Source organism: Channa argus, chromosome 15 (genome assembly GCF_033026475.1).
Source record: "Channa argus isolate prfri chromosome 15, Channa argus male v1.0, whole genome shotgun sequence".
In the NCBI taxonomy this organism is placed as follows: Eukaryota; Metazoa; Chordata; class Actinopteri; order Anabantiformes; family Channidae; genus Channa; species Channa argus.
In genome coordinates this window covers 15442770-15661277 of record NC_090211.1, presented here as the reverse complement: position 1 = coordinate 15661277, position 218508 = coordinate 15442770, and the positions used below count along the sequence as shown (strand labels likewise).

Genomic DNA, 218508 nt, shown 5'->3' with positions numbered 1-218508 from the left:
TCTCACAGGAAGTGTGAGAAAGAAAACATTTTTGACCAAAAGGCTTTCAACAACCGTTCTTTTCTGTTGCTGAGAAGCATTTAATGAAACATGACACTCATACCTAGGGAGAAGACTTCTCTTAGAAAAGTCTCTTTATTTTACAGTGTTTCAAATGGCCATCTAAAAAAGTGCAGGTACACCGCTATTGGCAGATTTTGTTGTCCGTTGTGTAGTGCATATAGACCACAAGTTGTGGTGTTTTTAATGTTTTGTTAGTGTTGTCACCTTTTGTAAACAACACTGTCTCATTGTGACTTTTTAGACTTTTTATTGCATCTTCTATTTTAGAATTGGTTAACTGAAATTTTGACGTCAGAGAGAAACAGAAGTGTCATATGAAAAAACAGGACAGCCAAATTGGGAAACAGACAGCAAATATACAGTACATGCTACTGGCAACTCTAATCTGAATTAATGCCTGCAAAACAAAAACAAACAAAATAAAAAAACTGCATGTACCAGCTTTATTTCATCTTTCATCAAAGTGTTTTTTTATAGGTCAACCAACCTGTTCAGTGAAAACCATTGACTGCTGTTCTGCAGAGACAGCGGCCTCTGCTGGCAGAAGAACGTATTTGTCTGCATGTTTTAGCCATAAACTACTTAGATGAAATACAACTCCGTGTTAAAACTAGACATAAACAACATGCAAGAGTGATATTGTTCACTGCCCTCTCTCTAAAACATTCATTCATTTTCGTGTGACCAGTTAGTAGATACTGATGTACAAACAGCGTAGTTGTAATACTCTAAAAAATGTCTTTATGCTTCATCAGTTGCGGGATATTTATTTAAAAACAATAAAATCTCTAATTAATATTAAAATCGCCAGGAAAAATATCTTTTATAAGGACCATTTATTTGATACAGAACAACAAAGGACATTTAAATAAAAATGGGACTGAACAACTAAAAAGAATTGTTACAGCCTTAACTTTTTAAATTAAGCCCTAAGATAAAATTTAATAAAGTGTGTTGCATTTTGGTTCTTTAACTCGTTGTGTTAAATCAAGCACACCAAATATCGTGGAAAAAATGTACAATCATGCCAAGTGTGTGGGAGAGCAATATGTGAATTAGTTGGTAATTTACGAAATTTGTGTCATAAGTCATAAAGTTGAAATGTTCAGATTCACCGTTCACCACCAGGAGCACAGGCTCTTGGTAAAGTTTTTATCGGACATAAAACCTTTTGTAGGAACACACATACAGTCCTGTGGTGCCAGTATCTGCCTTATTATTAAGTGTAACCTAGATCCTTTATTTAAAATTTAAATAATGATTCTTTATCCTATCCTCTATCGGTTAGTGCTTATTTTATTGAACATCCTTTTGCTACACTGTGTAACAGTGATCCACACACGTCATCCACACACCCCCTGATGATGATAAGTGCTGCTCTGTAAAAAAATTATCTCCTCTTAGAATCACTTCGCATACTGTTAACTCTGCAGGTGGGAAATATATTGGGAATTTTTAAAGATAACTTATTTCCCCTATGACAGCTTGCCTCCGATGTTAGACTGTGTTCGAGAGAATCTGTCAGGAAGACTGGGACAGGTGGCACAGGTCAAGCTGTGAGAAGCTTGTAGAGACTTAGACAAGAAGACATGAAGCTGTAGCTGCTGTCAAAGGGGCTTCCAATAAGTACTGAATTAAGGAGGTTGGATACTTTTGTAAATGCTAGATGTCAGTGTTTGGTTTTTATCAAGCACTGACAAATCTGACAAATTACTAAAAACAACATATTTTGCATGTGGAGTGTGACATCTTATGAAAATTTTCCAGTGCAACATAAACCAGAGGAGTCAGGCGTTGCAGCTATTTACACCTTGTATGGAAAAGCCTAATCAGACAGTTATGAAATTAAACACTTTGAGTTTTAACTCTTTTCCTTCAACACCTACCCACAACACACTTCTAAAAGCACCTTGTGAATGTCACAGTTTCCGCTTGTACCTATGTCACAGAAAGCAGCTTCTTAAAAAAATTTACGAGCTTCAAAAACAATTTTATTACTTTATCAACAGCACCTGTGTGTGTGGTTATCAAACCTCATGCTGAAGCCAGATTGGGTTTTCATGTACCGTGAAGTAAAAAAATGTTCTTGTTCGTTTTTGTGTGTACGTGTGTGTGTGTGTGTGTGTGTGTGTGTGTGGTGATGTGTCACATCACCAATTGGCTTAAAACTGCTGCAGATGATGTGACATAAATTGTTTTTATGCTTTGGGTATGTAACTTATCATTTGGTGTTTCCTGTTTCGGGTTATGAGAAGTATAGAAACTGCTGCCGTAGTACAATCAAGAGTTTTTTGCAGATGTGCAGATTTAATGTGTGGGTGGATTAAGTGGAACATTGACTTGGCTATAAAAAAAAATCTCCCTTATACAGTAGCAGGTTAACTGTGGTATTGTGAAATATGCTACATCTTCTTTGCATCTTGAAAGTAAATGTGCTTGTTTTTCTTGTAAGAGGGGTCTGAGTTTCCGTTTGTGTGCGAACACTCACCTCGAAGCAGTTTCCTTTTTTCTCTGGACTTCTAAGTGGTCCCTGCACACATACATTCACAAACACCGCAAAGTCGCACAACTGAACTGGCAGACTTACCCCACTAATATGTTTAAGCGCTCTTTTCACACTTGAATGCACGGTGTGATCTTTACTGCTTTACTGAAGGAAAAAAAACAGTCGCAGGTTGTGACCACACAGACTCTTGGCTCAAGTAAACATTTCCTACTTTGCATGTTGCTACGAAAAGATTGTTTTTCTTATCTTACATTTTCACAGTGACTCATAAGACACTGTACTTCTCTGTGGATTTCAATTGAATTCAATTTCAATCAACTTGACTTGGAAGTCTCTGAACACATGCATTGTGTTTTAAATTGGAAATGATTGTGGAGTTCAATGTTGACTGTAAAAAAAACAACAACATTAAATTAGTTTTGTTCTGGGTCAAAAAGAAAAAAAAAGCATGTCATTTGTTTTTATGTCTTGCTGAAGTCACAAAGCCACAATGAGCAGCCACCTTTATATTTCAGCAATTTATTTATTAATATTTCAAAACATATGACCCAAAAGTACAAAAAAGTTAATTATCTAACCTTTTCATAAATAAGTTTGTGCTTTCCTTGTATCTCACTTGTAAGTCGCTTTGAATGAAGCGTCTGCCAAATGACTAAATGCAAAACGTTTATTTGCGACAACAAATTGTATACAAATAATACATAGTATTTACCATAACCTCTGGTTATATTAATTATCAACTGCTGTGACAAAATGCACTTTGTAGAACTTTGTACAATTGAGAAAAGAGTGAATTTACAAAAAACATATTTACATTTAAATCATGAATGTTTCTACTACAAGACCTCATTGCTGAACCTGACATTTACACTGACCTTTGCTGAGACCTCAAGAGACCACTTGATAAGAGAAAAAGGGGCATGTGACAAGTTTCCCCACATATATAGTTGTACTTCAGCTCTACAGAGTTCAAGGAGTTTCTGATTGATTGGTACTGGCTGATATCTTCAGCGTCTGAGTGTTCCACGCATGTCCTCATAAACATCATTGGTAGCTTGGCTTCTTGGTTTCTTCGTGCTTTTTGTAGTTTTATTCTGCTGACATCAGATAATATTATCAAAATGTTGCACAATTAAAAAGTAATTGCATATAAATTAACACTTTAATCGTCAAATGCTTTAGAAAGGAGTTTAATGAGCTGTAATTACAACTGTATTGAGCATTTTAGAGGTTGTCATTTCTATTATTTTGTCCACCCCATTCATATCAACAAGGCTAGGCTAAATAACAAGACTTATTATATTGCAGCCCAGTTCAACAACAGGAAAGATTACTGTACATTTTTCAAAATTATTATACAGTGTATATATAAATACTACAGTGTATATACTGTACTACATATACCTAGCTATTGGTTCTTTAAGCACAACAGGGGATGGAACTAGCCACCAAAGATTTTTGAGTCAAACCAAAACACACACATTCATCTCACACATACATCACACACATGCACACACAAAGACACACACACACACACACACACACACACACGCAGTACCTTGATGATCCAAAAGAGCACACCCATGATGATGAAAATCAGCACAGCAGCAGAGATCACGACAGACACCATGACCAGCATATCTTTTTGTGGGTTACAGCCACTGATTTCCTTTTGACGGTCTCCTAGAAATGATGTTGATATATTAATGAATTGTTTTGCCAGTTTCTTTCCAGAAGCAACATTTTTTACATTTTATTTTTGAAAGAATAATGCACTAGAGCACATGGTAGCAAATATAGTTTCATCAAAACATATTCGCTGTTAATATGTGGCTGTATATAATTCAGGGTTGTTGTAAATGCACAGAAAGTTGTAAAGGTGTAATTGTTCTCTTCTTCCTCCCTAAGACAGTGTGTCTGTGGCACTGGACGTTTGGGAGTTGTTTCACAGACATTACAGTCAAGTCAAATCTACTGTATGGCTGTTAATGGGTCATTTTGAATTAGTTACATCAGTAGCTCATAAGAGGCTACTGATGTGGGGCAGCACTGCATCCCAAGAGTTGCTCCCGGTGGGTCAGGTGAGCACCTTGCATGGCAGACACCACCATCGGTGTGTGAGTGTGTGTGTGAATGGGTGAATGGGAATCAACATTGTAAAGCAATTTAGATAAAAGTGATATATAAGCGACTATTTATCATCACTGGATGATGGTGTGCTGTAATACACATGTTGTTATTCTACCAACTTGTTTAATTATTTAGAATGAAACCCTTGCCCACTGATGCAATAATAAAGGATTAAAGAATAAAAGAAAAAAGGGTGACACTCACCTTCCACCACTAGGAGCACTGACCCGCTGCCTTCTGTCATTTTCATGTCAGGGGAAACCGTGTCATACTTTTCGTACAAACAAAAGTACGGTCCTGTGTCATCAGAGGTCAGGTTTTTGATTAAAATGTCCACTTTAGGAAATTCTGCATGTACCTGAAGTCTGGTCTGGAATTCTTTGGCAATAGTATCTTTTTGTGTTTTGCCATCATGGTACAGAACCTGGACCTCCTTGTTTAGACCCTTCCTCAGTTGCAGGGACGTTTGATCTGTTTCAGAACATTTGCACTGAATAGTGATGTATTCTCCCAAATGCTTCTTTATCACTCCACTGTTCTCTGCAAAAACAAACATAACACATACAAATATTCTGTTTCATCCACCTTTACAATTGATAACATTTGAGTGCACCTTGCCTTAGAATAATGACTGCAAAGAATATTTGTTTTAGTTGGTGGCATCAAATACTGTATAACCGGTCTTACCTGGAGCACTCAGGGCTGTGAAGAGGAGGCAAAGAAGAGTTGTGAGCTTTAGCCAGAGAGCAGACATGCTGACAGTGATTGTCACACTTGTGTTCTGGTTCCTCAACAGGAAACGTCTGTATTTTATCCTCACTGTAATGTGACCTACAAAAAGGTTTCTGATGTGGGTGTAAGTGCATAATCAGGGAGGCGGGTTCAATGGCAGATACTTATAAACAACCTGTGTCTGACCTCATAGCGGAGATGAAGATAAACTTTATGCTCTTTTTAAACTTCTATAAAGCATTAAAGCGGATATGTTCAAACCTTGATGTGTTTAAGGTGGAAGTGCAGTGTTAGCAAGAGGACAGGCTTCAGGTCCATAGTTGTAGAAAAACAAACATCCTCAAAAGTAATTAGATAAGCTTTAGTTCATATGATAGAACACTTGTTATGAACAAATCTCTCAAAATAATTTAAATCCTTTGATAAATATTTAGAGACTTTGACAATATGTATAAATTATAAAGTCTCTAACCCAAGAGCAGACATGCTTCCAGTGACAGCAACACCATTCGCACATGACAACTAATTCCTCATTTAGAGATTTTCGAGGTTTTTAGGAGCTGGTTTGCACATTGTATTGTATTTGTATTTGATAGCTGATGACCTAACAACAGCTTGTTTAGGGTAAGGATGGTTTGTGTGTGGTATAGATGTGGTCAACATCTGTGAAGAGTTGTATCTTTTATGTAGTGCAAATACATAAGCACAAACACTGGATGTACTGTAATTTTTTAATTTGAAATAACCTTTTTTCAGAGTAAAATAATATTGGACTTTGTCATTTACTAAAACTCTGAAAGAAAGAGAAACTAACATAGGCTGCTATGTTTTGAGAGCGTGCACTGCAGAGATGCAGCAGTCAAAGCATTTACCACAATGAAAGTAAGTCAGACCTTATGTCTCTCTTATGTCTGCAGGATGAAGGGCACCAATTTTGCAGCATCGGTGTCCTCTAGTGGCAACAGAACAACCATTCAAAAAAGAAAAGAACAAGCATCTTTATTTCAACTCCTTGGTTAAAGTAGATTCTCGTGGAAGTAAAGTTCATTTCACTTTATCTTAATCTGAATCTAAACTTCACTTTAACCCTCAACAGTCTTATGATGCTTAACCTGAGGCCAACCTTCATCTCTTTAGTTTGAGATATGTTTAACATAACTTTTCTGAGGGAACCATGCAGTCAGTTTGTCACGGCCGTGCCTCCGCTCCGTGTTGTCCTGGTGAGCATCACCATCTCTTCCCTCCACTCCACTCTGTCCCTGTGTCTCCCTCTCCCCTGTGCCGCCTAATCCGCCTGTATTCCCTTCACCTGTTACCTCCCTGTCATAAGCCCTGGTTACCTGTTGTTCTCTGCCAGATTGTTTTCCCTGAGTGACCAGGCTCTTTTTGACCTAAGGTTTCTGTGGTAAATTATCTCTCTGGTTACCTGCTCTGGCTATGCCTTTGAGGATTTTGTGTTTTTGCCTTCTGAGAGTTTTGTTTGTGGAAGACTTTGTGGAATTCCTGCTGATCAATTACACATCCTCCCTCAAAACTGTCATTGCCTATCACTCCTCTGTGTCCTGCTCCTTTTGGGTCCTACTGATTCCTAATAACATGAGCACTAGTTGTATTAGCATAAAATACAGTACTTTGGCATGGAAACATATATTTATGACATACTACTTTATTGGAATATAGGAAATATGTACGCAATAACTATTTAAGTACCTGAGTGTATACTATTTCAGTGGACCCAGAGGGAGTAATGGAACCGAGCAATACAAGTGGTAAAGGTGCTTCATTGAAATCACAACACTGGTAGGAACAGGACAGATGGGGGCAGAGGACAGGGGCGCCTTCTGCGGTGGGGGAGACTGGTGCGTGGCTGGAGGAGCTTGGAGTCCCGGTGCAGGAGGAAGCGATGGACCGGCGAGTAGCCGGAGAAAGGCGAGTTGAAGCCGGGGGGAAAGAGACGAGGAGATGATTACATTAAAATAATAACATTGGGCCAAACTATTTGTGTGTGTGTGTGTGTGTGTGTGTGTGTATGTATGTATATATATATATATATATATATATATATATATATATATATATATATATATATATATATATATATATATAAAAACAAAGACAAGGGACAATTTTCAAGAGTGATTCAGAGGTGCTGGTTCACACTCCTGCCGTGTGTCCATTGGTTGGTTGCTAATTCACAGAAAGCTGTGCGTCCTGACCATCTGACTTCCTGTTTAGGAGTTTCCAACTTCCTGTTCTCTAGACCGCTTACCATCTTTCTCTGACCACTGAGCCTTCCCTCTCTGATCCCTAAACACTTGCACCTGTGGCTCATTACCTAAGTTATTTATACTGTGTATTCCCTCTGTGCCAGATGCTGAGTGCCACAGTTTTGCTTCCTAGCCTTTGTTCCTTATTGTCTGAAACAGCCTGATTTATGACCTGTTCTTTGTATAGTAACTCTGCTTGCTGCCCACTACTCCCTTGGTGCTGTGAGTCTGAGCTTCTCTGGATTATGTGACTTTGGACTGTGTTTTGCTTTTTGGCTCAGTGAAGAGGATTCTTAGATTTGCCTCTCAGAGGACTATACTCACTCTGAACTGGTTTATTATATTTTATCATTTCATCTCACTGTGGACAGATTTCATTTTATTGTGTCATGCCATCACCCACTTACTTTGTTCTGTCCACTTGAAGTGTTTGTTAAAGACTCACCTGCCACATTTAGTGCCACTCTGCCTGGGAACCCAAGCCTTTAGTTCCTCCCCACCCTACACTCCTGTGTACAATAAATATCCTGACCCCATCTTGTTACATCGAATCTGTTCTGCATCTGGGTCCTTGGTCCTTATTTTACATTTACATTGGCAACAGTGCTTAATGTGTGGTCATGGAGTTGTCCCTTAGCTACTCTTGTGTTGTCTTGGCTGTGTGTTTAGGATGAAATGAAATTCCAAGCAGGCCTTCATTTGTTTGCACTGATGAAAGGCTTCCTTCTAGCCACTCTGTCATAAAGCCCAGATCGGTGGAGGGTTGAAGTGATGGTTGTCTTTCTGGAACGTTGTCACATATCTGCACAGCCGGAGCTCAGTCAGAGTGAACAGTTTCTTGGTCACCTCTCTTAGGCTCTTCTCCCCCGGATTGTTCAGTTTGACAAGGTGACCAGCTCTTGTAAGAGTTCTGGTTGTGCTAAATGGCTTTCATTTGAGAATTATAGAGGCCAATGTGCTCTTGGCAAACTGCAGTGCAGCAGAATTTCTTTTGTAGCCTTCCCCAGATTTGCATATGTTCCCATATGTTGCTCTAAAACCTCTTTGTACTTTTCAGCATTGATGATGTCTTTCCAGACGTGTAAGCCGCCCACGCCATAGGCACTAATGCACCCCCATACCATCAGAGATGCAGGCTTTTGAACTGCCTGCTGATAAAAAGGTCGATGGTCCCTCTCTTCTTTAGTCCACAGAATACGGCGTCCATGCTTTCCAAAATGAAGGGGCCAGTAAGGGCCATGTAGGAAAGATAAACGACAGTTTTCAGCTTCAACCAGACAACAGACACGCTTTGACGGTAATACAGGTTTCACATGAATCCTGTTCATAAGTTTCGATTACATTGCAAAACTTGTGAGTGTGAGAAGTTTTGCATTCTCTGTAATATTTTATAACAAAAGGCTTCCAGTGTCCTCTAGTGGTCGAATAACATACATGTCTGAGTGTTCAGCCATTAACTATTTAGAATAAATATAACTCAGTGCTAAATGAAAATAAAATAAGTAAATATAAGATATATAATATTCGTTCTTTAGCAATGTAACTACTGGTATTTAGCCCTTATTTAAACACTATATAAACACCTTTTTAACACACTGTAATGTAGTTGTAAGCACATGGTTTAAACATTTATGTGTGATCAGTAAGTGCACAGCTGAGTATTAACCCATAATCAACAGCAATCTAGTAAAATATGGTTGAAATACTTTAAAACGTCTTCATGGAAGAATTTATAATACTTTAACAAAATACTGTAATAGACTTATGAATTAATCTTTTAAAAGATTTCCCTGAAGCTACATAATGTTATAAACCATTTAATGTATAAGTAGTAGTATAAAGTAGAGAGTAAAGCGTAAAACGTGTTTAGGATACAACAGGACACAGTACTGTAAAGGACATTGCTGTCTCACTATGTGACCAAATATCACACAAAACAATAGCTTACATGAAAAATTGTTTACCGGTTTACCAACATACAAATAAAATTGCTGGGTATTTTGTTATGCTTATAATTTTCAACTTTATTTTTTTCCTTATACTGTATGGTATGTCCTGTTCAAACTGTCAAAGTAATATAAGGATAATATATCTGAAGTTTAGTTCTAAAAAGAACCTTTGCAATGAGGAAGATGTTGCTGTAAAACCTTCACATGAGCTTTTTAACTGAAGCCCAAGATCAAATTTAATATAGCGAGTTGCATTAGGGATCGTCTCTTTCTCATTGTGGTCGTAAAAACCGAGCACACTGTGAAAATCCTAAAATCACTTAGATTCTTAAATGCAGTCGGTGTGAAGGGCACAAACACTGTAGAGTATTTATTAAATAGAATTCAAAGTATTCAACATGTTTAAGGAATGGTGCCACAGGAAGTTCACAAACCTCTTGTTGACAAAGCCTTTCACATCTGAAAAAAAAGGGTTTACAGTAGGTGATGACCATGTAGTTTAAAGCTGAAATGACCTCAACAAACATCCTGAGTAAAGACAACATCAATAACCTCAATAAAGCCTTCCACAGTCTTTAAAGATTTATTTTAAAAACTTTACCAAGCCCTTGCTCTGTCAACCTCCCTCTGGGACACAATAAAAATAAGTCCCTGTCCATCCCACAGCTCGTTCTTCCCCCAGCTCCCTTCCTCCAGTCTCATCCAGTTAAGTTGGTTGAATGTGAGCTGGAGCAGACGCTGCAAAGAGGGCTTTTACGCTCCCTTTGTCGCTACGGAAACAGCCCTTGTCTATTTGCCAACCAGTGCTTCCTGTTTAGGGCTTCTGTTGGGTGGGAGGCGTTACATTTTTGAGACCGAAAGATAATCACAAGGATCTGTGTCTGGTCACAGAGAGGACAGGAAGAGAACAAAAAAGGAACAGATTTAACCTTTTTTTTCTCACTACAAAACAGCTTAAACAACAGATAGTTTAACCAGCTGTGTTATCTCAGTGTATTTCTTACAATTATCCTGTAGGCTGCCCAGAGTAGTTGCTGAGTCAGTGCACTATGACTAAATGGGGATATTGATTAGCTGATTGTTTGTCATGTCACTCAGGGATGATTCACCTCAGTTCCCCATTTAATTTCCGCACTCACTCCTTTTCCTCCTCACGAATCTCTCGGGACACACACGGCCTCATCTGGACTGCACATGGGCTAATAGCCCTGTCAATACATTGAAGTAGCAAATGAGCAAGGATGCTTAAACATTCATCGCACAATGGTCAGATAACGTGACATATGGCTTTGGGGGAGGAAAATGGTAATCTCCCGTCTTTCTAGTAAGATTAGTAGGATGATCAAGGGGGATAAACAAAGAGAGACTGTTTCTAATGTGGTTTTAGTTATTAGCTGTTGACCACGAAGCACAAAAGAGCAAACTGCTGTGTTGCATTGTGTTTATTGCTGTGTTGCTATTGTGTTGCTGCTTACAGTCAAACAATACAACTGCACTGCAAACCCTCTGAACTCTATGAACTCGTTTTTCATGTGTATGATTGTTTCTAAATGCCATATGCAGCGATACACAAAGTATTACATTTTGTACATACTAGTTACTATCAGCAAAACACACAACAGCAAAGCTATAGTTTTAAAAGTACGTATAGTAAGTATAAAAGTACTCGTACTCACTCTGCAGTAACTAGCTATGGTAGGAGCACTTGTACTCATTTTAAATGCGGTTGGTCCATTTCTGAAAAGGCCTACAGGGCGTAGTCCCAACACTAAATCACTGAAAAGATGCACAGTAACTAAAAAGAGATGAAACATTACTTTACAACATTAAAATACCATAAAGCTTTAAAGAGACAAAAATATGATGTTATAAAGGAGACACAGAGATGCAGGGCTACCACTGAACAATAAAATCTCTGAAGAGAGACAAAAAATACTAAAATGCACAGGACTAAACAGAGAAACAAACTGAGGACTTGAATTAAGAAGAGAGAAAATGACAAAAAAAGATAAATCAGGTAAAGAAAAACAAATTAACCCTAAACAGTCTCTCTTGATTTGTGCATTTTGCTTTTATGGAGGAAGGGTTTGGGGACTTTACATGTCGGTTTCCGTTATCGCATAATCCATTCATAGGGTTGATTAGTTACTGCAGAAATTTTATTGTATTCTCAATTTAGGTTTTTTCTTGTTTGTAAAGTAAGTTAATGTAAGACTGTGTGCATTTTACAGTACTTTTTACTGTTCTAAAATAGAAGACTTGGGTTAATACCTTCCATTCCTACAGTATATGTACATATAGTAGATAAAGCACCACAGATCCAGGCTGACTTTACTTTCTTATGGTCTAAAAAATGGCAAAAGAACTTTCCTGTGGGTACAGCACTTACAGAATACAAGCCTTTATTGACTGCACTCGTGCATCCTGGCATTTCTCCAGGGCAGGAAGTTCTTTTCCTGATCCTGAGTGACCTCTGCATGCCTTTCACGACAGCAGATGAGGGCTGAAACACACCGCTGTGCTAACGCACTCTTCACTGCTGCTCTGAGTTTTGCTCTGAAGAAACTCGAGTTTCTCAGGAGGCCGAAAAAAAGCCACTAAAACTTTTCTTATAGTAACATTTTTAAGCAGGTCTAACCTCTGCTTGAGACTTTTGTGCCTGGTACGCTGGCATAACAAGCTTTCAATGGTGGATTTTAAGATTCGGCCTAGTAAAGCGAGGGCACTACATGACAAATACATAAGTCATACATTCTCTGGGTCTGCCTGTAAACCTGTATTTTATTTTATGTTTTTTATTGGGGATATCAATTTCTTTCTACAGAATGCACTATAACTGCTAAAATCCTTAAACCAGTGGAGACTTATTGTGGCTAAGCTTTAAAGAAATCATCCCACAGTGATGATCTGCCTTCTAGACCCCTTTAGCCTCACAGTAAGAGGCTTACAGAGACACAACTCACATTACAAGTAAAGGAACATAGATTAGTTTACCTTACATTGAAGGGCCATGCTTGATCCAAATATATGTATACGGCTATATGATTGAATTGTGATTATTAAAACATCAATTTGACCAGAACAACACATGTACTTGTGTAATTCTATCACACTGTAAAATAGATGGTAACTTCAAATTTTGATGGGTTATTGATTTGTCAAAGGAGGTTGTATAAAATCTAACTGAAGCTCTATTCATGAACTTTTTATTTAGAAAAAAACACTTTAACATGTCAAAGGAAGCTATAATTACCTTTGCTCCCCAAATCTTAAAATATGAAGAGGCAATGCTAAGATATCTATTTAAACTGAAACCAACAGGTGCTGGTGAAGAAAGTGTACCGCATTACCTTTGCATTGTGCTGAGGAAGTGCTCCCACTAAGAGAATGAGCATTTCCAAATAAGGCAATCTGCATGAGCGCTGTTAAAGGTAATGTTTCCTAAGCAACATTACATATTGCATGGATCACATTTCACTTTTTGAATGTGACCTTTGTTTGGAAAAAAAAAAAAATCCAGAGTTTTGAGTAAAATGCAGCAACTACCTTAAAACAGAACCACTGTGAGGAAAACCAAATAACCAGTTGATGATGTCATGAAAAGATAGTGCAGTTTCTCTTTTGACAGAATTGGCTGCAGCTTTCATGATTACTTTGGCTGGGCAGATTTCCAGTCACAGAGCCTGTCTCTGCTCTCAACGGCTGCAGTCTTCAGGCTCCATCTCACTGCACATAAATAATGTTCAGCTCCATGCATGGAGTCATTTATGCACAAAGAAACTCCAAGAGTGAATTGTTTTTTTGAATACTTATACTTTCCTTAACTTATACTATGTGCCTTTCCCTGCATTATTTCAAATATTTCCAGACTGTAATATTCACTTTAGCATGATAAAAGCCTATTACAAAATAAAAAAGAAACAGTCAAAACAATTTCATATCAATCTTTATTGTATTTAGAAATCCACGCATCAAATCTTTTTTGTATTTTTTTCCTTTACCATTTACAACAGGGAAGAATGAGAGAGAAGCTAAACGTCATGCCTTTTCCAGCAGGCGCGATGCACTACAGGATGGGCTGAAATGGAGGAGATGGTGGTGGTGGTGGTGGTGGTGGGGGGCAGAGATACATAAAGTGCTTTTATCAACAGTTTTTTTTTTCTTTTAATAGAAAAAAGGATCAAAACAAAAGGTTTGAGGGTGGATGAAGAGAACAGGGGGGAGGCCCATGGGCGTGACAGCATGAGTGCATGTGAAGTAGGTGACAAGTTGATGAAGAGGAAGAGAGTGGTAGGGGTATTCATCTTCAAAAAATAAAAAAAGCATTCGAATGAAAAAAAAAAAAAAAAAAAAAAAGTGGTCTCAACCCAGAATCAGACTGGACTTGCCACCAGGTGGGTTTCTTCGGCCACCTGAGGTGGCACTGGCACCTCCCGATGGGGTGGAAGGCTGTGGTGTCTCCTTCTGCTGCTCTTGCTCCTCTTGCTCCACCTCCGCATCATCAGGGAAATCTATGAATGCAACAGAAGCAACAGAGTCATCCAAAATGTCAGATATTCAAATGGATGCAACTGCAGACATTTCAGGATGATTAAGGCCAAACAGCTTACAAAATATTTTTTAAAAATTATAGTTCCACAGTGAAATAGTGCTATCTGGAAAAACAAACTGTTAATGTATTACATGTGAGTGAGTTAGTAAATAGCTGGTGAACAAAATAGCAGCAGTACTGCTCTACGAATGCAGGGTTAATTCAAGGTAACTACAGAAAGGCTAAAGTTGAAAAAAAAAAGTGGCTAAATCTGTGTAACTTATGATGTAATGTTTTCATTTATGTATTTTGAGACTGATTATTTTAGAACACAAAACATTGACGTAGACCCCTGATATGACCCAAAAACTTAATTTAATAAAACTTAAGAAAAAAGGAGTTATGAAGATTATTTCTTTTCATCTACCATAATGCATCAATTACAATTCAATGATTCAAAAGTGGCTCAAACAATAATCAATTGTGAATTCCACCATAGAGCTAAAAGCTGAGACGACAGTTACTGCTACTCTGCAAAGCTAAGCAAGATATTGTACACAACTTATAGAATGATCGGATTTTGAATAAAACCATTACAGAATTAATATCTAAACTGCAGCACAAGTTTTAATGTCACAACATGCCTAAAAAGGTCTGTCCTGTGGCTCACTGTACTCTGACAAGCTACAGGAAATATGGTAGTGTGAAATAACTGTTTAGACCAGCATTTCTTGTATCATGAACCCTAGTTCTTCACCACTGCAACTCTCTTTATGTAATTCTCATTCAATCATCCTTAAATCACCTGTGGCAGTGAGACTCCCACATCTCCCCTTCATAGACCTTTCTTTACCATTGTTCAGTTAAAAAAGCCATTTTGTCATTTGTTTTTAAAGCATGACATAACCTGGGACCAGGCTAGATCTCGGAGCTCCTTATCCCCTATTCAACTTCAGAGTTGCTGACCAATTACTTCTTTCCATTTCACAGACCCAGTTTAAAAAAAAAAAACCCAACAGGTGATAAAGCATTTTCTGTTGCTGACTCCTCACTGTGGAACAAATTACTATTCTTTGCAAAAAACTGCCCCCCTCCCCAGATATTAGTATTCAATAGTATTATATGACTTATGTATGATTGTATTTTTTTATCTTTTCTGTGTTTTTATGTGATTACAATCATCAATTGTATAATCTAATAGTTCTGGTTTTGAAGCACTTTGGTCAACTTCAGTTTTAACACATGCCTTGAAATTGAGTTGTATTCCTTTGTCTTTTGGCTGTATCTTGTAGTAAGTGCAGATCTAAAATGGATCTGCTTATAAATTTAGAAATGTTTAAAAGAAGGTTAGCTGTTTTATTATTACATACAATTACTACTGTAGATAATGACACTTATCTACTAAATATTCACTGCTTGACTCCAGAGGATGTAGATATATATATATTTTATATGCCACAGATATTAGTAGTACAGAACCTGACAAATGTGGAGCCATAAACTCACATTTAAAGTGTCTGTACCTCAGCAAAACAACATTGTTTACTGTTGTGTGCTCTTCTTCTGGCTGACCTCATCGGAGTGAAAATTAACCATTTCTGGGAGCTACTTACATCTTACAGTGTGTTATTAACTGGAGTGCTTTTGATGAACATGTAAACATCAATACACACCCAATTTTTTATTATATATATATATATATATATATATATATATATATATATATATATATATATATATATATATATATATATATATATATATATATATATATATATATATATATATATATATATATATATATATATATATAAAAAACACAATCCATCTGCAAATAAAAATGGCTAAATAATGATTTCTACAGGCTTAGTGGAATGTGTGGTCAAACCCTCCATTATCAGAGGAGCCAGACACTCTCTTCCAAACATGCACCTGGAGGTTAATAAAAAGCTTTTCATACTAAGAGAAGCCTGCTATCAAAGAACAGCTGCTGACTACAGTCAGTCACACCATCATGACAGGGGCAAACCACATCAAAGGCATTATGAGATGTTGACTTTGAGAAGGGGAGCATGTGTAGTGTGTCTTAAAAAAATCCTTTTTATGCTGTAGAGCTATTCACTTAATAATCTGATTCTGAATACTAATCTGATTCATGCTGTTTCGACAGTGAGTGAGAGAAACACTCACCATCATTTGCTGGGTCTTGGCCATTCTCCATCTACAATGAAAACACAGGACAAAAATGTTATAACCTCATTGAACCAAAGGGCTTTCCTGCATTCTTATATCTGAATCATATCACTTCCTCTTTGTGACAAGCATCCGAACTTCATATAACAACGGCCATTGCTGGTAGATGCACTACATCCTTTCTGTTAACTTCTTCTCACACAAAGAACTTTTATTAATGTCAGAAAACCAAAAAAGGAAATAATGTTTACAAAAGTTATTCTTATACCCGAACACCATCCAGAAAGTAATTTCACAAATAGGAGGCCTCTGTTGAACCCCTAGCTAATTCTCAACAATTAAAATACACCAGAAAAGAGATTTCTGACCCTTGTGTAGTTTTATATTTCTAGTACATAGGCCATGTCTTTGTTTAGTGGTTCTCTCGTGACTGATATTGTATTTCACTCTGTTTTTTGATGTCATTGAAATTGCTGAATTAGAAAATTCTACCCGTGTCAGGCAGCAAAGATTAGCTCATTCTTAGAATAAAATGTAAACCTCCACAGGGATTACAAATGTCAGTGGAGAATATCCATGAAAAAACATCCTGGGTCAGTTTCAAATACATGGATAAAACACATCCACCCTCAGTGAATTTTCCACTGAACTGTTAAGAATTATACTTAATCTATAAGCATGTGCTTTCAAGCCTCAAACTAGGATGTGACACTGTTTTGGAAACAGCGTCTGTCAGATTAAATGAGTTACCTCTCGTCTCTGGTTCCACACCATGGCTGCTCCAGAGTTGTGGATGGTGGTCAGTTCCGGTTCTGGGTTCTTAGGGAAGAGAAGAGGCTGCTGGCACCGCCTCAGTGGGGCTGAGGGTTCTCCACACAGGGTACCTGTGGGTGCCCCACCTGGGAAGGTAAAAAACAGACAAAAAGAACAACAAACCCTTTTAATCACTAAGTAGACTGTAACACCAAAGCCCTTATCCCCATTTTTTCAATTTTTTATAATAATAATAATAACAATAATAATAATCTTTTTCCTCTTGGTCAGTAGATTAAAGTAGAGCTGGACAGGAAACACAAGGGACAAAAGCATGACTCAGTCTTCAAAGCAGCAGAGTCATACCATATGGAGACTTAACCAATTAGTCACGATGTTATCCTATACCCAAATGTTTCTAACCCTGCTCACCATGAGTTTCATCATCTCAGATTTGACAAAGCAAGAATTTACTGAGAGAATCTGACTAAAACAACATGAGACAAAATCAGTGAGAACCAATGGGAAACATCACCAAATCCACTCTGGCGTCTAAACAGACCCAGAAACACAGTGGAGCACTTCCAGACAGACAACCCAAATGCCAAAACTCACATAACCCTGTAACGGCTGCATTCTGCTTTAGCAGAAAGCGCATTAAACCCAGTGTTTGGCCCACTGTGGGGAGGCAGACTGTGCTAACCAAAGCCACATAAGGTAACAGCCCAGAGGGCCTGGGAGGGGACAGACTGTCTTTGTCATGAGGGAAACAACAACTGCTGAAGAAGCAGAGGAGTGGCCATTGTTGTTAATGGAGTGAAGTGAATCAGTACTCCTGAGGGCCTCTATCACTCAACAAGAACTTCCTTCATACATCATTTCTAAGTCTTGGCAATTCACTGAAAGTGAACAACAAATAGCAAATGGAAGAGGATTAAACTAGACTGAATGGGTGGACAGCAATGCATTATGTTAATGCCACAGCACATAGCCTTGTACTTAACCCTATAGATCTCCTGGGTCTATAATATAAATCTATCACTGAGCTTACTGATCAACAAGCTTGGAGACAGGAACAGCAATCATCCCACTACTGGTCGTTTTGGCTTCCTCTCTGATTACAGAGTCCTCATGTGGCCAGAGACTGAGGGCACTTGAACAAACCAACAGCTCTGGTATCTTAAAACCCTAAAATCCTGACCCACAACCTGCCAAAGGCACTGAACAACAATATACTCATGTGTCAGCATAAACATAATACAAGCACATTCCTACAGTCAAATGAGGTTATAGAAATGTTGTTTTCTGAAGAATACCGTTGTACATTTACATTGACTTAATTTGTCAATTTATTCACATCTCTAAAAACATTTTTCCCCTTTGTTCACTCAGGTACTGAGATCAGCTCTCTCCCCAACCACCCCACTTCAGTTGTGGTCAATTAAATTCCATTGATTTTTGACACTTGGAAAAATAGCAACATATCCAGAAACCAACCTGGTCACTTTGGCTAGACCACAGACTTTGATTTAATTGGAAATATTTATTTAAAATGGAAAACATCTTTCAAAAAACAGTTCACACTGAATTTCCTGGATTATTCAGAGTAAATAAAACTCCTTTTGGAGCATTATGGCTTAATTTGACATTCTTTATTAAAGAGGTGGACAGAAAACATACAGCGAGAGAGTTGATGTGACATGAGGCTAAAGTCCCCACCAGATTCAAATGCAGGATGCTGTGATTATGTGCCATGTGCTGTAACCATTTGGCTAACAGGGCATTCCACTGTCTGTCATTTAATTGAATGTCTGAATGTTGAGTGTGTAAATGTGTTCACTATTTAGTGTACTTGAATGCCCTTAAATAATGCAAGGTTCCACATCTTAATGCAATGCTTTACAGTTAAAGTCATTATTATTGTATCTACAGCTGTTAGTGATGAGGCAAAATTACGCAACTCTCTGTTCAGTATTCACTAAAAGTACTAAACGTACATCCAATATAAAATAGTGAATAAGTGAATAGGTAGTAATTTCAGATAAAAGCATAGTCTTGACTTTGTTTGAGGTTGTGGATAATTAGATACTTGAATTCTGAATGACCAAATTATACAACCATAGCCACGCTTACAGGTCTGCTCTCTTTTTTTTTGGTCAGACCAGGACAGACGTGTAGTAATCATGAAAACCAGTTGCTCGGTCTGACTTTTTGCACAGCGGTTAAGGATGCATACTATGTAAAAGCATTCCTCACTTTTTGCAATGAGAAAAAAGGCTAAAACCAATGTTGCAAACTGTTGGCAGGAGGCATGAGTATGTACTGCAAGATATTATTCTCAACCAAGTGTACACTGTTGGATTTTTAAAATAAATAAATAAATAAATAACTAAATAAGGATAATACACAGGACTCCATGCCAAAGCAAACAACCTTATTCATCTGGACTAGGAGTTTGTTCACATGCCAGGCACATCACACAATGCTTAGAAAACCTGTTATAGTAATAAACCATGCTCACTGAGGCTGAAACAAGTAGGCCTATCCATATCCTCGTCCAGTTGTATCCACTAAAGTGGGGCAACTATGAGCAGGCTCGCCTGAACTTGACCCCATTGAAACAATGCAAGCAGGAAAAGGTTTTAATGTCAGCAGCTGTTGGCTGTAAAGGGTCACAGTAATGATTTTAATGCAAATTCCTCATTGTCCACAAAACCAGAAAATGTAATATACCGTGTAAATGGTTTTCTACAAAGTGTCCAGTGTGAAAATATGCAAACCCTGACATGTGAGAAACTCATGGCCCTGCGCTGAAATGGAAATTAACTGACTGCTGACAACTTTGAGCCTTAATCTAATGCTGTATAGTTGGGTACAAATATCCAAGCAACAAAGCAAGAAAGATGATGCATACTGAATTATACTAGGCTAAAGTTTTATCTGGATTATAATAAACATAATGGCAAGCACAATAACATCAGGAGACATTAATGTTTCATTTAAGCAACTGTGGTCATACATTAGCAGTAACCTTCACAACTCAAAGCCATTCACAGGTCTCACACTACTGATGCTGCAGCAACTGCCTGATTTTCTTTTAACTTTAAATAAAACTTCCCTCGTGTCTATACAAGGCCACACATTTCAACAATTAATACATTTTAAGTGACATGTTTCTTTCCACTGAGGGCTGAGCCTTATCCCTATTTATCAAAGCGTAGTTTCAAATTACCCTTATCCCAGTGCTCCAGGGATTTTGGCTATTACACTTGTGGGATGTTCTTTCTGAGAACCTAAATGGAAACATACTAAATAACGCTCCAGTTTGTATCGTCTCCTAGCTCAAGTTAAAAGAATTAATTCCACGGTGCTTTTTGCTTACTTAAGCCTTCTTCAGTCTCGCAAAAGTAGTTCTGTCTACTTTAGCAAGAATGAACTTGCTCTTCTCTTTGTGCTTATACACGCTCCTTGATGCAAAACTCAAACCACTGCTGATGTTACTGTGTAAATCACAACCCTACAGTTTTCATGCTTTCTGCTCTGATATTATGAGATGGAAAATGAACTAAGCTGGTGTAGAGTGATGAAGGTTGAGTTACTGGGTGGATTGTTCCTCCGATGAGCATGCGGATCCTCAGGTTCTGCAAAGATGCTGGAGGCCATCTTGTTCTTCCGCTGGGGTGTCGTGTTGTCGTCTGTACCAAAGGAGAAGCTGGTATCCCCGCCTGGCGGTCGTAGTACCCTGAAGAGTGACAAATGAAGGATTAAAATAACAGTTGATTGACATCCTGCACGCCATGCTTCCATCCCCCCTCTGTTTTTACCAAACTAATAAACACAAGCTCTCCAGGTCACATGCCCCCTGATCAGCTGCACAGCACAAAAAAACTAAATCAATATTGAAATAAAACATGAGGATGCCTTAAGCTACGCACAGCCTTCTCCCTACTCCACCCTAACCCTTTCAAACACATATCTCTTACTCACACACACACAGGCTATGAGCAAGGTCTCTATACTCTAAGCCCCGGCTGTCAGTCTGTCAGACAGACAGTCACAATCTCAACCCTGCAGCTGACTCTAGTCACATATAACCACAGTTAGCTGGCTAACTGCTGCCTCTCCTCAGCATAGATTCCTTTGCAGTGACACACGTGGGGTTGGTGTCAGTTACTGGGAGCATTGTTATTTTATCATTTAATGAGTAAATCAAATTTAGTGCATCTTTTAGGTCAATATTACAAAAAGGGGTGAAAATTCTAAGGTCTACATTTAATATAGGTCACCTAATAATTAGCCTCTCTGTATTATTCTAGAACAATACAGAGAGGCTGCAGGCAGACCACTGTATGGTAAACAATACCTACTTTCCATTGACATTCCCTTTACCACATGCTGAACAAAAGGGACACGATAATGAGTAGGGACACCCTTTTTGCCTTGCTTTGCTGAAGGACAGTTGGGGTGGAGGACAGAAACTGATGTGCTTGCTGAGCCCCCTGCTGGACCCCTCCCTCTTTTTTCCAGCAAACTCTCCTCTCCTCAGAGTCCCTGAAGCCACCAGCTGACACACTGAGCAGCTGTCCAAGGGCCAGGCAGGCAGATGGGAGTCCAAAAATCAACTCAGATCTGAAAGCAGAACTATACAGCAACTAGAAAAGGAAAATCCACACAGCATGCACCGCACTGGCATGAATTTTCTCAATCAACTCTTGTGCGCACACTAATGTCTGTCACGTTTGGCTGTCACAGTAATGCCTAAACCAGACTTCACCTCCCGGCCAGAGAGGATGAGCTCATGTTTTCCACACAGATTGGGATGGGGGGGGGGAAGCTTTTTGCTGCCTGGCAGCAGACCCCACCCTAAAATGAAACAGCAAATATTATCAATAAAATGGCATTAATGTTCAGAATCCGTAGCTTCAGGCCAATGAGATCTAGCTGAGCCCTACAGCTAAAGGCAGCATGTCTGATAAGACAGGGTGGGAGGCTTTTGATGGCCTACTAAGATTTTAGCCTAATTCTGCTCAAGTTGCTGCTCTACAGATCCGTTTGGTCAGCCAGCAGCAGAAATGACCAGTAGCTTGTAAAAGGGGCTTTAAAGACAACAAGAAAAAGAGCTAAGTAAAGATTTACAGGCTTAGCTAGCTCAAAGCCCCCACCCTAGCCCCCGCATCATCAGAAAACAGCATGCCACTTCAAAACGTCTGATGCCTGACCGAGATTTTACATGCTCACTCAGCAAAGGCAAATGTGAAAATACTAGTATTCCCTTTAAAAAAATAAAATCAATTAGACACCTTTAATTTTAAGCCATTTTCTTATTTTCACTGCAAAGGGGAGAATAATGCATCCAGACGAGACGCATCACTTTACTGGAAGCTATGACTGCATGACTAAATGGTCCTCCTAAGGTGTTTTCCTCTGATTTCAACATTTCAAAGATCTTGGGAAAGGCGTAGGAAATATGATCCACTGAAATCGCAAAACCGAAAATGTGAGTTTTCCTGGGCTGCTGATCTCCTTAACCAACAATGAACCAAATCAGAGATAATGACATTTGCAGACCCAAGTCTAGTCTAGGCTTGTTCCTGTAATCAATCACATATTTGGACTATATGTTATTAACTATTCCCACGCTCTTTCAAAATATTGAACGCAAAGCCGACTGCACAGTTAATAGACTAAGAATAGCAGCATTCACAACTGCAAAGGGCAACACATTTAGAAATCACCACGGGAGATGGGCTGTGACTTGAACTACAAAAAAGTTATTTGTAGTCGGCAATATAACCAGCTGAAGCTAACCTCAGAAAGCTTTGTCCGTTATTTCCCAAAATCGGATGATCCATTCGGGTACTTGCCAGCGCTCTTTTCTTTCTGATGCTCGCTGAATTATTCTACAAAGCCCAGACCCGGATAACCTACCTAACTTGGTGAGGCTAAGGGTTGTGGTGCAACCCAACAAGATTAACTTAATTAGCAAGACTATGTGACAGTTCAGCTAAATCCAGAAAGATCCCTCGCCAGTCACCAGCGGGCTAGTGTAAAGGTAGCAGGCTGCCTTTAAGCAAGAGCAGAAGGCGTCTGTTAGCTCAGAGGCTTTGCCCACATCCCACTTCTTTTGTTCCTCCATGAAAGGTTTTCAACTCCTTTTACCTGGAACTGCTTTTAGCACCGGGCTCGAGTCCTTGAAAGGTGGTCGTTGTCGTCATGTCTATGAAGTATTTCGAAGCCTTGGCGGTAGCAAACAGTCAGTGAAAAAGTTATTAAAAAATTCCTCCACTTTCGCCCCGCAGAGATGCGACTGGATGCAGACTCCACCCGATACTGAAAAACATAACGAAGGCCAGATCCGCAGGTTCTGCGGTGCCAGCCCACGAGACTCAGCCCACAAAGCGTTCGGCCGGCTCTGATTGGACAAAACGTCACAGAACTCCGTTCTCACTGGACAGGACGTCACAGAACTCCGCTCTCATTGGACAGGAACTCAGCGATCGCCTCTCTTGTCGGTTGCAGGTCTTTGATCAGTCCATATCCCTCGGGGCTTTTCCTTGCTAATCTATTAACATTGATTATGACAATCTGCTGAAGATGAAATGCAAGGTTAAAGAAATGCATGTGTAAACTTTGATCTGGTTTACAATCATGCGCGCTTTAAAAGTCCCCCAGGCATGTTTGAAGATACATAAAAATACTGTGTTTTGTATATTTTGTGTACGTATGCATAATTCACAAAATGTCCATTAGATTGCCAGAAATTCTTAAAATGAGAACTACATTGAAAAATCAATCATCTACGAATATCCACATAATTTTCATTTTAAACGTTTATCTACAGGTTACAAGTTGTCACATCTCTGTGCATATTCTTGATCTAGGTCGTTATGTTTCCAGAAGTGGCAATAGACTCTCCTAATGTTACTAAACTTATAAATATGCAAGTTGGGTATCAGACCAGACCAGAATTAAAGTAATCCCTTTTGCTACATGTATTAAACTTAGACTTTAGGTGAACAATTTCCTGCTACAACAGATCATTTTAATGCCTTCTAGTGTCAAACCCTGACCTTATATAGGATTACATATGTCTTCCAAAATTCAAGAGAAATAACAATGACAAAAACTATCTTTGCAGCAAAATTGCAATCTTGATTTTAACTCCTGTCAGTTTTTGAACTTTTATATTGATTGTATTTGTGCCCAGAATAGGGCCTAACTATTTATATGGGTAACAGGACAAAAAAAAAAAAAAAAAAAAAAAGAACCTCTGGAAAAAGACAATAGCTTTATTTTAACAGACATTGTTATAGACAAGACAGGTCTTAACTTGAACATCTCTTTGGGCTTCCCCCAAATTTTAAGTTTGGCCTAGTCAAACAAATAATCAAAACACTGGTCTACAGACCCACTATAATATAAAAATGTATAAAATCAAATCTTTTTTCTGAAGATAACAGAAACCAATTGACACTCCAGCTCCATTCCCAAACTGGATATACATTCACTACACTGTATGATAATCAGTCCCAAAATAGAAAACCTTAAGAACAGATTTACAGGACATTGACCAAAGTTAGTGAAATCACTTTTATTAATTCTCCATCATCACCAGTCCTATCTGTCTGCCTCCTTAGAACAAGCCTTTTCAAATTGGTTAGGGAGATCCTTAACATTTACACAATACAGCATGAATAAACAAAACCTCAACTTAGGGTGATCTTGATGTGGCTTATGTACAAAAACAGAAAAGTGACGGGCGGGAATGAGAATACTATACAGCAGTTATGTGTAGCAGAGAAATGACAACTTCTTCTGCATAGAACTCCGTCGAAACAATGGGACAAGTTGCAAAGAAGCAGCCGGTGTGTATCACAGGTCAGGAAGGTTGTGGAGGAAAATGGTGACGCATGTGGCAGATTAAATCAGGCCCCCAGTCTGTTGTTGAAACACATCAATTGTATCTTCATCTTCCATTTCCAACTATTAAAAAGAAACGTGTTATTTAGGCATATGTGACACTAACACTGTGATGTTTGATTAGTTCTAAGTTCTACACAATCTTTAATATAGGCATATTGTATGTGCTAATATTTATGAAACAAAAGGTGTGAAGTAAAACTAAAATTTTGCAATTGCAAAAAAAAAAAGCTAAATAGTTGAGACCAAAAGAAAACACTGTGTTGGGATTTAATAACCACAATGTACAAAGACAGACTTGCACAGTATTGCAATAACATGCAAGTTTTGTCTGTTCCAACCATGATACTGCAGCAAATATAGTGCCACCGTTCTCCGTTATACTCATTTTTACAACCAAGTAAAATAGTTCGTTTTTCTCAGTGACTCATGTGAAGAACTGGTGTGTGTGCCTAGTTATCTTATGTATATTTAACTTTTTGATAGCTTTGTATTACAGATGTGGCTGGAGGCATTGGTCCTCTTTTGTATTAAAGGAAAACCAGTTTCTTCTGAAAAAAGCTGAAACCTTTATAAGTAACTGACACCTACTGTTCACAAAATGCTTTCTCCAGGTAGCACATTTTAAACAACATAGACAGAAAATAGAATAGGCACAATTAAGTTTTTATTTTGTCCAAAGGACAGTTTCCCAGGAGTGTTGTGGATTTTGAACATGCATTTTCAACTTTTGTCACTTTTTCTAGTTTTTTTACAAACCTTTTCACAAAGTGACGTTTTAATGAATCCTAACATAAAATAATACCGTAATTCTAATTGAAGACAACAGTCTTCTTCTTTTCCTTTTTTTTTCTTATCTCCAACATATCTAACATGAGCTGTCCCTCTAATGTCCTCATTCCTGATCCTGTCCATCCTCGTCACTCCCACCTCAACATCTTAAGCTCTGCTACCTCCAGCTCTGCCTCCTGTCTTTTCTTCAGTGCCACTGTCTCTAAACCGAACAACATTGCTGGTCTCACCACCGTCTTGAACATCTTTCCTTTCATTTTCTCTGATACTCTTTTATCACACAACACACCTGATACTTTTCTCCACCCATTCAGACCTGCCTGCACTCGCCTCTTCACCTCTTTTCCACGCTCTCCATTGCTCTGAACTGTTGACCCTAAGTACTTAAAGTCCTGCACCCTCTTTACCTCTGCTCCCTGTAACCTCACCGTTCCACCTGGGTCCCTCTCATTCACACACACGTATTCTGTCTTACTGCGGCGAAGCTTCATTCCTCTGTTTTCCAGAGCAGACCTCAACGTCTCTAGATTTTCCTCCACCTGCTCCCTGCTGTTGCTACAGATCACAATGTCATCTGCAAACATCATAGTCCATGGAGATTCCTGTCTAACCTAATCTCTCAGCCTTTCCATCACCAGAGCAAACAAGAAGGGGCTCAGAGCTGATCCTTGATGCAGACCCACCTCCACCTTGAACTCCTCTGTCACACCTACAGCTCACCTCACCACGGTCTTACAGCTCTCACACATGTCCTGCACCGCTCTAACATACTTTCTGCCACTCCAGACGTCCTCATACAATACCACAGCTCCTCTCTCTGCACCCTGTCATACGCTTTCTCTAAATCTACGAAGACACAATGCAACTCCCTATGACCCTCTCTGTACTTCTCCATCAGCATCCTCAAAGCTAATACTGCATCTGTTGTTCTCTTTCTTGGCATGAAACCATATTGCGCTTCCTCATATTCCTCATTGCTCTTTGCCACCTCTACCTTCACCTTATGCTGCATCTCCCTGTACTCCTGTCTACTCTCTTCAGTCCTCTCAGTGTCCCACTTCTTAGCTAACCTCTTTCCCTGTATACAATCCTGAACTTCCTTGTTCCACCACTAAGTCTCCTTGTCCACTTTCCCTTATGCCCATTGACACACCAAGTACCCTCCTACCTGTCTCCCTGATCACATTAGCTGTAGTGGTCTATTAATATGGAAGCAAACAGTCTAGTGAAATATAAGTACAATCCACTTCTAAGCAAGCAAGACATCCAAGTATTTTCATAGCTTCTTTGTTTTATTTTATGGCAGACAAAAGGCATGCAGGAATGCATGATAGAAAGGGTTTTAATAACTACACAATGTACAGGAAGAACAGAGGCTTGTTTCCTAATAGAAGTGCCCATATGTACAACAGTTACAATCAATACACTGTGAGATACCGGATACATTTTGGCTCATGTGTACACTTTAATGGACTTCCAATTGTCCACAGAAAAAGAAGGAAACAACGAAAAATAAAATTACTACTGTCTATGAAAGGGTCTAGACAATAATACATTAAATATTCATAACTTAGTGGTTAAGGATGACAGGAATGCATTATGCATGAAATATGTTTAGGGGTAAGAGGGTGCCCCTATGAATACACATTTTATAAGAATCTTCTGTTATTCAGTAACACATTATGAGAACGTACCTGTGCTGGTGTGTCTGTCTCATTTATTGGCTGTCCATCAAATCTGAACCTGATTTGCCTCATTGACAGTCCCTGCAGAAAAACACATAACTTCTGTGGTGAATCAAGCCTTAACATTTTTGTTTGTCCACAGAAACATTTATCATTACATTTATTCATTTGGCAGACCCCAATATCCTAATCCATTCCCATAAATGTCTACTGGTTGTATTGCCAACTAAGTTTTGTTAATAGTCTGTACAATTTATTTGGAGTGAAACACAAATGAAGAAATAATGAAAAACATCTGTAAATTTAAAAAAATATCTTCATGACAAATGTGTCTCTGTTTGGCTTGTTGGCAATAATACTTTGGGTTTTCTGTCTTCCAGAAAGATAAAAGCTCACAAATAAAATAAATTAATTTATTAGTATTTACAGATTTTTTTAATTAGTAGTTTTAGAGATTTAGATTTTTATTTATTTATTTGTAAAAATAAATAAATAAATAAAAGTTTGTATCAATCTAATGAATGTTCTTGTGTTATTTTTTTAAAACTGGACATCTACCCAGCTCATGAGAGAAGTAAACATTCCTGCATCTCATTACAGAGACTAACTGTGGAAACAAAAACTTCAGAAATGGTTTGGCTCATAGCTCCTGACTGAAAAGGTGAAATATATTTTATTAAAAACACATTAAATTACAGATGTAGATAAGTGGGTTTAGTTTAGGGAATCAGGGAGATGTAAAGCTTTAGGCTGTGTTCAGCTACTGAGGGAAAGTTTTCATTGGCTTTTTTGCTTGTTGTTTTAGAGCAGGAGGAACAGAGGTGAAAAACTGGATCACAGCCAATAAACAATAACCCTTTGAGGAACGATTACTTTGAAACTTGATCATTTGAATAACCTTTAAATGAGCATCATGTAGCTTTTTTTTCAGGCTTAACTTTTTACCATACTGTCTTTAGATGGTATGTATGGACTGGTGTCAATATTAGGGACATAGACATTGATACTAAACTGTAACCTTTCCACCTCTAGTCCACTTAAGTCTTTATAATGAATAAAAAAGTTACGGTTAACACATTTTGATGACCTAATGGCAAATGTTACTTTTTAACTGCCAAGACCTATGTATTCGTTTGCTAGTGATTAACTTAACATTATTTAAGTGTTAAAGTCCTGTAAATCATTCCATTTAACATAAGCTTTTTTCGTCTTCAAACATGGACATACTTCAAAGTTATTGCTGTGAACCATCAAGTAATTGCAACAATTATTTCCATTGGATGCAAATGCTGAAAAACAAAGGAACAGGACAAATGTAAGCCTTTCTCCACAGTTGCGAGGAGACAACTAGAGTAAATGTTGTTCTTTTGATAAACATTTAGGCCTACAAGGTCTCTGCTGTGCTAAAAATATTCCACTCTGATAGGCCTTTAAGATGTGTTGATGTGCAATTGCAGGAAAAGCTCACATGCAATGAATCTCTTTAATAATGGCTACATTACATTCAGGTTTGCCAGTTGTAGTGCCCTACTACTGTGCAGCCCTCATTTATGTCATTAATTACACTCATGCTTTTCTTTTGGATAAAATGGTAAAGGAGAGTTTTACTCAGTAACACAGAAACAATTGAGAGTGAATGTACAGAGGTGCTACACTTTGCAATCTACTTCAAAAAGTATAAAAAAAAGCTGGAGAGGAAGATTCTATCTAAAGAATATACAATTTAGTCTCAAAATTCCGTCTCCATTAAACGCAATCTCAGAGAAACTCAGGGATCATTTTTAGTCACATAAAAGGCTTTTATTTTTCTTAACATTTTAATTAGGGAAGCATAAGGTTAGGGTGAGTAACAAGTATATACTTCTTTAGATCCTTCATTTCAACATTGATAATTCTTTAATAAAGCCAATAGCCTTTACACATTTTTGGCGTGACTGTCAAATGACTAAATGGGATGAAAAATTAAAGGCAATTCAGCATTTTAGTTATTTGGTAAATCTGTGCCCGGTAAGTCAAATATTCTGTTGCGAAATGGTGTACTGAACTGTAATTACACTCCATGTGTGCACTCCCTAAAATAGTTCAGGAGGACTGGTTTAGGACACTAAACAGTAACATGGTAAATTTTCGCATTTATTCAGTAATGGCTGATAACGGGTAATGAATAATGCCCACCTGTCTCTCACAGTAGGCCTTCATGAGTTTGATGAGCGGCGTGTGTCTCTTGATCTTGAATTGCACCACAGATCCATCCTGACCTGCTACCTTTAGATTTATGTGTTCGTTGTTTTCTGTCTTGACTGGTTCCTGGGAGACAGAGAGATGAGAGAAAAGTGATATTAATCGTTATTCATTAATTAACAAACTCTTCATTCTTCACAAATTAACATGTCAGTTTTATAAACAAAAAGTAACATGCTTAAAAAGCTGCATGTTTCTACAAACATATAGAATTACTCTGAATTTTAAGGTGCAGCAATTCCTTCATCAGTGTGGACTGTAGATTATAATGGGTGACACTCATTATAGTTTTAAAGAATAAACAATGAATTCGTTTTTTTTTTTTTAAATGAACAAACCCACAAGGAGCTGGTCAGATGTAAAGCTACAGGTACTCAGTTCTGTTTGGATGAACACCACCTCCAACATGTCATTAAAGTAAGCCTGGCAATATGATTATGTATTAGTACATAATTATAGAGTTTTGAGCCAGTCAGATGCCTCAGGTTGACTCATAACCTACTGCCAAAAATGCTACTGAATAATATCAAACTTACAATATGTTTAGATAAAAGAAACGGAATAATGAATTCGCTTGGTTTGGCGAACCATATGGTTTACATGTAAATTGTTAATAAAATTAATTTGCCGAAAATATATTTGAATAAGCGTTAAACTCTTTACTGAAACAAATTTCCCGTTGTTTACATTGTGTTTCAAAGTCCGCAAAATCAAATTTACGAGCCACAGCCTGATACCTGCGCAAAGACGATCAAGATAAGAATGATCTGCAGAGGAGTAGTACACCAGTGCTTACTGGTATATAACTGAATGCATAAACTTTTCAACACTTGCCAAAATGAACACACACAAGCCATGAGCAGCAAATGCTATTTACACGCACAAAACACACGCATTGGTACATTGAGGGATGCGCTGAAGGTAACACCAGCTGTTGGATAGCTGTTTGTGGTCAGGCAGAAGCGATCTGCGCGCCTGGGGATGCGCGTTCACAAATCTTCCGGTCTATCAAAGTAGGAATAGGCAGTAGTTGAATTTTAGCTTTCAACTTTAACAATGTAAAACAGAACCTTATAGAAATGTCCGTTTTTACTACAACCCTTTCTGCCGAAAATTCGGTAAAATAAATTGGCATTTTGATACAATATGATGTTACTCACCTTAGGTTTTTCATCAGCCATGGTCACTCTTTTGGCGCTTCTCTATGGTGCCACACAAAGAATTCGAGTACGCGCACGTACTCGTTCCAGTTTAAATTATTCTAACCGAACGTGCGCGGCCTCGTGGCATTGCTCGTCCACTGCACCAGCCATTGATTGGTAGGAGGTAGTCACGAGGAGGAAAGATCTGTCTGGGCATGGGCGGGAGAGGCTCAATGCGCGTGAAAGAGGCACTTATGGACACATGCACGCGCACAGAGATGTTTTGCCTTTTTTCGTCAGCTTTACAGGAGTAATTATCCTATAATACGAACTCAATCCCACTGAGGGCCTCTTATCAATGGTGCACAGTTCAGTAATTATCACCATTTCATATATTACACACACTAGGATTGCAGTATTGGCACTTTTTGGTTTTACTTTTTAACCCTATAAATCCCAGCAGCCATCTTGTTTTTGGTCTTTACCATGAACATGCACTAAAACTATGGTAAATCAATACTTATAAACAACAAAATATTGTATTTATTCTTAATGCTGATTACTGCTAATCCATCGGTATGTTGGGATGAAACCACAACATGGTGCAAACACAGCAGACGGAAAAACAGGCAGAAGAGGGGGCAACTTCTCCGTGACATCATCACACATGCGTCGTGAGGACTTTCGACTGAATGAGTGAGGCGCGTAAGGCGCACTGCAATTGTGCTTCATTCTGTGAGGTGTATGTACCTGACTACTTAGTCGTTTTATATTGTGTTGTTTTAATAACATTATTCCCTGATGGAGGAGGTAGATGTTGAGCCGGCAGTCACTGTAAGTAATTTCCGTAGCCCTGTTTTCTCTTTTCATTTCCACTGAATAGCATTGCTAACAGGCTAGCGGACTCCCAGTCACCTAACAACAAGTTAGCTTTAGTCTGATTTGATCACAACACAGGAAATGTGTATATAATGTATACGTTGCTAAAGTAAATCATTGTAAGGCTAATGGTTAAATTATAAATCAGTCAGTTTGGAGTATGAGAAAAACAATCTTGAATGTGAACGCTTCCAAAATATTTTATTTGTCCATATTTATTATGAATATTTGATAGATAGATTGATAGTTTTGCGATAGATACATTTATAATTAAATATTAATAAATGAATAATTTGATTGTGATGTCGTTGTCCCTCTTACTTAAATGTAGAATATTCCTGCAGCCAGGGCTGGGAAGCATTTGGGATTTGCATGGGGTCCTGGTAACATCCTTGTGTATGAGACCTTTTACAAAGCATCAGGTAAGTATATATGGTAATACAAGGCCCTTTCTACATTGCCACTTTCTCATTCTATCATTTACCTCATGTTATTTTCTCACCTCTGACTGTTCTTGTGTTTCAGGTGCTTCAGGACCTGGCTGCTCCTTTATCCATGAAGTCAGGAAAGATGACGACATTTATTCCCCTATTTTACGCAAACTCTTCAATGAATCACATCACATCTTTGTTGGGCTCCAGACAATTAGAGAGGACCTCCCCAGCAAAAACAAAAAATCCCAGTAAGCAAATGTGAAGTCTGAGTCCTCTCCTGTCTTTTGCACGCCACTGCATTGCTTCCGAGTGGACCTGCGTGATAAATGGTCTATGCATAGTCAGCACAATGTGCGGATGCACAATTTTCACATTTCACAATGTGCGATGTCTATTGAGGCATATGAATTTAAAAACATCAAGCTGCACCTGTTACCCTGCTTGATACAATATGAAAACTTAAATGGTTCTCATTTTAATGACTAATCCACAAGAGAAATATGTCTAACTTAATTTTAAGGGTTTTTTGTTACACCTTCCAGACTCTGCATGCACTAGTTTCATAGTGAGTTAATGAGTGTATTAAACTACCTAATTTGTCCCTCCTAAATCACTTCAGTGGCCTAGTCACAGTGCTCACTTGCTTAATTTCAAACATAGGTGCGCTGAAATCAGTTGCATAGCCAGTATTGCACACAAACCCACTAAACAAGGGTTGTTCATTGAGCCTGCAGGTTTTTCGGTCAAAGGTCAAGTGAACATATCTATTTACAACTAAAGAAAGTCAAGAATTGTTAACACACAGGGTGAACATGAGTGGCAAATACTTTTACTCGAAGCATGTTCCTATACTCTCTAATCAGCCACCTGCTCTCCCTCATTCTACTTACGTAATCATTCTAGTAAGATCAGTTGTTTATATTGTTCAGCGCTAGTCCTGATGTATAAAATCTAGACAAAGCACTGTTATACTAATGTTAGAGAAATTACATACAGTATGATATGATTGGATATAATGGTTTGGTCTTTCTTGGTCCTTAGGTTTGTCAGCATAAGTAAAAACTACAGATCTGTGTTACGAGCCTGTATGGAAGAACTTCAGCAAGTTGCAGGTCAAAATTTTTAAATATCATTTGACTATTTTACTCTTCAGTGTAGTTATCCAGGGTCACCAAACTGACATTTTCTGTTTTCTGCAGTTTCAACAAAAGATGCAGAAGTGTCTACGCAGTATGGAAATCAGGTATTTTAAATTGCTGTTTGTGTGTCTGTGCAACATTATGCTGAGATATTACACCATGTTTAAAGACTAGGCTAAGACATCTGCAGGATGCCGTATGTGTTTGGCTTCTGAGAAGATGTAGGCCACTAATTATAAACAGTCATCATCTTTTGGTTACTGTATCATTATAATATTGTGATATAGGTTATGCAAACAGATAGCATTTTATTTTCAAACAGACCTACTAAAGTGCTAATGGAAAGCTCCATTATTTTTTCATTTGGGTCGTCTGTCCTAACCTCAGCCTCTGTTTTGTTCTAATAGGTGTCAATCTTGTTGGCAATAGAGCTGATCTGGAATCTGTGTGAAGTGCTGTTCATCGATGCTGCCCCCGGTTAGGGTTTGATTTTGTTCTTGTGGTTAATTCCCATTTTTGGGGTGAGGGAATTACGGTTTATAACTTTCACCAGCTGATACAAACAGACCAACAGTGTGTGTGTTTATGTGTATCCTTAGCGGGGTCCCTGTTGCTCCATCTTCTGGACTGGGTAAGGTTACACAAGGCTGATGTGGATGAGAAGGCCAGAGAGGTGCTGCAAAGTGAGAGCCCCGCTGAGCACCAAGACTACTGGGATGTGGTAGGTGCAGCACATCCACAAACGGATGCCCTTTAAATGTTATATATTTTCACCTTTTAGTGATTGATGCAATCACCGTATGGTCTGTGCAGGTGGTGAGCTATGTGCTGCAGGGCAGGCTGGAAGAAGCCAGACAGATGCTGGTGAAGCAGGCTAACTTACAGCCTGCTGCTAGAAACCTGTACAAGCTGATGGACAATCTGCTCAGCAAGATGCCTTTCTACAATGTAAGATAACTTTTTAATAACTCACATTTTAGTGCAGCTTTACTCTTAATCAAATTTCTATTTGATTTTTTTTTTTTTTTTCGCAGTCCTTACAGCCAGAATTAATTTATACATGGTTTTGAAATCAGCAGAATGGCCTGGTGTCATACATTTGTAAATGTAACACTTGGTCAAAATGGCATTACTTAAATTTCGAAGTTTGAGAAGCGTATAATTTTGTGGTATGAAATAAGTATTAATGCATCATAACTATAAATTTCCTTGAACACATTGTGACTATTAGTCTGTAAAAGTGGATAAAGTTGGCGACACTCCTGAAGTTTAGCGTTGGGGAAATAAAAGTATTACACCTCCACCTCCACTCATGCTAGGACGAGTAGACCTGTAGGCTGCTTTTGTAAATATTTAGACACCTCACAAAAACAACTTATGGTACCTTTCTTTCCCAAATATTCTATAATTCAGCCTGGTGGCACTCAGACACCAACAGAATTTGATGTGAAGTGGAGACACTGGCACGGTGAAGTAGAACGCTGCCTGCAGGACAACTCTTTTGCTAGCAATCAACACCTGGAGCTCATCTGCAAAGTTAGTGAATGCCCTCAGCCGCAGATTTTCTTTATGTGGCAAGATTAACCTTATGCAGCATGATTTTTGCTTTGTTTTTCTCGAAGCTAATTTGTAATTATGTATGAAAATACGTATGTTAGAATGTAATATGTTGTAATCCATAGCCCAGTTTTTCCAAGACTGAAATTAAATTATTAACCTAACACCATATAAAGTAACATTTAATAATCTTTATCATGTAATTTTAGATCTTGGATTTAGATCTAGTTTTAGTGCATGTTCATGGTAAAGACCAAAAACAAGATGGCTGCTGGGATTTATAGGGTTAAAAAGTAAAACCAAAAAGTGCCAATACTGCAATCCTCAGCCGCAGATTTTCTTTATGTGGCAAGATTAACCTTATGCAGCATGATTTTTGCTTTGTTTTTCTCGAAGCTAATTTGTAATTATGTATGAAAATACGTATGTTAGAATGTAATATGTTGTAATCCATAGCCCAGTTTTTCCAAGACTGAAATTAAATTATTAACCTAACACCATATAAAGTAACATTTAATAATCTTTATCATGTAATTTTAGATCTTGGTGGGGGATGAGGACACTTTGCTTGAGCACAAGGAGCTACTGAGCACCTGGTACCACTTCCTGGTCACTAGACTGCTCTTTTGCCACCCCACTGTCAAACCCACTGAGTTACATTACTATGCACAGGTACACTTGAGTAGGCAGCACTCAACATTTGTACTCACTGCAACCATACTCTTGATATTCAGTGTGCATGCATGCGCTAACTTTGCAGTCATGCATGACCATGTTCCTGGAGTTGAGAAGTGTCCCAGAACCCCTGGACAGCATTTTACTGGCTGCCTTTGAGTTTGACATCCATCAAGTCATCAAGGACTGCAGGTAACACCCATAATTGCATAATTACAGTACATCAAAGCGTGGTGTCTTGAATTGTAACCCTTTCCCAGTTCTCACAATTTCCTAATTTCATGTGTCCCTTCAGCATTGCACTCAACAACTGGTGGTTTGTGGCCCATTTGACAGATCTCTTGGATCATTGCAAACTCCTCCAGTCTCACAATCTACAGTAAGTGCTCTGTTTGCTTAACCCAGGCATAAGAAGATTGTACTCCTTATTCCTAACATTTACCATATCTTTCTAATGTGTGCTTGTGTTCAGCTTTGGGTCCAACTTGAGAGAGTTTCTTTTATTAGAGTATGCCTCTGGTCTCTTCACTCATCACAGGTACGGGTTTAGTCTATGTACAGTAATATAATTATTTTTATGGTATGACAATATGAAAACTGTGGCTTTTGGAGCTGTAATGTAATATTGTATCTGGTATAATAATATTGTTTGTGTGTGCAGTTTGTGGCAGTTGGCTGTGGACTATTTTGACCACTGCCCAGAGTTTGGCCGTGTCTACCTGGAGCTGCAGATTGAGCGTGTTCCTTTAGACACAGAGCGCAAAGCCCTTAAGGTGCTCAGGATCTGTGAGCAGAGGCAAATGTCAGAGCAAGGTAGAGCTTTCGTTTTTTGTCATTCTTTCATTATCCACATATATCTACCTGTGTTACACACGTGTACATAAGGTAGTTAGCCCCTTTTTTCTGTGAAGAAGTGGTAAAAAAAAACTTTTTATTTTTGTCTTCTCCATTTAGTGCGGAGTATCTGTAAGATCATGGCTATGCAGGCTCTAAGGAACAACAGACTGGGTTCTGCTCTCTCCTGGAGCATCAGGGCCAAAGATGCGGCCTTTGCTACTCTCATCTCAGAGAAGTGAGTTGCCTTGAACAGTGCACTCAGTCTGTAAGAGGTGCCAGAACACTCTAAATAGTTGTGTCGACTTCTTTCAATCTTTAACATTGCTAATATGTTAGTGTGTTGAGATTACACCATAGACACTCACACTGTAAAGTACACATCTATTTCTTCCAATTTAGAATTAAGATTAATCTCCTAGTATGTTTGTTTTTATTTTTATCACACCCAAAGACAGTAAAAAGCTACCTACCTACTTCTGGATGCCATAGTGATAAATTACAAGTAATTAATTCAAAACAAATCAAGCACTGTAGCCTGTATGAGGTATCAAATACATCATTATACTTACAGCTTGCCTTTGTTAACATGAAGGCACTGTGCTTTTAATTAGTTTTTTCCAGCTAGGTTTAAATTTTTCCGTGTGTGTGTGTGTCTCTCAGGTTCCTACAGGATTACTGCGCCAAAGGAATGTTCTCGGATCTGGACCTAATAGACAACCTGGGCCCGGCAATGCTGCTCAGTGACAGGCTCACTTTCCTTGGTATATGGATCATACAAACAATTACTGTCACTGCCCCACTTGTGAAGTAACTACTGTATCTCTCACAAGTTCAATACACACGTCAAGTGAGGAGACATTCAGCCATGGAAAATTGTCTTTCTAGCTCATTGATATTCTTTTAAAATTTGCATATAAAGACATACTGGGGTATAAATACAACTAAGGATAATGTGATACTACATTAAATTGAGCCTATATATCATGTGATTTAATGTACATGTCAGCAATAAGCAAATTGCTCAAAATATATGGATTTTAGTGTTGCAGACTTTCTTGCTCTCTTTTCATTTCTAGGAAAGTACCGTGAGTTCCACAAGTTGTATGGAGAAAAACGCTACAGGGAGGCAGCAAAGCTGCTCCTTTCTCTTATGACAGCCAAGATTGCCCCCAGGAGCTTCTGGATGACTCTGCTGACTGACGCCCTGCCGCTGCTGGAACAGAAAGAGGTCAGTCACCACAAAGTGTTGGAAAATTGTTCTCATTATAATAAAAATTAGTCCTGTATAGCAGGTAGTTTGAAATATTGACATTTGATTAATGGTTTGCATTTTTAAATTTAAAATTTTACTTTCTGATGATTCTGTATTCTATTTAGGCAAACTAAGAAATCTAGTATTAAGACACACTGCATTAGAGAGAACAAATTGCAAAGTACAGGCAGTACCTAGTGATTATTTCCATTATTGACTAATCTTTTCTTGTTTTGTCTCTGTAACATCAGAAAACAGTAAGAATAAACCTAAATATATACTTTTTCCTGTTATAGAAGAGTGAGAAAAGCAACAAATATTATTTAAGAAGCTGGAACAACAAATTATTTAAATAGGTTGCTTTAAAACAAACCAAATTTTAGTCATTGCTGATTAACTTATTATTCAACAGAAAATTATCTAAGTAGTAATTATCTAAGTAGTAGTAGCTCTATACTAAACAATAGCCCGATACCAGTAGGATTTATTGAAATGTAGTATAGAAATGAATCCAAGTTTTAACAGTTAGTTTTGGATTGTAATGAGACACGTTTTGTTCAGTTCGTAGTTGCATAATTGCCTGTGCTAAGTTATTGGCTTTAAATAAAACTAAATGTGTTTTTAAGCCAGATGAAAAACTAGGCTCTATAGCAGGTGATTTTCAGAAGATTTATTAACTTATCTGTTGATTTGTTCACATTTCTGTTGGAATTGTCTTGTTGTGTATGAATGTTTTCATTGCCATTTTTTGTGTGTCCGTTTAGGATCATTTACATTTTGTAGTGACTAAAAGTGACAGTGGGTCATCTTCTTTATTTATGTTGTAAAGTCATCTTGTATTCTTTAGTTTGCACAATTTCATTGTCCTGGTACAGAAATAAAGTTAGGTTCTCTCATGGCACATGACACATGGCGTGGTACACTTGGCCTGACAAATTCTGCAGTTGACATTATGTTAGACATGGGACACAAGCATGAGCCAAAGAGCTGCAGTGCTCACAAAAAGGTTGCTCTGTGGACTGGGCTTAAATTAAAAAGCAGTTGATTTGGTTCTGGTTGTAGGTGATCTTCTCAGCAGAGCAAACCTATGAGCTGATGTTCTGTTTAGAGGAGCTCACCTCCTCACTGAACATCACAGCTCCCAGCACAGACAGAACAATGCAGGTATGTATCTTTCCACACAGCATTGCCACTGCTTATGTGAAGGTGTTACCCTGATGCTGTTCTCTGTTTGATTAATATTTGGTCACATTTGAAAGTTTAAGAAGTCTGTCAACTAGGGGCATATACTAGAAATCATATTTTTAAATTCTGAAGAATCATTTACTCCACCAGTTTACATAAACATTTTTATATTCCCTACCCTGCATCTGTAATACATAGATTTGCTAGAGTATGCAAGACCATCAATCCCCTACACCTCTGTCTTTTTAGGAGGAAGACATTGAGCTGACCAAAGTGGAGCTTCTAAGACTTGCTCTTGCCAGGAATCTCGCTATGGCTATAGTCAAAGAGGGAACAGTTGAATCGTGAACGGTGACATTTGAAAGAAAGCTCTTTTTTTGCATATTTTTTTACTGTATATACAATTTAAGTAAGTCAAAATTTGCTCACTGATAATAAACCTTTTCATAAAGTACATTGTCTTGAAACTTAATTTTTAGTATTTGTATTTTGTGACCTCAATAACTTTAGAATGAAACATTCATTGAGAGAAATATTTATTTTTTTCATGCAGACATACACACCATGAGGTATATACAGAGCGAACATTCCCAAAATCTACATCACATGTTCACTTGACATATTGTACAACAAACATTACAATCATTGTACATCAATATGTACATTAAACACGCGCATCTGACTAGAAGCTGAGGACTACCAGAAAGGGACCACGCGACGATCAGGTGGACTGATTAATAAAGCCTTACTGACAGCCCAGTTCCATTCCATCCCACTGCAGGCAGCTGTCTACCTGGTGACAGATTTATCAGGCAAACTACCAATTTTAAGTTCTGATTTTTCAGTTCACATTTTCAAGGTTCAGTGATGCACTGAAATACTACAACAGAAAATGACAAAATACTCCCAAATGACTCTGGTTAGGACAGTAAATGTATAACACTAACAAAAACACTGATGCCCATTGCTTAAAAACTTGACGACATGATGATAATCTGGGCAAATACATTTTCAATTACTTTCAAAAGGGGAAAAAAATAAATAAATGCATGGAATAAAGTCAGTGTTGGACTTCATGCTGGCATGTCTATAATTACGGGGCACCTGAAGTACTGTTTGGATGCCTTACCTTGCCTTCTCAGCTTTGGTCCACTTATCTGAAACAATTACAGTAGTATAAATTAAGTTTTAATTTACTTAAACTTGTTAAAACATCTCGTGGCTGAAATAGTCTTTTATTTTGTTAATCACTCTTAAATGTGAGGTCAGGGAATAATTCTGAGCTTCACTTCAGAGAACTACTACTTACAGTATCCAAATCTGGATATATTCAAGTATATTTTTCAGGCTTTCAGCCAGACAATTCAATAAGAGCACAATTTGTTTTTCTTAGGCTCTGTTAATGTAGAGGTTCATATCTTTCCAAAAAAAAAAAAATGCTGCAATGCAACATTTCAGTCAGAGACAGTGGGTTTCAGGAAAGTCCATTAAAATGTTTATCTCTGTACCACCGACATGTAAACACCATGACCATGTCACACACACTGACCAGTGTAAATCTTTGTTAGCCAGCTGCAGAAAAGCACAAGCTCTTTATAAATAAAACTTTAAGTGTCTGTTGTTTACATCTCATTGAAAACAACCATAAAGAACGTGAAGCTCTGTTATTGTTACTGTACCAATGCAGCTGAATCCTCTCTCTCTAGGATGGATGTAAATACACACACACACACACACACCCATCCCTTCATGGAGCATGATGCGATCTATCCCTGGCTATAGATACCCCCATCTCTCTGATGCAGGGAACTGGTCCACTTCTCCAACCTCATTGCAGAGACGGTCTCCAAGTGTAAAGGACAACTTGTAGCGAAGACGCACTTTCTCCTGTTAGAGCACAAACATAAAGAAATTTTGGCCATTGTCCCCATTCTGGTTCCTAATGAACCTTGTGTTGCATCCACACTCATTGGCAACTTCATTAGGTACATATGAAATGCAATGAGGGGAGGCTAAATCATTAGAACCACCCTGCCTCCCTTCATTTCATTAAAAAAATAGTGGCCAAAACATTTGCATTAGACTGTACAGATGATCAATGAGTAGGACATAAGGCTAGAATGCAAATGTCTCCCAGGTTTAAATCCCCGCTCATTCACCATGTGTGTCCTTAATCAAGACACTCAGGTCTAGCTCTCCAGGTGTCGAATGAAGTGTGTATCTCCTACCTTTGCGGGATTAGCCAGTAACATGATCTGGGTGATGGAGGCTGGACGTAGGATGGGATTAAATGGTGCTAATTCTGTTCCTGATGGAGGTTGCAGTTTCACCTTCATTGTCTAGTAGACAAAGAAATGAACAAAAAGTCATCAGGTACATTTTTACACCTTTTTTAATTGAAAGAATCACATTACAGTTGCCCTGAAGTTTTTTACCACACCTACAGTGTGATGTAGTTTTTTTTTTTTTTAAACATTTTTCAGGGGAGATTTGCTGAGACGGCACCTCTCTTTTTTAGGATTGCCCTGATCACATTCACAAAGTAAGGTCCACTGGAGCATTCACGGTTAAGGGCCTTGATCAAGGGCACCACAGTAGTCTTAATGATAGAGGAGAGATAAGTGCTGCTTTTTCACTTGTCCCACCCAAATTCTATCCTACCAGTCTAGAGTTTAAACCAGTGCAATCGGTCACCAGCTTGCTTCTCTAACTGCCTCAAACCCTTAGGCCACCACTGCCCCATGATAAATAAGCCCTCAGCAGGCAAGGGACCACAAAGTGAAACACATGAAGTTAAATGAGCAAATGAATAAACAGAGGAATAAGTGTCTTTACCTTTGGCACAGCAGCTTGCAATACCACATTTTGAACTGGCAGTGGTGCCGTATTAAGCATGGAGACCACTATTACAAGCACATCAGGCCTGCCGGGTGGACAGTCAGAAGCAAAGTTGAGCAGCACACGAACACCATCCTTGTCATAGGCTGTTACAGGCAGAACTTGGCCTGAAGATAGATGGAAAGGGCAGAGACAAATAAGTGTACGCAAACATGAACTATGCAATAGTCTGTGTATGTAATATTTGTTATTCCATTAACTAATCGAGCCCATCACCCCTGGCTGCCTCCCCTCCTTACTCGGTCTAATAGCCTCCAGAGGGACGTGCACATTACTCAGCGAGATGTCTGCAGCTCTGGCTGGGCTGCCTTGGAGAGGAGGGTGGCAAGGGGACAATGAACGGAACAGAGGGCTGCCTGGGGCTGAGCCAAGGCTCTGGGTCTTCGCATGGGACAAGGCGGGAGAGCTGGGCAGCGTAACGTGTAGAAGAGAGGTTGAAGAGGGAGAGGCCTGTCCTGCCATGACAGGAGGTGTAGCTGCAGGAGTTATCCCAAAGCTGCTTCCTCTAACTGACATCTGGCTGGACAAGCTGGAAATCAGATTTTATAGATTGGTAATGAAGATTATCTTAAATACTATAGAGAAATCTGATTAGGTAGGTTGGTCAAATAAAAGCACCAAATTAGCCTTAGGCATTTCTCTGTGCAACACTCATATATTTCAACAAGCATTAACACATCAACGTGATATTTCAAATTAAACATATTCATTCACTACAAAAAATACACTGACAATTACATACGTCTTTTGATCTGAAAAGTCCATCATTGCCAGGTTTTGCAGGTTCTGGAAACTGTGTGTGGTGGCAGCTGGTTCAGCTGGGGTGACCATCGGACCTAAACAAGCTATACTGTTGCTCAACATATCCACACTTGATGGCAGAGCCTGCGGAAAAGATAAAAAGACAACATAAAGAACCGTTACACATTGGCTAGCAATGGTGACTGTTATTGTTAAAGCTGCTCACAGTGTTTTAAATTTACCTGCATAGAAGTCCATTGACTGGACACTTCATTCAACTTGGGTTTTGACTGGTTGCTCAGAGAGGTAGGTGCATCATTTAATCCTGAAATAAGCATTTATTTTACCAAAAAGCAGCTTTAGACATGCAGTACACAAATGTTTAAAAGATTTTCTATCCTACAATGAACCGTTTCTTTATTGTGAAAAGTAATAGTGAGGATATAATACCTAGGGACAGCAGCTCATCATCAAGGAGAGAGAGAGCAGCTGATGTCTTGTCAACGAGAGGATGACTCGGGCTGCTGTTCTGACTGCCATGGGAGCCACCCGGATGTTTAGGAGGAGCAGGCAGGACAGGTATGGTGGAAGCCATGGGATGGGGAAGGACAGGATTCAAAGACTGGGCAGGAAGGGGAGCAGGTTGAGGGGGACTCGGAGTGTCAAGGCCGGCGAGGTCAATCAGTGTATCTGTGGCCTCTGTTGAGTGACAAATAGAGAAGGTTTGACTACAGCAGGCCAAGAAGTCACAAAGATGCTTTTATTTAAAATTACATTTTTTTATGTAAAATGAAAAACACATCATTAATTATAAAACAACTCTAAGTGTGAACACCTGTAGATCGAGGCTCTTTTGTGTCACCATTGATCGGCAGCCCTTCAACTGTCTTCTTATAGGAGTTGATGACCTTACAAAGGTCATCACTGGCCTGCAGGATGTCACCTGAGGAGTCAAATGTCAGAAGGTTCACATTATACAGAATCAAATGTGACCGGGGCTCCTCCAAAGAAGGATAATGCCAAGCCCACAAACCTAAACTGGTGTCATTGTCCTCAGTCTCAGTGGCCATTTTGTAAGCAGCACGCCTCAGCTTGTCACACCGCTCATAGAGCTCCTGGAGAGAAAAACAAAGGAGGTGCTGTACACTGTGAATGGAGCAGGACACCAACGAATGTATACTGGTGTTGTGGGAATTTTACAAACTCATTAACTTATACATCACAATACAAACATATAAACAACATTTTTAATGCAACATTGTGTTCTAATGAATTTCTTGAAACAATCAATTCTGTTAACGCATTATGTAAGTTCTAAAAAAACATAATGATTTCCAAGCAAGTATGGTGCGTTTACTGTCCTATGTGTGCTCATGAATGGTGAGTATCATTTGAGTTATACTCAAATTTAACTCAATCTTGTGAGGACATGGGACTACACACGTGACAAAGAAAGAGAATTATATGTTTGTCTTTGCATTGGAAAAATGTAAACCTTAGATGCCGATGGGAGGGATAAGTTGATAATTAGAAGTTTACAGAGAAAGGCCACAGACAGTGGCAGAAGCAGGACCAGATGTTATAGATTATACAGTATATGTGTCAGTTTATTTGACAACTGATTATCATCCCTCTCTAGTTTTGTGCTTGCTGGTTAAAGATAAAGTTTATCATGTTATTTATGTGTGCTCCCATATAATCCAGCCTGTCTGACACCTCTGTCTTGTCTCCTGTGTGTGTGTGTGTGTGCAGATACACACACCTTAATGATCTCCTTGTCAGAGTCAGTGCAGGTGTCTTTATTGTAGTGGGACAACATCTCAGTAAGCAAACTGACATTGATGTTCACTTCATCCAGTGTGTGCAGTCGCTTTGTAACCTTCTGCACTCGTGCCTCATCCTGACAAGATCAACAAGTGTAGTTTGTTATAGATCTGAAAAATATACATTCACTTCAACAGTTTAACATGTTCATTACATCTGCCCCCCACACCGAGACAAGCAGCTCAAATAAAAGCAATGTCACATCAGCTGGTAGAAACATTTTAACATATCACCTCTTTCACCATGTTTTTGATCAATCTGTTGGCTTCCTGAAGGTCTTCAGGGTTTTTACTGCGTAGAAGCTCAGCAAGGAGCTAAACACAAAAACACACATGTATAAAAATTGGAAATCCATTATTTTACTAATTATTGGAGGGGCCATGTTTAATGCAAAACAAATAAATCTACAATTATGGGAGAAATTCAACAGACCCCATGAACAAAGGTATGTGTCTTCTTATGTGGTACTTTATCAGGACAAAAGAAACAAAGAGCAAGTATTTATAGAGGTGGTATTTGTTCTTCCCACTTTTTGTTGCATCATCACTCACTTTGCCCATGTCTTCGTTGTCAAACACTGGATGTTTAGGTCGTGTTGGAGGAGAGGGAATCAGAGTCCTGTCCAGGGGTAATTCTGGGTCACGTGCTACAAGACCTGGTGAAGAGACTGAGAATTAATATGATTTCCTGTGTGCTCTGACAAATAAGGTAAGAAGAAACAGAAATTGTTGAGCTTTGACCACAAGTCCAAACAAACCTTGTCTTCTCAGTGTCTGGTAGGCTTCACTGATCTTAGGTTCATTAGGAAATGCAACAGTCCAGCTGTACAGCATCTCTACAATCTTTGCCTTAACCTTCTCAGATGCACTATCACCCATGTACTGGACGTAAGAAATCAAAGTAGATGAACAATTACCCTAAAGTATCAATAAAGTTGTTTGAATTAGAATTCTTTCATACACATGAAATTAAAAAAAATTAAACTGCTCACTTTTGGAGACACAACTTTTATTAGCTCGTTCAAAAATCTGTATTTTCCAACTTCATTATGAAACCTCCACCCACAGTTCTTCATACAAGCCTCCAATACCTGTAGACAAAATCATAAAGATCTCAAAGTTGTAACGACAAAGTGTTTGCTTCAGTGACTGGGGAAAATGGGTGTTTGTTAATTATTTCTTACTGTAAGAGCCTGAAGTGCTTCCCATTCTTGCGGTGAGTGGACTTTGTGAACGAGCAGAGTTACCGCTATCTGAGGACTGCGAGAATAAATTTCAGATGAAAAATATTGCATGAGCTGTTGTTTATTATTAAGTATTAAGTATTGAGTAATTCATCGACATACCCTTCAAGCTCCTTATTGATCTGATCACAGAAGCCTATGATATACTCCCAGTCCTCCTGTCTGTTTGTTGGATGAGTGGCCTTATCTGTCAGACAAAGATATTTGCATCTGAATGCAGTACAACTACAAATAACAGTGCAGTGACTGTTGTTGTTAACACAGATGTACAGAGGGAGCAGAACTACAAAAACAGAATACTCAAGTGTGCTTTCCTGAAAAGAGTACAGTATTAGTAGAAGTACAATTTCAATTTCTTTACTCAAGTAGAAATACTAAGCATATACTGCAACATGTACTAAAACTATTCACTATTAAACTATTCATTTTGATGCTGTAGAAAACAAGACTACCCCAGATTTGTTCCATGTGTGCCTCAGGAATAATGTATCTGCAGAAATCTAAAAGGCTTATGCCCTGCTAAGTTATCATGGAGACAGCTCCTTCAAAAAATATCAATATAACATGATAATAGTCAAATAAAGTACAAAATGCTTCACCTTATCTACAGTAATTGAGTAAAAGTAATTAGTTACTTTCCATTTCTGCTGTGTTCATTGTGTTGACAGTGCAATTCATTCATTGATTCACAAATGTGATTCTGCAATAACCGTTAAGCTGTATTGAAGGAAATCTTTCTGCAGAGCTTCATGTCTCTGAAGAAAGTCACTGCACACACTAAGCCGTTACAGAAAAATGTGTCCACCACAGTGTTGGGCAAAGCTCTCCACCCATCCTGCTCGTTATTAAAACAGGCGCAGGGCTGACAGCCTCTAGTAGAACAAAATACAGCTAAATGGTGTCTATCAACACACTGACAGCCTCTAGGCAAACTAATTTATTGTCCTGGCATCTGAAGTAACGTGTCAGGCTTATAATTCAAATTATTCAATTCATAAAATTGGATTAAGCACTCACTGAGCCAAGATTCAAGCGACTCCCCTTCCTGGTACGCCATAGCACTGAAAACGTCGCGTGACGTCACCAGTGAGTGCGCCGGGGTACAAAATTAATATTCAGAATTACTTACAGAAAAATGCTCAGAGTATATCAAGTTAAATAATCATACTATGATATAAAAAGTAAAATCTGCCGGAGCAGACCTGTAAAGGACCAGCTTCCCCCTGACGGCATATTCAGGACATACTAAACCTGGGGTCCTTCCTAACACTCACATTTTCAAGATGGCGGCCTCCGTCTCAGGATTGTTAAAACCTTGGACACCAAGGTAAATCTATTTTTTTTTAAAGATGTAGTCAATTAGCGGAGGTGTTAGCTAGCTATTTAATATTACTGGGATGCGGTTGTATTTTCATTGCGATTTAGAATACAAATACCAGTCTATATTGTTGATTAGCTCTAGGTAATGTCATAACGTTATATCAGCCCCTGCTTCCACGAAATAACGTTTGGTGTTATTTATCCAATACATAAAACCGATCTCTAAGTTTCCATCTTCACATTGCTGGTTTTTCAACAGTCTCAAACACAACAGTATTCGATTTATAATCAAACTTTACAAAAGCAGGGCTTTCTTATAACGCGAGAAGTTCTGGAAACAATCTTTTTTGCATAACACAAATTGCCAAAATTCAGTTACGTGATTGAGTGTTTCACAAACATTTTTGCATAGTTCATTGTTTTTAAATATAATATCAGAAATATTAGATCAAATTAAAGGAAGAACAGATGCAGCTGATAATTTAATTAATATAAGAGGGACTTAATCTCGATTAATTATCCTGCTTTGTAAAATCACAGAACATGCAGCTTTATACAGTAATTTTTCAGAGTAATTTGCTGTTTTCAGGTTGTTCTTTTTAACCAACAGTCTAAAACCTAGACATGTGCTATCTTTAGAGAACTGTCTACATTTGTTAAGTCAGGGGCCAATTAATCTTTGGCAAGTAAAAAAAAAAAGCTGTGGATGTATTAATAAAATAGTTGTGGTTTATGTTATGGAAATTGTTTTATCGTTCACACTTGGGTCAGACATGCATAATTTGACATGTCTCAAACACATGCAAAACTCTTGCACGTCTTCCGTTTGCAGAGTGTTCCTGATGAGATGGAGCAGGTATAATCCTTACTATCTGGAGCCAGAGGTCAGGAAGGAGGCTTACAGCAAACCAGAGGCAGAGCTGACTGCTGAGGAGAAGGAGCAACGGGAGCTCAAAGCACTCAGACCCATCAAGGCAGCAACCAGCAGTGTTACCAGCTCTGTTTTCAATGATCCTGTCCTCAGGTAGAACAAACCTCTAAGGTCACTGCAGGAAGGCATTACTTATGGAACTTGTTCAGTCAAAACTGTTCATGTCAGCTGATTGTTTTGGTCTTTGCTTTTCAGTAAATTTGTCAACATGATGATGAAGCATGGTGACAAGATCTTAGCCAGAGAAATTATGACACAAGTATGTTCAGACCTTTGCATTCACAGTTGTAGTTTCAAAGATTTGCTGTTGGTGTAAAAAAATACTGTTGTCATTCCTCCTTTCACAGACCCTGGAAAATATAAAGAGGAAACAGGTAGAAAAATACCATAAAGCTCCACAGGCAAAGAAGGAAGAGATTGAATGTAATCCCCACACCATCTTTCACCAAGCTCTGGAGAACTGTAAGCCTGTTGTTGGGCTGGCCAGCATACAGAAAGGTGGAAAGTTTTATCAGGTGAGGTGAATCAATGGTCCTTTCATATATTTACATTAAGTTCTCCATTAAAATGCATTTAGACAAACTGTTACAGCTCTGACTGTGTTCTCTCATCTCAGGTGCCCATTCCTCTTTCAGAGAACCGACGTCGCTTCCTTGCCATGAAGTGGATGATCACAGAGTGCAGGGAAAACAAACACCGACGTACACACATGTATGAAAAACTTTCCCAGGAGCTGCTGGCAGCCTCCACCATGGAGGGCAACGTTATCAAGAAAAAATTTGAGCTGCACAAGATGGCAGAAGCCAACAGAGCCTACGCCCACTACCGCTGGTGGTAGAAAGAATTAAAAATTAATGCAAGTTTCTTCAGGATGACAGACTGGACAGATGATAAAAAGTGGAAAATTACGTGAAAAATCTGTTGCCCAGCACCCTGTTGTAAATAGTGGACATAATATAAACAAAAAAAACTTTGGTGGAAGGACTATGGTTGAAGTGAAGTCTATATAAAGGAGAAATAAACATGATATACTCGTTCACTTTTTGTATTGGGAAAATTGTTTCATGTACAATAAAGTGTTGCTTTACTGTATTCATAATTGACACACAAATACAACTGATTGCATAAGTGAAAACCTACAAAGATTTATTAGAACAAATACATTTGTCACAAATGTACGACCAAGTACTAAAAAAGTTAAATGCTCTAATAAGCTTTAGAAGCATATATTAAAGGTCTCTAGCCATTCATTAAAGAAGTGTGTGTGTATGGAATCCACATATATTTCTTGATTCCAAAAGGTAAACTTTTTTAGGCTCAGTTTAACCCATCAAAAATCTTTAACACTACTAGAAAGAAGGGTTTGTGGAGATATGCAAAATGTCTTTTGTTTCTTAATAGCCTTTACTTTTTTCATCATTAAAGTTAAACAATGTCACATTTGTGAATCAAGCTAGCTGCAGCATAAGACTGTAAATCAAATTAGTCTAAATTAGACCACTCAGGTGTCAAATATAGACACCGTCTCAAAGGCTGTGGTGTCACATACTGTACATGCAAAGGTACCTTTTATTATCAGTATGATATATATGTGGTTTGATCTGACTTGATTGGTTAGAAAGATAAGCCTCACTCAAAAGGACAATATCTTTCCACTGCTGCCAGTGCAGTTATGTGAGTATGTCTCATGGAAGGATTCAGCACTGCACATATCCAAGTTATGGACTATATCACTTAAAAACATTTTCATAAATGTTGCATCCTGTAGCTTTAAGGATTATGTATTTCTCTGAATTCACAAGGTTGATTTGTCTGACTGCTCAAAAAGAACCTTTTTTATTACATTTTTTACGTCATGCAGGTTTTAAAAATGAAAACTTTTCAAAAATATGTAATATGTTAATCACAAGACCTGTCCTACATGTTTTTGATTCAAAGGCACTGTTTTGGCTGATGACTTTAGCTTCGTCACTGACTTCAACTACAGTACATAGTGTTGTTTAGTGCTGGCAGAACCTGAATTCAAATGAGAAACACGTTTTCTACAAGTTTAATACTCACAAGACCTGTGTATGCATAAAATGAGAAAAACAACTATTTCTCCAGCACCTCAACTACCTAAATGAAATGTGAATCCAGAAATAATTCAATATCCGACTAATTTGTCATAGAAACACTAACCTACCTCACTGTCTTTTATTAGGTGATCTATAAAACACGCACAAAAAGAAATTCCCTGAATTCAGCCACAAAGTTTGATCTGGCAAACCAGCCTCACTTAACAAGTGGTAAAGAAAGAAACTTGAATTTTATTCCTCTCATCTGCAATGATGGAATAATGTAAAATATTCATTCCACACTAAAATATTTAACAAAGTATTAAAATATTCATTTTCAAATAACTAAAAACACTGATCACAACAATAAAAAGTAAAACAGCAGCTGAATGTTGTATTTGACTGGAATGTCTCTTCCAACTCATTTGAATTTGGTCAAATTAAGTCCAATTATTTTCTCAAACAGGAATGGCCAGAAAGATTAAAAAATAAAAACATTAAAACAGTGTTCAGCATAAAGTGTGCTGAATGTTGCTAAACCTCAGTAACAGAACTTCAACTCTTGTAAACTATTGCACATTCCACATCCTTGGCACCAAAATATTATAAAATGCAGGAAACAATCCAAAAAAACCCAAAGTCTTTTAAAGTCGAGGAACCTCCGTCTTTACAAAGCCATCCATTGGTTACCTTGAAGATGTTGCTGCTCATCATCAAACTGCTGGTGTTTTACTTAGTGGTGAGTACGGATTCATGTCCCAGCTGCACAGCGGTTGGCCAGTACCTTTGTCCTTGCAACCGCTCTAGTCGGCAATTTCACTGTAGTAGTACTTGTGGGCGGTGCTGCTGAGCATCCATCCTCCGGCTCTAAACTCTAGGATCTCTAGCAGCAGCAGACGGGACATTGAGGTGATTCTCTCCTGGAGCAGGAAGCCATCCCGCAGCAGAAAGAACAGCTCGTCCATTCTCTGGGCATTCACTTTCTCCAACTGCTCTCCAATGCGATGCAGCTGCATCACCATACAGTCAACCTGCACATAAAGGTGGAGGTGGTGTCACATTCAATTTTATCTTAGCTACACAAAAAAAAAAAAAAATTTTTTTATTTGACGTGGCATTAGATAGTTTTACAGAAACAAGATCTCGCTTTTAAAAACACTGCTTTGTATAATGTGCATGCACACATTTGTCAACAACATAAATCACATAGAACCACGTCAAAACGTCTGTCTGGTACTATAATGTACACATTACAGTAGCTGAGTGGGTTTCATTTCACATGTTTGGTATTAGGAATACTTCTCAAAATGAAAACACATTACACAACCCATCTCCAGTTTCCAACGCTGTTAATGTTTGTCCGCTTAGAATGGAAATATAAACATTCAACCTTTTTACAAAATAATGCATAAAAATAAAGAGAATGTTCTGAAAATGTACAGTATTGCATTTATGATGGTTCATATTCATTTTTTCATTTTTCTATCCATGAAGAGTAATGGCATGTTGACAATGGCATTTTTAAGAAATGATTATAGTAAAGTTTAGAGTCAACGGTTTAGTGTCTGTGGAGATTTATCAGCCACATGACATGTTTTTCAATACGAAAACAGCCTCAGCCACCAGTCTAATAAAATAAAATCATCAAATAATGTTTTTTAAACACACCTTACTTTAATTTTTTTTAATTTTGATGGAATTTGAATGAATTCTCCTCACCTCCTCCTCATTCATTAAAGCATCAGGCTGGGCAAGTCTCATCAGGCAGTCATACACAGGATGGACCAGGGCCACCATCGGCATATTGTTCACCTAAGTATCAAGACAGTCATGGAAACATATCTAAATATCTGGGTGTGACCTAAAAGATAACAAGATAGGAAATATTAAATTTAGAAAAGCTAAGTCTGACTCTTACCTTGAGGTAGTCAAAGATGTTACAGATGAATGTGACATAGCACACCCACTCTTGGAGCGAGCGCCTTCTGGTCTCCTCGCGGTCCTTAAACTCCTGCTGAAGTCGGTTCAACAAGTTTCTCCGGAACACATTTCCATTGCTCTGCTTGACCTCGGCCTACATGATGTAATCAAGAGAGTCAGAACAGATAATAGAAGGCGCACTGTGGACAGTCAGGAAACACAGTGGTGCAGGTAAACTGGCTTAAGGGCTTCCAGTTGCTCAACCGTAAATTACCAGTTAGGCATTGATTAGGAAAGAGGATTAAGAAATCGTGTAATGAGACTGAATGAGACATTTAAGTCTTATTCTAGTTTCGTAAATCCTTCAATCTCAATCGCACTAAATGTCTTAGTCCACTGATGTAAACAAAGTAACAGTGACGACAGTTACTGTTAAATAGTGACACAAAACCAGTCCAGCGAACTGCCTGATGACAGTATAAACCTGCACAATAGTGTAGCAGATACGTCCAGCTTCTTTACTGAAAATCTGATCCTTTAGAGACTGGTCCACTATGATGTTGGAAACCTTCTCCAGGTTAACTGAACCTGGATCTAAAACAAAAACACAACGAGAAAAGACTGTTGAGATTCACACAGCGGATGCATTCAGTAATAGAGTATAGCAAAAACGCTGACCTTTCAACGCTGTTTTCAGCAGCGCCTGTGTGTCCAGGTCAAATGACTGGATCCTGTAGTCTTCAGTGGAATTTTCCATTATAAAAATTACCCCTGAGAGCCGTGATGCTGTGAAGATCATACAATACTGTATTTGCTACATGTTAGAATCATCACTCATATGACATGTTTCTTTTTTTCTCCATGCTTTTTAAACATAAATTATGGTTCTTATTCAAGGCTGGGCACAAAAAAATAAAGCTGTACAGTCATCAAACTGGCTGCTGCCCACAGCTCATTCACTGAGGGATAGGAGGGATTACATGTTCAAACTCGGGTCAACTAAGGTCACTGAATATCCCACATCAACAGATTTAGCTAATAACACAATAATAGGGGCGACGTCAAATGCCCATGTGTTACCCACATAACGAGTGCAAGTAACTTTCACTAAGATAGTGGTACATGTGACGTTAACAAAATCGTGGGCTAACGTTATTTTTATTTTTTACAGGGTTAAGGAGAGCCAGCTTACGTTAAAGCATAAACGTTGCTGCCAGTTTGTTATCAACAGAAAATTAGCTTCCCGTATAACACCGGCTATGTTAGTAACCTAATGTCAACACTGGGAAAGAGCGTTCACGCCACTTCCCACAATTACGTTCCAGCCGTACTCAAAATGAAACAAAGTTTCGAACGTTAACGAACGTTAACTAGTTAATTATAATTCGATAAAAATATGCGGAAAATCTCCTTCCTACCCGAACGCTCGTCATACCACTCGTAGTGGTGACTGGCTAGTTTACGTGGGGTGTCGAAGATGACGTATCAGGACAAGATAAAGCCCCCCCTCTCTTCAGCTCGCCAAAAGTCATCAAGAATAAAAGCTATTCAAACTACGTACGTTAAGACCGTATTCACTTGTCTAATATGAAAATTGTGTTTGTGAAAGAGTGTTATTCTATTTTTGTGCTAGCGCTAATGGGGATGACCGCCTAGTAGTCATTTAATGTCAATCCTTTGGTTTGTCATACAATTCTTATTTTGAAAGTGTACACAGTTGCATAAGCTATATTTTTATGTTCAGCTCTTTGTTACTCGTTTATTGATGAGTATTTGTAAATTACACGTTGTTGTCAGCAAGACCGAATTCGTTAGTACACGTATTAAAAGTTAGGTAATAATTCACACCGATGAGAAGTCGACTCATCAGGACATCATTTTCAAACACGTTCTCTACAAAGACGTTGCAGCGGATGGTCGTGGTGAGGTGAACATCTTGTCGCAATATTTCCTCTTTGAAAGATGGAGAAGGACCCGGAAGCAATATCAACAACTTAAGGCGTGGAGTGGAAACCTGGTCCGGCGCTGTTGATTTTGGATAGATAAATTGTACATTCAGGGTTTATTTTCTGTAGAGGTAAGTGATTTTTTGACTGTGTCAACAACAACAACAAGAAAAAAAAAGCTTCTCTGTTGTTGTTAGTTTAACTTATGACCTACCTAAGTCCTACTGCATGTCCTCTGCATGTTGTAACTGTTAATTAATGCGTTTTACTTTAAAACGTTTTATGCATGTTAGTGTAAATAACATATTGTAACATAGTCTTTTTGGATTTTGACTAGATCGTGATGTGGTCCATCAGATGAAATGTGCTGCAGATTTCTGCACATTCCATTATAAAATAAATGAATATTGTGTCATGTGTACAATTCAAAATTAGATTAAAGTCAGATTAGAACACTTATTCCAGTACTACTCAAAATAAATATTAATAATTATAATCTTAAATACATGAAAACAAAAGAGTCTTGATTTCAATCATCTGAAACATCATTTAGAACCATACTTTGGTTTCATATGCAAATACTGTATGTCCAGTATTTGTGTTTGAGTAACATCTTACTTTTTTGGAGCATACACCACAACACCAATAATTATTCCTCTCTGCAGTGTTAGCAGGTACCTGAGGTTGCAGAGGCATGGTGGGCTATGACCCTGGGGCTCAGGGTGCAGCTCTCTCTGCTGAAGAGGCAGCCCTGGCTGGGTCAGCTGCTGGGATGGTCACCCGAGTCCTTGTCAGCCCATTTGACGTCCTTAAAATCAGATTTCAGGTATTAATGTAGCTGCGTACTTTGTTTATAACGTAGTTGGAGGACTCACTACTGTTAGAAAAGAGCTCAGTGAAGCGCGATAATCACTTGTGATTATACTATAAAGTGAACTAAGGATAGGTTATACTAGTCAATAAAACACATCTATTTAAATTGTTTACTAAGAGCTAATTAACTTACAAAACGTTAAAATGGAGACCAGACTACTAGGAAGATGTGTGTATATATAGCTCAGAACTTTCATCATTAATAGACAATGGTTTACAGTATATTTTATGTTTAGGCATAGAAAACACAGTTGTATATCAAATTTTTTTTCTTCAAGACCACACATGTGATTCTAAAACAACTATCATCAGTTGTTATTACTTTGGTTTCATGCTCTTAAGTATTTTAGTAGCTGAATAATCTGATGTGCAATTAATAATGTTTGCATTGCATTTATTTATGTTTACTATGATGTTTGACTGATTTTATTTGCACAAAAACATTGGGATATTTGGTAGAAGCACAAATACTAACTGTCTGCTGTACTAGCTTTTTTGCAGGAGTGATTGCCTGAAGCACAACTGTAATAACTGCAGAAAAGAAGCCTAGTGCTTTATCTTTATCAGTGTCTTTCTCCCCCCTCAGCTGCAGATTGAGCGTGTGTCTTCACAGAGGCCGGAGGGGAAGTACTGGGGATTATTCCAAGCTTCTCGCTGCATTCATTCAGAGGAGGGGCTCACTGCTTTCTGGAAGGGTCACATCCCTGCTCAGCTGCTTTCGATCTGCTTCGGGGCTGTGCAGGTCTGTACAAATTAAATTGCGCACTTCTCAAAATTATCTTTATAACACCGACAACTTTTTTTCCAAGATTTACTTATTTGTGCAATTGCAGTTTGCCAGTTTTGAAGTTTTGACTGAGGTGGTCCACAAGTCAACGCCATATGACAGTCAGACAGCAGGAGTTCACTTTGTTTGTGGAGGCCTGGCTGCTTGTTCTGCTACAGTCGTCTGCCAGCCTCTGGACACCCTGCGAACACGCTTTGCAGCTCAGGGAGAACCCAAGGTACACTGTGCTTCTGCTGATACTTTGAACCTGGACAGTAAGGCTACCTTTTACTGGTTTTCTGTGAGCTAGGTCATCTACACTAACATAATATTAAAAACAGCAGAAGTAAAACCGTAGAGGTTTGGAAAAGCATCTGATAAGATAAAAAGTGTCAGCCCATCGTGTATGTGACTACTACCTCCAACTAAAACTTAATTTTAAACATTGACAGCAGCTACAGCAAGCAACAAAAAACTAACGAAGCTTCTGGCTGCATATGTGATGGATGTAATGATGCCCTTTTCTACTATTGACTCTTCATCTGTCTTTCAGAACCTAAAGGGTAACAAGTAATATATTATATTTTCACAGTAAAAATCACAACACTGCTCACAACGAACAGCAGATTAATTGCAATTAAGAGTTTATTGACAGCCCTAAATGTTATTTAAGAAACATATGTTATACTATTTGGTATTTAACTCTATTAACAGTAGCAAAACCCTGTGTTATATTTCATTTGCCTTTTCAGGTGTATAGGAACCTGCGACATGCTGTGTCTACAATGTGCCGATCAGAAGGAGTACTGGCATTTTACCGTGGCCTGTCTCCAACACTAATGGCAGTGTTCCCTTACGCTGGCCTGCAATTCTTCTTCTACAACATCTTTAAAAACCTGTTGGTTCCAAAACCCAAAAGTGAAAACTCAGGAGGTCTGTGGAGATCTGGCACACTACAGCATGGAAACATATGCAGGATTCACAGCTTGAGCTTTTGTAACTGTTTGTTTCTCATGTCTTCAAGGAAGCCTGCAAAGTCTGATCTCTGGCAGTGGAGCAGGAATGATCAGTAAAACAATGACCTACCCCTTTGACCTGTTCAAGAAGAGACTGCAGGTTGGGGGGTTTGAAGCAGCTAGAATTCACTTTGGACAGGTGATCTCTTCTACAGCATGTTTCCCATTTTTATGTAATGTATAAAGTGTTAAATATTATCTCCTGTTTCTCATTTGCAGGTGCGGCCTTACAAAGGCCTGGTGGACTGTGCGGTTCAAATAGCCAAAGAGGAAGGCGCCCGAGGCTTTTTCAAAGGCCTCTCACCAAGCCTTGTGAAGGCTGCACTATCAACAGGCTTCACCTTTTTTTGGTATGAGTTTTTCCTAAATGTCATGCGTAACATCAAGCAGAAACACAGAACAAAAGTCTTCACCAAAGATTTAAAAGAAAGATAATAAAGCGGAAAAGGCAAAAATGGCAGAATCACGCACATTCGAAAAAGCTGCCTTGTTCTTTGCACATAACACGTGTATCAACTGGGTCAATGTTTGTCGGTGGTTTTATTTTATTTACGTATAAGGATGGAGAAGCAAACCTCATTATATTTGTTTTTTGTTGTTACATTTTGTTGTATAAACAAACTTTTTTTTTTTAAGTCTAATATTTTATCGTGGTTTTGAAGACTTATGGATGCTTGTGTTTAAAGGATACTGTAAATGTCATTGCATTTTATGTTCACACATTTGCACATAATTGAACCACATTTAGCCATTAAATTAAATATGGTGGTGGATAAATAAAATGCAAAGACAAAACATTTAATATTTATTATATTTTGTATTCATGGGGAAGAAAAAGTATTTTGTTCATTATAAGCTACAGGTGGTTGTAGTTGTGTCTTTGCATCTGTTGTAAATTTCTGCTCATTATTGTTGACATTATTCACTTGTTTGTGAAATATTTAAAAATTTAGTTTTGTTTAATAAAGACTGAACCAGCCATCAGATTTTTGCTGTTATATATGAGATATAGTGTGTTTTTAAAGTATAAGTCCGTATTTTGCCATGCACCCTTTTTGGACTGTGCAACAATGGAGAAAGCATCCACCCCAGTTTGAACTTTAATCACACGACCTTTGACTTCTTTCAGAGATGCACTTGTTTTAAAAAGGGGTTTACAAGTTGCAGTAGCATAAAATGCAGTTAAGCTGCATTTTGAGGAGTGGAAGCTGAATGGTTACTGCACATGCCATAAATGCACTGTCCCGTGGTTTGTTGTTATTGCTGCTCATATCTGATTATCAAATGAGAGCAAAAATTTCATATTACCAAGGAACTGGAGTCAAAAGTTCTCACTTTACATTATGGCTCACTTTCGCTACCCAAAGTGACACATGAGCCACACCTAGCAGTCTGAGCTCCCTGCAAATTTAATGAAACAAAAAGAACCTCAAGGAGGAAAATGTGAAAGATCCATCACTCAGGTGATTCTAATCTATATGATTGAGACTCAGTCATTGTGGACCAATAAGAATACAGCTGGTCTACACCTGTGGCAGACATTGGCTAAGGAATGGGAAGATCAAAAAAGAACAGTACATTAAAAAATCATTATGGGGCTGTATTTAGTTTGATGCATCAAATGTGAGGCATAAATTGTATAAATCATGCCCTTCCTGCCGCAATCCTCCCATTTTCTCATGCTCAGCATCATGTTGGAACCAGCCCTTGGTGACTGGACAGGCCCACAGCTGGTGGGGTGGGATTCAAATCCGCGGCCTTATAAATATGTCTAGAAAAGAATTTGGAAAAGCAATAACTGCTTATGAAAAAAAAAAACATTCAGATTAATCAATCAAATGTCAATGTAGCCCACCATTTTATTGTTAAAGAAATTATTAAAACAGATGATCCAAACAACCAATTGAAAAAAAAAATGTGAACAACGTTTTTTGTTAATATTTTTAAAAAAACAAAAACATTAAACTTTGCAAGTTTTTGTGCAAAATGCAAATTGTCACATGATCTGAATGAAAGCACATAGTAATTTCTACGGATATTTGAAAACATGTTTGGAGCAAAGGTGTAATATTGTAATAAATGCTTTTTCAATGACTAACTACATAAGTGGCCAAATTTAAACGAATTTAACAAAGACTCTTCACACAATCGTGATATAATCTTATTTAATTTAATTCCATTTACTGAATGCAGAATCCATTAACAGATAAAAAATTACTACAGTTGAAATGCATGACATGAAAAACTCACAACACACCATCAAGTATGAGGCAGAGATAACAAAGAAAACATTTAATTGACAAATATTCAAAAGCAACCACCGCAGTCAAAATCATGCAACTACACATCACTTAACAGACGTCGTGGCTGACAGAACTGGCTATAGTAAAAGCAAAAAGGAAAGAAACATAAAGTTATTTTTTAAAATATACAAGCAAATACAAAGCAGCATCGCTGCATGTGGTATATTCGTTTTGAAGTAGTGATATTTTATTAGTTATGTAATGTTTATACTCTACTATATATACAAGAACACACAATTACGTTACACCTGACTGTGAATCAAACTCAAGCAATGCTGTGGTATACAAGAATCTGTTCCAACCACATAAATAGATACGGTATGTAAAACCACAGACAACAAAGCAAATAACTGATATTTAGAGGTAAAGCAGGAAAAAGCTCATACTGTACATTGTGTTACGTTTATGAATCAACATATTGTTGACCCTGAGCATGAATGAAAACAAAGGTGATGCACTGTGGGATAAAACATTTTCACTAATATATGCTACAATCATTTGGACTAATTGGATTCCATGCTGTCTGATGCGTGGTGCTGACTGGCTGTTTTCTGGCTTCTTTTGTTGGACTCTCATGGGACGCACAAAACCTTTACACTCGCTGGTTGCTTTGCTGTGACACCGACGAGTCTGCTGAGGGGGCTGGGATCACCAGGATAGTTAGAAGTCTCCTTCACTTTAGCTGGCTTGAGGGTGGGGGTCATTTGTGGGATGTGCTGGGCAGGCATCCTCTACTGTTCCACAGGTCGAGGGCTTTCACGAGCGGCACAGTCTCGCTCTCATTCGGGCTGCGGGCTGGAGTTCCAGGAGAAAAAGCTGGGCAGTTTAAAGAGTGAATCCCTGCGGCCCGGATCAGGCAGAGTCAAGGTCTCTGGGGCGGACTTCTTCCTTGGACGCTCCTTTGGCACTGACAGGAACTCAGGGGCTTCTGTGGAGAGGGGTGTGGACGGGGCGCTGTTGGGGCCACTGCGTGAGCTGGATGGCAGGGGGGTCTCTGAAATGGAGATGGCAGGGGGGAAGGTGCCGATCTTCAAGTTGGTGGCTTCCTGTGTGGCACGCTCGTATTCTCTTACTTCCTCCATTGTCATGTCTGTTGGGATGGAGGCATTAGAGGCTTGTGAGAATGACAAAGATCATTTATGTCTTTGGACGTAATACATTGTCCTAATGTTTTTATTATGTAAATAATACGTGTTTTAGGAAATTAAATGTACATTGGCTATGGTTCTATGTAATTAAACCATCAAATTATTTTGATATCAGTTGTAAAGTAAGAAGGAAATATGAAACATTGGTAATGACAACTACAGCTGTATCTGTAATATGAATATTTATCAATTCTGATTAGGTCATAGGGTGTTCTACAGGTAATTCTTTAGATTAGATGCTGAAATAGTTAAAAGTAATGATTTGAAATAGCAAAAGTAAGTAAATTAGTAACATCTCATTTAAATAATAATAATTATATTAATAATAATAACTTTATTTATAAAGCACTTACTTAGGTACAAAGTGCTTTACAGTAAAAAGGGAAAAAATAAAAGTAAATATAAAAAAGAATTTGATAAAAATCCATTTTCACTGAGTCAGACAGCCTGATTTTCTCAGGCAGGTCATTCAATCCACTGTCTGATGATCTTAAAGTTGGTAATGGCACACATGGAATTAAAAGCTCAGAATTATAGGATGGAGCAAAACCATACAGTGTTTTATAATTAATCAATAAAATCTTAAAATTGATCCTAAGATGAACAGGGAGCCAATGTAGAGACGCAAGATAAGGAGTAAAGGCTGAACTTCCCGGTTCTAGTCAGGAGCTCAGCTGCTGAGTTCTGAACAATTTGTAGGCGTTTCAAGTCTTTTTGATGAAGCGAGGAAAATAGGCTATTGCAATAATATGCAATAATAACATCATTAAAATTTAACATAGGTCTGATTTTTGCAATATTCCTAAGATGATAAAAGCAAGACTGAACTAGTTTAGTGATGTGATGCTCAAAACTCAAGTTGCAGTCAAATAAAACACCGAGATTTCTAGCAAATGGCTTCACAAATTTTAATAAAGGCCCTAAGGATAGAAGTATATTACTGGAAATATGGTTTTACTGAAATTTCTAGTGCATCACAGGGTCACATTGAAGTAGAGCACATGCAAAATGGATAAAACACTCAGGTGTGCAACCGATAAAGTTACACTATTACCCTTTTTTACTGTAGTGTTAAAAAACATTTCCTTTATAATCCTTAAAAAATCATATTTGGTAAATCGGGTCACTGGGGTCTACTTCCATCTAGTTACGGGACACCAGACAGTTAGGAAGGTCTGTCCTAGAAGTCCTAGAATCAAGGGACTTGCTGTTTGGTCTTTAAGTTGTTTTTGACACAGTAATGCTCGATTCATCAGATCATCAGATTTCTGACATCTTTATAAAACCCAGGAATTCTTCGCAAAGCTACATAGTGTCCAACGGCTGTGGAAAGAGGGTTCATGCTCAGTCGGTTAAATCAAGCACAGGGGTGAACATAGTGTTAACGCTTGTGAGCAAGACCAAAGTTTCATCTTTTATTACAGCAGGTTGTGCAAAGCCAATAATCAAAATGTGTCATGATAGGTTGCCTGTAGCACAGGGGCAGGGAAGCAAATTAAATAATAATGGCTCAAAGGAAGTGTGCAATGAATCATTCAATGACACATCCAGTTGAAAACACTAAAGGTTTCACTAAAAAACGTCACCCCGCAATCTGAGTTGGAAACTAAACAAATGTTTCATGAGCTCTGCCTTCACTTGATTACACACTTACCAATCCACTCATCCACCCACGCAAAGGCCTGTCTGTGTCCTAACAGCAGGACATCTCGGATCACCTGAGCAGATTTGGAAAAAAAAAGAAAACAGAGGAAAAGTGAAAAAAATAGGCAAAAGCAAATAAAAGATGCAGAGCCACAATCAAATTTCAAGGCAAGAGGATGTGAATCAGAATGAGTTCACTTTCAAGGCCAAAACAACTTGATAAACATCCTTAAGTTCTAAATATTACGTTCACCCCTGGAGCGACGTGATTAGTATGAGTAAGTGCTAGTGTTACCATGTGAGTAATGTCAATGCCTGTGTGTGTGTGTGTGTGTGTGTGTGTGTGTGTGTGCACCTCGGGCAAGGAGAGAACTGGGACAGTTCACCCCAGGGACAGATACTGTAAAAGGCTGGGCAAAATGGATTTGGGAAATAGGAGATATGAAGTTTAAAGTCTGCAGCCGAGGTAAAAGGAGAAGGTGTAAGGCAATCTTTAGATATTGTAGAAGCTGACTTGGTTCCCGGGGAACAGTTTGTTTATCGCATGTTTTCAGAGCAGGGTATGAAACGCCTCTGGCACTGACAGCGGTCTGCACGGGTCACAGAGTTATTGCAAAGCATGGAAAGGGCATTTCTGTGAGGTTATTCACAAATTTTATGCTCCTGACCTTGTGAACAAACTGCTCCACGCGTGTTTGCAGGCCCCAGACTTCAAACTTGACTGTGACCAGTTTGTAGGAGCACATGACGGGGTCCTGGGTTTGGATCCATCCTTCCTTCAGGAGGCCTCGGTTAGTCTTCTTTGACTTAAAACACCGCAAGTCCTGGAAGGCCATGAGACACCAGGGTCAGATAAATAACAAATTCACACACACACACACACACAAACACGCGAGCACTGGACTCATTACGAGTATTACCCAGACTGGAGCCAGGCAGTACACTGGGAGTCCCTAATCACAAACTTTACGTGCATTAATCACTTTTCCTTACGGGTTAATTATGCTGTAGTGCTTATTTGTCTTAAGGTCATGTGTCTGACTGTGACTGTGAGTGTGTGTGTGGGGCTGATACACAACTCTGTCACCGTCCCTGCTGGGAAAGCACTCGCAGCGGAGGTGGAAGAGGCCTGGTGCATTTGTCTGTGCACAAAACGTGTGATTCTTGGCAGACAAACAACGAAAAGATGAAAAATAATAAAATCTTGCTCTGATTTTTTAAACTTATCCTTTAATATAAAGTAAAATCATGGCATCTCTTGCATCAGCTTCATGAAAAAAAGCTCACAGTGATACGCTGACGTAAGTGGCTAACAACACAAAATTCACACCCCATCCATGCGGAATCAAATCACTGGAGTTTTCAAAATAAAATCAAATGAGCCCCCATGGCTTCTGCACCGTGATCTTTGTTTTGTCTTCCTCACTATCACTGTGCAGCACACACACATTTCAGCGGTACCATTGGATTCGTAGGACTGTCAAAATTGGGTTTCACAACACGACGTGCGAGGAAAGAATATGACTGAATGAACAACTGAATTTAAAAGAGAGAAAAAAGAAAGAGAAAAAAGAGAAAACCAGCTTTTCTCACCTTTTACTTTTAAGCAGAAGGAAGATTAAAATGCACAAAATAAAAATAATTATTTAATATGTACAAGAAAATGCTAACCTTTCCATAAAGTTCATTCAATTCAGCTGTAATCTTTTCCGTGTCTCTTTTGGTTTGTTAAATTATGTGTTGATCATTTGCTGGTATTGCCTGGTTTCCAGAAAATCTATATTTCATAATTATGAACATGTTCATTCAATGGGTATTGAGCACAGGAAAGTGGTGAAAATTATTTGTTTGATTGTTTGAACTGAAGTGGTCAATGCATATTGGTCTTGATTTTAATAATTGCTGTAACTGCTGTAATAAAGCTTTCTAATAAGTGTGTTTAGGTGTGCCTCAGGTGTTCTGGGAATTTATAACCTTTCTTTATTATTGATTGCCTGCACATGCATCAGGAGCTTAAAGGGAAGTGCAGTTAGTCCAAGCAAAAATACAAATACACTATTTGCCCACTGGTTCGTCTGACCATTCAAGTATAACCCTGGTCTCTGATATTTACATTGGGCCATGTGACATCCATTTTTAACTCTACACGGAATCCCTGTGCAGCTATTTTTAACTCTGAGTGGATACTAGAAGAAGCTCATAAAGCCTAGTAGGAGGTGTGTGTCTATATGTGTGTGTCTAAGTAGGGGTGTAACTGATAAAACACCACTGGTGTACTTGGATATTAATAGCTTAGCGTTTTATGACCATCCCAACGTGATAGATGGACACATGCAAGCAAGTGGCTTATAGCCACAGCTAATGTCCATCACCGCTCCCACACGTAAACATGATTTTCCCTCTCTTCTATCACTCGGAGGAGGGAGATGACCAGCTGGTGGTCAAAGAAAGATGACAAAGTATTCTGTTTATCTGCACATAAAATTTATCCAGACCCTTCTGTTTCTAACTCACTTTCTTAACTTCTCTTCCCTTATCACTATGCTCATCTACAAACTCTCCTACGATTCTTTCACTCAACCCACCCTACATACATGCACAAACATCAACAGTGTATCCTGACTTGACCTGCCTCACCTCTGACTCCTTGTAGTGGCGCTCAGGGATCTCGTCATAGGCAATGTCCACGAAACACACTTCAGTTTCCTCCTCTCTGGGCTCCCCAACAAAGATCTGAGGAACAGTCAAGGGTCCAGTGAGTGAGAAGGACAGCTAAATCAATAAGACACTTCAGGGGTTGACAAATGTCCCTAGATGGTGTGCTGCGATTTTCCCGGGCCATTTGTTAAGGCAGCGTTAATGCTCTGGAAGTGTTGACATTCTCTTTAGCCTGAAATGTAAATGAAATGATGCTATACAGCACAGGAAAGCAGACAGGTTACAGCAGGGGTCACCAACATGGTGCCCGCAAAGACCACATGAGTAGCCCGCGGGACTGTTTTAAAAATAGCTCACCATAGCTGCATCTAATCTATTCTTTTTTAAATCACATTTGATAGTTATTGTTATAAGAAATCAGTAACATGACACATGTCTTCACATAGATGAATATCATTAATTTAATTAATTATTAATAATACCATATAATTAACGGTAAATTAAGCGAATTTGTTATTTCAAGAGTGCGTATTAAACTGGTAGCCCTTTGCATTAATCAGTGCCCAAGAAGTAGCTCTCAGTTTCAAAAAGGTTGGTGACCCCTGGGTTACAGGGTTTGATAAAACAATTTATTACAATTAAAAATGAAACAATAGACAACCTTCCTGTCCTCCGGCTTTACCCACAGACATACTCCAACTGTGAGGATGAAGTGACTCACACAGTCATCGACACAATGTGCGGTCAGTGATTTTTGTTTTCCTGTGTGACTCACAGCGGAACAGCAAAGTAATGCTGGCTAGTTATCAGCTCCTTTTCATTGGTCCTGCATCACAGAAAGTTGACCCTACTTCCTACACACTTCCAACCTTTTTACAGGTGTAGAGAAAGGCAGAAAGGGATGAAAAGGTTCCAGAGACAAATGAGGGAAGCGAACAGAGGAAGTAAACGGAGAGAATAGCTGTGACTGTACAAATAGTTATGGCGATAGAGGAAAGTGTAAAATTGAGAGCGGATGGAGCAAACACTTACACTCAATTCATCTGCACCCCCACTTGTTACGCTGACTTTCAAATGTGAAATTACACGACCATCTGTGAAGCCATTATAATTAGTTTGCAACTCCCCTCACCCACCACTGAGTGGAGCTGCGGCCTTTTGTTTTCATGTAGAGAGTGACTCCAGGCAGCATTGCATAACCTTCAAACCTGCCCCTGGGGTCCACAGAAGTGTTAAGTGGAACTGAAGGAGAAGTGAGAGGCAAGCAAAGTGCTTCTACTAGTGATGAAAGTAGCCACAAGAGAAATCCAACGTCACTTAAAGTAGCTTTCTTTGCATCTTTTGTTGCTAAATATAATCATTTTAATGGTTAATATGCAATAACATATTTTTAAAAACTTTAAAACCATTAACAGTCATTACAGTGAATGTAACTCCATAAATGGTTTTCTGTGACTTTCAGCTGCTTACAGGGTTGAAGTCACAGAGCCGTAGTGACGGGATTCCTGCTTGCTTTTATCAATGATGTTTTTTGGCCCAGTCTGTAGGTCATTGCCATAACTTTCTATAATGATGATGTTTTCAGTTACATTTACATTCTGAAAGTCATCAGTGCTATCAGTGCCATATTATATTTTATAGTATATCGTATAATGTGCATTTTCCACCAAGATAAAAATGATTGTGTCATTGACTTAAACAGTTTTTTAAAAGTAGCTGCACAAACACATTTCTTTTGATTTAAAGGCTGATGAACATTATCTTACACATACACTCACTGTCCACTTCATTAAGTACACCTGTACAATCTAATGCAATCCAGTATTCTAATGTTTCACCCCACTCATACATTTTAAATAGGGTGGCCAAAACAATAGACCCACCTCTTCTTATAATGCACTCTAGAGTGTACAGGTGTACCTAATAAAGCGGCCAGTGAATGTAAACGATGGAATGATAACGCAACAACCCTCTGACAAAGTAAATTCACCAGCTGTGATTTAGAAGCTTTGATGCAAACCTGGTGAAAATATTGGAATATTGGATGAAAAAGGGAAGAGAAAATAAAACAGACAGGCAAGTTTGCAACAGTGAGCTTGTAAATGCATATAAGACACTGTGCAAAGCACTTAAAAAGTAAATGAAATCTCTTGACAAACTAACCACATAATATAATTTCAACCATATGATACTCTGAGCACTACTCACATTGTTATTGCTCCCCTTGTTGTCCTCATATTTGGTTTCTATGTGGATGTAAAACTTAGGCAGGAAGGAGCACTGGAGGGAAAAATAAAAGATGAGACAATGAGAAATCGATAGACACGGTGATAGCTGTGATTTGATAACTGCATAGCTTAATGTAGGCTTCGCCCAGATCACATCACATAGGTGGGAGATTTCTGTCACCAGTATGTGGAGATGTGAGACTTATTGTGTGTTTCCACGTCTGTGCTTTATCACCCGAACCAGATGAGCAGTAATGATTTTTCTCTCCCTCTGTAGATTTACAACTACATCACACATACAAAACTCTCAAACACACACACACAAACGCGCACACACACACACACAGTGTTCTCCAACTGACAGTGTTAACTGCTCTTCGTCAGCTCTTCAACACAACACTATAATTAGATTTAAGCTGGACATTTCCAATTATTATACAACAAAAGAAAAGAATACCTGTTACATAAGATGTTGATGTACAAGCTGGTGTGTGTTTAGATATGGCACAGCAAGACAGACACAATACAATGAATCAATTTTGCTCTTTAGCATAGGAAGAATGAGCTATAGGGATCCCTGCTAGGAGCCCACGGTCAGTGCTTAGGTGTGTGTGTGTAAGAACAATTGTGGTTCCTTACTGTAATTACTGCCTATGGTGCCATAAGGTAATGTTCTGTAGTGAGGCTTCCTGGCCTTAGAAGGAAACAAAAGAACACTGTGTGTACCGGCTGTGTGTCTGTGTGAGTGTGTGAGAGAGATCAAGGCTGTAGACACAGGATAAGCACATAACCATTTCTCTCGGAGGAGATAATGTCATTCACACAAGGCTAACTGATCTTTTATTTGACATGATCGGCTCTTTTGTAATTCCTTTTTTTTAATCATATTCAAGTCTAAGAACTTCCCCACGTACAAACCTCACATTGCAGCAAATTGCCTTTCCGTGGACTGATACAATCACATTCAGGAGAAGAGAGCCTTGTCATTCCTTTTTAAAAGGCTTTGTGAACTAACGTTTTCAGGTCTTATCGTTGTTTTTTAAGCTTTCACCATTTTGCAAAAATTGTTTCATTAAATGTGACCTGGACATTGACACAGACAGTTTCTCTGAAGAATATGAAAAACTGTAATGTGAGAAATATCTCAAAACTCCCTATATTTGTACTTACTGGGGCGGATTTAGAATCTATTATACTGGGGTGGGCAGCCTGGGGAACACACTCAAAATAGGGTGGCACATTTTAAAAGGTTCTAACTCAATTTTAACTTTTTCAAAATAAACAATATATGTTTTGGCTAATAGTGTATTTGTTCGGTGCAGAGTAGGAAGAGCCAAATACATAACTTATCTACCATTTTTTACCGACGTTAACAGTTTGAGAGAGGTAACAATTCATCCTTTGCAGGGATAATCTGCCTCTTTTTGATACAAAATTCTAATGTGAAAAATTAACCATCTTACTGCCACCTTCAATGTACGTAATAATAACGTTTTATTATAAAGTGGATTTATTTCAGCCTCACATTTGGTCACTTCTCCTTGAGCTGAAAGTTCTATAGCAGTCCTGGCAGGAATTGGCCAGTCAGGTTTTAGGTGTGGTCATGGGCCGCCCCAGGCCCTCCCTCTGGCCCCAGCCCTGACACAGATACAGGTAAAATATAATCCCCACCTTCTGCTACCATAGTAAACAAACTCTACCCTCAGGTGTTGCTCATTTGTCATTGTCACTGATTTTTCTGTTAAGAAATAAAACTGGCCCTTTTTACCTTAAACCACCTTTTGGACAATAAATCTGTCCAATGCCCTTTCTCTGACAAGATTTCACCCCTCTCTCTGTATGTTTCTCACTTTTTTGCAAAAAAAGACATTTACCTCCCCTTCCTCTGTTCTAAAAACTGACACATTAATATCTGATTCATCACATCTAAATTTCAACAGAACAAACTCTCAAACCTAATATGGTTCATTTCCCACACATGAAACTAAGTCATTGTCCCTTAAACGACCAATTATTATCCTTATTTTGTTTAGCATCATCCCTGCCCACCCCACTCTAATAATAAAACATCCCCCAGCTGAATCAGTATGATGCAGCCTGACTGCACCATCAACACAGACTATAAATTTAACTTTAGCTTACAAGTCAACCTCTGTCTTAATAGAGGCAATTGTCTAAATCACAATGATTGCTGATTTGACTTGTAAAAATGCAGCTTATTTCTTTCAAGATAGGGGCATTCTTTTTTTTAGCAACACTTGTGATCATTGGTTGTAAAGTCAAAAGCATTTATTTTACGTGAACTTCCGTAAATATCCAGCTGCCCCACAGGCAAAGATCAGCTTGCTTCTGATGTCATTTGTGCTTCGCTTATGCTTCCTCGCTACCTTAAGGCGAGCAGGCTAAAGTTCCTGTGATGTCCCAGAGCAAATCATTAGTTCTTTTTTCAGTGGGAGTCAATTAAACCAGTTGCACCACTGAGAGCTGTGTGGTTTGTTAATTTCTTCAATGGGACATTTCCCTGATTAGCTTATATTGACATGTGTATGGTTGAGACAGATATGCAGTGGGTGTGGAAGCAAATGTAAGGGTGAAGAGAGAACTACGCCTAAAACAGAAGCTCTTATAAGTCCAAAAAGTTTTAGTAGGTTATAGTAAATTTTGCTTCGATCACATTAATGAAGCTGGACATAATTACAAAAGTAATTATTGTGATTATCCAAATGATTACTGGTTAATTTTGTTTAAGTTGTCCAATGAATTAACAATTTTAATGTTTCTGTACTAACATAAAAATTTTTTTACAGGATGTCTGGGTTTAACCTCAGGAAAATCAAACATCTGGAAGGAGCTCAGAGTAAAAAGACTTCTTTTTTGCAAAATGGAAAGCCATTTAATCAGCAGTCTGACCAGGGTTTCTCCTTAACACATCTCACAGGTACATCCAACAGGGCGATGAGCCAAGGGAGGACCCACAACAACACAGTGAGGGATTAAATTGCATCACTTCTGGCCTATGAATGCTTTAAAACTCCCCAGAAAGAGCTGGAGAATTGGCCGAGAAGAACACTGTGTGGCTTAACAATTGTCACCATGACTTAGACTCAATAGCTGGCGCTGATTACTCCTCTTCTTCCTTACAAAAATGATTGCTTATGACATTACCTGCATACGCATTCTCCTGTTGGGGATTTAACCACTGTCACCTTTAACCTTCACTACACTGGTTTTCTCTGGGATCAAAGTGTTTTGTTTTGTGTGTGTGTGATTTTGTGAATGGCTGCAGACACGTTTAAACTACTCACCGTGTACTCTGACCATTTTCCCAGCAGAGGATCATCAGTAAAACAGAAAAGGGGGGTGTAGAAGAGAACATAGGAATGAAACATTATTAAGGAGTTTAGAAGAGATTAGAAAAGAAATAAATCACTCAGTTCAAAATGGAAAACGACCAGCAACAGTAATCCAGTCCCACACAAGTCCCACTTTTTTACACCTGTGTCTCTGTGACGCTGATCATTTTTTAGATGCACTGTCCTACTTAGGCTATATTTGATCGTGTGTTTTTAACATGGGCGTAGTTTATGTACGGTGCTTCGCATCCTTGTGAAGCCGCTACTATATAGGTTTGCTTGTTGCAATGCTCACAGCTACAATGTATTGTTCAACTTATGTTGTTTCACAGATTGCAACTCAGATGCTTTAATGAGCTTTACTAACTTCTGTTTGTCAATATAGGTTGCTATGAGTACAATGTAATAATAAAATAGACAAATAAACCGGGTTGTTAATGAGTGTACATCGCATATTAGTGGAGTATAATTAAAGTATTACCTGTTATGGTGTAAGGGTAATAGTTCCAAGCTTTCTCTGTGACATAGAAAATTTTCGGGACCACTGCTCTGGCCCAACTGGGCAGCTTACTGAAACACAGAGAAACAAGAGTAGATTGGTTTGTGAACTGAAAAAGAAGTAAAAAGGACAGAAACATTAAAGGACTGATGAGACAATGAGCATGTGTGCTGTACAGTCAAAGTTGCCCTCTCTTAGAGTGTGTCCACTATTTTCTTTGGCCCTATCAAGCAATGATGAGGATCCAGCTGCATGCAGACTGCATGCATGGAGACTATACAAAGTACCCCTGGGAAAGTTGATTACATCGATTACACCCTGCACCCTGCAGTTAAACCAGAGCTCATAGATTTAGCAAGAGACCTAGAGGGAGGAAAAAACAGAAAACTAGCTATTACTCAACAAAAATGGATCCTAAATGCTTACAGTTCCAGCCAAGTAGCAAAGCACCTTATTGGGCATCCAATCAAAATGTCAAACTGCCAAGGTTTAAAAAAAATGGATGAATTCACAGGTGACTAGAGCAAAATTCCTTTAACAACTGTGATACTTTTTACAGTAGAAAAAGTCCTGATTAGCAGTAGATGTTGAGAGGAAAAGTGAGGGCAGACTGTCTCATTATTGAGCCCCATGAGAATCAATCTTCAAAGTCCCAGTTAGTGCTGACTGAAGATTAGCCACTAAAGCATGGCAAATAGCATCATAATTGAACACAAACGCGTAGCAATTTTCACTTTCAGGATAATTTGCTTTCGTCTGGCCACTGATTATTCCAACTACCATGTTACTGTTCTGTTTTTCGCCCGAGTCAAGAAGCTGTAATTGACTGTGGACAGATAGTGGTTGGGACAGAAATTTCACTCTAGTGTCTCTCCAATGGACAGAGGAGTTTCCAGACACCGCAGTCACATGTCCTCACACTGAATTAGCCACAAGCCAAACACAAATACACACACATGCACATGCACAAATACACTGACTGCTGTTTTCACATGGTAACAGGTGGCTTGTGGGTGTAGAGAGGCAAGTGCGACGTCCGACAGGGACTGCTCAAATTATCCATCGCTCACACTGACCTCATCTCTCTCTGCCGACGCAAGCACACACATACAGTAACACTCAGACATGCAGGCCAGCACAAAAACACACACACATATGTATATATAGCAGCACTAAACTTTCCTCTCCCTTTCCAAAGTTTGTCGGTGACACTTCAGATTTCCCAAAGGCCCACTTATTTGTCACTTCTAACCACAAAACCTCTTCTCTGCCTCTCACTTTGTTTCTTCACGTGACTCACATTCTGTCTCTGTTTCATTGCGTTTTTTTTTTTGTTTGTTTGTTTTTTGTTGAGTAGCCCAGGCATCTGTGACAGTATTTATTGTGCTACATGTTGGTTTAGTCAATTCTGCTGAATACTACTCAAATACTGCAGAATAAAAGAGAATTATTTGAAATGAACCCTAAACTCATATGTTGAGTATCATAAGTGTTTAAACTGCACTTTTCTGCTTACAGCTGAAGCCATTCTCTGATCTCTCCATAGAAATCAATAGTTTCAAATTCCTTGAATTTGGCAGAAGTTGGCTGTATTATTGGATTTATGCTCCTGCCAAGTGTGGAATTAAATGCCTCACTGGACTGAAATGTGTTGGCTTACATGATATGACTGCCCAAGCCCTGAATTATTGCTTTAGAGGTAATCCATGCACTGATTAATGCACAAAAAGAATGTTTAGATTTTAAAAAAAGAATTATTTTTAGGAAAGAGAGAAGCAGCAAAACACTTGTATCCTGAGGTGTACAGATTATGTTTTTGCAAACTCATTCTTTACCCAGTGTCCACGTTACAACATTGGGTACACTTGTATATTCTAATACAATGCAATACAACTGTTCATTAATAATGTCTAATTTTTTGATATCCATAATATTCTGTCTGTAATGTTCTTCCCAATAAATCAAACAGGGGAAATTGGTGAGTTGCTGAGCCAGGCTTTCACCTGGATTCACCACATCTTAAAAAACAGTCCAAGTCTGTAATATTTAGTAGAAATGCTTGTAATTTAGTTCCCTCTCCAATGCTGACCAGAAAAGAAATGTGGCAGCTGTGTGATGAGTGGGTCACATTTAGAGCAGAATTACAAGGGAGAGTAAGAAGACCCCACTCCAGACTGCACATAACAACTAATTCAATTGTAATCTACAACAAAGAAAACAAAAGACTCAATTTTACGTTTATCAAGTCTAACAAAACCCTGAGCCAGCTGCAATATTGCTGGAAAATAGGTTTGGCGAGAGATGAAAAGAGAAACCTAACTATGCTTTCTCCCTGGTCATTCCTGAAAGACAGAAACAGCAATGTTCTTATTATACCTCATTATGCTTTAATAATTATTTTGCTTATGGCATGACTATTATATCATGAATATGTTTTTAAAACAGAAAATGTGTTAATGTCACGATTGTGGCGAAAATATGTGTCAGCCATGCAGTGATAGAAAGTCATAATTTCTTCAAATCTCTCCTGAAGGCTTTATCGGCAGAGGTTTAGTGAACAACAACTTCAGCTAAAATATCAGAAGCAGGATATGGGTTCTTTGATGTTGCTGTGGTGATAGACATTCAAGGACAATTTCTTTCTTTAGTGAACAAACATCTACATGTCATGAAAAAATAAATATTTTGATTACTTTAAATTGGAAGACACTCACTTGTTTAGATAGATACGTTTCTCTGTGAACTGGCCTGATCCGTGCTCGGGATCCTCATATGGCTCGTTCTGGACCACCTCCACACCCTCCCCACGTTCACTCTGTTCATGACTGTGTTTACTGATCATATACAACTGGCCAATCTGGTACTGAAAGACAGATAGGAGTCAAACACACTGAGATATTTGATATATTAAGTGCTTTAATAAAAACAAACACAGAAAATACCACCGTCAACAAGGTCTCAAAGGAGGTCAGGAAACAGGTCAAGCAGCACAACAATAATAACAATAATAGCAGCAGCAGCAGCCTGTTAGGTTATCGTATCCCACAGCCCCTTGTGACACATCAGTCAACAAACACAATCTTCCACTCATCTCTTCTGACCCACTTGGCCCATTTACAGTTTCCTTCTCGGTCATCTTTAAAAGCTGTATTAGGGATCATATGCAACTATTTTCCATACATTTGGAAAATGTCTGGCATTGGAGAGAGCGCTCCATTTCTGACTCCCTGAAGGCCTATTTCCGGGTCTGGGAAATTGATCTGCCCTGTGACTCGTGCCACTTTCCTGGAATGCCATGCAGTCATGTAGGACTTCACTGTCCTACACTACGCCCCCCCCCACACCCAACATCCATCCACCCACCCACCCACCAAACCATCCACATACACACACACATACACACACATGCACAAAAAGCTCCAACCAAGGATAGATGTGTTAAGCTAATGGAAAAAAGGCCACCTGAGATGTAGACATGTGCCTCTATATCTAGCCACAAAAAGTTCAGAGTGGAGAGAAGAGAAATGGGATAGTGTAGTGGAAAAAGCAAAGTCAGTGTATGTCAGTAATCAGGTGGAAAATGCCAAATTGTTCCATATGCTGACCATGAGAGAAATGCAACCGGGCTCCATCAGTGTATTCCCAGCTGGAATGTTGATGGCTGTGTGTTTGTGACTAAGCAGCTGTTGGAATATGGCATAAATGTTCCACTATAAGAAAACAATCACAAGGCAGACATGATAAAAGAGACAGCTGTATTTAGTCACACACAAACACACATGCATGCTCAGATTGGAAGCTAAAACAATAAGTTAAGTAAAAGAAAAAACAAAATAATGCATAGAGGTATGAGATATCCACTGGAAAGAAAATAACACTTTCAGTTGTTCCAAATTATACCCCTTGAGGAAGTCTTGGTGGTATGGTTTTGATCTTAAGAGAAATGTCTGTCAAATAAAATCTGCTAAATTTTGGAAGTCGACATGATAAAAAATGTTTTACCTAAAAAGGCAAATTAATCAATTTGCTGTATTGATGAGCAGAACAAAGATGTATTGAACCTGAGGTGATTCAAAAACACAACCTTCAGATCGGGAAGAAGACCTTCTGACCTAGATGAACTACCTTTTTGCCAAGTAGTGAGCCAGACGCGCTACCATTGCGCCACAGAGTCTGAAAATTGCTGTGACTTAAGTGGTGAATGTCCAGTCTGAGAACATGGTCAGGTTCAGTGGAATACTATCAGGAGATGAATAACGAGCAATTTTATGCACCCTCCCCCAAACAATTTATATAAATCACCTCCCCACAAGGGATTTATGTGACGCAAATTGCAACAAAAGCAATGAGATCTTTTAAAAAAAAAACGGTATGGTACATTTAGTTAGACAGGAGTAGCAGGATGAAATTTATTGACCCTGATGTGATTTGAACACACAACCTTCTGTTCTGGAGTCAGACGCGCTACCATTGCGCCACAGAGTCTGAAAATCATTTTAAGTCAAGTAGTCACTGGTGAATGTCCAGTCTGAAAACATAGTCAGGCTCAGTGGAATACTATCAGGAGATGAAAAACGAGCAATTTTATGCACCCTCCCCAAAACATTTTATAAAAATCACCTCCCCGCAAGGGATTTATTGTGACGCAACTTGCAACAACAGCAATAAGATCCTTTAGCAGCAATGAGATGTTTTAAAATACATGGAATGGCTCAATGTCTTTTTGGCAGAATTAGCAGGATGAAATTTATTGACCCTGACGTGATTTGAACACACAACCTTCTGATCTGGAGCCTGACGTGCTACCATGGCACCACAGAGTCTGAAAATTGCTGTGACTTAACTAGTGAGTGTCAAGTCTGAAAACATGGTCAGGCTCAGTGGAATACTACCAGGAGATGAAAAACGAGCAATTTTATGCACCCTCCCCAAAACATTTTATAAAAATCACCTCCCCGCAAGGGATTTATTGTGACACAACTTGCAATAACAGCAATAAGATACTTTAAAATACATGGAATTGCTCAATGTCATTTTGGGAAAAGTAGTTGCAACAACAGCAATAAGATCCTTTAAAAGACCTGGAATTGCTCAGTGTCATTTTGGCAGAAGTAGCAGGACAAAATTTATTGACCCTGATGTAATTTGAACACTCAACCTTCTGATATGGAGTCAGAAACGCTACATTTGCGCCACAGAGTCTGAAAATTATAGTGGGCTAAGTAGTGACATGGTCAGGCTCAGAGGAATACTATCAGGAGCTGAGAAAACGAGCAATTTTATTCACCTTCCCCAAAACATTTTATAAAATCACCTCCCCGCAAGGGATTTCTTATGACGCAACTTGCAACAACACCAATGAGATGTTTTAAAATATAGAGAATGGCACATTTAGTTAGACAGAAGTAGCAGGATGAAATTTATTGACCCTGATGTGATTTGAACACACAACATCCTGATCTGGAGCAAGACGCACTACCATTGCGCCACAGAGTCTGAAAAATGTTGTGGGCTAAGTAGTGACATCGTCAGGCTCAGTGGAATACTATCAGGAGCTGAGTTAGTTAGACGCAACTTGCAACAAGGTCCTTTAAATTAGCTGGAATGGCTCAATATCAAGTAGTGAGTCAAGTAGTGAGTGTCCAATCTGAGAACATGGTCAGGCTTAGTCGAATACTATCAGGAGATGAAAAACGAGCAATTTTATGCACCCCCCCCCAAACATTTAATAAAAATCACTTCCCCGCAAGGGATTTATTATGACGCAACTTGCAACGACACCAATGAGATGTTTCAAAAAATATAGAGAATGGCACATTTAGTTAGACAGAAGTAGCAGGACAAAATGTGTTGACCCTGATGTGATTTGAACACACAACCTTCTGATCTGGAGTCAGACGCGCTACCATTGCACCACAGAGTCTGAAAATTGCTTTGCCTTAACTAGTGAGTGTCCAGTCTGAGAACATGGTCAAGCTCAGTGGAATATTAACGGGAAATGAAAAACGAGCAATTGTATGCAGCCTCCGCAAAACATTTTATAGAAATCCCCTCTCCACAAGGGATTTATGTGCCACAACAGAAATGAGATCCTTTGAAATATATAGAATGGCTCAATGTCATTTTGGCAGAAGTAGCAGGACAAAATTTATTGACTCTGATGTGATTTGAAGACACAAACTTCTGATCTGGAGTCAGAGGCGCTACCGTTGCACCACAGAGTCTGAAAATCATTGTGGGCTAAGTAGGGACATGGTCAGGCTCAGTGAAATACTATCAGGAGCTGAAAAAACGAGCAATTTTATGCACCCTCCCCAAAACATTTTACAAAAATTACTTCCCGCAAGGATTTATTGTGACGCAACTTGCAACAACAGCAATAAGATCCTTTAAAATACCTGGAATTGCTCAGTTTCATTTTGGCAGAAGTAGCAGGAAAAAATTTATTGACCCTGATGTGATTTGAACACACAACCTTCTGATCTGGAGTCAGACGCGCTACCGCAAAAGTAGCAGAATGAAACTTATTGACCCTGATGTGATTTGAACACACAACCTTCTGATCAGGAGTCAGACGCGCTACCGCAAAAGTAGCAGAATGAAACTTATTGACCCTGGTGTGATTTGAACACACAACCTTCTGATCTGGAGTCAGACGTGCTACCATGGCGCCACAGAGTCTGAAAATCATATGAATTAATTTGTGAGTCTCCAGTCTTAAAACATGGTCAGGCTCAGTGAAATACTATCAGGACATGAAAAACGAGCAATTTTATGCACCCTCCCCAAACCATTTTATAAAAATCACCTCCCCGCAAGGGATTTATTGTGATGCAACTTGCAACAACAGCAATATGATCCTTTAAAATACTTGGAATTGCTCAATATCATTTTGGCAGAAGTAGTTGCAACAACAGCAATAAGATCCTTAAGCAGCAGTGAGATGTTTTGAAATAAATGGAATGGCTCAATGTCATTTTTGCAGAAGTAGTTGCAACAACAGCAATAAGATCCTTTAAAATACCTGGAATTGCAAAGTGTCGTTTTGGCAGAAGTAGTTGCAACAACAGCAATAAGATCCTTTAAATACCTGGAATTGCTCAATGTCATTTTGGCAGAAGTAGTTGCAACAACAGCAATAAGATCCTTTAAAATACCTGGAATGGCTCAATGTCATTTTGGCGGAAGTAACAGGATGAAACTTATTGACCCTTATGTGAATTAAACACTCAACCTTCTGATCTGGAGTCAGACGCGCTACCATTGCGCCACAGAGTCTGAAAATTGCTGTGACTTAACTAGTGAGTGTCCAGTCTGAAAACATGGTCAGGCTCAGTGGAATACTACCAGGAGATGAAAAACGAGCAATTTTATGAACCCTCCCCAAAACATTTTATAAAAATCACCTCCCCGCAAGGGATTTATTGTGACGCAACTTGCAACAACAGCAATATGATCCTTTAAAATACATGGAATTGCTCAATGTCATTTTGGCAGAAGTAGTTGCAACAACAGCAATAAGATCCTTTAAAATACCTGGAATTGCTCAGTGTCATTTTGGCAGAAGTAGCAGGACAAAATTTATTGACCCTGATGTGATTTGAACACACAACCTTCTGATCTGGAGTCAGACGCGCTACCATTGCACCACAGAGTCTGAAAATTGCGGTGACTTAACTAGTGAGTGTCCAGTCTGAAAACATGGTCAGGCTCAGTGGAATAGTGTCAGGAGATGAAAAACGAGCAATTTCATGCACCCTCCCCAAAACATTTTATAAAAATCACTTCACCGCAAGGGATTTAATTGCCACAACAGAAATGAGATCCTTTGAAATACATAGAATGGCTCAATGTCATTTTGGCAGAAGTACCAGGACAAAATTCACTGACTCTGATGTGATTTGAACACACAACCTTCTGATCTGGAGTCAGACGCACTACCGTTGCGCCACAAAGTCTGAAAATTATTGTGGGCTAAGTAGGGACATGGTCAGGCTCAGTGAAATACTACCAGGAGCTGAAAAAACGAGCAATTTTATGCACCCTCCCCAAAACATTTTATAAAAATTACTTCCCCGCAAGGGATTTATTGTGACGCAACTTGCGACAACAGCAATAAGATCCTTTAAAATACTTGGAATTGCTCAGTGTCATTTTGGCAGAAGTAGTAGGACAAAATTTATTGACCCTGATGTGATTTGAACACACAACCTTCTGATCTGGAGTCAGACGCGCTACCATAGCGCCACATAGTCTGAAAATTGCGGTGACTTAACGAGTGAGTGTCCAGTCTGAAAACATGGTCAGGCTCAGTGGAATAGTGTCAGGAGATGAAAAACAAGCAATTTTGTGCACCCTCCCCAAAACATTTTATAAAAATCACCTCCCCGCAAGGGATTTATTGTGACGCAACTTGCAACAACAGCAATATGATCCTTTAAAATACATGCAATTGCTCAACGTCATTTTTGCAGAAGTAGTTGCAACAACAGCAATAAGATCCTTTAAAATACCTGGAATTGCTCAGTGTCATTTTGGCAGAAGTAGTTGCAACAACAGCAATAAGATCCTTTAAATACCTGGAATTGCTCAATGTCATTTTGGCAGAAGTAGTTGCAACAACAGCAATAAGATCCTTTAAAATACCTGGAATGGCTCAATGTCATTTTGGCAGAAGTAACAGGATGAAACTTATTGACCCTGATGTGAATTAAACACGCAACCTTCGGATCTGGAGTCAGACGCGCTACCATTGCGCCACAGAGTCTGAAAATTGCTGTGACTTAGCTAGTGAGTGTCCAGTCTGAAAACATGGTCAGGCTCAGTGGAATACTATCAGGAGATGAAAAACGAGCAATTTTGTGCACCCTCCGCAAAACATTTTATAAAAATCACCTCCCCGCAAGGGATTTATTGTGACGCAACTTGCAACAACAGCAATAAGATCCTTTAAAATACCTGGAATTGCTCAGTCTCATTTTGGCAGAAGTAGCAGGACAAAATTTATTGACCCTGATGTGATTTGAACACACAACCTTCTGATCTGGAATCAGACGCGCTACCGCAAAAGTAGCAGAATGAAACTTATTGACCCTGATGTGATTTGAACACACAACCTTCTGATCTGGAGTAAGACGCGCTACCATAGCGCCACATAGTCTGAAAACTGCTGTGACTTAACTAGTGAGTGTCCAGTCTGAAAACATGGTCAGGCTCAGTGGAATACTATCAGGAGATGAAAAACGAGCAATTTTGTGCACCCTCCGCAAAACATTTTATAAAAAATCACCTCCCCGCAAGGGATTTATTGTCACGCAACTTGCAACAACAGCAATAAGATCCTTAAGCAGCAGTGAGATGTTTTAAAATAAATGGAATGGCTCAATGTCATTTTGGCAGAAATAACAGGATGGAATTTATTGACCCTGAGGTGATTTGAACACACAGCCTTCTGATCTGGAGTCAAACGCGCTACCATTGCGCCACAGAGTCTGAAAATTGCTGTGACTTAACTAGTGAGTGTCCAGTCTGAAAACATGGTCAGGCTCAGTGGAATACTACCAGGAGATGAAAAACGAGCAGTTTTATGCACCCTGCCCAAAACATTTTATAAAAATCACCTCCCCGTGAGGGATTTATTGTGACGCAACTTGCAACAACAGCAATATGATCCTTTAAAATACATGGAATTGCTCAATGTCATTTTGGCAGAAGTAGTTACAACAACAGCAATAAGATCCTTTAAAATACCTGGAATTGCTCAGTGTAATTTTGGCAGAAGTAGTAGGACAAAATTTATTGACCCTGATGTGATTTGAACACACAGCCTTCTGATCTGGAGTCAGATGCGCTACCGCAAAAGTAGCAGAATGAAACTTATTGACCCTGATGTGATTTGAACACACAACCTTCTGATCTGGAGTCAGACGCGCTACCATTGCACCACAGAGTCTGAAAATTGCGGTGACTTAACTAGTGAGTGTCCAGTCTGAAAACATAGTCAGGCTCAGTGGAATAGTGTCAGGAGATGAAAAACGAGCAATTTCATGCACCCTCCCCAAAACATTTTATAAAAATCACTTCACCGCAAGGGATGCACCCTCCCCAAAACATTTTATAGAAATCCCCTCTCCACAAGGGATTTAATTGCCACAACAGAAATGAGATCCTTTGAAATACATAGAATGGCTCATTGTCATTTTGGCAGAAGTAGCAGGACAAAATTCACTGACTCTGATGTGATTTGAACACACAACCTTCTGATCTGGAGTCAGACGCGCTACCGTTGCGCCACAAAGTCTGAAAATTATTGTGGGCTAAGTAGGGACATGGTCAGGCTCAGTGAAATACTACCAGGAGCTGAAAAAACGAGCAATTTTATGCACCCTCCCCAAAACATTTTATAAAAATTACTTCCCCGCAAGGGATTTATTGTGACGCAACTTGCGACAACAGCAATAAGATCCTTTAAAATACTTGGAATTGCTCAGTGTCATTTTGGCAGAAGTAGTAGGACAAAATTTATTGACCCTGATGTGATTTGAACACACAACCTTCTGATCTGGAATCAGACACGCTACCGCAAAAGTAGCAGAATGAAACTTATTGACCCTGATGTGATTTGAACACACAACCTTCTGATCTGGAGTCAGACGCGCTACCATTGCGCTACAGAGTCTGAAACTTGTGGTGACTTAACTAGTGAGTGTCCAGTCTGAAAACATGGTCAGGCTCAGTGGAATAGTGTCAGGAGATGAAAAACGAGCAATTTTATGCACCCTCCCCACAACATTTTATAGAAATCCCCTCTCCACAAGGGATTTATGTGCCACAACAGAAATGAGATCCTTTGAAATACATAGAATGGCTCAATGTCATTTTGGCAGAAGTAGTAGGACAAAATTTATTGACCCTGATGTGATTTGAACACACAACCTTCTGATCTGGAGGCAGACGCGCTACCATTGCGCCACAGAGTCTGAAAATTGTGGTGACTTAACTAGTGAGTGTCCAGTCTGAAAACATGGTCAGGCTCAGTGGAATACTACCAGGAGATGAAAATTGAGCAATTTTGTGCACCCTCCCCAAAACATTTTATAAAAATCACCTCCCTGCAAGGGATTTATTGTGACGCAACTTGCAACAACAGCAATATGATCCTTTAAAATACATGGAATTGCTCAATGTCATTTTTGCAGAAGTAGTTGCAACAACAGCAATAAGATACTTTAAAATACCTGGAATTGCTCAATGTCATTTTGGCAGAAGTAGTTGCAACAACAGCAATAAGATCCTTTAAAATACCTGGAATGGCTCAATGTCATTTTGGCGGAAGTAACAGGATGAAACTTATTGACCCTGATGTGAATTGAACACTCAATTTTCTGATCTGGAGTCAGACGCACTACCATTGCGCCACAGAGTCTGAAAATTGCTGTGACTTAACTAGTGAGTGTCCAGTCTGAAAACATGGTCAGGCTCAGTGGAATACTACCAGGAGATGAAAAACGAGCAATTTTATGAACCCTCCCCAAAACATTTTATAAAAATCACCTCCCCGCAAGGGATTTATTGTGACGCAACTTGCAACAACAGCAATATGATCCTTTAAAATACATGGAATTGCTCAATGTCATTTTGGCAGAAGTAGTTGCAACAACAGCAATAAGATCCTTTAAAATACCTGGAATTGCTCAGTCTCATTTTTGCAGAAGTAGCAGGACAAAATTTATTGACCCTGATGTGATTTGAACACACAACCTTCTGATCTGGAGTCAGACGCGCTACCGCAAAAGTAGCAGAATGAAACTTATTGACCCTGATGTGATTTGAACACACAACCTTCTGATCTGGAATCAGACGCGCTACCGCAAAAGTAGCAGAATGAAACTTATTGACCCTGATGTGATTTGAACACACAATCTTCTGATCTGGAGTCAGACACCCTACCATTGCGCCACAGAGTCTGAAAATTGCGGTGACTTAACGAGTGAGTGTCCAGTCTGAAAACATGGTCAGGCCCAGTGGAATAGTGTCAGGAGATGAAAAACAAGCAATTTTGTGCACCCTCCCCAAAACATTTTATAAAAATCACCTCCCCGCAAGGGATTTATTGTGACGCAACTTGCAACAACAGCAATATGATCCTTTAAAATACATGGAATTGCTCAACGTCATTTTTGCAGAAGTAGTTGCAACAACAGCAATAAGATCCTTTAAAATACCTGGAATTGCTCAGTGTCATTTTGGCAGAAGTAGTTGCAACAACAGCAATAAGATCCTTTAAATACCTGGAATTGCTCAATGTCATTTTGGAAGAAGTAGTTGCAACAACAGCAATAAGATCCTTTAAAATACCTGGAATGGCTCAATGTCATTTTGGCAGAAGTAACAAGATGAAACTTATTGACCCTGATGTGAATTAAACACGCAACCTTCGGATCTGGAGTCAGACGCGCTACCATTGCGCCACAGAGTCTGAAAATTGCTGTGACTTAACTAGTGAGTGTCCAGTCTGAAAACATGGTCAGGCTCAGTGGAATACTACCAGGAGATGAAAAACGAGCAATTTTATGCACCCTCCCCAAAACATTTTATAAAAATCACCTCCCCGCAAGGGATTTATTGTGACGCAACTTGCAACAACAGCAATATGATCCTTTAAAATACATGGAATTGCTCAATGTCATTTTGGCAGAAGTAGTTGCAACAACAGCAATAAGATGCTTTAAAATACCTGGAATTGCTCAGTGTCATTTTGGCAGAAGTAGTTGCAACAACAGCAATAAGATCCTTTAAATACCTGGAATTGCTCAATGTCATTTTTGCAGAAGTAGTTGCAACAACAGCAATAAGATCCTTTAAAATACCTGGAATGGCTCAATGTCATTTTGGCAGAAGTAACAGGATGAAACTTATTGACCCTGATGTGAATTGAACACACAACCTTCTGATCTGGAGTCAGACGCGCTACCGCAAAAGTAGCAGAATGAAACTTATTGACCCTGATGTTATTAGAACACACAGCCTTCTGATCTGGAGTTAGACGCGCTACCATTGCGCCCCAGAGTCTGAAAACTGCTGTGACTTAACTAGTGAGTGTCCAGTCTGAAAACATGGTCAGGCTCAGTGGAATACTATCAGGAGATGAAAAACGAGCAATTTTGTGCACCCTCCCCAAAACATTTTATAAAAATCACCTCCCCGCAAGGGATTTATTGTGAGGCAACTTGCAACAACAGCAATATGATCCTTTAAAATACCTGGAATTGCTCAGTGTCATTTTGGCAGAAGTAGCAGGAAAAAATTTATTGACCCTGATGTGATTTGAACACACAACCTTCTGATCAGGAGTCAGACGCGCTACCGCAAAAGTAGCAGAATGAAACTTATTGACCCTGGTGTGATTTGAACACACAACCTTCTGATCTGGAGTCAGACGTGCTACCATGGCGCCACAGAGTCTGAAAATCATATGAATTAATTTGTGAGTCTCCAGTCTTAAAACATGGTCAGGCTCAGTGGTATAGTGTCAGGAGATGAAAAACGAGCAATTTTATGCACCCTCCCCAAATCATTTTATAAAAATCACCTCCCCGCAAGGGATTTATTGTGATGCAACTTGCAACAACAGCAATATGATCCTTTAAAATACTTGGAATTGCTCAATATCATTTTGGCAGAAGTAGTTGCAACAACAGCAATAAGATCCTTAAGCAGCAGTGAGATGTTTTGAAATAAATGGAATGGCTCAATGTCATTTTGGCAGAAGTAGTAGGACAAAATTTATTGACCCTGATGTGATTTGAACACACAACCTTCTGATCTGGAGTCAGACGCACTACCATTGCGCCACAGAGTCTGAAAATTGCGGTGACTTAACTAGTGAGTGTCCAGTCTGAAAACGTGGTCAGGCTCAGTGGAATAGTGTCAGGAGAGGAAAAACGAGCAATTTTATGCACCCTCCCCAAAACATTTTATAAAAATCACTTCCCCGCAAGGGATGCACCCTCCCCAAAAAATTTTATAGAAATCCTCTCTCCACAAGGGATTTATGTGCCACAACAGAAATTAGATCCTTTGAAATACATAGAATGGCTCAATGTCATTTTGGCAGAAGTAGCAGGAAAAAATTCACTGACTCTGATGTGATTTGAACACACAACCTTCTGATCTGGAGTCAGACGCGCTACCGTTGCGCCACAGAGTCTGAAAATTATTGTGGGCTAAGTAGGGACATGGTCAGGCTCAGTGAAATACTACCAGGAGCTGAAAAAACGAGCAATTTTATGCACCCTCCCCAAAACATTTTATAAAAATTACTTCCCCGCAAGGGATTTATTGTGACGCAACTTGCGACAAGATCCTTTAAAATACTTGGAATTGCTCAGTGTCATTTTGGCAGAAGTAGTAGGACAAAATTTATTGACCCTGATGTGATTTGAACACACAACCTTCTGATCTGGAGTCAGACGCGCTACCATTGCACCACAGAGTCTGAAAATTGCTGTGACTTAACTAGTGAGTGTCCAGTCTGAAAACATGGTCAGGCTCAGTGGAATAGTGTCAGGAGATGAAAAACAAGCAATTTTGTGCACCCTCCCCAAAACATTTTATAAAAATCACCTCCCCGCAAGGGATTTATTGTGACGCAACTTGCAACAACAGCAATATGATCCTTTAAAATACATGGAATTGCTCAATGTCCTTTTGGCAGAAGTAATTGCAAAAACAGCAATAAGATCCTTTAAAATACCTGGAATTGCTCAGTGTCATTTTGGCAGAAGTAGTAGGACAAAATTTATTGACCCTGATGTGATTTGAACACACAACCTTCTGATCTGGAGTCAGACGCGCTACCGTTGCGCCACAGAGTCTGAAAATTATTGTGGGCTAAGTAGGGACATGGTCAGGCTCAGTGAAATACTATCAGGAGCTGAAAAAACGAGCAATTTTATGCACCGTCCCCAAAACATTTTATAAAAATTACTTCCCCGCAAGGGATTTATTGTAGGAGATGAAAAACAAGCAATTTTGTGCACCCTCCCCAAAACATTTTATAAAAATCACCTCCCCGCAAGGGATTTATTGTGACGCAACTTGCAACAACGGCAATATGATCCTTTAAAATACATGGAATTGCTCAATGTCATTTTGGCAGAAGTAGTTGCAACAACAGCAATAAGATCCTTAAGCAGCAGTGAGATGTTTTAAAATAAATGGAATGGCTCAATGTCATTTTGGCAGAAGTAACAGGATGAAATTTATTGACCCTGAGTTGATTTGAACACACAGCCTTCTGATCTGGAGTCAAACGCGCTACCATTGCGCCACAGAGTCTGAAAATTGCTGTGACTTAACTAGTGAGTGTCCAGTCTGAAAACATGGTCAGGCTCAGTGGAATACTACCAGGAGATGAAAAACAAGCAGTTTTATGCACCCTCCCCAAAAAATTTTTTAAAAATCACCTCCCCGCAAGGGATTTATTGTCACGCAACTTGCAACAACAGCAATTAGATCCTTAAGCAGCAGTGAGATGTTTTAAAATAAATGGAATGGCTCAATGTCATTTTAGCAGAAGTAACAAGATGAAATTTATTGACCCTGAGGTGATTTGAACACACAGCCTTCTGATTTGGAGTCAAACACGCTACCATTGCACCACAGAGTCTGAAAATTATTGTGGGCTAAGTAGGGACATGGTCAGGCTCAGTGAAATACTATCAGGAGCTGAAAAAACGAGAAATTTTATGCAACCTCCCCAAAACATTTTATAAAAATTACTTCCCCGCAAGGGATTTATTGTGACGCAACTTGCAACAACAGCAATAAGATCCTTTCAAATACTTGGAACGGCTCAATGTCATTTTGGAAGAAGTAGCAGAATGAAACTTATTGACCCTGATGTGATTTGAACACACAGCCTTCTGATCTGGAGTCGAACACGCTACCATTGCGCCACAGAGTCTGAAAGTTGTTGTGACTTAACTAGTGAGTGTCCAGTCTGAAAACATGGTCAGGCTCAGTGGAATACTACCAGGAGATGAAAAACGAGCAGTTTTATGCACCCTCCCCAAAACATTTTATAAAAATCACCTCCCCGCAAGGGATTTATTGTGACACAACTTGCAACAACAGCAATATGATCCTTTAAAATACATGGAATTGCTCAATGTCATTTTGGCAGAAGTAGTTGCAACAACAGCAATAAGATCCTTTAAAATACCTGGAATTGCTCAGTGTCATTTTGGCAGAAGTAGTAGGACAAAATTTATTGACCCTGATGTGATTTGAACACACAACCTTCTGATCTGGAGTCAGACGCGCTACCGTTGCGCCACAGAGTCTGAAAATTATTGTGGGCTAAGTATGGACATCGTCAGGCTCAGTGAAATACTATCAGGAGCTGAAAAAACGAGCAATTCAGAAGATGAAAATTGAGCAATTTTGTGCACCCTCCCCAAAACATTTTATAAAAATCACCTCCCTGCAAGGGATTTATTGTGACGCAACTTGCAACAACAGGAATATGATCCTTTAAAATACATGGAATTGCTCAATGTCATTTTTGCAGAAGTAGTTGCAACAACAGCAATAAGATCCTTTAAAATACCTGGAATTGCTCAGTGTCGTTTTGGCAGAAGTAGTTGCAACAACAGCAATAAGATCCTTTAAAATACCTGGAATTACTCAGTGTCATTTTGGCAGAAGTAGTTGCAACAACAGCAATAAGATCCTTTAAAATACCTGGAATGGCTCAATGTCATTTTGGCAGAAGTAACAGGATGAAATTTATTGACCCTGAGGTGATTTGAACACAACCTTCTGATCTGGAGTCAAACACCCTACCATTGCGCCACAAAGTCTGAAAATTGCGGTGACTTAACTAGTGAGTGTCCAGTCTGAAAACATGGTCAGGCTCAGTGGAATACTACCAGGAGATGAAAAACGAGCAGTTTTATGAACCCTCCCCAAAACATTTTATAAAAATCACCTCCCCGCAAGGGATTTATTGTGACGCAACTTGCAACAAAAGCAATATGATCCTTTAAAATACATGGAATTGCTCAGTGTCATTTTGGCAGAAGTAGTAGGACAAAATTTATTGACCCTGATGTGATTTGAACACACAACCCTCTCATCTGGAGTCAGACGCGCTACCGCAAAAGGTGCAGAATGAACCCTATTGACCCTGATGTGATATGAACACACAACCTTCTGATCTGGAGTCAGACGCGCTACCGCAAAAGTAGCAGAACTAAACTTATTGACCCTGATGTGATTTGAACACACAACCTTCTGATCTTGAGTCAAACACACTACCATTGCGCCACAGAGTCTGAAAATTGCAGTGACTTAACTAGTGAGTGTCCAGTCTGAAAACATGGTCAGGCTCAGTGGAATACTATCAGAAGATGAAAATTGAGCAATTTTGTGCACCCTCCCCAAAACATTTTATAAAAATCACCTCCCTGCAAGGGATTTATTGTGATGCAACTTGCAACAACAGCAATAAGATCCTTTAAAATACCTGGAATTGCTCAGTGTCGTTTTGGCAGAAGTAGTTGCAACAACAGCAATAAGATCCTTTAAAATACCTGGAATTGCTCAGTGTCATTTTGGCAGAAGTAGTTGCAACAACAGCAATAAGATCCTTTAAAATACCTGGAATGGCTCAATGTCATTTTGGCAGAAGTAACAGGATGAAACTTATTGACCCTGATGTGAATTAAACACGCAACCTTCGGATCCGGAGTCAGACGCGCTACCATTGCGCCACAGAGTCTGAAAATTGCTGTGACTTAACTAGTGAGTGTCCAGTCTGAAAACATGGTCAGGCTCAGTGGAATACTATCAGGAGATGAAAAACGAGCAATTTTGTGCACCCTCCGCAAAACATTTTATAAAAATCACCTCCCCGCAAGGGATTTATTGTGACGCAACTTGCAACAACAGCAATAAGATCCTTTAAAATACCTGGAATTGCTCAGTCTCATTTTGGCAGAAGTAGCAGGACAAAATTTATTGACCCTGATGTGATTTGAACACACAACCTTCTGATCTGGAGTCAGACGCGCTACCATGGCACCACAGAGTCTGAAAATCGTATGAATTAATTTGTTAGTGTCCAGTTTTAAAACATGGTCAGGCTCAGTGAAATACTATCAGGAGATGAAAAACGAGCAATTTCATGCACCCTCCCCAAACCATTTTATAAAAATCACCTCCCCGCAAGGGATTTATTGTGACGCAACTTGCAACAACAGCAATATGATCCTTTAAAATACTTGGAATTGCTCAATATCATTTTGGCAGAAGTAGTTGCAACAACAGCAATAAGATCCTTAAGCAGCAGTGAGATGTTTTGAAATAAATGGAATGGCTCAATGTCATTTTGGCAGAAGTAACAGGATGAAACTTATTGACCCTGATGTGATTTGAACACACAACCTTCTGATCTGGAGGCAGACGCGCTACCATTGCGCCACAGAGTCTGAAAATTGTGGTGACTTAACTAGTGAGTGTCCAGTCTGAAAAAATGGTCAGGCTCAGTGGAATAGTGTCAGGAGATGAAAAACGAGCAATTTTATGCACCCTCCCCACAACATTTTATAGAAATCCCCTCTCCACAAGGGATTTATGTGCCACAACAGAAATGAGATCCTTTGAAATACATAGAATGGCTCAATGTCATTTTGGCAGAAGTAGTTGCAACAACAGCAATAAGATCCTTTAAAATACCTGGAATTGCTCAGTCTCATTTTTGCAGAAGTAGCAGGACAAAATTTATTGACCCTGATGTGATTTGAACACACAACCTTCTGATCTGGAGTCAGACGCGCTACCGCAAAAGTAGCAGAATGAAACTTATTGACCCTGATGTGATTTGAACACACAACCTTCTGATCTGGAGTCAGACGCGCTACCGCAAAAGTAGCAGAATGAAACTTATTGACCCTGATGTGATTTGAACACACAACCTTCTGATCTGGAGTCAGACGCGCTACCGTTGCGCCACAGAGTCTGAAAATTATTGTGGGCTAAGTAGGGACATGGTCAGGCTCAGTGAAATACTATCAGGAGCTGAAAAAACGAGCAATTTTATGCACCCTCCCCAAAACATTTTATAAAAATTACCTCCCCGCAAGGGATTTATTGTCACGCAACTTGCAACAACAGCAATATGATCCTTTAAACTACCTGGAATTGCTCAGTGTCATTTTGGCAGAAGTAGTTGCAACAACAGCAATAAGATTCTTTAAATACCTGGAATTGCTCAATGTCATTTTGGCAGAAGTAGTTGCAACAACAGCAATAAGATCCTTTAAAATACTTGGAATGGCTCAATGTCATTTTGGCAGAAGTAACAGGATGAGATTTATTGACCCTGAGGTGATTTGAACACACAGCCTTCTGATCTGGAGTCAAACGCGCTACCATTGCGCCACAGAGTCTGAAAATTGCTGTGACTTAACTAGTGAGTGTCCAGTCTGAAAACATGGTCAGGCTCAGTGGAATACTACCAGGAGATGAAAAACGAGCAGTTTTATGCACCCTCCCCAAAACATTTTATAAAAATCATCTCCCCGCAAGGGATTTATTTTGACGCAACTTGCAACAACAGCAATATGATCCTTTAAAATACATGGAATTGGTCAATGTCATTTTGGCAGAAGTAGTTGCAACAACAGCAATAAGATCCTTTAAAATACCTGGAATTGCTCAGTGTCATTTTGGCAGAAGTAGTAGGACAAAATTTATTGACCCTGATGTGATTTAAACACACAACCTTCTGATCTGGAGTCAGACGCGCTACCGCAAAAGTAGCAGAATGAAACTTATTGACCCTGATGTGATTTGAACACACAACCTTCTGATCTGGAGTCAGACGCGCTACCATTGCGCCACAGAGTCTGAAAATTGCTGTGACTTAACTAGTGAGTGTCCAGTCTGAAAACATGGTCAGGCTCAGTGGAATACTACCAGGAGATGAAAAACGAGCAGTTTTATGCACCCTCCCCAAAACATTTTATAAAAATCACCTCCCCGCAAGGGATTTATTGTAACGCAACTTGCAACAAAAGCAATATGATCCTTTAAAATACATGGAATTGCTCAATGTCATTTTGGCAGAAGTAGTAGGACAAAATTTATTGACCCTGATGTGAATTAAACACGCAACCTTCTGATCTGGAGTCAGACGCGCTACCGCAACAGTAGCAGAATGAAACCTATTGACCCTGATGTGATATGAACACACAACCTTCTGATCTGGAGTCAGACGCGCTACCGCAAAAGTAGCTGAACGAAACTTATTGACCCTGATGTGATTTGAACACACAACCTTCTGATCTGGAGTCAGACGCGCTACCGCAAAAGTAGCAGAATGAAACTTATTGACCCTGATGTGATTTGAACACACAACCTTCTGATCTGGAGTCAGACGCACTACCGTTGCACCACAGAGTCTGAAAATTGCAGTGACTTAACTAGTGAGTGTCCAGTCTGAAAACATGGTCAGGCTCAGTGGAATACTATCAGAAGATGAAAATTGAGCAATTTTGTGCACCCTCCCCAAAACATTTTATAAAAATCACCTCCCTGCAAGGGATTTATTGTGACGCAACTTGCAACAACAGGAATATGATCCTTTAAAATACATGGAATTGCTCAATGTCATTTTGGCAGAAGTAGTTGCAACAACAGCAATAAGATCCTTTAAAATACCTGGAATGGCTCAATGTCATTTTGGCAGAAGTAACAGGATGAAACTTATTGACCCTGATGTGAATTAAACACGCAACCTTCGGATCTGGAGTCAGACGCGCTACCATTGCGCCACAGAGTCTGAAAATTATTGTGGGCTAAGTAGGGACATGGTCAGGCTCAGTGAAATACTATCAGGAGCTGAAAAAACGAGCAATTTTATGCACCGTCCCCAAAACATTTTATAAAAATTACTTCCCCGCAAGGGATTTATTGTAGGAGATGAAAAACAAGCAATTTTGTGCACCCTCCCCAAAACATTTTATAAAAATCACCTCCCCGCAAGGGATTTATTGTGACGCAACTTGCAACAACGGCAATATGATCCTTTAAAATACATGGAATTGCTCAATGTCATTTTGGCAGAAGTAGTTGCAACAACAGCAATAAGATCCTTAAGCAGCAGTGAGATGTTTTAAAATAAATGGAATGGCTCAATGTCATTTTGGCAGAAGTAACAGGATGAAATTTATTGACCCTGAGTTGATTTGAACACACAGCCTTCTGATCTGGAGTCAAACGCGCTACCATTGCGCCACAGAGTCTGAAAATTGCTGTGACTTAACTAGTGAGTGTCCAGTCTGAAAACATGGTCAGACTCAGTGGAATACTACCAGGAGATGAAAAACAAGCAGTTTTATGCACCCTCCCCAAAAAATTTTTTAAAAATCACCTCCCCGCAAGGGATTTATTGTCACGCAACTTGCAACAACAGCAATTAGATCCTTAAGCAGCAGTGAGATGTTTTAAAATAAATGGAATGGCTCAATGTTATTTTAGCAGAAGTAACAAGATGAAATTTATTGACCCTGAGGTGATTTGAACACACAGCCTTCTGATCTGGAGTCGAACACGCTACCATTGCGCCACAGAGTCTGAAAATTGTTGTGACTTAACTAGTGAGTGTCCAGTCTGAAAACATGGTCAGGCTCAGTGGAATACTACCAGGAGATGAAAAACGAGCAGTTTTATGCACCCTCCCCAAAACATTTTATAAAAATCACCTCCCCGCAAGGGATTTATTGTGACACAACTTGCAACAACAGCAATATGATCCTTTAAAATACATGGAATTGCTCAATGTCATTTTGGCAGAAGTAGTTGCAACAACAGCAATAAGATCCTTTAAAATACCTGGAATTGCTCAGTGTCATTTTGGCAGAAGTAGTAGGACAAAATTTATTGACCCTGATGTGATTTGAACACACAACCTTCTGATCTGGAGTCAGACGCGCTACCGTTGCGCCACAGAGTCTGAAAATTATTGTGGGCTAAGTATGGACATCGTCAGGCTCAGTGAAATACTATCAGGAGCTGAAAAAACGAGCAATTCAGAAGATGAAAATTGAGCAATTTTGTGCACCCTCCCCAAAACATTTTATAAAAATCACCTCCCTGCAAGGGATTTATTGTGACGCAACTTGCAACAACAGGAATATGATCCTTTAAAATACATGGAATTGCTCAATGTCATTTTTGCAGAAGTAGTTGCAACAACAGCAATAAGATCCTTTAAAATACCTGGAATTGCTCAGTGTCGTTTTGGCAGAAGTAGTTGCAACAACAGGAATAAGATCCTTTAAAATACCTGGAATTACTCAGTGTCATTTTGGCAGAAGTAGTTGCAACAACAGCAATAAGATCCTTTAAAATACCTGGAATGGCTCAATGTCATTTTGGCAGAAGTAACAGGATGAAATTTATTGACCCTGAGGTGATTTGAACACAACCTTCTGATCTGGAGTCAAACACCCTACCATTGCGCCACAAAGTCTGAAAATTGCGGTGACTTAACTAGTGAGTGTCCAGTCTGAAAACATGGTCAGGCTCAGTGGAATACTACCAGGAGATGAAAAACGAGCAGTTTTATGAACCCTCCCCAAAACATTTTATAAAAATCACCTCCCCGCAAGGGATTTATTGTGACGCAACTTGCAACAAAAGCAATATGATCCTTTAAAATACATGGAATTGCTCAGTGTCATTTTGGCAGAAGTAGTAGGACAAAATTTATTGACCCTGATGTGATTTGAACACACAACCCTCTCATCTGGAGTCAGACGCGCTACCGCAAAAGGTGCAGAATGAACCCTATTGACCCTGATGTGATATGAACACACAACCTTCTGATCTGGAGTCAGACGCGCTACCGCAAAAGTAGCAGAACTAAACTTATTGACCCTGATGTGATTTGAACACACAACCTTCTGATCTGGAGTCAAACACACTACCATTGCGCCACAGAGTCTGAAAATTGCAGTGACTTAACTAGTGAGTGTCCAGTCTGAAAACATGGTCAGGCTCAGTGGAATACTATCAGAAGATGAAAATTGAGCAATTTTGTGCACCCTCCCCAAAACATTTTATAAAAATCACCTCCCTGCAAGGGATTTATTGTGATGCAACTTGCAACAACAGCAATAAGATCCTTTAAAATACCTGGAATTGCTCAGTGTCGTTTTGGCAGAAGTAGTTGCAACAACAGCAATAAGATCCTTTAAAATACCTGGAATTGCTCAGTGTCATTTTGGCAGAAGTAGTTGCAACAACAGCAATAAGATCCTTTAAAATACCTGGAATGGCTCAATGTCATTTTGGCAGAAGTAACAGGATGAAACTTATTGACCCTGATGTGAATTAAACACGCAACCTTCGGATCCGGAGTCAGACGCGCTACCATTGCGCCACAGAGTCTGAAAATTGCTGTGACTTAACTAGTGAGTGTCCAGTCTGAAAACATGGTCAGGCTCAGTGGAATACTATCAGGAGATGAAAAACGAGCAGTTTTATGAACCCTCCCCAAAACATTTTATAAAAATCACCTCCCCGCAAGGGATTTATTGTGACGCAACTTGCAACAAAAGCAATATGATCCTTTAAAATACATGGAATTGCTCAGTGTCATTTTGGCAGAAGTAGTAGGACAAAATTTATTGACCCTGATGTGATTTGAACACACAACCCTCTCATCTGGAGTCAGACGCGCTACCGCAAAAGGTGCAGAATGAACCCTATTGACCCTGATGTGATATGAACACACAACCTTCTGATCTGGAGTCAGACGCGCTACCGCAAAAGTAGCAGAACTAAACTTATTGACCCTGATGTGATTTGAACACACAACCTTCTGATCTGGAGTCAAACACACTACCATTGCGCCACAGAGTCTGAAAATTGCAGTGACTTAACTAGTGAGTGTCCAGTCTGAAAACATGGTCAGGCTCAGTGGAATACTATCAGAAGATGAAAATTGAGCAATTTTGTGCACCCTCCCCAAAACATTTTATAAAAATCACCTCCCTGCAAGGGATTTATTGTGATGCAACTTGCAACAACAGCAATAAGATCCTTTAAAATACCTGGAATTGCTCAGTGTCGTTTTGGCAGAAGTAGTTGCAACAACAGCAATAAGATCCTTTAAAATACCTGGAATTGCTCAGTGTCATTTTGGCAGAAGTAGTTGCAACAACAGCAATAAGATCCTTTAAAATACCTGGAATGGCTCAATGTCATTTTGGCAGAAGTAACAGGATGAAACTTATTGACCCTGATGTGAATTAAACACGCAACCTTCGGATCCGGAGTCAGACGCGCTACCATTGCGCCACAGAGTCTGAAAATTGCTGTGACTTAACTAGTGAGTGTCCAGTCTGAAAACATGGTCAGGCTCAGTGGAATACTATCAGGAGATGAAAAACGAGCAATTTTGTGCACCCTCCGCAAAACATTTTATAAAAATCACCTCCCCGCAAGGGATTTATTGTGACGCAACTTGCAACAACAGCAATAAGATCCTTTAAAATACCTGGAATTGCTCAGTCTCATTTTGGCAGAAGTAGCAGGACAAAATTTATTGACCCTGATGTGATTTGAACACACAACCTTCTGATCTGGAGTCAGACGCGCTACCGCAAAAGTAGCAGAATGAAACTTATTGACCCTGATTTGATTCAAACACACAACCTTCTGATCTGGAGTAAGACGCGCTACCATTGCGCCACAGAGTCTGAAAATTGCTGTGACTTAACTAGTGAGTGTCCAGTCTGAAAACATGGTCAGGCTCAGTGGAATACTGCCAGGAGATGAAAAACGAGCAATTTTATGCAGCCTCCCCAAAACATTTTATAAAAATCACCTCCCCGCAAGGGATTTATTGTAACGCAACTTGCAACAAAAGCAATATGATCCTTTAAAATACATGGAATTGCTCAATGTCATTTTGGCAGAAGTAGTAGGACAAAATTTATTGACCCTGATGTGAATTAAACACGCAACCTTCTGATCTGGAGTCAGACGCGCTGCCGCAACAGTAGCAGAATGAAACCTATTGACCCTGATGTGATATGAACACACAACCTTCTGATCTGGAGTCAGACGCGCTACCGCAAAAGTAGCAGAATGAAACTTATTGACCCTGATGTGATTTGAACACACAACCTTCTGATCTGGAGTCAGACGCACTACCGTTGCACCACAGAGTCTGAAAATTGCAGTGACTTAACTAGTGAGTGTCCAGTCTGAAAACATGGTCAGGCTCAGTGGAATACTACCAGGAGATGAAAAACGAGCAATTTTGTTCACCATCCCCAAAACATTTTATAAAAATCACCTCCCCGCAAAGGATTTATTGTGACGCAACTTGCAACAATAGCAATATGATCCTTTAAAATACCTGGAATTGCTCAGTGTCATTTTGGCAGAAGTAGCAGGACAAAATTTATTGACCCTGATGTGATTTGAACACACAACCTTCTGATCTGGAGTCAGACGCGCTACCGCAAAAGTAGCAGAATGAAACCTATTGACCCTGATGTGATATGAACACACAACCTTCTGATCTGGAGTCAGACGCGCTACCGCAAAAGTAGCTGAACGAAACTTATTGACCCTGATGTGATTTGAACACACAACCTTCTGATCTGGAGTCAGACGCGCTACCATGGCACCACAGAGTCTGAAAATCGTATGAATTAATTTGTTAGTGTCCAGTTTTAAAACATGGTCAGGCTCAGTGAAATACTATCAGGAGATGAAAAACGAGCAATTTCATGCACCCTCCCCAAACCATTTTATAAAAATCACCTCCCCGCAAGGGATTTATTGTGACGCAACTTGCAACAACAGCAATATGATCCTTTAAAATACTTGGAATTGCTCAATATCATTTTGGCAGAAGTAGTTGCAACAACAGCAATAAGATCCTTAAGCAGCAGTGAGATGTTTTGAAATAAATGGAATGGCTCAATGTCATTTTGGCAGAAGTAACAGGATGAAACTTATTGACCCTGATGTGATTTGAACACACAACCTTCTGATCTGGAGGCAGACGCGCTACCATTGCGCCACAGAGTCTGAAAATTGTGGTGACTTAACTAGTGAGTGTCCAGTCTGAAAACATGGTCAGGCTCAGTGGAATAGTGTCAGGAGATGAAAAACGAGCAATTTTATGCACCCTCCCCACAACATTTTATAGAAATCCCCTCTCCACAAGGGATTTATGTGCCACAACAGAAATGAGATCCTTTGAAATACATAGAATGGCTCAATGTCATTTTGGCAGAAGTAGTTGCAACAACAGCAATAAGATCCTTTAAAATACCTGGAATTGCTCAGTCTCATTTTTGCAGAAGTAGCAGGACAAAATTTATTGACCCTGATGTGATTTGAACACACAACCTTCTGATCTGGAGTCAGACGCGCTACCGCAAAAGTAGCAGAATGAAACTTATTGACCCTGATGTGATTTGAACACACAACCTTCTGATCTGGAGTCAGACGCGCTACCGCAAAAGTAGCAGAATGAAACTTATTGACCCTGATGTGATTTGAACACACAACCTTCTGATCTGGAGTCAGACGCGCTACCGTTGCGCCACAGAGTCTGAAAATTATTGTGGGCTAAGTAGGGACATGGTCAGGCTCAGTGAAATACTATCAGGAGCTGAAAAAACGAGCAATTTTATGCACCCTCCCCAAAACATTTTATAAAAATTACCTCCCCGCAAGGGATTTATTGTCACGCAACTTGCAACAACAGCAATATGATCCTTTAAACTACCTGGAATTGCTCAGTGTCATTTTGGCAGAAGTAGTTGCAACAACAGCAATAAGATTCTTTAAATACCTGGAATTGCTCAATGTCATTTTGGCAGAAGTAGTTGCAACAACAGCAATAAGATCCTTTAAAATACTTGGAATGGCTCAATGTCATTTTGGCAGAAGTAACAGGATGAGATTTATTGACCCTGAGGTGATTTGAACACACAGCCTTCTGATCTGGAGTCAAACGCGCTACCATTGCGCCACAGAGTCTGAAAATTGCTGTGACTTAACTAGTGAGTGTCCAGTCTGAAAACATGGTCAGGCTCAGTGGAATACTACCAGGAGATGAAAAACGAGCAGTTTTATGCACCCTCCCCAAAACATTTTATAAAAATCATCTCCCCGCAAGGGATTTATTTTGACGCAACTTGCAACAACAGCAATATGATCCTTTAAAATACATGGAATTGGTCAATGTCATTTTGGCAGAAGTAGTTGCAACAACAGCAATAAGATCCTTTAAAATACCTGGAATTGCTCAGTGTCATTTTGGCAGAAGTAGTAGGACAAAATTTATTGACCCTGATGTGATTTAAACACACAACCTTCTGATCTGGAGTCAGACGCGCTACCGCAAAAGTAGCAGAATGAAACTTATTGACCCTGATGTGATTTGAACACACAACCTTCTGATCTGGAGTCAGACGCGCTACCATTGCGCCACAGAGTCTGAAAATTGCTGTGACTTAACTAGTGAGTGTCCAGTCTGAAAACATGGTCAGGCTCAGTGGAATACTACCAGGAGATGAAAAACGAGCAGTTTTATGCACCCTCCCCAAAACATTTTATAAAAATCACCTCCCCGCAAGGGATTTATTGTAACGCAACTTGCAACAAAAGCAATATGATCCTTTAAAATACATGGAATTGCTCAATGTCATTTTGGCAGAAGTAGTAGGACAAAATTTATTGACCCTGATGTGAATTAAACACGCAACCTTCTGATCTGGAGTCAGACGCGCTACCGCAACAGTAGCAGAATGAAACCTATTGACCCTGATGTGATATGAACACACAACCTTCTGATCTGGAGTCAGACGCGCTACCGCAAAAGTAGCTGAACGAAACTTATTGACCCTGATGTGATTTGAACACACAACCTTCTGATCTGGAGTCAGACGCGCTACCGCAAAAGTAGCAGAATGAAACTTATTGACCCTGATGTGATTTGAACACACAACCTTCTGATCTGGAGTCAGACGCACTACCGTTGCACCACAGAGTCTGAAAATTGCAGTGAATTAACTAGTGAGTGTCCAGTCTGAAAACATGGTCAGGCTCAGTGGAATACTATCAGAAGATGAAAATTGAGCAATTTTGTGCACCCTCCCCAAAACATTTTATAAAAATCACCTCCCTGCAAGGGATTTATTGTGACGCAACTTGCAACAACAGGAATATGATCCTTTAAAATACATGGAATTGCTCAATGTCATTTTGGCAGAAGTAGTTGCAACATCAGCAATAAGATCCTTTAAAATACCTGGAATGGCTCAATGTCATTTTGGCAGAAGTAACAGGATGAAACTTATTGACCCTGATGTGAATTAAACACGCAACCTTCGGATCTGGAGTCAGACGCGCTACCATTGCGCCACAGAGTCTGAAAATTATTGTGGGCTAAGTAGGGACATGGTCAGGCTCAGTGAAATACTATCAGGAGCTGAAAAAACGAGCAATTTTATGCACCGTCCCCAAAACATTTTATAAAAATTACTTCCCCGCAAGGGATTTATTGTAGGAGATGAAAAACAAGCAATTTTGTGCACCCTCCCCAAAACATTTTATAAAAATCACCTCCCCGCAAGGGATTTATTGTGACGCAACTTGCAACAACGGCAATATGATCCTTTAAAATACATGGAATTGCTCAATGTCATTTTGGCAGAAGTAGTTGCAACAACAGCAATAAGATCCTTAAGCAGCAGTGAGATGTTTTAAAATAAATGGAATGGCTCAATGTCATTTTGGCAGAAGTAACAGGATGAAATTTATTGACCCTGAGTTGATTTGAACACACAGCCTTCTGATCTGGAGTGAAACGCGCTACCATTGCGCCACAGAGTCTGAAAATTGCTGTGACTTAACTAGTGAGTGTCCAGTCTGAAAACATGGTCAGACTCAGTGGAATACTACCAGGAGATGAAAAACAAGCAGTTTTATGCACCCTCCCCAAAAAATTTTTTAAAAATCACCTCCCCGCAAGGGATTTATTGTCACGCAACTTGCAACAACAGCAATTAGATCCTTAAGCAGCAGTGAGATGTTTTAAAATAAATGGAATGGCTCAATGTTATTTTAGCAGAAGTAACAAGATGAAATTTATTGACCCTGAGGTGATTTGAACACACAGCCTTCTGATCTGGAGTCGAACACGCTACCATTGCGCCACAGAGTCTGAAAATTGTTGTGACTTAACTAGTGAGTGTCCAGTCTGAAAACATGGTCAGGCTCAGTGGAATACTACCAGGAGATGAAAAACGAGCAGTTTTATGCACCCTCCCCAAAACATTTTATAAAAATCACCTCCCCGCAAGGGATTTATTGTGACACAACTTGCAACAACAGCAATATGATCCTTTAAAATACATGGAATTGCTCAATGTCATTTTGGCAGAAGTAGTTGCAACAACAGCAATAAGATCCTTTAAAATACCTGGAATTGCTCAGTGTCATTTTGGCAGAAGTAGTAGGACAAAATTTATTGACCCTCATGTGATTTGAACACACAACCTTCTGATCTGGAGTCAGACGCGCTACCGTTGCGCCACAGAGTCTGAAAATTATTGTGGGCTAAGTATGGACATCGTCAGGCTCAGTGAAATACTATCAGGAGCTGAAAAAACGAGCAATTCAGAAGATGAAAATTGAGCAATTTTGTGCACCCTCCCCAAAACATTTTATAAAAATCACCTCCCTGCAAGGGATTTATTGTGACGCAACTTGCAACAACAGGAATATGATCCTTTAAAATACATGGAATTGCTCAATGTCATTTTTGCAGAAGTAGTTGCAACAACAGCAATAAGATCCTTTAAAATACCTGGAATTGCTCAGTGTCGTTTTGGCAGAAGTAGTTGCAACAACAGGAATAAGATCCTTTAAAATACCTGGAATTACTCAGTGTCATTTTGGCAGAAGTAGTTGCAACAACAGCAATAAGATCCTTTAAAATACCTGGAATGGCTCAATGTCATTTTGGCAGAAGTAACAGGATGAAATTTATTGACCCTGAGGTGATTTGAACACAACCTTCTGATCTGGAGTCAAACACCCTACCATTGCGCCACAAAGTCTGAAAATTGCGGTGACTTAACTAGTGAGTGTCCAGTCTGAAAACATGGTCAGGCTCAGTGGAATACTACCAGGAGATGAAAAACAAGCAGTTTTATGAACCCTCCCCAAAACATTTTATAAAAATCACCTCCCCGCAAGGGATTTATTGTGACGCAACTTGCAACAAAAGCAATATGATCCTTTAAAATACATGGAATTGCTCAGTGTCATTTTGGCAGAAGTAGTAGGACAAAATTTATTGACCCTGATGTGATTTGAACACACAACCCTCTCATCTGGAGTCAGACGCGCTACCGCAAAAGGTGCAGAATGAACCCTATTGACCCTGATGTGATATGAACACACAACCTTCTGATCTGGAGTCAGACGCGCTACCGCAAAAGTAGCAGAACTAAACTTATTGACCCTGATGTGATTTGAACACACAACCTTCTGATCTGGAGTCAAACACACTACCATTGCGCCACAGAGTCTGAAAATTGCAGTGACTTAACTAGTGAGTGTCCAGTCTGAAAACATGGTCAGGCTCAGTGGAATACTATCAGAAGATGAAAATTGAGCAATTTTGTGCACCCTCCCCAAAACATTTTATAAAAATCACCTCCCTGCAAGGGATTTATTGTGATGCAACTTGCAACAACAGCAATAAGATCCTTTAAAATACCTGGAATTGCTCAGTGTCGTTTTGGCAGAAGTAGTTGCAACAACAGCAATAAGATCCTTTAAAATACCTGGAATTGCTCAGTGTCATTTTGGCAGAAGTAGTTGCAACAACAGCAATAAGATCCTTTAAAATACCTGGAATGGCTCAATGTCATTTTGGCAGAAGTAACAGGATGAAACTTATTGACCCTGATGTGAATTAAACACGCAACCTTCGGATCCGGAGTCAGACGCGCTACCATTGCGCCACAGAGTCTGAAAATTGCTGTGACTTAACTAGTGAGTGTCCAGTCTGAAAACATGGTCAGGCTCAGTGGAATACTATCAGGAGATGAAAAACGAGCAATTTTGTGCACCCTCCGCAAAACATTTTATAAAAATCACCTCCCCGCAAGGGATTTATTGTGACGCAACTTGCAACAACAGCAATAAGATCCTTTAAAATACCTGGAATTGCTCAGTCTCATTTTGGCAGAAGTAGCAGGACAAAATTTATTGACCCTGATGTGATTTGAACACACAACCTTCTGATCTGGAGTCAGACGCGCTACCGCAAAAGTAGCAGAATGAAACTTATTGACCCTGATTTGATTCAAACACACAACCTTCTGATCTGGAGTAAGACGCGCTACCATTGCGCCACAGAGTCTGAAAATTGCTGTGACTTAACTAGTGAGTGTCCAGTCTGAAAACATGGTCAGGCTCAGTGGAATACTACCAGGAGATGAAAAACGAGCAATTTTATGCAGCCTCCCCAAAACATTTTATAAAAATCACCTCCCCGCAAGGGATTTATTGTAACGCAACTTGCAACAAAAGCAATATGATCCTTTAAAATACATGGAATTGCTCAATGTCATTTTGGCAGAAGTAGTAGGACAAAATTTATTGACCCTGATTTGAATTAAACACGCAACCTTCTGATCTGGAGTCAGACGCGCTGCCGCAACAGTAGCAGAATGAAACCTATTGACCCTGATGTGATATGAACACACAACCTTCTGATCTGGAGTCAGACGCGCTACCGCAAAAGTAGCTGAAAGAAACTTATTGACCCTGATGTGATTTGAACACACAACCTTCTGATCTGGAGTCAGACGCGCTACCGCAAAAGTAGCAGAATGAAACTTATTGACCCTGATGTGATTTGAACACACAACCTTCTGATCTGGAGTCAGACGCACTACCGTTGCACCACAGAGTCTGAAAATTGCAGTGACTTAACTAGTGAGTGTCCAGTCTGAAAACATGGTCAGGCTCAGTGGAATACTACCAGGAGATGAAAAACGAGCAATTTTGTTCACCATCCCCAAAACATTTTATAAAAATCACCTCCCCGCAAAGGATTTATTGTGACGCAACTTGCAACAATAGCAATATGATCCTTTAAAATACCTGGAATTGCTCAGTGTCATTTTGGCAGAAGTAGCAGGACAAAATTTATTGACCCTGATGTGATTTGAACACACAACCTTCTGATCTGGAGTCAGACGCGCTACCGCAAAAGTAGCAGAATGAAACCTATTGACCCTGATGTGATATGAACACACAACCTTCTGATCTGGAGTCAGACGCGCTACCGCAAAAGTAGCTGAACGAAACTTATTGACCCTGATGTGATTTGAACACACAACCTTCTGATCTGGAGTCAGACGCGCTACCATGGCACCACAGAGTCTGAAAATCGTATGAATTAATTTGTTAGTGTCCAGTTTTAAAACATGGTCAGGCTCAGTGAAATACTATCAGGAGATGAAAAACGAGCAATTTCATGCACCCTCCCCAAACCATTTTATAAAAATCACCTCCCCGCAAGGGATTTATTGTGACGCAACTTGCAACAACAGCAATATGATCCTTTAAAATACTTGGAATTGCTCAATATCATTTTGGCAGAAGTAGTTGCAACAACAGCAATAAGATCCTTAAGCAGCAGTGAGATGTTTTGAAATAAATGGAATGGCTCAATGTCATTTTGGCAGAAGTAACAGGATGAAACTTATTGACCCTGATGTGATTTGAACACACAACCTTCTGATCTGGAGGCAGACGCGCTACCATTGCGCCACAGAGTCTGAAAATTGTGGTGACTTAACTAGTGAGTGTCCAGTCTGAAAACATGGTCAGGCTCAGTGGAATAGTGTCAGGAGATGAAAAACGAGCAATTTTATGCACCCTCCCCACAACATTTTATAGAAATCCCCTCTCCACAAGGGATTTATGTGCCACAACAGAAATGAGATCCTTTGAAATACATAGAATGGCTCAATGTCATTTTGGCAGAAGTAGTTGCAACAACAGCAATAAGATCCTTTAAAATACCTGGAATTGCTCAGTCTCATTTTTGCAGAAGTAGCAGGACAAAATTTATTGACCCTGATGTGATTTGAACACACAACCTTCTGATCTGGAGTCAGACGCGCTACCGCAAAAGTAGCAGAATGAAACTTATTGACCCTGATGTGATTTGAACACACAACCTTCTGATCTGGAGTCAGACGCGCTACCGCAAAAGTAGCAGAATGAAACTTATTGACCCTGATGTGATTTGAACACACAACCTTCTGATCTGGAGTCAGACGCGCTACCGTTGCGCCACAGAGTCTGAAAATTATTGTGGGCTAAGTAGGGACATGGTCAGGCTCAGTGAAATACTATCAGGAGCTGAAAAAACGAGCAATTTTATGCACCCTCCCCAAAACATTTTATAAAAATTACCTCCCCGCAAGGGATTTATTGTCACGCAACTTGCAACAACAGCAATATGATCCTTTAAACTACCTGGAATTGCTCAGTGTCATTTTGGCAGAAGTAGTTGCAACAACAGCAATAAGATTCTTTAAATACCTGGAATTGCTCAATGTCATTTTGGCAGAAGTAGTTGCAACAACAGCAATAAGATCCTTTAAAATACTTGGAATGGCTCAATGTCATTTTGGCAGAAGTAACAGGATGAGATTTATTGACCCTGAGGTGATTTGAACACACAGCCTTCTGATCTGGAGTCAAACGCGCTACCATTGCGCCACAGAGTCTGAAAATTGCTGTGACTTAACTAGTGAGTGTCCAGTCTGAAAACATGGTCAGGCTCAGTGGAATACTACCAGGAGATGAAAAACGAGCAGTTTTATGCACCCTCCCCAAAACATTTTATAAAAATCATCTCCCCGCAAGGGATTTATTTTGACGCAACTTGCAACAACAGCAATATGATCCTTTAAAATACATGGAATTGGTCAATGTCATTTTGGCAGAAGTAGTTGCAACAACAGCAATAAGATCCTTTAAAATACCTGGAATTGCTCAGTGTCATTTTGGCAGAAGTAGTAGGACAAAATTTATTGACCCTGATGTGATTTAAACACACAACCTTCTGATCTGGAGTCAGACGCGCTACCGCAAAAGTAGCAGAATGAAACTTATTGACCCTGATGTGATTTGAACACACAACCTTCTGATCTGGAGTCAGACGCGCTACCATTGCGCCACAGAGTCTGAAAATTGCTGTGACTTAACTAGTGAGTGTCCAGTCTGAAAACATGGTCAGGCTCAGTGGAATACTACCAGGAGATGAAAAACGAGCAGTTTTATGCACCCTCCCCAAAACATTTTATAAAAATCACCTCCCCGCAAGGGATTTATTGTAACGCAACTTGCAACAAAAGCAATATGATCCTTTAAAATACATGGAATTGCTCAATGTCATTTTGGCAGAAGTAGTAGGACAAAATTTATTGACCCTGATGTGAATTAAACACGCAACCTTCTGATCTGGAGTCAGACGCGCTACCGCAACAGTAGCAGAATGAAACCTATTGACCCTGATGTGATATGAACACACAACCTTCTGATCTGGAGTCAGACGCGCTACCGCAAAAGTAGCTGAACGAAACTTATTGACCCTGATGTGATTTGAACACACAACCTTCTGATCTGGAGTCAGACGCGCTACCGCAAAAGTAGCAGAATGAAACTTATTGACCCTGATGTGATTTGAACACACAACCTTCTGATCTGGAGTCAGACGCACTACCGTTGCACCACAGAGTCTGAAAATTGCAGTGACTTAACTAGTGAGTGTCCAGTCTGAAAACATGGTCAGGCTCAGTGGAATACTATCAGAAGATGAAAATTGAGCAATTTTGTGCACCCTCCCCAAAACATTTTATAAAAATCACCTCCCTGCAAGGGATTTATTGTGACGCAACTTGCAACAACAGGAATATGATCCTTTAAAATACATGGAATTGCTCAATGTCATTTTGGCAGAAGTAGTTGCAACAACAGCAATAAGATCCTTTAAAATACCTGGAATGGCTCAATGTCATTTTGGCAGAAGTAACAGGATGAAACTTATTGACCCTGATGTGAATTAAACACGCAACCTTCGGATCTGGAGTCAGACGCGCTACCATTGCGCCACAGAGTCTGAAAATTATTGTGGGCTAAGTAGGGACATGGTCAGGCTCAGTGAAATACTATCAGGAGCTGAAAAAACGAGCAATTTTATGCACCGTCCCCAAAACATTTTATAAAAATTACTTCCCCGCAAGGGATTTATTGTAGGAGATGAAAAACAAGCAATTTTTTGCACCCTCCCCAAAACATTTTATAAAAATCACCTCCCCGCAAGGGATTTATTGTGACGCAACTTGCAACAACGGCAATATGATCCTTTAAAATACATGGAATTGCTCAATGTCATTTTGGCAGAAGTAGTTGCAACAACAGCAATAAGATCCTTAAGCAGCAGTGAGATGTTTTAAAATAAATGGAATGGCTCAATGTCATTTTGGCAGAAGTAACAGGATGAAATTTATTGACCCTGAGTTGATTTGAACACACAGCCTTCTGATCTGGAGTCAAACGCGCTACCATTGCGCCACAGAGTCTGAAAATTGCTGTGACTTAACTAGTGAGTGTCCAGTCTGAAAACATGGTCAGACTCAGTGGAAAACTACCAGGAGATGAAAAACAAGCAGTTTTATGCACCCTCCCCAAAAAATTTTTTAAAAATCACCTCCCCGCAAGGGATTTATTGTCACGCAACTTGCAACAACAGCAATTAGATCCTTAAGCAGCAGTGAGATGTTTTAAAATAAATGGAATGGCTCAATGTTATTTTAGCAGAAGTAACAAGATGAAATTTATTGACCCTGAGGTGATTTGAACACACAGCCTTCTGATCTGGAGTCGAACACGCTACCATTGCGCCACAGAGTCTGAAAATTGTTGTGACTTAACTAGTGAGTCTCCAGTCTGAAAACATGGTCAGGCTCAGTGGAATACTACCAGGAGATGAAAAACGAGCAGTTTTATGCACCCTCCCCAAAACATTTTATAAAAATCACCTCCCCGCAAGGGATTTATTGTGACACAACTTGCAACAACAGCAATATGATCCTTTAAAATACATGGAATTGCTCAATGTCATTTTGGCAGAAGTAGTTGCAACAACAGCAATAAGATCCTTTAAAATACCTGGAATTGCTCAGTGTCATTTTGGCAGAAGTAGTAGGACAAAATTTATTGACCCTGATGTGATTTGAACACACAACCTTCTGATCTGGAGTCAGACGCGCTACCGTTGCGCCACAGAGTCTGAAAATTATTGTGGGCTAAGTATGGACATCGTCAGGCTCAGTGAAATACTATCAGGAGCTGAAAAAACGAGCAATTCAGAAGATGAAAATTGAGCAATTTTGTGCACCCTCCCCAAAACATTTTATAAAAATCACCTCCCTGCAAGGGATTTATTGTGACGCAACTTGCAACAACAGGAATATGATCCTTTAAAATACATGGAATTGCTCAATGTCATTTTTGCAGAAGTAGTTGCAACAACAGCAATAAGATCCTTTAAAATACCTGGAATTGCTCAGTGTCGTTTTGGCAGAAGTAGTTGCAACAACAGGAATAAGATCCTTTAAAATACCTGGAATTACTCAGTGTCATTTTGGCAGAAGTAGTTGCAACAACAGCAATAAGATCCTTTAAAATACCTGGAATGGCTCAATGTCATTTTGGCAGAAGTAACAGGATGAAATTTATTGACCCTGAGGTGATTTGAACACAACCCTCTCATCTGGAGTCAGACGCGCTACCGCAAAAGGTGCAGAATGAACCCTATTGACCCTGATGTGATATGAACACACAACCTTCTGATCTGGAGTCAGACGCGCTACCGCAAAAGTAGCAGAACTAAACTTATTGACCCTGATGTGATTTGAACACACAACCTTCTGATCTGGAGTCAAACACACTACCATTGCGCCACAGAGTCTGAAAATTGCAGTGACTTAACTAGTGAGTGTCCAGTCTGAAAACATGGTCAGGCTCAGTGGAATACTATCAGAAGATGAAAATTGAGCAATTTTGTGCACCCTCCCCAAAACATTTTATAAAAATCACCTCCCTGCAAGGGATTTATTGTGATGCAACTTGCAACAACAGCAATAAGATCCTTTAAAATACCTGGAATTGCTCAGTGTTGTTTTGGCAGAAGTAGTTGCAACAACAGCAATAAGATCCTTTAAAATACCTGGAATTGCTCAGTGTCATTTTGGCAGAAGTAGTTGCAACAACAGCAATAAGATCCTTTAAAATACCTGGAATGGCTCAATGTCATTTTGGCAGAAGTAACAGGATGAAACTTATTGACCCTGATGTGAATTAAACACGCAACCTTCGGATCCGGAGTCAGACGCGCTACCATTGCGCCACAGAGTCTGAAAATTGCTGTGACTTAACTAGTGAGTGTCCAGTCTGAAAACATGGTCAGGCTCAGTGGAATACTATCAGGAGATGAAAAACGAGCAATTTTGTGCACCCTCCGCAAAACATTTTATAAAAATCACCTCCCCGCAAGGGATTTATTGTGACGCAACTTGCAACAACAGCAATAAGATCCTTTAAAATACCTGGAATTGCTCAGTCTCATTTTGGCAGAAGTAGCAGGACAAAATTTATTGACCCTGATGTGATTTGAACACACAACCTTCTGATCTGGAGTCAGACGCGCTACCGCAAAAGTAGCAGAATGAAACTTATTGACCCTGATTTGATTCAAACACACAACCTTCTGATCTGGAGTAAGACGCGCTACCATTGCGCCACAGAGTCTGAAAATTGCTGTGACTTAACTAGTGAGTGTCCAGTCTGAAAACATGGTCAGGCTCAGTGGAATACTACCAGGAGATGAAAAACGAGCAATTTTATGCAGCCTCCCCAAAACATTTTATAAAAATCACCTCCCCGCAAGGGATTTATTGTAACGCAACTTGCAACAAAAGCAATATGATCCTTTAAAATACATGGAATTGCTCAATGTCATTTTGGCAGAAGTAGTAGGACAAAATTTATTGACCCTGATGTGAATTAAACACGCAACCTTCTGATCTGGAGTCAGACGCGCTGCCGCAACAGTAGCAGAATGAAACCTATTGACCCTGATGTGATATGAACACACAACCTTCTGATCTGGAGTCAGACGCGCTACCGCAAAAGTAGCTGAAAGAAACTTATTGACCCTGATGTGATTTGAACACACAACCTTCTGATCTGGAGTCAGACGCGCTACCGCAAAAGTAGCAGAATGAAACTTATTGACCCTGATGTGATTTGAACACACAACCTTCTGATCTGGAGTCAGACGCACTACCGTTGCACCACAGAGTCTGAAAATTGCAGTGACTTAACTAGTGAGTGTCCAGTCTGAAAACATGGTCAGGCTCAGTGGAATACTACCAGGAGATGAAAAACGAGCAATTTTGTTCACCATCCCCAAAACATTTTATAAAAATCACCTCCCCGCAAAGGATTTATTGTGACGCAACTTGCAACAATAGCAATATGATCCTTTAAAATACCTGGAATTGCTCAGTGTCATTTTGGCAGAAGTAGCAGGACAAAATTTATTGACCCTGATGTGATTTGAACACACAACCTTCTGATCTGGAGTCAGACGCGCTACCGCAAAAGTAGCAGAATGAAACCTATTGACCCTGATGTGATATGAACACACAACCTTCTGATCTGGAGTCAGACGCGCTACCGCAAAAGTAGCTGAACGAAACTTATTGACCCTGATGTGATTTGAACACACAACCTTCTGATCTGGAGTCAGACGCGCTACCATGGCACCACAGAGTCTGAAAATCGTATGAATTAATTTGTTAGTGTCCAGTTTTAAAACATGGTCAGGCTCAGTGAAATACTATCAGGAGATGAAAAACGAGCAATTTCATGCACCCTCCCCAAACCATTTTATAAAAATCACCTCCCCGCAAGGGATTTATTGTGACGCAACTTGCAACAACAGCAATATGATCCTTTAAAATACTTGGAATTGCTCAATATCATTTTGGCAGAAGTAGTTGCAACAACAGCAATAAGATCCTTAAGCAGCAGTGAGATGTTTTGAAATAAATGGAATGGCTCAATGTCATTTTGGCAGAAGTAACAGGATGAAACTTATTGACCCTGATGTGATTTGAACACACAACCTTCTGATCTGGAGGCAGACGCGCTACCATTGCGCCACAGAGTCTGAAAATTGTGGTGACTTAACTAGTGAGTGTCCAGTCTGAAAACATGGTCAGGCTCAGTGGAATAGTGTCAGGAGATGAAAAACGAGCAATTTTATGCACCCTCCCAACAACATTTTATAGAAATCCCCTCTCCACAAGGGATTTATGTGCCACAACAGAAATGAGATCCTTTGAAATACATAGAATGGCTCAATGTCATTTTGGCAGAAGTAGTTGCAACAACAGCAATAAGATCCTTTAAAATACCTGGAATTGCTCAGTCTCATTTTTGCAGAAGTAGCAGGACAAAATTTATTGACCCTGATGTGATTTGAACACACAACCTTCTGATCTGGAGTCAGACGCGCTACCGCAAAAGTAGCAGAATGAAACTTATTGACCCTGATGTGATTTGAACACACAACCTTCTGATCTGGAGTCAGACGCGCTACCGCAAAAGTAGCAGAATGAAACTTATTGACCCTGATGTGATTTGAACACACAACCTTCTGATCTGGAGTCAGACGCGCTACCGTTGCGCCACAGAGTCTGAAAATTATTGTGGGCTAAGTAGGGACATGGTCAGGCTCAGTGAAATACTATCAGGAGCTGAAAAAACGAGCAATTTTATGCACCCTCCCCAAAACATTTTATAAAAATTACCTCCCCGCAAGGGATTTATTGTCACGCAACTTGCAACAACAGCAATATGATCCTTTAAACTACCTGGAATTGCTCAGTGTCATTTTGGCAGAAGTAGTTGCAACAACAGCAATAAGATTCTTTAAATACCTGGAATTGCTCAATGTCATTTTGGCAGAAGTAGTTGCAACAACAGCAATAAGATCCTTTAAAATACTTGGAATGGCTCAATGTCATTTTGGCAGAAGTAACAGGATGAGATTTATTGACCCTGAGGTGATTTGAACACACAGCCTTCTGATCTGGAGTCAAACGCGCTACCATTGCGCCACAGAGTCTGAAAATTGCTGTGACTTAACTAGTGAGTATCCAGTCTGAAAACATGGTCAGGCTCAGTGGAATACTACCAGGAGATGAAAAACGAGCAGTTTTATGCACCCTCCCCAAAACATTTTATAAAAATCATCTCCCCGCAAGGGATTTATTTTGACGCAACTTGCAACAACAGCAATATGATCCTTTAAAATACATGGAATTGGTCAATGTCATTTTGGCAGAAGTAGTTGCAACAACAGCAATAAGATCCTTTAAAATACCTGGAATTGCTCAGTGTCATTTTGGCAGAAGTAGCAGGACAAAATTTATTGACCCTGATGTGATTTGAACACACAACCTTCTGATCTGGAGTCAGACGCGCTACCGCAAAAGTAGCAGAATGAAACCTATTGACCCTGATGTGATATGAACACACAACCTTCTGATCTGGAGTCAGACGCGCTACCGCAAAAGTAGCTGAACGAAACTTATTGACCCTGATGTGATTTGAACACACAACCTTCTGATCTGGAGTCAGACGCGCTACCATGGCACCACAGAGTCTGAAAATCGTATGAATTAATTTGTTAGTGTCCAGTTTTAAAACATGGTCAGGCTCAGTGAAATACTATCAGGAGATGAAAAACGAGCAATTTCATGCACCCTCCCCAAACCATTTTATAAAAATCACCTCCCCGCAAGGGATTTATTGTGACGCAACTTGCAACAACAGCAATATGATCCTTTAAAATACTTGGAATTGCTCAATATCATTTTGGCAGAAGTAGTTGCAACAACAGCAATAAGATCCTTAAGCAGCAGTGAGATGTTTTGAAATAAATGGAATGGCTCAATGTCATTTTGGCAGAAGTAACAGGATGAAACTTATTGACCCTGATGTGATTTGAACACACAACCTTCTGATCTGGAGGCAGACGCGCTACCATTGCGCCACAGAGTCTGAAAATTGTGGTGACTTAACTAGTGAGTGTCCAGTCTGAAAACATGGTCAGGCTCAGTGGAATAGTGTCAGGAGATGAAAAACGAGCAATTTTATGCACCCTCCCCACAACATTTTATAGAAATCCCCTCTCCACAAGGGATTTATGTGCCACAACAGAAATGAGATCCTTTGAAATACATAGAATGGCTCAATGTCATTTTGGCAGAAGTAGTTGCAACAACAGCAATAAGATCCTTTAAAATACCTGGAATTGCTCAGTCTCATTTTTGCAGAAGTAGCAGGACAAAATTTATTGACCCTGATGTGATTTGAACACACAACCTTCTGATCTGGAGTCAGACGCGCTACCGCAAAAGTAGCAGAATGAAACTTATTGACCCTGATGTGATTTGAACACACAACCTTCTGATCTGGAGTCAGACGCGCTACCGTTGCGCCACAGAGTCTGAAAATTATTGTGGGCTAAGTAGGGACATGGTCAGGCTCAGTGAAATACTATCAGGAGCTGAAAAAACGAGCAATTTTATGCACCCTCCCCAAAACATTTTATAAAAATTACCTCCCCGCAAGGGATTTATTGTCACGCAACTTGCAACAAAAGCAATATGATCCTTTAAAATACATGGAATTGCTCAATGTCATTTTGGCAGAAGTAGTAGGACAAAATTTATTGACCCTGATGTGAATTAAACACGCAACCTTCTGATCTGGAGTCAGACGCGCTACCGCAACAGTAGCAGAATGAAACCTATTGACCCTGATGTGATATGAACACACAACCTTCTGATCTGGAGTCAGACGCGCTACCGCAAAAGTAGCTGAACGAAACTTATTGACCCTGATGTGATTTGAACACACAACCTTCTGATCTGGAGTCAGACGCGCTACCGCAAAAGTAGCAGAATGAAACTTATTGACCCTGATGTGATTTGAACACACAACCTTCTGATCTGGAGTCAGACGCACTACCGTTGCACCACAGAGTCTGAAAATTGCAGTGACTTAACTAGTGAGTGTCCAGTCTGAAAACATGGTCAGGCTCAGTGGAATACTATCAGAAGATGAAAATTGAGCAATTTTGTGCACCCTCCCCAAAACATTTTATAAAAATCACCTCCCTGCAAGGGATTTATTGTGACGCAACTTGCAACAACAGGAATATGATCCTTTAAAATACATGGAATTGCTCAATGTCATTTTGGCAGAAGTAGTTGCAACAACAGCAATAAGATCCTTTAAAATACCTGGAATGGCTCAATGTCATTTTGGCAGAAGTAACAGGATGAAACTTATTGACCCTGATGTGAATTAAACACGCAACCTTCGGATCTGGAGTCAGACGCGCTACCATTGCGCCACAGAGTCTGAAAATTATTGTGGGCTAAGTAGGGACATGGTCAGGCTCAGTGAAATACTATCAGGAGCTGAAAAAACGAGCAATTTTATGCACCGTCCCCAAAACATTTTATAAAAATTACTTCCCCGCAAGGGATTTATTGTAGGAGATGAAAAACAAGCAATTTTGTGCACCCTCCCCAAAACATTTTATAAAAATCACCTCCCCGCAAGGGATTTATTGTGACGCAACTTGCAACAACGGCAATATGATCCTTTAAAATACATGGAATTGCTCAATGTCATTTTGGCAGAAGTAGTTGCAACAACAGCAATAAGATCCTTAAGCAGCAGTGAGATGTTTTAAAATAAATGGAATGGCTCAATGTCATTTTGGCAGAAGTAACAGGATGAAATTTATTGACCCTGAGTTGATTTGAACACACAGCCTTCTGATCTGGAGTCAAACGCGCTACCATTGCGCCACAGAGTCTGAAAATTGCTGTGACTTAACTAGTGAGTGTCCAGTCTGAAAACATGGTCAGACTCAGTGGAATACTACCAGGAGATGAAAAACAAGCAGTTTTATGCACCCTCCCCAAAATATTTTTTAAAAATCACCTCCCCGCAAGGGATTTATTGTCACGCAACTTGCAACAACAGCAATATGATCCTTTAAAATACATGGAATTGCTCAATGTCATTTTGGCAGAAGTAGTAGGACAAAATTTATTGACCCTGATGTGAATTAAACACGCAACCTTCTGATCTGGAGTCAGACGCGCTACCGCAACAGTAGCAGAATGAAACCTATTGACCCTGATGTGATATGAACACACAACCTTCTGATCTGGAGTCAGACGCGCTACCGCAAAAGTAGCTGAACGAAACTTATTGACCCTGATGTGATTTGAACACACAACCTTCTGATCTGGAGTCAGACGCGCTACCGCAAAAGTAGCAGAATGAAACTTATTGACCCTGATGTGATTTGAACACACAACCTTCTGATCTGGAGTCAGACGCACTACCGTTGCACCACAGAGTCTGAAAATTGCAGTGACTTAACTAGTGAGTGTCCAGTCTGAAAACATGGTCAGGCTCAGTGGAATACTACCAGGAGATGAAAAACGAGCAATTTTGTTCACCATCCCCAAAACATTTTATAAAAATCACCTCCCCGCAAAGGATTTATTGTGACGCAACTTGCAACAATAGCAATATGATCCTTTAAAATACCTGGAATTGCTCAGTGTCATTTTGGCAGAAGTAGCAGGACAAAATTTATTGACCCTGATGTGATTTGAACACACAACCTTCTGATCTGGAGTCAGACGCGCTACCGCAAAAGTAGCAGAATGAAACCTATTGACCCTGATGTGATATGAACACACAACCTTCTGATCTGGAGTCAGACGCGCTACCGCAAAAGTAGCTGAATGAAACTTATTGACCCTGATGTGATTTGAACACACAACCTTCTGATCTGGAGTCAGACGCGCTACCATGGCACCACAGAGTCTGAAAATCGTATGAATTAATTTGTTAGTGTCCAGTTTTAAAACATGGTCAGGCTCAGTGAAATACTATCAGGAGATGAAAAACGAGCAATTTTATGCACCCTCCCCAAACCATTTTATAAAAATCACCTCCCCGCAAGGGATTTATTGTGACGCAACTTGCAACAACAGCAATATGATCCTTTAAAATACATGGAATTGGTCAATGTCATTTTGGCAGAAGTAGTTGCAACAACAGCAATAAGATCCTTTAAAATACCTGGAATTGCTCAGTGTCATTTTGGCAGAAGTAGTAGGACAAAATTTATTGACCCTGATGTGATTTAAACACACAACCTTCTGATCTGGAGTCAGACGCGCTACCGCAAAAGTAGCAGAACGAAACTTATTGACCCTTATGTGATTTGAACACACAACCTTCTGATCTGGAGTCAGACGCGCTACCATTGCGCCACAGAGTCTGAAAATTGCTGTGACTTAACTAGTGAGTGTCCAGTCTGAAAACATGGTCAGGCTCAGTGGAATACTACCAGGAGATGAAAAACGAGCAGTTTTATGCACCCTCCCCAAAACATTTTATAAAAATCACCTCCCCGCAAGGGATTTATTGTAACGCAACTTGCAACAAAAGCAATATGATCCTTTAAAATACATGGAATTGCTCAATGTCATTTTGGCAGAAGTAGTAGGACAAAATTTATTGACCCTGATGTGAATTAAACACGCAACCTTCTGATCTGGAGTCAGACGCGCTACCGCAACAGTAGCAGAATGAAACCTATTGACCCTGATGTGATATGAACACACAACCTTCTGATCTGGAGTCAGACGCGCTACCGCAAAAGTAGCTGAACGAAACTTATTGACCCTGATGTGATTTGAACACACAACCTTCTGATCTGGAGTCAGACGCGCTACCGCAAAAGTAGCAGAATGAAACTTATTGACCCTGATGTGATTTGAACACACAACCTTCTGATCTGGAGTCAGACGCACTACCGTTGCACCACAGAGTCTGAAAATTGCAGTGACTTAACTAGTGAGTGTCCAGTCTGAAAACATGGTCAGGCTCAGTGGAATACTATCAGAAGATGAAAATTGAGCAATTTTGTGCACCCTCCCCAAAACATTTTATAAAAATCACCTCCCTGCAAGGGATTTATTGTGACGCAACTTGCAACAACAGGAATATGATCCTTTAAAATACATGGAATTGCTCAATGTCATTTTGGCAGAAGTAGTTGCAACAACAGCAATAAGATCCTTTAAAATACCTGGAATGGCTCAATGTCATTTTGGCAGAAGTAACAGGATGAAACTTATTGACCCTGATGTGAATTAAACACGCAACCTTCGGATCTGGAGTCAGACGCGCTACCATTGCGCCACAGAGTCTGAAAATTATTGTGGGCTAAGTAGGGACATGGTCAGGCTCAGTGAAATACTATCAGGAGCTGAAAAAACGAGCAATTTTATGCACCGTCCCCAAAACATTTTATAAAAATTACTTCCCCGCAAGGGATTTATTGTAGGAGATGAAAAACAAGCAATTTTGTGCACCCTCCCCAAAACATTTTATAAAAATCACCTCCCCGCAAAGGATTTATTGTGACGCAACTTGCAACAATAGCAATATGATCCTTTAAAATACCTGGAATTGCTCAGTGTCATTTTGGCAGAAGTAGCAGAATGAAACTTATTGACCCTGATGTGATTTGAACACACAACCTTCTGATCTGGAGTCAGACGCGCTACCGCAAAAGTAGCAGAATGAAACTTATTGACCCTGATGTGATTTGAACACACAACCTTCTGCTCTGGAGTCAGACGCACTACCATTGAGCCACAGAGTCTGAAAATTGCCGTGACTTAACTAGTGAGTGTCCAGTCTGAAAACATGGTCAGGCTCAGTGGAATAGTGTCAGGAGATGAAAAACAAGCAATTTTATGCACCCTCCCCAAAACATTTTATAAAAATCACTTCACCGCAAGGGATTTATTGTCACGCAACTTGCAACAAAAGCAATATGATCCTTTAAAATACATGGAATTGCTCAATGTCATTTTGGCAGAAGTAGTTGCAACAACAACAATAAGATCCTTTAAAATACCTGGAATTGCTCAGTGTCATTTTGGCAGAAGTAGTAGGACAAAATTTATTGACCCTGATGTGATTTGAACACACAACCTTCCGATCTGGAGTCAGACGCGCTACCGCAAAAGTAGCAGAATGAAACTTATTGACCCTGATGTGATTTGAACACACAACCTTCTGATCTGGAGTCAGACGCGCTACCGTTGCGCCACAGAGTCTGAAAATTATTGTGGGCTAAGTAGGGACATGGTCAGGCTCAGTGAAATACTATCAGGAGCTGAAAAAACGAGCAATTTTATGCACCCTCCCCAAAACATTTTATAAAAATTACCTCCCCGCAAGGGATTTATTGTCACGCAACTTGCAACAACAGCAATATGATCCTTTAAAATACATGGAATTGCTCAATGTCATTTTGGCAGAAGTAGTTGCAACAACAGCAATAAGATCCTTTAAAATACCTGGAATTGCTCAGTGTCATTTTGGCAGAAGTAGTAGGACAAAATTTATTGACCCTGATGTGATTTAAACACACAACCTTCTGATCTGGAGTCAGACGCGCTACCGCAAAAGTAGCAGAACGAAACTTATTGACCCTGATGTGATTTGAACACACAACCTTCTGATCTGGAGTCAGACGCGCTACCATTGCGCCACAGAGTCTGAAAGTTATTGTGAGCTAAGTAGGGAGATGGTCAGGCTCAGTGAAATACTATCAGGAGCTGAAAAAACGAGCAATTTTATGCACCCTCCCCAAAACATTTTATAAAAATCACCTCCCCGCAAGGGATTTATTGTGACGCAACTTGCAACAAAAGCAATATGATCCTTTAAAATACCTGGAATTGCTCAGTGTCATTTTGGCAGAAGTAGTAGGACAAAATTTATTGACCCTGATGTGATTTAAACACACCACCTTCTGATCTGGAGTCAGACGCGCTACCGCAAAAGTAGCAGAATGAAACTTATTGACCCTGATGTGATTTGAACACACAACCTTCTGCTCTGGAGTCAGACGCGCTACCATTGCGCCACAGAGTCTGAAAATTGCGGTGACTTAACTAGTGAGTGTCCAGTCTGACAACATGGTCAGGAATAGTGTCATGAGATGAAAAACGAGCAATTTTATGCACCCTCCCCAAAACATTTTATAAAAATCACTTCCCCGCAAGGGATGCACCCTCCCCACAACATTTTATAGAAATCCCCTCTCCACAAAGGATTTATGTGCCACAACAGAAATGAGATCCTTTGAAATACATAGAATGGCTCAATGTCATTTTGGCAGAAGTAGCAGGACAAAATTCATTGACCCTGATGTGATTTGAACACACAACCTTCTGATCTGGAGTCAGACGCGCTACCATTGCTCCACAGAGTCTGAAAGTTTTTGTGGGTTAAATAGGGACATGGTCATGCTCAGTGAAATACTATCAGGAGCTGAAAAAACGAGCAATTTTATGCTCCTCCCCAAAACATTTTACAAAAATCACCTCCCCGCAAGGGATTTATTGTGACGCAACTTGCAACAACAGCAATATGATCCTTTAAAATACATGGAATTGCTCAGTGTCATTTTGGCAGAAGTAGTTGCAATAACAGCAATAAGATCCTTTAAAATACCTGGAATGGCTCAGTGTCATTTTGGCAGAAGTAAAGGATGAAACTTATTGACCCTGATGTGAATTGAACACACAACCTTCTGATCTGGAGTCAGACGCGCTACCATTGCGCCACAGAGTCTGGAAATTGTTGGGGGCTAAGTAGTGACATGGTCAGGCTCAGTGGAATACTATCAGGAGCTGAGTTAGTTAGTCGCAACTTGCAACAAGGTCCTTTAAATTAGCTGGAATGGCTCAATATCAAGTAGTGAGTCAAGTAGTGAGTGTCCAGTCTCAGAACATGGTCAGGCTCAGTGAAATACTATCAGGAGCTGAAAAAACGAGGAATTTTATGCACCCTCCCCAAAACATTTTATAAGAATCACCTCCTCGCAAGGGATTTAATGTGACGCAACTTGCCACAACAGCAATAAGATCCTTTAAAATACTTGGAATTGCTCAGTGTCATTTTGGCAGAAGTAGTAGGACAAAATTTATTGACCCTGATGTGATTTGAACACACAACCTTCTGATCTGGAGTCAGAAGCGCTACCGCAAAAGTAGCAGAATGAAACTTATTGAAAATTATGTGGAAATTATCTGAATTTATCTGAAAATTATTGTGGGCTAAGTAGGGACATGGTCAGGCTCAGTGGAATAGTATCAGGAGATGAAAAACGAGCAGTTTTATGCACCCTCCCCAAAAAATTTTATAAAAATCACCTCCCCGCAAGGGATTTATTTTCTGAAAGGCCAAATTGCGGTGACTTAACTAGTGAGTGTCCAGACTGAAAACATGGTCAGGCTAAGTGGAATAGTGTCAGGAGATGAAAAACGAGCAATTTTATGCACCCTCCCCAAAACATTTTATAGAAATCCTCTCTCCACAAGGGATTTATGTGCCACAACAGAAATGAGATCCTTTGAAATACATAGAATGGCTCAATGTCATTTTGGCAGAAGTAGCAGGACAAAATTCATTGACCCTGATGTGATTTGAACACACAACCTTCTGATCTGGAGTCAGACGCGCTACCATTGAGCCACAGAGTTTGAAAATTTTTGTGGGCTAAATAGGGACATGGTCAGGCTCAGTGAAATACTATCAGGAGCTGAAAAAACGAGCAATTTTATGCACCCTCCCCAAAACATTTTATAAAAATCACCTCCCCGCAAGGGATTTATTGTGACGCAACCTGCAACAACAGCAATAAGATCCTTTAAAATACTTGGAATGGCTCAATGTCATTTTGGAAGAAGTAGCAGAATGAAACTTATTGACCCTGATGTGATTTGAACACACAACCTTCTGATCTGGAGTCAGACGCGCTACCGCAAAAGTAGCAGAATGAAACTTATTGACCCTGATGTGATTTGAACACACAACCTTCTGCTCTGGAGTCAGACGCGCTACCATTGAGCCACAAAGTCTGAAAATTGCGGTGACTTAACTAGTGAGTGTCCAGTCTGAAAACATGGTCAGGCTCAGTGGAATAGTGTCAGGAGATGAAAAACAAGCAATTTTATGCACCCTCCCCAAAACATTTTATAAAAATCACTTCACCGCAAGGGATTTATTGTCACGCAACTTGCAACAAAAGCAATATGATCCTTTAAAATACATGGAATTGCTCAATGTCATTTTGGCAGAAGTAGTTGCAACAACAACAATAAGATCCTTTAAAATACCTGGAATTGCTCAGTGTCATTTTGGCAGAAGTAGTAGGACAAAATTTATTGACCCTGATGTGATTTGAACACACAACCTTCTGATCTGGAGTCAGACGCGCTACCGCAAAAGTAGCAGAATGAAACTTATTGACCCTGATGTGATTTGAACACTCAACCTTCTGATCTGGAGTCAGACGCGCTACCGTTGCGCCACAGAGTCTGAAAATTATTGTGGGCTAAGTAGGGACATGGTCAGGCTCAGTGAAATACTATCAGGAGCTGAAAAAACGAGCAATTTTATGCACCCTCCCCAAAACATTTTATAAAAATTACCTCCCCGCAAGGGATTTATTGTCACGCAACTTGCAACAACAGCAATATGATCCTTTAAAATACATGGAATTGCTCAATGTCATTTTGGCAGAAGTAGTTGCAACAACAGCAATAAGATCCTTTAAAATACCTGGAATTGCTCAGTGTCATTTTGGCAGAAGTAGTAGGACAAAATTTATTGACCCTGATGTGATTTAAACACACAACCTTCTGATCTGGAGTCAGACGCGCTACCGCAAAAGTAGCAGAACGAAACTTATTGACCCTGATGTGATTTGAACACACAACCTTCTGTTCTGGAGTCAGACGCGGTACCATTGCGCCACAGAGTCTGAAAGTTATTGTGGGCTAAGTAGGGAGATGGTCAGGCTCAGTGAAATACTATCAGGAGCTGAAAAACGAGCAGTTTTATGCACCCTCCCCAAAACATTTTATAAAAATCACCTCCCCGCAAGGGATTTATTGTGACGCAACCTGCAACAACAGCAATAAGATCCTTTAAAATACTTGGAATGGCTCAATGTCATTTTGGAAGAAGTAGCAGAATGAAACTTATTGACCCTGATGTGATTTGAACACACAACCTTCTGATCTGGAGTCAGACGCGCTACCGCAAAAGTAGCAGAACAAAACTTATTGACCCTGATCTGATTTGAACACACAACCTTCTGATCTGGAGTCAGACGCGCTACCATTGCGCCACAGAGTCTGAAAATTGCAGTGACTTAACTAGTGAGTGTCCAGTCTGAAAACATGGTCAGGCTCAGTGGAATAGTGTCAGGAGATGAAAAACAAGCAATTTTATGCACCCTCCCCAAAACATTTTATAAAAATCACTTCACCGCAAGGGATTTATTGTCACGCAACTTGCAACAACAGCAATAAGATCCTTAAGCAGCAGTGAGATGTTTTAAAATAAATGGAATTGCTCAGTGTCATTTTGGCAGAAGTAGTAGGACAAAATTTATTGACCCTGATGTGATTTGATCACACAACCTTCTGATCAGGAGTCAAACGCACTACCATTGGGCCACAGAGTCTGAAAATTGCAGTGACTTAACTAGTGAGTGTCCAGTCTGAAAACATGGTCAGGCTCAGTGGAATACTACCAGGAGATAAAAAAACGAGCAATTTTATGCACCCTCCCCAAAACATTTTATAAAAATCACCTCCCCGCAAGGGATTTATTGTCACGAAACTTGCAACAACAGCAATAAGATCCTTAAGCAGCAGTGAGATGTTTTAAAATAAATGGAATGGATCAATGTCATTTTGGCAGAAGTAGTTGCAACAACAGCAATAAGATCCTTTAAAATACCTGGAATTGCTCAGTGTCATTTTGACAGAAGTAGTAGGACAAAATTTATTGACTCTGATGTGATTTGAACACACAACCTTCTGATCTGGAGTCAGACGCGCTACCGTTGCGCCACAGAGTCTGAAAGTTATTGTGGGCTAAGTAGGGAGATGGTCAGGCTCAGTGAAATACTATCAGGAGCTGAAAAAACGAGCAATTTTATGCACCCTCCCCAAAACATTTTATAAAAATTACTTCCCCGCAAGGGATTTATTGTGACGCAACTTACAACAACAGCAATAAGATCCTTTAAAATACTTGGAATTGCTCAATGTCATTTTGGCAGAAGTAGTAGCACAAAATTTATTGACCCTGATGTGATTTGAACACACAACCTTCTGATCTGGAGTCAGACGCGCTACCGCAAAAGTAGCAGAATGAAACTTATTGACCCTGAGGTGATTTGAACACACAACCTTCTGATCTGGAGTCAAACGCCCTACCATTGCTCCACAGAGTCTGAAAATTGCTGTGACTTAACTAGTGAGTGTTCAGTCTGAAAACATGGTCAGGCTCAGTGGAATACTACCAGGAGATGAAAAACGAGCAGTTTTATGCACCCTCCCCAAAACATTTTATAAAAATCACCTCCCCGCAAGGGATTTATTGTGACGCAACTTGCAACAAAAGCAATAAGATCCTTAAGCAGCAGTGAGATGTTTTAAAATAAATGGAAAGGCTCAATGTCATTTTGGCAGAAGTAACAGGATGAAATTTATTGACCCTGAGGTGATTTGAACACACAGCCTTCTGATCTGGAGTCAAACGCGCTACCATTGCGCCACAGAGTCTGAAAATTGCTGTGACTTAACTAGTGAGTGTCCAGTCTGAAAACATGGTCAGGCTCAGTGGAATACTACCAGGAGATGAAAAACGAGCAGTTTTATGCACCCTCCCCAAAACATTTTATAAAAATCACCTCCCCGCAAGGGATTTATTGTGACGCAACTTGCAACAAAAGCAATATGATCCTTTAAAATACATGGAATTGCTCAATGTCATTTTGGCAGAAGTAGTTGCAACAACAGCAATAAGATCCTTTAAACTACCTGGAATTGCTCAGTGTCATTTTGGCAGAAGTAGTTGCAACAACAGCAATAAGATCCTTTAAAATACATGGAATTGCTCAATGTCATTTTGGCAGAAGTAGTTGCAACAACAGCAATAAGATCCTTTAAAATACCTGGAATTGCTCAGTGTCATTTTGGCAGAAGTAGTAGGACAAAATTTATTGACCCTGATGTGATTTGAACACACAACCTTCTGATCTGGAGTCAGACGCGCTACCGTTGCGCCACAGAGTCTGAAAATTATTGTGGGCTAAGTAGGGACATCGTCAGACTCAGTGGAATACTACCAGGAGATGAAAAACAAGCAGTTTTATGCACCCTCCCCAAAATATTTTTTAAAAATCACCTCCCCGCAAGGGATTTATTGTCACGCAACTTGCAACAACAGCAATATGATCCTTTAAAATACATGGAATTGCTCAATGTCATTTTGGCAGAAGTAGTAGGACAAAATTTATTGACCCTGATGTGAATTAAACACGCAACCTTCTGATCTGGAGTCAGACGCGCTACCGCAACAGTAGCAGAATGAAACCTATTGACCCTGATGTGATATGAACACACAACCTTCTGATCTGGAGTCAGACGCGCTACCGCAAAAGTAGCTGAACGAAACTTATTGACCCTGATGTGATTTGAACACACAACCTTCTGATCTGGAGTCAGACGCGCTACCGCAAAAGTAGCAGAATGAAACTTATTGACCCTGATGTGATTTGAACACACAACCTTCTGATCTGGAGTCAGACGCACTACCGTTGCACCACAGAGTCTGAAAATTGCAGTGACTTAACTAGTGAGTGTCCAGTCTGAAAACATGGTCAGGCTCAGTGGAATACTACCAGGAGATGAAAAACGAGCAATTTTGTTCACCATCCCCAAAACATTTTATAAAAATCACCTCCCCGCAAAGGATTTATTGTGACGCAACTTGCAACAATAGCAATATGATCCTTTAAAATACCTGGAATTGCTCAGTGTCATTTTGGCAGAAGTAGCAGGACAAAATTTATTGACCCTGATGTGATTTGAACACACAACCTTCTGATCTGGAGTCAGACGCGCTACCGCAAAAGTAGCAGAATGAAACCTATTGACCCTGATGTGATATGAACACACAACCTTCTGATCTGGAGTCAGACGCGCTACCGCAAAAGTAGCTGAATGAAACTTATTGACCCTGATGTGATTTGAACACACAACCTTCTGATCTGGAGTCAGACGCGCTACCATGGCACCACAGAGTCTGAAAATCGTATGAATTAATTTGTTAGTGTCCAGTTTTAAAACATGGTCAGGCTCAGTGAAATACTATCAGGAGATGAAAAACGAGCAATTTTATGCACCCTCCCCAAACCATTTTATAAAAATCACCTCCCCGCAAGGGATTTATTGTGACGCAACTTGCAACAACAGCAATATGATCCTTTAAAATACATGGAATTGGTCAATGTCATTTTGGCAGAAGTAGTTGCAACAACAGCAATAAGATCCTTTAAAATACCTGGAATTGCTCAGTGTCATTTTGGCAGAAGTAGTAGGACAAAATTTATTGACCCTGATGTGATTTAAACACACAACCTTCTGATCTGGAGTCAGACGCGCTACCGCAAAAGTAGCAGAACGAAACTTATTGACCCTTATGTGATTTGAACACACAACCTTCTGATCTGGAGTCAGACGCGCTACCATTGCGCCACAGAGTCTGAAAATTGCTGTGACTTAACTAGTGAGTGTCCAGTCTGAAAACATGGTCAGGCTCAGTGGAATACTACCAGGAGATGAAAAACGAGCAGTTTTATGCACCCTCCCCAAAACATTTTATAAAAATCACCTCCCCGCAAGGGATTTATTGTAACGCAACTTGCAACAAAAGCAATATGATCCTTTAAAATACATGGAATTGCTCAATGTCATTTTGGCAGAAGTAGTAGGACAAAATTTATTGACCCTGATGTGAATTAAACACGCAACCTTCTGATCTGGAGTCAGACGCGCTACCGCAACAGTAGCAGAATGAAACCTATTGACCCTGATGTGATATGAACACACAACCTTCTGATCTGGAGTCAGACGCGCTACCGCAAAAGTAGCTGAACGAAACTTATTGACCCTGATGTGATTTGAACACACAACCTTCTGATCTGGAGTCAGACGCGCTACCGCAAAAGTAGCAGAATGAAACTTATTGACCCTGATGTGATTTGAACACACAACCTTCTGATCTGGAGTCAGACGCACTACCGTTGCACCACAGAGTCTGAAAATTGCAGTGACTTAACTAGTGAGTGTCCAGTCTGAAAACATGGTCAGGCTCAGTGGAATACTATCAGAAGATGAAAATTGAGCAATTTTGTGCACCCTCCCCAAAACATTTTATAAAAATCACCTCCCTGCAAGGGATTTATTGTGACGCAACTTGCAACAACAGGAATATGATCCTTTAAAATACATGGAATTGCTCAATGTCATTTTGGCAGAAGTAGTTGCAACAACAGCAATAAGATCCTTTAAAATACCTGGAATGGCTCAATGTCATTTTGGCAGAAGTAACAGGATGAAACTTATTGACCCTGATGTGAATTAAACACGCAACCTTCGGATCTGGAGTCAGACGCGCTACCATTGCGCCACAGAGTCTGAAAATTATTGTGGGCTAAGTAGGGACATGGTCAGGCTCAGTGAAATACTATCAGGAGCTGAAAAAACGAGCAATTTTATGCACCGTCCCCAAAACATTTTATAAAAATTACTTCCCCGCAAGGGATTTATTGTAGGAGATGAAAAACAAGCAATTTTGTGCACCCTCCCCAAAACATTTTATAAAAATCACCTCCCCGCAAAGGATTTATTGTGACGCAACTTGCAACAATAGCAATATGATCCTTTAAAATACCTGGAATTGCTCAGTGTCATTTTGGCAGAAGTAGCAGAATGAAACTTATTGACCCTGATGTGATTTGAACACACAACCTTCTGATCTGGAGTCAGACGCGCTACCGCAAAAGTAGCAGAATGAAACTTATTGACCCTGATGTGATTTGAACACACAACCTTCTGCTCTGGAGTCAGACGCACTACCATTGAGCCACAGAGTCTGAAAATTGCCGTGACTTAACTAGTGAGTGTCCAGTCTGAAAACATGGTCAGGCTCAGTGGAATAGTGTCAGGAGATGAAAAACAAGCAATTTTATGCACCCTCCCCAAAACATTTTATAAAAATCACTTCACCGCAAGGGATTTATTGTCACGCAACTTGCAACAAAAGCAATATGATCCTTTAAAATACATGGAATTGCTCAATGTCATTTTGGCAGAAGTAGTTGCAACAACAACAATAAGATCCTTTAAAATACCTGGAATTGCTCAGTGTCATTTTGGCAGAAGTAGTAGGACAAAATTTATTGACCCTGATGTGATTTGAACACACAACCTTCCGATCTGGAGTCAGACGCGCTACCGCAAAAGTAGCAGAATGAAACTTATTGACCCTGATGTGATTTGAACACACAACCTTCTGATCTGGAGTCAGACGCGCTACCGTTGCGCCACAGAGTCTGAAAATTATTGTGGGCTAAGTAGGGACATGGTCAGGCTCAGTGAAATACTATCAGGAGCTGAAAAAACGAGCAATTTTATGCACCCTCCCCAAAACATTTTATAAAAATTACCTCCCCGCAAGGGATTTATTGTCACGCAACTTGCAACAACAGCAATATGATCCTTTAAAATACATGGAATTGCTCAATGTCATTTTGGCAGAAGTAGTTGCAACAACAGCAATAAGATCCTTTAAAATACCTGGAATTGCTCAGTGTCATTTTGGCAGAAGTAGTAGGACAAAATTTATTGACCCTGATGTGATTTAAACACACAACCTTCTGATCTGGAGTCAGACGCGCTACCGCAAAAGTAGCAGAACGAAACTTATTGACCCTGATGTGATTTGAACACACAACCTTCTGATCTGGAGTCAGACGCGCTACCATTGCGCCACAGAGTCTGAAAGTTATTGTGAGCTAAGTAGGGAGATGGTCAGGCTCAGTGAAATACTATCAGGAGCTGAAAAAACGAGCAATTTTATGCACCCTCCCCAAAACATTTTATAAAAATCACCTCCCCGCAAGGGATTTATTGTGACGCAACTTGCAACAAAAGCAATATGATCCTTTAAAATACCTGGAATTGCTCAGTGTCATTTTGGCAGAAGTAGTAGGACAAAATTTATTGACCCTGATGTGATTTAAACACACCACCTTCTGATCTGGAGTCAGACGCGCTACCGCAAAAGTAGCAGAATGAAACTTATTGACCCTGATGTGATTTGAACACACAACCTTCTGCTCTGGAGTCAGACGCGCTACCATTGCGCCACAGAGTCTGAAAATTGCGGTGACTTAACTAGTGAGTGTCCAGTCTGACAACATGGTCAGGAATAGTGTCATGAGATGAAAAACGAGCAATTTTATGCACCCTCCCCAAAACATTTTATAAAAATCACTTCCCCGCAAGGGATGCACCCTCCCCACAACATTTTATAGAAATCCCCTCTCCACAAAGGATTTATGTGCCACAACAGAAATGAGATCCTTTGAAATACATAGAATGGCTCAATGTCATTTTGGCAGAAGTAGCAGGACAAAATTCATTGACCCTGATGTGATTTGAACACACAACCTTCTGATCTGGAGTCAGACGCGCTACCATTGCTCCACAGAGTCTGAAAGTTATTGTGGGTTAAATAGGGACATGGTCATGCTCAGTGAAATACTATCAGGAGCTGAAAAAACGAGCAATTTTATGCTCCTCCCCAAAACATTTTACAAAAATCACCTCCCCGCAAGGGATTTATTGTGACGCAACTTGCAACAACAGCAATATGATCCTTTAAAATACATGGAATTGCTCAGTGTCATTTTGGCAGAAGTAGTTGCAATAACAGCAATAAGATCCTTTAAAATACCTGGAATGGCTCAGTGTCATTTTGGCAGAAGTAAAGGATGAAACTTATTGACCCTGATGTGAATTGAACACACAACCTTCTGATCTGGAGTCAGACGCGCTACCATTGCGCCACAGAGTCTGGAAATTGTTGGGGGCTAAGTAGTGACATGGTCAGGCTCAGTGGAATACTATCAGGAGCTGAGTTAGTTAGTCGCAACTTGCAACAAGGTCCTTTAAATTAGCTGGAATGGCTCAATATCAAGTAGTGAGTCAAGTAGTGAGTGTCCAGTCTCAGAACATGGTCAGGCTCAGTGAAATACTATCAGGAGCTGAAAAAACGAGGAATTTTATGCACCCTCCCCAAAACATTTTATAAGAATCACCTCCTCGCAAGGGATTTAATGTGACGCAACTTGCCACAACAGCAATAAGATCCTTTAAAATACTTGGAATTGCTCAGTGTCATTTTGGCAGAAGTAGTAGGACAAAATTTATTGACCCTGATGTGATTTGAACACACAACCTTCTGATCTGGAGTCAGAAGCGCTACCGCAAAAGTAGCAGAATGAAACTTATTGAAAATTATGTGGAAATTATCTGAATTTATCTGAAAATTATTGTGGGCTAAGTAGGGACATGGTCAGGCTCAGTGGAATAGTATCAGGAGATGAAAAACGAGCAGTTTTATGCACCCTCCCCAAAAAATTTTATAAAAATCACCTCCCCGCAAGGGATTTATTTTCTGAAAGGCCAAATTGCGGTGACTTAACTAGTGAGTGTCCAGACTGAAAACATGGTCAGGCTAAGTGGAATAGTGTCAGGAGATGAAAAACGAGCAATTTTATGCACCCTCCCCAAAACATTTTATAGAAATCCTCTCTCCACAAGGGATTTATGTGCCACAACAGAAATGAGATCCTTTGAAATACATAGAATGGCTCAATGTCATTTTGGCAGAAGTAGCAGGACAAAATTCATTGACCCTGATGTGATTTGAACACACAACCTTCTGATCTGGAGTCAGACGCGCTACCATTGAGCCACAGAGTTTGAAAATTTTTGTGGGCTAAATAGGGACATGGTCAGGCTCAGTGAAATACTATCAGGAGCTGAAAAAACGAGCAATTTTATGCACCCTCCCCAAAACATTTTATAAAAATCACCTCCCCGCAAGGGATTTATTGTGACGCAACCTGCAACAACAGCAATAAGATCCTTTAAAATACTTGGAATGGCTCAATGTCATTTTGGAAGAAGTAGCAGAATGAAACTTATTGACCCTGATGTGATTTGAACACACAACCTTCTGATCTGGAGTCAGACGCGCTACCGCAAAAGTAGCAGAATGAAACTTATTGACCCTGATGTGATTTGAACACACAACCTTCTGCTCTGGAGTCAGACGCGCTACCATTGAGCCACAAAGTCTGAAAATTGCGGTGACTTAACTAGTGAGTGTCCAGTCTGAAAACATGGTCAGGCTCAGTGGAATAGTGTCAGGAGATGAAAAACAAGCAATTTTATGCACCCTCCCCAAAACATTTTATAAAAATCACTTCACCGCAAGGGATTTATTGTCACGCAACTTGCAACAAAAGCAATATGATCCTTTAAAATACATGGAATTGCTCAATGTCATTTTGGCAGAAGTAGTTGCAACAACAACAATAAGATCCTTTAAAATACCTGGAATTGCTCAGTGTCATTTTGGCAGAAGTAGTAGGACAAAATTTATTGACCCTGATGTGATTTGAACACACAACCTTCTGATCTGGAGTCAGACGCGCTACCGCAAAAGTAGCAGAATGAAACTTATTGACCCTGATGTGATTTGAACACTCAACCTTCTGATCTGGAGTCAGACGCGCTACCGTTGCGCCACAGAGTCTGAAAATTATTGTGGGCTAAGTAGGGACATGGTCAGGCTCAGTGAAATACTATCAGGAGCTGAAAAAACGAGCAATTTTATGCACCCTCCCCAAAACATTTTATAAAAATTACCTCCCCGCAAGGGATTTATTGTCACGCAACTTGCAACAACAGCAATATGATCCTTTAAAATACATGGAATTGCTCAATGTCATTTTGGCAGAAGTAGTTGCAACAACAGCAATAAGATCCTTTAAAATACCTGGAATTGCTCAGTGTCATTTTGGCAGAAGTAGTAGGACAAAATTTATTGACCCTGATGTGATTTAAACACACAACCTTCTGATCTGGAGTCAGACGCGCTACCGCAAAAGTAGCAGAACGAAACTTATTGACCCTGATGTGATTTGAACACACAACCTTCTGTTCTGGAGTCAGACGCGGTACCATTGCGCCACAGAGTCTGAAAGTTATTGTGGGCTAAGTAGGGAGATGGTCAGGCTCAGTGAAATACTATCAGGAGCTGAAAAACGAGCAGTTTTATGCACCCTCCCCAAAACATTTTATAAAAATCACCTCCCCGCAAGGGATTTATTGTGACGCAACCTGCAACAACAGCAATAAGATCCTTTAAAATACTTGGAATGGCTCAATGTCATTTTGGAAGAAGTAGCAGAATGAAACTTATTGACCCTGATGTGATTTGAACACACAACCTTCTGATCTGGAGTCAGACGCGCTACCGCAAAAGTAGCAGAACAAAACTTATTGACCCTGATCTGATTTGAACACACAACCTTCTGATCTGGAGTCAGACGCGCTACCATTGCGCCACAGAGTCTGAAAATTGCAGTGACTTAACTAGTGAGTGTCCAGTCTGAAAACATGGTCAGGCTCAGTGGAATAGTGTCAGGAGATGAAAAACAAGCAATTTTATGCACCCTCCCCAAAACATTTTATAAAAATCACTTCACCGCAAGGGATTTATTGTCACGCAACTTGCAACAACAGCAATAAGATCCTTAAGCAGCAGTGAGATGTTTTAAAATAAATGGAATTGCTCAGTGTCATTTTGGCAGAAGTAGTAGGACAAAATTTATTGACCCTGATGTGATTTGATCACACAACCTTCTGATCAGGAGTCAAACGCACTACCATTGGGCCACAGAGTCTGAAAATTGCAGTGACTTAACTAGTGAGTGTCCAGTCTGAAAACATGGTCAGGCTCAGTGGAATACTACCAGGAGATAAAAAAACGAGCAATTTTATGCACCCTCCCCAAAACATTTTATAAAAATCACCTCCCCGCAAGGGATTTATTGTCACGAAACTTGCAACAACAGCAATAAGATCCTTAAGCAGCAGTGAGATGTTTTAAAATAAATGGAATGGATCAATGTCATTTTGGCAGAAGTAGTTGCAACAACAGCAATAAGATCCTTTAAAATACCTGGAATTGCTCAGTGTCATTTTGACAGAAGTAGTAGGACAAAATTTATTGACTCTGATGTGATTTGAACACACAACCTTCTGATCTGGAGTCAGACGCGCTACCGTTGCGCCACAGAGTCTGAAAGTTATTGTGGGCTAAGTAGGGAGATGGTCAGGCTCAGTGAAATACTATCAGGAGCTGAAAAAACGAGCAATTTTATGCACCCTCCCCAAAACATTTTATAAAAATTACTTCCCCGCAAGGGATTTATTGTGACGCAACTTACAACAACAGCAATAAGATCCTTTAAAATACTTGGAATTGCTCAATGTCATTTTGGCAGAAGTAGTAGCACAAAATTTATTGACCCTGATGTGATTTGAACACACAACCTTCTGATCTGGAGTCAGACGCGCTACCGCAAAAGTAGCAGAATGAAACTTATTGACCCTGAGGTGATTTGAACACACAACCTTCTGATCTGGAGTCAAACGCCCTACCATTGCTCCACAGAGTCTGAAAATTGCTGTGACTTAACTAGTGAGTGTTCAGTCTGAAAACATGGTCAGGCTCAGTGGAATACTACCAGGAGATGAAAAACGAGCAGTTTTATGCACCCTCCCCAAAACATTTTATAAAAATCACCTCCCCGCAAGGGATTTATTGTGACGCAACTTGCAACAAAAGCAATAAGATCCTTAAGCAGCAGTGAGATGTTTTAAAATAAATGGAAAGGCTCAATGTCATTTTGGCAGAAGTAACAGGATGAAATTTATTGACCCTGAGGTGATTTGAACACACAGCCTTCTGATCTGGAGTCAAACGCGCTACCATTGCGCCACAGAGTCTGAAAATTGCTGTGACTTAACTAGTGAGTGTCCAGTCTGAAAACATGGTCAGGCTCAGTGGAATACTACCAGGAGATGAAAAACGAGCAGTTTTATGCACCCTCCCCAAAACATTTTATAAAAATCACCTCCCCGCAAGGGATTTATTGTGACGCAACTTGCAACAAAAGCAATATGATCCTTTAAAATACATGGAATTGCTCAATGTCATTTTGGCAGAAGTAGTTGCAACAACAGCAATAAGATCCTTTAAACTACCTGGAATTGCTCAGTGTCATTTTGGCAGAAGTAGTTGCAACAACAGCAATAAGATCCTTTAAAATACATGGAATTGCTCAATGTCATTTTGGCAGAAGTAGTTGCAACAACAGCAATAAGATCCTTTAAAATACCTGGAATTGCTCAGTGTCATTTTGGCAGAAGTAGTAGGACAAAATTTATTGACCCTGATGTGATTTGAACACACAACCTTCTGATCTGGAGTCAGACGCGCTACCGTTGCGCCACAGAGTCTGAAAATTATTGTGGGCTAAGTAGGGACATCGTCAGGCTCAGTGGAATAGTATCAGGAGATGAAAAACGAGCAGTTTTATGCACCCTCCCCAAAAAATTTTATAAAAATCACCTCCCCGCAAGGGATTTATTGTGACGCAACTTGCAACAACAGCAATATGATCCTTTAAAATACATGGAATTGCTCAATGTCATTTTGGCAGAAGTAGTTGCAACAACAGCAATAAGATCCTGTAAAATACCTGGAATTGCTCAGTGTCATTTTGGCAGAAGTAGTAGGACAAAATTTATTGACCCTGATGTGATTTAAACACACAACCTTCTGATCTGGAGTCAGACGCGCTACCGCAAAAGTAGCAGAACGAAACTTATTGACCCTGATGTGATTTGAACACACAACCTTCTGATCTGGAGTCAGACGCGCTACCATTGCGCCACAGAGTCCGAAAATTGCAGTGACTTAACTAGTGAGTGTCCAGTCTGAAAACATGGTCAGGCTCAGTGGAATAGTGTCAGGAGATGAAAAACAAGCAATTTTGAGCACCCTCCCCAAAACATTTTATAAAAATCACTTCACCGCAAGGGATTTATTGTCACGCAACTTGCAACAACAGCAATAAGATCCTTAAGCAGCAGTGAGATGTTTTAAAATAAATGGAATTGCTCAGTGTCATTTTGGCAGAAGTAGTAGTACAAAATTTATTGACCCTGATGTGATTTGATCACACAACCTTCTGATCAGGAGTCAAACGCACTACCATTGGGCCACAGAGTCTGAAAATTGCAGTGACTTAACTAGTGAGTGTCCAGTCTGAAAACATGGTCAGGCTCAGTGGAATACTACCAGGAGATAAAAAAACGAGCAATTTTATGCACCCTCCCCAAAACATTTTATAAAAATCACCTCCCCGCAAGGGATTTATTGTCACGAAACTTGCAACAACAGCAATAAGATCCTTAAGCAGCAGTGAGATGTTTTAAAATAAATGGAATGGATCAATGTCATTTTGGCAGAAGTAGTTGCAACAACAGCAATAAGATCCTTTAAAATACCTGGAATTGCTCAGTGTCATTTTGACAGAAGTAGTAGGACAAAATTTATTGACCCTGATGTGATTTGAACACACAACCTTCTGATCTGGAGTCAGACACGCTACCGCAAAAGTAGCAGAATGAAACTTATTGACCCTGATGTGATTTGAACACACAACCTTCTGATCTGGAGTCAGACGCGCTACCATTGCGCCACAGAGTCTGAAAACATGGTCAGGCTCAGTGGAATACTATCAGGAGATGAAAAACGAGCAATTTTGTGCACCCTCCGCAAAACATTTTATAAAAATCACCTCCCCGCAAGGGATTTATTGTGACGCAACTTGCAACAACAGCAATAAGATCCTTTAAAATACCTGGAATTGCTCAGTCTCATTTTGGCAGATGTAGCAGGACAAAATTTATTGACCCTGATGTGATTTGAACACACAACCTTCTGATCTGGAGTCAGACGCGCTACCGCAAAAGTAGCAGAATGAAACTTATTGACCCTGATTTGATTCAAACACACAACCTTCTGATCTGGAGTAAGACGCGCTATCATTGCGCCACAGAGTCTGAAAACTGCTGTGACTTAACTAGTGAGTGTCCAGTCTGAAAACATGGTCAGGCTCAGTGGAATACTATCAGGAGATGAAAAACGAGCAATTTTGTGCACCCTCCGCAAAACATTTTATAAAAATCACCTCCCCGCAAGGGATTTATTGTCACGCAACTTGCAACAACAGCAATAAGATCCTTAAGCAGCAGTGAGATGTTTTAAAATAAATGGAATGGCTCAATGTCATTTTGGCAGAAGTAACAGGATGAAACTTATTGACCCTGATGTGATTTGAACACACAACCTTCTGATCTGGAGTCAGACGCGCTACCATTGCACCACAGAGTCTGAAAATTGTGGTGACTTAACTAGTGAGTGTCCAGTCTGAAAACATGGTCAGGCTCAGTGGAATACTATCAGGAGATGAAAATTGAGCAATTTTGTGCACCCTCCCCAAAACATTTTATAAAAATCACCTCCCTGCAAGGGATTTATTGTGACGCAACTTGCAACAACAGCAATATGATCCTTTAAAATACATGGAATTGCTCAATGTCATTTTTGCAGAAGTAGTTGCAACAACAGCAATAAGATACTTTAAAATACCTGGAATTGCTCAGTGTCATTTTGGCAGAAGTAGTTGCAAAAACAGCAATAAGATCCTTTAAAATACCTGGAATGGCTCAATGTCATTTTGGCAGAAGTAACAGGATGAAACTTATTGACCCTGATGTGAATTGAACACTCAACCTTCTGATCTGGAGTCAGACGCACTACCATTGCGCCACAGAGTCTGAAAATTGCTGTGACTTAACTAGTGAGTGTCCAGTCTGAAAACATGGTCAGGCTCAGTGGAATACTACCAGGAGATGAAAAACGAGCAGTTTTATGCACCCTCCCCAAAACATTTTATAAAAATCACCTCCCCGCAAGGGATTTATTGTGACGCAACTTGCAACAAAAGCAATAAGATCCTTAAGCAGCAGTGAGATGTTTTAAAATAAATGGAAAGGCTCAATGTCATTTTGGCAGAAGTAACAGGATGAAATTTATTGACCCTGAGGTGATTTGAACACACAGCCTTCTGATCTGGAGTCAAACGCGCTACCATTGCGCCACAGAGTCTGAAAATTGCTGTGACTTAACTAGTGAGTGTCCAGTCTGAAAACATGGTCAGGCTCAGTGGAATACTACCAGGAGATGAAAAACGAGCAGTTTTATGCACCCTCCCCAAAACATTTTATAAAAATCACCTCCCCGCAAGGGATTTATTGTGACGCAACTTGCAACAAAAGCAATATGATCCTTTAAAATACATGGAATTGCTCAATGTCATTTTGGCAGAAGTAGTTGCAACAACAGCAATAAGATCCTTTAAACTACCTGGAATTGCTCAGTGTCATTTTGGCAGAAGTAGTTGCAACAACAGCAATAAGATCCTTTAAAATACATGGAATTGCTCAATGTCATTTTGGCAGAAGTAGTTGCAACAACAGCAATAAGATCCTTTAAAATACCTGGAATTGCTCAGTGTCATTTTGGCAGAAGTAGTAGGACAAAATTTATTGACCCTGATGTGATTTGAACACACAACCTTCTGATCTGGAGTCAGACGCGCTACCGTTGCGCCACAGAGTCTGAAAATTATTGTGGGCTAAGTAGGGACATCGTCAGGCTCAGTGGAATAGTATCAGGAGATGAAAAACGAGCAGTTTTATGCACCCTCCCCAAAAAATTTTATAAAAATCACCTCCCCGCAAGGGATTTATTGTGACGCAACTTGCAACAACAGCAATATGATCCTTTAAAATACATGGAATTGCTCAATGTCATTTTGGCAGAAGTAGTTGCAACAACAGCAATAAGATCCTTTAAAATACCTGGAATTGCTCAGTGTCATTTTGGCAGAAGTAGTAGGACAAAATTTATTGACCCTGATGTGATTTAAACACACAACCTTCTGATCTGGAGTCAGACGCGCTACCGCAAAAGTAGCAGAACGAAACTTATTGACCCTGATGTGATTTGAACACACAACCTTCTGATCTGGAGTCAGACGCGCTACCATTGCGCCACAGAGTCCGAAAATTGCAGTGACTTAACTAGTGAGTGTCCAGTCTGAAAACATGGTCAGGCTCAGTGGAATAGTGTCAGGAGATGAAAAACAAGCAATTTTATGCACCCTCCCCAAAACATTTTATAAAAATCACTTCACCGCAAGGGATTTATTGTCACGCAACTTGCAACAACAGCAATAAGATCCTTAAGCAGCAGTGAGATGTTTTAAAATAAATGGAATGGCTCAGTGTCATTTTGGCAGAAGTAGTAGGACAAAATTTATTGACCCTGATGTGATTTGAACACACAACCTTCTGATCTGGAGTCAGACGCGCTACCGTTGCACCACAGAGTCTGAAAATTATTGTGGGCTAAGTAGGGACATGGTCAGGCTCAGTGAAATACTATCAGGAGCTGAAAAAACGAGCAATTTTATGCACCCTCCCCAAAACATTTTATAAAAATCACCTCCCCGCAAGGGATTTATTGTGACACAACTTGCAACAACAGCAATATGATCCTTTAAAATACATGGAATTGCTCAATGTCATTTTGGCAGAAGTAGTTGCAACAACAGCAATAAGATCCTTTAAAATACCTGGAATTGCTCAGTGTCATTTTGGCAGAAGTAGTAGGACAAAATTTATTGACCCTGATGTGATTTGATCACACAACCTTCTGATCTGGAGTCAGACGCGCTACCATTGGGCCACAGAGTCTGAAAATTGCAGTGACTTAACTAGTGAGTGTCCAGTCTGAAAACATGGTCAGGCTCAGTGGAATACTACCAGGAGATAAAAAAACGAGCAATTTTATGCACCCTCCCCAAAACATTTTATAAAAATCACCTCCCCGCAAGGGATTTATTGTCACGAAACTTGCAACAACAGCAATAAGATCCTTAAGCAGCAGTGAGATGTTTTAAAATAAATGGAATGGCTCAATGTCATTTTGGCAGAAGTAGTTGCAACAACAGCAATAAGATCCTTTAAAATACCTGGAATTGCTCAGTGTCATTTTGACAGAAGTAGTAGGACAAAATTTATTGACCCTGATGTGATTTGAACACACAACCTTCTGATCTGGAGTCAGACGCGCTACCGCAAAAGTAGCAGAATGAAACTTATTGACCCTGATGTGATTTGAACACACAACCTTCTGATCTGGAGTCAGACGCGCTACCATTGGGCCACAGAGTCTGAAAATTGCAGTGACTTAACTAGTGAGTGTCCAGTCTGAAAACATGGTCAGGCTCAGTGGAATACTACCAGGAGATGAAAAACGAGCAATTTTATGCACCCTCCCCAAAACATTTTATAAAAATCACCTCCCCGCAAGGGATTTATTGTGACGCAACTTGCAACAACAGCAATAAGATCCTTTAAAATACCTGGAATTGCTCAGTCTCATTTTGGCAGAAGTAGCAGGACAAAATTTATTGACCCTGATGTGATTTGAACACACAACCTTCTGATCTGGAGTCAGACGCGCTACCGCAAAAGCAGCAGAATGAAACTTATTGACCCTGATTTGATTCAAACACACAACCTTCTGATCTGGAGTAAGACGCGCTATCATTGCACCACAGAGTCTGAAAATTATTGTGGGCTAAGTAGGGACATGGTCAGGCTCAGTGGAATACTACCAGGAGATGAAAAACGAGCAATTTTATGCAGCCTCCCCAAAACATTTTATAAAAATCACCTCCCCGCAAGGGATTTCTTGTGACGCAACGTGCAACAACAGCAATAAGATCCTTTAAAATACTTGGAATGGCTCAATGTCATTTTGGAAGAAGTAGCAGAATGAAATTTATTGACCCTGATGTGATTTGAACACACAGCCTTCTGATCTGGAGTCAGATGCGCTACCATTGCGCCACAGAGTCTGAAAACTGCTGTGACTTAACTAGTGAGTGTCCAGTCTGAAAACATGGTCAGGCTCAGTGGAATACTATCAGGAGATGAAAAACGAGCAATTTTGTGCACCCTCCGCAAAACATTTTATAAAAATCACCTCCCCGCAAGGGATTTATTGTCACGCAACTTGCAACAACAGCAATAAGATCCTTAAGCAGCAGTGAGATGTTTTAAAATAAATGGAATGGCTCAATGTCATTTTGGCAGAAGTAACAGGATGAAACTTATTGACCCTGATGTGATTTGAACACACAACCTTCTGATCTGGAGTCAGACGCGCTACCATTGGGCCACAGAGTCTTAAAATCGTATGAATTAATTTGTGAGTGTCCAGTCTTAAAACATGGTCAGGCTCAGTGAAATACTATCAGGAGATGAAAAACGAGCAATTTTATGCACCCTCCCCAAACCATTTTATAAAAATCACCTCCCCGCAAGGGATTTATTGTGACGCAACTTGCAACAACAGCAATATGATCCTTTAAAATACTTGGAATTGCTCAATATCATTTTGGCAGAAGTAGTTGCAACAACAGCAATAAGATCCTTAAGCAGCAGTGAGATGTTTTGAAATAAATGGAATGGCTCAATGTCATTTTGGCAGAAGTAACAGGATGAAACTTATTGACCCTGATGTGATTTGAACACACAACCTTCTGATCTGGAGTCAGACGCGCTACCATTGCGCTACAGAGTCTGAAAATTGTGGTGACTTAACTAGTGAGTGTCCAGTCTGAAAACATGGTCAGGCTCGGTGGAATAGTGTCAGGAGATGAAAAACGAGCAATTTTATGCACCCTCCCCACAACATTTTATAGAAATCCCCTCTCCACAAGGGATTTATGTGCCACAACAGAAATGAGATCCTTTGAAATACATAGAATGGCTCAATGTCATTTTGGCAGAAGTAGTAGGACAAAATTTATTGACCCTGATGTGATTTGAACACACAACCTTCTGATCTGGAGTCAGACGCGCTACCATTGCGCCACAGAGTCTGAAAATTGCAGTGACTTAACTAGTGAGTGTCCAGTCTGAAAACATGGTCAGGCTCAGTGGAATACTACCAGGAGATGAAAAACGAGCAATTTTATGCACCCTCCCCAAAACATTTTATAAAAATCACCTCCCCGCAAGGGATTTATTGTGACGCAACTTGCAACAACAGCAATAAGATCCTTTAAAATACCTGGAATTGCTCAGTCTCATTTTGGCAGAAGTAGCAGGACAAAATTTATTGACCCTGATGTGATTTGAACACACAACCTTCTGATCTGGAGTCAGACGCGCTACCGCAAAAGCAGCAGAATGAAACTTATTGACCCTGATTTGATTCAAACACACAACCTTCTGATCTGGAGTAAGACGCGCTATCATTGCACCACAGAGTCTGAAAATTATTGTGGGCTAAGTAGGGACATGGTCAGGCTCAGTGGAATACTACCAGGAGATGAAAAACGAGCAATTTTATGCAGCCTCCCCAAAACATTTTATAAAAATCACCTCCCCGCAAGGGATTTCTTGTGACGCAACGTGCAACAACAGCAATAAGATCCTTTAAAATACTTGGAATGGCTCAATGTCATTTTGGAAGAAGTAGCAGAATGAAATTTATTGACCCTGATGTGATTTGAACACACAGCCTTCTGATCTGGAGTCAGATGCGCTACCATTGCGCCACAGAGTCTGAAAACTGCTGTGACTTAACTAGTGAGTGTCCAGTCTGAAAACATGGTCAGGCTCAGTGGAATACTATCAGGAGATGAAAAACGAGCAATTTTGTGCACCCTCCGCAAAACATTTTATAAAAATCACCTCCCCGCAAGGGATTTATTGTCACGCAACTTGCAACAACAGCAATAAGATCCTTAAGCAGCAGTGAGATGTTTTAAAATAAATGGAATGGCTCAATGTCATTTTGGCAGAAGTAACAGGATGAAACTTATTGACCCTGATGTGATTTGAACACACAACCTTCTGATCTGGAGTCAGACGCGCTACCATTGGGCCACAGAGTCTTAAAATCGTATGAATTAATTTGTGAGTGTCCAGTCTTAAAACATGGTCAGGCTCAGTGAAATACTATCAGGAGATGAAAAACGAGCAATTTTATGCACCCTCCCCAAACCATTTTATAAAAATCACCTCCCCGCAAGGGATTTATTGTGACGCAACTTGCAACAACAGCAATATGATCCTTTAAAATACTTGGAATTGCTCAATATCATTTTGGCAGAAGTAGTTGCAACAACAGCAATAAGATCCTTAAGCAGCAGTGAGATGTTTTGAAATAAATGGAATGGCTCAATGTCATTTTGGCAGAAGTAACAGGATGAAACTTATTGACCCTGATGTGATTTGAACACACAACCTTCTGATCTGGAGTCAGACGCGCTACCATTGCGCTACAGAGTCTGAAAATTGTGGTGACTTAACTAGTGAGTGTCCAGTCTGAAAACATGGTCAGGCTCGGTGGAATAGTGTCAGGAGATGAAAAACGAGCAATTTTATGCACCCTCCCCACAACATTTTATAGAAATCCCCTCTCCACAAGGGATTTATGTGCCACAACAGAAATGAGATCCTTTGAAATACATAGAATGGCTCAATGTCATTTTGGCAGAAGTAGTAGGACAAAATTTATTGACCCTGATGTGATTTGAACACACAACCTTCTGATCTGGAGTCAGACGCGCTACCGCAAAAGTAGCAGAATGAAACCTATTGACCCTGATGTGATATGAACACACAACCTTCTGATCTGGAGTCAGACGCGCTACCGCAAAAGTAGCTGAACGAAACTTATTGACCCTGATGTGATTTGAACACACAACCTTCTGATCTGGAGTCAGACGCGCTACCATTGCGCCACAGAGTCTGGAAATTATTGTGGGTTAAATAGGGACATGGTCAGGCTCAGTGAAATACTATCAGGAGCTGAAAAAACGAGCAATTTTATGCACCCTCCCCAAAACATTTTACAAAAATCACCTCCCCGCAAGGGATTTATTGTGACGCAACTTGCAACAACAGCAATATGATCCTTTAAAATACATGGAATTGCTCAGTGTCATTTTGGCAGAAGTAGTTGCAATAACAGCAATAAGATCCTTTAAAATACCTGGAATGGCTCAATGTCATTTTGGCAGAAGTAAAGGATGAAACTTATTGACCCTGATGTGAATTGAACACACAACCTTCTGATCTGGAGTCAGACGCGCTACCATTGCGCCACAGAGTCTGGAAATTGTTGGGGGCTAAGTAGTGACATGGTCAGGCTCAGTGGAATACTATCAGGAGCTGAGTTAGTTAGTCGCAACTTGCAACAAGGTCCTTTAAATTAGCTGGAATGGCTCAATATCAAGTAGTGAGTCAAGTAGTGAGTGTCCAGTCTCAGAACATGGTCAGGCTCAGTGAAATACTATCAGGAGCTGAAAAAACGAGGAATTTTATGCACCCTCCCCAAAACATTTTATAAGAATCACCTCCTCGCAAGGGATTTAATGTGACGCAACTTGCAACAACAGCAATAAGATCCTTTAAAATACTTGGAATTGCTCAGTGTCATTTTGGCAGAAGTAGTAGGACAAAATTTATTGACCCTGATGTGATTTGAACACACAACCTTCTGATCTGGAGTCAGAAGCGCTACCGCAAAAGTAGCAGAATGAAACTTATTGACCCTGATGTGATTTGAACACACAGCCTTCTGATCTGGAGTCAAACGCGCTACCATTGCGCCACAGAGTCTGAAAATTGCTGTGACTTAACTAGTGAGTGTCCAGTCTTAAAACATGGTCAGGCTCAGTGAAATACTACCAGGAGATGAAAAACGAGCAATTTTATGCACCCTCCCCAAAACATTTTATAAAAATCACCTCCCCGCAAGGGATTTATTGTTACGCAACTTGCAACAACAGCAATATGATCCTTTAAAATACATGGAATTGCTCAGTGTCATTTTGGCAGAAGTAGTTGCAACAACAGCAATAAGATCCTTTAAAATACCTGGAATGGCTCAATGTCATTTTGGAAGAAGTAGCAGAATGAAACTTATTGACCCTGATGTGATTTGAACACACAGCCTTCTGATCTGGAGTCAGACGCGCTACCATTGCGCCACAGAGTCTGAAAATTGCGGTGACTTAACTAGTGAGTGTCCAGACTGAAAACATGGTCAGGCTCAGTGGAATAGTGTCAGGAGATGAAAAACGAGCAATTTTATGCACCCTCCCCAAAACATTTTATAGAAATCCTCTCTCCACAAGGGATTTATGTGCCACAACAGAAATGAGATCCTTTGAAATACATAGAATGGCTCAATGTCATTTTGGCAGAAGTAGCAGGACAAAATTCATTGACCCTGATGTGATTTGAACACACAACCTTCTGATCTGGAGTCAGACGCGCTACCGTTGAGCCACAGAGTTTGAAAATTATTGTGGGCTAAATAGGGACATGGTCAGGCTCAGTGAAATACTATCAGGAGCTGAAAAAACGAGCAATTTTATGCACCCTCCCCAAAACATTTTATAAAAATCACCTCCCCGCAAGGGATTTATTGTGACGCAACCTGCAACAACAGCAATAAGATCCTTTAAAATACTTGGAATGGCTCAATGTCATTTTGGAAAAAGTAGCAGAATGAAACTTATTGACCCTGATGTGATTTGAACACACAACCTTCTGATCTGGAGTCAGACGCGCTACCGCAAAAGTAGCAGAATGAAACTTATTGACCCTGATGTGATTTGAACACACAACCTTCTGCTCTGGAGTCAGACGCGCTACCATTGAGCCACAGAGTCTGAAAATTGCAGTGACTTAACTAGTGAGTGTCAAGTCTGAAAACATGGTCAGGCTCAGTGGAATAGTGTCAGGAGATGAAAAACAAGCAATTTTATGCACCCTCCCCAAAACATTTTATAAAAATCACTTCACCGCAAGGGATTTATTGTCACGCAACTTGCAACAAAAGCAATATGATCCTTTAAAATACATGGAATTGCTCAATGTCATTTTGGCAGAAGTAGTTGCAACAACAACAATAAGATCCTTTAAAATACCTGGAATTGCTCAGTGTCATTTTGGCAGAAGTAGTAGGACAAAATTTATTGACCCTGATGTGATTTGAACACACAACCTTCTGATCTGGAGTCAGACGCGCTACCGCAAAAGTAGCAGAATGAAACTTATTGACCCTGATGTGATTTGAACACACAACCTTCTGATCTGGAGTCAGACGCGCTACCATTGCGCCACAGAGTCCGAAAATTGCAGTGACTTAACTAGTGAGTGTCCAGTCTGAAAACATGGTCAGGCTCAGTGGAATAGTGTCAGGAGATGAAAAACAAGTAATTTTATGCACCCTCCCAAAACATTTTATAAAAATCACCTCCCCGCAAGGGATTTATTGTGACGTAACTTGCAACAACAGCAATATGATCCTTTAAAATACATGGAATTGCTCTATATCATTTTTGCAGAAGTAGTTGCAACAACAGCAATAAGATCCTTTAAACTACCTGGAATTGCTCAGTGTCATTTTGGCAGAAGTAGTTGCAACAACAGCAATAAGATCCTTTAAAATACATGGAATTGCTCAATGTCATTTTGGCAGAAGTAGTTGCAACAACAGCAATAAGATCCTTTAAAATACCTGGAATTGCTCAGTGTCATTTTGGCAGAAGTAGTAGGACAAAATTTATTGACCCTGATGTGATTTGAACACACAACCTTCTGATCTGGAGTCAGACGCGCTACCGTTGCGCCACAGAGTCTGAAAATTATTGTGGGCTAAGTAGGGACATCGTCAGGCTCAGTGAAATACTATCAGGAGCTGAAAAAACGAGCAATTTTATGCACCCTCCCCAAAACATTTTATAAAAATCTCCTCCCCGCAAGGGATTTATTGTGACACAACTTGCAACAACAGCAATATGATCCTTTAAAATACATGGAATTGCTCAATGTCATTTTGGCAGAAGTAATTGCAACAACAGCAATAAGATCCTTTAAAATACCTGGAATTGCTCAGTGTCATTTTGGCAGAAGTAGTAGGACAAAATTTATTGACCCTGATGTGATTTGAACACACAACCTTCTGATCTGGAGTCAGACGCGCTACCATTGGGCCACAGAGTCTGAAAATTGCAGTGACTTAACTAGTGAGTGTCCAGTCTGAAAACATGGTCAGGCTCAGTGGAATACTACCAGGAGATAAAAAAACGAGCAATTTTATGCACCCTCCCCAAAACATTTTATAAAAATCACCTCCCCGCAAGGGATTTATTGTGACGCAACCTGCAACAACAGCAATAAGATCCTTTAAAATACTTGGAATGGCTCAATGTCATTTTGGAAGAAGTAGCAGAATGAAACTTATTGACCCTGATGTGATTTGAACACACAACCTTCTGATCTGGAGTCAGACGCGCTACCGCAAAAGTAGCAGAACAAAACTTATTGACCCTGATGTGATTTGAACACACAACCTTCTGATCTGGAGTCAGACGCGCTACCGTTGCGCCACAGAGTCTGAAAGTTATTGTGGGCTAAGTAGGGAGATGGTCAGGCTCAGTGAAATACTATCAGGAGCTGAAAAAACGAGCAATTTTATGCACCCTCCCCAAAACATTTTATAAAAATTACTTCCCCGCAAGGGATTTATTGTGACGCAACTTACAACAACAGCAATAAGATCCTTTAAAATACTTGGAATTGCTCAATGTCATTTTGGCAGAAGTAGTAGCACAAAATTTATTGACCCTGATGTGATTTGAACACACAACCTTCTGATCTGGAGTCAGACGCTCTACCGCAAAAGTAGCAGAAAGAAACTTATTGACCCTGAGGTGATTTGAACACACAACCTTCTGATCTGGAGTCAAACGCCCTACCATTGCGCCACAGAGTCTGAAAATTGCTGTGACTTAACTAGTGAGTGTCCAGTCTGAAAACATGGTCAGGCTCAGTGGAATACTACCAGGAGATGAAAAACGAGCAGTTTTATGCACCCTCCCAAAAACATTTTATAAAAATCACCTCCCCGCAAGGGATTTATTGTGACGCAACTTGCAACAAAAGCAATATGATCCTTTAAAATACATGGAATTGCTCAATGTCATTTTGGCAGAAGTAGTTGCAATAACAGCAATAAGATTCTTTAAAATACCTGGAATTGCTCAGTGTCATTTTGGCAGAAGTAGCAGGACAAAATTTATTGACCCTGATGTGATTTGAACACACAACCTTCTGATCTGGAGTCAGACGCGCTACCGCAAAAGTAGCAGAATGAAACCTATTGACCCTGATGTGATTTGAACACACAACCTTCTGATCTGGAGTCAGACGTGCTACCATTGCGCCACAGAGTCTGAAAATTGCGGTGACTTAACTAGTGAGTGTCCAGTCTGAAAACATGGTCAGGCTCAGTGGAATAGTGTCAGGAGATGAAAAACGAGCAATTTCATGCACCCTCCCCAAAACATTTTATAAAAATCACTTCACCGCAAGGGATTTATTGTCACGCAACTTGCAACAAAAGCAATATGATCCTTTAAAATACATGGAATTGCTCAATGTCATTTTGGCAGAAGTAGTAGGACAAAATTTATTGACCCTGATGTGAATTAAACACGCAACCTTCTGATCTGGAGTCAGACGCGCTACCGCAAAAGTAGCAGAATGAAACCTATTGACCCTGATGTGATATGAACACACAACCTTCTGATCTGGAGTCAGACGCGCTACCGCAAAAGTAACTGAACGAAACTTATTGACCCTGATGTGATTTGAACACACAACCTTCTGATCTGGAGTCAGACGCGCTACCGCAAAAGTAGCAGAATGAAACCTATTGACCCTGATGTGATTTGAACACACAACCTTCTGATCTGGAGTCAGACGCACTACCATTGCGCCACAGAGTCTGAAAATTGCAGTGACTTAACTAGTGAGTGTCCAGTCTGAAAACATGGTCAGGCTCAGTGGAATACTACCAGGAGATGAAAAACGAGCAATTTTGTGCACCATCCCCAAAACATTTTATATAAATCACCTCCCCGCAAAGGATTTATTGTGACGCAACTTGCAACAATAGCAATATGATCCTTTAAAATACCTGGAATTGCTCAATGTCATTTTGGCAGAAGTAGTTGCAACAACAGCAATAAGATCCTTTAAAATACCTGGAATTGCTCAGTGTCATTTTGGCAGAAGTAGCAGGACAAAATTTATTGACCCTGATGTGATTTGAACACACAACCTTCTGATCTGGAGTCAGACGCGCTACCGCAAAAGTAGCTGAACGAAACTTATTGACCCTGATGTGATTTGAACACACAACCTTCTGATCTGGAGTCAGACGCGCTACCATGGCACCACAGAGTCTGAAAATCGTATGAATTAATTTGTTAGTGTCCAGTTTTAAAACATGGTCAGGCTCAGTGAAATACTATCAGGAGATGAAAAACGAGCAATTTTATGCACCCTCCCCAAACCATTTTATAAAAATCACCTCCCCGCAAGGGATTTATTGCGACGCAACTTGCAACAACAGCAATATGATCCTTTAAAATACTTGGAATTGCTCAATATCATTTTGGCAGAAGTAGTTGCAACAACAGTAATAAGATCCTTAAGCAGTAGTGAGATGTTTTGAAATAAATGGAATGGCTCAATGTCATTTTGGCAGAAGTAACAGGATGAAACTTATTGACCCTGATGTGATTTGAACACACAACCTTCTGATTTGGAGTCAGACGCGCTACCATTGGGCCACAGAGTCTGAAAATTGTGGTGACTTAACTAGTGAGTGTCCAGTCTGAAAACATGGTCAGGCTCAGTGGAATACTACCAGGAGATGAAAAACGAGCAATTTTATGCACCCTCCCCAAAACATTTTATAAAAATCACCTCCCCGCAAGGGATTTATTGTCACGCAACTTGCAACAACAGCAATAAGATCCTTAAGCAGCAGTGAGATGTTTTAAAATAAATGGAATGGGTTCAATGTCAGTTTGGCAGAAGTAACAGGATGAAATTTATTGACCCTGAGGTGATTTGAACACACATCCTTCTGATCTGGAGTCAAACGCGCTACCATTGCACCACAGAGTCTGAAAATTGCTGTGACTTAACTAGTGAGTGTCCAGTCTGAAAACATGGTCAGGCTCAGTGGAATACTACCAGGAGATGAAAAACGAGCAGTTTTATGCACCCTCCCCAAAACATTTTATAAAAATCACCTCCCCGCAAGGGATTTATTGTGACGCAACTTGCAACAAAAGCAATAAGATCCTTTAAAATACTTGGAATGGCTCAATGTCAATTTGGCAGAAGTAACAGGATGAAACTTATTGACCCTGATGTGAATTGAACACACAACCTTCTGATCTGGAGTCAGACGCGCTACCATTGCGCCACAGAGTCTGGAAATTATTGGGGGCAAAGTAGTGACATGGTCAGGCTCAGTGGAATAGTGTCAGGAGATGAAAATCGAGCAATTTTATGCACCATCCCCAAAATATTTTATAAAAATCACTTCCCCGCAAGGGATGCACCCTCCCCAAAACATTTTATAAAAATCACCTCCCCGCAAAGGATTTATTGTGACACAACTTGCAACAACAGCAATATGATCCTTTAAAATACATGGAATTGCTCAATGTCATTTTGGCAGAAGTAGTTGCAACAACAGCAATAAGATCCTTTAAAATACCTGGAATTGCTCAGTGTCATTTTGGCAGAAGTAGCAGGACAAAATTTATTGACCCTGATGTGATTTGAACACACAACCTTCTGATCTGGAGTCAGACACGCTACCGCAAAAGTCGCAGAATGAAACTTATTGACCCTGATGTGATTTGAACACACAACCTTCTGATCTGGAGTCAGACGCGCTAGCATTGCGCCACAGAGTCTGACAATTGCGGTGACTTAACTAGTGAGTGTCCAGTCTGAAAACATGGTCAGGAATAGTGTCATGAGATGAAAAACGAGCAATTTTATGCACCCTCCCCAAAACATTTTATAAAAATCACTTCCCCGCAACGGATGCACCCTCCCCACAACATTTTATAGAAATCCCCTCTCCACAAAGGATTTATGTGCCACAACAGAAATGAGATCCTTTGAAATACATAGAATGGCTCAATGTCATTTTGGCAGAAGTAGCAGGACAAAATTCATTGACCCTGATGTGATTTGAACACACAACCTTCTGATCTGGAGTCAGACGCGCTACCATTGCTCCACAGAGTCTGAAAGTTATTGTGGGTTAAATAGGGACATGGTCATGCTCAGTGAAATACTATCAGGAGCTGAAAAAACGAGCAATTTTATGCACCCTCCCCAAAACATTTTACAAAAATCACCTCCCCGCAAGGGATTTATTGTGACGCAACTTGCAACAACAGCAATATGATCCTTTAAAATACATGGAATTGCTCAGTGTCATTTTGGCAGAAGTAGTTGCAATAACAGCAATAAGATCCTTTAAAATACCTGGAATGGCTCAATGTTATTTTGACAGAAGTAAAGGATGAAACTTTTCAACCATGATGTGAATTGAACACACAACCTTCTGATCTGGAGTCAGACGCGCTACCATTGCGCCACAGAGTCTGGAAATTGTTGGGGGCTAAGTAGTGACATGGTCAGGCTCAGTGGAATACTATCAGGAGCTGAGTTAGTTAGTCGCAACTTGCAACAAGGTCCTTTAAATTAGCTGGAATGGCTCAATATCAAGTAGTGAGTCAAGTAGTGAGTGTCCAGTCTCAGAACATGGTCAGGCTCAGTGAAATACTATCAGGAGCTGAAAAAACGAGGAATTTTATGCACCCTCCCCAAAACATTTTATAAGAATCACCTCCTCGCAAGGGATTTAATGTGACGCAACTTGCAACAACAGCAATAAGATCCTTTAAAATACTTGGAATTGCTCAGTGTCATTTTGGCAGAAGTAGTAGGACAAAATTTATTGACCCTGATGTGATTTGAACACACAACCTTCTGATCTGGAGTCAGAAGCGCTACCGCAAAAGTAGCAGAATGAAACTTATTGACCCTGATGTGATTTGAACACACAGCCTTCTGATCTGGAGTCAAACGCGCTACCATTGCGCCACAGAGTCTGAAAATTGTTGTGACTTAACTAGTGAGTGTCCAGTCTGAAAACATGGTCAGGCTCAGTGGAATACTACCAGGAGATGAAAAAGGAGCAATTTTATGCACCCTCCCCAAAACATTTTATAAAAATCACCTCCCCGCAAGGGATTTATTGTTACGCAACTTGCAACAACAGCAATATGATCCTTTAAAATATATGGAATTGCTCAATGTCATTTTGGCAGAAGTAGTTGCAACAACAGCAATAAGATCCTTTAAAATACCTGGAATGGCTCAATGTCATTTTGGCAGAAGTAGTTGCAACAACAGCAATAAGATCCTTTAAAATACCTGGAATGGCTCAATGTCATTTTGGAAGAAGTAGCAGAATGAAACTTATTGACCCTGATGTGATTTGAACACACAGCCTTCTGATCTGGAGTCAGACGCGCTACCATTGCGCCACAGAGTCTGAAAATTGCGGTGACTTAACTAGTGAGTGTCCAGACTGAAAACATGGTCAGGCTCAGTGGAATAGTGTCAGGAGATGAAAAACGAGCAATTTTATGCACCCTCCCCAAAACATTTTATAGAAATCCTCTCTCCACAAGGGATTTATGTGCCACAACAGAAATGAGATCCTTTGAAATACATAGAATGGCTCAATGTCATTTTGGCAGAAGTAGCAGGACAAAATTCATTGACCCTGATGTGATTTGAACACACAACCTTCTGATCTGGAGTCAGACGCTCTACCGTTGAGCCACAGAGTTTGAAAATTATTGTGGGCTTAATAGGGACATGGTCAGGCTCAGTGAAATACTATCAGGAGCTGAAAAAACGAGCAATTTTATGCACCCTCCCCAAAACATTTTATAAAAATCACCTCCCCGCAAGGGATTTATTGTGACGCAACCTGCAACAACAGCAATAAGATCCTTTAAAATACCTGGAATGGCTCAATGTCATTTTGGAAGAAGTAGCAGAATGAAACTTATTGACCCTGATGTGATTTAAACACACAACCTTCTGATCTGGAGTCAGACGCGCTACCGCAAAAGTAGCAGAACGAAACTTATTGACCCTGATGTGATTTGAACACACAATCTTCTGATCTGGAGTCAGACGCACTACCATTGCGCCACAGAGTCTGAAAACTGCAGTGACTTAACTAGTGAGTGTCCAGTCTGAAAACATGGTCAGGCTCAGTGGAATAGTGTCAGGAGATGAAAAACGAGCAATTTCATGCACCCTCCCCAAAACATTTTTTAAAAATCACTTCACCGCAAGGGATTTATTGTCACGCAACTTGCAACAACAGCAATAAGATCCTTAAGCAGCAGTGAGATGTTTTAAAATAAATGGAATGGCTCAATGTCATTTTGGCAGAAGTAACAGGATGAAATGTATTGACCCTGAGGTGATTTGAACACACAACCTTCTGATCTGGAGTCAAACGCCCTACCATTGCGCCACAGAGTCTGAAAATTGCTGTGACTTAACTAGTGAGTGTCCAGTCTGAAAACATGGTCAGGCTCAGTGGAATACTACCAGGAGATGAAAAACGAGCAGTTTTATGCACCCTCCCCAAAACATTTTATAAAAGTCACCTCCCCGCAAGGGATTTATTGTGACGCAACTTGCAACAAAAGCAATATGATCCTTTAAAATACATGGAATTGCTCAATGTCATTTTGGCAGAAGTAGCAGGACAAAATTTATTGACCCTGATGTGATTTGAACACACAACCTTCTGATCTGGAGTCAGACGCGCTACCGCAAAAGTAGCAGAATGAAACCTATTGACCCTGATGTGATATGAACACACAACCTTCTGATCTGGAGTCAGACGCGCTACCGCAAAAGTAGCAGAATGAAACTTATTGACCCTGATGTTATTTGAACACACAACCTTCTGATCTGGAGTCAGATGCACTACCATTGCGCCACAGAGTCTGAAAATTGCAGTGACTTAACTAGTGAGTGTCCAGTCTGAAAACATGGTCAGGCTCAGTGGAATACTACCAGGAGATGAAAAACGAGCAATTTTGTGCACCATCCCCAAAACATTTTATAAAAATCACCTCCCCGCAAAGGATTTATTGTGACGCAACTTGCAACAATAGCAATATGATCCTTTAAAATACCTGGAATTGCTCAGTGTCATTTTGGCAGAAGTAGCAGGACAAAATTTATTGACCCTGATGTGATTTGAACACACAACCTTCTGATCTGGAGTCAGACGCGCTACCGCAAAAGTAGCAGAATGAAACCTATTGACCCTGATGTGATATGAACACACAACCTTCTGATCTGGAGTCAGACGCGCTACCGCAAAAGTAGCTGAACGAAACTTATTGACCCTGATGTGATTTGAACACACAACCTTCTGATCTGGAGTCAGACGCACTACCATGGCACCACAGAGTCTGAAAATCGTATGAATTAATTTGTTAGTGTCCAGTTTTAAAACATGGTCAGGCTCAGTGAAATACTATCAGGAGATGAAAAACGAGCAATTTTATGCACCCTCCCCAAACCATTTTATAAAAATCACCTCCCCGCAAGGGATTTATTGTGACGCAACTTGCAACAACAGCAATATGATCCTTTAAAATACTTGGAATTGCTCAATATCATTTTGGCAGAAGTAGTTGCAACAACAGCAATAAGATCCTTAAGCAGCAGTGAGATGTTTTGAAATAAATGGAATGGCTCAATGTCATTTTGGCAGAAGTAACAGGATGAAACTTATTGACCCTGATGTGATTTGAACACACAACCTTCTGATTTGGAGTCAGACGCGCTACCATTGGGCCACAGAGTCTGAAAATTGTGGTGACTTAACTAGTGAGTGTCCAGTCTGAAAACATGGTCAGGCTCAGTGGAATAGTGTCAGGAGAGGAAAAACGAGCAATTTTATGCACCCTCCCCAAAACATTTTATAGAAATCTCTTCTCCACAAAGGATTTATGTGCCACAACAGAAATGAGATCCTTTGAAATACATAGAATGGCTCAATATCATTTTGTCAGAAGTAGTAGGACAAAATTTATTGACCCTGATGTGATTTGAGCACACAACCTTCTGATCTGGAGTGAGACGCGCTACCATTGCGCCACAGAGTCTGAAAATTGCGGTGACTTAACTAGTGAGTGTCCAGTCTGAAAACATGGTCAGGCTCAGTGGAATACTACCAGGAGATGAAAAACGAGCAATTTTATGCACCCTCCCCAAAACATTTTATAAAAATCACCTCCCCGCAAGGGATTTATTGTGACGCAACTTGCAACAACGGCAATATGATCCTTTAAAATACATGGAATTGCTCAATGTCATTTTGGCAGAAGTAGTTGCAACAACAGTAATAAGATCCTTAAGCAGCAGTGAGATGTTTTAAAATAAATGGAATGGCTCAATGTCATTTTGGCAGAAGTAACAGGATGAAATTTATTGACCCTGATGTGATTTGAGCACACAACCTTCTGATCTGGAGTGAGACGCGCTACCATTGCGCCACAGAGTCTGAAAATTGCGGTGACTTAACTAGTGAGTGTCCAGTCTGAAAACATGGTCAGGCTCAGTGGAATACTACCAGGAGATGAAAAACGAGCAATTTTATGCACCCTCCCCAAAACATTTTATAAAAATCACCTCCCCGCAAGGGATTTATTGTGACGCAACTTGCAACAACAGCAATATGATCCTTTAAAATACCTGGAATGGCTCAATATCAAGTAGTGAGTCAAGTAGTGAGTGTCCAGTCTGAAAACATGGTCAGGCTCAGTGGAATAGTGTCAGGAGATGAAAAACGAGCAATTTTATGCACCATCCCCAAAATATTTTATAAAAATCACTTCCCCGCAAGGGATGCACCCTCCCCAAAACATTTTATAAAAATCACCTCCCCGCAAAGGATTTATTGTGACACAACTTGCAACAACAGCAATATGATCCTTTAAAATACATGGAATTGCTCAATGTCATTTTGGCAGAAGTAGTTGCAACAACAGCAATAAGATCCTTTAAAATACCTGGAATTGCTCAGTGTCATTTTGGCAGAAGTAGCAGGACAAAATTTATTGACCCTGATGTGATTTGAACACACAGCCTTCTGATCTGGAGTCAGACGCGCTACCATTGCGCCACAGAGTCTGAAAATTGCGGTGACTTAACTAGTGAGTGTCCAGACTGAAAACATGGTCAGGCTCAGTGGAATAGTGTCAGGAGATGAAAAACGAGCAATTTTATGCACCTTCCCCAAAACATTTTATAGAAATCCTCTCTCCACAAGGGATTTATGTGCCACAACAGAAATGAGATCCTTTGAAATACATAGAATGGCTCAATGTCATTTTGGCAGAAGTAGCAGGACAAAATTCATTGACCCTGATGTGATTTGAACACACAACCTTCTGATCTGGAGTCAGACGCGCTACCGTTGAGCCACAGAGTCTGAAAATTATTGTGGGCTAAATAGGGACATGGTCAGGCTCAGTGAAATACTATCAGGAGCTGAAAAAACGAGCAATTTTATGCACCCTCCCCAAAACATTTTATAAAAATCACCTCCCCGCAAGGGATTTATTGTGACGCAACTTGCAATAACAGCAATATGATCCTTTAAAATACATGGAATTGCTCAATGTCATTTTGGCAGAAGTAGTTGCAACAACAGCAATAACATCCTTTAAAATACCTGGAATTGCTCAGTGTCATTTTGGCAGAAGTAGCAGGACAAAATTTATTGACCCTGATGTGATTTGAACACACAACCTTCTGATCTGGAGTCAGACGCGCTACCGCAAAAGTAGCAGAATGAAACCTATTGACCCTGATGTGATATGAACACACAACCTTCTGATCTGGAGTCAGACGCGCTACCGCAAAAGTAGCTGAACGAAACTTATTGACCCTGATGTGATTTGAACACACAACCTTCTGATCTGGAGTCAGACGCGCTACCATGGCACCACAGAGTCTGAAAATCGTATGAATTAATTTGTTAGTGTCCAGTTTTAAAACATGGTCAGGCTCAGTGAAATACTATCAGGAGATGAAAAACGAGCAATTTTATGCACCCTCCCCAAACCATTTTATAAAAATCACCTCCCCGCAAGGGATTTATTGTGACGCAACTTGCAACAACAGCAATATGATCCTTTAAAATACTTGGAATTGCTCAATATCATTTTGGCAGAAGTAGTTGCAACAACAGCAATAAGATCCTTAAGCAGCAGTGAGATGTTTTGAAATAAATGGAATGGCTCAATGTCATTTTGGCAGAAGTAACAGGATGAAACTTATTGACCCTGATGTGATTTGAACACACAACCTTCTGATCTGGAGTCAGACGCGCTACCATTGCGCCACAGAGTCTGAAAATTGCGGTGACTTAACTAGTGAGTGTCCAGTCTGAAAACATGGTCAGGAATAGTGTCATGAGATGAAAAACGAGCAATTTTATGCACCCTCCCCAAAACATTTTATAAAAATCACTTCCCCGCAAGGGATGCACCCTCCCCACAACATTTTATAGAAATCCCCTCTCCACAAAGGATTTATGTGCCACAACAGAAATGAGATCCTTTGAAATACATAGAATGGCTCAATGTCATTTTGGCAGAAGTAGCAGGACAAAATTCATTGACCCTGATGTGATTTGAACACACAACCTTCTGATCTGGAGTCAGACGCGCTACCATTGCTCCACAGAGTCTGGAAATTATTGTGGGTTAAATAGGGACATGGTCAGGCTCAGTGAAATACTATCAGGAGCTGAAAAAACGAGCAATTTTATGCACCCTCCCCAAAACATTTTACAAAAATCACCTCCCCGCAAGGGATTTATTGTGACGCAACTTGCAACAACAGCAATATGATCCTTTAAAATACATGGAATTGCTCAGTGTCATTTTGGCAGAAGTAGTTGCAATAACAGCAATAAGATCCTTTAAAATACCTGGAATGGCTCAATGTCATTTTGGCAGAAGTAAAGGATGAAACTTATTGACCCTGATGTGAATTGAACACACAACCTTCTGATCTGGAGTCAGACGCGCTACCATTGCGCCACAGAGTCTGGAAATTGTTGGGGGCTAAGTAGTGACATGGTCAGGCTCAGTGGAATACTATCAGGAGCTGAGTTAGTTAGTCGCAACTTGCAACAAGGTCCTTTAAATTAGCTGGAATGGCTCAATATCAAGTAGTGAGTCAAGTAGTGAGTGTCCAGTCTCAGAACATGGTCAGGCTCAGTGAAATACTATCAGGAGCTGAAAAAACGAGGAATTTTATGCACCCTCCCCAAAACATTTTATAAGAATCACCTCCTCGCAAGGGATTTAATGTGACGCAACTTGCAACAACAGCAATAAGATCCTTTAAAATACTTGGAATTGCTCAGTGTCATCTTGGCAGAAGTAGTAGGACAAAATTTATTGACCCTGATGTGATTTGAACACACAACCTTCTGATCTGGAGTCAGAAGCGCTACCGCAAAAGTAGCAGAATGAAACTTATTGACCCTGATGTGATTTGAACACACAGCCTTCTGATCTGGAGTCAAACGCGCTACCATTGCGCCACAGAGTCTGAAAATTGTTGTGACTTAACTAGTGAGTGTCCAGTCTGAAAACATGGTCAGGCTCAGTGGAATACTACCAGGAGATGAAAAAGGAGCAATTTTATGCACCCTCCCCAAAACATTTTATAAAAATCACCTCCCCGCAAGGGATTTATTGTTACGCAACTTGCAACAACAGCAATATGATCCTTTAAAATATATGGAATTGCTCAATGTCATTTTGGCAGAAGTAGTTGCAACAACAGCAATAAGATCCTTTAAAATACCTGGAATGGCTCAATGTCATTTTGGCAGAAGTAGTTGCAACAACAGCAATAAGATCCTTTAAAATACCTGGAATGGCTCAATGTCATTTTGGAAGAAGTAGCAGAATGAAACTTATTGACCCTGATGTGATTTGAACACACAGCCTTCTGATCTGGAGTCAGACGCGCTACCATTGCGCCACAGAGTCTGAAAATTGCGGTGACTTAACTAGTGAGTGTCCAGACTGAAAACATGGTCAGGCTCAGTGGAATAGTGTCAGGAGATGAAAAACGAGCAATTTTATGCACCCTCCCCAAAACATTTTATAGAAATCCTCTCTCCACAAGGGATTTATGTGCCACAACAGAAATGAGATCCTTTGAAATACATAGAATGGCTCAATGTCATTTTGGCAGAAGTAGTAGGACAAAATTTATTGACCCTGATGTGATTTGAACACACAACCTTCTGATCTGGAGTCAGAAGCGCTACCGCAAAAGTAGCAGAATGAAACTTATTGACCCTGATGTGATTTGAACACACAGCCTTCTGATCTGGAGTCAAACGCGCTACCATTGCGCCACAGAGTCTGAAAATTGCTGTGACTTAACTAGTGAGTGTCCAGTCTGAAAACATGGTCAGGCTCAGTGGAATACTACCAGGAGATGAAAAACGAGCAATTTTATGCACCCTCCCCAAAACATTTTATAAAAATCACCTCCCCGCAAGGGATTTATTGTTACGCAACTTGCAACAACAGCAATATGATCCTTTAAAATACATGGAATTGCTCAGTGTCATTTTGGCAGAAGTAGTTGCAACAACAGCAATAAGATCCTTTAAAATACCTGGAATGGCTCAATGTCATTTTGGAAGAAGTAGCAGAATGAAACTTATTGACCCTGATGTGATTTGAACACACAGCCTTCTGATCTGGAGTCAGACGCGCTACCATTGCGCCACAGAGTCTGAAAATTGCGGTGACTTAACTAGTGAGTGTCCAGACTGAAAACATGGTCAGGCTCAGTGGAATAGTGTCAGGAGATGAAAAACGAGCAATTTTATGCACCCTCCCCAAAACATTTTATAGAAATCCTCTCTCCACAAGGGATTTATGTGCCACAACAGAAATGAGATCCTTTGAAATACATAGAATGGCTCAATGTCATTTTGGCAGAAGTAGCAGGACAAAATTCATTGACCCTGATGTGATTTGAACACACAACCTTCTGATCTGGAGTCAGACGCGCTACCGTTGAGCCACAGAGTTTGAAAACTATTGTGGGCTAAATAGGGACATGGTCAGGCTCAGTGAAATACTATCAGGAGCTGAAAAAACGAGCAATTTTATGCACCCTCCCCAAAACATTTTATAAAAATCACCTCCCCGCAAGGGATTTATTGTGACGCAACCTGCAACAACAGCAATAAGATCCTTTAAAATACTTGGAATGGCTCAATGTCATTTTGGAAAAAGTAGCAGAATGAAACTTATTGACCCTGATGTGATTTGAACACACAACCTTCTGATCTGGAGTCAGACGCGCTACCGCAAAAGTAGCAGAATGAAACTTATTGACCCTGATGTGATTTGAACACACAACCTTCTGCTCTGGAGTCAGACGCGCTACCATTGAGCCACAGAATCTGAAAATTGCGGTGACTTAACTAGTGAGTGTCAAGTCTGAAAACATGGTCAGGCTCAGTGGAATAGTGTCAGGAGATGAAAAACAAGCAATTTTATGCACCCTCCCCAAAACATTTTATAAAAATCACTTCACCGCAAGGGATTTATTGTCACGCAACTTGCAACAAAAGCAATATGATCCTTTAAAATACATGGAATTGCTCAATGTCATTTTGGCAGAAGTAGTTGCAACAACAACAATAAGATCCTTTAAAATACCTGGAATTGCTCAGTGTCATTTTGGCAGAAGTAGTAGGACAAAATTTATTGACCCTGATGTGATTTGAACACACAACCTTCTGATCTGGAGTCAGACGCGCTACCGCAAAAGTAGCAGAATGAAACTTATTGACCCTGATGTGATTTGAACACACAACCTTCTGATCTGGAGTCAGACGCGCTACCATTGCGCCACAGAGTCCGAAAATTGCAGTGACTTAACTAGTGAGTGTCCAGTCTGAAAACATGGTCAGGCTCAGTGGAATAGTGTCAGGAGATGAAAAACAAGTAATTTTATGCACCCTCCCAAAACATTTTATAAAAATCACCTCCCCGCAAGGGATTTATTGTGACGTAACTTGCAACAACAGCAATATGATCCTTTAAAATACATGGAATTGCTCTATATCATTTTTGCAGAAGTAGTTGCAACAACAGCAATAAGATCCTTTAAACTACCTGGAATTGCTCAGTGTCATTTTGGCAGAAGTAGTTGCAACAACAGCAATAAGATCCTTTAAAATACATGGAATTGCTCAATGTCATTTTGGCAGAAGTAGTTGCAACAACAGCAATAAGATCCTTTAAAATACCTGGAATTGCTCAGTGTCATTTTGGCAGAAGTAGTAGGACAAAATTTATTGACCCTGATGTGATTTGAACACACAACCTTCTGATCTGGAGTCAGACGCGCTACCGTTGCGCCACAGAGTCTGAAAATTATTGTGGGCTAAGTAGGGACATCGTCAGGCTCAGTGAAATACTATCAGGAGCTGAAAAAACGAGCAATTTTATGCACCCTCCCCAAAACATTTTATAAAAATCTCCTCCCCGCAAGGGATTTATTGTGACACAACTTGCAACAACAGCAATATGATCCTTTAAAATACATGGAATTGCTCAATGTCATTTTGGCAGAAGTAATTGCAACAACAGCAATAAGATCCTTTAAAATACCTGGAATTGCTCAGTGTCATTTTGGCAGAAGTAGTAGGACAAAATTTATTGACCCTGATGTGATTTGAACACACAACCTTCTGATCTGGAGTCAGACGCGCTACCATTGGGCCACAGAGTCTGAAAATTGCAGTGACTTAACTAGTGAGTGTCCAGTCTGAAAACATGGTCAGGCTCAGTGGAATACTACCAGGAGATAAAAAAACGAGCAATTTTATGCACCCTCCCCAAAACATTTTATAAAAATCACCTCCCCGCAAGGGATTTATTGTGACGCAACCTGCAACAACAGCAATAAGATCCTTTAAAATACTTGGAATGGCTCAATGTCATTTTGGAAGAAGTAGCAGAATGAAACTTATTGACCCTGATGTGATTTGAACACACAACCTTCTGATCTGGAGTCAGACGCGCTACCGCAAAAGTAGCAGAACAAAACTTATTGACCCTGATGTGATTTGAACACACAACCTTCTGATCTGGAGTCAGACGCGCTACCGTTGCGCCACAGAGTCTGAAAGTTATTGTGGGCTAAGTAGGGAGATGGTCAGGCTCAGTGAAATACTATCAGGAGCTGAAAAAACGAGCAATTTTATGCACCCTCCCCAAAACATTTTATAAAAATTACTTCCCCGCAAGGGATTTATTGTGACGCAACTTACAACAACAGCAATAAGATCCTTTAAAATACTTGGAATTGCTCAATGTCATTTTGGCAGAAGTAGTAGCACAAAATTTATTGACCCTGATGTGATTTGAACACACAACCTTCTGATCTGGAGTCAGACGCTCTACCGCAAAAGTAGCAGAAAGAAACTTATTGACCCTGAGGTGATTTGAACACACAACCTTCTGATCTGGAGTCAAACGCCCTACCATTGCACCACAGAGTCTGAAAATTGCTGTGACTTAACTAGTGAGTGTCCAGTCTGAAAACATGGTCAGGCTCAGTGGAATACTACCAGGAGATGAAAAACGAGCAGTTTTATGCACCCTCCCCAAAACATTTTATAAAAATCACCTCCCCGCAAGGGATTTATTGTGACGCAACTTGCAACAAAAGCAATATGATCCTTTAAAATACATGGAATTGCTCAATGTCATTTTGGCAGAAGTAGTTGCAATAACAGCAATAAGATTCTTTAAAATACCTGGAATTGCTCAGTGTCATTTTGGCAGAAGTAGCAGGACAAAATTTATTGACCCTGATGTGATTTGAACACACAACCTTCTGATCTGGAGTCAGACGCGCTACCGCAAAAGTAGCAGAATGAAACCTATTGACCCTGATGTGATTTGAACACACAACCTTCTGATCTGGAGTCAGACGTGCTACCATTGCGCCACAGAGTCTGAAAATTGCGGTGACTTAACTAGTGAGTGTCCAGTCTGAAAACATGGTCAGGCTCAGTGGAATAGTGTCAGGAGATGAAAAACGAGCAATTTCATGCACCCTCCCCAAAACATTTTATAAAAATCACTTCACCGCAAGGGATTTATTGTCACGCAACTTGCAACAAAAGCAATATGATCCTTTAAGATACATGGAATTGCTCAATGTCATTTTGGCAGAAGTAGTAGGACAAAATTTATTGACCCTGATGTGAATTAAACACGCAACCTTCTGATCTGGAGTCAGACGCGCTACCGCAAAAGTAGCAGAATGAAACCTATTGACCCTGATGTGATATGAACACACAACCTTCTGATCTGGAGTCAGACGCGCTACCGCAAAAGTAACTGAACGAAACTTATTGACCCTGATGTGATTTGAACACACAACCTTCTGATCTGGAGTCAGACGCGCTACCGCAAAAGTAGCAGAATGAAACTTATTGACCCTGATGTGATTTGAACACACAACCTTCTGATCTGGAGTCAGACGCACTACCATTGCGCCACAGAGTCTGAAAATTGCAGTGACTTAACTAGTGAGTGTCCAGTCTGAAAACATGGTCAGGCTCAGTGGAATACTACCAGGAGATGAAAAACGAGCAATTTTGTGCACCATCCCCAAAACATTTTATATAAATCACCTCCCCGCAAAGGATTTATTGTGACGCAACTTGCAACAATAGCAATATGATCCTTTAAAATACCTGGAATTGCTCAATGTCATTTTGGCAGAAGTAGTTGCAACAACAGCAATAAGATCCTTTAAAATACCTGGAATTGCTCAGTGTCATTTTGGCAGAAGTAGCAGGACAAAATTTATTGACCCTGATGTGATTTGAACACACAACCTTCTGATCTGGAGTCAGACGCGCTACCGCAAAAGTAGCTGAACGAAACTTATTGACCCTGATGTGATTTGAACACACAACCTTCTGATCTGGAGTCAGACGCGCTACCATGGCACCACAGAGTCTGAAAATCGTATGAATTAATTTGTTAGTGTCCAGTTTTAAAACATGGTCAGGCTCAGTGAAATACTATCAGGAGATGAAAAACGAGCAATTTTATGCACCCTCCCCAAACCATTTTATAAAAATCACCTCCCCGCAAGGGATTTATTGCGACGCAACTTGCAACAACAGCAATATGATCCTTTAAAATACTTGGAATTGCTCAATATCATTTTGGCAGAAGTAGTTGCAACAACAGTAATAAGATCCTTAAGCAGTAGTGAGATGTTTTGAAATAAATGGAATGGCTCAATGTCATTTTGGCAGAAGTAACAGGATGAAACTTATTGACCCTGATGTGATTTGAACACACAACCTTCTGATTTGGAGTCAGACGCGCTACCATTGGGCCACAGAGTCTGAAAATTGTGGTGACTTAACTAGTGAGTGTCCAGTCTGAAAACATGGTCAGGCTCAGTGGAATACTACCAGGAGATGAAAAACGAGCAATTTTATGCACCCTCCCCAAAACATTTTATAAAAATCACCTCCCCGCAAGGGATTTATTGTCACGCAACTTGCAACAACAGCAATAAGATCCTTAAGCAGCAGTGAGATGTTTTAAAATAAATGGAATGGGTTCAATGTCAGTTTGGCAGAAGTAACAGGATGAAATTTATTGACCCTGAGGTGATTTGAACACACATCCTTCTGATCTGGAGTCAAACGCGCTACCATTGCACCACAGAGTCTGAAAATTGCTGTGACTTAACTAGTGAGTGTCCAGTCTGAAAACATGGTCAGGCTCAGTGGAATACTACCAGGAGATGAAAAACGAGCAGTTTTATGCACCCTCCCCAAAACATTTTATAAAAATCACCTCCCCGCAAGGGATTTATTGTGACGCAACTTGCAACAAAAGCAATAAGATCCTTTAAAATACTTGGAATGGCTCAATGTCATTTTGGCAGAAGTAACAGGATGAAACTTATTGACCCTGATGTGAATTGAACACACAACCTTCTGATCTGGAGTCAGACGCGCTACCATTGCGCCACAGAGTCTGGAAATTATTGGGGGCAAAGTAGTGACATGGTCAGGCTCAGTGGAATAGTGTCAGGAGATGAAAATCGAGCAATTTTATGCACCATCCCCAAAATATTTTATAAAAATCACTTCCCCGCAAAGGATTTATTGTGACACAACTTGCAACAACAGCAATATGATCCTTTAAAATACATGGAATTGCTCAATGTCATTTTGGCAGAAGTAGTTGCAACAACAGCAATAAGATCCTTTAAAATACCTGGAATTGCTCAGTGTCATTTTGGCAGAAGTAGCAGGACAAAATTTATTGACCCTGATGTGATTTGAACACACAACCTTCTGATCTGGAGTCAGACACGCTACCGCAAAAGTCGCAGAATGAAACTTATTGACCCTGATGTGATTTGAACACACAACCTTCTGATCTGGAGTCAGACGCGCTAGCATTGCGCCACAGAGTCTGAAAATTGCGGTGACTTAACTAGTGAGTGTCCAGTCTGAAAACATGGTCAGGAATAGTGTCATGAGATGAAAAACGAGCAATTTTATGCACCCTCCCCAAAACATTTTATAAAAATCACTTCCCCGCAACGGATGCACCCTCCCCACAACATTTTATAGAAATCCCCTCTCCACAAAGGATTTATGTGCCACAACAGAAATGAGATCCTTTGAAATACATAGAATGGCTCAATGTCATTTTGGCAGAAGTAGCAGGACAAAATTCATTGACCCTGATGTGATTTGAACACACAACCTTCTGATCTGGAGTCAGACGCGCTACCATTGCTCCACAGAGTCTGAAAGTTATTGTGGGTTAAATAGGGACATGGTCATGCTCAGTGAAATACTATCAGGAGCTGAAAAAACGAGCAATTTTATGCACCCTCCCCAAAACATTTTACAAAAATCACCTCCCCGCAAGGGATTTATTGTGACGCAACTTGCAACAACAGCAATATGATCCTTTAAAATACATGGAATTGCTCAGTGTCATTTTGGCAGAAGTAGTTGCAATAACAGCAATAAGATCCTTTAAAATACCTGGAATGGCTCAATGTTATTTTGACAGAAGTAAAGGATGAAACTTTTCAACCATGATGTGAATTGAACACACAACCTTCTGATCTGGAGTCAGACGCGCTACCATTGCGCCACAGAGTCTGGAAATTGTTGGGGGCTAAGTAGTGACATGGTCAGGCTCAGTGGAATACTATCAGGAGCTGAGTTAGTTAGTCGCAACTTGCAACAAGGTCCTTTAAATTAGCTGGAATGGCTCAATATCAAGTAGTGAGTCAAGTAGTGAGTGTCCAGTCTCAGAACATGGTCAGGCTCAGTGAAATACTATCAGGAGCTGAAAAAACGAGGAATTTTATGCACCCTCCCCAAAACATTTTATAAGAATCACCTCCTCGCAAGGGATTTAATGTGACGCAACTTGCAACAACAGCAATAAGATCCTTTAAAATACTTGGAATTGCTCAGTGTCATTTTGGCAGAAGTAGTAGGACAAAATTTATTGACCCTGATGTGATTTGAACACACAACCTTCTGATCTGGAGTCAGAAGCGCTACCGCAAAAGTAGCAGAATGAAACTTATTGACCCTGATGTGATTTGAACACACAGCCTTCTGATCTGGAGTCAAACGCGCTACCATTGCGCCACAGAGTCTGAAAATTGTTGTGACTTAACTAGTGAGTGTCCAGTCTGAAAACATGGTCAGGCTCAGTGGAATACTACCAGGAGATGAAAAAGGAGCAATTTTATGCACCCTCCCCAAAACATTTTATAAAAATCACCTCCCCGCAAGGGATTTATTGTTACGCAACTTGCAACAACAGCAATATGATCCTTTAAAATATATGGAATTGCTCAATGTCATTTTGGCAGAAGTAGTTGCAACAACAGCAATAAGATCCTTTAAAATACCTGGAATGGCTCAATGTCATTTTGGAAGAAGTAGCAGAATGAAACTTATTGACCCTGATGTGATTTGAACACACAGCCTTCTGATCTGGAGTCAGACGCGCTACCATTGCGCCACAGAGTCTGAAAATTGCGGTGACTTAACTAGTGAGTGTCCAGACTGAAAACATGGTCAGGCTCAGTGGAATAGTGTCAGGAGATGAAAAACGAGCAATTTTATGCACCCTCCCCAAAACATTTTATAGAAATCCTCTCTCCACAAGGGATTTATGTGCCACAACAGAAATGAGATCCTTTGAAATACATAGAATGGCTCAATGTCATTTTGGCAGAAGTAGCAGGACAAAATTCATTGACCCTGATGTGATTTGAACACACAACCTTCTGATCTGGAGTCAGACGCTCTACTGTTGAGCCACAGAGTTTGAAAATTATTGTGGGCTTAATAGGGACATGGTCAGGCTCAGTGAAATACTATCAGGAGCTGAAAAAACGAGCAATTTTATGCACCCTCCCCAAAACATTTTATAAAAATCACCTCCCCGCAAGGGATTTATTGTGACGCAACCTGCAACAACAGCAATAAGATCCTTTAAAATACCTGGAATGGCTCAATGTCATTTTGGAAGAAGTAGCAGAATGAAACTTATTGACCCTGATGTGATTTAAACACACAACCTTCTGATCTGGAGTCAGACGCGCTACCGCAAAAGTAGCAGAACGAAACTTATTGACCCTGATGTGATTTGAACACACAATCTTCTGATCTGGAGTCAGACGCACTACCATTGCGCCACAGAGTCTGAAAACTGCAGTGACTTAACTAGTGAGTGTCCAGTCTGAAAACATGGTCAGGCTCAGTGGAATAGTGTCAGGAGATGAAAAACGAGCAATTTCATGCACCCTCCCCAAAACATTTTATAAAAATCACTTCACCGCAAGGGATTTATTGTCACGCAACTTGCAACAACAGCAATAAGATCCTTAAGCAGCAGTGAGATGTTTTAAAATAAATGGAATGGCTCAATGTCATTTTGGCAGAAGTAACAGGATGAAATGTATTGACCCTGAGGTGATTTGAACACACAACCTTCTGATCTGGAGTCAAACGCCCTACCATTGCGCCACAGAGTCTGAAAATTGCTGTGACTTAACTAGTGTGTGTCCAGTCTGAAAACATGGTCAGGCTCAGTGGAATACTACCAGGAGATGAAAAACGAGCAGTTTTATGCACCCTCCCCAAAACATTTTATAAAAGTCACCTCCCCGCAAGGGATTTATTGTGACGCAACTTGCAACAAAAGCAATATGATCCTTTAAAATACATGGAATTGCTCAATGTCATTTTGGCAGAAGTAGCAGGACAAAATTTATTGACCCTGATGTGATTTGAACACACAACCTTCTGATCTGGAGTCAGACGCGCTACCGCAAAAGTAGCAGAATGAAACCTATTGACCCTGATGTGATATGAACACACAACCTTCTGATCTGGAGTCAGACGCGCTACCGCAAAAGTAGCAGAATGAAACTTATTGACCCTGATGTTATTTGAACACACAACCTTCTGATCTGGAGTCAGACGCACTACCATTGCGCCACAGAGTCTGAAAATTGCAGTGACTTAACTAGTGAGTGTCCAGTCTGAAAACATGGTCAGGCTCAGTGGAATACTACCAGGAGATGAAAAACGAGCAATTTTGTGCACCATCCCCAAAACATTTTATAAAAATCACCTCCCCGCAAAGGATTTATTGTGACGCAACTTGCAACAATAGCAATATGATCCTTTAAAATACCTGGAATTGCTCAGTGTCATTTTGGCAGAAGTAGCAGGACAAAATTTATTGACCCTGATGTGATTTGAACACACAACCTTCTGATCTGGAGTCAGACGCGCTACCGCAAAAGTAGCAGAATGAAACCTATTGACCCTGATGTGATATGAACACACAACCTTCTGATCTGGAGTCAGACGCGCTACCGCAAAAGTAGCTGAACGAAACTTATTGACCCTGATGTGATTTGAACACACAACCTTCTGATCTGGAGTCAGACGCACTACCATGGCACCACAGAGTCTGAAAATCGTATGAATTAATTTGTTAGTGTCCAGTTTTAAAACATGGTCAGGCTCAGTGAAATACTATCAGGAGATGAAAAACGAGCAATTTTATGCACCCTCCCCAAACCATTTTATAAAAATCACCTCCCCGCAAGGGATTTATTGTGACGCAACTTGCAACAACAGCAATATGATCCTTTAAAATACTTGGAATTGCTCAATATCATTTTGGCAGAAGTAGTTGCAACAACAGCAATAAGATCCTTAAGCAGCAGTGAGATGTTTTGAAATAAATGGAATGGCTCAATGTCATTTTGGCAGAAGTAACAGGATGAAACTTATTGACCCTGATGTGATTTGAACACACAACCTTCTGATTTGGAGTCAGACGCGCTACCATTGGGCCACAGAGTCTGAAAATAGTGGTGACTTAACTAGTGAGTGTCCAGTCTGAAAACATGGTCAGGCTCAGTGGAATAGTGTCAGGAGAGGAAAAACGAGCAATTTTATGCACCCTCCCCAAAACATTTTATAAAAATCACTTCCCCGCAAGGGATGCACCCTCCCCAAAACATTTTATAGAAATCTCTTCTCCACAAAGGATTTATGTGCCACAACAGAAATGAGATCCTTTGAAATACATAGAATGGCTCAATATCATTTTGTCAGAAGTAGTAGGACAAAATTTATTGACCCTGATGTGATTTGAGCACACAACCTTCTGATCTGGAGTGAGACGCGCTACCATTGCGCCACAGAGTCTGAAAATTGCGGTGACTTAACTAGTGAGTGTCCAGTCTGAAAACATGGTCAGGCTCAGTGGAATACTACCAGGAGATGAAAAACGAGCAATTTTATGCACCCTCCCCAAAACATTTTATAAAAATCACCTCCCCGCAAGGGATTTATTGTGACGCAACTTGCAACAACGGCAATATGATCCTTTAAAATACATGGAATTGCTCAATGTCATTTTGGCAGAAGTAGTTGCAACAACAGCAATAAGATCCTTAAGCAGCAGTGAGATGTTTTAAAATAAATGGAATGGCTCAATGTCATTTTGGCAGAAGTAACAGGATGAAATTTATTGACCCTGATGTGATTTGAGCACACAACCTTCTGATCTGGAGTGAGACGCGCTACCATTGCGCCACAGAGTCTGAAAATTGCGGTGACTTAACTAGTGAGTGTCCAGTCTGAAAACATGGTCAGGCTCAGTGGAATACTACCAGGAGATGAAAAACGAGCAATTTTATGCACCCTCCCCAAAACATTTTATAAAAATCACCTCCCCGCAAGGGATTTATTGTGACGCAACTTGCAACAACAGCAATATGATCCTTTAAAATACCTGGAATGGCTCAATATCAAGTAGTGAGTCAAGTAGTGAGTGTCCAGTCTGAAAACATGGTCAGGCTCAGTGGAATAGTGTCAGGAGATGAAAAACGAGCAATTTTATGCACCATCCCCAAAATATTTTATAAAAATCACTTCCCCGCAAGGGATGCACCCTCCCCAAAACATTTTATAAAAATCACCTCCCCGCAAAGGATTTATTGTGACACAACTTGCAACAACAGCAATATGATCCTTTAAAATACATGGAATTGCTCAATGTCATTTTGGCAGAAGTAGTTGCAACAACAGCAATAAGATCCTTTAAAATACCTGGAATTGCTCAGTGTCATTTTGGCAGAAGTAGCAGGACAAAATTTATTGACCCTGATGTGATTTGAACACACAGCCTTCTGATCTGGAGTCAGACGCGCTACCATTGCGCCACAGAGTCTGAAAATTGCGGTGACTTAACTAGTGAGTGTCCAGACTGAAAACATGGTCAGGCTCAGTGGAATAGTGTCAGGAGATGAAAAACGAGCAATTTTATGCACCTTCCCCAAAACATTTTATAGAAATCCTCTCTCCACAAGGGATTTATGTGCCACAACAGAAATGAGATCCTTTGAAATACATAGAATGGCTCAATGTCATTTTGGCAGAAGTAGCAGGACAAAATTCATTGACCCTGATGTGATTTGAACACACAACCTTCTGATCTGGAGTCAGACGCGCTACCGTTGAGCCACAGAGTCTGAAAATTATTGTGGGCTAAATAGGGACATGGTCAGGCTCAGTGAAATACTATCAGGAGCTGAAAAAACGAGCAATTTTATGCACCCTCCCCAAAACATTTTATAAAAATCACCTCCCCGCAAGGGATTTATTGTGACGCAACTTGCAATAACAGCAATATGATCCTTTAAAATACATGGAATTGCTCAATGTCATTTTGGCAGAAGTAGTTGCAACAACAGCAATAACATCCTTTAAAATACCTGGAATTGCTCAGTGTCATTTTGGCAGAAGTAGCAGGACAAAATTTATTGACCCTGATGTGATTTGAACACACAACCTTCTGATCTGGAGTCAGACGCGCTACCGCAAAAGTAGCAGAATGAAACCTATTGACCCTGATGTGATATGAACACACAACCTTCTGATCTGGAGTCAGACGCGCTACCGCAAAAGTAGCTGAACGAAACTTATTGACCCTGATGTGATTTGAACACACAACCTTCTGATCTGGAGTCAGACGCGCTACCATGGCACCACAGAGTCTGAAAATCGTATGAATTAATTTGTTAGTGTCCAGTTTTAAAACATGGTCAGGCTCAGTGAAATACTATCAGGAGATGAAAAACGAGCAATTTTATGCACCCTCCCCAAACCATTTTATAAAAATCACCTCCCCGCAAGGGATTTATTGTGACGCAACTTGCAACAACAGCAATATGATCCTTTAAAATACTTGGAATTGCTCAATATCATTTTGGCAGAAGTAGTTGCAACAACAGCAATAAGATCCTTAAGCAGCAGTGAGATGTTTTGAAATAAATGGAATGGCTCAATGTCATTTTGGCAGAAGTAACAGGATGAAACTTATTGACCCTGATGTGATTTGAACACACAACCTTCTGATCTGGAGTCAGACGCGCTACCATTGCGCCACAGAGTCTGAAAATTGCGGTGACTTAACTAGTGAGTGTCCAGTCTGAAAACATGGTCAGGAATAGTGTCATGAGATGAAAAACGAGCAATTTTATGCACCCTCCCCAAAACATTTTATAAAAATCACTTCCCCGCAAGGGATGCACCCTCCCCACAACATTTTATAGAAATCCCCTCTCCACAAAGGATTTATGTGCCACAACAGAAATGAGATCCTTTGAAATACATAGAATGGCTCAATGTCATTTTGGCAGAAGTAGCAGGACAAAATTCATTGACCCTGATGTGATTTGAACACACAACCTTCTGATCTGGAGTCAGACGCGCTACCATTGCTCCACAGAGTCTGGAAATTATTGTGGGTTAAATAGGGACATGGTCAGGCTCAGTGAAATACTATCAGGAGCTGAAAAAACGAGCAATTTTATGCACCCTCCCCAAAACATTTTACAAAAATCACCTCCCCGCAAGGGATTTATTGTGACGCAACTTGCAACAACAGCAATATGATCCTTTAAAATACATGGAATTGCTCAGTGTCATTTTGGCAGAAGTAGTTGCAATAACAGCAATAAGATCCTTTAAAATACCTGGAATGGCTCAATGTCATTTTGGCAGAAGTAAAGGATGAAACTTATTGACCCTGATGTGAATTGAACACACAACCTTCTGATCTGGAGTCAGACGCGCTACCATTGCGCCACAGAGTCTGGAAATTGTTGGGGGCTAAGTAGTGACATGGTCAGGCTCAGTGGAATACTATCAGGAGCTGAGTTAGTTAGTCGCAACTTGCAACAAGGTCCTTTAAATTAGCTGGAATGGCTCAATATCAAGTAGTGAGTCAAGTAGTGAGTGTCCAGTCTCAGAACATGGTCAGGCTCAGTGAAATACTATCAGGAGCTGAAAAAACGAGGAATTTTATGCACCCTCCCCAAAACATTTTATAAGAATCACCTCCTCGCAAGGGATTTAATGTGACGCAACTTGCAACAACAGCAATAAGATCCTTTAAAATACTTGGAATTGCTCAATGTCATTTTGGCAGAAGTAGTAGCACAAAATTTATTGACCCTGATGTGATTTGAACACACAACCTTCTGATCTGGAGTCAGAAGCGCTACCGCAAAAGTAGCAGAATGAAACTTATTGACCCTGATGTGATTTGAACACACAGCCTTCTGATCTGGAGTCAAACGCGCTACCATTGCGCCACAGAGTCTGAAAATTGCTGTGACTTAACTAGTGAGTGTCCAGTCTGAAAACATGGTCAGGCTCAGTGGAATACTACCAGGAGATGAAAAACGAGCAATTTTATGCACCCTCCCCAAAACATTTTATAAAAATCACCTCCCCGCAAGGGATTTATTGTTACGCAACTTGCAACAACAGCAATATGATCCTTTAAAATACATGGAATTGCTCAGTGTCATTTTGGCAGAAGTAGTTGCAACAACAGCAATAAGATCCTTTAAAATACCTGGAATGGCTCAATGTCATTTTGGAAGAAGTAGCAGAATGAAACTTATTGACCCTGATGTGATTTGAACACACAGCCTTCTGATCTGGAGTCAGACGCGCTACCATTGCGCCACAGAGTCTGAAAATTGCGGTGACTTAACTAGTGAGTGTCCAGTCTGAAAACATGGTCAGGCTCAGTGGAATAGTGTCAGGAGATGAAAAACGAGCAATTTTATGCACCCTCCCCAAAACATTTTATAGAAATCCTCTCTCCACAAGGGATTTATGTGCCACAACAGAAATGAGATCCTTTGAAATACATAGAATGGCTCAATGTCATTTTGGCAGAAGTAGCAGGACAAAATTCATTGACCCTGATGTGATTTGAACACACAACCTTCTGATCTGGAGTCAGACGCGCTACCGTTGAGCCACAGAGTTTGAAAATTATTGTGGGCTAAATAGGGACATGGTCAGGCTCAGTGAAATACTATCAGGAGCTGAAAAAACGAGCAATTTTATGCACCCTCCCCAAAACATTTTATAAAAATCACCTCCCCGCAAGGGATTTATTGTGACGCAACCTGCAACAACAGCAATAAGATCCTTTAAAATACTTGGAATGGCTCAATGTCATTTTGGAAAAAGTAGCAGAATGAAACTTATTGACCCTGATGTGATTTGAACACACAACCTTCTGATCTGGAGTCAGACGCGCTACCGCAAAAGTAGCAGAATGAAACTTATTGACCCTGATGTGATTTGAACACACAACCTTCTGCTCTGGAGTCAGACGCGCTACCATTGAGCCACAGAATCTGAAAATTGCGGTGACTTAACTAGTGAGTGTCAAGTCTGAAAACATGGTCAGGCTCAGTGGAATAGTGTCAGGAGATGAAAAACAAGCAATTTTATGCACCCTCCCCAAAACATTTTATAAAAATCACTTCACCGCAAGGGATTTATTGTCACGCAACTTGCAACAAAAGCAATATGATCCTTTAAAATACATGGAATTGCTCAATGTCATTTTGGCAGAAGTAGTTGCAACAACAACAATAAGATCCTTTAAAATACCTGGAATTGCTCAGTGTCATTTTGGCAGAAGTAGTAGGACAAAATTTATTGACCCTGATGTGATTTGAACACACAACCTTCTGATCTGGAGTCAGACGCGCTACCGCAAAAGTAGCAGAATGAAACTTATTGACCCTGATGTGATTTGAACACACAACCTTCTGATCTGGAGTCAGACGCGCTACCATTGCGCCACAGAGTCCGAAAATTGCAGTGACTTAACTAGTGAGTGTCCAGTCTGAAAACATGGTCAGGCTCAGTGGAATAGTGTCAGGAGATGAAAAACAAGTAATTTTATGCACCCTCCCAAAACATTTTATAAAAATCACCTCCCCGCAAGGGATTTATTGTGACGTAACTTGCAACAACAGCAATATGATCCTTTAAAATACATGGAATTGCTCTATATCATTTTTGCAGAAGTAGTTGCAACGACAGCAATAAGATCCTTTAAACTACCTGGAATTGCTCAGTGTCATTTTGGCAGAAGTAGTTGCAACAACAGCAATAAGATCCTTTAAAATACATGGAATTGCTCAATGTCATTTTGGCAGAAGTAGTTGCAACAACAGCAATAAGATCCTTTAAAATACCTGGAATTGCTCAGTGTCATTTTGGCAGAAGTAGTAGGACAAAATTTATTGACCCTGATGTGATTTGAACACACAACCTTCTGATCTGGAGTTAGACGCGCTACCGTTGCGCCACAGAGTCTGAAAATTATTGTGGGCTAAGTAGGGACATCGTCAGGCTCAGTGAAATACTATCAGGAGCTGAAAAAACGAGCAATTTTATGCACCCTCCCCAAAACATTTTATAAAAATCTCCTCCCCGCAAGGGATTTATTGTGACACAACTTGCAACAACAGCAATATGATCCTTTAAAATACATGGAATTGCTCAATGTCATTTTGGCAGAAGTAATTGCAACAACAGCAATAAGATCCTTTAAAATACCTGGAATTGCTCAGTGTCATTTTGGCAGAAGTAGTAGGACAAAATTTATTGACCCTGATGTGATTTGAACACACAACCTTCTGATCTGGAGTCAGACGCATTGGGCCACAGAGTCTGAAAATTGCAGTGACTTAACTAGTGAGTGTCCAGTCTGAAAACATGGTCAGGCTCAGTGGAATACTACCAGGAGATAAAAAAACGAGCAATTTTATGCACCCTCCCCAAAACATTTTATAAAAATCACCTCCCCGCAAGGGATTTATTGTGACGCAACCTGCAACAACAGCAATAAGATCCTTTAAAATACTTGGAATGGCTCAATGTCATTTTGGAAGAAGTAGCAGAATGAAACTTATTGACCCTGATGTGATTTGAACACACAACCTTCTGATCTGGAGTCAGACGCGCTACCGCAAAAGTAGCAGAACAAAACTTATTGACCCTGATGTGATTTGAACACACAACCTTCTGATCTGGAGTCAGACGCGCTACCGTTGCGCCACAGAGTCTGAAAGTTATTGTGGGCTAAGTAGGGAGATGGTCAGGCTCAGTGAAATACTATCAGGAGCTGAAAAAACGAGCAATTTTATGCACCCTCCCCAAAACATTTTATAAAAATTACTTCCCCGCAAGGGTTTTATTGTGACGCAACTTACAACAACAGCAATAAGATCCTTTAAAATACTTGGAATTGCTCAATGTCATTTTGGCAGAAGTAGTAGCACAAAATTTATTGACCCTGATGTGATTTGAACACACAACCTTCTGATCTGGAGTCAGACGCTCTACCGCAAAAGTAGCAGAAAGAAACTTATTGACCCTGAGGTGATTTGAACACACAACCTTCTGATCTGGAGTCAAACGCCCTACCATTGCACCACAGAGTCTGAAAATTGCTGTGACTTAACTAGTGAGTGTCCAGTCTGAAAACATGGTCAGGCTCAGTGGAATACTACCAGGAGATGAAAAACGAGCAGTTTTATGCACCCTCCCCAAAACATTTTATAAAAATCACCTCCCCGCAAGGGATTTATTGTGACGCAACTTGCAACAAAAGCAATATGATCCTTTAAAATACATGGAATTGCTCAATGTCATTTTGGCAGAAGTAGTTGCAATAACAGCAATAAGATTCTTTAAAATACCTGGAATTGCTCAGTGTCATTTTGGCAGAAGTAGCAGGACAAAATTTATTGACCCTGATGTGATTTGAACACACAACCTTCTGATCTGGAGTCAGACGCGCTACCGCAAAAGTAGCAGAATGAAACCTATTGACCCTGATGTGATTTGAACACACAACCTTCTGATCTGGAGTCAGACGTGCTACCATTGCGCCACAGAGTCTGAAAATTGCGGTGACTTAACTAGTGAGTGTCCAGTCTGAAAACATGGTCAGGAATAGTGTCATGAGATGAAAAACGAGCAATTTTATGCACCCTCCCCAAAACATTTTATAAAAATCACTTCCCCGCAAGGGATGCACCCTCCCCACAACATTTTATAGAAATCCCCTCTCCACAAAGGATTTATGTGCCACAACAGAAATGAGATCCTTTGAAATACATAGAATGGCTCAATGTCATTTTGGCAGAAGTAGCAGGACAAAATTCATTGACCCTGATGTGATTTGAACACACAACCTTCTGATCTGGAGTCAGACGCGCTACCATTGCTCCACAGAGTCTGGAAATTATTGTGGGTTAAATAGGGACATGGTCAGGCTCAGTGAAATACTATCAGGAGCTGAAAAAACGAGCAATTTTATGCACCCTCCCCAAAACATTTTACAAAAATCACCTCCCCGCAAGGGATTTATTGTGACGCAACTTGCAACAACAGCAATATGATCCTTTAAAATACATGGAATTGCTCAGTGTCATTTTGGCAGAAGTAGTTGCAATAACAGCAATAAGATCCTTTAAAATACCTGGAATGGCTCAATGTCATTTTGGCAGAAGTAAAGGATGAAACTTATTGACCCTGATGTGAATTGAACACACAACCTTCTGATCTGGAGTCAGACGCGCTACCATTGCGCCACAGAGTCTGGAAATTGTTGGGGGCTAAGTAGTGACATGGTCAGGCTCAGTGGAATACTATCAGGAGCTGAGTTAGTTAGTCGCAACTTGCAACAAGGTCCTTTAAATTAGCTGGAATGGCTCAATATCAAGTAGTGAGTCAAGTAGTGAGTGTCCAGTCTCAGAACATGGTCAGGCTCAGTGAAATACTATCAGGAGCTGAAAAAACGAGGAATTTTATGCACCCTCCCCAAAACATTTTATAAGAATCACCTCCTCGCAAGGGATTTAATGTGACGCAACTTGCAACAACAGCAATAAGATCCTTTAAAATACTTGGAATTGCTCAATGTCATTTTGGCAGAAGTAGTAGCACAAAATTTATTGACCCTGATGTGATTTGAACACACAACCTTCTGATCTGGAGTCAGAAGCGCTACCGCAAAAGTAGCAGAATGAAACTTATTGACCCTGATGTGATTTGAACACACAGCCTTCTGATCTGGAGTCAAACGCGCTACCATTGCGCCACAGAGTCTGAAAATTGCTGTGACTTAACTAGTGAGTGTCCAGTCTGAAAACATGGTCAGGCTCAGTGGAATACTACCAGGAGATGAAAAACGAGCAATTTTATGCACCCTCCCCAAAACATTTTATAAAAATCACCTCCCCGCAAGGGATTTATTGTTACGCAACTTGCAACAACAGCAATATGATCCTTTAAAATACATGGAATTGCTCAGTGTCATTTTGGCAGAAGTAGTTGCAACAACAGCAATAAGATCCTTTAAAATACCTGGAATGGCTCAATGTCATTTTGGAAGAAGTAGCAGAATGAAACTTATTGACCCTGATGTGATTTGAACACACAGCCTTCTGATCTGGAGTCAGACGCGCTACCATTGCGCCACAGAGTCTGAAAATTGCGGTGACTTAACTAGTGAGTGTCCAGTCTGAAAACATGGTCAGGCTCAGTGGAATAGTGTCAGGAGATGAAAAACGAGCAATTTTATGCACCCTCCCCAAAACATTTTATAGAAATCCTCTCTCCACAAGGGATTTATGTGCCACAACAGAAATGAGATCCTTTGAAATACATAGAATGGCTCAATGTCATTTTGGCAGAAGTAGCAGGACAAAATTCATTGACCCTGATGTGATTTGAACACACAACCTTCTGATCTGGAGTCAGACGCGCTACCGTTGAGCCACAGAGTTTGAAAATTATTGTGGGCTAAATAGGGACATGGTCAGGCTCAGTGAAATACTATCAGGAGCTGAAAAAACGAGCAATTTTATGCACCCTCCCCAAAACATTTTATAAAAATCACCTCCCCGCAAGGGATTTATTGTGACGCAACCTGCAACAACAGCAATAAGATCCTTTAAAATACTTGGAATGGCTCAATGTCATTTTGGAAAAAGTAGCAGAATGAAACTTATTGACCCTGATGTGATTTGAACACACAACCTTCTGATCTGGAGTCAGACGCGCTACCGCAAAAGTAGCAGAATGAAACTTATTGACCCTGATGTGATTTGAACACACAACCTTCTGCTCTGGAGTCAGACGCGCTACCATTGAGCCACAGAATCTGAAAATTGCGGTGACTTAACTAGTGAGTGTCAAGTCTGAAAACATGGTCAGGCTCAGTGGAATAGTGTCAGGAGATGAAAAACAAGCAATTTTATGCACCCTCCCCAAAACATTTTATAAAAATCACTTCACCGCAAGGGATTTATTGTCACGCAACTTGCAACAAAAGCAATATGATCCTTTAAAATACATGGAATTGCTCAATGTCATTTTGGCAGAAGTAGTTGCAACAACAACAATAAGATCCTTTAAAATACCTGGAATTGCTCAGTGTCATTTTGGCAGAAGTAGTAGGACAAAATTTATTGACCCTGATGTGATTTGAACACACAACCTTCTGATCTGGAGTCAGACGCGCTACCGCAAAAGTAGCAGAATGAAACTTATTGACCCTGATGTGATTTGAACACACAACCTTCTGATCTGGAGTCAGACGCGCTACCATTGCGCCACAGAGTCCGAAAATTGCAGTGACTTAACTAGTGAGTGTCCAGTCTGAAAACATGGTCAGGCTCAGTGGAATAGTGTCAGGAGATGAAAAACAAGTAATTTTATGCACCCTCCCAAAACATTTTATAAAAATCACCTCCCCGCAAGGGATTTATTGTGACGTAACTTGCAACAACAGCAATATGATCCTTTAAAATACATGGAATTGCTCTATATCATTTTTGCAGAAGTAGTTGCAACGACAGCAATAAGATCCTTTAAACTACCTGGAATTGCTCAGTGTCATTTTGGCAGAAGTAGTTGCAACAACAGCAATAAGATCCTTTAAAATACATGGAATTGCTCAATGTCATTTTGGCAGAAGTAGTTGCAACAACAGCAATAAGATCCTTTAAAATACCTGGAATTGCTCAGTGTCATTTTGGCAGAAGTAGTAGGACAAAATTTATTGACCCTGATGTGATTTGAACACACAACCTTCTGATCTGGAGTTAGACGCGCTACCGTTGCGCCACAGAGTCTGAAAATTATTGTGGGCTAAGTAGGGACATCGTCAGGCTCAGTGAAATACTATCAGGAGCTGAAAAAACGAGCAATTTTATGCACCCTCCCCAAAACATTTTATAAAAATCTCCTCCCCGCAAGGGATTTATTGTGACACAACTTGCAACAACAGCAATATGATCCTTTAAAATACATGGAATTGCTCAATGTCATTTTGGCAGAAGTAATTGCAACAACAGCAATAAGATCCTTTAAAATACCTGGAATTGCTCAGTGTCATTTTGGCAGAAGTAGTAGGACAAAATTTATTGACCCTGATGTGATTTGAACACACAACCTTCTGATCTGGAGTCAGACGCATTGGGCCACAGAGTCTGAAAATTGCAGTGACTTAACTAGTGAGTGTCCAGTCTGAAAACATGGTCAGGCTCAGTGGAATACTACCAGGAGATAAAAAAACGAGCAATTTTATGCACCCTCCCCAAAACATTTTATAAAAATCACCTCCCCGCAAGGGATTTATTGTGACGCAACCTGCAACAACAGCAATAAGATCCTTTAAAATACTTGGAATGGCTCAATGTCATTTTGGAAGAAGTAGCAGAATGAAACTTATTGACCCTGATGTGATTTGAACACACAACCTTCTGATCTGGAGTCAGACGCGCTACCGCAAAAGTAGCAGAACAAAACTTATTGACCCTGATGTGATTTGAACACACAACCTTCTGATCTGGAGTCAGACGCGCTACCGTTGCGCCACAGAGTCTGAAAGTTATTGTGGGCTAAGTAGGGAGATGGTCAGGCTCAGTGAAATACTATCAGGAGCTGAAAAAACGAGCAATTTTATGCACCCTCCCCAAAACATTTTATAAAAATTACTTCCCCGCAAGGGTTTTATTGTGACGCAACTTACAACAACAGCAATAAGATCCTTTAAAATACTTGGAATTGCTCAATGTCATTTTGGCAGAAGTAGTAGCACAAAATTTATTGACCCTGATGTGATTTGAACACACAACCTTCTGATCTGGAGTCAGACGCTCTACCGCAAAAGTAGCAGAAAGAAACTTATTGACCCTGAGGTGATTTGAACACACAACCTTCTGATCTGGAGTCAAACGCCCTACCATTGCACCACAGAGTCTGAAAATTGCTGTGACTTAACTAGTGAGTGTCCAGTCTGAAAACATGGTCAGGCTCAGTGGAATACTACCAGGAGATGAAAAACGAGCAGTTTTATGCACCCTCCCCAAAACATTTTATAAAAATCACCTCCCCGCAAGGGATTTATTGTGACGCAACTTGCAACAAAAGCAATATGATCCTTTAAAATACATGGAATTGCTCAATGTCATTTTGGCAGAAGTAGTTGCAATAACAGCAATAAGATTCTTTAAAATACCTGGAATTGCTCAGTGTCATTTTGGCAGAAGTAGCAGGACAAAATTTATTGACCCTGATGTGATTTGAACACACAACCTTCTGATCTGGAGTCAGACGCGCTACCGCAAAAGTAGCAGAATGAAACCTATTGACCCTGATGTGATTTGAACACACAACCTTCTGATCTGGAGTCAGACGTGCTACCATTGCGCCACAGAGTCTGAAAATTGCGGTGACTTAAGTAGTGAGTGTCCAGTCTGAAAACATGGTCAGGCTCAGTGGAATAGTGTCAGGAGATGAAAAACGAGCAATTTCATGCACCCTCCCCAAAACATTTTATAAAAATCACTTCACCGCAAGGGATTTATTGTCACGCAACTTGCAACAAAAGCAATATGATCCTTTAAAATACATGGAATTGCTCAATGTCATTTTGGCAGAAGTAGTAGGACAAAATTTATTGACCCTGATGTGAATTAAACACGCAACCTTCTGATCTGGAGTCAGACGCGCTACCGCAAAAGTAGCAGAATGAAACCTATTGACCCTGATGTGATATGAACACACAACCTTCTGATCTGGAGTCAGACGCGCTACCGCAAAAGTAACTGAACGAAACTTATTGACCCTGATGTGATTTGAACACACAACCTTCTGATCTGGAGTCAGACGCGCTACCGCAAAAGTAGCAGAATGAAACTTATTGACCCTGATGTGATTTGAACACACAACCTTCTGATCTGGAGTCAGACGCACTACCATTGCGCCACAGAGTCTGAAAATTGCAGTGACTTAACTAGTGAGTGTCCAGTCTGAAAACATGGTCAGGCTCAGTGGAATACTACCAGGAGATGAAAAACGAGCAATTTTGTGCACCATCCCCAAAACATTTTATATAAATCACCTCCCCGCAAAGGATTTATTGTGACGCAACTTGCAACAATAGCAATATGATCCTTTAAAATACCTGGAATTGCTCAATGTCATTTTGGCAGAAGTAGTTGCAACAACAGCAATAAGATCCTTTAAAATACCTGGAATTGCTCAGTGTCATTTTGGCAGAAGTAGCAGGACAAAATTTATTGACCCTGATGTGATTTGAACACACAACCTTCTGATCTGGAGTCAGACGCGCTACCGCAAAAGTAGCTGAACGAAACTTATTGACCCTGATGTGATTTGAACACACAACCTTCTGATCTGGAGTCAGACGCGCTACCATGGCACCACAGAGTCTGAAAATCGTATGAATTAATTTGTTAGTGTCCAGTTTTAAAACATGGTCAGGCTCAGTGAAATACTATCAGGAGATGAAAAACGAGCAATTTTATGCACCCTCCCCAAACCATTTTATAAAAATCACCTCCCCGCAAGGGATTTATTGCGACGCAACTTGCAACAACAGCAATATGATCCTTTAAAATACTTGGAATTGCTCAATATCATTTTGGCAGAAGTAGTTGCAACAACAGTAATAAGATCCTTAAGCAGTAGTGAGATGTTTTGAAATAAATGGAATGGCTCAATGTCATTTTGGCAGAAGTAACAGGATGAAACTTATTGACCCTGATGTGATTTGAACACACAACCTTCTGATTTGGAGTCAGACGCGCTACCATTGGGCCACAGAGTCTGAAAATTGTGGTGACTTAACTAGTGAGTGTCCAGTCTGAAAACATGGTCAGGCTCAGTGGAATACTACCAGGAGATGAAAAACGAGCAATTTTATGCACCCTCCCCAAAACATTTTATAAAAATCACCTCCCCGCAAGGGATTTATTGTCACGCAACTTGCAACAACAGCAATAAGATCCTTAAGCAGCAGTGAGATGTTTTAAAATAAATGGAATGGGTTCAATGTCAGTTTGGCAGAAGTAACAGGATGAAATTTATTGACCCTGAGGTGATTTGAACACACATCCTTCTGATCTGGAGTCAAACGCGCTACCATTGCACCACAGAGTCTGAAAATTGCTGTGACTTAACTAGTGAGTGTCCAGTCTGAAAACATGGTCAGGCTCAGTGGAATACTACCAGGAGATGAAAAACGAGCAGTTTTATGCACCCTCCCCAAAACATTTTATAAAAATCACCTCCCCGCAAGGGATTTATTGTGACGCAACTTGCAACAAAAGCAATAAGATCCTTTAAAATACTTGGAATGGCTCAATGTCATTTTGGCAGAAGTAACAGTATGAAACTTATTGACCCTGATGTGAATTGAACACACAACCTTCTGATCTGGAGTCAGACGCGCTACCATTGCGCCACAGAGTCTGGAAATTATTGGGGGCAAAGTAGTGACATGGTCAGGCTCAGTGGAATAGTGTCAGGAGATGAAAATCGAGCAATTTTATGCACCATCCCCAAAATATTTTATAAAAATCACTTCCCCGCAAGGGATGCACCCTCCCCAAAACATTTTATAAAAATCACCTCCCCGCAAAGGATTTATTGTGACACAACTTGCAACAACAGCAATATGATCCTTTAAAATACATGGAATTGCTCAATGTCATTTTGGCAGAAGTAGTTGCAACAACAGCAATAAGATCCTTTAAAATACCTGGAATTGCTCAGTGTCATTTTGGCAGAAGTAGCAGGACAAAATTTATTGACCCTGATGTGATTTGAACACACAACCTTCTGATCTGGAGTCAGACACGCTACCGCAAAAGTCGCAGAATGAAACTTATTGACCCTGATGTGATTTGAACACACAACCTTCTGATCTGGAGTCAGACGCGCTAGCATTGCGCCACAGAGTCTGAAAATTGCGGTGACTTAACTAGTGAGTGTCCAGTCTGAAAACATGGTCAGGAATAGTGTCATGAGATGAAAAACGAGCAATTTTATGCACCCTCCCCAAAACATTTTATAAAAATCACTTCCCCGCAACGGATGCACCCTCCCCACAACATTTTATAGAAATCCCCTCTCCACAAAGGATTTATGTGCCACAACAGAAATGAGATCCTTTGAAATACATAGAATGGCTCAATGTCATTTTGGCAGAAGTAGCAGGACAAAATTCATTGACCCTGATGTGATTTGAACACACAACCTTCTGATCTGGAGTCAGACGCGCTACCATTGCTCCACAGAGTCTGAAAGTTATTGTGGGTTAAATAGGGACATGGTCATGCTCAGTGAAATACTATCAGGAGCTGAAAAAACGAGCAATTTTATGCACCCTCCCCAAAACATTTTACAAAAATCACCTCCCCGCAAGGGATTTATTGTGACGCAACTTGCAACAACAGCAATATGATCCTTTAAAATACATGGAATTGCTCAGTGTCATTTTGGCAGAAGTAGTAGGACAAAATTTATTGACCCTGATGTGATTTGAACACACAACCTTCTGATCTGGAGTCAGAAGCGCTACAGCAAAAGTAGCAGAATGAAACTTATTGACCCTGATGTGATTTGAACACACAGCCTTCTGATCTGGAGTCAAACGCGCTACCATTGCGCCACAGAGTCTGAAAATTGTTGTGACTTAACTAGTGAGTGTCCAGTCTGAAAACATGGTCAGGCTCAGTGGAATACTACCAGGAGATGAAAAAGGAGCAATTTTATGCACCCTCCCCAAAACATTTTATAAAAATCACCTCCCCGCAAGGGATTTATTGTTACGCAACTTGCAACAACAGCAATATGATCCTTTAAAATATATGGAATTGCTCAATGTCATTTTGGCAGAAGTAGTTGCAACAACAGCAATAAGATCCTTTAAAATACCTGGAATGGCTCAATGTCATTTTGGCAGAAGTAGTTGCAACAACAGCAATAAGATCCTTTAAAATACCTGGAATGGCTCAATGTCATTTTGGAAGAAGTAGCAGAATGAAACTTATTGACCCTGATGTGATTTGAACACACAGCCTTCTGATCTGGAGTCAGACGCGCTACCATTGCGCCACAGAGTCTGAAAATTGCGGTGACTTAACTAGTGAGTGTCCAGACTGAAAACATGGTCAGGCTCAGTGGAATAGTGTCAGGAGATGAAAAACGAGCAATTTTATGCACCCTCCCCAAAACATTTTATAGAAATCCTCTCTCCACAAGGGATTTATGTGCCACAACAGAAATGAGATCCTTTGAAATACATAGAATGGCTCAATGTCATTTTGGCAGAAGTAGCAGGACAAAATTCATTGACCCTGATGTGATTTGAACACACAACCTTCTGATCTGGAGTCAGACGCTCTACCGTTGAGCCACAGAGTTTGAAAATTATTGTGGGCTTAATAGGGACATGGTCAGGCTCAGTGAAATACTATCAGGAGCTGAAAAAACGAGCAATTTTATGCACCCTCCCCAAAACATTTTATAAAAATCACCTCCCCGCAAGGGATTTATTGTGACGCAACCTGCAACAACAGCAATAAGATCCTTTAAAATACCTGGAATGGCTCAATGTCATTTTGGAAGAAGTAGCAGAATGAAACTTATTGACCCTGATGTGATTTAAACACACAACCTTCTGATCTGGAGTCAGACGCGCTACCGCAAAAGTAGCAGAACGAAACTTATTGACCCTGATGTGATTTGAACACACAATCTTCTGATCTGGAGTCAGACGCACTACCATTGCGCCACAGAGTCTGAAAACTGCAGTGACTTAACTAGTGAGTGTCCAGTCTGAAAACATGGTCAGGCTCAGTGGAATAGTGTCAGGAGATGAAAAACGAGCAATTTCATGCACCCTCCCCAAAACATTTTATAAAAATCACTTCACCGCAAGGGATTTATTGTCACGCAACTTGCAACAACAGCAATAAGATCCTTAAGCAGCAGTGAGATGTTTTAAAATAAATGGAATGGCTCAATGTCATTTTGGCAGAAGTAACAGGATGAAATGTATTGACCCTGAGGTGATTTGAACACACAACCTTCTGATCTGGAGTCAAACGCCCTACCATTGCGCCACAGAGTCTGAAAATTGCTGTGACTTAACTAGTGAGTGTCCAGTCTGAAAACATGGTCAGGCTCAGTGGAATACTACCAGGAGATGAAAAACGAGCAGTTTTATGCACCCTCCCCAAAACATTTTATAAAAATCACCTCCCCGCAAGGGATTTATTGTGACGCAACTTGCAACAAAAGCAATATGATCCTTTAAAATACATGGAATTGCTCAATGTCATTTTGGCAGAAGTAGTAGGACAAAATTTATTGACCCTGATGTGAATTAAACACGCAACCTTCTGATCTGGAGTCAGACGCGCTACCGCAAAAGTAGCTGAACGAAACTTATTGACCCTGATGTGATTTGAACACACAACCTTCTGATCTGGAGTCAGACGCGCTACCGCAAAAGTAGCAGAATGAAACTTATTGACCCTGATGTTATTTGAACACACAACCTTCTGATCTGGAGTCAGACGCACTACCATTGCGCCACAGAGTCTGAAAATTGCAGTGACTTAACTAGTGAGTGTCCAGTCTGAAAACATGGTCAGGCTCAGTGGAATACTACCAGGAGATGAAAAACGAGCAATTTTGTGCACCATCCCCAAAACATTTTATAAAAATCACCTCCCCGCAAAGGATTTATTGTGACGCAACTTGCAACAATAGCAATATGATCCTTTAAAATACCTGGAATTGCTCAGTGTCATTTTGGCAGAAGTAGCAGGACAAAATTTATTGACCCTGATGTGATTTGAACACACAACCTTCTGATCTGGAGTCAGACGCGCTACCGCAAAAGTAGCAGAATGAAACCTATTGACCCTGATGTGATATGAACACACAACCTTCTGATCTGGAGTCAGACGCGCTACCGCAAAAGTAGCTGAACGAAACTTATTGACCCTGATGTGATTTGAACACACAACCTTCTGATCTGGAGTCAGACGCACTACCATGGCACCACAGAGTCTGAAAATCGTATGAATTAATTTGTTAGTGTCCAGTTTTAAAACATGGTCAGGCTCAGTGAAATACTATCAGGAGATGAAAAACGAGCAATTTTATGCACCCTCCCCAAACCATTTTATAAAAATCACCTCCCCGCAAGGGATTTATTGTGACGCAACTTGCAACAACAGCAATATGATCCTTTAAAATACTTGGAATTGCTCAATATCATTTTGGCAGAAGTAGTTGCAACAACAGCAATAAGATCCTTAAGCAGCAGTGAGATGTTTTGAAATAAATGGAATGGCTCAATGTCATTTTGGCAGAAGTAACAGGATGAAACTTATTGACCCTGATGTGATTTGAACACACAACCTTCTGATTTGGAGTCAGACGCGCTACCATTGGGCCACAGAGTCTGAAAATTGTGGTGACTTAACTAGTGAGTGTCCAGTCTGAAAACATGGTCAGGCTCAGTGGAATAGTGTCAGGAGAGGAAAAACGAGCAATTTTATGCACCCTCCCCAAAACATTTTATAAAAATCACTTCCCCGCAAGGGATGCACCCTCCCCAAAACATTTTATAGAAATCTCTTCTCCACAAAGGATTTATGTGCCACAACAGAAATGAGATCCTTTGAAATACATAGAATGGCTCAATATCATTTTGTCAGAAGTAGTAGGACAAAATTTATTGACCCTGATGTGATTTGAGCACACAACCTTCTGATCTGGAGTGAGACGCGCTACCATTGCGCCACAGAGTCTGAAAATTGCGGTGACTTAACTAGTGAGTGTCCAGTCTGAAAACATGGTCAGGCTCAGTGGAATACTACCAGGAGATGAAAAACGAGCAATTTTATGCACCCTCCCCAAAACATTTTATAAAAATCACCTCCCCGCAAGGGATTTATTGTGACGCAACTTGCAACAACGGCAATATGATCCTTTAAAATACATGGAATTGCTCAATGTCATTTTGGCAGAAGTAGTTGCAACAACAGCAATAAGATCCTTAAGCAGCAGTGAGATGTTTTAAAATAAATGGAATGGCTCAATGTCATTTTGGCAGAAGTAACAGGATGAAATTTATTGACCCTGATGTGATTTGAGCACACAACCTTCTGATCTGGAGTGAGACGCGCTACCATTGCGCCACAGAGTCTGAAAATTGCGGTGACTTAACTAGTGAGTGTCCAGTCTGAAAACATGGTCAGGCTCAGTGGAATACTACCAGGAGATGAAAAACGAGCAATTTTATGCACCCTCCCCAAAACATTTTATAAAAATCACCTCCCCGCAAGGGATTTATTGTGACGCAACTTGCAACAACAGCAATATGATCCTTTAAAATACCTGGAATGGCTCAATATCAAGTAGTGAGTCAAGTAGTGAGTGTCCAGTCTGAAAACATGGTCAGGCTCAGTGGAATAGTGTCAGGAGATGAAAAACGAGCAATTTTATGCACCATCCCCAAAATATTTTATAAAAATCACTTCCCCGCAAGGGATGCACCCTCCCCAAAACATTTTATAAAAATCACCTCCCCGCAAAGGATTTATTGTGACACAACTTGCAACAACAGCAATATGATCCTTTAAAATACATGGAATTGCTCAATGTCATTTTGGCAGAAGTAGTTGCAACAACAGCAATAAGATCCTTTAAAATACCTGGAATTGCTCAGTGTCATTTTGGCAGAAGTAGCAGGACAAAATTTATTGACCCTGATGTGATTTGAACACACAGCCTTCTGATCTGGAGTCAGACGCGCTACCATTGCGCCACAGAGTCTGAAAATTGCGGTGACTTAACTAGTGAGTGTCCAGACTGAAAACATGGTCAGGCTCAGTGGAATAGTGTCAGGAGATGAAAAACGAGCAATTTTATGCACCTTCCCCAAAACATTTTATAGAAATCCTCTCTCCACAAGGGATTTATGTGCCACAACAGAAATGAGATCCTTTGAAATACATAGAATGGCTCAATGTCATTTTGGCAGAAGTAGCAGGACAAAATTCATTGACCCTGATGTGATTTGAACACACAACCTTCTGATCTGGAGTCAGACGCGCTACCGTTGAGCCACAGAGTCTGAAAATTATTGTGGGCTAAATAGGGACATGGTCAGGCTCAGTGAAATACTATCAGGAGCTGAAAAAACGAGCAATTTTATGCACCCTCCCCAAAACATTTTATAAAAATCACCTCCCCGCAAGGGATTTATTGTGACGCAACTTGCAATAACAGCAATATGATCCTTTAAAATACATGGAATTGCTCAATGTCATTTTGGCAGAAGTAGTTGCAACAACAGCAATAACATCCTTTAAAATACCTGGAATTGCTCAGTGTCATTTTGGCAGAAGTAGCAGGACAAAATTTATTGACCCTGATGTGATTTGAACACACAACCTTCTGATCTGGAGTCAGACGCACTACCATTGCGCCACAGAGTCTGAAAAGTGTTGTGGGCTAAGTAGGGACATGGTCAGGCTCAGTGAAATACTATCAGGAGCTGAAAAAACTACCATTGCGCCACAGAGTCTGAAAACTGCTGCGACTTAACTAGTGAGTGTCCAGTCTGAAAACATGGTCAGGCTCATTGGAATACTACCAGGAGATGAAAAACGAGCAATTTTATGCACCCTCCCCCAAACATCTTATAAAAATCCCCTCCCCACAAGGGATCTATTGTAATGCAACTTGCAACAACAGCAATGAGATCCTTTAAAATACATGGAATTGCTCAATGCCATATTGGCACATTGCTAGACAGAAGTAGCAGGATGAAATTTATTGACGCTGATGTTATTTGACCACACAACCTTCTGATCTGGAGGCAGACACGCTGCCATTGTGCCACAAAGGGTGAAGAACACATGCAATCACTTGGTGAGTAGCTGATGCTCAGGTTGAGAAGGTAAACAGAGCCAATGTTTGCATTGTCTGGAAAACTGTCTTCCCCACAAATGATTTATATGGCAAAAATTGGAACGACAGCAATACAAACTTTTTTAACATGCCCAGAATGGCATTATACTGTAAATCACAGCTGCCCGAGAAACACACTAAGTGGGTCCTTCTCAGGCTTCTTACTGTATAGCTGATGTATGCTGTTGGTTTTTATACACTACACTACAGTCAAATTCTCTTAAGAATTCAACAGTAAAGCAACCCGACGACAGAAAGACAAAATGACAACTAAGAGACATAGAACGACTAAGACATGCAACACAACCAAAAAGCTATGTCTCTAAGTTTTCATGTTTTAGGGTTTATATGTGCATGATATTAAGAAAGCTAAGAGAAGACATAGAAAACTTGTCAACAACAATAATTACATTCTCAGAGAACATACAAAGCAGACGGATAATAGTTGAGCAGCACACATACTGAAAATCTCTCCGCTAGATGAAAGCATGGGGACAGAGTGCCACTCAGGGGACCTCTGAGTGCCACTCGGATCACAGAGATGACTAGCAACAGTTTTTTAACAGTAAGCACCATCTTTCCTTTTTCTCCCAGATTTATTAGGGGGAGTAGTATATTGTGTAAACATGCCAGCTACTGTGCTGCCGTTGTGTTTCAGCGCTTATGTACATACCTGAGAGCTCTGGCGGATGAATGAGTGACTGTGTCCATGCTGTCTGTCTCACTGCATTGACCAAGAGTGAGTAGTGGCCCTTGCTAATGTTTGAAAGACCATAAATAATCTTTTCCCCTTCATTTTCTTTGTCTGTGTGAACAGGACTGTGGGCTGCCATCACGAAGATGCTGTCTTGTCAGCTCAGATGTACATTGTGATATAGCAGCCTTATTACCAGCTCCATTTTCTCTGTTTCTTAATATAGTGTTATGTACCAGGGTAAGTGGCATTTTGTGTTTTTCCTGCATTTTGTTTTTTTTCTTTCCTACCTTCCAGGTGCTGAGGCTTTACCGATTGGTTTATTTTAACTTATGTAGTCCACACCCACTGACTGTCCTGAACCAATCTATTGTCAAGGATCTTTACAAAAGGGCTCCTTTACCTTTTTTCTCTCTTTTGAGGGCTTATTGCATGGGCCTTGTTGTTTTTGCTTTGTGAATGAACTGTAAGTCTTCCTTTCTGCCTTGGTGTTTAAATTTATTTTGGTTTTCTTCTTATTCTACTGCCCCCACTTCTTTGTAAACCATTTTGGGGTGGGGACATAACATATAGGTTATAGATTTTTTCCTTCTTGTCCTCATTCTACACCTCAAAAATGTAGACTTTCTCTTTCCAGTATTTCTCTTTTTGTTTCTAAACTGTGTTGTTATCTCATTTTGTTGTATCTGTCTAAACTAGAGATTGTTCAGTCACATTTAGCACTATCACTGGATAACTTGAAGTTGAATAATGAGAGTGACAGTTATTTCAAGAGAGCTAAGAGGTCACTTTAAAGAGTTAGACTGGCAGGATGAACTGACCCGAGAAAAGGAAACCAAAAACATATATCTGTTTTGTCTGTCAACCTTTTTTTCTTTCTATATGTATAAGTCTCTCTCTCTATATATATATCTCTGTATATCTATCTAATCTTATTCATTTAAAGAGTTGATGAATGAGGAAAATGAAAGACAGTAAAAGAGGTGACTGGTGTGGAGCAAGAACAAAGGAGATGTGCACAGCTGTGGCAACTACAGAGGACTAAAGCTGATGAGCCGCACAATGGAGTTGTGGGAAAGAGTACTGGAAGCTAGGCTAAGGGCAGAGGTGGGCATTTGTAAGCAGCAATATGGCTTCATGCCTAGAAAGACTACAACAGATGCAGTATTTGCTTTGAGGATGCTGATGGAGAAGTACAGAGAGGGTCATAGGGAGTTGCATTGTGTCTTGGTAGATTTAGAGAAAGCGTATGACAGGGTGCAGAGAGAGGAGCTGTGGTATTGTATGAGGACGTCTGGAGTGGCAGAGAAGTATGTTAGAGTGGTGCAGGACATGTGTGAGAGCTGTAAGACCGTGGTGAGGTGAGCTGTAGGTGTGATAGAGGGGTTCAAGGTGGAGGTGGGTCTGCATTCAGCTCAAAATCCTGCATCTCTGATGGTATCGGGGTGCATTGATGCCTATGGAATGAATTTGAAATGGAAAACATTAAAGAAATGGAGATTATTTTAGGCATCTAAGGGGCTATTTCAATTTAAAATATTTTAATTTTAATTTAAAATTATTTATCATATTGCATAATTTGCAGTTAGACCTTACATTTAGACCTTAGATAACTTCTATACAGCTTGTATTTAACTGAATTATAATAAACATTATAAACAATTCTTAAAAACTCTACTTAAACAATTGTTTTAAGTAGAGTTTCAAATGCAATATGCATTCACTGTTTTTAATAAGGCATCCGGTTTTCATGGCCAGTGGAAAGCTGGGGGTGTCAGGTTTGCTCTGATATGATTTATTAGGATGCTAAAGAAAATTACTCCGACAACAGTGCTCTGTTCTCCTTCTGCCTCTTTAAGGGAGATTGTGGAGATGGGAGTAAAATGTTAGGTTTGTCAAACTATTACTGTAACAGGGATTTTTGGTCAAAACAAGTTTCAACCAGGTTGCATCTGGACACATATCAGGATGTATGTTAGTGAGAAAAACATTATAAGAATGTATGTTAAACTGCATAATAGTAGTATAAAATATAATCATTTGTAAGGACAAACTCTGCGAAGATAAAGGCGATGAACGCTACCAAATATTTGTTTGACTCCTTTCTGAATTGAAAAGTTTTTTTTTGCCAATACAAAGATAATATTCTACACTCCTCTGCATCTATCCATTAAATATGAAGCTATGGTCAGCAGATGGTTATCTGATGTTTACTACTTACTATGTAACTATGTCAAATGTTTTAATCCTATACAAAAATGGAAAGCAAATATGGTGTCTGTGATACCATGTTATTTCCAAAGCCGAAATATATGTTTAAAAACTGCCACAATATCATGGTTAAATTCAAATGTAGGCAAAAGACTAAAAATTCATGAAACAAATCTTTATTGTCACATAAAATGACTTGTTTTTATAAAGGCCTATGTCACAAATCACAGACTTGGGGCTTTACAATTGATCCACTGTCCTTAAGTCAGGTAAAGAAAAAAAAAGATTGTCCCATTAAGACATGACATTTTGTAACTGTAGCTGTAAAAAATAAAATGTAAAACATGTATAACAGTATTTAAAGATGAAGCAGTGAGCCTAGTATAAGGTGATTAAACTCTGTGTCTCTGATGTTCTGGCTCTCTGTTCTAAAATAGCAGCAGGTGGCGGGAGCTGTGGTCAATGTGCTATAGCCAAGGAGTGTGTTAGTGTGAGCGCAAGATAAGACCACACACAGATGAGACAATACTGGGCACAGTGCTAACATGTAATTAAAATTCAACCACAGCCAGAGTAATTACTGCTTTAAGTGCTCAGTGTTCTTGGATAAATGACTGTGCTCCTGTTCAGATAAAAAGCTTCTGTGTTTTGAGCTCCATTTTAAGCTGTGTGTGTATGTGTATGTGTGTGTGTGTGTGTGTGTGTGTGTCACTTCAAGATTTGGGCAGGAAGGAACAGGATTTGAACCAACAACCTTATCCAAATAACCCACAAGTGCCCCAACAAAAAGCATTGATCTGTTTGGGAAAAACTATTACTGTCATACGACTCATATGACTTGGTGTGTGAGAGTAAGATGGAGAAGGTGAAAAAGGGAAAGTATCTATATCGACATGCACACACACACACACACATACACATATACAGTTTGTGTAATAATTTACAGGCCAAGTAAACATTTCAAATTCCTTAGCAGTAAATTGATTTAATATGTGTATTATTTGTGGCTAACATTCTTTACAGAATTCTAACATATATAGCTTTGGGAAATCTGTTCACATTGTTTTATCTACTTTGTCCATATGGTGGATGAATTATTTTAACATTAATGGTCAAACACAGATATAAACACCCAGCCTCTCACAGCAGATGCTCGGCACAATGGCCAAATACAAATCTTCTAAATGTAAATGGAGCCTAATTTATTTACATTGGCAAAGATTGGACAAATATATTCCAATCCTTGGACCACAGATGTATATTTAATAGTCAGAATGAATAACCAGCCAGGGTAAAAAGCAGAGCAGTGGCTCCTCACACAGGCCTACAATGGACTCGGGGAGAGCATCTTGACTAGATAGATCACTGTGTGGTTTGACAAAATTTCAAAATGGGAAAGGAAAGCTCTCCATTGGTTGGTAAAGACTGCAGTGAGGAATATGTGCTCCTTTCTACCCCATAGAGATTTTGTCCTCTTACTGCTCTGGCAACAAAGCATAGCCCTCATCACCCAGGGCACTCACTGTTCAGGTGGTGTAATACAGGATACAATCTTTAACACCTCAGACCAGAGAATATGAGCACACACTGGGCCTGATTCATTAACATCTTCAATCCAGGCTGTCAGAAGAAGACGCAAAGGATGGTGGGAAGTACTCCTATTTTAATTGGACTTAAGTAACCAGGTAATAGTTGGGTTTCTGGAGAAAGCTGATTTCTGAACTGTAAATGGAAAACCTGGTGTCTGTAGTTGAGGTTTTGGGTAATGATCATTTCTCTATCAAAGTGTCTCTGGGCAAGACACTGAACCCCCAACAGCCCCATCCCCAGCTGTGCAGTGCTGGTCCAAGCCCGGTAGAAATTGGGGAAGGTTGCGTCATGAAATGCATCCGGTGTAAAATTTGCTAAATCAACATGCGGACAATGATCCGCTGTGACGACCCTGAACTCACGGAATAAGCCAAACCCCCCCCCCCCCCCCCCAAAAAAACCCAATTATTTCTCTGCCATGTACACATGTAGCTAAGAGCGCTGGTACAGGGTAAAAAGATGCAGTAGAGTAAAAAGCCGAATGAATGGACGTTTACACAGAGTAATGCCACCTCATCGTTATTTTGAACCCAACATGTTTTTTTTTCAGTATAGACAGTTTGTGCTGTGAAAAAGAGTGATGCTGTCTTTCTATTCCTCACTCACTTCCTCTCATGTTTGAGAAAAGTGACCATGCAATCAAACTTGCAAGTAGCATGAAACATGAAATATACTCAGCCAGGATGATTTGACAGCGCCTCTTCACATCAAGATAAGTCATGAAGAATATTTCTACCAAATCATTTTCAAAAAGGTAGCATACTGTTGCTTCAAGTGAATTTAAAATCTTTCCCAGGTTATCTGTGAATGCTGTTTTTTCTGAGTAACCTGGTTACTTCAGTGCATATAATAGAGACTGGCATCTTACACACACTTAACACACACCCTTGGCAGACCTGGTTAAATTATTGCTGGTGCTGAGCTCCCGGACACAACTGCTGGCTCACTGTTATTAAGGTTCAGCTTTATGTGCTTTATAACATATGTGCATAATTCACAGATGATGGTCAGTGAATAAGAGTTTCTCAGTCAGACATGTCATGGCAGACATCCTGATCACCAGCTGAGTGTGAACACAAACACATGTTCTTGCACTATGAGGACAAAACCCTCAAAAAACACTCAAAAACTGCCACTCAAAAACTAATATTAATTCTAACCTTAGCAAAGACTAGAGTACAGTGCACACACCAAACTGCTGCTTAAGCAGAAGTGCTGACATGCTGTTGGCAAGCGAGTGAACACAACTGGCAGCGTTTGCTGTATTTATGCAGATTCAGCAAAATGTTAAGGTGAGTGGTTTGATAAATTCGCATGCCATAGCAATGACATACTGTAGGTATTGTAGGAGGATGCCAAGAATGGCCATGTCGCCTCACAGCTAGAAGGCCCGCGTTTTGAATCTACCTGCCAGCTGTGGCCTTTTTTTGTGGAGTTTGCAGGTTCTCCCTCTGCCTGCATGACTTTTCTCCAGGTACTCTGGTTTCCTCCCACAGTGCATCCTAGGTTAATTGGTGATTCTGAAATGCCCATAGAGAAACATCTTATAACAAACTGACTTGGCCTAATGTGCCATCATGGATGTATTTTGACTATGACTTTTGACTTTGACTTTGACTAGTTATAATTGCAGTTTACAATTTTTAAGTTCAATCACTATTATGAATGAAGTGTAATTGAGTAATCACTCCAGGAGAGACTGTACTGCCCCCACACCTCTTTTTTTCACTCCTTCCTCTCCAGCTGTCCTGTCATCCTTCATTTCTGCAGCATCTGAGGTTACTGAACCAAAGATTACATAACGTTAAGATCACTCACTTTGGATTACTACACTATGCATCATCTTTCCTTCCTGCCTGGCAGCAGACCGGGCAGGGTTTCTAGAGTGTTTATGTGCGTGTATGTATCTAAAGAGAAACAAAGATCAGGGATGGAGGAGGATGGGTCTGAGATATAGCATCGAGGAGAAGGAGAAAGCAAGAATGAGAGAGCACAACAAGGGCAGTGCAGCAGACAAAAGATGTTCAGGTAACTCACAGACTGTTGACACCTTACATAAGAGGACTTGACAGAGGACAGCTGTCTCCTTTTTGCCCTAACCACCCCTCCCACTCCTCTTCCTATTTATTCTTTCCTTTACACATTTCACATTCTCCTTCAACCTTTTTTTCTGCCATATTCACATATCTTGCATTACACTTACACAACTTTCCTGCTCCTCAGTTATTCTCATTTCCTTCCTGCTCTGTCTGAAGCCTCCCCACACCCAAACTAAAAGTGTTGTGCTTGCTTTTGCATACAATACCAGTTGGCTCTGAAGTGTACACCAAGTTGTTATCAGAGAACTTATATTTTTAGCCTTGGTAATATACAATACAAATATCTGTTTTTTAGTTGCAGGCTGGTTTAGCTCAGCATCTCTTTAATCAATTGCCATACAATCATGGAGTACAGTGGATGAATCTTATTGCATGATAGTCTCCTCAGACACAGCGGGTCAAGCTTTTATGGCTTTTAGTGAAATGTCTCAGTGTGACTTATATTTTTGTAACGTCACAAACTATCAGGTTGTTCCCTGTAAACTAGTTAGAGAGGAAAATACTAAGTGATGGAACAAAACAAAGTCGCAATTTGAACGAATTATTGTTGTGTGTCACCAGAAGGCTTAGGCTTAAATGCCGATCATGGACTAAATTCATTCTCTCATGCAGAAAGACAACTGTGGTATGACGAACACTCTACAGGTCCATATATATAATAGCAAATAAAAAGTATAAATATAAGTTTCACATTACTATCCAGGTTCTGTTTAATGCCAGCAAATCTTTATTTGAAGTCAGTGAAAAGCTGGTTGTTGGAAAAATAAGCCCCCTGTGGATCAGAAGTGGGGCCCACAGAAGGATGAGGAGGTGTGATATACATCCGCAGCAAAGATGATTTTTGATGGCTGCTGTTTAGAACATATGGAAGATATGCATGTGGGGCACACACCTCGTTCTGGAGCTGTACTGATGTGCAGCTGTCTGAAACTTCAGAGTCATTTGGATCTCCAGGAATAGATAATATCCACAGTCATAATGAATCTGTCACATTTATCACCTCCTCTTTTTGAAAGAATCAAGCCTTGTGCCGAAACCAGGTGACTTTTTTTTACAGCCCTCATTTGGTTGTTTAAATACGAAATCTTGTCTGTCTTACATGAGCTTTTTTGTCCCTGCTGTTTTAGTCTGGAGTGTTTTGATACAGCTTGGATGGTTGGGGAAAACTGTCTCATTTATTATGCACTAAGAGACTACCTCTTACAGCCCTGTTAAGACAGACAGCTTGGGGAAAAATGGAGCAAAAAAAGAAGAGTGAAGACGAGAGAAAAGGAATAATGACAAGTAACTTGGGCTGGGGCAAGGCTCAACAGAGGTAAAAGAACAATGATAAAAACAGAAATCTGTCAAAAACCTGCTCAGTTGGCATAATGATAATTGATAATGGATAAGTAAGATGACAAATGTAGATTTACTTGGAGGGAAAAACAGGAATAGGCAAAGTCTAGCAGGAAAGGGATGAAGCAGGAAGGCCACCTGAACTGTGACCTGTGGAACATTAAAGGTTCCCACCTTTAAAGTGGATATCTGTGACATAGTCTAACCCTGACTAATAAAAGACTTCACAGTTAATTATCAACAAAGTAAACAAAGTAAAGTCATATGACCAAGCATCAAACCAACTGGGTTAGGCAACAATTTTTTTGCCAACATAAATAATTACTTCTTTGTTTTGTGGGTGTGCACTTGGACAACAATGTGCTAGAATTCCCTGCAGGTAGAGTACGTGTTGCACTGGGCTAAGCATTTAAAGACAATTTAGGGTTGCTTCATTTATTGTGACAGTAATGGTTTAACAGATCAATTCTTTTTGCTTGGGGCACTTGTGGCTTATTTGGATAAGGGTTGTTGGTTCAAAGTGAAGACTAATGCAGCATTATGGGAAATTGCTCAACTGTAGATTAAAGTATCATACTGTGAGTTAAACTCATTCCAACATTTGCATGCGAAAAAAGAGATCGTCCTCTACTACAATTGATGGATCAATATCAAGTGAAAAAATACATGCCACTTTTGTACTTTGTTGTTGCAGTGGTTTCCAATAATACATTTAATGTGTTCTAAGTCTGGATTTTTACTGTACTTACTCAGAATTATATGAGAAGAGCACACACACAAAATAAAATTATGAATGTACATTTTTACATTGATATAAATCCACCAAACCAAGTTTCTCTGCCAAACAGTATTGTTAAGTACAAGGAAATAAGTAGTTCTGCATTGAAATGCAGAACAATGGCACCACCCTTTTTTTTCCTGCTGCTTTCTTATTACAATGACTATTTTTATTTCTTATATTATTAAAAATGATTAGGACTCTAGTTTGGAAATCAACTATAAACTACACAACTATAGTCCTATAGTTGTGTGCTTGGGTGATTTTTAAACTTTATATTAAATGGAATTTTATTGGAAAACAATAATAACTAACAACATTTTGGATGCAAACATGTTAGTTCACTTTTGAGACTTGAAACTTGGCTTGAGACGTGAATCTTTTTGTGTTGTTGCCAACAGAAACATTCAACTGCCAACATATAAAGAGATGTTTTAATGCTTCTTGAAAACTGCCTTGAGCAAACTTCAAAAGTAAATATTAGAGTTAGCTTGTGAAAGAAATAGCCACATATTATCAAGGTCACTTATCAAGGTCAATGAATATTTTCAAAATACACACACGGTTCCAGATTGATAATTTTACAACAGTTACACAACAAATTCTATGGAAGCATTATTTCCCAACACATCCAAGCTAAAACCCAATGGGTGGCTTTTATTGATTGCAGTGTTTTAGGATATAATGACAATGTATGTCAGTATATCATTATATTTGTAAGTTGGATGTAACCTGGGAATCTTACTGCAAAGTAAACTGTTTATGCTTAGAATGTTGACATGATATTTTTTAGAAACAAATCATAATTCCAGTATGAGAAAATTCAGTACAGATGTAAGTGAATGTCTTTCTTGCATTAGCCCCACAGTAAGTAAATCACATGTTTAAATGTTAGATGTTAAAACTGTTTGATTACTTAGTTGTTGAATACAAGCAACATCAATTATCAGTGCTATTCAGCTTTATTTAAACTGTTCTCTAAGAAAAAACCAAAAGTCCAAAATCGATGGTTGGACCCATACTGGTCTATGTTGTGTCAATATTTGCATCAACCTCTGCGGAAGACAGGAGAAAACGACATAAAGTGTGTCATTTTACTAGCAAATCCAATATACCTTAAATCCGATATTAAAACAAAAAGCCACCTATGCACTCACCCCAAAACTTAGTCTGAGGCTTCTCCAGTTTCTCATGTTTGAAAGTGCAGCTGTACATGTCTCCTTTTTGGGGGGGGAAAGGGCACGTAGGAGAAAAAATCAGAGGTGCCTTCAGGATTACGTGAGCATGTTTCTTCTGATGATAATGTAACATCATTCTTGGTCCACTTTACATCCTTGGATAAAGTACAGAAACCTTTCACATGGCAGATGAGAATGTTGTTTTTTTTCTTTTTCACTTCATTTTTGGGGTAGATGAGGACTTCTGGAGACTCTTAAGGTAAAATTAAAATATGCTTTAATGTACGATGCAAATACAAAGAGTATTTTTAAAGGATGCTGTGTGATCAACCCTCTGTTTACAACCCTCTGGTCATAAATAATCCTGACTTGTCTTGTTTCCAAATTTTCACAACCTGTCTGCATAATGCTGTGATATAATGCATATTTATAAGCCCAAAGAACATGGGCCTCAATAGGGAGCCTGCTATCTCAAACCAGATCCGCTGTCTAAAAGTCTGCATAGTAGACTTTATCGCCATCCAGTTTCGGTGAGATTTGAGTATAACTTGAGGCAAAGCATCCATCGGATGCTTTGCGCGACAAAGTTTATTATATCCTACAAAAAAGTAGCAATGTCGATCCAGCAACAGCTGGATATGATGAGTAGATTGATATGTTAGAAGAGCACATATCATGTTAGATACATGTCACATATCTAACCTGATATCGGATACCTGCTGCCATCAGACTCTTCATATCTATATTTCTATCTACACACAGACACCCAACAACTAAAAACACAATTATCAAATTCTTTTGCTCAAACAATTACAGCATTTAGGCTATAAGTTAAAAATAATTGAAAACTAACTTACTTTTTGCATGTGTGCAAAGAGTCACTGAGATAAGAAGAAGAATTTAAAAGTACATGTGTCCTGAAGCCTGCGTTTGTTAGTTTGCTCTTGGAGCTCTGCAATTATCTGCGCTAAACTTCTCCTCTTTCTCACACCTGTTTCCAGTGCGTCAGAAAGAATGATGCGTTCAAACTGGATAAACAGGCAAAGCCTTTAATTCACAATGAAAACATTCACCACAACCACCTAAAACAAGGAACAACAGGGTAGATTTGGATTGACTTTCAGTCAAAGTTATGTTTGTTTTTACCTCATTTACTTCCCTTAATTTTCTTTTAAAAATTGTTTTGTTTCCCAAAATGAATTGAATTATTGTCTTTAACATGTAGCTGCATATATGCAGGCTTTAGTGAAACTATTACCTGTTACCGTATGTTTTACTGCTTTAATTTTAATATACAAATATACTTTTTAATATACTGTGTGCAAACGGTGTGCACACAGTGTACAAGTATCAGGGGTTTAAAGGTAATGCTTTTTACCTCCCCAATTGCTGCTCTCCACGATTGTCACTGCAGTCACCTTCACCTCTTGCTTGTCGTGTATTCTCTGTGCCTTTGGTCTTCTGAAAGCTAACACTGTAACACAGATCCTGATAATCACGAGATTAAGTGGTAACTGTGGACTGTACAGTATATACCACTTAACCTTAACAGCACTAACACATTTTTTTCGTCCTTTAAACCGACCCTGAACCGTGAGTCCAGGGTCGCCACAGGAGATCATTAGTAGATTGTTGATTTGGCCCAGTTTTTACACCGGATGCCCTTCCTTACACAACCCTCCCCAATTTCTATCGGCCTTGGACCGGCACTGCGTTGTGGTAGATGGACTGTTGTGATTTCAGTGTCTTGCCCAGAGACGCTTCTACATGTGGTTGGGAAGAGCGGGGCCCAAACCTCTGACTCTATGGTCAGTCTACCAACAGCACCACCACATTCTTATATTTAAAAAAAAGAATAAACAGGGAGAAAGATGTTTTAACGATACTTTAATTAATCAGCTTACCCCCTTAAGCTCCTATGCTAAGCCTTTGAACACAAAATCTACAAAATACATTTTATTTGTGACTATTTAGAAGCACAACAGATTAAAAATTTCCTTATGTCTTAATGTTGATATTGCCTTCAATGACTAGTGCGTATCAGCACACTGTAGACAGACATAAAGCCACTACCGTATTTTTTGCACACAGAGTACTGCTTATTATTCAGTTTACGCTTTTGCAGCTGTTAATAAACAGTATATGTGCCTGTATACACTGCCTAGTGGCTTTTATACACAAGCTAGAAATTGTCACTCACTGTCCATCACCCAATAATGATTAGAGGTAATTGCTAAAACTTGAGAAACACACAATCGTGACATTCATCCATCTTGGATGGTTTGTGTAGTTGCTTCAATTGGATTGAATTCTTCCACGGCAATTGAGTTTTGGCCTGTTAAAATCGGGATAAGAAGAAATGTTAGTGATGGAAGTTTATCAATGTGTCCAGGTTTAATACATTCAAGACTTTCTTCACCTTGGCAGACAGTAATGTATGCAGCAGATTTTTTCTTGTAGTAGATGAATCCAGAGCTTAGAAAGACAAAACTGAGGATCAGTCCACACATGCCCACAACAATTTTATTCTGCTCTGCTTCAGGAAGCGAGGGGTCTAGAAAGGTGAGAAAGAAATATTTTTGAATATGCAGTTTACATTTTCTCACCTTATATATACGATGGATCACAATTTACCCCAGACCCGAAGCACTGGTTCAGAGAGGGTGAAGTGTTCGACCATGCAGGCAATTTTGTCTGATAGAGCTGGGGTGTACTCCAAATAGCAATGAATCTGGTAGTACCAATTCCCATCAGACATCACCTCAGAGCAACTGACACCAGAGGTCGCTACCTGTCCGTTTCTCAACCAGGACACACGAATTTGTTTTGGAAAAAAGTTGTAGGCACTGCACACAACCATGGCAGGGTGTCTACTACTGGACGGTATCACTGAGTTCATCTTGATGGTGGGTGTAACTGTAAGATTATCTGAAAAATGAGAAACAAAAGTTTAAATTTTCTATTTAAAAGCCAGCGTTTTCTGTTAACACATGCATGCAAACTTTTTGTCAGAGACATTACTGTATGTGTTGTACACAGCTCATGGCAGCAAAGTAAAAAATAACAATAATGATGGTTGAAGTTATCATGGACAATACTGAAACACTGGAACTAGCAAATCTAATCTAACTGTAACATAAACAAAGTGAAAGTAACCTCATGTAAAATATGTTCATACCTATTGTTTGGACAGAGGGTATATTGTCTGTACAAAGAATTTTCTTTTCAAATCCCCTCAGTAGTGGATCGGCAGGATCACTATTAAAATTTTTTGCCTGTTCAATTGAATAGACTGTGAATCCCGTCCAGTTGCCTCTTGTGCTGTTGTACTCCATCATTTTGTGCTTTTTAAAACGACTCAAGATGATATACTCTATATCCTTAAAGCCTGGACCTTTTAATGTACAGCATCCTTTCACTTGTGCATAATCTTCATAAGAGTAAACTGTAAAAAAATTACAAAGAAACGGAGAGAATTCATTTAAAGTAATTTTTCAACAATTTCTAAAACATTTCTGTGATCTGATCTATTCAAGTACAAAAGTGATGTAACTCACCTGGAGTGAAAAAGGAGAAAATCACACAAAAATGATGAAAGTGCATGTTTTTGCATGAGTAGGTAACAACAGGAACAAAAATGCTCTGATGTGCAGCACTTCTGTGTTCACAGATGAACAGAAACAAATGCCGTGTACACCGATACTTCTAGGAAGCAAAAAAATGTGCCTGCCCCTTTGCTCAGTTGAATGTTCCAGTGCCCTTTATATTAGTAATATTAATTTATACTGACTTTGTACTAATTTTCCTAAGTAAAAAATTCAAAATTATAAGTTGATGTATACATTAGTGGCTGTACACACACACACACACACACACACACACACAGAATAAACACAACTAAATCAACACAAAAACACTACATACAAAAAAAAACACAAGCAAGACATTATACAATATTTTGGTTAAGCAGGTCAGACAGGCATAAATAATTAATGTCCATTGATTATCAAGAAGGAGCAAGAATATTATCTTAAAATTACAAGTTTTGAAAACTGTTCAGAGATATCAAAAGTTGGCTAAGGTTGATGGGGAATGCTGATGCCAGATACAGTATGTGACCAAACAAGAGTAATAGAAGGAGGAAATAACATGCCTACTAACAGTAAATAAGTATTTAAGATAAGGAAGTAGACCTGTGAGTTTGCACTGCACATACTTTCTAACTGTCAATGCTGTCCTTTGTTCAAACTTTGCAGAAATGTAAAACTTTCTTAAAATGTTAGGCACAATAAATGCTTATTTATCTTAAACATAAACTACTGTCTCATGGCTAACTCTTACTTTGTAGACTGTTTTGTGGGTCAAATTATTTTTACAATACTATTATTTAATTTTAAAATTAATTTAACTAAGTATACCATTGGTATTAGGAACCTCAGGTGCGACCAGCATAATAGTTTCTCACAAGTCAGGCTCAACCTACCCTCCCTGGGGAAAAAAACCCCAAATCAAAACAAAGTCACACACTGTAATATCTCGTTGGACTGCCTTTAGTTTGGATTATGGCACACATTCGCTGTGACATCATTTTGCTATGACAAACCATTTCTTTTGCTCCCTAGTTGCCTGAATTTTTCACCAAGATCTTGTATTGATGATAAGAAAAGCTGAACTGCATGTTCCTCAAAAATGATAGTTCACCTCTGTCCTTTGTGGTTTTAAAAAAATGCATTGGACAGTTCTTAACCCACTTTTAATTTTGTCAGCAATTACCTTGGTTGATTTCTTTGCTTGATGCAGGGCAATATTATGACCCATCTGATATAGAATTAAAACTTATCCATGACCACTGGACATCTTTTGATGTTGATGACCAAGAAATACAAATCTACACATTATATCATTTAGGGCTGAATATCTTGTTGCCTGCGGAGACATATTAATCACTGCAGTAAGCACCCAATGGAAGGCTCTGACCTCTTTGCTTAGTGAAGTCAAGGTGTTAACTTTTTTGACCAGATCGTGGTCTATAGCTTCTCTAAATAAAACACAGACTGGCAGCAATTGAGCAACAATTGATTTTTACAAGCCCAATATAGTTTGTAAGTCCTCATCAGATATATCCTCTGATTAGAAGCAGCTATAAACTGTCAGTAGTGAGTGAGACTGTAGTGAAAATGCGAAGTAAACGCTACTTTGGTTAGATTTGCTTGGTAAGTATTAAACACTAACTTAAGTTTAAAAAGAACATATGGATTAAATATTTGTGAATGACCTGTACAGTAGACTCAATGATATGGCCCAAAATAGACCTTTGTGAGATTTCATAATAAATGCTAATTGAGCCAGAATTGTGGTCAAACTTTATTATATGATATGATACACACACAAGTGGTACAGTAGAAATTATGTGGAAATATTTATGAGTTACAAATGGTAAAGAAAAAAAAAGCCTGACAATTCAGCAACTTGTATAGAAAGGACAATGGTAGAATACAGTTTTAATCATACTCATAATCATAGCTAAGGAAAGCTCAGTAGGCAAGTTTAGTTTTGGATTAACATGAATTAGCCACAGCTTGCCATCCTTAACAAGACCTTTCCCTGGGTTGGTTAAGGAGTGCAGTGCTACAAGTGTAGAGGATAACAAAAACCACTATACACATTTTTATTATATATACACTTATATTGACATTAGCTGTTAAAATATGCCCGGATCATCCCTACATGAACATTCTCTGGCTGGAAACCAACCATAGATGATAAAGATCACAGTTCTAACTGCTATGCTTCACGGTGCCCTGATATTCCCCTTCACAAAAAAGAATGTTCCTGCAGCAACTCCAAGAAGTCCAAGACTCAGGCCAAGTCCACAGAAAACAGTTGGAACAATGCTAATCTCATCTGTGTCAACCACTGGGGAGGACAAGAGAGAAAATGTTTTAAACCTTAAATTAAAATGCCAAATATTGAAATGATTTCAGAATTCATTTTCAAATATCTTTCAGGCCAAAGATTATGAAAATATTAAAATGTAAAAGTTAATTGTCAACAGGTATAACAGGAATAAGGATAGGGAAAGTTTTCCACTCTATGAAATGTGTGTTCAGTACCATAAGAATAATTTTATATAAACATATGCTACTTTGTTCTCACCCCAAAACTCTCTCTGAGGATTCTCCAGTGCCTCATCCACAGTGCAGCTGTAGATGTCTCCTTGTTTTGGGACAAAGTTTAGGTGGACAAATACATAAAATGTTCCGTCAGGATTAGGTAAACATTTGTTGAAAGCATCTTCCTGTGTAAGTTCAACATTATTTTTGGTCCACTTTATGTTGATGGAAGGAGGAAAGAAGTGGTTGATGAAGCAGATAAGCGTATTCTCTTCATCTTTTACCACTTCATCTCTGGGGAAGATACTGATTTCTGGTGCTTCTGAGGGTTAAATTAACAGAGTTTAATGTAATTTTTATTTGTAAAAGCAGTTCTAAATGCATACACAATATCTGTCAAAAGAACAAAATGAAAGCTAAAACAACATAATTACCTTTAGTATTTGTTGTAACTGACTTCTCTGGATTCCATCTGTGCAACACACCCTTGCATATGGAACGATAATATGGAACGATAATATAATGAATACTTGTAAGCCCAGGACACATGGTTAGCAACAGGGATTGTACTATCCCAAATGAGGAGCCCTTTGCTAAAGTCTGCATAGAAGACATCATCACCATCCAGTGTCAAAGAGATGTGAGTATCACCTAATTCAAAGCATCCATAGCTGAGACAAATTTCATGACTTCCTAGAAAAATGTAAAATATAAAAATCCATAACATGAAATCAGTTTATATTGTTATACACATTACCAACAAAATAAACAATTTTTAAAACTTGTACTTCAGTTCTGATTACCAAGTTAACAGGTGCAATGAGGAAATATTCATACGTACTTTGTGCGTAGATGCAAAGTGCTCCTGAGAAAACAAGTATAATGTTGAAGAACATATTTTTCATGCAGTATTTATTTAGTTCCATCACAGCTCTTTTCGTCTCCCTCACTCAGTCGTTAAGTAAAAGGAGATTTCTCAGGATTGGCTGTCTATGATCCAACCGTCTTCATTCACACCCAGCAATGCCTAAAGGGAAGTAAAAGTCCCTAAGGGGGTTTAGAAGAACTTAAACCACTGGCCTGTTGTAATATATTGTGCTTGTTGTTTTAATTATCCTTTTTACTTTCTTCACATCCTCATAGTTTCATAGTTTCCTCATAGTTTTAATAAACCTGCAGAACAGGGATAAAAAAACTACCATGACGTCTTTGTTTCCCTTTTTTATGTAAGTGTATCTTGTAAGTGTACCATGTAAGACTGAAAAAAAAAACACCTCATGAAGCATTAAACATGTCCTGGCTAATTGGGCATCAGAAACTGCAGCCTGATCAATGGTAATGAGCGTGCTCATTGAGGCTCATGGACACTTTGCTTCACAGCTGGAGGTTAGCACAGGATGCACCCAGGAGAGAAGCTTGCCCAGTATGAATGCAGCTCAAAGAAGAGGGGTACAACAAGAACCAGTTCTATCCATGGCTGCAGGAACTGATTTCATATTAAAAAGAAATATGTGTTTGCATGTGCTGTCTTGCTCCTCGAGACATACACCTGCAGGATGTTCAAATGCAAATAGTTACAAGCACGAGTGTTGGCGGCTGTGCCAGTGTGACAAGGTGGTAGGTACCTGCTGTAAAACGAATTATTTTCTACCCTATTTTGAGTGTGTGCCCCAGTCTGGCCATCCAGTAAAAGATTTCTAGATTTGCCCTCGGTTACAAGTGAATCATCATCAACAGCACTCAGTATTTAATCTGGCAGAACTAAGACGCTCTGATACGTGAGAGTAAAGATGACTTGGAGGTCACACTAAGCTGATCTGCAACAGGGTGTGTGTGTGAGAGAGTGTGTGTGTGTTTGAGAGAGTGAGTCTGGGGTAGTATGTGTATGTGTGTTTGTATAATTAAACTAATTAAGTACCAATTGTGTTAATGGTAAAAAAAAGCTTCAGTATATGGTGAAAACTAAATCATGACAGTTATTGTAATTGTAACAATGGTAAGTGGAGGTGAGTTATTTGATTTACAGCACTTTGTCAAGAAATTGTTTTTCTGTAACTACCAACCCTTAGAACAGAAACCGCTGCTCATATTAATGAGAATCTAAATTTCAGGTTAACTGCAGGAGGCCAACTATAAAGTGAATTAAAGAAATCTATATATCTCAATATGAAACAGAGGAACAGTTAGAGAGACAGTCAGTGGATTGTGTTTTACAATGAGAGCAGAGTCCACGAGCTACATATAAAAGCCATCACACATATAATGTAAGTCAATGAAATGTCTGATAAACTAACCTATGCTTCTGTGTGTAAAAATATAGTGAAATGTATGAGAATATCAATAAATTGTACCAAACATATAATAAAAGCAAGAAACATCACTGCAGTAAAAAGCAATTTTTTGAAAGGAGAAAATTATTTCAGATCCGTGGAGCCATCTGACAAAGGCAACAGATGCCACAGGCACAGAGTAGAGGATCCATGCTGCTGGCCACCTGCACACATGGCGGTAACTAGCTGCTTAGGAACCGCTGAGTCAGAGGAAAACAGGCAGCAACAAACACTGTACACATGACAACATTCTTGACAGAAAATATGGAAATACTAGGGAAGACTTACAAGTAGAAGAATGTCATAATCACCATATGTTCTACAAGATGACAAGTTTTATTTCTTTTAATAATGTATTTATCATGTAAAGGCTTGTTCCAGTTACTTTTCACGACTTTGTGCACATTTTCACCCACAGGAATCGAGTAAGATGATGTCCTGGGAGTATATACTAAGCACTTTCTTTAATCTTTGTCACTATTCACGAGAAAAAAAAGATGCAAGATCGTATGTGCTATGATGTTGCTGTCACCTAAGACATTGTCTTTAGCTTCCTTTGAAAAAAAATCCACATTCACATTGAATTAGTCCAGTCCATCACTTTAGAGCAGAGATACATAGACAATGGCGCATCATCAGCTTCACTGTTAACATACTTTATGTTTGTCTGAAGGATTAAAAATATTATCCAGTCTAGGATAGAGCAAACTAGGGCCTAATAATTAACCCAAAACAGAAATTCTTCTTCAAGAACTTCCACCTTTGCATGCAAACATAAGATGTGGTCATCATCAATAGATGTTAATTCTGAGATCATAGCAAAGAAAATGGCAACATTTAAACATGATGTCACCATTGCATTGACTCTGGTGGTCACAGATTCCCGGTGGATTTCTTTGCAATGTGTATGTTGTGTTTCTGTTCCCAGAGAACCTAGCACTAGTTGTTATGTTAACATGTGACGTGTGAGTTCCTGGAAACAGTGAATATGAAAGTTTCTACTTGTCTTGTGGACTTCTGAAAATTTAAGCTGGTTCTCGAAGAACCGTGTCACTGAGTCACAGTATCATTTCTGTTATTTTTGTTGAAGCCAGTGGAGAGACAGATAGTTAAATAAGTCTGAACAGATATTTTATCAACTTGGAACTTGATATAAAAAGTAACTAGCGATAGGAACCCATCCCCACCCATACACACACACACAGACACACACACACACACACAAAAGCAACACAGACCATCTGTTGTGTTGGATGAGGTTCCACTGCTGCGTCGATGTGCTGAACTTTCTAGCTCCATAGTTGCTGTCTTATATCCAACAGCTGTTCGGCAGATTTTCAGGTCAATCAAAACACATTAAAAATCATTAAACCTGTCTGAATATTGTAATTAAAACACTTTCATGTAAGATGACAATTAATGTATTTAATTGTGTGCCCTTTGTTGTTTCTAATGAAAATCAAACAGCTGCATGGGTCATTGGGGTTTAATTATATACACACACACACCTTGACACACATGTCTGCACTGCGCACATAGAGGACTACATTATCATCAATGAGCTTTCTAATTAGCTGTGGCCTGCTGATGTTCCTATAGCAACCAGGATACAGTGCCATTTCATCTAGTATGCACACCATGTATCTGTCCATTCACCCACGTAGTATTGATGGGTATAAACATTAAGTTGTGTGTGTGGGTGTGTGCATGTCTTCCTGTTTGTGTGGACAAATTTTGTGGATAATTCTGTGGCGTGAGGACAATTGGCCCATTATCACTTTACCCACGTAACATCAAAGGTTAAAGCTACAATACGCAACCTTTAAAGCTACCTGTTGCAAGAGACTCGATCCACCCGGGGTGTCAAACACTGATCCTGTGTCAAAGCCTGTGGCATCACACACACATACACACAAGGTACCTACCTCAGCTAAGATTTCCATTTTCTTGAGGATACAAGTTGCAATTTTAAGTTCTGCACTTTTGAGACCAAAAACCCCTGATGCAGCTTTAAAAAAGCCTTGGAAAGGCAGATCCCTATCACTTTCAATAATCACATAATGAGTCCAATGACAGACCCAATTCATCACCAGAGTGCACAAGGAAGGGCTCAGTGCCCTCTGACCCTGGTATTTGTGATCACATTATGCCCACCTGCTCCCCTTCTCATGCTGCATCTCTCCCAACACCAGTCCCATAACTCTACTGACACATTTGCAGTGTGTCACCAAAGCATCTATTCTAGGTACAAAGCCATTCTTCCTCATTGTTGAGTCACAATGCTCACAGTAAATAAGGTTTAGGGGGACATGCAGAGAGGGAGTGGGCTGCAAGCAGATTGGAGGGACAGACTTGATTTTTTTGTTCTAATAGGATTGATGTGAACTTCTGATGATAACTGGCTTCTGGCTCCAGCTACATATTTACATTAAAAACATGAAAACAGTCTCAATCTTCTCTGGGCACATAAGCACAGTGGTAATGTATTGTCCCTGGGCGTGTATTCTTTTAAAATCAGTTAAAATAGTATATTTGTGACCAATAAATGCAACCAAAAGATTATATTGTGTACTGATTTTTTCCATCCTGTTGGTTTGGAACTGGGACAATAAATGCACCATCTGCCCTGGAGCACTTTGCACGAGGGCAATCCTAGAGATGTCATTTGTAATTTAGTCCTCACGTGTGAGTTAGAGCTGAGTGGAGGATATGACTATGTGCAGTATTCTAGCTTTAACAAAGCCTCATCACGAAGAGATTGATCTAGTAAATCACATCTAGTAAATGTAAATCCTGCTTCTGAGAAATTGATATGTGTCTAATGAGGAAAAAGGTGTAACAAGGAAATTTGTACCAGAAACCAAGCGGTTTTGGGAATCTCGTGCCCACGCAAAGTCGATATTGCTCTAAGATCATACAGATTGGATCATTATCACCCATTAAAACTGTTGAAATGTTGCTTCAGGCACATCTTTCTGATCCCAATGTAGTTTGTGTACTTTCCGCAAAAACCCACACAACATAAATTTATGTCTTTTTAAAAGTTTTTTTCATCTGGTTTATCTCCATGCCAAACATCTGAACCTTAGTAAACAGTGTATGAAACCAGGCAAAAATGGGAGGGTTGCATCAGGAAGGGCAATGTGCGGAATGTGTCTCACTGTGGCGACCCCTGAAGGGACAAGCTGAAAGCCATCTTTGATTGTCTTATATTTATCATTAATTTAAATATTTTATTGATCGGTGAGGCCTCTTATCCACCGTCAGTGAGTTTCTGGCCATTTCTACTATCATCAAGGACGTTTAGCTTCACCTATACAGCCACAGCAGTATGGCTGCTTAGTGATCTGGCTGAGCACCACCCACAGAGATAATTCACTGAATGAGGTGATGCAAACATGCAGGGTAGAAATCCCACTTTCTCTGTTATCACTTGCTGCTGTTTGTCAATCCTTCAATTCTCTGTAGCAGGTCAGCTAATGGGTGGATTGATGGACATTTTTGTCTCTGTTTCAGTCTCCTTCTCTACAGTGTGAAGCAGCTATAGATTCATTTATGAAAAAGATTTCAAAATATTACAATGCTTTGGTTGACACAAAGCATTGTTTTATATTCCCCCTTTAGCTATGGATACGTAGTCAAATTTCAAAAGTCTTTTGAAAGCCTTTCTCTCTGGGTTTCTACCGCACACTCTCTTTTCCCAGTTACATAAGGCTGATAACTTCACTGTGTGTGTGTGTGTGTGTATGTGTGTGTGTGGTTAGGACTGCCTGATTGTGTTTCCAAGTACTTTCACTGAATAACTGTGCTCTGCACGTCAATTTTGAGGAAGTTGTGTCTTTGTTTGGAACTCTATTCTATTTGGTTCTGCAGTATCACTGCTAATCACTATGTTTGACTATGTTCATTGTTAATCACTTCCTCTTTCTGTGCCTGCCCTTCACGGACTCTGTGCCAATAAATTATATATAATATTTATATAATATTTTCACATCCGACTAAAAGCGCTTTGAAACCTACCTTGTAGTCCAGTTGCATCCAACTCCAATTTCTTGTTGGTGTGGTTTGTATGAGTTGGTCTAAACACCTGAATTTCACCTGGGTGTGGACCAAAACAACCACACTGGGACCCTTTACTCGATGCTCTCCTGGTCTGGTTCCAACCAAACTCTGGAGCTTTTCCTTTGTTGTCAGAATGTGATCCAAGAATGTTCTAAACAGCTAGTTGACAGCTTGTCTTCATCTTCATCTTCTGCTGCGTTTTGCCTTGTTGGTTGCCAACAAAATCATGACAGTTATTATACAAATGGCAATTGTGCAGTTCTTCCACCTTTCATAGAAAATTCAGCCCTTCCGCAAATTGTGCCCTGCAGACAATCATGGTTCTGCAACAAAAATTGCTGCGAAAGCATTTTCTCTGTTTGCTTTGGTGGAAAAGTGGTGGCAGAGCACCTCCACTACAAACAAGGTTGGACTTCCACAACCCAGAAATATTTTCTCTTTGCGACATCATCCCAATGTAAACTCTATGGGGCATTGCATTGTGTTGCACAAGTGGGTATGTGCAGTGGACTGTACCATAAGGAAACAAAAAAATGCAAATAACTTATTTGGTTTATAAACCACGTGACCATTTGTCAGTCAGCTGACTGGGCGCCATGTATGATTGTGGCATTCAGCTTCTTTAATACATCTATGTACAGATCAGAATCTACTTCCAGCGTTCATTTTTGTGTTCCCGCCCCAAATTTGTTTAACCGACACAGTACTTCAAGTACTGCATTTTAGTTTAATTTAATTTTCAATGTGTGAAAGGAAACTGAACCAAGCGGGTAAATTAAGAAAGTTCACTAACTTGTCTAAAGATTCAAATCAGAATAAATTAACTACAGGTTTGAAAAAACCCTAATTCTCATGTTTAAATGACTTCCTTGGCTTGTTCTCCCTCATCAGGACTCACTTTGATTCCCAACTGTTTGCAAGTCACTTTTATTCCCACAGCCTCCAGTCACCTGATCAACTGTTGTGCAGATCTGCTCTTAATTTAGTCCCCAGCTTTAGACTACAAATACCAATCTATTCACCCTGTATGTTTAACCGGTTCATTAATCTTGCTATATAGAGATGTGTGACACACTGTCATTAGTGTCTTGAAAACTTTGCTCTGCCCGCTTTACATACATGAAAAATTAAGGCTTTCAGCAACCCTGATGGTCTGTGGCCCTACTACACTTGCACGTTTCCCCTCTGGGAGTATTTCTGCGTTCCTTGCAGGCAGGTAAAAAAAAGCACCAACACTGTGTTTTATGGAGGTAATGATCTGGGTCCAAATGAGTCATCAAGGACATATTCAGTAGAGGCAGCCCCAGTGCTCTTTGGACCATTCTATCTCCAGGTGGTCATCTTCTGTCATTTTTCTGCTATAGAGTGTTTGAGAGCAAACTAAAATACAAACAACTGTGCATTACACTGCTGGACTGTCCATTTCCAGGTTAAGTCCGACAAAAGTGAGTTATTGGCCGTTAAATGTTTAATGTTCTCTTTAGTTGTTTACTTAAAAAAACCTTGGAATCATGTCTGCATAGACACACAGAGAATCAGATCGCAAAGATGCGTCTAACAAGCCATATGCAGGCGTCAAGTACATGCAAATGTATTCCTGTCTCTCACTCTGCAATGTCACATGTCTGTGGTGCCACTGCTTCACTAATCCAGTGACCCAAAAACTGAATCCAAGAACTCACCAGACAATCACATAACGCACAACCACCGAGATGCAGCCTGTTAAAATGAATATTATTTACGAGTGTGGAGATATAACATATTCATTTATTGCCTGCAACTGCCCATTGTTCTCCATTTGACCGTAAATGAAGGCACTTGTGGATGCAAAAATAATGCCTTTCACATTACGAAAGAAAGAAGAGAAATAAAAAGAAAAGAGAATTAGCTTTAATGATATAGGCATAATTGAGACTTAGTGTGTGAGTGCAACCTCAAAAAGACCACCCTGGTTTCAATTATCCTCACAGCAGGGACTCATACACTTCTGCAGCCTGAGCGAGCAGGTTGGCAGCTGGAAAACCATAGGATTCCAGCAAATGGAAGTAATTCAAACGATAGTATCTAGGCAGACTGCAGGTAGAGAACTCAGAGAGCACTACCAGCAACAATCGGCAGTGAACCATATCAAAGTCATAAAGAAACGGGGAGTCGATGAAACCACACACTGCATATAGTCCAACAGAGAAAGCAACTAATACAACTTGTGATTGGATGACATAAAAAGGTAAAGCAAACACTTCTGTCCAAGTAAGTCCAAGTGCAGAAATATGTATGATGGGTCTGTTAATCTGACAGCTCTTTTATATCACAGAGCATCAGATGTGGTCTTCAGTTCTTACTGACTGACCTCACTGACTTAAGTGAAATTGAGTTTCATTCTCATACCTTAAAGGGCCAGTTAAGACATTTTCCATCTTTAAGCAAAGCATATATGATGTTCTTGTTCCCTCAGCCTGCGATCTAAAGCTCATTACTCAGGGCCTGATCAAACAAGCAGTGGGAGTAATTCAACTGCTGCTTAGGTGACAAAAAGATGCTCTCCATTCTTTAACCAGTGAATTGTTCATTAATTGCAGAGGAAAGTGCATGGTAAACGGCAGCTTTGCTCAGTCTAATCTGAAAACAAATGTCACAGTGAATCTTCTGAATCTTAGATTAGTTGTAGTTAACAATAGATATCAGTCAATAATACTGTGCTGTATAATAAAAGGGTTTTAAAAGTAGCAGCCATTCTGATTTTGTTATAGTAGGTACGTAGCTGGAGTAGCGCCTAGCTCTGTGTAACAAGATTAGCACTGGGCAGTAGTGGTTAGAGGTGGTAACGCACTTCGGACATTTCTGACATCTTAATACAGCCATTTACGACTCAGTGTGGCTGACAAGATCCACAAGAATAGAACCCCTGACTATGTCAAAGATAATTTTTATCGGATCATGGTCACCAGAGCAGAGCTAGTGTTGCCAATTCCTGCTTGCTGAGATTTGATCTAAACGTGGGTTGTTTCTTATGTATGTGGTGCAGGAAATTGAAACATTATCAATTATCAATACATTACACACATTGGGTTATCCTTGACATTTAGAGATATGTGGGACATGGTGTCCTCTCACTGTGTCAAATAAACTACAAAGCTACAGTGACACAGCTGGTGCTACCTGTAATAAAAAGTAAGGCGTCTGCCATCACACCTGCAAAGCATCTGGCACTCTGAATGTTTGCAGCATGAGCTATCAGGAAAACATGGTAAGAAAAAAGAAACTTGCAGCCAGCCAACAAAATAGCGGGAGGAACAGAAAAAAGCTCTTCTGGCTGAAGAGTGTGAAATTATCGAACTTTATCATTATTATCTGACAGCCTGCAGCCCGTGGTGACGAGGAAAGCAGAACTGCTGTAAATAAAAACCTCTAAAGCTGCAAATATAGTGTAAATGGATGCAATTGTGCATGTTAGGGCACTTTCCATTAATATATAGTGTAAACACGGTGTCTGCTGGTTATAATTAGACATTTTAGTTAAGTAGAGGCAAAAATCTCTCTCTCTGCCTCCCTGGCTCCTGCTTTGATGTCTGGCAGATCATCTGACTGAGCATCTCTCAACCTGTTATGTGTGAGCAAGGTCGCTGTCTGGGTGAGCTACAAGTTCCTCAAGGGAAGATCGAAGGAGCAGGGTGTTTGGTAGGCAGAGCACAGAGCCTCCACTCTGGGGACGTAAACAAGATCATGCTGTGGAGCATCTTGGTATGCAGCTACACAACCAAACATATGAACCCCCCCCCCACAGAGACAGACCTTACACTGTCTGGCTGATGTCCCCCTAATCAGTACAGGCGTCTGTCATTTGTGCTGCGGGAGAACGTGGAAGCTTGTTAGCTGTGGTGGTATTACCAGCACAGGAACTATGATTGCACAGGACAATCTGGAGCTTGTTAAGAGTAAAAGCCTTGAGCTTCTATCAATGTCTTCTCATTGTACAATGTGAGCCATATCTTCTTAAACTGCCATCCTATACAACAGCTCTTTTCTGACTAACAGGAGCGTTTGACACAACCAGAAAAAAACAAAAAAAAACAAACAAAAGCAACAATGAATTCTATGCAGTGACAAGATTATGATTAACTCTGTTTTCTGGCAGATTTGTGTTTTCTTCCTGTGGCAATAGGACTGACTGACACCATCACAAAGGATTGTGGCATTTGGTGAAAATGTCTGTGAATATTCAGCGTTTGCGGTGTGACAGATGCATCTTCTCATCCTATTAAAAGAGATGGAAATGCTTTCTGATCAGTGGAGAGAACATGAGAACATCTACAACAAGTTTTAGTTTGTGTGAATCTGTTTTAACTGTGTTTTATTTCTAAATGGCAAATGTATTAACATTTAATATGAATGTAACATTGCAAGGTTACATATTGTAACAAAATCACAGAGATATTATACAAAAAAATAAGAAAGATCGCTGCATATGTGTTTCATAATATGAACAAAACAAGTACTGCATCTGTGTTGAACGTTGTAATAGTAAAACAAATTATGACAACGTTGTCACGACTGTGTCTCTGTTCTCTTAGCAATGCTTGAACTTAATGGTCATTGTCTTGAAGAAGCTGAAGATTGTTCAGTCGTGTCTTTGTGCAACAACACTGTCCATTCACTACCACACTGACAATGTATCTAAAGAGGAGCCCGTTGTCCTAATGCTGCAGAGCCATTTGAGGTGATTCTTATTCGTGACTCTTTTGACGCGTTGTGTAAGCAGCACAACCAGGACATCAATGCACTAAATGAGTCATTACTCCATTTGAATGCATCTGAAAATACTGTATAGTTGCTGTGAAGATGAAGACGTCTTCTATCGTGTGTCTCATTTTCACAGGAATGCACCACTGATGGTTACTGGCATCCTCTACATTTTATCAGATGCTGGTGCGATGAAACAGGCATTTTTCCACACATTTTTCCACCTGCAGCCAGAACTGTTTAAGATTTATTCAATTAATCAATGTGTCTCTCTGAATAGGGGGCAAGTACTTAAATGCTGTAAATGCTGTTGGGCTCCATTATTATCACTACAGATACAGATGCTCTGAACTTTGCTCTGAACAACTCAAGGTTGTTATGATGCCATCACACAGAGAAAGTAAGTACAAAGTGAAAAGTGAAGGTCCAAAGCACCTTCCTTGTAATATTGTAATGGCCTTTACCCGGCCACAGAGGACAACTACGTTCTCTATCACCACTTGAGCAAAGCATAACAGAGGAGCCAGCCAGCCTTAGGAGAAGATGCGATGAAGCTGCATCCTGGGAATTTTAAACATGAACCTCAGACATGACTTCACAGCCCCCCCACAAAAGCAGGACAAGTTCAGGAGAGGCAGCAGGGGTGACTCCAATCCAAACCCAACCTTAGAACAATACAAAGTAGATGCAGCTGACAACAGAACAAGCCAACGTCTAACCTCCGCAGCAACACAGTCACTCACACTGAGTGACTCACTGTTAAGTGGCGCCTAAATTCCGAGTTAAATGGTGCGTGAAACTTTTATTATATACCTGGAGCATCTGTTGCTTAGCTTAGGCAACACTAGTTTGAATCACGTGTAATTCATTTGTAACTGGGACTCGTGCTGTGAAGGCACATATCTTACAACATCACATACCACTAAAGAAGCTTTAAACATGAAACGTTGTTGTCACTCTATTAACAGATTTCACTAAAAGGACAAATTATGACACAAGGAAATAGAAAGAAATGTCCAACAACGTCAAAACCCTTTTGATCGTGAGGCTGTATCTGTGTCATTATGACCTGAGGGGAACTTCAGGCAGCAGATCCCCCCCCCATTTCTCTCTCTCTCTCTATCTCTCAAACAAACACAAACACGGCCATTAAATTTGTCTCTGCTAACTAAACACGGTCAGAAATGTGGGATGATACAGAATAGAGGGAGCAGCTGCACAGACGCCGATTCAAACAATATGGAAGACAAAGGTAGCAGCTCCCAATGTATGTGGCCTCCTCATAGTTGGCAATGGAATTTCAATATGCAGTGAGAGAAGCGTGGAAGGTGAAACACAATAAAAGCATTTTCTCAAAGCATGCAATCACAAACCAAACATTCAAAGTCATAGATGCAGGATGTGTCACCATTAGCTACGGTACAATAATCACACAATTCCCCCTGCTGCTGCTGCTGCTGCACAGTGTCTCTGACAGCGCTTATCTTCAACACAACAGCTCCAAGAGAGAAAACTATAGCTCCACCCCGCGGTCGCGGCACCTCGGCTTTAAAGGAGCTTAATTTATGTCCTTGCAACATCGTAAGGGCATCGCCGAGAACTTCACACTTGTAAAAACTTGCGTAGATCAAATTTGAGGAGCTGACCAGCAATTCAAAACATCACAGAAAACCAAGAAAACTTCACCTACCTCCTCCACTGTGAGAGGCATGCAGATGCGGTACTCCTTCATCAACATAGTCCTTGCGCAATGGTGAAGATAGGACAGAAGAAGATGGAGAGGCTGACGGACTTCAGTCTTGGGCGCGATCCTGTAAGTCTGTCATTTAACGGAGTGACTGCATGAGCTCCACAAATTCTCTAAACCTGCATCAGCAACACCTCCTGCAGATCCGTTACGCCTACGTGAGTCTCTACACACACACCAGGACCAAAGTAGACTATGTGAGGGTCTTTCCGAGGACTAAAAAAAAACAAACAATCGTTGTGTAAAATGAGCAGTTGCCAGTTTTCCAAACTACTCCAACGATCTCACTTTTGCCTTTTGGACACAGTCCGCAGCGTGTAGAAAGTGTAAAGAAATCACAGCAAACTCCACAACAACTACAACACAAGCCGCAGCTTCCACGCTCTTTGCAGCCGCTCGCGTCCTGGGCAGCGGTCGTTGTCGCCCCCTCCTCTGACAGAAAACCTCGTCGTTTTAGCGTGTTCACTTGAAAGCGCTTCCCCACCAGTCTCTCAGCGCGTCACCCGCTCCCTTCACTTTTCCTGACACTTCTGTGCAGGGATGCGCAGCCGTGTGCAGCCGCTGCGTCAAGCGCCAGAGACGCAGGAAGTCACAGGATCTGACCCTCACAAAGTAAGAGCGACTAAACCCACCTGACCACCTGCTCTGTAATACATGAAGTGTAAGATGTCACATGTGACTAGGTGTCATGCTTTAATTAATTACATTTACCTTAGAAGTTTGTAGCAACAGGTAATAGGATCTTATTTTTAAAGGCATGGCCGGAAGTCATGCGTGTTCTGCTCCCTGTGACTCAAGTTTGCTCAGGACAGAAGAAGCAAACAAGGTTATAACAAATGTGATAACAGAAGACTTATCAGAAACCTACATGTTGTCTGCATCTTCATTATTTTACTAAACATCTTCTCCCACGATGCTCCTCTCAGTCTCATGGTTCTGACCCAGGACTGAGAAGAGATGTAGAACTGACCTTGGTACTGAATTAGAGGTAATCGTGGTTCTGAAAGTTTGTTGCTTGCCTAAACGTTTTCATTTAAAAGCAAGACTAAAGATACTTTAGCTCCCTCAGATATGGCAGATTGCACGGTTCCACTTTATTAGGTAACCATTACGGTTAGTAATGGCTTTGTTTAATGCGGTCCTAGGGAATTTTAGAGACCTCAACCCTATGAGGGAACAGAAAAAAACAAAACAACGCAGTTCTCTTTTCAGACGGGAGATGGCACCAAAGACTTTCATTTGAGTGAGCAGAATTATGAGGCAAACATTTTAATTAGTTTTACGGAGATGAATGTTTGAGCCCCTTTCAGTATAAAACCACATTAAAATTGGATTTTACTGTTTATTTACGTAGAGCCCTGTTGGATATACAGCAATAGGCCACAGCTGCAGCTCACTATGTGTTGTTTTAGTTTGAAATTAAAACTAAATAGATTTGAGGATAAACTGTTCAGTATGAATTACCATTATGACAATGTGAATGTGAATTGTAGAGTACAGGTTGGTTCACCTACACTAAAATGTGTTATATCAGAGATTAAATCATTTCTTCTTTTTTTAAAAAATCAATATGCCCTGTATGATTGTTTTATCATACTGTGCATATGCCACTATATCACAGTCTGTTTCTCTTTAAATAACAGGGAAAAAGTTGAAATACGTATATACGCTAATAGTGAATAAACTGGCCACTTCTTATCTGTTTAAACTAAACATTGTTCATGCATAAGTAACTGAAGTAGCCAAAGTTATTTAAAAATATGGCAGAATCTTTGTACTTTTCTCTTTAAGATGCTGGCAAAATGACATTCATTTAAACATAGAAACATCAAATAAGAACAATGAAATTAATGAAACAATGAAACAGCTCTTTCTAATAATGCTTAAGCCCTAAAAATTATGTAATTATAAGGATTTATTTAAATAAACAAGTGAAAAAACACACAAGCAAAATAGATTCTCATTGAATTTTATATATAAGCATGTAATTGGAAATGTTGTCGGTTCCTCTCATCAGGTCTGGAAAGTTAATGAAAAATAATTTAAACACTTGTGTATAAACCTAACAGCAGTGGACAGACATTGCTGTGGTTGGTAGGATTTAGAGCTGGGAAAGAAAAAAAACCTCTCTATGCTGTGAAAAAAGGAACAGAAGTTCTTGTGTCCCAACTCAAGAGGGTGCAATGAACTTAAATATGTTTTGCATCTGAAACACATTTCTTACACTGTGTGTTGGACAACAATGGAGTGTAAAGGCACCATCTCACACTCTGTCCATCAGCACCCAGGGACACACAAACACGTGCGACTGTGTGCGCATTAATTCAAACCATAGCACTCACACCAACAAGAAGCCCCCCCACCCCCCCACCCCCCCCCCCCCCCACACACACACACACACCACTGAGACACTGATTGTTTAGTGAAAAGACGAGCAAACGTAAATGTTGTGAGGATTTTATTTGTCTTCATATTTTTACACTACGTTTGACGCCTGCGATGATGAGCTGCAGGTCAG

General features: G+C 39.9%; 10 protein-coding genes, 221 non-coding genes and 1 pseudogene across 235 annotated transcripts; 3 read left to right on the top strand and 229 right to left on the bottom strand.

Annotated features, from left to right (window-relative positions):
* Positions 1-3061: 3061 nt before the first annotated feature.
* LOC137100627 (uncharacterized) lies at positions 3062-5532 on the bottom strand. The gene is made up of 4 exons (XM_067478517.1): positions 5387-5532; positions 4904-5239; positions 4128-4252; positions 3062-3663 (listed from the first exon to the last, which is right to left on the bottom strand). The coding sequence occupies exons 1-4, from the start codon at positions 5451-5453 to the stop codon at positions 3577-3579; spliced, it is 615 nt and encodes a 204-aa protein (XP_067334618.1). The 5' UTR covers positions 5454-5532; the 3' UTR covers positions 3062-3576.
* An 8044-nt stretch (positions 5533-13576) lies between these two features.
* Positions 13577-23490, bottom strand: LOC137100625 (jupiter microtubule associated homolog 1-like). Of its 2 annotated transcripts, none has more exons than XM_067478513.1 (5): positions 23284-23490; positions 20724-20866; positions 17122-17270; positions 16369-16399; positions 13577-14158 (listed from the first exon to the last, which is right to left on the bottom strand). In XM_067478513.1, exons 1-5 carry the CDS (start codon positions 23337-23339, stop codon positions 14010-14012), a joined length of 528 nt encoding a protein of 175 aa, XP_067334614.1. In that variant the 5' UTR covers positions 23340-23490; the 3' UTR covers positions 13577-14009. The 2 variants fall into 2 exon arrangements, with proteins under 2 accessions (XP_067334614.1, XP_067334615.1); XM_067478514.1 differs by lacking the exon at positions 23284-23490 and adding an exon at positions 22933-23090.
* A 905-nt stretch (positions 23491-24395) lies between these two features.
* Positions 24396-31068, bottom strand: LOC137100626 (small ubiquitin-related modifier 2-like). The gene is made up of 4 exons (XM_067478516.1): positions 30923-31068; positions 29697-29828; positions 27531-27602; positions 24396-25107 (listed from the first exon to the last, which is right to left on the bottom strand). Exons 1-4 carry the CDS (start codon positions 30941-30943, stop codon positions 25045-25047), a joined length of 288 nt encoding a protein of 95 aa, XP_067334617.1. The 5' UTR covers positions 30944-31068; the 3' UTR covers positions 24396-25044.
* A 501-nt stretch (positions 31069-31569) lies between these two features.
* On the top strand, positions 31570-39316 carry nup85 (nucleoporin 85). Its single transcript, XM_067478505.1, has 19 exons — positions 31570-31738; positions 32115-32205; positions 32309-32465; positions 33259-33329; positions 33417-33460; positions 33764-33833; positions 33956-34077; positions 34170-34304; positions 34770-34892; positions 35454-35585; positions 35674-35780; positions 35884-35967; positions 36061-36126; positions 36250-36401; positions 36543-36660; positions 37086-37186; positions 37502-37653; positions 38740-38841; positions 39112-39316. Exons 1-19 carry the CDS (start codon positions 31706-31708, stop codon positions 39208-39210), a joined length of 1959 nt encoding a protein of 652 aa, XP_067334606.1. The 5' UTR covers positions 31570-31705; the 3' UTR covers positions 39211-39316.
* A 69-nt stretch (positions 39317-39385) lies between these two features.
* Positions 39386-46726, bottom strand: gga3b (golgi associated, gamma adaptin ear containing, ARF binding protein 3b). Its single transcript, XM_067478504.1, has 17 exons — positions 46586-46726; positions 45671-45755; positions 45509-45584; positions 45317-45415; positions 45083-45206; positions 44877-44980; positions 44559-44639; positions 44264-44401; positions 43535-43616; positions 43337-43444; positions 42952-43200; positions 42744-42826; positions 42503-42645; positions 42000-42289; positions 41698-41867; positions 41091-41201; positions 39386-40749 (listed from the first exon to the last, which is right to left on the bottom strand). Exons 1-17 carry the CDS (start codon positions 46623-46625, stop codon positions 40639-40641), a joined length of 2094 nt encoding a protein of 697 aa, XP_067334605.1. The 5' UTR covers positions 46626-46726; the 3' UTR covers positions 39386-40638.
* A 25-nt stretch (positions 46727-46751) lies between these two features.
* Positions 46752-48858, top strand: mrps7 (mitochondrial ribosomal protein S7). Its single transcript, XM_067478512.1, has 5 exons — positions 46752-46895; positions 47721-47912; positions 48015-48078; positions 48167-48334; positions 48436-48858. Exons 1-5 carry the CDS (start codon positions 46852-46854, stop codon positions 48655-48657), a joined length of 690 nt encoding a protein of 229 aa, XP_067334613.1. The 5' UTR covers positions 46752-46851; the 3' UTR covers positions 48658-48858.
* On the bottom strand, positions 48849-53290 carry LOC137100623 (MIF4G domain-containing protein B-like). 4 transcript variants are annotated; one of them, XM_067478510.1, is made up of 6 exons: positions 53215-53290; positions 52475-52582; positions 52227-52390; positions 51795-51950; positions 51596-51688; positions 48849-50907 (listed from the first exon to the last, which is right to left on the bottom strand). In XM_067478510.1, exons 2-6 carry the CDS (start codon positions 52551-52553, stop codon positions 50680-50682), a joined length of 720 nt encoding a protein of 239 aa, XP_067334611.1. In that variant the 5' UTR covers positions 52554-52582; positions 53215-53290; the 3' UTR covers positions 48849-50679. The 4 variants fall into 4 exon arrangements, with proteins under 4 accessions (XP_067334611.1, XP_067334610.1, XP_067334609.1 ...); XM_067478509.1 differs by having other exon boundaries at positions 52989-53257; XM_067478508.1 differs by having other exon boundaries at positions 52475-53257.
* A 105-nt stretch (positions 53291-53395) lies between these two features.
* slc25a19 (solute carrier family 25 member 19) lies at positions 53396-57376 on the top strand. Its single transcript, XM_067478507.1, has 7 exons — positions 53396-53873; positions 54408-54568; positions 55202-55357; positions 55449-55619; positions 56134-56314; positions 56406-56536; positions 56617-57376. The coding sequence occupies exons 2-7, from the start codon at positions 54437-54439 to the stop codon at positions 56830-56832; spliced, it is 987 nt and encodes a 328-aa protein (XP_067334608.1). The 5' UTR covers positions 53396-53873; positions 54408-54436; the 3' UTR covers positions 56833-57376.
* Positions 57377-58548: 1172 nt separating this feature from the next.
* LOC137100026 (cytoplasmic phosphatidylinositol transfer protein 1-like) lies at positions 58549-216558 on the bottom strand. The gene is made up of 9 exons (XM_067477594.1): positions 215934-216558; positions 72945-73093; positions 70213-70301; positions 69684-69691; positions 66359-66430; positions 64130-64225; positions 62161-62316; positions 61503-61566; positions 58549-59790 (listed from the first exon to the last, which is right to left on the bottom strand). The coding sequence occupies exons 1-9, from the start codon at positions 215979-215981 to the stop codon at positions 59480-59482; spliced, it is 993 nt and encodes a 330-aa protein (XP_067333695.1). The 5' UTR covers positions 215982-216558; the 3' UTR covers positions 58549-59479.
* trnaw-cca (transfer RNA tryptophan (anticodon CCA)) lies at positions 74644-74715 on the bottom strand. Its single transcript has one exon. It is a non-coding gene; the product is annotated as a tRNA-Trp (tRNA).
* On the bottom strand, positions 76082-76153 carry trnaw-cca (transfer RNA tryptophan (anticodon CCA)). The gene has a single exon. It is a non-coding gene; the product is annotated as a tRNA-Trp (tRNA).
* Positions 76840-76911, bottom strand: trnaw-cca (transfer RNA tryptophan (anticodon CCA)). Its single transcript has one exon. It is a non-coding gene; the product is annotated as a tRNA-Trp (tRNA).
* Positions 77816-77887, bottom strand: trnaw-cca (transfer RNA tryptophan (anticodon CCA)). Its single transcript has one exon. It is a non-coding gene; the product is annotated as a tRNA-Trp (tRNA).
* On the bottom strand, positions 78117-78188 carry trnaw-cca (transfer RNA tryptophan (anticodon CCA)). Its single transcript has one exon. It is a non-coding gene; the product is annotated as a tRNA-Trp (tRNA).
* Positions 78414-78485, bottom strand: trnaw-cca (transfer RNA tryptophan (anticodon CCA)). The gene has a single exon. It is a non-coding gene; the product is annotated as a tRNA-Trp (tRNA).
* On the bottom strand, positions 79651-79722 carry trnaw-cca (transfer RNA tryptophan (anticodon CCA)). The gene has a single exon. It is a non-coding gene; the product is annotated as a tRNA-Trp (tRNA).
* trnaw-cca (transfer RNA tryptophan (anticodon CCA)) lies at positions 80111-80182 on the bottom strand. The gene has a single exon. It is a non-coding gene; the product is annotated as a tRNA-Trp (tRNA).
* Positions 80459-80530, bottom strand: trnaw-cca (transfer RNA tryptophan (anticodon CCA)). Its single transcript has one exon. It is a non-coding gene; the product is annotated as a tRNA-Trp (tRNA).
* Positions 80837-80908, bottom strand: trnaw-cca (transfer RNA tryptophan (anticodon CCA)). The gene has a single exon. It is a non-coding gene; the product is annotated as a tRNA-Trp (tRNA).
* Positions 81138-81209, bottom strand: trnaw-cca (transfer RNA tryptophan (anticodon CCA)). Its single transcript has one exon. It is a non-coding gene; the product is annotated as a tRNA-Trp (tRNA).
* trnaw-cca (transfer RNA tryptophan (anticodon CCA)) lies at positions 82125-82196 on the bottom strand. Its single transcript has one exon. It is a non-coding gene; the product is annotated as a tRNA-Trp (tRNA).
* On the bottom strand, positions 83623-83694 carry trnaw-cca (transfer RNA tryptophan (anticodon CCA)). Its single transcript has one exon. It is a non-coding gene; the product is annotated as a tRNA-Trp (tRNA).
* trnaw-cca (transfer RNA tryptophan (anticodon CCA)) lies at positions 84020-84091 on the bottom strand. Its single transcript has one exon. It is a non-coding gene; the product is annotated as a tRNA-Trp (tRNA).
* On the bottom strand, positions 84368-84439 carry trnaw-cca (transfer RNA tryptophan (anticodon CCA)). The gene has a single exon. It is a non-coding gene; the product is annotated as a tRNA-Trp (tRNA).
* On the bottom strand, positions 84656-84727 carry trnaw-cca (transfer RNA tryptophan (anticodon CCA)). The gene has a single exon. It is a non-coding gene; the product is annotated as a tRNA-Trp (tRNA).
* Positions 85035-85106, bottom strand: trnaw-cca (transfer RNA tryptophan (anticodon CCA)). The gene has a single exon. It is a non-coding gene; the product is annotated as a tRNA-Trp (tRNA).
* trnaw-cca (transfer RNA tryptophan (anticodon CCA)) lies at positions 85498-85569 on the bottom strand. The gene has a single exon. It is a non-coding gene; the product is annotated as a tRNA-Trp (tRNA).
* trnaw-cca (transfer RNA tryptophan (anticodon CCA)) lies at positions 85829-85900 on the bottom strand. The gene has a single exon. It is a non-coding gene; the product is annotated as a tRNA-Trp (tRNA).
* Positions 86126-86197, bottom strand: trnaw-cca (transfer RNA tryptophan (anticodon CCA)). The gene has a single exon. It is a non-coding gene; the product is annotated as a tRNA-Trp (tRNA).
* On the bottom strand, positions 86505-86576 carry trnaw-cca (transfer RNA tryptophan (anticodon CCA)). The gene has a single exon. It is a non-coding gene; the product is annotated as a tRNA-Trp (tRNA).
* trnal-caa (transfer RNA leucine (anticodon CAA)) lies at positions 87498-87569 on the bottom strand. Its single transcript has one exon. It is a non-coding gene; the product is annotated as a tRNA-Leu (tRNA).
* On the bottom strand, positions 88256-88327 carry trnaw-cca (transfer RNA tryptophan (anticodon CCA)). The gene has a single exon. It is a non-coding gene; the product is annotated as a tRNA-Trp (tRNA).
* On the bottom strand, positions 88653-88724 carry trnaw-cca (transfer RNA tryptophan (anticodon CCA)). The gene has a single exon. It is a non-coding gene; the product is annotated as a tRNA-Trp (tRNA).
* trnaw-cca (transfer RNA tryptophan (anticodon CCA)) lies at positions 89183-89254 on the bottom strand. Its single transcript has one exon. It is a non-coding gene; the product is annotated as a tRNA-Trp (tRNA).
* trnaw-cca (transfer RNA tryptophan (anticodon CCA)) lies at positions 89613-89684 on the bottom strand. The gene has a single exon. It is a non-coding gene; the product is annotated as a tRNA-Trp (tRNA).
* trnaw-cca (transfer RNA tryptophan (anticodon CCA)) lies at positions 90073-90144 on the bottom strand. Its single transcript has one exon. It is a non-coding gene; the product is annotated as a tRNA-Trp (tRNA).
* trnaw-cca (transfer RNA tryptophan (anticodon CCA)) lies at positions 90628-90699 on the bottom strand. Its single transcript has one exon. It is a non-coding gene; the product is annotated as a tRNA-Trp (tRNA).
* Positions 91470-91541, bottom strand: trnaw-cca (transfer RNA tryptophan (anticodon CCA)). The gene has a single exon. It is a non-coding gene; the product is annotated as a tRNA-Trp (tRNA).
* Positions 91801-91872, bottom strand: trnaw-cca (transfer RNA tryptophan (anticodon CCA)). Its single transcript has one exon. It is a non-coding gene; the product is annotated as a tRNA-Trp (tRNA).
* On the bottom strand, positions 92180-92251 carry trnaw-cca (transfer RNA tryptophan (anticodon CCA)). Its single transcript has one exon. It is a non-coding gene; the product is annotated as a tRNA-Trp (tRNA).
* trnaw-cca (transfer RNA tryptophan (anticodon CCA)) lies at positions 93173-93244 on the bottom strand. Its single transcript has one exon. It is a non-coding gene; the product is annotated as a tRNA-Trp (tRNA).
* Positions 94093-94164, bottom strand: trnaw-cca (transfer RNA tryptophan (anticodon CCA)). Its single transcript has one exon. It is a non-coding gene; the product is annotated as a tRNA-Trp (tRNA).
* On the bottom strand, positions 95406-95477 carry trnaw-cca (transfer RNA tryptophan (anticodon CCA)). The gene has a single exon. It is a non-coding gene; the product is annotated as a tRNA-Trp (tRNA).
* trnaw-cca (transfer RNA tryptophan (anticodon CCA)) lies at positions 95880-95951 on the bottom strand. The gene has a single exon. It is a non-coding gene; the product is annotated as a tRNA-Trp (tRNA).
* On the bottom strand, positions 96277-96348 carry trnaw-cca (transfer RNA tryptophan (anticodon CCA)). Its single transcript has one exon. It is a non-coding gene; the product is annotated as a tRNA-Trp (tRNA).
* trnaw-cca (transfer RNA tryptophan (anticodon CCA)) lies at positions 96807-96878 on the bottom strand. The gene has a single exon. It is a non-coding gene; the product is annotated as a tRNA-Trp (tRNA).
* trnaw-cca (transfer RNA tryptophan (anticodon CCA)) lies at positions 97237-97308 on the bottom strand. Its single transcript has one exon. It is a non-coding gene; the product is annotated as a tRNA-Trp (tRNA).
* Positions 97697-97768, bottom strand: trnaw-cca (transfer RNA tryptophan (anticodon CCA)). The gene has a single exon. It is a non-coding gene; the product is annotated as a tRNA-Trp (tRNA).
* On the bottom strand, positions 98252-98323 carry trnaw-cca (transfer RNA tryptophan (anticodon CCA)). Its single transcript has one exon. It is a non-coding gene; the product is annotated as a tRNA-Trp (tRNA).
* On the bottom strand, positions 99425-99496 carry trnaw-cca (transfer RNA tryptophan (anticodon CCA)). Its single transcript has one exon. It is a non-coding gene; the product is annotated as a tRNA-Trp (tRNA).
* On the bottom strand, positions 99804-99875 carry trnaw-cca (transfer RNA tryptophan (anticodon CCA)). The gene has a single exon. It is a non-coding gene; the product is annotated as a tRNA-Trp (tRNA).
* Positions 100797-100868, bottom strand: trnaw-cca (transfer RNA tryptophan (anticodon CCA)). The gene has a single exon. It is a non-coding gene; the product is annotated as a tRNA-Trp (tRNA).
* trnaw-cca (transfer RNA tryptophan (anticodon CCA)) lies at positions 102191-102262 on the bottom strand. Its single transcript has one exon. It is a non-coding gene; the product is annotated as a tRNA-Trp (tRNA).
* Positions 102665-102736, bottom strand: trnaw-cca (transfer RNA tryptophan (anticodon CCA)). Its single transcript has one exon. It is a non-coding gene; the product is annotated as a tRNA-Trp (tRNA).
* Positions 103062-103133, bottom strand: trnaw-cca (transfer RNA tryptophan (anticodon CCA)). The gene has a single exon. It is a non-coding gene; the product is annotated as a tRNA-Trp (tRNA).
* trnaw-cca (transfer RNA tryptophan (anticodon CCA)) lies at positions 103592-103663 on the bottom strand. The gene has a single exon. It is a non-coding gene; the product is annotated as a tRNA-Trp (tRNA).
* trnaw-cca (transfer RNA tryptophan (anticodon CCA)) lies at positions 104022-104093 on the bottom strand. Its single transcript has one exon. It is a non-coding gene; the product is annotated as a tRNA-Trp (tRNA).
* On the bottom strand, positions 104482-104553 carry trnaw-cca (transfer RNA tryptophan (anticodon CCA)). Its single transcript has one exon. It is a non-coding gene; the product is annotated as a tRNA-Trp (tRNA).
* Positions 105037-105108, bottom strand: trnaw-cca (transfer RNA tryptophan (anticodon CCA)). Its single transcript has one exon. It is a non-coding gene; the product is annotated as a tRNA-Trp (tRNA).
* On the bottom strand, positions 105879-105950 carry trnaw-cca (transfer RNA tryptophan (anticodon CCA)). The gene has a single exon. It is a non-coding gene; the product is annotated as a tRNA-Trp (tRNA).
* On the bottom strand, positions 106210-106281 carry trnaw-cca (transfer RNA tryptophan (anticodon CCA)). The gene has a single exon. It is a non-coding gene; the product is annotated as a tRNA-Trp (tRNA).
* On the bottom strand, positions 106589-106660 carry trnaw-cca (transfer RNA tryptophan (anticodon CCA)). The gene has a single exon. It is a non-coding gene; the product is annotated as a tRNA-Trp (tRNA).
* trnaw-cca (transfer RNA tryptophan (anticodon CCA)) lies at positions 107270-107341 on the bottom strand. The gene has a single exon. It is a non-coding gene; the product is annotated as a tRNA-Trp (tRNA).
* Positions 108664-108735, bottom strand: trnaw-cca (transfer RNA tryptophan (anticodon CCA)). Its single transcript has one exon. It is a non-coding gene; the product is annotated as a tRNA-Trp (tRNA).
* On the bottom strand, positions 109138-109209 carry trnaw-cca (transfer RNA tryptophan (anticodon CCA)). The gene has a single exon. It is a non-coding gene; the product is annotated as a tRNA-Trp (tRNA).
* trnaw-cca (transfer RNA tryptophan (anticodon CCA)) lies at positions 109535-109606 on the bottom strand. Its single transcript has one exon. It is a non-coding gene; the product is annotated as a tRNA-Trp (tRNA).
* On the bottom strand, positions 110065-110136 carry trnaw-cca (transfer RNA tryptophan (anticodon CCA)). Its single transcript has one exon. It is a non-coding gene; the product is annotated as a tRNA-Trp (tRNA).
* On the bottom strand, positions 110495-110566 carry trnaw-cca (transfer RNA tryptophan (anticodon CCA)). The gene has a single exon. It is a non-coding gene; the product is annotated as a tRNA-Trp (tRNA).
* On the bottom strand, positions 111036-111107 carry trnaw-cca (transfer RNA tryptophan (anticodon CCA)). The gene has a single exon. It is a non-coding gene; the product is annotated as a tRNA-Trp (tRNA).
* On the bottom strand, positions 111433-111504 carry trnaw-cca (transfer RNA tryptophan (anticodon CCA)). Its single transcript has one exon. It is a non-coding gene; the product is annotated as a tRNA-Trp (tRNA).
* Positions 111882-111953, bottom strand: trnaw-cca (transfer RNA tryptophan (anticodon CCA)). The gene has a single exon. It is a non-coding gene; the product is annotated as a tRNA-Trp (tRNA).
* Positions 112422-112493, bottom strand: trnaw-cca (transfer RNA tryptophan (anticodon CCA)). Its single transcript has one exon. It is a non-coding gene; the product is annotated as a tRNA-Trp (tRNA).
* Positions 113264-113335, bottom strand: trnaw-cca (transfer RNA tryptophan (anticodon CCA)). Its single transcript has one exon. It is a non-coding gene; the product is annotated as a tRNA-Trp (tRNA).
* trnaw-cca (transfer RNA tryptophan (anticodon CCA)) lies at positions 113819-113890 on the bottom strand. The gene has a single exon. It is a non-coding gene; the product is annotated as a tRNA-Trp (tRNA).
* On the bottom strand, positions 114293-114364 carry trnaw-cca (transfer RNA tryptophan (anticodon CCA)). The gene has a single exon. It is a non-coding gene; the product is annotated as a tRNA-Trp (tRNA).
* Positions 114752-114823, bottom strand: trnaw-cca (transfer RNA tryptophan (anticodon CCA)). The gene has a single exon. It is a non-coding gene; the product is annotated as a tRNA-Trp (tRNA).
* On the bottom strand, positions 115307-115378 carry trnaw-cca (transfer RNA tryptophan (anticodon CCA)). Its single transcript has one exon. It is a non-coding gene; the product is annotated as a tRNA-Trp (tRNA).
* Positions 116144-116215, bottom strand: trnaw-cca (transfer RNA tryptophan (anticodon CCA)). Its single transcript has one exon. It is a non-coding gene; the product is annotated as a tRNA-Trp (tRNA).
* On the bottom strand, positions 116604-116675 carry trnaw-cca (transfer RNA tryptophan (anticodon CCA)). Its single transcript has one exon. It is a non-coding gene; the product is annotated as a tRNA-Trp (tRNA).
* On the bottom strand, positions 117049-117120 carry trnaw-cca (transfer RNA tryptophan (anticodon CCA)). Its single transcript has one exon. It is a non-coding gene; the product is annotated as a tRNA-Trp (tRNA).
* On the bottom strand, positions 117427-117498 carry trnaw-cca (transfer RNA tryptophan (anticodon CCA)). Its single transcript has one exon. It is a non-coding gene; the product is annotated as a tRNA-Trp (tRNA).
* trnaw-cca (transfer RNA tryptophan (anticodon CCA)) lies at positions 117767-117838 on the bottom strand. The gene has a single exon. It is a non-coding gene; the product is annotated as a tRNA-Trp (tRNA).
* On the bottom strand, positions 118129-118200 carry trnaw-cca (transfer RNA tryptophan (anticodon CCA)). The gene has a single exon. It is a non-coding gene; the product is annotated as a tRNA-Trp (tRNA).
* trnaw-cca (transfer RNA tryptophan (anticodon CCA)) lies at positions 119040-119111 on the bottom strand. The gene has a single exon. It is a non-coding gene; the product is annotated as a tRNA-Trp (tRNA).
* On the bottom strand, positions 119878-119949 carry trnaw-cca (transfer RNA tryptophan (anticodon CCA)). Its single transcript has one exon. It is a non-coding gene; the product is annotated as a tRNA-Trp (tRNA).
* On the bottom strand, positions 120323-120394 carry trnaw-cca (transfer RNA tryptophan (anticodon CCA)). Its single transcript has one exon. It is a non-coding gene; the product is annotated as a tRNA-Trp (tRNA).
* trnaw-cca (transfer RNA tryptophan (anticodon CCA)) lies at positions 120700-120771 on the bottom strand. The gene has a single exon. It is a non-coding gene; the product is annotated as a tRNA-Trp (tRNA).
* trnar-ccu (transfer RNA arginine (anticodon CCU)) lies at positions 121031-121102 on the bottom strand. Its single transcript has one exon. It is a non-coding gene; the product is annotated as a tRNA-Arg (tRNA).
* On the bottom strand, positions 121430-121501 carry trnaw-cca (transfer RNA tryptophan (anticodon CCA)). The gene has a single exon. It is a non-coding gene; the product is annotated as a tRNA-Trp (tRNA).
* On the bottom strand, positions 122139-122210 carry trnaw-cca (transfer RNA tryptophan (anticodon CCA)). Its single transcript has one exon. It is a non-coding gene; the product is annotated as a tRNA-Trp (tRNA).
* On the bottom strand, positions 122652-122723 carry trnaw-cca (transfer RNA tryptophan (anticodon CCA)). Its single transcript has one exon. It is a non-coding gene; the product is annotated as a tRNA-Trp (tRNA).
* Positions 123191-123262, bottom strand: trnaw-cca (transfer RNA tryptophan (anticodon CCA)). The gene has a single exon. It is a non-coding gene; the product is annotated as a tRNA-Trp (tRNA).
* trnaw-cca (transfer RNA tryptophan (anticodon CCA)) lies at positions 123665-123736 on the bottom strand. Its single transcript has one exon. It is a non-coding gene; the product is annotated as a tRNA-Trp (tRNA).
* Positions 124124-124195, bottom strand: trnaw-cca (transfer RNA tryptophan (anticodon CCA)). The gene has a single exon. It is a non-coding gene; the product is annotated as a tRNA-Trp (tRNA).
* trnaw-cca (transfer RNA tryptophan (anticodon CCA)) lies at positions 124679-124750 on the bottom strand. Its single transcript has one exon. It is a non-coding gene; the product is annotated as a tRNA-Trp (tRNA).
* On the bottom strand, positions 125516-125587 carry trnaw-cca (transfer RNA tryptophan (anticodon CCA)). The gene has a single exon. It is a non-coding gene; the product is annotated as a tRNA-Trp (tRNA).
* trnaw-cca (transfer RNA tryptophan (anticodon CCA)) lies at positions 125976-126047 on the bottom strand. The gene has a single exon. It is a non-coding gene; the product is annotated as a tRNA-Trp (tRNA).
* Positions 126421-126492, bottom strand: trnaw-cca (transfer RNA tryptophan (anticodon CCA)). Its single transcript has one exon. It is a non-coding gene; the product is annotated as a tRNA-Trp (tRNA).
* On the bottom strand, positions 126799-126870 carry trnaw-cca (transfer RNA tryptophan (anticodon CCA)). The gene has a single exon. It is a non-coding gene; the product is annotated as a tRNA-Trp (tRNA).
* Positions 127139-127210, bottom strand: trnaw-cca (transfer RNA tryptophan (anticodon CCA)). Its single transcript has one exon. It is a non-coding gene; the product is annotated as a tRNA-Trp (tRNA).
* trnaw-cca (transfer RNA tryptophan (anticodon CCA)) lies at positions 127501-127572 on the bottom strand. Its single transcript has one exon. It is a non-coding gene; the product is annotated as a tRNA-Trp (tRNA).
* trnaw-cca (transfer RNA tryptophan (anticodon CCA)) lies at positions 128412-128483 on the bottom strand. Its single transcript has one exon. It is a non-coding gene; the product is annotated as a tRNA-Trp (tRNA).
* trnaw-cca (transfer RNA tryptophan (anticodon CCA)) lies at positions 129250-129321 on the bottom strand. The gene has a single exon. It is a non-coding gene; the product is annotated as a tRNA-Trp (tRNA).
* trnaw-cca (transfer RNA tryptophan (anticodon CCA)) lies at positions 129695-129766 on the bottom strand. The gene has a single exon. It is a non-coding gene; the product is annotated as a tRNA-Trp (tRNA).
* On the bottom strand, positions 130072-130143 carry trnaw-cca (transfer RNA tryptophan (anticodon CCA)). Its single transcript has one exon. It is a non-coding gene; the product is annotated as a tRNA-Trp (tRNA).
* Positions 130403-130474, bottom strand: trnar-ccu (transfer RNA arginine (anticodon CCU)). Its single transcript has one exon. It is a non-coding gene; the product is annotated as a tRNA-Arg (tRNA).
* trnaw-cca (transfer RNA tryptophan (anticodon CCA)) lies at positions 130802-130873 on the bottom strand. Its single transcript has one exon. It is a non-coding gene; the product is annotated as a tRNA-Trp (tRNA).
* trnaw-cca (transfer RNA tryptophan (anticodon CCA)) lies at positions 131511-131582 on the bottom strand. The gene has a single exon. It is a non-coding gene; the product is annotated as a tRNA-Trp (tRNA).
* trnaw-cca (transfer RNA tryptophan (anticodon CCA)) lies at positions 132024-132095 on the bottom strand. Its single transcript has one exon. It is a non-coding gene; the product is annotated as a tRNA-Trp (tRNA).
* On the bottom strand, positions 132468-132539 carry trnaw-cca (transfer RNA tryptophan (anticodon CCA)). Its single transcript has one exon. It is a non-coding gene; the product is annotated as a tRNA-Trp (tRNA).
* Positions 132799-132870, bottom strand: trnar-ccu (transfer RNA arginine (anticodon CCU)). Its single transcript has one exon. It is a non-coding gene; the product is annotated as a tRNA-Arg (tRNA).
* Positions 133279-133350, bottom strand: trnaw-cca (transfer RNA tryptophan (anticodon CCA)). Its single transcript has one exon. It is a non-coding gene; the product is annotated as a tRNA-Trp (tRNA).
* trnaw-cca (transfer RNA tryptophan (anticodon CCA)) lies at positions 133966-134037 on the bottom strand. The gene has a single exon. It is a non-coding gene; the product is annotated as a tRNA-Trp (tRNA).
* On the bottom strand, positions 134412-134483 carry trnaw-cca (transfer RNA tryptophan (anticodon CCA)). The gene has a single exon. It is a non-coding gene; the product is annotated as a tRNA-Trp (tRNA).
* trnaw-cca (transfer RNA tryptophan (anticodon CCA)) lies at positions 134743-134814 on the bottom strand. Its single transcript has one exon. It is a non-coding gene; the product is annotated as a tRNA-Trp (tRNA).
* trnaw-cca (transfer RNA tryptophan (anticodon CCA)) lies at positions 135256-135327 on the bottom strand. Its single transcript has one exon. It is a non-coding gene; the product is annotated as a tRNA-Trp (tRNA).
* trnaw-cca (transfer RNA tryptophan (anticodon CCA)) lies at positions 135700-135771 on the bottom strand. Its single transcript has one exon. It is a non-coding gene; the product is annotated as a tRNA-Trp (tRNA).
* Positions 136031-136102, bottom strand: trnaw-cca (transfer RNA tryptophan (anticodon CCA)). Its single transcript has one exon. It is a non-coding gene; the product is annotated as a tRNA-Trp (tRNA).
* Positions 136395-136466, bottom strand: trnaw-cca (transfer RNA tryptophan (anticodon CCA)). The gene has a single exon. It is a non-coding gene; the product is annotated as a tRNA-Trp (tRNA).
* Positions 136875-136946, bottom strand: trnaw-cca (transfer RNA tryptophan (anticodon CCA)). Its single transcript has one exon. It is a non-coding gene; the product is annotated as a tRNA-Trp (tRNA).
* Positions 137564-137635, bottom strand: trnaw-cca (transfer RNA tryptophan (anticodon CCA)). The gene has a single exon. It is a non-coding gene; the product is annotated as a tRNA-Trp (tRNA).
* trnaw-cca (transfer RNA tryptophan (anticodon CCA)) lies at positions 137895-137966 on the bottom strand. Its single transcript has one exon. It is a non-coding gene; the product is annotated as a tRNA-Trp (tRNA).
* trnaw-cca (transfer RNA tryptophan (anticodon CCA)) lies at positions 138292-138363 on the bottom strand. The gene has a single exon. It is a non-coding gene; the product is annotated as a tRNA-Trp (tRNA).
* On the bottom strand, positions 138593-138664 carry trnaw-cca (transfer RNA tryptophan (anticodon CCA)). Its single transcript has one exon. It is a non-coding gene; the product is annotated as a tRNA-Trp (tRNA).
* Positions 139282-139353, bottom strand: trnaw-cca (transfer RNA tryptophan (anticodon CCA)). The gene has a single exon. It is a non-coding gene; the product is annotated as a tRNA-Trp (tRNA).
* On the bottom strand, positions 139613-139684 carry trnaw-cca (transfer RNA tryptophan (anticodon CCA)). The gene has a single exon. It is a non-coding gene; the product is annotated as a tRNA-Trp (tRNA).
* On the bottom strand, positions 140010-140081 carry trnaw-cca (transfer RNA tryptophan (anticodon CCA)). The gene has a single exon. It is a non-coding gene; the product is annotated as a tRNA-Trp (tRNA).
* Positions 140473-140544, bottom strand: trnaw-cca (transfer RNA tryptophan (anticodon CCA)). The gene has a single exon. It is a non-coding gene; the product is annotated as a tRNA-Trp (tRNA).
* On the bottom strand, positions 140836-140907 carry trnaw-cca (transfer RNA tryptophan (anticodon CCA)). Its single transcript has one exon. It is a non-coding gene; the product is annotated as a tRNA-Trp (tRNA).
* Positions 141345-141416, bottom strand: trnaw-cca (transfer RNA tryptophan (anticodon CCA)). The gene has a single exon. It is a non-coding gene; the product is annotated as a tRNA-Trp (tRNA).
* On the bottom strand, positions 141724-141795 carry trnaw-cca (transfer RNA tryptophan (anticodon CCA)). Its single transcript has one exon. It is a non-coding gene; the product is annotated as a tRNA-Trp (tRNA).
* On the bottom strand, positions 142025-142096 carry trnaw-cca (transfer RNA tryptophan (anticodon CCA)). The gene has a single exon. It is a non-coding gene; the product is annotated as a tRNA-Trp (tRNA).
* Positions 142403-142474, bottom strand: trnaw-cca (transfer RNA tryptophan (anticodon CCA)). Its single transcript has one exon. It is a non-coding gene; the product is annotated as a tRNA-Trp (tRNA).
* Positions 142863-142934, bottom strand: trnaw-cca (transfer RNA tryptophan (anticodon CCA)). Its single transcript has one exon. It is a non-coding gene; the product is annotated as a tRNA-Trp (tRNA).
* On the bottom strand, positions 143375-143446 carry trnaw-cca (transfer RNA tryptophan (anticodon CCA)). The gene has a single exon. It is a non-coding gene; the product is annotated as a tRNA-Trp (tRNA).
* On the bottom strand, positions 143739-143810 carry trnaw-cca (transfer RNA tryptophan (anticodon CCA)). Its single transcript has one exon. It is a non-coding gene; the product is annotated as a tRNA-Trp (tRNA).
* On the bottom strand, positions 144133-144204 carry trnaw-cca (transfer RNA tryptophan (anticodon CCA)). The gene has a single exon. It is a non-coding gene; the product is annotated as a tRNA-Trp (tRNA).
* Positions 144511-144582, bottom strand: trnaw-cca (transfer RNA tryptophan (anticodon CCA)). Its single transcript has one exon. It is a non-coding gene; the product is annotated as a tRNA-Trp (tRNA).
* On the bottom strand, positions 144971-145042 carry trnaw-cca (transfer RNA tryptophan (anticodon CCA)). The gene has a single exon. It is a non-coding gene; the product is annotated as a tRNA-Trp (tRNA).
* On the bottom strand, positions 145526-145597 carry trnaw-cca (transfer RNA tryptophan (anticodon CCA)). Its single transcript has one exon. It is a non-coding gene; the product is annotated as a tRNA-Trp (tRNA).
* trnaw-cca (transfer RNA tryptophan (anticodon CCA)) lies at positions 145986-146057 on the bottom strand. Its single transcript has one exon. It is a non-coding gene; the product is annotated as a tRNA-Trp (tRNA).
* Positions 146383-146454, bottom strand: trnaw-cca (transfer RNA tryptophan (anticodon CCA)). The gene has a single exon. It is a non-coding gene; the product is annotated as a tRNA-Trp (tRNA).
* On the bottom strand, positions 146715-146786 carry trnaw-cca (transfer RNA tryptophan (anticodon CCA)). Its single transcript has one exon. It is a non-coding gene; the product is annotated as a tRNA-Trp (tRNA).
* trnaw-cca (transfer RNA tryptophan (anticodon CCA)) lies at positions 147027-147098 on the bottom strand. The gene has a single exon. It is a non-coding gene; the product is annotated as a tRNA-Trp (tRNA).
* Positions 147518-147589, bottom strand: trnaw-cca (transfer RNA tryptophan (anticodon CCA)). Its single transcript has one exon. It is a non-coding gene; the product is annotated as a tRNA-Trp (tRNA).
* trnaw-cca (transfer RNA tryptophan (anticodon CCA)) lies at positions 147858-147929 on the bottom strand. The gene has a single exon. It is a non-coding gene; the product is annotated as a tRNA-Trp (tRNA).
* trnaw-cca (transfer RNA tryptophan (anticodon CCA)) lies at positions 148221-148292 on the bottom strand. Its single transcript has one exon. It is a non-coding gene; the product is annotated as a tRNA-Trp (tRNA).
* trnaw-cca (transfer RNA tryptophan (anticodon CCA)) lies at positions 148730-148801 on the bottom strand. The gene has a single exon. It is a non-coding gene; the product is annotated as a tRNA-Trp (tRNA).
* trnaw-cca (transfer RNA tryptophan (anticodon CCA)) lies at positions 149176-149247 on the bottom strand. Its single transcript has one exon. It is a non-coding gene; the product is annotated as a tRNA-Trp (tRNA).
* Positions 149477-149548, bottom strand: trnaw-cca (transfer RNA tryptophan (anticodon CCA)). The gene has a single exon. It is a non-coding gene; the product is annotated as a tRNA-Trp (tRNA).
* trnaw-cca (transfer RNA tryptophan (anticodon CCA)) lies at positions 149855-149926 on the bottom strand. The gene has a single exon. It is a non-coding gene; the product is annotated as a tRNA-Trp (tRNA).
* On the bottom strand, positions 150186-150257 carry trnaw-cca (transfer RNA tryptophan (anticodon CCA)). The gene has a single exon. It is a non-coding gene; the product is annotated as a tRNA-Trp (tRNA).
* On the bottom strand, positions 150660-150731 carry trnaw-cca (transfer RNA tryptophan (anticodon CCA)). Its single transcript has one exon. It is a non-coding gene; the product is annotated as a tRNA-Trp (tRNA).
* trnaw-cca (transfer RNA tryptophan (anticodon CCA)) lies at positions 151531-151602 on the bottom strand. Its single transcript has one exon. It is a non-coding gene; the product is annotated as a tRNA-Trp (tRNA).
* Positions 151832-151903, bottom strand: trnaw-cca (transfer RNA tryptophan (anticodon CCA)). Its single transcript has one exon. It is a non-coding gene; the product is annotated as a tRNA-Trp (tRNA).
* On the bottom strand, positions 152230-152301 carry trnaw-cca (transfer RNA tryptophan (anticodon CCA)). The gene has a single exon. It is a non-coding gene; the product is annotated as a tRNA-Trp (tRNA).
* trnaw-cca (transfer RNA tryptophan (anticodon CCA)) lies at positions 152859-152930 on the bottom strand. The gene has a single exon. It is a non-coding gene; the product is annotated as a tRNA-Trp (tRNA).
* On the bottom strand, positions 153160-153231 carry trnaw-cca (transfer RNA tryptophan (anticodon CCA)). Its single transcript has one exon. It is a non-coding gene; the product is annotated as a tRNA-Trp (tRNA).
* On the bottom strand, positions 153686-153757 carry trnaw-cca (transfer RNA tryptophan (anticodon CCA)). The gene has a single exon. It is a non-coding gene; the product is annotated as a tRNA-Trp (tRNA).
* Positions 154083-154154, bottom strand: trnaw-cca (transfer RNA tryptophan (anticodon CCA)). Its single transcript has one exon. It is a non-coding gene; the product is annotated as a tRNA-Trp (tRNA).
* On the bottom strand, positions 154423-154494 carry trnaw-cca (transfer RNA tryptophan (anticodon CCA)). Its single transcript has one exon. It is a non-coding gene; the product is annotated as a tRNA-Trp (tRNA).
* Positions 154786-154857, bottom strand: trnaw-cca (transfer RNA tryptophan (anticodon CCA)). Its single transcript has one exon. It is a non-coding gene; the product is annotated as a tRNA-Trp (tRNA).
* Positions 155295-155366, bottom strand: trnaw-cca (transfer RNA tryptophan (anticodon CCA)). Its single transcript has one exon. It is a non-coding gene; the product is annotated as a tRNA-Trp (tRNA).
* On the bottom strand, positions 155741-155812 carry trnaw-cca (transfer RNA tryptophan (anticodon CCA)). The gene has a single exon. It is a non-coding gene; the product is annotated as a tRNA-Trp (tRNA).
* trnaw-cca (transfer RNA tryptophan (anticodon CCA)) lies at positions 156123-156194 on the bottom strand. The gene has a single exon. It is a non-coding gene; the product is annotated as a tRNA-Trp (tRNA).
* Positions 156502-156573, bottom strand: trnaw-cca (transfer RNA tryptophan (anticodon CCA)). The gene has a single exon. It is a non-coding gene; the product is annotated as a tRNA-Trp (tRNA).
* trnaw-cca (transfer RNA tryptophan (anticodon CCA)) lies at positions 156803-156874 on the bottom strand. The gene has a single exon. It is a non-coding gene; the product is annotated as a tRNA-Trp (tRNA).
* On the bottom strand, positions 157641-157712 carry trnaw-cca (transfer RNA tryptophan (anticodon CCA)). Its single transcript has one exon. It is a non-coding gene; the product is annotated as a tRNA-Trp (tRNA).
* On the bottom strand, positions 158153-158224 carry trnaw-cca (transfer RNA tryptophan (anticodon CCA)). Its single transcript has one exon. It is a non-coding gene; the product is annotated as a tRNA-Trp (tRNA).
* Positions 158517-158588, bottom strand: trnaw-cca (transfer RNA tryptophan (anticodon CCA)). Its single transcript has one exon. It is a non-coding gene; the product is annotated as a tRNA-Trp (tRNA).
* trnaw-cca (transfer RNA tryptophan (anticodon CCA)) lies at positions 158911-158982 on the bottom strand. Its single transcript has one exon. It is a non-coding gene; the product is annotated as a tRNA-Trp (tRNA).
* Positions 159749-159820, bottom strand: trnaw-cca (transfer RNA tryptophan (anticodon CCA)). The gene has a single exon. It is a non-coding gene; the product is annotated as a tRNA-Trp (tRNA).
* trnaw-cca (transfer RNA tryptophan (anticodon CCA)) lies at positions 160304-160375 on the bottom strand. Its single transcript has one exon. It is a non-coding gene; the product is annotated as a tRNA-Trp (tRNA).
* On the bottom strand, positions 160764-160835 carry trnaw-cca (transfer RNA tryptophan (anticodon CCA)). Its single transcript has one exon. It is a non-coding gene; the product is annotated as a tRNA-Trp (tRNA).
* trnaw-cca (transfer RNA tryptophan (anticodon CCA)) lies at positions 161161-161232 on the bottom strand. The gene has a single exon. It is a non-coding gene; the product is annotated as a tRNA-Trp (tRNA).
* On the bottom strand, positions 161493-161564 carry trnaw-cca (transfer RNA tryptophan (anticodon CCA)). The gene has a single exon. It is a non-coding gene; the product is annotated as a tRNA-Trp (tRNA).
* Positions 161805-161876, bottom strand: trnaw-cca (transfer RNA tryptophan (anticodon CCA)). Its single transcript has one exon. It is a non-coding gene; the product is annotated as a tRNA-Trp (tRNA).
* On the bottom strand, positions 162249-162320 carry trnaw-cca (transfer RNA tryptophan (anticodon CCA)). Its single transcript has one exon. It is a non-coding gene; the product is annotated as a tRNA-Trp (tRNA).
* On the bottom strand, positions 162589-162660 carry trnaw-cca (transfer RNA tryptophan (anticodon CCA)). The gene has a single exon. It is a non-coding gene; the product is annotated as a tRNA-Trp (tRNA).
* On the bottom strand, positions 162952-163023 carry trnaw-cca (transfer RNA tryptophan (anticodon CCA)). Its single transcript has one exon. It is a non-coding gene; the product is annotated as a tRNA-Trp (tRNA).
* On the bottom strand, positions 163461-163532 carry trnaw-cca (transfer RNA tryptophan (anticodon CCA)). The gene has a single exon. It is a non-coding gene; the product is annotated as a tRNA-Trp (tRNA).
* trnaw-cca (transfer RNA tryptophan (anticodon CCA)) lies at positions 163840-163911 on the bottom strand. The gene has a single exon. It is a non-coding gene; the product is annotated as a tRNA-Trp (tRNA).
* On the bottom strand, positions 164141-164212 carry trnaw-cca (transfer RNA tryptophan (anticodon CCA)). Its single transcript has one exon. It is a non-coding gene; the product is annotated as a tRNA-Trp (tRNA).
* Positions 164519-164590, bottom strand: trnaw-cca (transfer RNA tryptophan (anticodon CCA)). The gene has a single exon. It is a non-coding gene; the product is annotated as a tRNA-Trp (tRNA).
* trnaw-cca (transfer RNA tryptophan (anticodon CCA)) lies at positions 164850-164921 on the bottom strand. The gene has a single exon. It is a non-coding gene; the product is annotated as a tRNA-Trp (tRNA).
* On the bottom strand, positions 165324-165395 carry trnaw-cca (transfer RNA tryptophan (anticodon CCA)). The gene has a single exon. It is a non-coding gene; the product is annotated as a tRNA-Trp (tRNA).
* Positions 166195-166266, bottom strand: trnaw-cca (transfer RNA tryptophan (anticodon CCA)). The gene has a single exon. It is a non-coding gene; the product is annotated as a tRNA-Trp (tRNA).
* trnaw-cca (transfer RNA tryptophan (anticodon CCA)) lies at positions 166543-166614 on the bottom strand. The gene has a single exon. It is a non-coding gene; the product is annotated as a tRNA-Trp (tRNA).
* On the bottom strand, positions 166941-167012 carry trnaw-cca (transfer RNA tryptophan (anticodon CCA)). Its single transcript has one exon. It is a non-coding gene; the product is annotated as a tRNA-Trp (tRNA).
* trnaw-cca (transfer RNA tryptophan (anticodon CCA)) lies at positions 167570-167641 on the bottom strand. Its single transcript has one exon. It is a non-coding gene; the product is annotated as a tRNA-Trp (tRNA).
* On the bottom strand, positions 167871-167942 carry trnaw-cca (transfer RNA tryptophan (anticodon CCA)). The gene has a single exon. It is a non-coding gene; the product is annotated as a tRNA-Trp (tRNA).
* On the bottom strand, positions 168397-168468 carry trnaw-cca (transfer RNA tryptophan (anticodon CCA)). Its single transcript has one exon. It is a non-coding gene; the product is annotated as a tRNA-Trp (tRNA).
* trnaw-cca (transfer RNA tryptophan (anticodon CCA)) lies at positions 168794-168865 on the bottom strand. Its single transcript has one exon. It is a non-coding gene; the product is annotated as a tRNA-Trp (tRNA).
* Positions 169134-169205, bottom strand: trnaw-cca (transfer RNA tryptophan (anticodon CCA)). The gene has a single exon. It is a non-coding gene; the product is annotated as a tRNA-Trp (tRNA).
* On the bottom strand, positions 169497-169568 carry trnaw-cca (transfer RNA tryptophan (anticodon CCA)). The gene has a single exon. It is a non-coding gene; the product is annotated as a tRNA-Trp (tRNA).
* Positions 170006-170077, bottom strand: trnaw-cca (transfer RNA tryptophan (anticodon CCA)). The gene has a single exon. It is a non-coding gene; the product is annotated as a tRNA-Trp (tRNA).
* On the bottom strand, positions 170385-170456 carry trnaw-cca (transfer RNA tryptophan (anticodon CCA)). The gene has a single exon. It is a non-coding gene; the product is annotated as a tRNA-Trp (tRNA).
* On the bottom strand, positions 170686-170757 carry trnaw-cca (transfer RNA tryptophan (anticodon CCA)). Its single transcript has one exon. It is a non-coding gene; the product is annotated as a tRNA-Trp (tRNA).
* On the bottom strand, positions 171524-171595 carry trnaw-cca (transfer RNA tryptophan (anticodon CCA)). Its single transcript has one exon. It is a non-coding gene; the product is annotated as a tRNA-Trp (tRNA).
* Positions 172036-172107, bottom strand: trnaw-cca (transfer RNA tryptophan (anticodon CCA)). The gene has a single exon. It is a non-coding gene; the product is annotated as a tRNA-Trp (tRNA).
* Positions 172788-172859, bottom strand: trnaw-cca (transfer RNA tryptophan (anticodon CCA)). Its single transcript has one exon. It is a non-coding gene; the product is annotated as a tRNA-Trp (tRNA).
* Positions 173626-173697, bottom strand: trnaw-cca (transfer RNA tryptophan (anticodon CCA)). Its single transcript has one exon. It is a non-coding gene; the product is annotated as a tRNA-Trp (tRNA).
* trnaw-cca (transfer RNA tryptophan (anticodon CCA)) lies at positions 173966-174037 on the bottom strand. The gene has a single exon. It is a non-coding gene; the product is annotated as a tRNA-Trp (tRNA).
* On the bottom strand, positions 174329-174400 carry trnaw-cca (transfer RNA tryptophan (anticodon CCA)). Its single transcript has one exon. It is a non-coding gene; the product is annotated as a tRNA-Trp (tRNA).
* Positions 174838-174909, bottom strand: trnaw-cca (transfer RNA tryptophan (anticodon CCA)). Its single transcript has one exon. It is a non-coding gene; the product is annotated as a tRNA-Trp (tRNA).
* Positions 175217-175288, bottom strand: trnaw-cca (transfer RNA tryptophan (anticodon CCA)). Its single transcript has one exon. It is a non-coding gene; the product is annotated as a tRNA-Trp (tRNA).
* On the bottom strand, positions 175518-175589 carry trnaw-cca (transfer RNA tryptophan (anticodon CCA)). Its single transcript has one exon. It is a non-coding gene; the product is annotated as a tRNA-Trp (tRNA).
* trnaw-cca (transfer RNA tryptophan (anticodon CCA)) lies at positions 176356-176427 on the bottom strand. The gene has a single exon. It is a non-coding gene; the product is annotated as a tRNA-Trp (tRNA).
* On the bottom strand, positions 176868-176939 carry trnaw-cca (transfer RNA tryptophan (anticodon CCA)). The gene has a single exon. It is a non-coding gene; the product is annotated as a tRNA-Trp (tRNA).
* On the bottom strand, positions 177620-177691 carry trnaw-cca (transfer RNA tryptophan (anticodon CCA)). Its single transcript has one exon. It is a non-coding gene; the product is annotated as a tRNA-Trp (tRNA).
* On the bottom strand, positions 178458-178529 carry trnaw-cca (transfer RNA tryptophan (anticodon CCA)). The gene has a single exon. It is a non-coding gene; the product is annotated as a tRNA-Trp (tRNA).
* On the bottom strand, positions 179013-179084 carry trnaw-cca (transfer RNA tryptophan (anticodon CCA)). Its single transcript has one exon. It is a non-coding gene; the product is annotated as a tRNA-Trp (tRNA).
* Positions 179473-179544, bottom strand: trnaw-cca (transfer RNA tryptophan (anticodon CCA)). Its single transcript has one exon. It is a non-coding gene; the product is annotated as a tRNA-Trp (tRNA).
* trnaw-cca (transfer RNA tryptophan (anticodon CCA)) lies at positions 179870-179941 on the bottom strand. The gene has a single exon. It is a non-coding gene; the product is annotated as a tRNA-Trp (tRNA).
* On the bottom strand, positions 180202-180273 carry trnaw-cca (transfer RNA tryptophan (anticodon CCA)). The gene has a single exon. It is a non-coding gene; the product is annotated as a tRNA-Trp (tRNA).
* On the bottom strand, positions 180514-180585 carry trnaw-cca (transfer RNA tryptophan (anticodon CCA)). The gene has a single exon. It is a non-coding gene; the product is annotated as a tRNA-Trp (tRNA).
* trnaw-cca (transfer RNA tryptophan (anticodon CCA)) lies at positions 181005-181076 on the bottom strand. The gene has a single exon. It is a non-coding gene; the product is annotated as a tRNA-Trp (tRNA).
* On the bottom strand, positions 181345-181416 carry trnaw-cca (transfer RNA tryptophan (anticodon CCA)). Its single transcript has one exon. It is a non-coding gene; the product is annotated as a tRNA-Trp (tRNA).
* On the bottom strand, positions 181723-181794 carry trnaw-cca (transfer RNA tryptophan (anticodon CCA)). Its single transcript has one exon. It is a non-coding gene; the product is annotated as a tRNA-Trp (tRNA).
* Positions 182169-182240, bottom strand: trnaw-cca (transfer RNA tryptophan (anticodon CCA)). Its single transcript has one exon. It is a non-coding gene; the product is annotated as a tRNA-Trp (tRNA).
* On the bottom strand, positions 182470-182541 carry trnaw-cca (transfer RNA tryptophan (anticodon CCA)). Its single transcript has one exon. It is a non-coding gene; the product is annotated as a tRNA-Trp (tRNA).
* trnaw-cca (transfer RNA tryptophan (anticodon CCA)) lies at positions 182848-182919 on the bottom strand. Its single transcript has one exon. It is a non-coding gene; the product is annotated as a tRNA-Trp (tRNA).
* Positions 183179-183250, bottom strand: trnaw-cca (transfer RNA tryptophan (anticodon CCA)). The gene has a single exon. It is a non-coding gene; the product is annotated as a tRNA-Trp (tRNA).
* On the bottom strand, positions 183653-183724 carry trnaw-cca (transfer RNA tryptophan (anticodon CCA)). The gene has a single exon. It is a non-coding gene; the product is annotated as a tRNA-Trp (tRNA).
* On the bottom strand, positions 184524-184595 carry trnaw-cca (transfer RNA tryptophan (anticodon CCA)). Its single transcript has one exon. It is a non-coding gene; the product is annotated as a tRNA-Trp (tRNA).
* On the bottom strand, positions 184872-184943 carry trnaw-cca (transfer RNA tryptophan (anticodon CCA)). Its single transcript has one exon. It is a non-coding gene; the product is annotated as a tRNA-Trp (tRNA).
* On the bottom strand, positions 185270-185341 carry trnaw-cca (transfer RNA tryptophan (anticodon CCA)). The gene has a single exon. It is a non-coding gene; the product is annotated as a tRNA-Trp (tRNA).
* trnaw-cca (transfer RNA tryptophan (anticodon CCA)) lies at positions 185899-185970 on the bottom strand. The gene has a single exon. It is a non-coding gene; the product is annotated as a tRNA-Trp (tRNA).
* trnaw-cca (transfer RNA tryptophan (anticodon CCA)) lies at positions 186200-186271 on the bottom strand. The gene has a single exon. It is a non-coding gene; the product is annotated as a tRNA-Trp (tRNA).
* Positions 186564-186635, bottom strand: trnaw-cca (transfer RNA tryptophan (anticodon CCA)). The gene has a single exon. It is a non-coding gene; the product is annotated as a tRNA-Trp (tRNA).
* On the bottom strand, positions 198866-200698 carry LOC137100027 (rano class II histocompatibility antigen, A beta chain-like). Its single transcript, XM_067477595.1, has 5 exons — positions 200556-200698; positions 200177-200443; positions 199633-199926; positions 199418-199552; positions 198866-199333 (listed from the first exon to the last, which is right to left on the bottom strand). Exons 1-5 carry the CDS (start codon positions 200599-200601, stop codon positions 199263-199265), a joined length of 813 nt encoding a protein of 270 aa, XP_067333696.1. The 5' UTR covers positions 200602-200698; the 3' UTR covers positions 198866-199262.
* Positions 202363-204160, bottom strand: LOC137100028 (H-2 class II histocompatibility antigen, A-Q alpha chain-like; annotated as a pseudogene).
* Positions 216559-218508: the final 1950 nt, after the last annotated feature.

Bases quoted from the DNA above. Each gene is read 5' to 3' on its own strand.
- nup85 (XM_067478505.1), top strand. From the start codon at position 31,706: ATGGAGGAGGTAGATGTTGAGCCGGCAGTCACT. The intron at 34,305-34,769 runs GTAAGATAACTT...TCTATAATTCAG, and splicing joins GCAAGATGCCTTTCTACAAT to CCTGGTGGCACTCAGACACC. The intron at 37,187-37,501 runs GTATATGGATCA...TTTCATTTCTAG, and splicing joins TGACAGGCTCACTTTCCTTG to GAAAGTACCGTGAGTTCCAC.
- LOC137100027 (XM_067477595.1), bottom strand. From the start codon at position 200,601: ATGCACTTTCATCATTTTTGTGTGATTTTCTCCTTTTTCACTCCAG. The intron at 199,927-200,176 runs GTATGAACATAT...CTCATTTTTCAG, and splicing joins ACCCTCTGTCCAAACAATAG to ATAATCTTACAGTTACACCC. The intron at 199,553-199,632 runs GTAAATTGTGAT...TCACCTTTCTAG, and splicing joins ACCAGTGCTTCGGGTCTGGG to ACCCCTCGCTTCCTGAAGCA.
- LOC137100627 (XM_067478517.1), bottom strand. From the start codon at position 5,453: ATGTCTGCTCTCTGGCTAAAGCTCACAACTCTTCTTTGCCTCCTCTTC. The intron at 5,240-5,386 runs GTAAGACCGGTT...TTGTTTTTGCAG, and splicing joins CACAGCCCTGAGTGCTCCAG to AGAACAGTGGAGTGATAAAG. The intron at 4,253-4,903 runs GTGAGTGTCACC...CATCATTTCTAG, and splicing joins AGTGCTCCTAGTGGTGGAAG to GAGACCGTCAAAAGGAAATC.
- gga3b (XM_067478504.1), bottom strand. From the start codon at position 46,625: ATGGCGTACCAGGAAGGGGAGTCGCTTGAATCTTGGCTCA. The intron at 43,617-44,263 runs GTGTGTGTATCT...TTTTCTCTCCAG, and splicing joins CTGACAAGGAGATCATTAAG to GAGCTCTATGAGCGGTGTGA. The intron at 40,750-41,090 runs GTAGGAGATACA...GTGCTCTAACAG, and splicing joins TACTGGCTAATCCCGCAAAG to GAGAAAGTGCGTCTTCGCTA.
- mrps7 (XM_067478512.1), top strand. From the start codon at position 46,852: ATGGCGGCCTCCGTCTCAGGATTGTTAAAACCTTGGACACCAAG. The intron at 46,896-47,720 runs GTAAATCTATTT...TTCCGTTTGCAG, and splicing joins TTAAAACCTTGGACACCAAG to AGTGTTCCTGATGAGATGGA. The intron at 48,079-48,166 runs GTATGTTCAGAC...CTCCTTTCACAG, and splicing joins CCAGAGAAATTATGACACAA to ACCCTGGAAAATATAAAGAG.
- LOC137100026 (XM_067477594.1), bottom strand. From the start codon at position 215,981: ATGTTGATGAAGGAGTACCGCATCTGCATGCCTCTCACAGTGGAGGAG. The intron at 70,302-72,944 runs GTGAGTGTCTTC...TCTGTGTTTCAG, and splicing joins AAACGTATCTATCTAAACAA to TAAGCTGCCCAGTTGGGCCA. The intron at 64,226-66,358 runs GTGAGTAGTGCT...ACTGTTCCTCAG, and splicing joins ACAAGGGGAGCAATAACAAT to ATCTTTGTTGGGGAGCCCAG.
- LOC137100626 (XM_067478516.1), bottom strand. From the start codon at position 30,943: ATGGCTGATGAAAAACCTAAG. The intron at 29,829-30,922 runs GTGAGTAACATC...TCTGTCTCCCAG, and splicing joins TGGCTGATGAAAAACCTAAG to GAACCAGTCAAGACAGAAAA. The intron at 27,603-29,696 runs GTGGGCATTATT...GTTTTTCTGCAG, and splicing joins AGGCCTACTGTGAGAGACAG to GGACTGTCAATGAGGCAAAT.
- slc25a19 (XM_067478507.1), top strand. From the start codon at position 54,437: ATGGTGGGCTATGACCCTGGGGCTCAGGGTGCAGCTCTCTCTGCTGAA. The intron at 55,620-56,133 runs GTACACTGTGCT...TTGCCTTTTCAG, and splicing joins CAGCTCAGGGAGAACCCAAG to GTGTATAGGAACCTGCGACA. The intron at 56,537-56,616 runs GTGATCTCTTCT...TCTCATTTGCAG, and splicing joins CTAGAATTCACTTTGGACAG to GTGCGGCCTTACAAAGGCCT.
- LOC137100625 (XM_067478513.1), bottom strand. From the start codon at position 23,339: ATGACGACAACGACCACCTTTCAAGGACTCGAGCCCGGTGCTAAAAGC. The intron at 20,867-23,283 runs GTAAAAGGAGTT...GTCACTCTTCAG, and splicing joins GGTGCTAAAAGCAGTTCCAG to GGTACTACGACCGCCAGGCG. The intron at 17,271-20,723 runs GTAACTCAACCT...TTACCTTCCCAG, and splicing joins TCGGAGGAACAATCCACCCA to GTGGGGCACCCACAGGTACC.
- LOC137100623 (XM_067478508.1), bottom strand. From the start codon at position 52,595: ATGATCTTCACAGCATCACGGCTCTCAGGGGTAATTTTTATAATGGAA. The intron at 52,391-52,474 runs GTCAGCGTTTTT...TTTTTGTTTTAG, and splicing joins GCTGAAAACAGCGTTGAAAG to ATCCAGGTTCAGTTAACCTG. The intron at 51,689-51,794 runs GTAAGAGTCAGA...CTTGATACTTAG, and splicing joins ACATCTTTGACTACCTCAAG to GTGAACAATATGCCGATGGT.